The sequence below is a fragment of the Pleurodeles waltl genome, chromosome 1_2 (assembly GCF_031143425.1).
Source record: "Pleurodeles waltl isolate 20211129_DDA chromosome 1_2, aPleWal1.hap1.20221129, whole genome shotgun sequence".
Taxonomy (NCBI): Eukaryota; Metazoa; Chordata; class Amphibia; order Caudata; family Salamandridae; genus Pleurodeles; species Pleurodeles waltl.
The window spans coordinates 1,342,565,876-1,342,854,233 of NC_090437.1; the positions used below are offsets into that span (position 1 = coordinate 1,342,565,876).

Genomic DNA, 288,358 nt, shown 5'->3' on the forward strand with positions numbered 1-288,358 from the left:
TGCCTCACCAGCTCCCTGTGCACCTGCAGTCACTCTCACAGTGTATCACCAGCTCCCTGTGCACTTGAAGTCACTCTCACAGTGTTTCACCTGCTCCCTGTGCATCTACAGTCACTCTCGCAGTGTATCACCAGCTCCCTGTGCATCTGGAGTCACTCTCAGAGTGTATCACCAGCTCCATGTGTACTTGAAGTCACTCTCACAGTGCCTCACCAGCTCCCTGTGCACCTGCAGTCACTCTCACAGTGTAGCACCAGCTCCCTGTGCATCTACAGTCACTCTCACAGTGTATCACCCGCTCCCTGTGCATCTACAGTCACTCTCGCAGTGTATCACCAGCTCCCTGTGCATCTGGAGTCACTCTCAGAGTGTATCACCAGCTCCCTGTGCACTTGAAGTCACTCTCACAGTGCCTCACCAGCTCCCTGTGCACCTGCAGTCACTCTCACAGTGTATCACCAGCTCCCTGTGCATCTCCAGTCACTCTCACAGTGTATTACCAGCTCCCTGTGCACTTGAAGTCACTCTCGCAGTGTATCACCAGCTCCCTGTGCATCTGGAGTCACTCTCAGAGTGTATCACCAGCTCCTTGTGTACTTGAAGTCACTCTCACAGTGTATCACCAACTCCCTGTGCACTTGAAGTCACTCTCACAGTGCCTCACCAGCTCCCTGTGCACCTGCAGTCACTCTCACAGTGTATCGCCAGCTCCCTGTGCATCTACAGTCACTCTCACAGTGTATCACCAGCTCCCTGTGCAGCTGGAGTCACTCTCACAGTGTATCACCAGCTCCCTGCACTCCTCGGGAGACAGGCTCTCCCAACATTGACAGTGCAACAGTTCAGGGCGCAGACTGTAGAGAGAGTCTCTGGCATAGTGAAGGTGCAGGAGGTCAGAGAAACGCAAGAGAGACAGTCTCTTTGACCAGTGACAGTGAAGGAGGTCCGGGCACAGACTAGGGAGACAGTCCCTCTGACTAGTGGTGTATAGGAGGCCCTGTCACCGTCAGGAGAGACAGTCCCTCTGACTAGTGACGTATAGGAGGCCCTGTCACCGTCAGGAGAGACAGTCCCTCTGACTAGTGGTGTATAGGAGGTCCTGTCACCGTCAGGAGAGACAGCCCCTCTGGCTAGTGGTGTGTAGGAGGCCCTGTCACCGTCAGGAGAGACAGTCCCTCTGACTAGTGGTGTGTAGGAGGTCCTGTCACCGTCAGGAGAGACAGCCCCTCTGGCTAGTGGTGTGTAGGAGGCCCTGTCACCGTCAGGAGAGACAGTCCCTCTGACTAGTGGTGTATAGGAGGTCCTGTCACCGTCAGGAGAGACAGTCCCTCTGACTAGGTGGTGTGTAGGAGGCCCTGTCACCGTCAGGAGAGACAGTCCCTCTGACTAGTGGTGTGTAGGAGGTCCCGACACAGAGTAGACAGACAGTCTCTCTGGTCAGTGACGGTACAGGAGGTTAGACAAAGACTACAGAGACAGTCTCAATGACCAGTGACAGTGGAGGAGAGACAGTCCCTCTGACTAGTGAGGTATAGGAGGCCCTGTCACGATGAGGAGAGAGAGTCGCCCCGAACCAGTGACAGTACAAACGGTCAGGGCACAGTCTGGAGAGACAGTCTCTGTGACCAGTGACGTAGAGGAGGTCAGACACAGATTGGAGAGACAGTCAATGTGAACCAACGAGGTCCGGGCAGAGACAGAAGAGACAGTCACTATGAGGAGTGACGTGCGGAGCATCTGAGGGCAGACTGGAGCAAGAGACTGAAGTAGTGACGTACAGATGTCCCAGGTGACACCCTAGAGAGACAGACCCTCTCCTGGTGGAGAATAGGGAGTGCTGGTGGGGTCAGCGGTCTCGAGGAGGGCTCCTGGTGTGCTGTGACCTCGCCTCCCTCCTCCCTCACCAGCACTGAGCTCTCCACTGAGGACTGGAGAGTGCCGTCTCCTCATCCGGAGCTCTGCTCTCTCTCATTCGCTCTCCCTCCCTCTCTCTCTGTCTCTCTCTCTGTCTATCGCTCCCTCTGTTTCTTTCCCTCTCTCTCTGTCGACCTTTATCTCTGTCTCTCTCCCTCTCTCTCTCTGTCTCTCTTTCTCTCTCTCTCATTCGCTCTCCCTCCCTCTCTCTCTGTCTGTCTCTCTCTCAGTCTATCCCTCCCTCTGTCTCCTTCCCTTTCTCTCTTTCGACCTCTCTCTCTGTCTCTCTCCCTCTCTCTCTCTCTCTCTCTCTCTCTCGTTCGCTCTCTCTCGGTCTCTATCTCTCTGTCTCTCTCTCCCTCTTCAGAGCCCCCCGCGCCCTCCAAAGCTATGCCCCCTTCTCCTGAGACACCTCACCTCTCTTCTCCCTAGTTATTGTCTGTCCCCTTTCTTAGCAGACACATTCCTTGCTGTCCAGTCTTCTCCCTGCCCTCCGCTTCCCTCCTACCCTCCCCTTCCCCCCCCTGAGCGCCAGACCTCCACCTCTCCACTACCTCTTCCCTCCATTCATCACGGTCCCCTGAGCTCTCGTCCGTCCCTGCGCCCCCACCCTCTACTTTCCCACTGCCCTTTTCCTGCCCTCCATTCCCTGTCAGCTGACGTCTCACCTCTCCACTCTCACAGTCTCTGCCCCTGAGCCCTGCCCTCTTCTCTTGCAATCCATCCCTCCCGCCCCTGAGAGAGGGCCCCTCTCCCCCACCTATCTCTGCCCTCTCCTAGAGCGCAGGTCTCCCTGAACTCTAGCCCTCCGCCCCCTCCATCCTCTGTCCCTGGGCTCTGTTCTGTCTCCACCCTCGGTCTGTGCACATCCACCCTCTCACCCCCACCCCTCCCTTCCCGCAGCTCCCCGGCCCATCTACCTACCCTCTCGCCCCACCCCTGTCTGTCCTAGAACCGCAGCTCTCCTGCCCATCCATCCATCCCTGTCTGTTCCAGAGCCCCAGCTCTCCTGCCCACCCATCCATCCCTGTCTGTTCCAGAGGCCTAGCTCTCCTGCCCACCCACCCATCCCTGTCTGTTCCAGTGCCTCAGCTCTCCTGCCCACCCATCCGTACACCCATCCAGGCCTGTCCTAGAACCGCAGCTCTCCTGCCCACCCATCCCTCCATCCATCCCTGCCTGTCCTGTAGACGCAGGTCTCCTGCCCACCCATCCCTGTCTGTTCTAGAGTCTCAGCTGTCCTGCCCACCCACCCATCCACCCATCACTGTCTGTCCTGTAGACGCAGGTCTCCTGCCTACCCATCCATCCACCCATCCCTGTCTGTTCCAGAGCCTCAGCTCTCCTGCCCACCCACCCATCCCTGCTCCAGAGCCTCAGCTCTCCTGCCCACCCATCCATACACCCATCCCAGTCTGTCCTGTAGCCTCAGCTCTCCTGCCCACCCATCCATCCACCCATCCCTGTCTGTTCCAGAGCCTCAGCTCTCCTGCCCACCCATCCATACACCCATCCCTGTCTGTTCCAGAGCCTCAGCTCTCCTGCCCACCCCTCCATCCATCCACCTATCCCAGTCCGTTCCAGAGGCGCAGCTCTCCTGCCCACCCATCCATATCCCCATCCCTGTCTCTTCCAGAGCCTCAGCTCTCCTGCCCACCCCTCCATCCATCCACCGATCCCTGTCTCTTCCAGAGCCGCAGCTCTCCTGCCCACCCATCCATATACCCATCCCTATCTGTCCTAGAACCGCAGCTCTCCTGCCCACCCATTCATCCATCCATCCACCCATCCGTATCTGTTCCAGAACCTCAGCTCTCCTGCTCACCCATCCGTACACCCATCACTGTTTGTCCAGAGCATCAACTCTCCTGCTCATCCATCCCTCTCTGCCCTAGAGCCCCATCTCTCCTGCCCACCCATCCCTCCCTGCCCTAGAGCCCCAGCTCACCTGCCCACCCATCCCTCTCTGCCCTAGAGCCCCAGCTCTCCTGCCCACCCATCCCTCCCTGCCCTAGAGCCACATCTCTCCTGCCCACCCATCCACCCCTGTCTGCCCTAGAGCCCCAGCTCACCTGCCCACACATCCCTCCCTGCCCTAGAGCCCCAGCTCACCTGCCCACCCATTCCCTCTCTGCCCTAGAGCCCCAGCTCTCCTGCCCACCCATCCCTCCCTGCCCTAGAGCCCCATCTCTCCTGCCCACCCATCCACCCCTGTCTGCCCTAGAGCCCCAGCTCACCTGCCCACACATCCCTCCCTGCCCTAGAGCCCCATCTCTCCTGCCCACCCATCCCTCCCTGCCCTAGAGCCCCAGCTCACCTGCCCACCCATCCCTCTCTGCCCTAGAGCCCCATCTCTCTTGCCCACCCATCCCTCTCTGCCCTAGAGCCCCAGCTCTCCTGCCCACCCATCCCTCCCTGCCCTAGAGCCACATCTCTCCTGCCCACCCATCCACCCCTGTCTGCCCTAGAGCCCCAGCTCACCTGCCCACACATCCCTCCCTGCCCTAGAGCCCCATCTCTCCTGCCCACCCACCCTCTCTGCCCTAGAGCCCCAGCTCTCCTGACCACCCATCCACCCCTGTCTGCCCTAGAGCCGCAGCTCTCCTCCCCATCCACACCCTCTCCCTCCAGCCCCCTCCTGCTGCCGGATCTCCGGTACCCCGGGTCCCCCCCACTCGCCTTCCTTCCCCTAGAAGGAGCTGCGGCGGCGGGGGAGGGTCCCTTCCCGGGCCGGACACACCCCGCTTTATAGGGGCCGGAGGAGAGGGAGAGGGGGACAGAGCCTGCCGCGTCCTCCGAGCCTGCCCGAGCCCCTGCCTGCCCCCGAAACCTTCAGCTACCTCTCCAGACCCCCAGGGGCCCCAGACTTACCGAACCCCAAGACTTCACCGGACCCCCCGAGGCCCCACACTCACCGGACCCCCTGATCTATCCAGACCCCCAAGGGCCCCAGACTCACCAGACCCCTAGACCTCTCCAGACCCCCCGGGCCCCGGACCTCCAGACCCCGTCTCTTCTCCCCTCGCCCTCGGGCCCCCAGGAACCCCACCATGGACGCCATCAAGAAGAAGATGCAGATGCTGAAGCTGGACAAGGAGAACGCCATCGACCGGGCAGAGCAGGCGGAAGGGGACAAGAAGCAGGCAGAGGACCGCTGCAAGCAGGTGAGTCACCTCTGGGGCCCCTGGGGGCCAGTGCTGGGGGGAGGGGGTAAGACCGCTGCAAGCAGGTGAGTCACCTCTGGGGCCCCTGGGGGCCAGTGTTGGGGGGAGGGGGTAAGACCGCTGCAAGCAGGTGAGTCACCTCTGGGGCCCCTGGGGGCCAGTGCTGGGGGGTAAGACTGCTGCAAGCAGGGAACTAATCAATGGGGTCCCTGGGGGGCACTGCTGGAGGGAGCAGGGGGAGAAACTGCTGCAAGCACGGGAGTCATGTCTGGGGCCCCTGGGGGACAGTGCTGGGTGGGGGGGGGGGGGGTAAGACCGCTACAAGCAGGGAACTAATCAGTGGGGCCCCTGGGGACCACTTCTGGAGGGGGCAGGGGAAGAAACCGCTGCAAGCACGTGAGTCATGTCTGGGGCCCGTGGGGGCCACTGCCGGTGGGGGTTGGAGGAAGAGACAGCTGCAAGCAGGTAACTCAACTCTGGGGCCCCTGGGGACTAGTAGCGGAGGGTGGAGCCAGAGACCGCTGCAAGCAGGTAAGTCATTTCTGTGAGCCCTGGGGACCCGGTGCAGTAGGGTTGGGGTGGAGGGTAATGCCACTGCAAGCAGGTAACTCATCTGTGGGCCCCTGGGGGCCCGGTGTCATAGGATTGGGGGACCGATGGATGCAGGTAACTCATCACTGGGCCCCTGGGGGGCCGGTGTCATAGGATTGGGGGGGTAAAGACCGATGGATGCGGGTAACTCATCAGTGGGCCCCTGGGAGCCCGGTGCTGGAGGGTCGGGGTAAGACTGCTGCAGGCAGGTAACTCATTCCTGTGCCCGCGGGGGGAGGCGGGGGGGGGGGGCATGGCAGGAATGGTTGGCAATAATGCAGGCAGAGTACCTCTGCAGGCCAGTAACTCTCTCTTGGGCCCCTGGGGCCCCTGGAACTGTCAAGGGGCTCCAGAGCTCCACTCTAGCAACAAAACCCGCAGGCAGGGTCACTGATATTATGCGGTGGGTGGACAAAGCTATGCGGCAGAGTTGACTAAATTATGCGGCGAGGAAAGACAAATTGTGCGGCATACTTTGTGATAGTATTATGTCAATATTCTGATATTTGTATTCATGGTAACACTGTGGGCAAAGATGTCACCTCATTGGTACCAGTCCACCTGCCTAAGAGAGCAAAAACTAACTGAAAGTGACCACCCCGCCTTTACAATGGGCCTTCCTCTGCGCAGGAACACATATGCACGGCTTTTAGCAACTTTTCTTTGAGTTAGAAACATTGTTCAAATATGTAGCAGATGATGGATGGAGGGCTCAAGAGAACGCCCCACACACTCCAGAGGTGGAGTGAAGCCCCCAACACCACAGAGCACAGAGCTGGTCTCCTCTGCTCAGAGGCGGCCTAGGGTGGGGTCAGGAGCCCCTCAGATCCACCCTAGGACGGTACCCAGGTCACAGGTGTCTAGCGCCTCACACCGCACTGACACTCAAGGGTGAGACCACCTGGGAGAAGAGAGAGGGTCCCAGAGTCAGCCTAGGGCAGAGGTCTCCAAACTTTTTAATGCCGCGCTCCCCCAGCTGAAAAATAAAAATTATTGGGCCCCCTCCTCAGAATTTTTCAGAATTATTGTATAAAGATGGCATTGTTTAAATATGTATAGACCTATTTAAACATTGCAGTTAAGTACTGTTACCTTTTTAAAGATGTAATAACATGCTTCTGCTTAAAACAAAGGCCTGTTATCTGTTTAATGCTTCTTTTGGCGGGAGTCTGGCGCCCCCCCCCTGCGATCACTTGAGGCTCCCCTAGGGGGGCCCGCCCCCCAGTTTGAACACTTCTGGCCGAGGGTGAGGAGTGCATCACATACACCAGACAGCTCCTCAGTGACACTCGAGGGTGGGGACATACACCTGAGAGCCCCTCACTGACGCTCGAGAGTGGGACATACACCTCAGAGCCCCTCACTGACTCTCGAAGGTGGGGGATACACACCTGAGAGCCTTCACTGACACTCGACGGTGGAGACATACACCTGACAGCTTCTAAGTGACACTAGAGGGGTGCCACACCCTCCCTGGAGCCCACCACTTATGATAGGAGAGGACCCATCCACCTGGAGGGACACCAGACCCCACCCGGACACCACCCAAACCATCACATAAAGGACACCAGACCCCACCTGGACACCACCCATAACAACCTCACGAGGGACACCAGGCCCCACCCTTAACAACCTCAGGAGGGACACCAGACCCCACCTGGACACCACCCAAACCATCACATGAAGGACACCAGAGCCTGCCAGATGACAGCTTTCACCAGTCACACAAGGGACACCAGACCCTACCATAGGACCACGCATACCAATCACACGAGGGACACCATTCCCAAACGGAAGGCCACCCATATCAATTACACGAAGGATACAGCCTACTGGAAGATCACCCACAGCAATCCCACAAGGGTTACCACACCCTAGCCGGAGACCACCCATACCAATCAAATGATGGGTACCCAGGCCCTACAGGAACACCACCTATCGGAATCTCATGTGGGACATTAGACCCTCACTCCACCCTGCCCGGATGGATAATAGAGGTGGGAGGAATGTTCCTTTCTGTTTGCGGACTTGACTGAATTTTGGCCACTCTGCATTATTCTTTAATGGAAGTTCTGGCCAAATTCCACCATCACCTTGTGGTAGAATTATTCTCCAGCGAGGCTCCAGGATAGGTAAGCCAGTGAGTGAGATTTGGCGTCTGCTAGTGCTGTTTTCTACCGCGTGCGGTCACCGGCGTTCGCGAACGGGCACAGTCAGAGGGCCGCCGTTCGAGTGGATTTGCTGCCGCTCAAGTAGATTTTCTCCTTGAGCGGCAGCAGAATCCTCTCGAATGAGCGTGCACTCTTGCGCAACGCATGGTGCCGTTCACGCTGGTTTTCAGCACTGTTCGCGCTACCGGTGCTAAATTGCCGCAGAAGCAGAGCAAGCTGCATACTTTACGGCCATTGGTGGAATTCTGTGCAATCTCAGTTTTTCTGTAACTCCACGAGTTCTGCCCACCAGTAAGGATACTCCTTCCCTGTAGGAAGTCAAAAGTTATCTGGTTAAGTGGGTTCTTGTAGATTACCAGACACAGAACACAAGTCTTCTCTGCTACCGAGCCCACACACTGTGATGCTTCCCTTAAGTTTCATGAGGAAAAGTACAGGAGTTTGGCGCCTACGGGCATATTTACAACAGATTGGCATAGGGCTGCAAGTCTTTTTACTGCGCTGCCCACGCCAATGTGAAAGGGCAGGAATGCACCGTATTTACGAAATACGGTGAATTCCTGTCCTTTCACCCAGCGCTGGTGCAAAATTGGGTGACTAGTGCCAAGGCAGGCAACCTTGCACCGCGGTTCAAGGGTGTATGTGTTGCATGCAAGGGGCACCTTCCTGCACAAAAATAATCCATGGTGGTGTTTTCCTCTTTCTATACGTGCTGCAGAATGCATCACACATATAAATAGGAAAAAACGAGAAGAAATAAAGACACTTTTCTTTGTTACGCCTTCCCTGGGGAGGCGTGCGGTTTTGACGCATTCCCAAGTTTACATAGCTTAGTATATATAGGAATGCGTCAAAACCCATGGGTGTTGCGTGGGAAAACCCGCTGCAACGCCAATGAATGCCCCCCTAATGCAGAGCAAGGCAACGCAGTTACTTGTGCTACCTTGCCATACTCATATCGATGAGGTCATTCCATTCAAAGCAACGCAAAGTGACTTTGCGTAGCCTCATAGATATAGGTCTGCACCCTGCACCACCAGAGCCTCAAGAAAGTGATGGCCCAGTAGCTCACGGGGTGTGTAAATATGCCCCCTAGTGTCTGGGTGGAGCAGACAAGATTTCCAACGCCCCCCAAAGTTCCTTCAGTGCACTTGTGCACCTTGGATTAGAAAAGTGTGCCCCATCACAGCTTACAGATAAATGTGTTCCCTTAGTGTGTGCTCACTCTCCTGCCCAGACTGTCTGTAGCAGTTAGTGCCTTGTCGCTTCAGAGACCACCTGCTCCTGGACAGGCCACCCTCCACGTGTCCCAAGAGGGTCGTCACAACACCAACTTCATCTTATGACACGTCTCACTCAATCTTCATTTCTGGTCAATGGAGGTGTGTGAGAGGACCACCGCATTGGATACCTGGCCAGAGTATCCCCACACTCAACAGCAGGCTCACACCTGACCATAAGCTACACACACCCTAGTGGAATCTCAGGGAGGGCCATCACACCTGACCATAAGCTACACACACCCTGGTGGAATCTCAGGGAGGGCCATCACACCTGACCATAAGCTACACACACCCTAGTGGAATCTCAAGGAGGGCCATCAAGCCTGGCCACAGGCCCTGCACACATGTAGCGTTGCAGGACCACTACGCCTTTCCTAACCAAGAGGCCACCCACCCAACCTAAGCAAAGGCCCACCCACCTGACCTAACCAAGAGCCCCTCAGCTTACAGCAGAGAGGCCTATGGAAATCAGGGGGAGGTTCATGACAGCTAGCCATGGATCCCTCCCCACTTGCAGCAGACTCAAGGAGAGGGGCACCACACCTGACCTGGTGGCACTCACACCCTACAGCAGGATTAGTGAGGGCCACTGCATCTGACCGGGGCCCCCCATACCTCACAGCAGACTCAGAGGGAAGCAGGGTCAGTGGGAGGGCCACCACACCTGACTAGGGGCCCCACATACCCTTCAACAGATTTAGGGGATAGGGCACCAGTCACCTGGAGGAACATAACTTCCCTTCAAGTTCCACGTTGGTTTTATCCCTTAACAAGACCAGAGCTATAATAAACTAGCAAATCGGAGGCCCTTTGTTAATTTCAATATTACACCCACTTTCACTCCAGTCTACGCCCTTTTTTCACCTTCATCACAGGCTTGCAATGACAAACCAATCGTAGAGCCCCCTTGAGAGGTCCGTTGGGCATTGCAGCGCGGGCCCCACGAGGAGCTGCCCAATGGTGAAGCATGACACCGAGCTCGGTGGGGGAGGGCCCCTGTGCCTGAATTTAAATATTCCAAGGGCCTGGGCGAGGGCCCCTGCGCCTGAATTTAAATATTCCAAGGGCCTGGGTGAGGGCCCCTGCGCCTGAATTTAAATATTCCAAGGGCCGCATTTCTCTGAGGACACCCTAGTGGTGTGTTACCCTTAGGTGATGTTGAGGACTTGATCCTTTGTTTATTAGTCAGGACACCCTATAGACAGCCTGGAACCAGAACCCCATCCCCTATAGGAGCCTGCATACCCCAACCAGTGAATCCAGCCAGTGATCTCACCATGGACACAGCCAGAAACAGAGGGGCGGTGCACATTCAGAGGCCATTACCGCTTCTGCAGATACTCCAGCCACATCAAAGTATCCCTTGCAGGCATGTGTGAAGCATCTCTTACAACTGGTCCATCACGGTGAGGCAGAACCGATGCACAACAGGCCCCATACTGCAGATGACAATACACCAACCATGGAACACCAGGGACCCAACCTGAAGGGGAGTCTCTTCATCAACCCAACATCCCAGCGTTACGGTAGAACCTACAGTCTGAGAAGGTCTCTGCACCATGCAGAGACCACTGAGTCCAACAAGAGGTGGACCTGGGCTGGAGTCCCAGTCTGACGGGGGTCTATCCCGTGTATACAGACCTGACCCCCCTTCACCCGGGATGCCAACATCCAACATCAGTGTACCCAGCTTCCAGAAGTACCCCACGCAGACCAGGGGAGAGCGAAAGGGCTTCCAGACTAAAGCCAACACAACACTGGTCCCCTCCTTCTATGTAGGGCCTCCACCAGATGCAGAGACCACCAGAGCCAATCAGGGAGGGGGAGTGACCTGAGTCACAGAGATAAGCACATCTGGTACTGTCTGTCATCTTTGGACAGGACTCGAACCCCATGGGACAGTGAGCGAATGTCCAACAGTGAACCAAGACTGAAACACTCACTCAGACACACTGACTCTCAAACACTATATTAATCCATCAAAACTGGGGAACACATCGACTCTCAAACACAATATTAAACCATCAAAACTCAGGAACACACTGACTGTCAAACACACTATTAAACCATCAAACACTGAAACACACAGACTCTCAATCACATTATTAATCCATCAAAACTGGGGAACACATCGACTGTCAAGCATAATATGAAACCATCAAACAGGGAAACACACTGACTGTCAAACACAATATTAAAGCATGAAACACTGAAACACACTGACTGTCAAACACAATATTAAAACATCAAACACACTGACTGTCAAACAGAATATTAAAGCATCAAACACTGAAACACTGACTGTCAAACACAAAATTAAACCATCAAACAGTGAAGCACACTGACTCCAAGCAGGATATGTATGAATGACACGTAACCTGTAAACAGCCTCTGTCCGGCCTGTGGCCACCACGTCAAAGCCTAGGCCTCTGAAATGCGCCCAGTGAGATTAGACTTCCCCGTTCATTGAGCGTCATTACTCTTCCCAAGAGGGATGACCACATTCAACCAAACAACCAGAACGGACAAGAATGAAACATGTCCCAAAAAGATACTGATCTCTGAGTGCCCTGATCCCTTTGGGGACCTGCTGTGCCAAGCCAGAGAGACATTCCGATGATAACTCTCAAACACAGCTGAAGGTGACATTGGTCTGTCAAATCAATGCAAAACCTCACCCCATGCCAAGAGCCCTGGACAACCCTCGCTGAGTATGAGCCTCCAACATCTGGGGAGCCCTGGCCCAACCAGGAAGTCACAGCGCTAAGCATTTCCCAGCATGCAGTTCACCTCCCAGACCTCAGCTGGATCTGAAGATCACAAGGCCCGACTGAGGACCCAATCCAAACTGGGGTGAAACAGAACAACCCCCAATACCGTGAGGGTCTCAGCCCGTCTCGAGGCCATTACTCTGAGGGCCATCCTATGCAAAATGCTGGGTGTGTCTACAACTGCTGCATGAAAAGACCAAAGTTCACGAGCAAAGTCGCAATTGTTTTATAAAAAGATAAATAGAGTAAAAGAAACTGCTTAAAAAATGAGGGACTGAAGACAGAATTATATGGTTGGAGATATTTAAAAAAAATAACTTCTTGCATATTTTTTGTGTGGTGTCATAAGTTGATTTTGTGACTCACAGGACATTGAGGTTGTGTTTCTTCGAGCAGTTGTCAAATAAACAGCTGTCCCTGCTTCTCAGATAGACTTTGTATGTACTTATTGGATGCCCCAGAGGAGCAGAGTTCAAGGGGTTACCCTCCTTCTTCTGGTGCACCCAGCACCCCTGCCTCCTGCTGAGATGCCTGTCAGACAAGTGAGCCACAGACATCGGTCTTTGCATGTCAGACTGACCCTGAGTCTCCTTCAGCCCTGAAGAGCAGAGGCCCCTGACCCCGGCAGTGGTCAGACAGATTCATACTGGACCTCTGATTGTCCTGCAGCCTCAAAGAAGAGGCTCAATGTGAGCATCTTCCAGGGAGACGCTGGGCACTCAAGTCCATGCAGGACATTCCCAACCCTCGTCCCACCGGAGGGAGGGATTGAACAGGATTCTGAAATTGAATTCCAACTTGCATTGGAATATCCTGTCTATCCCAACAGCTCCCCCTTCCCAGGAAAGAGGCCGATGTCCAGTGAGAGAGTCAAACCGCAGATGATGGTCTGACGGGGTACATTATGATACTGGTCCAGACTCCTGACACTGGTCCAGACCCCTGGTACTGGCCCAGACTCCTGATACTGGTCCAGGCTCCTGATACTGGCCCAGACTCCTGGTACTGGTCCAGGCTCCTGATACTGGACCAGACTCCTGATACTGGTCCATACTCCTGATACTAGCACAGACTCCTCATACTGGTCCAGACTCCTGGTACTGGTCCAGACTCCTGATACTGGTCCAGACTCCTCATACTGGTCCAGACTCCTGATACTGGCCCAGGCTCCTGATACTGGCCCAGACTCCTGGTACTGGTCCAGGCTCCTGATACTGGACCAGACTCCTGATACTGGTCCATACTCCTGATACTGGTCCAGACCCCTGATACTGGTCCTGATACTGGTCCAGACTCCTGATACTGGCCCAGACTCCTGGCACTGGCCCAGACTCCTGGTGCTGATCCAGACTCCTGACACTGGTCCAGACTCCTGACACTGGTCCAGACCCCTGGTACTGGCCCAGACTCCTGATACTGGCCCAGACTCCTGGTACTGGTCCAGGCTCCTGATACTGGACCAGACTCCTGATACTGGTCCATACTCCTGATACTGGTCCAGACTCCTGATACTGGTCCTGATACTGGTCCAGACTCCTGATACTGGTCCAGACTCCTGGCACTGGCCCAGACTCCTGGTGCTGATCCAGACTCCTGACACTGGTCCAGACTCCTGACACTGGTCCAGACTCCTGATACTGGCGCAGACTCCTGATACTGGTCCAGACTCCTGATACTGGTCCAGACTCCTGATACTGGCGCAGACTCCTCATACTGGCCCAGACTCCTGGTACTGGTCCAGGCTCCTGATACTGGACCAGACTCCTGATACTGCTCCATACTCCTGATACTGGTCCAGACCCCTGATACTGGTCCTGATACTGGTCCAGACTCCTGATACTGGTCCAGACTCCTGGCACTGGCCCAGACTCCTGATACTAGCACAGACTCCTCATACTGGTCCAGACTCCTGGTACTGGTCCAGACTCCTGGCACTGGCCCAGACTCCTGATACTAGCACAGACTCCTGATACTGGTCCAGACTCCTGGTACTGGTCCAGACTCCTGATACTGGTCCAGACTCCTCATGCTAGCACAGACTTCTCATACTGGTCCAGACTCCTGGTACTGGTCCAGACTCCTGATACTGGTCCAGACTCCTGATACTAGCACAGACTTCTCATACTGGTCCAGACTCCTGGTACTGGTCCAGACTCCTGATACTGGTCCAGACTCCTGATACTGACCCAGACTCCTGGTCCAGACTCCTGATACTGGTCCAGACTCCTGGTACTGGTCCAGACTCCTGATACTGGTCCAGACTCCTCATGCTAGTACAGACTCCTCATACTGGTCCAGACTCCTGGTACTGGTCCAGACTCCTGATACTGGTCCAGACTCCTCATACTGGTCCAGACTCCTGGTACTGGTCCAGATCCCTGGTACTGGTCCAGACCCCTGATACTGGCCCAGACTCCTGATACTGACCCAGACTCCTGATACTGGCCCAGACTCCTGGTACTGGTCCAGATTCCTGGTACTGGTCCAGACTCCTGATACTGGTCCAGACTCCTGATACTAGCACAGACTCCTCATACTGGTCCAGACTCCTGGTACTGGTCCAGACTCCTGATACTGGTCCAGACTCCTCATACTGGTCCAGAATCCTGGTACTGGTCCAGACTCCTCATACTGGTCCAGACTCCTGATACTGGTCCAGACTCCTGATACTGGTCCAGATCCCTGGTACTGGTCCAGACCCCTGATACTGGCCCGGACTCCTGATACTGACCCAGACTCCTGATACTGGCCCAGACTCCTGGTACTGGTCCAGACTCCTGGTACTGGTCCAGACTCCTGATACTGGTCCAGACTCCTGATACTAGCACAGACTCCTCATGCTGGTCCAGACTCCTGGTACTGGTCCAGACTCCTGATACTGGTCCAGACTCCTCATACTGGTCCAGACTCCTGATACTGGCGCAGACTCCTGACACTGGTCCAGACCCCTGGTACTGGCCCAGACTCCTGATACTGGCCCAGACTCCTGGTACTGGTCCAGGCTCCTGATACTGGACCAGACTCCTGATACTGGTCCATACTCCTGATACTGGTCCAGACCCCTGATACTGGTCCTGATACTGGTCCAGACTCCTGATACTGGTCCAGACTCCTGGCACTGGCCCAGACTCCTGGTGCTGATCCAGACTCCTGACACTGGTCCAGACTCCTGACACTGGTCCAGACTCCTGATACTGGCGCAGACTCCTGATACTGGTCCAGACTCCTGATACTGGTCCAGACTCCTGATACTGGCGCAGACTCCTCATACTGGCCCAGACTCCTGGTACTGGTCCAGGCTCCTGATACTGGACCAGACTCCTGATACTGCTCCATACTCCTGATACTGGTCCAGACCCCTGATACTGGTCCTGATACTGGTCCAGACTCCTGATACTGGTCCAGACTCCTGGCACTGGCCCAGACTCCTGATACTAGCACAGACTCCTCATACTGGTCCAGACTCCTGGTACTGGTCCAGACTCCTGGCACTGGCCCAGACTCCTGATACCAGCACAGACTCCTGATACTGGTCCAGACTCCTGATACTGGTCCAGACTCCTGGTACTGGTCCAGACTCCTGATACTGGTCCAGACTCCTCATGCTAGCACAGACTTCTCATACTGGTCCAGACTCCTGGTACTGGTCCAGACTCCTGATACTGGTCCAGACTCCTGATACTAGCACAGACTTCTCATAGTGGTCCAGACTCCTGGTACTGGTCCAGACTCCTGATACTGGTCCAGACTCCTGATACTGACCCAGACTCCTGGTCCAGACTCCTGATACTGGTCCAGACTCCTGGTACTGGTCCAGACTCCTGATACTGGTCCAGACTCCTCATGCTAGTACAGACTCCTCATACTGGTCCAGACTCCTGGTACTGGTCCAGACTCCTGATACTGGTCCAGACTCCTCATACTGGTCCAGACTCCTGGTACTGGTCCAGATCCCTGGTACTGGTCCAGACCCCTGATACTGGCCCAGACTCCTGATACTGACCCAGACTCCTGATACTGGCCCAGACTCCTGGTACTGGTCCAGATTCCTGGTACTGGTCCAGACTCCTGATACTGGTCCAGACTCCTGATACTAGCACAGACTCCTCATACTGGTCCAGACTCCTGGTACTGGTCCAGACTCCTGATACTGGTCCAGACTCCTCATACTGGTCCAGACTCCTGGTACTGGTCCAGACTCCTCATACTGGTCCAGACTCCTGATACTGGTCCAGACTCCTGATACTGGTCCAGATCCCTGGTACTGGTCCAGACCCCTGATACTGGCCCGGACTCCTGATACTGACCCAGACTCCTGATACTGGCCCAGACTCCTGGTACTGGTCCAGACTCCTGGTACTGGTCCAGACTCCTGATACTGGTCCAGACTCCTGATACTAGCACAGACTCCTCATGCTGGTCCAGACTCCTGGTACTGGTCCAGACTCCTGATACTGGTCCAGACTCCTCATACTGGTCCAGACTCCTGATACTGGTCCAGGCTCCTGATACTGGTCCAGACCCCTGGTACTGGTCCAGACCCCTGATACTGGCCCAGACTCCTGATACTGGTCCAGACTCCTGATACTGGCCCAGACTCCTGATACTGGCCCAGACTCCTGATACTGGTCCAGACTCCTTATACTGGTCCAGACTCCTGATACTGGTCCAGACCCCTGGTACTGGCTCAAACTCCTGATACTGTTCCAGACTCCTGATACTGGTCCAGACTCCCGCCCAGACTCCTGATACTTGCCAGACTCCTGGTACTGGCCCAGACTCCAGATACTGGCCCAGACTCCTGATACTAGCACAGACTCCTCATACTGGTCCAGACTCCTGATACTGGCCCAGACTCCTGGTCCAGACTCCTGGTACTGGCCCAGACTCCTGCGCCAGACTTGGTTCCATCTCAACAGAATCCACTACTAGGGAGATAATTGGTCTTTCAGGTGAATGAGTGCCCTCTTCCCCATCAACAGACCTCATGCGTCTTAGATCCAAGCTCAGTATGAGCCTCAAACATTGTCCAACATGACAGGCTTGTGTCTGGTCTTGACAGGGCTCCTTCACTATCCAGGCAAGGATCATGGGTGGAGGCCTCCCGGGTACAGGCGGACATGACGCGGACCTTTTCAGCGAGTAGAGAACCTGTGCTATCAACGTAGGCCCCAGCCCACCCAACCATGGACCCAAAGTCAATGTGCCTGGCATGCTTACCCCATTGGCCACTGGTCTGGTAGACCTCTGCAGGACCTTGGTGCAGCCACGAGCCACTCACTGTTCAATGACGGACATAGTCAGGCACTGATATGTGTACTCCACCATCCCTCGACCTGTGGGGTGACTGTTCACGTTACGTAGCCAACCTTAACTGGTGGATTCAAGGCGTTTAAGCTCTTGCATTTCAACCTTCTTGCGCTGAACTCATGTGCACCTTTTCATAGAAGTTCCATTGTTTAGGGGTGCCCTTGTTGAGACGCTCCCTGGTCCCTGCGGATGTGTCAGTGCAGTTTGTGGGGTGTGCCACGGTATACTTTGGCTTTGGGTTGTGTGTGGAGCGCAGGCCTCTGTCACCCCGATGATCCATGGCGTGTCCCAGTGCGCATGATGTATGACGATCATCGGCCGTACTCGAGGCACGCGCTATGACTGAGCGCAGGTGTGCGTTGCACCCGTGTTACAGCAGGTGCTCAGTCTCCGACCTTCCCTGCGGCGCACAGAGTGCAGGGCACAGTGCACGGGCGCATATGTACACACTGCAGGGACATTGCAGCCCGTGTGTACTTGCACCGGCCGCGCCCCGACCTGTGAGACCTGTACAGCTTGGCTTTGCTGTGTGTGGCTTGTCCAGGACATGCCCTGCACTTGTAGCAGTCGTCACTCCATGCATGTCCTGCACTTGTAGCAGTCGTCACTCCATGCATGTCCTGCACTTGTAGCACTCGTCACTCCATGCATGTCCTGCACTTGTAGCACTCGTCACTCCATGCATGTCCTGCACTTGTAGCAGTCGTCACTCCATGCATGTCCTGCACTTGTAGCACTCGTCACTCCATGCATGCCCTGCACTTGTAGCAGTCGTCACTCCATGCATGTCCTGCACTTGTAGCAGTCGTCACTCCATGCATGTCCTGCACTTGTAGCAGTCGTCACTCCATGCATGCCCTGCACTTGTAGCAGTCGTCACTCCATGCATGCCCTGCACTTGTAGCAGTCGTCACTCCATGCATGCCCTGCACTTGTAGCAGTCGTCACTCCATGCATGCCCTGCACTTGTAGCAGTCGTCACTCCATGCATGCCCTGCACTTGTAGCAGTCGTCACTCCATGCATGTCCTGCACTTGTAGCAGTCGTCACTCCATGCATGCCCTGCACTTGTAGCAGTCGTCACTCCATGCATGCCCTGCACTTGTAGCAGTCGTCACTCCATGCATGCCCTGCACTTGTAGCAGTCGTCACTCCATGCATGTCCTGCACTTGTAGCAGTCGTCACTCCATGCATGCCCTGCACTTGTAGCAGTCGTCACTCCATGCATGTCCTGCACTTGTAGCAGTCGTCACTCCATGCATGCCCTGCACTTGTAGCAGTCGTCACTCCATGCATGCCCTGCACTTGTAGCACTCGTCACTCCATGCATGCCCTGCACTTGTAGCAGTCGTCACTCCATGCATGCCCTGCACTTGTAGCACTCGTCACTCCATGCATGCCCTGCACTTGTAGCAGTCGTCACTCCATGCATGCCCTGCACTTGTAGCACTCGTCACTCCATGCATGCCCTGCACTTGTAGCACTCGTCACTCCATGCATGTCCTGCACTTGTAGCAGTCGTCACTCCATGCATGCCCTGCACTTGTAGCACTCGTCACTCCATGCATGTCCTGCACTTGTAGCACTCGTCACTCCATGCATGCCCTGCACTTGTAGCAGTCGTCACTCCATGCATGCCCTGCACTTGTAGCACTCGTCACTCCATGCATGCCCTGCACTTGTAGCAGTCGTCACTCCATGCATGCCCTGCACTTGTAGCAGTCGTCACTCCATGCATGCCCTGCACTTGTAGCAGTCGTCACTCCATGCATGCCCTGCACTTGTAGCAGTCGTCACTCCATGCATGCCCTGCACTTGTAGCAGTCGTCACTCCATGCATGCCCTGCACTTGTAGCAGTCGTCACTCCATGCATGCCCTGCACTTGTAGCACTCGTCACTCCATGCATGCCCTGCACTTGTAGCACTCGTCACTCCATGCATGCCCTGCACTTGTAGCACTCGTCACTCCATGCATGCCCTGCACTTGTAGCAGTCGTCACTCCATGCATGCCCTGCACTTGTAGCAGTCGTCACTCCATGCATGCCCTGCACTTGTAGCAGTCGTCACTCCATGCATGTCCTGCACTTGTAGCAGTCGTCACTCCATGCATGCCCTGCACTTGTAGCACTCGTCACTCCATGCATGCCCTGCACTTGTAGCACTCGTCACTCCATGCATGCCCTGCACTTGTAGCAGTCGTCACTCCATGCATGCCCTGCACTTGTAGCAGTCGTCACTCCATGCATGCCCTGCACTTGTAGCAGTCGTCACTCCATGCATGCCCTGCACTTGTAGCAGTCGTCACTCCATGCATGCCCTGCACTTGTAGCAGTCGTCACTCCATGCATGCCCTGCACTTGTAGCAGTCGTCACTCCATGCATGCCCTGCACTTGTAGCAGTCGTCACTCCATGCATGCCCTGCACTTGTAGCACTCGTCACTCCATGCATGCCCTGCACTTGTAGCAGTCGTCACTCCATGCATGCCCTGCACTTGTAGCACTCGTCACTCCATGCATGCCCTGCACTTGTAGCACTCGTCACTCCATGCATGTCCTGCACTTGTAGCAGTCGTCACTCCATGCATGCCCTGCACTTGTAGCAGTCGTCACTCCATGCATGTCCTGCACTTGTAGCAGTCGTCACTCCATGCATGCCCTGCACTTGTAGCAGTCGTCACTCCATGCATGCCCTGCACTTGTAGCACTCGTCACTCCATGCATGCCTTGCACTTGTAGCAGTCGTCACTCCATGCATGTCCTGCACTTGTAGCACTCGTCACTCCATGCATGCCCTGCACTTGTAGCACTCGTCACTCCATGCATGCCCTGCACTTGTAGCACTCGTCACTCCATGCATGCCCTGCACTTGTAGCAGTCGTCACTCCATGCATGCCCTGCACTTGTAGCAGTCGTCACTCCATGCATGCCCTGCACTTGTAGCACTCGTCACTCCATGCATGCCCTGCACTTGTAGCACTCGTCACTCCATGCATGCCCTGCACTTGTAGCAGTCGTCACTCCATGCATGCCCTGCACTTGTAGCAGTCGTCACTCCATGCATGCCCTGCACTTGTAGCAGTCGTCACTCCATGCATGCCCTGCACTTGTAGCAGTCGTCACTCCATGCATGCCCTGCACTTGTAGCAGTCGTCACTCCATGCATGTCCTGCACTTGTAGCACTCGTCACTCCAGGACATGCCCTGCACTTGTAGCAGTCGTCACTCCATGCATGCCCTGCACTTGTAGCACTCGTCACTCCATGCATGCCCTGCACTTGTAGCACTCATCACTCCATGCATGCCCTGCACTTGTAGCAGTCGTCACTCCATGCATGCCCTGCACTTGTAGCACTCATCACTCCATGCATGCCCTGCACTTGTAGCACTCGTCACTCCATGCATGCCCTGCACTTGTAGCACTCGTCACTCCATGCATGCCCTGCACTTGTAGCACTCATCACTCCATGCATGCCCTGCACTTGTAGCACTCGTCACTCCATGCATGCCCTGCACTTGTAGCACTCATCACTCCATGCATGTCCTGCACTTGTAGCAGTCATCACTCCATGCATGCCCTGCACTTGTAGCAGTCATCACTCCATGCATGCCCTGCACTTGTAGCAGTCATCACTCCATGCATGCCCTGCACTTGTAGCAGTCATCACTCCATGCATGCCCTGCACTTGTAGCAGTCATCACTTCATGCATGTCCTCGTCTGAGGATGTTGTGTGCCCCCTGGGGGTGTTTTCTGCAGGACATGCCCTGCACTTGTAGCACTCGTCACTTCATGCATGTCCTCGTCTGAGGATGTTGTGTGCCCCCGGGGGGTGTTTTCTGCAGGACATGCCCTGCACTTGTAGCAGTCGTCACTTCATGCATGTCCTCGTCTGTGGATGCTGTGTGCCCCCGGGGGGTGTTTTCTGCAGGACATGGCCTGCACTTGTAGCAGTCGTCACTCCATGCATGTCCTCGTCTGTGGATGTTGTGTGCCCCCGGGGGGTGTTTTCTGCAGGACATGCCCTGCACTTGTAGCAGTCATCACTTCATGCATGTCCTCGTCTGTGGATGCTGTGTGCCCCCGGGGGGGGGGGGGGTGTTATGCTGGGCCTGGCCTGCGGCAGCGCCTCGTGCTCCATTAGATGCAGGTCACAGCTTCGTACCTTCCTGTTCCTCGGTGAGTAGCCTGTAGGGGGCAGCGCAGTTTGCAGTAGATTCACCCTGCAGAAGATCCCTGTGATCATACATGCAGGTGATAACATGTGCAGTTTCAATGTGCCCCGTGTAGCGTCTTACAGGGAGTGACCTGCCGCCACGTCTGGCGCTCATCGTGTACATATAACATGCTATAGATCTTGACAGTTCCCCCCTGCCCCCCCCTCCCGGCCCCCCGAGCTCCGTACAGGGCATGGCCTGAAACCTTGTACAGCACTCGCTGTATACATGTAACACCCTATGGACTTGTACCGTGCCCTGTGAGTTTCCTACAGGCCGTGGCCTGAGACCATGTCTAGTACTTGCTGTACACATGTAACACCCTATGGACTTGTACCGTGCCCTGTGAGTTTCCTACAGGCCGTGGCCTGAGACCATGTCTAGTACTTGCTGTACACATGTAACACCCTATGGACTTGTACCGTGCCCTGTGAGTTTCCTACAGGCCGTGGCCTGAGACCATGTCTAGTACTTGCTGTACACATGTAACACCCTATGGACTTGTACCGTGCCCTGTGAGTTTCCTACAGGCCGTGGCCTGAGACCATGTCTAGTACTTGCTGTACACATGTAACACCCTATGGACTTGTACCGTGCCCTGTGAGTTTCCTACAGGCCGTGGCCTGAGACCATGTCTAGTACTTGCTGTACACATGTAACACCCTATGGACTTGTACCGTGCCCTGTGAGTTTCCTACAGGCCGTGGCCTGAGACCATGTCTAGTACTTGCTGTACACATGTAACACCCTATGGACTTGTACCGTGCCCTGTGAGTTTCTTACAGGCCGTGGCCTGAGACCATGTCTAGTACTTGCTGTACACATGTAACACCCTATGGACTTGTACCGTGCCCTGTGAGTTTCCTACAGGCCGTGGCCTGAGACCATGTCTAGTACTCGCTGTACACATGTAACACCCTATGGACTTGTACCGTGCCCTGTGAGTTTCCTACAGGCCGTGGCCTGAGACCATGTCTAGTACTCGCTGTACACATGTAACACCCTATGGACTTGTACCGTGCCCTGTGAGTTTCCTACAGGCCATGGCCTGAGACCATGTCTAGTACTTGCTGTACACATGTAACACCCTATGGACTTGTACCGTGCCCTGTGAGTTTCCTACAGGCTCTGGCTTGGAACCATGAGTTTCACTCAATGGATACACCTAACAGCGTGTGTTTTTCTCTGTGTCCGTGAGCTTCGCACAGGGCATGTACAGTACAGATCGTGCAGGGCACACATGCAGCCATGCCCTGGTCTCATTATGTCCACAATGGGCACACACTGCACCCTGTGGCTGTGTGTATTTTGCCCTGTGCATGCACTGCCCCCATACAGTGTGCGTGACACACACACAGCTCACAGCAAGTGGCCGGACAAGCTCGCAGCCTGGGGGTCAGCACTGTCTTTGTATGTGGTGTTTAAAAAGTGAAAGTGGATCACCTGAAGCTACCAAGGTTGTAATGTATGATCTACACACATGACATGTGACACTTGGAATGTAGACATACTATGCCCCATGGCCTGTACCTGCTGTACACAGGGCATAGCCTGTACCTGCCGTACACTGGGCATGGCCTGTACCTGCTGCACACAGGGCATGGCCTGTACCTGCTGCACACAGGGCATGGCCTGTACCTGCTGCACCCAGGGCATGGCCTGTACCTGCTGCACAAAGGGCATGGCCCGTACCTGCTGCACACAGGGCATGGCCTCTACCTGCTGCACCCAGGGCATGGCCCGTACCTACTGCACACAGGGCATGGACTGTACCTTGTGTACACAGGGCATGGCCCGTACCTGCTGTACTCATGGCATTGTCCTATACCTGCTGTACACTGGGCATGGTCTGTACCTGCTGTACTCATGGCATTGCCTGTACCTGCTGTACACTGGGCATGGTCTGTACCTGCTGTACACTGGGCATGGCCTGTACCTGCTGTACACTGGGCATGGTCTGTACCTGCTGCACACAGGGCATGGCCTGTACCTGCTGCACACAGGGCATGGCCTGCACACAGGGCATGGCCCGTACCTGCTGCACACAGGGCATGGCCCGTACCTGCTGCACAAAGGGCATGGCCCGTACCTGCTGCACACAGGGCATGGCCTGTACCTGCTGTACACTGGGCATGGTCTGTACCTGCTGCACACAGGGCATGGCCTGTACCTGCTGCACACAGGGCATGGCCTGCACACAGGGCATGGCCCGTACCTGCTGCACACAGGGCATGGCCCGTACCTGCTGCACAAAGGGCATGGCCCGTACCTGCTGCACACAGGGCATGGCCTCTACCTGCTGCACCCAGGGCATGGCCCGTACCTGCTGCACACAAGGCATGGCCTGTACCTGCTGCACACAAGGCATGGCCTGTACCTGCTGTACACAGGGCATGGCCCGTACCTACTGCACACAGGGCATGGACTGTACCTTGTGTACACAGGGCATGGCCCGTACCTGCTGTACTCATGGCATTGTCCTATACCTGCTGTACACAGGGCATTGCCTGTACCTGCTGCACACAAGGCATGGCCTGTACCTGCTGCAAACAGGGCATGGCCTGTACCTACTGTACACTGGGCATGGCCTGTACCTGCTGTACACAGGGCATGGCCTGTACCTGCTGTACACTGGGCATGGCCTGTACCTGTAAACTGGGCATGGCCTGTACCTGCCGCACACAAGGCATGGCCTGTACCTGCTGCACCCAGGGCATGGCCTGTACCTGCTGCACACAGGGCATGGCCCGTACCTGCTGCACACAGGGCATGGCCTCTACCTGCTGCACCCATGGCATGGCCCGTACCTGCTGCACACAAGGCATGGCCTGTACCTGCTGCACACAGGGTATGGCCTGTACCTGCTGCACCCTGGGCATGGCCTGTACCTGCTGCACCCAGCGCATGGCCTGCACCTGCTGCACACAAGGCATGGCCTGTACCTAACGTACACAGGGCATGGACTGTACCTGCTGCACACAGGGCATGGCCCGTACCTGCTGCACACAGGGCATGGACTGTACCTGCTGCACACAGTGCATGGCCTGTACCTGCTGTACACTGGGCATAGCCTGTACGTGCTGCACACATGGCCTGTACCTGCTGCACACAGGGCATGGCCTGTACCTGCTGTACACTGGGCATGGCCTGTACCTGCTGCACACAGGGCATGGCCTGTACCTGCTGCACCCAGGGCATGGCCTGTACCTGCTGCACCCAGGGCATGACCTGTACCTGCTGCACCCAGGGCATGGCCTGTACCTGCTGTACACAGGGCATGGCCTGTACCTACTGTACACTGGGCATGGCCTGTACCTGCTGTACACTGGGCATGGCCTGTACCTGCTGCACCCAGCGCATGGCCTGTACCTGCTGTACTCATGGTATTGTCCTGTACCTGCTGCACAAAGGGCATGGCCTGTACCTGCTGCACACAAGGCATGGCCTGTACCTGCTGTACACAGGGCATGGCCTGTACCTGCTGTACACTGGGCATGGCCTGTACCTGCTGTGCTCATGGCATTGTCCTGTACCTGCTGCACACAGGGCATGGCCTGTACCTGCTGTACACTGGGCATGGCCTCTACCTGCTGTACACTGGGCATAGCCTGTACCTGCTGCACACATGGCCTGTACCTGCTGCATACAGGGCATGGCCTGTACCTGCTGCACCCAGGGCATGGCCTGTACCTGCTGTACACTGGGCATGCCCGTACCTGCTGCACACAGGGCATGGACTGTACCTGCTGCACAGAGGGCATGGCCTGTACCTGCTGTACACTGGTCATAGCCTGTACCTGCTGCACACATGGCCTGTACCTGCTGCATACAGGGCATGGCCTGTACCGGCTGCACCCAGGGCATGGCCTGTACCTGCTGCACCCAGGGCATGACCTGTACCTGCTGCAGCAGGGCATGGCCTGTTCCTGCTGTACACTGGGATTGGCCAGTACCTGCTGCACCCAGCGCATGGCCTGTACCTGCTGTACTCATGGCATTGCCTGTACCTGCTGCACACAGGGCATGGCCTGTACCTGCTGCACACAGGGCATGGCCCGTACCTGCTGCACACAAGGCATGGCCTGTACCTGCTGTACACAGGGCATGGCCCGTACCTACTGCACACAGGGCATGGACTGTACCTGCTGTACACAGGGCATGGCCCGTACCTGCTGTACTCATGGCATTGTCCTATACCTGCTGTACACAGGGCATTGCCTGTACCTGCTGCAGACAGGGCATGGCCTGTACCTGCTGCACAAAGGGCATGGCCCGTACCTGCTGCACACAGGGCATGGCCTCTACCTGCTGCACCCAGGGCATGGCCCGTACCTGCTGCACACAAGGCATGGCCTGTATCTGCTGCACACAAGGCATGGCCCGTACCTGCTGCACACAAGGCATGGGCTGTACCTGCTGTACACAGGGCATGGCCCGTACCTACAGCACACAGGGCCTAGACTGTACCTTGTGTACACAGGGCTGTACCTGCTGTACTCATGGCATTGTCCTATACCTGCTGTACACAGGGCATTGCCTGTACCTGCTGCACACAAGGCATGGCCTGTACCTGCTGCAAACAGGACATTGTCCTATACCTGCTGTACACAGGGCATGGCCTGTACCTGCTGCACACAAGGCATGGCCTGTACCTACTGCAAACAGGGCATGGCCTGTACCTACTGTACACTGGGCAGACCTGTACCTGCTGTACACAGGGCATGGCCTGTACCTGCTGTACACTGGGCATGGCCTGTACCTGTACACTGGGCATGGCCTGTACCTGCCGCACACAAGGCATGGCCCGTACCTGCTGCACCCAGGGCATGGCCCGTCCCTGCTGCACACAGGGCATGGCCCGTACCTGCTGCACACAGGGCATGGCCTCTACCTGCTGCACCCAGGGCATGGTCCGTACCTGCTGCACACAAGGCATGGCCTGTACCTGCTGCACACAGGGTATGGCCTGTACCTGCTGCACCCAGGGCATGGCCTGTACCTGCTGCACCCAGCGCATGGCCTGCACCTGCTGCACACAAGGCATGGCCTGTACCTGCTGTACACAGGGCATGGCCTGTACCTGCCGCACACAGGGCATGGCCTGTACCTGCCGTACACTGGGCATGGCCTGTACCTGCCGCACACAGGGCATGGCCTGTACCTGCCGCACTCAGGGCATGGCCTGTACCTGCTGTACACAGGGCATGGCCTGTATCTACTGCACACAGGGCATGGCCTGTACCTGCTGCACACAAGGCATGGCCTGTACCTGCTGCACACAGGGTATGGCCTGTACCTGCTGCACCCAGGGCATGGCCTGTACCTGCTGCACCCAGCGCATGGCCTGCACCTGCTGCACACAAGGCATGGCCTGTACCTGCTGTACACAGGGCATGGCCTGTACCTGCCGCACACAGGGCATGGCCTGTACCTGCCGCACACTGGGCATGGCCTGTACCTGCCGCACACAGGGCATGGCCTGTACCTGCCGCACACAGGGCATGGCCTGTACCTGCCGTACACAGGGCATGGCCTGTACCTACTGCACACAGGGCATGGCCTGTACCTGCTGTACACTGGGCATGGCCTGTACCTGCCGCACACAGGGCATGGCCTGTACCTGCCGCACACAGGGCATGGCCTGTACCTGCTGTACACAGGGCATGGCCTGTACCTACTGCACACAGGGCATGGCCTGTACCTGCTGCACACAAGGCATGGCCTGTACCTGCTGCACACAGGGCATGGCCTGTACCGGCTGCACCCAGGGCATGGCCTGTACCTGCTGCACCCAGGGCATGACCTGTACCTGCTGCAGCAGGGCATGGCCTGTTCCTGCTGTACACTGGGCATGGCCAGTACCTGCTGCACCCAGCGCATGGCCTGTACCTGCTGTACTCATGGCATTGCCTGTACCTGCTGCACACAGGGCATGGCCTGTACCTGCTGCACACAGGGCATGGCCCGTACCTGCTGCACACAAGGCATGGCCTGTACCTGCTGTACACAGGGCATGGCCCGTACCTACTGCACACAGGGCATGGACTGTACCTGCTGTACACAGGGCATGGCCCGTACCTGCTGTACTCATGGCATTGTCCTATACCTGCTGTACACAGGGCATTGCCTGTACCTGCTGCAGACAGGGCATGGCCTGTACCTGCTGCACAAAGGGCATGGCCCGTACCTGCTGCACACAGGGCATGGCCTCTACCTGCTGCACCCAGGGCATGGCCCGTACCTGCTGCACACAAGGCATGGCCTGTATCTGCTGCAAACCAGGCATGGCCCGTACCTGCTGCACACAAGGCATGGGCTGTACCTGCTGTACACAGGGCATGGCCCGTACCTACAGCACAAAGGGCATAGACTGTACCTTGTGTACACAGGGCTGTACCTGCTGTACTCATGGCATTGTCCTATACCTGCTGTACACAGGGCATTGCCTGTACCTGCTGCACACAAGGCATGGCCTGTACCTGCTGCAAACAGGACATTGTCCTATACCTGCTGTACACAGGGCATGGCCTGTACCTGCTGCACACAAGGCATGGCCTGTACCTGCTGCAAACAGGGCATGGCCTGTACCTACTGTACACTGGGCAGACCTGTACCTGCTGTACACAGGGCATGGCCTGTACCTGCTGTACACTGGGCATGGCCTGTACCTGTACACTGGGCATGGCCTGTACCTGCCGCACACAAGGCATGGCCCGTACCTGCTGCACCCAGGGCATGGCCCGTCCCTGCTGCACACAGGGCATGGCCCGTACCTGCTGCACACAGGGCATGGCCTCTACCTGCTGCACCCAGGGCATGGTCCGTACCTGCTGCACACAAGGCATGGCCTGTACCTGCTGCACACAGGGTATGGCCTGTACCTGCTGCACCCAGGGCATGGCCTGTACCTGCTGCACCCAGCGCATGGCCTGCACCTGCTGCACACAAAGCATGGCCTGTACCTGCTGTACACAGGGCATGGCCTGTACCTGCCGCACACAGGGCATGGCCTGTACCTGCCGTACACTGGGCATGGCCTGTACCTGCCGCACACAGGGCATGGCCTGTACCTGCCGCACTCAGGGCATGGCCTGTACCTGCTGTACACAGGGCATGGCCTGTATCTACTGCACACAGGGCATGGCCTGTACCTGCTGCACACAAGGCATGGCCTGTACCTGCTGCACACAGGGTATGGCCTGTACCTGCTGCACCCAGGGCATGGCCTGTACCTGCTGTACTCATGGTATTGTCCTGTACCTGCTGCACAAAGGGCATGGCCTGTACCTGCTGCACACAAGGCATGGCCTGTACCTGCTGTACACTGGGCATGGACTGTACCTGCTGTACACAGGGCATGGCCCGTACCTGCTGCACACAGGGCATGGACTGTACCTGCTGCACACAGGGCATGACCTGTACCTGCTGTACACTGGGCATAGCCTGTACCTGCTGCACACAGGTACACCTCCATTGGGGACATGCACACACACTCATGTACGCCTCCCCTGGGGACATGCACACACACAGGTCCCCCTCCCCCTGGTGACATGCACACACGCAGACACGCCCCCCCCTCCCCCCCCCCCCCCCCCCCCCCCGTGACATGCACACACGCAGGCACGCCTCCCCAGGGGACATCCACACACACACAGGTACCCTCTGTTTTGAGTCTGGCAGTAAGACCAGGAGGAGGTCGACGTTTTGCTTTATTTTTCTCTAGAATGCCCCCCGACATAAATTGGGGGCATCCGCGGCCTGAGTATCGATCGGGCAGTTTAGAAAACTTCCTGTCACCTCTGAAAAATACTGTTACAGCGTAGGTGAAAGTACTTCTGGGTCCTACTTCCAGGACACCAAGTGGTATTAGAGAGTACCTTTCGACCTCTGTCTCTCAGGACTCCTTGTTGTTCATGATTGTACCTCTCGAGCTCTATGTCTCTCAGGACTCCTTGTTGTTCATGAATGTACCTCTCGGGCTCTAAGTCTCGTAGGACTCCTTGTTGTTTCATGAATGTAACTCTCTACCTCTAACTGTCTCAGGACTCCTTGTTGTCTCTGAAAGTGCCTCTCGGCCGCTACGTCTCTCAGGACACACAGTTGCACTATCAGTGAATGTAACTCTCGGCCTCTACGTCTCTCAGGACACCCTGTTGCACTGTCAGTGAATGTGCCTCTCGGTGTCTATGTTGTTCAGGACAGATTGTTGCACTGACAGTGAATGTACCTCTCTGCCTCTATATCTGTTAGGACACATTGTTGCATTAACAGTGAATGTACCTCTCTGCTTCTGTGTCTCTTAGGACACATTGTTGCACTAACAGTGAATGCCCCTCTCAATCTCTATATCTCTTAGGACACTCTGTTGTAGTGTAGTCAAAAGTACATATTATTCACTACTCCTTCACGGAGGTTCTAATACGGTGCAGGTAAAGGTACCTCTCGGCCTCTGCATCTGTCAGGACACTTTGCTGCACTGAGAGTGAATGCACCTCTCGGCCCCTACATCTCTCAGGACACATTGTTGCACTGTCAGTGAATGTGCCTCTCGGCCCCTACATCTTTCAGGGCACAGTGTTATACTGTCAATGAATGTGCCTCTCTTCCCAGGCTGGGTCCTCAACCAGTCCCCCCTCCCTCAGTCAGTCCCCTCTCTACCTCTTCCTCCTCAATCTCCCCCGTCTCAGTCAGGCCCCTTTCCCTCCCTCTTCCTCAGCCAGACCCCTCTCCCTCAGTCACCCCTCTCTGCCTCTTCCTCCTCAGACAGTCCCCCTCCCTCAGTCAGTCCCCTCTCTACCTCTTCCTCCTCAATCTCCCCCGTTTCAGTCAGTCCCCTTTCCCTCCCTCCTCCTCAGCCAGTCCCCCCTGCCTCAGTCACCCCTCTCTGCCTCTTCCTCCTGCGCAGTCCCCCCTCCCTGAGTCACCCTCTCTGCCTCTTCCTCCTCAGCCAGTACCCCCTCCCTCAGTCAGTCCCTTCTCTACCTCTTCTTCCTCAATCTCCCCCGTCTTAGTAAGTCCCCTTTCCCTCCCTCCTCCTCAGCCAGGCCCCTCTCCCTCAGTCAGTCCTTCTCCCTCAGTCACCCCTTTCTACCTCTTCCTCCTCAGCCAGTCTCCTCTTCCTCAGTCACCTCTCTCTTCCTCTTCCTCCTCAGTCAGTCCCCTCTCTCCCAGTCAGCCCCTCTATACCTCTTCCTCCCCAATCCCCCCGTCTCAGTCACCCCTCTCTATCTCTTCCTCCTCAGCCAGTCCCCTCTTCCTCAGTCACCCCTCTCTACGTCTTCCTCCTCAGTCTGCCCTCCCCTGTCTCAGTCAGTCCTCTCTCTCTCCCTCCTCCTCAGGCAGCCCCTTTCCCAACTCCGGACTCAGCCCCCTGTCCCTCTTACTCAGTCAGTCCTCTCATCCTCTTCCTCAGTCGGTTCACTCTCCCTCTTGCTCAGTCAGTCCTCTCTCTCTTTTCTTCAGTCAGTCCCCTCTCCCTCTTCCTCCATCTCCATCAATCCCCTCTCCACATCTTCCTCAGTCAGTCCTTCTGGCTCAGACTGCCCGCCCAGCCCCCCCCGCCCCCCCCCCCCCCCCGCTGTCAGGTCACAGCTGATGAACCGTCTGCAGGTTCCACTGACTCTAAAACTCCATGTTTGGTTTTGTTCTTCAGTTTTTGGCAGAGATGAGTCTGACGTCATCTCTCCCTCCCACCCTCCCCCGTCCCCCTCCTCGCCTCTCTGCTCCTCCACCTCACTTTCCCTGCCCCCCTCTTTCTATAGTGTCTCCCCTCAGGCCCAATCTCACTCCATTTCTCCTTCTAAGGGCCCCCCTCTCTTCACTCCTCCTCTCCTTTCCCCTTCCCTTTCTCCACATCCTCCATCGGTGGCGCCCTCCCTCCTCTCCACAGCCCCCTCCGCTCGTTTCCTGTCTCCTTGTACGTCTCTCCCTCCTCGTGTCCTCACTCTTCCCCTCTCACCCTCTCCTCCTGCTCTTCTCCTCTCCTCTTCCCTCACTCTCTCCTCCTTCTCTTCTCCTCCTCCATCACTCTCTCCTCCCGCTCTTCTCTCCTGCGTCTCCTCCTCCCTCACTCTCTCCTTCCGCTCTTCTCCTCTCCTCCTCCCTCACTCTCTCCTCCTGCTCTCCTCCTCTCACCCTCCCTCACTCTCTCCTCTCCTCTCCTCCGCTCCTCCTCCCTCACTCTCTTCTCCCGCTCTTCTCCTCTCCTCCTCCCTCACTCTCTCCTCCTGCTCTCCTCCTCTCACCCTCCCTCACTCTCTCCTCTCCTCTCCTCCGCTCCTCCTCCCTCACTCTCTTCTCCCGCTCTCCTCCTCTCCTCCTCCCTCACTCTCTCCTCCCGCTCTTCTCCTCTCCTCGTCCCTCACTCTCTCCTCCCGCTCTTCTCCTCTCCTCTCCTCTACTCCTCCCTCACTCTCTCCTCCCGCTCTTCTCCTCTCCTGCGTCTCTTCCTCCCTCACTCTCTCCTCCTGCTCCTCTCCATCCATCCCTTGTCCCTTCTTTTACTCTTTCTTTCTCTCTCTCCTCTTCCGTGTGTAGTTCCCTCTCTCCATCTTCTCGTTCCCCATTTACTCTCCGTTTCTTTCCTTCCCTTTGACCCCTCTCAGGTGGCCCCTCCTCTCTCTCCTCACACCTCCGAGGCGCTGTCCCCACACCCTCCTGCCAGCTGCAAGTCGTGACATAAACTTAACTCGGCGATGAGTCGCGAATGAATTCTATACGTGTGTGTGAAACTTCTACCCAAGCGCCTAGAAGTGGCGAAGGCGGGAAGCTCGTCACCTCCTGGCAGAGCAGGGGACGAGACTCAATCACCTCACCTCATGACAGGTTCACGCAGCCCCGTGTCGCGACACTAAACATGACGTGGGTGTGATGCCCCCCGGCACTTACGGCATTTTATATCACCGCTGCCCCAATCTAGGGGTTCTTGTTAGAGGTTCGGGGTGCAGGGTGCACCCCAGGCCCTGCTACCTGCTGCTGCGTTTCCCCAGCCAAGCACAACCCAGCTGGACACCTCCTTTCCACTGTAACACCCCAAAGGGGATTACTTTTTGAGGGGAACCCCAGAGTAATCCCATTTGACGTCTTACAGTGGAAACCAGCTTTAATGTTAAGATTCATATCCTGCCTTCTCTGCCCCTCCGCCCTGCCTTCTCCGCCCTGCCTTCTCCGCCCTGCCTGCTCCGCCCCTCCGCCCTGCCCGCTCTGCCCCTCCGCCCTGCCTTCTCTGCCCCTCCGCCCTGCCTGCTGTGGCCTGCCTGCTCCGCCCTGCCCGCTCTGCCCCTCCGCCCTGCCTTCTCCGCCCTGCCTTCTCCGCCCTGCCTTCTCTGTCCATCCATCAGTCTTTCCGTCCTTCTGTTCATCCATTCATCCCCATGTGTCTGTCCATACATTAGTCCATCCATCCATTTGTCCATTGGTCCACCTGTCCGTCCGTCCACCCATCCATCCATCTGTTGCCCCATCCATCTGTCCATTTCCATCCATCCATATGCGTCTGTCCATCCATTCATCCATCCATCCCCATGCATCCATCCATCCATTCCCATGCATCTGTAGATTCCCCATTCATCCATCCATCCCTCCATCGATTCATCCCTCCATCCATCTCCATGCGTCTGTCCATTCATCCATCCATCCATCCGTCCACCCATTCATTCATCCATCAGTCTTTCTGTCCTTCTGCCCATTCGTTACCCCATCCACCTGTCCATTTCCATCTATCCATCCATCCGTCCATCCCTCCATCCATCCCTCCATCCATCCATCCCCTTGCGTCCATCCATCTATCCATTTCATCCATCCCCATGCGTCCGCCCGTCCATTCCCATGCATCTGTACATTCCCCATTCATCCATCCATACCTCCATCCATCCATCCACCCATTCATTTCCATGCATCTGTTCATTCATCCATCCATTCATCCACCTGTCCGTCCACCCATTCATCCATCCATCAGTCTTTCCATCCTTCTGTCCATCCGTTACCCCATCCATCTGTCCATTTCCATCCATCCATCCGTCCATCCATCCATTCCCATGAATCTGTACATTCCCCATCCATCCATCCCCATGCGCCCATCCATCCATCCATCCGTCCATCCCTCCATCCATCCATCCCCATGCGCCCATTCATCCATCCATCCATCCATCTGTTACCCCATCCATCTGTCCATTTCCATCCATCCATATGCATCTGTCCATCCATCCGTCCATCCATTCCCATGCATCTGTACATTCCCCATCCAAACATCCATCCATCCATCCATCCATCCATCCATCCATCCATCCATCTATTCATCCATGTCATGCTTCTCTCGCTCACAAGCCTCGCTCTCTGTTCTCTTCCAGCTGGAGGAGGAGGTGATGAGTTTGCAGAAGAAGATGAAGGGCACGGAAGACGAGGTGGACAAGTACTCGGAGGCGGTGAAGGATGCCCAGGAGAAGCTGGAGCAGGCCGAGAAGAAGGCAGCAGATGTGAGTATCCTGGGGCAGCCCAGGCCACCCTCCCTCCTGGGGTCCGAGTGATGGGGGGGCGCTGCGGAAGAAGGGAAGAAACCACAAATACAGTGTAAGCTCCCCCGAGCTAAAGTGTGTGCAGAGAGGGCACATGTACAAAGCATTTTCCTAGTCGCAAAAAACAATTCGCTTTTTGGGATGTACAGAGCGCAAATTGTAACTCAGTATTAGGAAGGGGAGTGTTCAGCACGTCACTTCCTAGCACCGAATCTGAAAGGGATGTACCAATGTCTTGCGACCAAAATGAGGTTCCAACAATCACAGATTACCACCAATTTCAAATTGGTGGCAAACTATTCGCAAATGGGAAGGTGTCCCCACAGTGCCCCTCCCCTTTGTGAATGCAAGCGCAAGTATGTTTCCAAAGCAGGCAGTGGTCCCAGGGACCGCTGGCTGCTCTGAAAAAATGAGAAAAGTTTTCATTTTTCTTTTTGAAATGCATCCCACTGCATTTAAAAAACAAGTGCTTTATTGAAAAGCAATCACAGACTTGGTGGTCTGCTGACCCCAACAGGTCACCATCTCTTAGTGCAGCCTTTCCCAAGGAGATCACAAATTGTGACCTACCTCATGAATATTGATGATGAAGGTCATTTGCGACCGCATTGGGAATCACAAACAGTGTGCTTAACACTCTTGTACATTTTCTTTTGTGACTCGCAATTTGAGAATCCCAAACTGATTGCAAATGGTGAGTCGCAAAACAAAAGGTCATACATCTGGCCCATTGTGACTGAGAAAGATTGGGTGCTTGCCCGGGTTCAGCATGAAACATCTGCCAGACCTATGGGGATGACATGTCTCTTTCAAAGGGGGTCATTTGCCTCTTATAATATCCTAACACACTGAGAAAGTCCATTCTTTCTGCTCTTGACTCCTGTTGGACCATTCATTCCTCCGTTACAGCCTTTACCACCCCTTTCCCCCTACTGTTCTGCCCTCCCTTCCCCCACCCCTCAATTTTCACCCTCAGTTTGGGTTTTATGTCATAAGGGTACAAAACAATGTCCTTAAAAAAGAAATTCAATACATGCCGCAAGAACCAAAAAAATACATTTGAAAAAAAACTATTTATTTTGAGATTATTTAATAAAGAAACATTTCAATTAAGGGTTTCTAGAAACTATCAATGTATGAATTCAGGATTATTACAAGGGTAAGGACAGGTTTACAGATTATCTCAGGGTGGTAGGAAGAGTAACAATAAGGGAAGGATAACAGCTAGTCTTAGGGGTTATGTTAGGGCTATGGTTAGGGAAATGTGTTGGGGTTAGTCTAGGGTTCACAGTTAAGGATAAATGTAGGGTTTTATTTAGAGTTAGGTTAGGATTTAAGGATTAGGCTAGCCTTGGGTTTATGGATACGCTTAGGGTTAGATTTAGAATTAGGGTAGGGCTTATCGTGAAGGTTATTGATAGGTTTAGGGTTAGAGTTATGGTTAGGGTTGGGGCTTATGGTTAGTGTTATGGATAGGTTTAGGGTTAGACTTAGAGTTAGGTTAGGGTTTATGGTTAGGGTTATAGATAGGCTGAGGTTATAGTTATGCTTAGAATTAGCATTAGGACTTTTGGTTAGGGTTATGAATAGGGTTAGGGATTAAGTTATGATTACAATTAGGGCAGTGTAGAGGTTAGGGTTATGAATAGGTTTACAATTAGACTTAGAGTAAGGTTAGGGCTTATGGTTAGGGTTATAGATTGGTTTAGGTTATAGTTATACTTAGAATAAGCATTAGGTCTTTTGGTTAGGGTTATGAATAGGGTTAGGGATATAGTTATGATTAGAAATAGGGCAGTGTTAGGGTTATGAATAGGCTTACAATTAGAGTTAGAGTTAGGTTAGGGCTTATGGTTAGCGTTATAGTCAGGTTTAGGATTACAGTTATGGTTAGGGTTAAGACTTATAGTTAGAATTAGGGGTGCGATTAATGTTACAGTTATGGTTAGAGTTACGGTTACTCTAGGAGTTAGGGTTATGGATAGGTTTAGGGTAGACTTAAAGTTAACTTCAGAGTTAGATTAAGGTTAGGGTTATGAATAGGCTTACAATTAGACTTAGAGTTAGGGTAGGGCTTATGGTTAGCGTTATAGACAGGTTTAGGATTACAGTTATGGTTAAAGTTAGAGTTAAGGCTTATATTTAGAATTAGGGGTACGATTAATGTTACAGTTATGGTTAGAGTTACGGTTACTCTAGGAGTTAGGGTTATGGATAGGCTTAGGGTAGGTTTAAAGTTAACTTCGGAGTTAGATTAAGATTAGGGTTATAAATAGGCTTACAATTTGACTTAGAGTTAGGCTAGGGCTTATGGTTAGGGTTATAGATAGGTTTAGGTTATAGTTATACTTAGAATAAGCATTAGACTTTTGGTTAGGGTTATGAATAGGGTTAGGGATATAGTTATGATTAGAATTAGGACAGTGTAGAGGTTAGGGTTATGGATAGGCTTAGGATAGACTTAAAGTTAACTTCGGAGTTAGATTAAGGTTAGGGTTATGAATAGGCTTACAATTAGAGCTAGAATTAGGTTAGGGCTTATGGTTAGGGTTCTAGATAGGTTTAGGTTATAGTTATACTTAGAATAAGCGTTAGACTTTTGGTTAGGGTTATGGATAGGCTTAGGGTCGACTTAAAGTTAACTTTGCAGTTAGATTAAGGTTAGGGTTATGGATACGTTTATAGTTATGGTTAGAGTTAGGGTTACATTAGAGTTTAGGGTTTGGGCTATCAATAGGGTTATTTATTGGGCCAGATTTTTGAAGCCACTGAATGGTTTAAAAAATCTAGAGTAAAGCAACGCAGTGCAAATCGCTGCATTGTCGTACTCTGCGCCAGGAGGCGTTCCATGGGTGATGCGTGGGTGTTCCCATGGTTTTTAATGCATCCCCAGATTTACAAGATCTTATAAACCTGGGAATGAGCCAAAAGGATACTCCTCTGGAGGAGAGGGTACATAGGAGGGGTATCTTTGTTTCATCTTCTTACTTCCTCTGCAGCACACATAGAAGGAGGAAGAGGCGTCTCGGGGTTAGTTTTGTGCAGGATTCCTGCACAAAAACCATCCTGCCTGCAGCACATGCACCCTTGCAGCGTGGTGCAAGGGTGCCAGCATTGGTGCGAGGTGCCATAATGGGACCAAGGCAGGGGAGCAGGAATGTACTGTGTGCCTTAAAGACGGCAATTTCCCAGGGTTACATCTCCTTGCAAATCTGGGAATGTGTAAAAATCCATGGGAATTGCTTGGGAACACCCGTGCAATGCTAGTGGAACGCCTTCCCAGGGCAGAGTAAGGCAACGCAGCACAAATTGTGTTGCGTTACCTTACTCCAGATTTTTAGAGCCACTGAAAGTGGCTTCAAAAATTTGACTTAGGGGTTTGTGTCACACATGTACTGCGTTGCGTGATGCAAACGTGACGCCACCTCTCGTATATATGCCGCTAAGTGTGGAAAGGTGTGCCTGAACAGCAAGAGCACAGACCAGGCAGGCTTCATGCAAGCCCCAGTCTGTGAGAGAGGATGGGAGACCTGGGTCCTGGGTCCACCCAAAGCACATCCCAGGGCAATGCAAGAGACCGCTGCCTGGGAGAATGAGGGCGCCTCGGTGGATGAACAGGTTAATGGAGCAGCTGGCTGTCTGCTGGGGTACCTCTGCGGTGCAGGGTCAGTGACAGCCGGGCGGAGGGCACCTGATGAGACCCCTTCAATCCAGTGTTTCTATGTTTGGAGAAAGCTTGGAAACAGAGCCATCTGATCCCCCGCAGCGCCCTGCTGACAGGCGGAAGGGCCGGGGGGATGTCTGCAGCCAAGAGGGGATTGCGCTCTAAGCCCGGGGCTTAGGCCTTGGCTCTGGGTCCGGTTTGGGACAGGCCGTGGTACTGATGTAGGGACCGCGTCAGAGATGCTTGGAAGTACTTGGGCCCAGGGGGCAGCTGTGGTCTCCGTGCCACGCAGAACAACTGCCCGGGAGCCCTGGGGGTATTCGATAAACTATAAATAAATAAATGCCCTTTACAGTGCCATGCTGGTGCAAACTGATCCCAGGAGCTATGTGAAGAAAGGAAGAGCTGACAGCCCCCTGGAGCCCACCCAGGACAAGAGGGATTTCATCCCAGCTGCGTGGGGGCAGGAATGGCGCGTGGGCTTCCCCAGGGGTGACTCCAAGGGCGAAGGAGCGGAGCACGGGGCAGAGGTAGGGGCATGTTAGGGGCTCACTGGGCAAGGGCAGGAGAAGGGGTCGAGGGAGGGCAAAGGGGAGAAGACAGGGACGTGGAAGGGTGCATGGGGGGCGATGGAGAGAAATGGGGGGGTCACTGTGCCATTCATCGAAGAAAGGGGTGAGGGGACAGTGGACCTAGGGAGGGCAATGAAGGCAAGTGGGGTGTTGGGGGATACCTGGGTCAAGGGTGACGGCAGAGGTGGGTGGATGCTTAATTTGTAAGTAAGTGTGTGCCAGGGCACTTCTGGGGGGCCACAGCAGCTTACCCACCCTTTGCCCCTGCCAACATCGCCAATTGCTCTATCAACACAACCACAAACCGTGGCAGCCCCAGTTCAGACCCCACCAGGCCACCCAAAGCCACAGTCATGGTGTGAGCGGCCGGGATTATTCTTGTTTAGTATATGTTGACTTTTAAACACTTGTTGTGCTCATACAAAAATGAGACAGACAGCGCCACCGTGTGGTGGACTGTCACCAGTGCTGACAAGTGCAGGTGCCGAGCACCAGAAGCCACCGGCTGAAATTAAGCCCTGCGGAAAGGGAGAGTGGACTGGGGTGGGCAGTGGGAGGGCAGGCAGCTGAATGTAGCGCCCCAGGGGAGGAGCGGGGAGCTCAGGGTTAAAGGAATGAGGAGATACCAGGTGGAGAGAAGGTGGCAAGGGAGGGGAGGGAAGGAGGGGCGGGGGGAGGAGAGAAGAGGATGGAGGGAGGGCACGTCTTCATCACACGCAGCAGATGGAGAGCCTGCGCACATGAATGTAACGCGAGGTTGTGATGGATCTACTATTAGGTGCTATTGCCTCTGCAGGTGCCTTAACACGCATTCATTGTCCACAGTTACGGGCCCGACGGCTGGGGGTGGACACTGAAGGGAGAGGGCGGTTAACAGTGGTTAACGCCCGGCAGTTTGAGTGCAGTAAGGCAGGCAGCGGAGGGTGCTCAGCCCCCACACGCACGCACGCATACACGCACATACACTCACATACAAACACACAAACCCTCACACACACACACCTTCACACACCCACAGGGACACACGCACACTTACAAACACACACACCTTCACACACACCCTCACATACACACACACTCACACAAACAAGCCCTCACACACACACACCTTCACACACACACGCTCATACGCACACAGAAACCCTCACACACACACACAAGCACACACACAAACCCTCGCACACACACACCTTCACACCCACACGGACACACGCACACATACAAACACACACAGCCTCACACACACCCTCACATACACCCTCACATACACACACACTCACACAAACAAGCCCTCACACACACACACGCGCATACCCACACAGAAACCCTCACACACACACACACACTCACACACACACACACACAAACCCTCGCACACACACGGACACACGCACCCACACTCACATACACACACACACATACACAAACCCTCGCACACACTCACGAAGTCCGCTTCGTTATCGCTCCAAACCTTTCCTGGCTTTTGGTTACGAGCAGAGGCTGTCAGACGGCGCCCGGGTCTAACCTGCCTGATTGGCTGAGAGAACTTGGGCCCAGTCACTGAGGCCCCGTGCAGGCATAAGGCATCGCAAAGCAGCCCTTCCCGGCACCAATGGTGTTTTCCAAACGAAAGGTGCCATTTTGTCAATTTAATCTGAATATTAGTAATTACAGAACTTGAATATCCACTTGTACAGCTCACCGTTCATACACCCAGTTTGTTTTATCAGGACACACATTTCTTTGTGAACCAGGGCTTTCAAGTCTCTGTGCCCCAGTTTTCATACTTGCTGAAGTTGTGAAGTGCTTTGAAAAGATTCCTTTCATGGTATGCGCTATAAATATACTTTTATTCCATCCAGGAGGATCAGGGCGCGGGGCACTGGCAGCGCCTGCCAACCACTTGCAGCCAGTGTTCATAAGCCATGTTATTAAAGGAAGCTGGCAAATGTCATAGGGTGTGTCCCCTGTCCATCACTAGGACGTCACAGATATCATAGGCTGCGTCCCCTGTCCATCACTAGGACGTCACATATATCATAGGCTGCGTCCCCCGTCCGTCACTAGGACGTCACATATATCATAGGCTGCATCCCCCGTCCATCACTAGGACGTCACAGATATCATAGGCTGCATCCTCTGTCCATCAGTAGGACGTCACAGATATCATAGGCTGCGTCCCCTGTCCATCACTAGGACGTCACAGATATCACAGGCTGCGTCCCCCGTCCATCACTAGGACGTCACAGATATCATAGGCTGCGTACCTTGTCCATCACTAGGACATCACAGATATCATAGGCTGCGTCCCCCGTCCATCACTAGGACGTCACATATATCATAGGCTGCATCCCTTGTGCATCACTAGGACGTCACAGATATCATAGGCTGCATCCCTTGTCCATCACTAGGACGTCACAGATATCATAGGCTGCATCCCCCGTCCATCACTAGGACATCTCAGATATCACACGGTGAGACCCCTGTCCAGCACTAGCACGTCACAGATATCATAGGCTGCATCCCCTGTCCATCACTAGGACATCACAGATATCATAGGCTGCGTCCCCTGTCCATCACTAGGACGTCACATATATCATAGGCTGCGTCCCCGTCCATCACTAGGACGTCACAGATATCATAGGCTGCAACCCCTGTCCATCACTAGGACATCACAGATATCATAGGCTGCGTCCCCTGTCCATCACTAGGACGTCACATATATCATAGGCTGCGTCCCCCGTCCGTCACTAGGACATCACATATATCATAGGCTGCATCCCTTGTCCATCAGTAGGACGTCACAGATATCATAGGCTGCATCCCTTGTCCATCACTAGGACATCACATATATCATAGGCTGCATCCCTTGTCCATCACTAGGACGTCACAGATATCACACGGTTAGACCCCTGTCCAGCACTAGCACGTCACAGATATCATAGGCTGCATCCCCTGTCCATCACTAGGACATCACAGATATCATAGGCTGCGTCCCCTGTCCATCACTAGGACGTCACATATATCATAGGCTGCGTCCCCGTCCATCACTAGGACGTCACAGATATCATAGGCTGCGTCCCCTGTCCATCACTAGGACGTCACATATATCATAGACTGCGTCCCCCGTCCGTCACTAGGACATCACATATATCATAGGCTGCATCCCTTGTCCATCAGTAGGACGTCACATATATCATAGGCTGCGTCCCCGTCCATCACTAGGACGTCACATATATCATAGGCTGCGTCCCCCGTCCATCACTAGGACATCACATATATCATAGGCTGCGTCCCTTGTCCATCACTAGGACATCACAGATATCATAGGCTGCGTCCCCTGTCCATCACTAGGACATCACAGATATCACAGGATGAGCTCCCCTGTGCATCACTAGGACGTCACAGATATCACAGGGTGAGCTCCCTGTCCATCACTAGGACATCACAGATATCATAGGCTGCGTCCCCCGTCCATCACTAGGACACCACAGATATCATAGGCTGCGTCCCCCGTCCATCACTAGGACATCACAGATATCATAGGCTGCGTCCCCTGTCCATCACTAGGACGTCACAGATATCATAGGCTGCATCCTCTGTCCATCACTAGGACATCACAGATATCATAGGCTGCGTCCCCCGTCCATCACTAGGACGTCACAGATATCATAGGCTGAATCCCTTGTCCATCACTAGGACGTCACATATATCATAGGCTGCATCCCTTGTGCATCACTAGGACGTCACATATATCATAGGCTGCGTCCCCCGTCCATCACTAGGACATCACAGATATCATAGGCTGCATCCTCTGTCCATCACTAGGACATCACAGATATCATAGGCTGCGTCCCCGTCCATCACTAGGACGTCACATATATCATAGGCTGCGTTCCCCGTCCATCAGTAGGACATCACAGGTAACATAGGCTGCATCCCCTGTCCATTACTAGGACATCTCAGATATCACACGGTGAGACCCCTGTCCATCACTAGGACGTCACAGATATCATAGGCTGCATCCTCTGTCCAGCACTAGCACGTCACAGATATCATAGGCTGCATCCCTTGTGCATCACTAGGACATCACAGATATCATAGGCTGCATCCTCTGTCCATCACTAGGACATCACAGATATCACAGGGTGCGTCCCCCGTCCATCACTAGGACGTCACATATATCATAGGCTGCATCCCTTGTGTATCACTAGGACGTCACAGATATCATAGGCTGCGTCCCCCGTCCATCACTAGGACATCACAGATATCAGAGGGTGTGTCCCCTGTCCATCACTAGGACATCACAGATATCATAGGCTGCGTCCCCCGTCCATCACTAGGACGTCACAGGTATCATAGGCTGCGTCCCCCGTCCATCACTAGGACGTCACATATATCATAGGCTGCATCCCTTGTGCATCACTAGGACGTCACAGATATCATAGGCTGCGTCCCCCGTCCATCACTAGGACATCACAGATATCATAGGGTGTGTCCCCTGTCCATCACTAGGACATCACAGATATCATAGGCTGCGTCCCCCGTCCATCACTAGGACGCCACAGATATCATAGTCTGCATCCCCTGTGCATCACTAGGACATCACAGATATCACAGGATGAGCTCCCTGTCCATCACTAGGACATCACAGATATCACAGGCTGCGTCCCCCGTCCATCACTAGCACATCACAGATATCACACGGTGAGACCCCTGTCCAGCACTAGCACGTCACAGATAGAAACAAACCAGCGTGGGTTAAAATGCATTCACATCTTGTCATGTTTGTTAATGAGCCTTGACACAGCAGGAACTATCACTGCTCTACATTCCCCCTAAAACACCTTCACAGTGTCAAATTCTGCACATTCAGGTGATACTCAGATGCAATCAGTCACCAACCATGAATTGCTAATGAGTTAGTGCTTTCTCTAAATTCTCCTGAAACATCAAACCATTCTCTCTATTTTGGGGCATTTATGTTGCGAAATAATTTCCTCCTTCTCTTGAAATGTATACATAGGTCTTTGGGCTTCAATCATCCTAAATAAACCTGACAGGAAGTAGTAACAATCTGTTTACAGTCTGAATAAAACACTGAAACATAGTTACTAATCAATTTGATTGGTCTGATTCAGTTTCAGGAAGTGCTGCTGTTGCTGCTCTATCTAAGTATGTAAATCTGGTTCCGATTGTAAAACGTATGCTTTTTACTTGAGCGAGCGGTCGTTACAACCTAACTTATTGCGTCTTTACTTACCTTACCAGAAAAAACTGGGCCGCGTGTATCCCGACCAACTGATAGTACAAAAATGTTTCCGTATGACAGATCCCACGCAGCAAAGAGTAGGTTCTGTTACAATACCAACAGATGTATTTCTTCCTCTTAGTTAAGGCCACTGGGCTATTCTGAATCCATTAAAGTAATGACGGATTTGTTCCTGCCTGAGCTTGAGTCGAGTCGACCTCGATTGCAATGATACGCACCAAAGCATTTCAGAAGCTTGTCAATACTCCTGTAGGGCAGTATTTCTCCTTCCCAGATGTCTTATTACATATTTACTTTAATTAAGGCTGCAGTCTGCAAGACCTACTGTGCGCAGAGTAGGCTTAGGGTCCACCCACATGAGTGTTCCTCTACTCACCGAATGCAGAGCTTTTTTGTGTATCCTACTGCATTGAATGGAGAAAGCAATTGTTTTTTGTTTTTCATTACATCATTACGCATTTTATTCAGGTCTCTAAATGCAAGGCAACCCTATTGCATTTGCCAGTGCTTTTTTAATACCTCCTATGCACATGCCTCAGTGACAAAGTACTCCTACTACATGTGAAAATGAGTAGGATCCTAGTTTATATGGCTGGCAGTGGAGAATGTGTGCCTATTCTTCTGAGTCAATAATTTTATTTAAACAATGATTACATATTTGGCATTAAATACATTGGTTAAAACATTGGGATTAGTATGTACACAGATAGGACCAGATGTACAAAAATTATTTTGCTGTTGCAAACAGCCCGATTTGCAGAATCGAGCCATTTGCAACTGCAAAAATGCTTTTTCAAATGAACAAAAGGCAAAATGTGATTCAGTAACTTGTGATCAAATCTCAATTTCCAGTTGAGATTCCGTATTTGGAAGGGGCATGTTTAGGGTGTCCCTTCCAATACTGAATCATTATGGTATGTATTACTGCTTTGCGACTGAATTCCGGTAGCAAAATATAATAGTTTACCAGAAGTTTTAAAGTTGTGGTAACCCACTGGCAAACGGGACAAGGCCCCATTGGGACCCCTTCCCCTTTGAGAATGAAAAAAAAATGTTTTTTTTAAGAGCACGCAGTGGTCTGATGGACCACTAACTGCTCTTAAAAAATGAAACTTAAAAGTTTCTGTTTTTAAATGTATCCTGTTTTCCTTTTATGGAAAACAGGCTGTATTTAAAAATGAAAGAGATTGCTTAATTTTAAAGCAGTCACAGACATGGTGGTGTGCAGACCCCAGCGGGCCCCCATCTGTGTGATGACTGTGATTCCTAATGGGTCACAAATTGAGACCTACCTCATTAATGTTCATGAGGTTGGTCGATTTGTGATGCACTGGAAATCACTATTTGAGAGTGGTAAGTTTTCTCACATTTGGTATGAATCACAATTAGAAAATCACAATCCTTAAATTTTATACATTTTTGTTTCTTCTAAAAAAGACTGCTGAAAGCTTACAGCAGGTTTCCCACACATTTAATGTGTCTGTAAAATCCAATGTGTGCCTGGGGCGAGGCTTACAACCGGGAGAGACTGTGGGAGCTAGATGCCGGGCACAATCCACAGGTGGAATTTCCACCACCACAGAGCTGCGACGGTGGAAGAAAGTCCACCGTTGGATTCTCCTGCACATACTCCTGCGCTTACTTCAGAATTCCGAGGGCTTTCCACTTTCACCCAGTTCTACAACGGGCCAGGTTTACGGATTGCCTGTGTTTGTGTACGGATGATGTATGTCAGTCTAAGGTGAAACCACCCTTTCAACATCTGCACTTTACAAAACCAATGGAAATGTCACATTGGATGACACGCAAACTACATATCACATATTACATCACTTGATTGGGGGTTAGATGTACAAATAATCCATTCGCAAAAATGGTAGCAAATTGTGCACCAACTTTTTGCAACTAATTTTGATTTTACAAACTGACCAATGTACTATTAGGCTGGTTGCATAATCACCATTTGGAATAAGTCCCAACCTAATTGACCTCGTTATTATTCATGAGGTAGGTCACAAATTGTGACTCACTGCGTTTGGATGCCATCACAGGGATGGTAGCCTTCTGGGGTCAGTTCACCGCCAGCCTGTTAGTGTAATTAAGTAAAGTTCATTCAAAAAATAAAAGAGTACCTCTTGACCACTACTCACTTCCAGAAAACCTTTTTCACATCCAGAAAGGGGAAAGGGCCCCAGGGGGTCCCTTTAGGAATGTGGTTCCACCTCTTTCAGGAGTTGGCACATAGCATTACGAACAGTGGGGGGAGGAACGGAAGAGAGTTGCTCCCCTGCACTCCTGTGCAGAAAGCATAAAAAATAAAATGTTAATAAAATTATTTTATTACTATTTTATTTTTTACGCTTTCTGCTAGCAACCAAAGTGCGGGGGCAGGGTGGGGAGAGTGTATCACTGCTGCCACTGATTGGCAGCAGTGACGAGTGGCCCCTTTGGTTGAAGTGCGCATGTTGGTTTTGCCGGTTACCTTGCAGCGGCCAAACCGATATGTGCATTTCAAACCTCTCCAACCCGGCTGTCTTGGACAGCTGGGTTGGAGAGAAGGAATGGGCGTACTTTTGGAGACTTGACCCGGCCCGCTCCAGCAAATCAATGCTGCTTACCAGCATGAAAACATTGCCTTGATTGGATGAGGGAGTTGACTGTGGACTTTGCGTTCCGAGTACGTGCTGCAACGGGGACGTGCTGCAGAACATTGAGTAAGGTAAGGGTTCTTTTCAAATTTATATTGGTGTGCATGGTATGTATGTATGTTATGCTATGTTATTTGTGTATATTGTAGCTTTCTGGGACCCTCCAATTGATCCGCTGCCAGCCACCACTGATTACGAATCATAATCTGGAAGAGACCGTAAACACGCCCCTGACACAGTGAACACGCCCATGACACACGGAACTCGCCCTGACACACTGAACTCACCCCTGACACACTGAACTCGCCCCGACACAACGAACTCACCCCTGACACACTGAACTCACCCCGACACACTGAACTCACCCCTGACACACTGAACATGCCTCGACACACTGAACTCACCCCTGACACACTGAACTCGCCCCTGACACACTGAACACGCCCCTGACACAGTGAACTCGCCCATGACACAGTGAACACGCCCCTGACACAGTGAACACGCCCATGACACACGGAACTCGCCCTGACACACTGAACTCACCCCTGACACACTGAACTCGCCCCGACACAACGAACTCACCCCTGACACACTGAACTCACCCCGACACACTGAACTCACCCCGACACACTGAACTCACCCCTGACACACTGAACATGCCTCGACACACTGAACTCACCCCTGACACACTGAACTCGCCCCTGACACACTGAACTCGCCCCTGACACACTGAACACGCCCCTGACACAGTGGACTCGCCCATGACACAGTGAACACGCCCCTGACACAGTGAACACGCCCATGACACACTGACTCGCCCCTGACACACTGAACTCACCCCTGACACACTGAACATGCCCCTGACACAGTGAACACGCCCCTGACACAATGAACTCGCCCCTGACACTGAACCCGCCCCTGACACACTGAACTCACCCCTGACACACTGAACTCGCCCCGACACACCGAACTCACCCCTGACACACTGAACTCACCCCGACACACTGAACTTGCCCCTGACACTAAACTCACCCCTGACACACTGAACACGCCTCAACACACTGAACTCACCCCTGACACACTGAACTCACCCTTGACACACTGAACTCGCCCCTGACACACTGAACACGCCCCTGACACAGTGAACACGCCCCTGACACAGTGTACACGCCCATGACACTGAACACGCCCATGACACTGAACACGCCCCTGACACATTGAACACGCCCCTGACACACTGAACTCGCCCCTGACACAGTGAACACGCCCCTGACACAGTGAACACGCCCATGACACTGAACACGCCCCTGACACTGAACTCACCCCTGACACACTGAACATGCCTCGACACACTGAACTCACCCCTGACACACTGAACTCACCCCTGACACACTGAACTCTCCCCTGACACACTGAACACGCCCCTGACACACTGAACTCGCCCATGACACAGTGAACACGCCCCTGACACAGTGAACTCACCCCTGACACACTGAACTCGCCCCGACACACCAAACTCACCCCTGACACACTGAACTCACCCAGACACACTGAACCCGCCCCTGACACTGAACTCACCCCTGACACACTGAACATGCCTCGACACACTGAACTCACCCCTGACACACTGAACTCACCCCTGACACACTGAACACGCCCCTGACACAGTGAACACGCCCCTGACACAATGAACTCGCCCCTGACACTGAACCCACCCCTGACACACTGAACTCACTCCTGACACACTGAACTCGCCCCGACACACCGAACTCACCCCTGATACACTGAACTCACCCCGACACACTGAACTTGCCCCTGACACTAAACTCACCCCTGACACACTGAACACGCCTCGACACACTGAACTCACCCCTGACACACTGAACTCACCCTTGACACACTGAACTCGCCCCTGACACACTGAACACACCCCTGACACAGTGTACACGCCCATGACACTGAACACGCCCATGACACTGAACACGCCCCTGACACAGTGAACAAGCCCCTGACACACTGAACTCGCCCCTGACACAGTGAACACGCCCCTGACACAGTGAACACACCCATGACACTGAACACGCCCCTGACACACTGAACTCGCCCCTGACACACTGAACACGCCCCTGACACAGTGAACACGCCCATGACACTGAACATGCCCCTGAAACAGTGAACTCGCCCCTGACACACTGAACACGCCCCTGACACAGTGAACACGCCCATGACACTGAACACGCCCCTGACACAGTGAACACGCCCCTGACACAATGAACTCACCCCTGACACAGTGAACGCGCCCCTGACACAGTGAACACGCCCCTGACACACTGAACACACCCCTGACACACTGAACTCGCCCCTGACACACTGAACTCACCCCTGACACAGTGAACATGCCCATGACACACTGAACTCGCCCCGACACACTGAACTCGCCCCTGACACACTGAACTCCCCCCTGACACACTGAACTCGCCCCTGACACACTTTACTCGCCCCTGACACACTGAACTCGCCCCGACACACTGCAATTCGCTTTGCATTTTTAAACTCATTATATCTAGAGCGGTCGATATCCTGTAGCGCCACCTACTGACCAAGAAACACAAAACTCATCCCGACTTGTACCAGCCCAACCCTCTCCCTGCCCTGGGCGCTGCTCCTTTCTAAAACACGCACTTGGCGCTAGGAATTGTCAGTTTTCAATCAATGTGCAAGATACCCTGTCACTTAGGCTGGCTCTCTGGCAATCGTAAAAGTATTATCGTATTCAAACTGTGCCAGGTGCTTCACTGGCCTCAGCTCCCAGATAGTAATATGCAGTGAAAATGTGATTAATATGGTTTAAAAATAGAGAATGTGTTTACTCTCAATGAAAACAATGGTGTCGGAAGTGGGCCTGGTGTGTAGTGGGTGCCTAAGGTACTTACACCTTATACCAGGACCAGGTATCCCCTATCAGTGTAGTGTAGGCAGCGTCTAGAAGCCAGGCTCTCTAGAGGTAGCTGTGGATGAGCAGCCAAGGCTTAAGTAAGAGACATGCAAAGCTTATGCAATACCACTGTAGTCACACAGCACTCACACACATGAAGGAAAACACTCAGTACTTTGGGGGTCATTATGAACACGGTGGAAACAACTGCCGTGTTCATGCTGGCGGTCAAAACACTGACCGCCAGTGACACCGGAATCCTGCCGGCCAGATAATGAACCTGTCTGAGAGCCGGCGGGTGGAAACATTGTTTCTGCCCGCCGGCTCTCAGAAAGGCTCGGCCGGGACATTGACAGCAGCTCCACATGGAGCCGCCGTCAATGCCTCTGTGCGGCAGGTGCAGTTGCACCCGTCACGCAGATCACTGCCCGAAAATCAGGCAGTGACCTGCGTGACGGGGCTCGGCACCGGGGCCCCTGCATGCCCATGCAAAGTGCATGGGCAGTGCAGGGGCCCCTGCATGGGCAGTGCCGGGGCACCCCCTTCGCCTGCCTTTCCCTGGTGGGATATCCCGCCAGGAAAAGGCTGGCGGGAAATGAAACATTATCCACAGGGGAGCGCCACTACCCTGGCAGGTGGTGTTTCATCCTGCCGCCAGGCTGCCTGACGGCGGGAGCCTGCCAGTGGGTGACGGCTGCAGCTGGCGGTATGGCGGGCCGAACCACCATGTTCAAAATAAGGGCCTTTATTTTATTGACACAATTACCAAAAAGTGCTAGAAAGGCAACCCTCCAATAGGAGGTAAGTAACACACTAGATATGTACACGAGTAATCAGCAATAAGCATATAAAGTATTAGAAAACAGTGCAAATATCAATAGACAATAGTGACCCTAGGGTGGGCCCAAACAATGTACTGAAAAAAATGGAATGTGAATGCAGGACCCCCACCTAGGTAAGTTGGATGTGTAGAGGTGAGCTGGGGGTACCAGGAAACCCCAAAGGTAAGTACCACAACGCCCTCTAGTGACTAGGAAGAAAGGAGTAAGTTACTGGATTTTCCTCAAACAACGAAAAGGAAGAAAAAGAAGCAAATGCAACACCGAGACAGGACTGCAAGAAACCACCTGGTGGATTCCTGAAGAGGAAGACCTGTGGAAGAAGGGGACCAAGTGCAGAAGTCACGGAAGAGTCCAGGGGAGCAGGAGTGACTACCCACCCAGCTGTGGATGCAGGAGTGGTCGACAGTAGGACGAAGATGGTCAGCAATGCAGCCCTAGAGCAGGTGAAGAGTTCCTGGAGGATGCAGTCGACATCCCATGACGGATGGATGGTTACAGTTGGTCAGTGGCATGGAAAAGCCACCAACAAGCCTTGGGAAAGGCGGAAGTCGATTTGAAGCAAAAGTGGACCTGGCGAGCACCAGCAAGGTCCGTCCAGGAGGACTCAACCCATGGGGGTAGTCCTGGGACGACCCTCAGCAAGGCAGATAGCCCACATAAGAAGAGGCAGCCCCTACAGGAGACTCACTGGACGAGAACCCAGAAGTCACAGAGGAGTTGCTGAGGAGCCCACGCAGCACAACTGGGGAAGGGTCCCACGCCTCAGGAGAAGCACGCAGAGGGCTGGTCTGGAAGGAGTGCTGGGGTTACACAGAGTCTAAAGAACCCTTGGAGGAGATGCCAACAAGCCTTGGTAGCTGCAAGAGACACAGTGCACAGGGGTACTGTACTGCGTTGAAAGGCAAAGGCTTAACTCCACCAAAGTTGGACAGATGGCAGAGATGATGCAGGATCCATGCAGCTGAGGATGAGAGAAGATCCGTACAGCCGATTATCGTTGCAGATGGTGCCTGCGGATGCAGGGGTGTGACTCCTTCCCCCCAAGGGAGATTCCTTCTTCCTTCTCACGCAGACTGACGTCTTGCTGCCCTCAGAGGATGCCCAGCTAGGGAAATGTTGCAAAAGCTGGAAGAAGCCAGAAAAACAATTGTCGGTTCCGGACAGATTGTCAGTTCCTGGAGGGTCCAGTCACAGTTCCAGTAGCTAGAAGTCGAAGTAGCGATTGTAGAGGGGTCCTGGGGTCACTTGCAAGCTGAATCTGAGGACCCACCCCAGAGAGAGACCCTAAATAGCCCTGAAAGTGGGTTTGGTCACCTAGCCAGGTGACCACCTATCAGGAGGGGGCTCTGACATCACCTGCCTGACCTGGCCCCTCAGATGCTCCCAGAATTCCCTGCCCACCTTGGATTCAAGATGGCAGACCCCAGAGACCCTCTGGAGGAGCTCTGGGCACCACCCCTGGGGTGGTGATGGACAGGGGAGTGGTCACTCCCCTTTCCATTGTCCAGTTTTGCACCAGAGCAGAGACTGGAGGTCCCTGAACCATTGTAGACTGGTTTATGCACGGAGGGCATCAAATGTGCCCTTCAAAGCATACCATTGGCTTGGAGAGGCTACCCCTCCCAAGCCAGTCTCACCTATTACCAAAGGGAGAGGGTGTTACCTCCTGCTCTCAAAGGAAATCCTCTGTTCTGCCTTCCTGGGCTTGATCAGATCAAGCAGCAGGAGGGCAGAAACCTGTCTGAGGGGTGGCAGCAGCTGGGCTGCCCGGACAACCCTGTAAGGCTGGTGGTAGCAATGCTGGGGGGCCTCCAAGGAGCCCCCAGAGTGCATGGAATCATACTTCCAATACTGGTAACAGTATTGGGGTATGCTTCTGACATGTTTGATACCAAACATGCCCAGGTTCGGAGTTACCATTATGTAGCTGGACATAGGTAGTGACCTATGTCCAGTACACGCATAAAATGGCGTCCCCGCACTCACAAAGTCCAGGAAAATGGAACTGGAGTTCATGGGGGCACCTCTGTTAGTGCAGGGGCGCCCTCACACACAGGTACTTGCACCCTGCCCTATGGGCTGAGAGGGCCTGCCTTAGGGGTGACTTACAGTGACCTGTAGTTGAAAGGGGGCCTGCAATGGCACGCCTGCAGAACCCTTTGCATGGGCTCCCCATGGGTGGCATAATACATGCTGCAGCCCCTGGGGATCCCCTGGTACCCCAATGCCCTGGGTACCTGGGTACCATATACCAGGGAATTACAAGGGGGCACCAGTATGCCAAATGTGGGGTGTCAGTGGTTTAAGTAACCAAGTTTAAAGAGAGAGCATAATCACTGGGGTCCTGGTTAACAGGATCCCAGTGAACACTGCCAAACACACTGACAACAGACAGAAAATGGGGTTACCATGTTGAAAAGAGGGTACTTGCCTGCAAATGGTCTTAGTTTGCAATGAAAGCATTGAAGTTAGATGTTGTGTATAAGACTATCCAATATCACAGCTGCTGTGGTCTTTATCTATCCACAGCCAATACTCAGTCTACTCAGATGTTTGCCCCCCGCAGCCTTCACAGTTTTCAGCCATTCGTATTGTTTGTCAACACTTTAAAGCCTGAAGTGGGCGTCACCAGCCCTAGCGTCTGTCTGTCCTGCTGTCCCTGAGCCGGATAGTTCAGATTCTGTGTGGTCAGTAGTGGTCATTAGTCCCCCACCAGACTCAAACCTTGTTCCCCAGCTCTAAAGTTGGCAGCTCTGGCAGTTCTGCCACATCCTCTCCTTCTAGGCGCTAGAGGTGGATACTTGCCAGCCTGGATTTGTCTGTGCGTGAAGGCATCTTCCGCCGGTGTCCTAGGTGTACATGTCAGCTGTGTAAGGAGCTTCACTGGTATCACTGCCCCTACTAAACCAGCTGTGTGTGCTCGTGCTGTGCATGTGCTGTGCATGTGCTGCATGTGTGTGTGGAGCATGCTGTGCGTGTGCTGTGTGTGTGTGTGTGCTGTGTGTGTGGTGCATGCTGTGCGTGTGCTGTGTGTGAGGGAAGCTGTGTGCTGTGCATGTACTGTGTGTGTAAGCTGTGTGCTGTGCATGTACTGTGCGTGTGAGGGAAGCTGCATACTGTGCGTGTACTGTGTGTGTGATGCATGCTGTGTGTGTACTGTGTGTGTGAGGGAAGCTGTGTGCTGTGCATGTACTGTGTGTGTGCGAGTAAGCTGCGTGCTGTGTGTGTGCTGTGCGTGTGCTGTGAGTGTGAGGGAAGCTGTGTGCTGTGCATGTACTGTGTGTGTGCGCGGAAGCTGCATGCTGTGTGTGCTGTGCGTGTGCTGTGAGTGTGAGGGAAGCTGCATGTTGTGCGTGTACTGTGTGTGTGAGCGATGCTGCGTGCTGTGCACATACTGAGTGTGTGAGAAAGCTACGTGCTGTGTGTGTGAGGAAGCTGCGTGCTGTGCATGTACTGTGTGTGTGAGGGAAGCTGCATGCTGTGCATGTGCTGTGTGTGTGTGTGTGTGTGTGAGGGAAGCTGCGTGCTGTGCATGTACTGTGTATGAGGAAGCTGCGCGCTGTGTGTGTGCTGGCATGTACGTTGTGTGTGTGAGGGAAGCTGTGTGTTGTGCATGTACTGTGTGTGTGTGAGGAAGCTGCGCGCTGTGTGTGTGCTGGCATGTACTGTGAGAGTGACGGAAGCTGCATGCTGTGAGTGTACTGTGTGTGTGTTGCGTGCTGTGCATGTACTGTGTGTGTGAGGGAAGCTGCGTGCTGTGCATGTACTGAGTGTATGACGCGTGCTGTGCATATACTGTGTGTGTGTTGCGTGCTGTGCATGTACTGTGTGTGTGAGGGAAGCTGCGTGCTGTGCATGTACTGCGTGTATGACGCGTGCTGTGCATATACTGTGTGTGTGATGCGTGCTGTGCGTGTACTGTGTGTGTGTTGCGTGCTGTGCATGTACTGTGTCTGAGGAAGCTGTGTGCTGTGTGTGTACTGCATGTATGACGCGTGCTGTGCATATACTGTGTGTGTGATGCGTGCTGTGCGTGTACTGTGTGTCTGATGCGTGCTGTGCAGGTACTGTGTGTCTGAGGAAGCTGTGTGCTGTGCGTGTGCTGTGTGTGAGGAAGCTGCGTGCTGTGCTTGTACTGTGTGTGTGTGAAGCTGTGTGCTGTGCATGTGCTGTGTGTGTGAGGAAGCTGTGTGCTGTGCATGTGCTGTGTGTGTGAGGGAAGCTGTGTGCTGTGTGTGTGAGGAAGCTGTGTGCTGTGCATGTACTGTGTGTGAGGAAGCTGTGTGCTGTGCACGTGCTGTGTGTGTGAGGAAGCCTCGTGCTGTGCATGTCCTGTACATTCCTGGTCAGTTAGGAGGGTTCCTAGTGCTTAAATGGGTGTCTTAGCGCTAATTTGAAGACACTCTTGCCCGCGGTAGCTTGGATGAGTGTCCTTACCTGCACTGGATTTATAGCGCTGAGATAGGTCTCGGGCGCTAGTGTTATTTTTAGGGTAGGCTTGACCGTCCTCGTGCCCGGGGTTATTGGTAGCACTGGTGGCCCTGGAGGATCTGGGGGGCAGTCTTCTTCAGGTGACGGGGGGCATGGACATCCACTCACCTCTGTACAGTCTGTCACCACCCTGCCGCCTGGCACCCTGGCATGGGGGCAGCTGTCGAGGAGATGTGCCAAGAAGCCTACATAGCAGTTTGTAGCCGTCCTCTCCTGGGTGCCATCCAAGAATGTGTGCTCTTGCCAGGCATGTGTAGACGGCTCTGGGCACCTCCCAGGCTAAGTAACATGTGGTAATGACTGTTTTCCCTGATGAGAGAGGCAGATTAACTCATCTAGGGGGTTGGCACCGCAGGAGGGATAGGAACACTATCCGGAGGGGTGGGGCGCCATGCTCTGCAATCAAAGCTTTATATTAGTCATCTAGGAGCTATCCTCTGTCAGCGTGATGCCCACAGTAAAGCGCTTCAGTGCCTAGTCAGTACTTACAAGTGCTATACAAATACAATTCAAATCAAATCTTTCATTAATCATAGGTGTGCCATCATGTGTGATGGAGCTTTACCTTTAGAAATGTGGTTGCTATTCTGTTTTGTCCTGCCCATGGAGTATCCCCTTATCTGCTGTCTATTTCTAGTTCACTGACACACAGGCTATAATGCTTAATTTGAGCAGGTGTTTTTTGGTGCTCTGCATCAGCACTTAATTGTCAAACTGGCACATATATGAGTATCTACCACATGGTGGAGCTGTTTGTCTAATTGTCAATACACATACAAAAGGACTAGTTCTTGCCTCCCAAGCCATTTTATAGCTTTGGAGGCCCGGAATAGTCTCAGTTGTCGCAAATAGTGGGCCCGATTCACGAAGCTCAACTTAGACTTTTGGTCTAAGTTTAGACCAAATGTCTAAGGGCCAAATTTAGGAATAGTAGCGCTGCATCCAATGCAGCAACACTTTTCTTGCGCCCTCCCCCAATGCCACCATGTGTGCGCCGTGCTTAAGATACAGCGCACTATGTTGGCAGTTAGAACAATATGGTAAAAAATGTTGACGCTATTGTGGCGCTTTGCTGCACGACTGGCAAACATGTTGATGCTATTGTAGCAAAGTGCCAGGAGGCGCATTTATTTAAATAGGTGCATCATTTTAACGCCTGCTCTGAGCAGGGGTAAGAAATGCCAGAAAAAATGTTGCAGTTAAATCTTTTAAATTTCACTGTGCCATTTTTTCGGGCCTCCTAGCGCAGGAACGCCCCACCCCCGCATACGTTATGCCTGGCGCAGGCATAATGTGGAGCAAGGGGTTACAAAGTGGCGCAATGCGTGCCATTGCGCCACTTTGTAAATATGGCGCAGAGAAAAGGCCACCTTAGCTTAAAAAAATAATGCTAAGGCAGCACTATTGTAGCGCAAGGGACTCTTAAATCTGCCCCTAAGTTTATGACTTTTCTGTGTTCACAAAGGTAAGTGACGAGTAATATCTTTACGTCCACAGTCAGAGCAGAATTTCTGCAGAGATTCCGCCCGAGTGCAGACGTAAAGATACTACTCCTAACTTATCTTTGTGAATACCGAAACATCATAAACTTAGACTTTTGGTCTATACTTAGACCAAAAGTTTAAGTTTACTTTTCTGGATCAGGCCCATAGTTGTGTGTTGGTTACAAATTAAGCACCGGTACATAGGCTACAAAGAGTACAGTACACCAGTGAGTCCTGCTGATTCATACCCGGGCAGGTTCACCCCACTCTCTCCTAGCACTGGTGTAACGGCTCTGAAATGCCACGAGCCTGCTATGCACGTGCTGTGACCCTTAAAGTGTTATATGCTTAGTTGGCTTATCCCCAATTGACATAAGTCAAAGTCCTAGTGCATGGTACCAGGGGTACCCAGGGCCTGTAAGTTAGAGTGCCCCCAGGGACTGCAGCACCATTTGTGCCACCTGGCGTGTGACACGGCAAACCACGGCTCCCAGCCTGCCCTCGGTGGCCGACAGAGCAGATGCCAACTGCTAACTCGACTTTGCCATTGAAAGCCACGGCAAAGTCCAAAGCTCCCTTTTCAATATATTTGTCAACCCTAAAGCATGAGCCCTTAGGCAGTGTGCAATGTATATGTAAGGAAACTACACGTAAAACTGCATTTGTAGTTTGTGAATAGCACAAAAAAAGTTAACTTGCACCAAAAGTATAAGTTTACCAATGGGACTAAGGACCTCTGTGTCAGTTTTGTTAAATTTGCCAATGATTGTTTGCAGTTGAGTGAAAAGTCCTGGTTTATTGTTTCTCTGAAAATCTATCTCTCTGGAACCGTCTGGTGGATCTTTTTCACTTGGGTGTCCATAATTTTATAAAAATACAGTTTATTTTCATAAATTGGTGTCAGATTTCTTGAGAGTTTTGTTGGTTTCTTCTTCAGTTGTTTGGCGCTGTTTAAATGCTTCAAGCTTGTTCCTTTGTGGAAGCCTGACTGCTCAAAGCTGCAGCTGCCCAGGGTTGAGCTAAGGTTTGAGGAACGAAGCCTGACTGCTCCGAAAGGGGTTGAATGTATTACATGGTGAGGTCCCACAACCACACATATGACACACCCCATTTCCTGACAATACCTCGGTACACCGCGATACTGTCCCATGAGAGACCGCTCTTCATAGCGCTGCATGTAGAACTAGCTCCTAGCTGCACAACGCAAGTGCTATGAAACGTGTGAGGCCTATCGCAGCCCCAGAAGGCACCAGTTACTTCTGGTCTTTGCTCTTTAAACATAGTATTTAATGAGGGACAATTGTTAACCGTGTGCTTCCTTGTAGTTAAGGCACTGACTAGACGTTGATCTTATGTAGTGGTAGTTGTTCTTTCATGTTGTATTTAACGTTCTAACCCCCTCTACCCCCTAGATTAAGCCTTAGCTGCTCATCTCCAGCCCCACCACCTCTTAGAGAAAATCACGACCGGTCACCTCCACCCCTCCGCCTCTTAGAGAAAGTCACAACTAGTCATCTCCGCCTCTTAGCGAAAGCAACAGCTAGTCACCTCCGCTTCTTAGAGAAAGCTACAACTAGTCACCTCCGCCTCTTAGAGAAAGTCCCAACTAGTCATCTCCGCCTCTTACAGAAAGTCACAACTAGTCACCTCTGCCTCTTAGAGAAGCTACAACTAGTCATCTCCGCCTCTTAGCGAAAGCAACAACTAGTCATCTCCGCTTCTTAGAGAAAGCTACAACTAGTCACCTCCGCCTCTTAGAGAAAGTCACAACTAGTCATCTCCGCCTCTTAGAGAAAGTCACAACTAGTCACCTCTGCCTCTTAGAGAAGCTACAACTAGTCACCTCCCCTCTTATAGAAAGTCACAACTAGGCATATCTACCTCTTAGAGAAGCTCCAACTAGTCACCTCTGCCTCTAAGAGAAAGTCACAAGTAGTCATCTTCACCTCTTAGAGAAGCTACAACTAGTCATCTCCGCCTCTTAGAGAAAGTCACAACTAGTCCTCTCCGCCTCTTAGAGAAAGTCACAACTAGTCACCTCCGCCTCTTAGAGAAGCTACAACTAGTCACCTCCCCTCTTATAGAAAGTCACAACTAGTCATCTCCAACTCTCAGAGAAGCTACAACTAGTCATCTCCGCCTCTTATAGAAAGTTACAACTGGTCATCGTCACCTCTTAGAGAAGCTACAACTAGTCATCTCTGCCTCTTAGAGAAATTCACACACAAATGGTCATCTCCACCTCTTAGAGAAAGTCACAACTAGTCATCTCCGCCTCTTAGGGAAAGTCACAACTAGTCACCTCCTCCTCTTAGAGAAGCTACAACTAGTCATCTCTGCCTCTTAGAGAAAGCGACAACTAGTCATCTCCGCTTCTTAGAGAAAGCTACAACTAGTCACCTCCTCCTCTTAGAGAAGCTACAACTAGTCATCTCTGCCTCTTAGAGAAAGCGACAACTAGTCATCTCCGCTTCTTAGAGAAAGCTACAACTAGTCACCTCCTCCTCTTAGAGAATGTCACGACTGCTCTCTCCACCCCCTCACCTCTTAGAGAAAGTCACAACTAATCATCTCCGCCTCTTAGAGGAAGTTACAACTAGTCACCTCCGCCTCTTAGAAAACTACAACTAGTCACATCCGCCTCTTAGAGAAAGTCACAACTAGTCATCTCCAACTCTTAGAGAAGCTACAACTAGTCATCTCTGCCTCTTAAAGAAAGCTACAACTTGTCATCTTCACCTCTTAGAGAAAGTCACAACTAGTCATCTCCGCCTCTTAGAGAAAGTCACAACTAGTCACCTCCGCCTCTTAGAGAAGCTATAACTAGTCACATCCCCTCTTATAGAAAGTCACAACTAGTCATCTCCAACTCTCAGAGAAGCTACAAATAGTCATCTCTGCCTCTTATAGAAAGTTACAACTAGTCATCGTCACCTCTTAGAGAAGCTACAACTAGTCATCTCTGCCTCTTAGAGAAAGTCACACACAACTGGTCATCTCCACCTCTTAGAGAAAGTCACAACTAGTCATCTCCGCCTCTTAGGGAAAGTCACAACTAGTCACCTCCTCCTCTTAGAGAAGCTACAACTAGTCATCTCCTCCTCTTAGAGAAGCTACAACTAGTCATCTCTGCCTCTTAGAGAAAGTCACACACAACTGGTCATCTCCACCTCTTAGAGAAAGTCACAACTAGTCATCTCTGCCTCTTAGCGAAAGCAACAACTAGTCATCTCCGCTTGTTAGAGAAAGCTACAACTAGTCACCGCCGTCTCTGAGAGAAAGTCACAACTAGTCATCTCCGCCTCTTCCAGAAAGTCACAACTAGTCACCTCCGCCTCTTAGAGAAGCTACAACTAGTCATCTCCGCCTCTTAGCGAAAGCAACAACTAGTCATCTCCACCTCTTAGAGAAGCTACAACTAGTCACCTCTGCCTCTTAGAGAAAGTCACAACTAGTCATCTCCACTCTTAGAGAAGCTACAACTACTCATCTCCGCCTCTTAGAGAAAGTCACAACTAGTCATCTCCGCCTCTTAGAGAAAGTCACAACTAGTCACCACCGCCTCTTAGAGAAGCTACAACTAGTCACCGCCCCTCTTATAGAAAGTCACAACTAGTCATCTCCAACTCTCAGAGAAGCTACACCTAGTCATCTCCGCCTCTTATAGAAAGTTACAACTAGTCATCGTCACCTCTTAGAGAAGCTACAACTAGTCATCTCAGCCTCTTAGAGAAAGTCACACACAACTGGTCACTCCACCTCTTAGAGAAAGTCACAACTATTCATCTCCACTTATTAGAGAAAGCTACAACTAGTCACCTCCTCCTCTTAGAGAAGCTACAACTAGTCATCTCCGCCTCTTAGAGAAAGCGACAACTAGTCATCTCTGCTTCTTAGAGAAAGCTACAACTAGTCACCTCTGCCTCTTAGAGAAAGTCACAACTAGTCATCTCCGCCTCTTAGAGAAAGTCACAACTAGTCACCTCCTCCTCTTAGAGAAGCTACAACTAGTCATCTCCCCTCTTATAGAAAGTCACAACTAGTCATCTCTACCTCTTAGAGAAGCTACAACTAGTCACCTCCGCCTCTAAGAGAAAGTCGCAACTAGTCATCTTCACCTCTTAGAGAAGCTACATCTAGTCATCTCCGCCTCTTAGAGAAAGTCACAACTAGTCACATCTGCCTCTTAGAGAAGCTACAACTAGTCACCTCCCCTCTTATAGAAAGTCACAACTAGTCATCTCCAACTCTCAGAGAAGCTACAACTAGTCATCTCTGCCTCTTCGAGAAAGCGACAACTAGTCATCTCCGCTTCTTAGAGAAAGCTACAACTAGTCACCTCCTCCTCTTAGAGAAGCTACAACTAGTCATCTCTGCCTCTTAGAGAAAGCGACAACTAGTCATCTCTGCTTCTTAGAGAAAGCTACAACTAGTCACCTCCGCCTCTTAGAGAATGTCACGACTGCTCTCTCCACCCCCTCATCTCTTAGAGAAAGTCACAACTAGTCATCTCCGCCTCTTAGAGGAAGTTACAACTAGTCACCTCCGCCTCTTAGAAAACTACAACTAGTCACATCCACCTCTTATAGAAAGTCACAACTAGTCATCTCCAACTCTCAGAGAAGCTACAACTAGTCATCTCCGCCTCTTATAGAAAGTTACAACTAGTCATCGTCACCTCTTAGAGAAGCTACAACTAGTCATCTCTGCCTCTTAGAGAAATTCACACACAACTGGTCATCTCCACCTCTTAGAGAAAGTCACAACTAGTCATCTCCGCCTCTTAGGGAAAGTCGCAACTAGTCACCTCCTCCTCTTAGAGAAGCTACAACTAGTCATCTCTGCCTCTTAGAGAAAGCGACAACTAGTCATCTCCGCTTCTTAGAGAAAGCTACAACTAGTCACCTCCTCCTCTTAGAGAAGCTACAACTAGTCATCTCTGCCTCTTAGAGAAAGCGACAACTAGTCATCTCTGCTTCTTAGAGAGAGCTACAACTAGTCACCTCCGCCTCTTAGAGAATGTCACGACTGCTCTCTCCACCCCCTCATCTCTTAGAGAAAGTCACAACTAGTCATCTCCGCCTCTTAGAGGAAGTTACAACTAGTCACCTCCGCCTCTTAGAAAACTACAACTAGTCACATCCGCCTCTTAGAGAAAGTCACAACTAGTCATCTCCAACTCTCAGAGAAGCTACACCTAGTCATCTCCGCCTCTTATAGAAAGTTACAACTAGTCATCGTCACCTCTTAGAGAAGCTACAACTAGTCATCTCAGCCTCTTAGAGAAAGTCACACACAACTGGTCACTCCACCTCTTAGAGAAAGTCACAACTAGTCATCTCCACTTATTAGAGAAAGCTACAACTAGTCACCTCCTCCTCTTAGAGAAGCTACAACTAGTCATCTCCGCCTCTTAGAGAAAGCGACAACTAGTCATCTCTGCTTCTTAGAGAAAGCTACAACTAGTCACCTCTGCCTCTTAGAGAAAGTCACAACTAGTCATCTCCGCCTCTTAGAGAAAGTCACAACTAGTCACCTCCTCCTCTTAGAGAAGCTACAACTAGTCATCTCCCCTCTTATAGAAAGTCACAACTAGTCATCTCTACCTCTTAAAGAAGCTAAAACTAGTCACCTCCGCCTCTAAGAGAAAGTCGCAACTAGTCATCTTCACCTCTTAGAGAAGCTACATCTAGTCATCTCCGCCTCTTAGAGAAAGTCACAACTAGTCACCTCTGCCTCTTAGAGAAGCTACAACTAGTCACCTCCCCTCTTATAGAAAGTCACAACTAGTCATCTCCAACTCTCAGAGAAGCTACAACTAGTCATCTCCGCCTCTTATAGAAAGTTACAACTAGTCATCGTCACCTCTTAGAGAAGCTACAACTAGTCATCTCTGCCTCTTCGAGAAAGCGACAACTAGTCATCTCCGCTTCTTAGAGAAAGCTACAACTAGTCACCTCCTCCTCTTACAGAAGCTACAACTAGTCATCTCTGCCTCTTAGAGAAAGCGACAACTAGTCATCTCTGTTTCTTAGAGAAAGCTAAAACTAGTCACCTCCGCCTCTTAGAGAATGTCACGACTGCTCTCTCCACCCCCTCATCTCTTAGAGAAAGTCACAACTAGTCATCTCCGCCTCTTAGAGGAAGTTACAACTAGTCACCTCCGCCTCTGAGAAAACTACAACTAGTCACATCCGCCTCTTATAGAAAGTCACAACTAGTTATCTCCAACTCTCAGAGAAGCTACAACTAGTCATCTCCGCCTCTTATAGAAAGTTACAACTAGTCATCGTCACCTCTTAGAGAAGCTACAACTAGTCATCTCTGCCTCTTAGAGAAATTCACACACAACTGGTCATCTCCACCTCTTAGAGAAAGTCAGAACTAGTCATCTCCGCCTCTTAGGGAAAGTCACAACTAGTCACCTCCTCCTCTTAGAGAAGCTACAACTAGTCATCTCTGCCTCTTAGAGAAAGCGACAACTAGTCATCTCCGCTTCTTAGAGAAAGCTACAACTAGTCACCTCCTCCTCTTAGAGAAGCTACAACTAGTCATCTCTGCCTCTTAGAGAAAGCGACAACTAGTCATCTCTGCTTCTTAGAGAAAGCTACAACTAGTCACCTCCGCCTCTTAGAGAATGTCACGACTGCTCTCTCCACCCCCTCATCTCTTAGAGAAAGTCACAACTAGTCATCTCCGCCTCTTAGAGGAAGTTACAACTAGTCACCTCCGCCTCTTAGAAAACTACAACTAGTCACATCCGCCTCTTAGAGAAAGTCACAACTAGTCATCTCCAACTCTTAGAGAAGCTACAACTAGTCATCTCCGCCTCTTAAAGAAAGCTACAACTTGTCATCTTCACCTCTTAGAGAAAGTCACAACTAGTCATCTCCGCCTCTTAGAGAAAGTCACAACTAGTCACCTCCGCCTCTTAGAGAAGCTACAACTAGTCACCTCCCCTCTTATAGAAAGTCACAACTAGTCATCTCCAACTCTCAGAGAAGCTACAAATAGTCATCTCTGCCTCTTATAGAAAGTTACAACTAGTCATCGTCACCTCTTAGAGAAGCTACAACTAGTCATCTCTGCCTCTTAGAGAAAGTCACACACAACTGGTCATCTCCACCTCTTAGAGAAAGTCACAACTAGTCATCTCCGCCTCTTAGGGAAAGTCACAACTAGTCACCTCCTCCTCTTAGAGAAGCTACAACTAGTCATCTCCTCCTCTTAGAGAAGCTACAACTAGTCATCTCTGCCTCTTAGAGGAAGTCACAACTAGTCACCTCCTCCTCTTAGAGAAGCTACAACTAGTCATCTCCTCCTCTTAGAGAAGCTACAACTAGTCATCTCCACCTCTTAGAGGAAGTTACAACTAGTAACCTCCGCCTCTTAGAAAACTACAACTAGTCACATCCGCCTCATAGAGAAAGTCACAACTAGTCATCTCCAACTCTTAGAGAAGCTACAACTAGTCATCTCCGCCTCTTAAAGAAAGCTACAACTTGTCATCTTCACCTCTTAGAGAAAGTCACAACTAGTCATCTCTGCCTCTTACAGAAAGTCACACACAACCGGTCATCTCCACCTCTTAGAGAAAGTCACAACTAGTCATCTCCTCCTCTTAGAGAAGCTACAACTAGTCATCTCTGCCTCTTAGAGAAAGCAACAACTAGTCATCTCCGCTTCTTAGAGAAAGCTACAACTAGTCACCTCCTCCTCTTAGAGAAGCTACAACTAGTCATCTCTGCCTCTTAGAGAAAGCGACAACTAGTCATCTCCGCTTCTTAGAGAAAGCTACAACTAGTCACCTCCTCCTCTTAGAGAAGCCACAACTAGTCATCTCTGCCTCTTAGAGAAAGCGACAACTAGTCATCTCCGCTTCTTAGAGAAAGCTACAACTAGTCACCTCCGCCTCTTAGAGAATGTCACGACTGCTCTCTCCACCCCCTCACCTCTTAGAGAAAGTCACAACTAGTCATCTCCGCCTCTTAGAGGAAGTTACAACTAGTCACCTCCGCCTCTTAGAAAACTACAACTAGTCACATCCGCCTCTTAGAGAAATTCACAACTAGTCATCTCCAACTCTTAGAGAAGCTACAACTAGTCATCTCTGCCTCTTAGAGGAAGTCACAACTAGTCACCTCCTCCTCTTAGAGAAGCTACAACTAGTCATCTCCTCCTCTTAGAGAAGCTACAACTAGTCATCTCCGCCTCTTAGAGGAAGTTACAACTAGTAACCTCCGCCTCTTAGAAAACTACAACTAGTCACATCCGCCTCTTAGAGAAAGTCACAACTAGTCATCTCCAACTCTTAGAGAAGCTACAACTAGTCATCTCCGCCTCTTAAAGAAAGCTACAACTTGTCATCTTCACCTCTTAGAGAAAGTCACAACTAGTCATCTCTGCCTCTTAGAGAAAGTCACACACAACTGGTCATCTCCACCTCTTAGAGAAAGTCACAACAAGTCATCTCCGCCTCTTAGGGAAAGTCACAACTAGTCACCTCCTCCTCTTAGAGAAGCTACAACTAGTCATCTCTGCCTCTTAGAGAAAGCAGCAACTAGTCATCTCCGCTTCTTAGAGAAAGCTACAACTAGTCACCTCCTCCTCTTAGAGAAGCTACAACTAGTCATCTCTGCCTCTTAGAGAAAGCGACAACTAGTCATCTCCGCTTCTTAGAGAAAGCTACAACTAGTTACCTCCTCCTCTTAGAGAAGCCACAACTAGTCATCTCTGCCTCTTAGAGAAAGCGACAACTAGTCATCTCCGCTTCTTAGAGAAAGCTACAACTAGTCACCTCCACCTCTTAGAGAATGTCACGACTGCTCTCTCTACCCCCTCACCTCTTAGAGAAAGTCACAACTAGTCATCTCCGCCTCTTAGAGGAAGTTACAACTAGTCACCTCCGCCTCTTAGAAAACTACAACTAGTCACATCCGCCTCTTAGAGAAATTCACAACTAGTCATCTCCAACTCTTAGAGAAGCTACAACTAGTCATCTCCGCCTCTTAAAGAAAGCTACAACTTGTCATCTTCACCTCTTAGAGAAAGTCACAACTAGTCATCTCCGCCTCTTAGAGAAAGTCTCAACTAGTCACCTCCGCTTCTTAAAGAAAGCTACAACTAGTCACCTCCTCCTCTTAGAGAAGCTACAACTAGTCATCTCTGCCTCTTAGAGAAAGTCACAACTAGTCACCACCGCCTCTTAGAGAAGCTACAACTAGTCACCTCCCCTCTTATAGAAAGTCACAACTAGTCATCTCCAACTCTCAGAGAAGCTACAAATAGTCATCTCTGCCTCTTATAGAAAGTTACAACTAGTCATCGTCACCTCTTAGAGAAGCTACAACTAGTCATCTCTGCCTCTTAGAGAAAGTCACACACAACTGGTCATCTCCACCTCTTAGAGAAAGTCACAACTAGTCATCTCCGCCTCTTAGGGAAAGTCACAACTAGTCACCTCCTCCTCTTAGAGAAGCTACAACTAGTCATCTCCTCCTCTTAGAGAAGCTACAACTAGTCATCTCTGCCTCTTAGAGGAAGTCACAACTAGTCACCTCCTCCTCTTAGAGAAGCTACAACTAGTCATCTCCTCCTCTTAGAGAAGCTACAACTAGTCATCTCCACCTCTTAGAGGAAGTTACAACTAGTAACCTCCGCCTCTTAGAAAACTACAACTAGTCACATCCGCCTCTTAGAGAAAGTCACAACTAGTCATCTCCAACTCTTAGAGAAGCTACAACTAGTCATCTCCGCCTCTTAAAGAAAGCTACAACTTGTCATCTTCACCTCTTAGAGAAAGTCACAACTAGTCATCTCTGCCTCTTAGAGAAAGTCACACACAACTGGTCATCTCCACCTCTTAGAGAAAGTCACAACTAGTCACCTCCTCCTCTTAGAGAAGCTACAACTAGTCATCTCTGCCTCTTAGAGAAAGCAACAACTAGTCATCTCCGCTTCTTAGAGAAAGCTGCAACTAGTCACCTCCTCCTCTTAGAGAAGCTACAACTAGTCATCTCTGCCTCTTAGAGAAAGTGACAACTAGTCATCTCTGCTTCTTAGAGAAAGCTACAACTAGTCACCTCCTCCTCTTAGAGAAGCCACAACTAGTCATCTCTGCCTCTTAGAGAAAGCGACAACTAGTCATCTCCGCTTCTTAGAGAAAGCTACAACTAGTCACCTCCGCCTCTTAGAGAATGTCACGACTGCTCTCTCCACCCCCTCACCTCTTAGAGAAAGTCACAACTAGTCATCTCCGCCTCTTAGAGGAAGTTACAACTAGTCACCTCCGCCTCTTAGAAAACTACAACTAGTCACATCCGCCTCTTAGAGAAATTCACAACTAGTCATCTCCAACTCTTAGAGAAGCTACAACTAGTCATCTCTGCCTCTTAGAGGAAGTCACAACTAGTCACCTCCTCCTCTTAGAGAAGCTACAACTAGTCATCTCCTCCTCTTAGAGAAGCTACAACTAGTCATCTCCGCCTCTTAGAGGAAGTTACAACTAGTAACCTCCGCCTCTTAGAAAACTACAACTAGTCACATCCGCCTCTTAGAGAAAGTCACAACTAGTCATCTCCAACTCTTAGAGAAGCTACAACTAGTCATCTCCGCCTCTTAAAGAAAGCTACAACTTGTCATCTTCACCTCTTAGAGAAAGTCACAACTAGTCATCTCTGCCTCTTAGAGAAAGTCACACACAACTGGTCATCTCCACCTCTTAGAGAAAGTCACAACTAGTCATCTCCGCCTCTTAGGGAAAGTCACAACTAGTCACCTCCTCCTCTTAGAGAAGCTACAACTAGTCATCTCTGCCTCTTAGAGAAAGCAACAACTAGTCATCTCCGCTTCTTAGAGAAAGCTACAACTAGTCACCTCCTCCTCTTAGAGAAGCTACAACTAGTCATCTCTGCCTCTTACAGAAAGCGACAACTAGTCATCTCCGCTTCTTAGAGAAAGCTACAACTAGTTACCTCCTCCTCTTAGAGAAGCCACAACTAGTCATCTCTGCCTCTTAGAGAAAGCGACAACTAGTCATCTCCGCTTCTTAGAGAAAGCTACAACTAGTCACCTCCGCCTCTTAGAGAATGTCACGACTGCTCTCTCCACCCCCTCACCTCTTAGAGAAAGTCACAACTAGTCATCTCCGCCTCTTAGAGGAAGTTACAACTAGTCACCTCCGCCTCTTAGAAAACTACAACTAGTCACATCCGCCTCTTAGAGAAATTCACAACTAGTCATCTCCAACTCTTAGAGAAGCTACAACTAGTCATCTCCGCCTCTTAAAGAAAGCTACAACTTGTCATCTTCACCTCTTAGAGAAAGTCACAACTAGTCATCTCCGCCTCTTAGAGAAAGTCACAACTAGTCACCTCCGCTTCTTAAAGAAAGCTACAACTAGTCACCTCCTCCTCTTAGAGAAGCTACAACTAGTCATCTCTGCCTCTTAGAGAAAGCAACAACTAGTCATCTCCGCTTCTTAGAGAAGCTACAACTAGTCACCTCCCCTCTTATAGAAAGTCACAACTAGTCATCTCCAACTCTCAGAGAAGCTACAAATAGTCATCTCTGCCTCTTATAGAAAGTTACAACTAGTCATCGTCACCTCTTAGAGAAGCTACAACTAATCATCTCTGCCTCTTAGAGAAAGTCACACACAACTGGTCATCTCCACCTCTTAGAGAAAGTCACAACTAGTCATCTCCGCCTCTTAGGGAAAGTCACAACTAGTCACCTCCTCCTCTTAGAGAAGCTACAACTAGTCAGCTCTGCCTCTTAGAGAAAGTGACAACTAGTCATCTCCGCTTCTTAGAGAAAGCTACAACTAGTCACCTCCTCCTCTTAGAGAAGCTACAACTAGTCATCTCTGCCTCTTAGAGAAAGCGACAACTAGTCATCTCCGCTTCTTAGAGAAAGCTACAACTAGTCACCTCCGCCTCTTAGAGAATGTCACGACTGCTCTCTCCATCCCCTCACCTCTTAGAGAAAGTCACAACTAGTCATCTCCGCCTCTTAGAGGAAGTTACAACTAGTCACCTCCGCCTCTTAGAAAACTACAACTAGTCACATCCGCCTCTTAGAGAAAGTCACAACTAGTCATCTCCAACTCTTAGAGAAGCTACAACTAGTCATCTTCGCCTCTTAAAGAAAGCTACAACTTGTCATCTTCACCTCTTAGAGAAAGTCACAACTAGTCATCTCCGCCTCTTAGAGAAAGTCACAACTAGTCACCTCCGCCTCTTAGAGAAGCTGCAACTAGTCACCTCCCCTCTTATAGAAAGTCACAACTAGTCATCTCCAACTCTCAGAGAAGCTACAAATAGTCATCTCTGCCTCTTATAGAAAGTTACAACTAGTCATCGTCACCTCTTAGAGAAGCTACAACTAGTCATCTCTGCCTCTTAGAGAAAGTCACACACAACAGGTCATCTCCACCTCTTAGAGAAAGTCACAACTAGTCATATCCGCCTCTTAGGGAAAGTCACAACTAGTCACCTCCTCCTCTTAGAGAAGCTACAACTAGTCATCTCTGCCTCTTAGAGAAAGCGACAACTAGTCATCTCCGCTTCTTAGAGAAAGCTACAACTAGTCACCTCCTCCTCTTAGAGAAGCTACAACTAGTCATCTCTGCCTCTTAGAGAAAGCGACAACTAGTCATCTCCGCTTCTTAGAGAAAGCTACAACTAGTCACCTCTTCCTCTTAGAGAAGCTACAACTAGTCATCTCTGCCTCTTAGAGAAAGCGACAACTAGTCATATCCGCTTCTTAGAGAAAGCTACAACTAGTCAACTCCTCCTCTTAGAGAAGCTACAACTAGTCATCTCTGCCTCTTAGAGAAAGCGACAACTAGTCATCTCCGCTTCTTAGAGAAAGCTACAACTAGTCACCTCCGCCTCTTAGAGAATGTCACGACTGCGCTCTCCACCCCCTCACCTCTTAGAGAAAGTCACAACTAGTCATCTCTGCCTCTTACAGAAAGCTAAAAGTCACCTCCGCCTCTGAGAGAAAGCGACAACTAGTCATCTCCGCCTCTTGAAGAAAGTCACAACTAGTCATCTCCACCTCCTAGAGAAGTTACAACTAGTCATCTTCACCTCTTAAAGAAGCTACAACTTGTCATCTCCACCTCTTAGAGAAGCTACAACTAGTCATCTCCGCCTCTTAGAGAAGCTACAACTTGTCATCTCCACCTCTTAGAGAAGCTACAACTTATCATCTCCACCTCTTAGAGAAGCTACAACTAGTCATCTCCGCCTCTGAGAGAAAGCTACAAGTTACCTCCGCCTCTTAGAGAAAGCGACAACTAGTCATCTCCACCTCTTAGAGAAAGCGGCAACTAGTCATCTCCGCCTCTGAGAGAAAGCGAGAACTAGTCATCTCCGCCACCAGTGAGGGTCTAGTGCTCAAATCGTTCCCCACGCAGACAGTAGTATTCTCAGCCTCACACACCAGTGTCAGACAGTATTTGTAACCTGAGGAACCCCTCAGGATACTGTCTCTTGACCTCAGACTGTTCCAGGACCACCTGAAGTCTCCACAGCCACCGGAATCTAGATCCCAAGGTTTCTGTACAACCCAGCTCCTTGAGGTGACCGCGAGCAGGCTTCAGTGCGCTGCGCGTGGCGCTTTGCCTCTTAGCTAGAGACCTGGGTTATCCTCTCCCTGCCAGCATCCTCTTCTTTCATAGTGGTCTTGAGTGATGCCAGGCTTCTCATAGGTGATGAGCAGTGAAGTGTCTCCTGTCCTGAGTGATGCCAGGCTCCTCATAGGTGATGATCAGTGACGTGGCTCTTGTCCTGAGTGATGCCAGGCTTCTCATAGGTGAAGTGCAGTGAAGTGTCTCCTGTCCTGAGTGATGCCAGGCTTCTCATAGGTGATGATCAGTGACGTGGCTCTTGTCCTGAGTGATGCCAGGCTTCTCATAGGTGATGTGCAGTGATGTGTCTTTTGTCCTGAGTGATGCCAGGCTTCTCATAGGTGATGATCAGTGACGTGGCTCTTGTCCTGAGTGATGCCAGGCTTCTCATAGGTGATGATCAGTGACGTGGCTCTTGTCCTGAGTGATGCCAGGCTTCTCAAAGGGGATGTGCAGTGATGTGTCTTTTGTCCTGAGTGATGCCAGGCTCCTCGTAGGTGATGTGCAGTGATGTGTCTCTTGTCCTTAGTGATGCCAGGCTTCTCATAGGTGATGAGCAGTGACGTGGCTCTTGCCCTGAGTGATGCCAGGCTTCTCATAGGTGATGAGCAGTGATGTGGCTCCTGTTCTGAGGGATATTGGTGCTGTCCTGAGTGATGTGCAGCCTGGCACATGGGCGTGAGATGCCCACTCTTGGAATTACCCGACCCTGTGCCCCTTGTGCCCATTGTTTGGTCCAAGGGACTTAAAACTGTCTTCTTGGAGGGGATCAGAGTGAATGTGGGTCTGCAGTAGTGTGGCCTGCACTCCCTCCATTGTCCATCGGGGGGCAGCGGTGCCACATGGATGTCTGCCTCCCCCACGCTCTGGGCCCAAGCTGTCTCGCCTGGAGCCGTGCCATGGAAGCTGAACGCATGGGTGTGCCAGTGCGCATGCGCGGTAGAGGCTGCCTGCCCCACACACAGGGAACCGGTTACCTGGGGGAATCCCTGGCTGCTTTCTGATTGGCTGTCGCTTGGAGCCTCCTATTCTGTGGATGGATCAGAGGGATAGCTCAGCGAACTGTCCATGCACCGCTGTGTGTGGAACGTGACGTCACTGGTTTACATCCCTGAAGGTCAGCTCAGCCTGGCGTCCCTCTGACTGATCATACAGTCTGCACTACTGAGGTATCATGGTGGGGGCTGGTGAAACCTGTCCTGAAGCATCCTCTCTGAGGTGAGCTTCATTAATGTCCATTATTAATCTTAATGCACTGAAAATTAAAAGCAATAGCAGGCCTTCTAGCCATTGAATACACTGTGGTTAAGAGACGTCTAGATCTAAGGACGCCTCCCTAAGGGACAGTGTGTGATGGGGGTCCCTGTAGTGCAGTGAGGGGGGTGGGGTGAGGCAACTCTTCAGCGGGGCTTAATTCAGTCCAAGGCTAATGCACACCTGTGAGGTGTGGGTGGGTGACTCAGGGGTTCTTCATCAAATTCTACTGGGGACCCGACCATTTGTGTTATGCTACGGCCAAGGTGGTCTGCATCGCAACAATAATGACCAGTGACATTTCATGACTGAGCTGGGGAGGAACGTGTGTCACTCACTCTTTCCAGGCATTGTTCGACTTCTAGAGCTTAACCCATATCCTAGACGTAGACACTATACCCCAGAGGAGGTACCAATACTCCAGAGGAGGTACCAATACTCCAGAGGAGGGTCCAGTACTCCAGAGGAGGGTCCAGTACTCCAGAGGAGGTACCAATACTCCAGAGGAGGGTCCAGTACTCCAGATCTGGCCTGCAGGAGATGTTCTAGTACTGCAGATGGGACCTGCACTGACAGGCACATTACTCCCTTTGGCAGAACATAAGCCCGGTGAAGCGGGGTAGGGGTGAACTCCAGGGGACCCCCTGAGCAAAAGTGGTAGGTGGTGGGCCAGGTGGCAGGGCCCCCTGCATGCACTCTTTAGGGGGGGCACCCCGTAACTTTGTTAGCCACTGATTATCCTAGTGTGCCTTGAGTAATGGTGACGTCAAGTAAGACTGGGGCCTCCAGACCTGGACAGAATAGTCTATACCTGGCCTGTTGAAGAAGACACAATAATCCAGAGTTATCTTCCCAACATGTACACAATACTCCAGATAACACCCCTAGACATGGACACAATACTCCAGATGACACCTCCAGACATGGACACAGTACTCCAGATGACACCCCCAGACATGGACACATACTCCAGATGACACCTTCAGATATGGACACAATACTCTAGATGACACCTCCAGACTTGGACACAATACTCCAGATGACACCCCCAGATACGGACATATTACTTCAGATGACTCCTCCAGACATGGACACAATACTCCAGATAACACCCCAAGACATGTACACAATACTCCGGATAACACCTCCAGACATGGACACAGTACTCCAGATGACTCCTCCAGACACGGACACAGTACTCCAGATGACACCTTCAGACATGGACACAATACTCCAGATGACACCTCCAGACACGGACACAGTACTCCAGGTGACACCCCCAGACATGGACACAGTACTCCAGATGACACCTCCAGACACGGACACAATACTCCAGATGACACCCCCAGACACGGACACAGTACTCCAGGTGACACCCCCAGACATGTACACAATACTCCAGGTGACACCCCCAGACATGGACACAACACTAAGGGTGTGGCCTACAGAACAGTCTGCTTGACTTCAGATATCCCCCCAGAAGTGGCCTCGGTCACAGTCATCGACCCCCCCTGTTTTCCGAGGCCCTTCCAGGGGACGGTCCAGTGAGCTGCCCCCCACCCTCCGTGCAGTGAGCCCCTCACACCGTGCACCGCTCAGCCCTGGGTGGCATCTGCCAGCACTCTCATACATCTAGGAAAAACACAGGCCCCTGATAGACCCAGAGCAGGGCACAGAGCACATCCGGGACACCAGGGTGTGGTGCTCGTAAACTCCTCTTCAGTTTCATCTGCTCCAGCGGGCACAAAGACGGGGTTCAGATATATGCGGTTTATCAAGACACCCACACTTTGGGGTGTTAACCATATTCTGGTTTCAGCCCGGCAGGAACATCAGACTCCCACCTCCAAGTGCAATGCCCCGAAGCCCCCACAGCCCCCGCCCTCAGATGAGAGCTTCAGAAGGAGCTGTAACCTCTCTTGTCAGGCCCGTGCTGCTTGCTCAGTCTAAGAGTCCTCTAGGGTGGGACCGGGACCCCACTGCAGTGTCCAGCAGCAGCACAGTGCCCTGGCCTGAGAACTCCTGAGGGGGGGCCTGTGGGGGATTCCTGAGAGGGGGGCCTGTGGGGGATCCCTGAGAGGGGGAGGGGGGCCTGTGGGGGATCCCTGAGAGGGGGAGGGGGGACCTGTGGGGGATCCCTGAGAGGGGGGCCTGTGGGGGATCCCTGAGAGGGGGAGGGGGGCCTGTGGGGGATCCCTGAGAGGGGGGCCTGAAAGGGGGGCCTGAGGGGGATTCCTGAGAGGGGGAGGGGGGCCTGTGGGGGATCCCTGAGAGGGGGGCCTGTGGGGGATCCCTGAGAGGGGGAGGGGGGACCTGTGGGGGGTCCCTGAGAGGGGGGCCTGTGGGGGATCCCTGAGAGGGGGAGGGGGGCCTGTGGGGGATCCCTGAGAGGGGGGCCTGAAAGGGGGACCTGAGGGGGGGCCTGAGGTGGAGGGTGTGGGGGGGGGGCTTCGTGTACTTCGTTTGACCGCTACCCGGACCCCACTGCAGAGATGGACAGCCTAGTGGCCCCTCCGTCTCTCTCACCCCCCCCCCCCCACACACACACACACGAGAGGCGGCCTGGAAGAGTCTTGGCCCGTAAAGTAACTTGTTCACTGCTGTTAAGAATATAAGCCTCTGGAAGCAGCTCTGCTAATTGATGCAGCATGGGTGTGTGATAAGGCGCCTCTCCCGCCCTCGAGGCGCACTGAGGGGCTCCACCAACCTCAGCATGCATGTGTAATAGCACCATGGGCTTCCTTCCAGTGCCAGGAGCCGGGCACAGCGCCCCCGCAGCGCCTCGAGGCCCCGCGGAGACCTGCACGGACAGCCCTAGTCTAACTTCTCATGTTGCTTTGTACGGGGGTACGGGGGTACGGGGGAGGGAGCGCCTTCAAGGGGGTAATCTGTTTACTCAATGTTTCTGCCAAGGCTTGTTTACTGTTTCACGAAAACCTATGAGGTGTTGTGCCATGCCAACACAGAGCAGAGCTGCGTGCTTAATGTGTGTATGTGGTTTATGTATGTGATTCTATATAGCGCGGACTTGGGCCCGGGGGCATCAGGGCGCTTTACAAGAGACCCCTTACCTAACAATCAGATGGAGAATGCATTAGAGCTGCAGCAGGAGGGATGAGGAAACGGAAGTCGGGTGTGAGTGGGAGATAAGCTGTGCATAAGTAAAGTTCCCTACAGCCACAGCATACACTGTGGGGTGAGAGGAGGCTGGGGGGCTGGGGGGTCAACCCAAGAGTCTTCATGGGGCAGAGCTCGGACATCCTTTAGAGGGGAGTCTGGCAAGGGGTCAGGGGAGGGGCTTCCAGATTCGTGTGCCACTTCGGGGGAATGACTGGTTCGGGGTTCAAGCTCAGCTAAAGGAGGGGGGCTCGAGGAGGAAGGATGGAGCATGACCCTGCTTGGCGTGCACAGTTGAGTATAGCGCTTCGTGAGTGGTGCAGGCACTCCTTGGCTTCTGGCCTCTATAGGATGCCCCTGGAGGGTTAGCAGGGTGTGTGAGCGTGCTTGTGTGTCTGTATGTGTACAGGTACATGCTTGTCAGTGTGTGTGTGTGCATTTGTATGTTTCAGTCTGTGTCTTCATTTGTCTTTGTATGTTTTTGTGTGTTAAGCTGTATGTGTGTATCTGTGTGAGTGCGTGTTGGCACAGGTGTGTCTTTGTGTTTTAGTGTCTTTGTGTCTGTGGTTTTGTGCATCTATGCCTCTAAGCGTATGTCGTTGTGTGAGTGTCTGTGAGTGTGCGGGTGCAGATGCATCTCAGTGTGTGTTTGTGTGTCTGTGTGTAAGGCAGTCTCTGTGTGGGAGTCTGTGGGTGTGTCTGTGAGTGTGCAGATGCATCTCAGTGTGTCTGTGTTCCTGTGTGCTTCTCTGTATGTAAGGCTGTCTCTCTGTGTTAGTCTCTGGGTGTGCATGTGTTTGTCTGCATGTATGGTCATGCCCCCCGCCTCCTTCTGCAAGCCCTGCACAGCACCCTATGTGTCTGTGTTCCTGTGTGTTTATGTTTGTAAGGCTGTCTCGGTGTGTGAGTTTTGGGGTGTTTCTGTGTGTAAGGCTGTCTCTGTGTGTAAGTCTGTGGGTGTGAATGTGTATGCATGTATGGTCATGCCCCCCGCCTCCTTCTGCAAGCCTTGCACAGCACCCTCTGTGTCTGTGTTCCTGTGTGTGTCTCTGTGTGTAAGGCTGTCTCTGTGTGTGAGTCTGTGGGTTTTTCTGTTCGTAAGGGTGTCTCTGTGTGTGAGTCTGTGGGTGTTTCTGTGTGTAAGGCTGTCTGTGTGTGAGTCTGTGGGTGTGCATGTGTATGTATGTATGATCATGTTACCCCCGCCTCTTCTGCAAGCCCTGCACAGCACCCAGTGTGTCTGTGTTCCTGTGTGTTTATGTTTGTAAGGCTGTCTCTATGTGTGAGTCTTTGGGTGTTTTTGTGTAAGGCTGTCTCTGTGTGTGAGTCTGTGGGTGTGTATGTGTGTAAGGCTGTCTGTGTGTGAGTCTGTGGGTGTGCATGTGCTTGTCTACATGTATGATCATGTTCCCCCCACCTCCTTCTGCAAGCCTTGCACAGCACCCTGTGTGTCTGTGTTTCTGTGTGTGTTTCTGTGTGTAAGGCTGTCTCTGTGTGTGAGTCTGTGGGTTTTTGTGTGTAAGGCTGTCTCTGCGTCTGAGTCTGTGGGTGTGCATGTGTTTGTCTGCATGTATGATCATGTTCCCCGACCTCCTTTTGCAAGCCTTGCACAGCACGCTGTGTGTCTGTGTTCCTGTGTGTGTCTCTGTGTGTGAGTCTGTGGGTGTGTATGTGTAAGGCTGTCTCTGTGTGTGAGTCTGTGGGTGTGTATGTGTTTGTCTGCATGTATGGTTATGCCCCCCGCCTCCTTCTGAAAGCCTTGCACAGCACCCTGTGTGTCTGTGTTGCTGTGTGTTTATGTTTGTAAGGGTGTCTCTGTGTGTGAGTCTGTGGGTGTTTCTGTGTGTAAGGCTGTCTGTGTGTGAGTCTGTGGGTGTGCATGTGTTTGCATGTATGGTCATGTTACCCCCGCCTCTTCTGCAAGCCGTGCACAGCACCCTGTGTGTCTGTGTTCCTGTGTGTTTATGTTTGTAAGGCTGTCTCTATGTGTGAGTCTTTGGGTGTTTTTGTGTAAGGCTGTCTCTGTGTGTGAGTCTGTGGGTGTGTATGTGTGTAAGGCTGTCTGTGTGTGAGTCTGTGGGTGTGCATGTGTTTGCATGTATGGTCATGCCCCCCGCCTCCTTCTGCAAGCCTTGCACAGCACCCTGTGTGTCTGTGTTTATGTGTGTGTTTATGTTTGTAAGGGTGTCTCTGTGTGTGAGTCTGTGGGTATTTCTGTGTGTAAGGCTGTCTCTGTGTGTGAGTCTGTGGGTGTGCATGTGTTTGCATGTATGGTCATGTTACCCCCGCCTCTTCTGCAAGCCTTGCACAGCACCCTGTGTGTCTGTGTTTATGTGTGTGTTTATGTTTGTAAGGGTGTCTCTGTGTGTGAGTCTGTGGGTATTTCTGTGTGTAAGGCTGTCTCTGTGTGTGAGTCTGTGGGTGTGTATGTGTGTAAGGCTGTCTGTGTGTGAGTCTGTGGGTGTGCATGTGTTTGCATGTATGGTCATGCCCCCGCCTCCTTCTGCAAGCCTTGCACAGCACCCTGTGTGTCTGTGTTTATGTGTGTGTTTATGTTTGTAAGGGTGTCTCTGTGTGTGAGTCTGTGGGTATTTCTGTGTGTAAGGCTGTCTCTGTGTGTGAGTCTGTGGGTGTGTATGTGTGTAAGGCTGTCTGTGTGTGATTCTGTGGGTGTGCATGTGTTTGCATGTATGGTCATGCCCCCCGCCTCCTTCTGCAAGCGCTGCACAGCACCCTGTGTGTTTCAGGAGTCAGTGGCCTCATCTCAGTGCTGCCGTCCTGCTTCCTTGAGGTCACCCTAGGGTGGGTGTGAGAGGCCTTGACGCACCCCACATCCTTGTGCAGTGTTTCATCTTGGAAGGGTTGCTTCAATACCAGCCAGCTTTGAATCCAAAATCCCATTGTGTCCTGTGGCGTTTATGTTTCTGCGGGCGCGATGTCCATCACCGTTGTGACAGAGTAACCCACCGCCAAGATCTACTTCAGGCCTAGAGTCATCAACACAGACCTTTCGCTCTCGTGTCCTAATGCGCGCCTGCTTGCTCAGATCTGTCAGAATATTGGGATACACAAATCAATGAGTATACATAGTATAGCCTAAATATCAAGTAGCAACATACTGGGGAGGTAAATATATATATTAAATTATATAGTTTTAACTCCATGGCCACGGTGGATTTATAATTAAGGCCTCGTTACCAGAGGAATGGAGTTTTCGGTTTGCTAATAATTTTGATGCTGTTTGAGGAATCTTCAAGAAACTTTATCAAAAAAAGTTAATCCACCTCCCCTGCTTCCTGGAAAGCTTTGGGGTGACCTGTCAAGCAGAGGCAAAAAAAGGGGGAAGGGGCCGAACGCAATGTCCTCAGGTTGTATCACTACACTAGAGCTGCAAAAGCCGAACCGGATTACACCAAATTTAGCAGCAAGCTAGATCTTACCCAAAAAAGGGTGTTTTGTGTGATTTGGTTTAAATCCATGTGAATGTTTTTTAGAAATGAATGTTGAAACTGTTTCAATGTCTGGACAGTTGTGATACGGGAATCCCGCGGGAGTCTTGTGGCCATGCAACTTTAAATAATAGACTGATCTCACTGGCTGAGGTGGCTGTTGCCCATTGGCCGTCTCAGTCCCGCGGGTTCGAGAGGCTCCTATGAGTCCTGTGGGAGTTCACGCTCTGATTGGCTGGCTGCTACATGAAGAGAAATGTTGAGCCACCATTACAAGAGAAAAGGACTCAAACCTAAAACTTTAAAAAAATAATTATAAAGGGGCAGAATAAGTGTATCTGACCCCCTGCACCCTGTGGTAGTGGAGGGGTGGCCAAGGGTCCCAGAGTGACTGCCACTGAGGCCAAATTTAAAAAAAATCAGTGGCAGAGATCCTGAGGAACTTGTGCAGGAGCCAGCGTGACCCTTTTACTCCTGCACGTCCTGTGGCCATCACCACGCTGTGCATGGCTGAAGGCGCTGTGCATGGCTGAAGGCGCGCTGTGCATGGCTGGGGGCGCTGTGCATGGCTGATGGCTGGAGGCGCTGTGCATGGCTGGAGGCGCTGTGCATGGCTGGAGGCGCGCTGTGCATGGCTGGGGGCGCTGTGCATGGCTGGGGGCGCTGTGCATGGCTGGAGGCGCTGTGCATGGCTGGAGGCGCGCTGTGCATGGCTGGGGGCGCTGTGCATGGCTGATGGCTGGAGGCGCTGTGCATGGCTGGAGGCGCTGTGCATGGCTGGAGGCGCGCTGTGCATGGCTGGGGGCGCTGTGCATGGCTGGGGGCGCTGTGCATGGCTGGAGGCGCTGTGCATGGCTGGGGGCACTGTGCATTGCTGATGGCTGGAGGCGCTGTGCATGGCTGGAGGCGCTGTGCATTGCTGGAGGCGCGCTGTGCATGGCTGGGGCGCTGTGCATGGCTGGAGGCGCTGTGCATGGCTGGAGGCCGTGTACGTGGGGTTGGCTGGACACCGGGTTTGGTGCGGGACCAGGCCACAGGCTAGGAACTCAGCCAACCTCACACGGCGGCTGGCTAAAGGCTGTACAGGGGTGGGTGGGGCGCGGGGCCTGCAACCAGGCCCTGCAGACAACCACAAGCTTTACAGAGGCGTAAGGTAATTGGGGATAGGCACTGGCGGGGAGGTTGGCGCAGGACCTGTGGCTAACCCCAAGCTGTGCAATATTTACGTGCATGTGTAATATACGTTGGAGAGTTTGTACCCAACTTGTGACAGCAAAGGGTGTATTTCAGGTCTGTGACAGTTTTTTTTTCATGAAATGAGACTACTCCACACTGTCTGTAGTGACCCCCCGCCTCCTCTCTAGTATTTTCGAGCCCCCCCTTATATTCCATGTAGAAGGAAGGACAGTTGAGTGACCAGCACTGACTGGTCCATGATACAATACATTAATAAGTGATTGGCGCGGGCCCTGTGCCACGCACTAGGACCCTGGCACACCGACGCGGGCATCTCCCGTCCAGGAAGTGGCTCACGACTGGGGGACCCTTTAGGTGGTCGTGCTGCAGCCCCCCGGGGGCTCTTGTCTCCTCGAGAGCTGGTTAGCGCCCCCCAGGCCCTCAACTGGGAGCAGAGGTCTGAGGCTTGGGATTGTACCATCTTCATGGGGCGCTGGGGGACTTCACATTGCGCCTGGAGCCCCCCAAGTGTTCCCAGGGGTCTGCGCTGAGGGGCTGCTGCCTTCCTTACATGGAGCTGGGCCTCTCTGTGGGATGGGAGCGGAAGGGCAGGGAGGCAGGAATGCAGAACAACCATGGAAACCAGGGGGTGGCGAGGGGAGAATGCGGGCACTGGCCCTTTAAAAGATGAAGGGGGCACCTCGCAGACTCCGAGGGGAGGGCGCGGGGCGACGGGTGAGGGGGTCGGTGTAAAGGCCTGGGCTGCACTATGGAGCCAGGTTCGAGTCCCGGCGTCGACTCAACATCCTGTGATTCTGGGCACATCACTTATCTCCCCAGGAAGAATGAATGTGTCCTTGTGCAATGTAACTGGTGCTCATGTAAAGCGCTCAGTACCTTTAGGTGGACTTAGCGCTTTATCAACCTGCAAAACAACTATGTATAAGTATGTAAGGGGAAGGTGTCTGGAGAGGGAGGAGGCGCCGGCCGGTGAGATGGGGAGAGGACGGGGAAGGGATGAGAGGAAGCAGGAGGAGGGTGAGGAGGGACGGGAGGGGATGGGTGTGGGAGGGTCGGGAGGAGGTGGCAGGAAGAGGGGGAGGAGCAGGACCGGTGATGAAGCAGGGAGGAGAGAGAGGGAGAGGGAAGAGCCTGCACCCTGCGCCCTGAAGCCTTCCAGAGAGGGGGAAAGCGCTCTAGGGAGAAGGGGTGAGAGTGCTGGAGACCCAGAGAGGTGCGGGGGAGCCGGGGGTCCTCTGGAGAAGAGCGGGAGCTGGGGGGACGGAGCTGGACCAAAGGTAGGACCAAAAGTAACGGAACCGGACCAAAAGTATCAGAACTGGACCGAAAGTAACGCAACCGGACCAAAGATACCAGAACTGGACGAACAAAAGTAACGGAACCGGCCCAATAGTAACGGAACCGGACCAAAAGTATAAAAACTGGACCAATAGTAACCGGACCGACAAAGGTAACGGAGCCGGACAGACAAAGGTAACGGAACCGGACCAACAAAGGTAACGAAGCCGGACCAACAAAGGTAACGGAACCGGACCAACAAAGGTAACGGAGCCGGACCACAGTATTAGAGCAGTTAGAGAACCGGACCGGGGGTTCTAGAACCGGTCCGAGAGCCAGGCCCGGCCCAGTGATCTCCGAGACAAGGGGCCCCGGGGCGGAACAAAGGTCACGAGTTCGACCTCAGGCTCCCTCCCCGGACCAGGGCCCCGCAGCTGGACCAGAGGTGACCGCCCCGCGGACCCCGGGCTGCTGACGGCCAGTGCCTCCCACGGACCCCCCCCAGGCCCCCGGGAAGATGTCGGGCACCTCCATCGATGCCGTGAAGAAGAAGATCCAAAGCCTTCAGCTGGTGGCGGACGAGGCGGAGGAGAGGGCCGAGCTGCTGCAGAGGGAGGTGGACGCGGAGCGGCAGGCCCGGGAGAGGGTAAGGGGACCTGAGAGCCGTGGCCAGGGAGCGGGAAGGGGGCCTGAGAGCCCGGGAGAGGGTAAGGGGACCTGAGAGCCGTGGCCAGGGAGCGGGAAGGGGGCCTGAGAGCCCGGGAGAGTGGAAGGGGACCTGAGAGCCGTGGTCAGGGAGCGGGAAGGGGGCCTGAGAGGCAGGGAGAGGGTAAGGGGGGCTGAGAGCCGTGGCAAGGGAGCGGGTAAGAGGGCCTGAGAGCGGGTAAGGGGACATGAAAGCCCGGGAGAGGGTAAGGGGACCTGAGCGCACTGGGAGCGGGGAAGGGGACTTGAGAGCCCAGGAGTGGGTAACGGGGGCTGAGAGCCAGGCAGAGGGGAGAGGGCCCTGAGAGCCAGGGAGAAGGACCGGAGAGCAGGTAAGGGAGGCTGAGAGCCAGGGAGAGGCTAACGGAGGCTGAAAGCCCTGGAGTGGGTAAAGGGGCCTTAGAGCCAGGGAGAGGAAAGGGGGCCTGAGAGCCAGGCAGAGGGGAGGGGGCCCTGAGAGCCAGAGAGAGGTAACGGGGGTTGAGAGCAGGTTAGGGTGCCTGAGAGCCATAAGAGTGGGTAAGAGGGCCTGAGAGCCTAGGAGGTGGTAAGGATGCCTGAGAGCCTAGGAGCATGTAGGGGAGCCTGAGTTCTGTGGCCAGGGAGCGGGTAAGGAGGCCTGAGAGCCAGAGAGAGGGGAAGGGAGCTGAGAGCCAGGGAGAGGGTAAGGGGGCCTGAGATCCCGGGAGAGGGGAAGGGGACCTGAGAGCCGTGGCCAGGGAGCGGGAAGGGGACCTGAGAGCCAGGGAGAGGGGAAGGGGGCCTGAGAGACTTGGATCATGTAGGGGAGCCTGAGTTCTGTGGCCAGGGAGCGGGTAATGAGGCCTGAGAGCCAGAGAGAGGGGAAGGGGGCTGAGAGCCAGGGAGAGGGTAAGGGGGCCTGAGATCCCGGGAGAGGGGAAGGGGACCTGAGAGCCGTGGCCAGGGAGCGGGAAGGGGACCTGAGAGCCAGGGAGAGGGGAAGGGGGCCTGAGAGACTAGGATCATGTAGGGGAGCCTGAGTTCTGTGGCCAGGGAGCGGGTAAGGAGGCCTGGCTCTAGCCCTGGTCCCGGGCCAGTGAGTGGGTAGGCACAACCCTTAACAACTCCAGGCCGCAGTCTACAAGGGGGCTCTGTGTTTCCACAGTATCCCGTGGGGGTGTTGGGGCCGCCGGTGTGCGATTGGCTGAAGGTGCTACCTCGGCAAGGCGTGGCTTAATAAATGTGGGCTGACACTACATGGTAATACCAATGTATCCATCACACATTCACTGCTACTGATGGCCACTGACAATGTGCAGACGCCACTCCTTCACTTAGATGTCACTCTCACCATCTCTTGTGCATCACTCTCTTTCATATATGTTCACTGTCCCTCACCTGTGACTCACTCCTTCCAGATGTTCACAGTCCCTATCTCCCACCCATGACTCACTCCTTCCAGATGTTCACTGTCCCTATCTCCCACCTGTGACTCACTCCTTCCAGATGTTCATTGTCCCTATCTCCCACCTGTGACTCATTCCTTCCAGATGTTCACTATCCTTATCTCCCACCCGTGACTCTCTCCCATATATGTTCACTGTCCCTATCTCCCACCGTGACTCACTTCTTCCAGATGTTCACTGTCTCTATCTCCTGCTCATGATTCTCCTCTTCCAGATGTTCACTGTCTCTATCTCCCACTCGTGATTCTCCTCTTCCAGATGTTCATTGTCCCTATCTCCCACCCGTGTTTCTCTCCTTCCAGCTGTTCACTGTCACTATCTCCTACTCATCACTGTCTCCTTCCAGATGTTCACTGTCCCTATTTCCTATCCTTTACTCTCCTTCCTGGTGTGCACTGTCCCTATCTCCCACCCAACGCTGTCTCCTTCCAGATTTTCCCTGGCCCTATCTCTCACCACGACCCTCCCTTCCAGATGTCCACTGTCCCTATCTCTCACCCATGATTTTTCTCTTCCAGATGCTCACTGTCCATATCTCCCACCCATTACTCTCTCCTTCCAGATGTTCACTGTCCCTACCTCTTACCATAATACTCTGCTTCCTGATGTTCGCTGTCCCTATCCCCCACCCAAGATTCTCCTCTTCCAGATGCTCACTGTCCCTATCTCCCATCCGTGACTCTCTCCTTCCAGATGTTCACTGTTCCTGTCTCCCACCTATAGCCCTCCTCTTCCAGATGTTCAGTCTCTATCTCCCACTCATGACTCTGTCCTTTCAGATGTTCACTGTCCCTTTCCCCCACCCATGACTCTCTCCATCCACATGTTTACTGTCCCTATCACTCTGGCCGCTGTCCTCCTCTCTTTCCACTCACAGGTGGGGTCTTTGGGTATGGGTCAATCACTCTGGCCGCTGTTCTCCTTCCACTCACAGGTGGGGTCTCTGGTGTGTGTCAATCACTCTGGCTACTGTCTTCTTTCCATCCAGCTGCTCCCAGAGTTCCCTGCCAACCTTGGATTCAAGATGGCAGAACCCAGGGACCCCCTGGAGGAGCTCTGGGCACCTCCCCTTGGGTGGTGATGGACAGGGGAGTGGCCAGTCCGCTTTCCTTTGTCCAGTTTCGCGCCAGAGCAGGGACTGGGGGCCCTGAACCGGTGTAGACTGGTTTATGCACGGAGGTCTCTGGTATTTCTCAATCACTCTGGCCGCTGTTCTCCTTCCACTCACAGGTGGGGTCTCTGGTGTGTGCCCCTGGTGAGCACACAGTGTTGACGTGCACAGTCACCAGCCCTCCTGCCGAAGGTGCTGCAGGCAGTGGCAGTGTCGTCTGTCCTTATCTGACTCTCTCGGTTATTGTCTGTCACTTCAAGGGCCCAGTGTTGTCACTCTGTGGCAGCCTTGCTCCTTATCACCTCTATCCTGCCATTCTGTTGGTCTTTCAGTATTTTGACCCTGTGTCATGTCACCTCATTTTGTTGTGTTTCAGTTGTGTCCTGTCCTTTAATTGATTCTGTTTCAGTTGTGTTCTGTGCTTTTTATTGGTTCTGTGGTCTCAGCTGCGTCCTGTGCTTCTATTGGTTCTCCTGCCTCTGTTATGTCGTGTGCTTCTATCAGTTCTGGTGTGTGTCAGTTGTGTTCTGTACTTCTATTGGTTCTGGTGTGTGTCAGTTGTGTCGTGTACTTCTATTGGTTCTGGTGTGTGTCAGTTGTCTCCAGTGGTTCTCTTGGTTCTGGTGTGTGTCAGTTGTGTTGTGTGCTTCTATTGGTTCTGGTGTGTGTCAGTTGTGTCATGTGCTTCTATTGGTTCTGGTGTGTGTCAGTTGTGTCGTGTGCTTATCTTGGTTCCCTTGTCTCAGTTGTGTTCTGTGCTTCTATTGGTTCTGGTGTGTGTCAGTTGTGTCTTGTGCTTCTATTGGTTCTGGTGTGTGTCAGTTGTGTCGTGTGCTTATCTTGGTTCCCTTGTCTCAGTTGTGTTCTGTGCTTCTATTGGTTCTGGTGTGTGTCAGTTGTGTACAGTGGTTCTCTTGGTTTCCGACTATCACACAAGGTGCCTGTCTGTAGGTTTTAGGGCATCTCACTTGTGTCTTTCACTCTGTTAGTCTTTGACTGTTATACTGCAGTCTTGCGCTTGTTGGTTGTTGACTGTGATGCTTGTGTTTTGTTTCTGTATCAGTCTTTGACTATTATGTTTGTGTCTCTAGTGGTTTTGACAATCTTGCTTGTGTCTTCTGTCTCCGTTACTCTTTGACTATCGTGCTTGTCTGCTGTTTCTTATTATGCTTGTGTCTCTGTTAGTCTTTGACTATCATGCTTGTGTGTTGTGTTTCTGGTGTGGTTTGACTTTTATGGCTGTGTCTTGCGTCTCTGTTGGTCTTTTAGTATTAAGCTTACGTCTTCTGTCTGTGTTGGTCTTTTAGTATTGCGCTTGCGTCTTCTGTCTCTGTTCATCATTTAGTATTACGCTTACGTCTTCTGTCTGTGTTCTTTTAGCATTACGCTTGTGTCTTGTGTCTCTGTTGGTCTCTTAGTAGTAGCATTACACTTGTGTCTCTGTTGGTATTTTAGTATTACGCTTGCCCCTTGTGTCTCTGTTGGTCTCTTAGTATTACACTTGCTTCTTGTGGTTATTGGTATTTTAGTATTACGCTTGTGTCTTGTGTTTCTGTTGGTCTTTCAGTATTATGCTTGCGTCTTGTTTCTCTGTTGGTCTTTTAGTAGTAGCATTACACTTGTGTCTTGTGTCTCTGTTGGTATTTTAGTATTATGCTTGCGCCTTCTGTTTCTGTTGCTCTTTTAGTATTACGCTTGCTTCTTGTGTTTCTGTTGGTCTCTTAGCATTACGCTTGCGTCTTGTGTCTCTGTTGCTCTTTTAGTATTACGCTTGTAGTTTCTGTCTCTGTTGGTCTTTTAGTATTACGCCTGCCCCTTGTGTCTCTGTTGGTCTCTTAGTATTACGCTTTCGTCTTGTGTCTCTCTTTGTCTTTTAGTATTATGCTTGCCCCTTGTGTCTCTGTTGGTCTTTTAGTATTACGCTTGTAGTTTCTGTCTCTGTTGGTCTTTCAGTATTACGCCTGCCCCTTGTGTCTCTGTTGGTCTCTTAGTATTACGCTTTCGTCTTGTGTCTCTCTTTGTCTTTTAGTATTATGCTTGCCCCTTGTGTCTCTGTTGGTCTCTTAGTATTATGCTTGCGTCTTCTGTCTCTGTTGGTCTTTAAGTAGTAGCATTACACTTGGGTCTTGTGTCTCTGTTGGTATTTTAGTATTACGCTTGCTTCTTGTGTCTCTGTTGGTATTTTAGTATTACACTTGCGTCTTGTGTCTCTGTTGCTCTTTTAGTATTACGCTTGTAGTTTCTGTCTCTGTTGCTCTTTTAGTATTACGCTTGCGTCTTGTGTCTCTGTTGCTCTTTTAGTATTACGCTTGCGTCTTGTGTCTCTGTTGCTCTTTTAGTATTACGCTTGCGTCTTCTGTCTCTGTTGCTCTTTTAGTATTACGCTTGCGTCTTTTGTCTCTGTTAGTCTTTGACTATCATGCTTGTGTGTTGTGTGTCTGTTGGTCTATCACACATTCAAGCAGTGTTTCTGTTGGTCTAGGGTGCCTTACTCGTTTCCTGGGTTCAAATTTATATACAGGGCGTCTCACCTCTTGGTGATTTCTTGTGGCTCTTGGGGTGCCACTTGTGTCATGCTGGTGATTTCTCGTGGCTCTTGGGGTGCCCTATTTGTCATGCTGGTGATTTCTCGTGGCTCTTGGGGTTCCCTATTTGTCATGCTGGTGATTTCTTGTGGCTCTTGGGGTGCCCTATTTGTCATGCTGGTGATTTCTCGTGGCTCTTGGGGTTCCCTATTTGTCATGCTGGTGATTTCTCGTGTCTCTTGGGGGTGTCACTTATGTCATGCTGGTGATTTCTCATGGTTCTAGGGGGTGCCACTTGTGTCATGATGGTGATTTCTCGTGGCTCTTGGGGGTGCCACTTGTGTCACGCTGGTGATTTCTTGTGGCTCTTGGGGTGCCCCACTTATGTCATGCTGGTGATTTCTCGTGGCTCTTGGGGGGGCACTTGTGACATGCTGGTGATTTCTCGTGGCTCTTGGGGTGCCCCACTTATGTCATGCTTTGCCATTGATTGTGGGGTGTGTGCGTCTCTTACCTATGTCCTGTACTCCTGTCACCCTCTGAGATGTCTTATCAGGGTCTTGATTTATGTTATGTTACAGTTGTATTTTGTTATGCCTCACCTGTACCCCATTAGTGCTGGCCTAGAGGCAGCTTTAGCTGACTAGTCAACCACATGTTTCTAAGAAATCATAATAAAAATAGCTAGGTGTGCATATGTAGCCAGGGCTTTCGGCGAACTCTCTACATTCATTGGTGTGTTCAAGTGTCTTTCAAGGTTTGTTTCCTCCCACCACAGCATAGAGCAGCAGGTCAGCACACTTCAGCCATTGGCTGCCTTGCATTGAAGGTGATGTCTTTTTTTGTCATCACATGTGCACATCCACATGAAAAGGAGTGCCTTTCAGTGCTTGGGCTGGTGTGCCGGGGCTGTGGCTTGCTTCTATATTTTCATGTATTTTATATGCTTGCAAAATTAGTTTTCCATATTTTTGCAAGTTTTTTTTAAATGCACACTTACTAGTGCCAGACCTATTGGATTTGGCAATGTTTGTTGGAGATACCTCGCCCCACTTATGTTGAGTGTTCCGTTTAATGTTAGAGGAGTCTTAGTCGAGTCATGGTTTCTCTTTGATGTTTGGGTTTTATTCTCGGAGTATGTGACTTGTGCCTCGTGCACCCATCATCTTTGGAATGTCTCACTCCATCCTAGATGTGTACTGGTGCAGGGCATTGCAGTGCTGGCCTCTGTCCCCCTCTCTGATTTATAGACTACATCTCTACCGACACATAGGTTCTTTATCTAGACTGATGGTGGGGTATCTCACTTGTGTCCTGTGTCTCTTGTTCTTTGGCTATCACACCTGTGTAATTTCTTTCTTTTTTTTTAGGCCTTCCGCTTGTGTCATGTGTCACTACTGATGTTGGAGTGTCTAACTTGTGTCCTGTGTCTCTATCATTCTTTGACTATCACTCCTGCGTCCTGTGTCTCTTTTGGTCTGAGACCATGTACTTGTGTTGTGTATCACTACTGGTCTTGGAGTATCTCACTTGTGCCCTATGTCTCTATTGGTCCTCGGAGTGTCTCACTTGTGCCCTATGTCTCTATTGGTCCTTGGAGTGACTCACTTGTGTCCTGTGTCTCTAGTGGTCCTTGGAGTATCTCACTTGTGCCCTGTGTCTCTATTGGTTCTCACTTGTGCCCTGTGTATCTATTGGTCCTCGGAGTATCGCACTTGTGTCCTGTGTCTCTATTGGTCCTCGGAGTGTCTCACTTGTGCGCTGTGTCTCTATCGGTCCTTGGAGTGACTCACTTGTGTCCTGTGTCTCTATTGGTCCTTGGACTGTCTCATTTGTGTCCTGTGTCTCTATTGGTCCTTGGAGTGACTCACTTGTGTCCTGTGTCTCTATTGGTTCTCACTTGTGTTCTGTGTCTCTATTGGTCCTCGCAGTGTCTCACTTGTGTTCTGTGTCTCTATTGGTCCTCGGACTGTCTCACTTGTGTCCTGTGTCTCCATTGGTCCTCGGACTGTCTCACTTGTGTCCTGTGTCTCTATTGGTTCTCACTTGTGTTCTGTGTCTCTATTGGTCCTTGGAATGTCTTCACTTGTGGCCTGTGTCTCTATTGGTCCTTGGAGTATCTTGCTTGTGTCCTTTGTCTCTATTGGTCCTTGGAGTGTCTTGCTTGTGCCCTGTGTCTCTATTGGTCCTCGAAGTGTCTCACTTGTGCCCTGTGTCTCCTTGGAGTGTCTCACTTGTGCCTTGTGTCTCTATTGGTTCTCACTTGTGCCCTGTGTCTCTATTGGTCCTCAGAGTGTCTCACTTGTGTCCTATGTCTCTATTGGTCCTCGGAGTGTCTCACTTGTACGCTTTGTCTCCATTGGTCCTCGGACTGTCTCACTTGTGTCCTGTGTCTCTATTGGTCCTCGGAGTGTCTCACTTGTGTCCTGTGTCTCTATTGGTCCTCGGTGTGTCTCACTTGTGCGCTGTGTCTCCATTGGTCCTCGGAGTGTCTCACTTGTGCCCTGTGTCTCCTTGGAGTGTCCCACTTGTGCGCTGTGTCTATATTGGTCCTTGGACTGTCTCTCTTGTGTCCTGTGTCTCTATTGGTCCTCGGAGTGTCTCACTTGTGCCCTGTGTCTCCATGGAGTGACTCGCTTGTGCCCTCTGTCTCACTTGTGCCCTGTGTCTCCATGGAGTGACTCGCTTGTGCCCTGTGCATGCCTTCCCTGTCCTTTGTCCCCTTAGTTCACCCTCTCCAGTCTCCTCAGCCCTGTCAGTGGAGCCTCAGAGCGTGGGGCCCAGTGGGGTGGGGGGAGTTGGGGAGCCAGGCTCGGCGGGAGGAAATGTCAGCCTCCATGTGTTCTTTATAAAACCCAGATGTGGAGTGCGCAGCTTGTAATGACATGTAAATGTCAAGGAAACATCTCAGCTGAAGAGCCCCTGTCCTGAGCCCCTGTGGCTTACAAGCAGATGATGGTGAAACCAGAGGCCAGTGAGAGGGCTCCTGTTGACCCCTGGCCAGCCCTTGGCCCACAGAGGCCAGGGCCTCTTTTCTGACCCGGGGGTGGCTAGTGCCCCAAAGTGCGAGCCATACGGATCCTTGATGTGCTAGATGCCCGTTCTAGAACCAGTGGCCAATCAGGTGCCTGTTCTACAACCAGTGGCCAATCAGGTGCCTGTTCTACAACCAGTGACCATTCAGATGCCGGTTCTACAACCAGTGGCCAATCAGATGCCTCGTGTAAAATCTGGCAGCACATATGCCTGTTGTTACCCTCAGCCTGTCACATACCTGCTCCCAGGGAGCCAGGGGCCTCCCAGGTGCCTACTCAGAGCCTCATGGGCCAGCCAGTACCATGTGTGCGACCCACAGACGGCCAGAGGAAGTATGGTGCAAAGGAGGCCAGATTATGGGGTAGGGCTCACAAACTATGCCCAAGAAAAGGCAGCAAAAGATAGACATAGTGGTGACAAGAAGACATATGCAGTTTAGAAACAAGCATTGGCTAAGCCAATAAGTCTCACGTCTTTTCCAATATGTTTTACCATGGTGTACACCAGTGTGGGGAAGAGCAGAGAGGGTGGAGTGGACTTTGTACAGCAGAGTGGTGTGGAGCTGAGTATCATAGAGTGGAGGTGAGCATCATAGAGTTGAGTGGTGTAGAGTGGAGCTGAGCATCATAGAGTGGAATGGTGTAGAGTGGAGCTGAGTATCATAGAGTGGAGGGGTGTAGAGTGGAGCTGAGTATCATAGAGTGGAGTGGAGTTGAGTATCATAGAGTGGAGTGGTGTAGAGTCGAGCTGGGTATCATAGAGTGGAGTGGAGCTGAGTATCATAGAGTGGAGTGGTGTAGAGTGGAGCTGAGTATCATAGAGTGGAGTGGTGTAGGGTGGAGCTGAGTATCATAGAGTGGAGGTGAGCATCATAGAGTGGAGTCGAGTGGTGTAGAGTGGAGCTGAGCATCATAGAGTGGAATGGTGTAGAGTGGAGCTGAGTATCATCGAGTGGAGTGGTGTAGAGTCGAGCTGAGTATCATAGAGTGGAGTGGAGTGGAGCTGAGTGTCATAGAGTGGAGTGGAGCTGAGTATCATAGAGTGGAGTGGTGTAGAGTGGAGGTGAGTATCATAGAGTAGAGTGGAGGTGGGGATCATAGAGTGGAGTGGTGTAGAGTGCTGTGGAGTGGATTGTCCTAGAGTGAAGCAGAATGTCGTAGAGTGCAGTGTCATAGAGTGGAGTGGTGTAGAGTGGAGGTGAGTATCATAGAGTGGAATGGTGTAGAGTGGAGCTGAGTATCATAGAGTGGAGTGGTGTAGAGTGGAGCTGAGCTGAGTATCATAGAGTGGAGTCGAGTGGTGTAGAGTGGGGCTGAGCATCATGGAGTGGAATGGTGTAGAGTGGAGCTGAGTATCATAGAGTGGAGGTGAGTATCATAGAGTGGAGTGGTGTAGAGTGGAGCTGAGTATCATAGAGTGGAGCTGAGTATCATAGAGTGGAGTGGAGTATCATAGAGTGGAGTGGAGTATCATAGAGTGGAGTGGTGTAGAGTAGAGGGAAGTGTCATAGAGTGGAGTGGAGTTGTGTAGAGTGGAGCTGAGTATCATAGAGTGGAGCGGAGCTGATTGTCATAGAGTGGAGTGCTGTAGTGGAGCTGAGTATCATAGAGTGGGGTGGAGTTGAGTATCATAGAGTGGAGTGGTGTAGAGTGGAGCTGCTGAGTATCATAGAGTGGGGTGGAGTGCCGTAGAGTCAAGTGGCGTAGAGTAGAGTGTGGTGGAGTGTGCTATGCATGGTGTGGTAGGCATTGCCACTATAGCAAACATATTTTCAATTGAAATGTCCATTATGTATGCAGAGATATACAGTTTAACTGATAAAACCATACTGCACGTAAACAATGTGTGAAAATCGACAACACCTAGAGTATTGATTAAAATATTTGTTTCCATCACACTGCAGAATTAGCAAAAAATGTGCTCCATTTGTGTTTCCCTAATTCTGATATATTCTGAAATATTTGTAAAGTTAATTTACAGGCATCTAGAAGTGTCTAGAAGCAAATAACACCCATCTTAAATTCCCATACCCAGCAAGATTGTCACATAAATCCTCTCTCTTTGAAGTCAGATGAAGAAAAGTAAACATCAGGCTTGGGGCGGGGGGGGGGGGGGGGGGCACAGCCTGCCATTTGACCTCTGTCTTTAAATGAAAACTAAATGTGAGATGATGATAAAGCCAGAATTGAAAGGCCTATTTGTGCTCATTCACTTCTGAACTCCAGGAGGGTTATTTGGTTATTTTTCAGTGTCCTCCACTCCCTTCCTTCCAGTGCCTGTGGCGTGGGTGTGGAATAAAGGCTGTGCCATTAGTAAAGAGCACTGACCCAAATAAACAGCTCCTAGACAGAGCATAGCTCCTCACAGGCACCTGCTGGTGCAGAGATAAGTAGAATCCGTCCAGCAGAAGGACAAGAGGCAGGAAGCCTTTTCAAAGAAGGACAGTAGTTTACAGCTTCCTGAACAAGCACACAAGGGACACAACTGAAAGCACATGTACTCTCCCGGAGGGGGTTAAGTTACACAAAAAAGAAACAAGCATTGTCAAAGCCAATAGGTTTCGCCTTTGTCTAACTATATTTGAAAAAATGTATAATGTTTTGTTTTATAATTTGTAAAACAAACATTATTATAAAATTTTTCTAATATTTGTAAGACAGTTAGATAGAAAAAAACACAAACGTGAAACCTCCTGGTATGCGACTTAAAAGAAAGAAGACATAAGATCGCATGCGGGACAGAAGCAGCCAGTGAAGACAGAAGACGGCATGCGGTAAAGAAGGAATAGGACAGCGAAGACAGAAGGCGGCATGTGGGAATGAAGCAAGACGACAGTGAAGAAGATAGAAGACGGGACCAAAGACAAGACAGCATGCAGGAAGAGGAAAGAATATGGGCGGCTTCGAAGGAAGAAAACATCAGCAAAGTAAGAAGACGGCATGTAGGAAGGAAAAAGAAGACAGCAAAAATGAAAGAAGACAGAGAAAACAGCAGCGAAGCAAGAAGACGTCAGTGAAGAAAGAAGAGGGCATGCAGGAATTACAAAGAAGTACCTTTAGCATCGTAGCCAGAGGAAGGAGACTGGCCAGTGTCCAATGGGAAGTGACTGGAAGGAGTACTTGGTCCACACGCCACCTGTCGGCAAGAACGGCAAAGAAAAGAGGACGACGTCATGAAGCGACATGAAGACGATGTGCTGGGCACGTAAATCAGAGCTACAATGGAGGAAGCCAATGGTAAGTTCAGATAAGTAAGGGTCTGGTTCTAAGCGCCTTTTAAGTGTTTTTAATAAGAAAAGATTTTGCAAGCATGCGTGCAAGTGAAACCTAAAAAAAGAGTCCCCAGAAAGCGATTACAAGGAGCCCGCCAAAGAGGTGGTAAACAGGCTATACTCCACAGGAGGGGCAAAGACATGCAGGACAGCCTAAAACAAATAAAGCCAGCAAAGAGAAAACAAGCAAATGTGAGTTACAAACCACAAAGCTAATGGTAAGCAAAGGCTGGATGCATTCCCAGGGATGCTCTCAGAATGTCCCTAAGACATTTTGGCAACTAGACAGATGTATTGTCTGCTAGACTGTGACCTAAAACCAGCTGAGGGAGAGATGGTGAGGAGGAAATGGGAGGGATGTTGAGGTGATATTCGGACAGAGACAGACAACAAGTGATGAGAGGTGGGAGACAGGTGAAAGAGAAGCGAAGAAGACAGAACAGGTGAGAATGTCCGGTGAGGAAGGGGAGGGATGGGGAGAGAATGCACACAGTTAGCTCAGGGGGTCTCAGCTCTGCACCAGGGCTTGGCACTGGCTCTTCTGCTGAGGGGGGCAGGGGATTGTAGGGAACACACTCTGGGCCCTAGTGCAGTGAAGCAACTGGGCCTCCGGCCTCTGTTTGAATTACAAAATACAGCAATAAATGGGGTTCAGGGGGCCCCCGGGCCCCGGTGCCACTGCACATGCTCCACCAACAGCAGCTTTGCCCCCCACCAACCAAGAGTCACAGTCTCGGTTGTGCTAGGCGCTTTTCTGTCACAGGGGTGTACTAGTGTGCAAATACCCTCTTTCGGCGCTTGAATGAGCGTGCAGACACGGCAGGCAGGTGTGCTCAGGCACGTGTGAGCGCACTCACGACAGATGCGTTTGCTCAAGCATGTTTGAGTCTGCACTCAAGGACGACGCGTGTGCTCAGGCATGTGTGAGTGTGCACTCACGGCAGACACGTGTGCTCAGGCACGTGTGAGCGCACTCACGACAAACGTGTACTCAGGCACATGTGGGTGTGCACTCGGGGGGGGGGGGTACGCTTGTGCACGAGTGAGTGTGCAGGCACGAGTGAGTGTGCACTCACAGCAGACACGTGTGCTCAGACACGCGAATGAGTTGCACTTCCAGCCAGGCCGTCAGAATAGCATTTCTTGTGTAATAAGGAGTGTAAAGTGAGCGCCTGGGGCCTCCGCAGGGCTTCTCTAGGCGCTGTGGTAGGCTGGAGTGTGAGCACCCACCCCCACAGGTTCTGTAACTAATCCAGGCCAGTAAATTATTAAATGGGTGTCGGAGTCAGATGATGCTCAGACTCCCACGCCCCCACCCACCCCCCCTCAAGCCCCTCCCTTGAACTCTGGCCCGAGTCCCAGAAGATGCCGAGCCCAAGCAGGGACTGAGTCTTTACTCCATGGAGGGAGAGGGGGACCTGAGGGGAGAGGAGGAGGGAGGGAAGAGAGATGACTGAGAGAGGTGGACCTGAGGGGAGAGGAGGGAACATAGAGGACTGAGAGGGGTGGACCTGAGGGGAGAGGAGGGAACAGAGAGGACCGAGAGAGGAGGACCTGAGGGGAGAGGAGGGAACAGAGAGGACCGAGAGAGGTGGACCTGAGGGGGGAGGAGGGAACAGAGAGGACCGAGAGAGGTGGACCTGAGGGGAGAGGAGAGGAGGGAACAGAGAGGACCGAGAGAGGTGGACCTGAGAGGAGGGAACATAGAGGACTGAGAGAGGTGGACCTGAGGGGAGAGGAGGGAACAGAGAGGACTGAGAGAGGTGGACCTGGAGGGAGAGGGGAGGAGGGAACAGAGAGGACTGAGAGAGGTGGACCTGAGGGGAGAGGGGAGGAGGGAACAGAGAGGACTGAGAGAGGTGGACCTGATGGGAGAGGAGGGAACAGAGAGGACTGAGAGAGGTGGACCTGAGGGGGGAGGAGGGAACAGAGAGGACCGAGAGAGGAGGACCTGAGGGGAGAGGGGAGGAGGGAAGAGAGAGGACCGAGAGAGGTGGACCTGAGGGGAGAGGAGAGAACAGAGAGGACTGAGAGAGGTGGACCTGGGGAGAGGGAAGGAGGGAACAGAGAGGACCGAGAGAGGTGGACATGAGGGGGGAGGAGGGAACAGAGAGGACCGAGAGAGGGGGACCTGGGGGGAGAGGGGAGGAGGGAAGGAGGGAAGAGAGAGGACTGAGAGAGGTGGACCTGGGGGGAGAGGGGAGGAGGGAACAGACAGGACTGAGAGAGGTGGACCTGAGGGGAGAGGAGGGAACAGAGAGGACCGAGAGAGGAGGACCTGAGGGGAGAGGAGGGAACAGAGAGGACCGAGCGAGGTGGACCTGAGGGGGGAGGAGGGAACAGAGAGGACTGAGAGAGGTGGACCTGAGGGGAGAGGAGGGAACAGAGAGGACTGAGAGAGGTGGACCTGAGGGGAGAAGAGAGGAGGGAACAGAGAGGACCGAGAGAGGTGGACCTGAGGGGGGAGGAGGGAACAGAGAGGACTGAGAGAGGTGGACCTGAGGGGAGAGGAGGGAACAGAGAGGACTGAGAGAGGTGGACCTGAGGGGAGAAGAGAGGAGGGAACAGAGAGGACCGAGAGAGGTGGACCTGAGGGGAGAGGAGAGGAGGGAACAGAGAGGACCGAGAGAGGTGGACCTGAGAGGAGGGAACAGAGAGGACTGAGAGAGGTGGACCTGAGGGGGGAGGAGGGAACAGAGATGACTGAGAGAGGTGGACCTGAGGGGAGAGGAGGGAACAGAGAGGACTGAGAGAGGTGGGCCTGAGGGGGGAGGAGGGAACAGAGAGGACTGAGAGAGGTGGACCTGAGGGGAGAGGAGGGAACAGAGAGGACTGAGAGAGGTGGGCCTGAGGGGAGAGGAGGGAACAGAGAGGACTGAGAGAGGTGGGCCTGAGGGGAGAAGAGAGGAGGGAACAGAGAGGACCGAGAGAGGTGGACCTGAGGGGGGAGGAGGGAACAGAGAGGACTGAGAGAGGTGGACCTGAGGGGAGAGGAGGGAACAGAGAGGACTGAGAGAGGTGGACCTGAGGGGAGAAGAGAGGAGGGAACAGAGAGGACCGAGAGAGGTGGACCTGAGGGGAGAGGAGAGGAGGGAACAGAGAGGACCGAGAGAGGTGGACCTGAGAGGAGGGAACAGAGAGGACTGAGAGAGGTGGACCTGAGGGGGGAGGAGGGAACAGAGATGACTGAGAGAGGTGGACCTGAGGGGAGAGGAGGGAACAGAGAGGACCGAGAGAGGTGTACCTGGAGGGAGAGGGGAGGAGGGAACAGAGAGGACCGAGAGAGGGGGACCTGGGGGGAGAGGGGAGGAGGGAAGGAGGGAAGAGAGAGGACTGAGAGAGGTGGACCTGGGGGGAGAGGGGAGGAGGGAACAGACAGGACTGAGAGAGGTGGACCTGAGGGGAGAGGAGGGAACAGAGAGGACTGAGAGAGGTGGGCCTGAGGGGGGAGGAGGGAACAGAGAGGACTGAGAGAGGTGGGCCTGAGGGGGGAGGAGGGAACAGAGAGGACTGAGAGAGGTGGGCCTGAGGGGAGAGGAGGGAACAGAGAGGACTGAGAGAGGTGGGCCTGAGGGGAGAGGAGGGAACAGAGAGGACTGAGAGAGGTGTACCTGAGGGGAGAAGAGAGGAGGGAACAGAGAGGACCGAGAGAGGTGGACCTGAGAGGAGGGAACAGAGAGGACCGAGAGAGGTGGACCTGAGTGGACGGAAGGGGGAAAGAAGACAGGGGGGGCAGAGTTGGGGCGGACGAGGAGTGTGAGGCCCCGGGGGGGGAGAGGGGTGCCTCCAGGCTTTTCTTTTTAAAACCAAAACAGCGCGTACCAGCACGTATCAGATACAAAGTGAAAGGATGCAGACCCACCTCCCTCACAGAGAGTGCCAGGACAAGCCCCGACACTGCAGATCATCTCAAAATGAAACGCGAGCCAAGTGCCTGGTGGAGAACAGGAGACGTAGCGCTGCATCCTGCATCGAGGCTTCAAGGGGTTCACGCCAGGCCACGGGGGTTGTTAATAAATATCTGGATCTGGCTGCTGCAGAGGAGCTGGATGCGGGCGGGGGCGCCTTGGACCCCTCCCTGCCCGCTCCTGGCAGGGCACACGTCCTAAAAAACAAGTGAGGAAACTAGTCAAGTTAAGCAGTATGCAAGTGACATCACAGCGCGTGACGTCACAGCACGTGACACTGCACGTGGAATCCCAGGAAGTGGCATCACAACCCTTGACCTCCTAGGAACCATCACAAGCAGTGAAGTCAATCTTAACACATCAGACATATGTTTAGTAGTTCTATCATGAGTGCATTGCTAGAGTTAACAAGCTGAAAAAGTGAGATTTTGCCCTGGGTTTGTGAAAAAAAAGTTAGGCAATCCTGAAGTATCTGGGCCCCAATGTATACATTCATTTTTCAATAGCTCTGCTACAAAGAAATCGCAGAAAGGAGAAACAGGCAGCAAATCTGTTCTGCTTAATTGTTTGAAAAGTCTGCATTTTAAAATATCTGATGGGGTTAAGGCAACTGCTGCAGAGACCTTTGTGTGCCAACTAGATCTCAGCCAGTACTGATAACAGTAGGATAGCTCTGGAGGTTACACATTTGCTGCAGGGATCTCAGCCTCCAGCCAGGAAACTCAAACAAAGGAGGCCTGATGCCCCTCAATGTTGTCCTTTGTCCTGGGCCAGAAAGCCCTCCCCGTCCTTGCTCAGAATGAAGGAAAGCATACAATGTGGATGTGCTGCTGAAAGTGTGAGTAGGTGCTGCTGAAAGTGTGAGCAGGTGCTGCTGAAATTGTGAGCAGGTGCTGCTGGAAGTGTCCCGCTGCTGGAAGTGTGAGCAGGTGCTGCTGGAAGTGTCCCGCTGCTGGAAGTGTGAGCAGGTGCTGCTGGAAGTGTCCTGCTGCTGGAAGTGTGAGCAGGTGCTGCTGGAAGTGTCCCGCTGCTGGAAGTGTGTGCAGGTGATGTCCCGCTGCTGGAAGTGTGAGCAGGTGCTTCTGGAAGTGTCCCGCTGCTGGAAGTGTGAGTAGGTGCTGCTGGAAGTGTGAGTAGGTGCTGCTGGAAGTGTGAGCAGGTGCTGCTGGAAGTGTCCCGCTGCTGGAAGTGTGAGCAGGTGCTGCTGGAAGTGTCCCGCTGCTGGAAGTGTCCCGCTGCTGGAAGTGTGAGCAGGTGCTGCTGGAAGTGTCCTGCTGCTGGAAGTGTGAGCAGGTGCTGCTGGAAGTGTCCCACTGCTGGAAGTGTGTGCAGGTGATGTCCCGCTGCTGGAAGTGTGAGCAGGTGCTGCTAGACGTGTTCCGCTGCTGGAAGTGTGAGCAGGTGCTGCTGGAAGTGTCCCGCTGCTGGAAGTGTCCCGCTGCTGGAAGTGTGAGCAGGTGCTGCTGGAAGTGTCCTGCTGCTGGAAGTGTGAGCAGGTGCTGCTGGAAGTGTCCCACTGCTGGAAGTGTGTGCAGGTGATGTCCCGCTGCTGGAAGTGTGAGCAGGTGCTGCTGGAAGTGTCCCGCTGCTGGAAGTGTGAGTAGGTGCTGCTGGAAGTGTGAGTAGGTGCTGCTGGAAGTGTGAGCAGGTGCTGCTGGAAGTGTCCCGCTGCTGGAAGTGTGAGCAGGTGCTGCTAGACGTGTTCCGCTGCTGGAAGTGTGAGCAGGCGCTGCTGGAAGTGTCCCGCTGCTGGAAGTGTGAGCAGGTGCTGCTGGAAGTGTCCTGCTGCTGGAAGTGTGAGCAGGTGCTGCTGGAAGTGTCCCGCTGCTGGAAGTGTGTGCAGGTGATGTCCCGCTGCTGGAAGTGTGAGCAGGTGCTGCTGGAAGTGTCCCGCTGCTGGAAGTGTGAGTAGGTGCTGCTGGAAGTGTGAGTAGGTGCTGCTGGAAGTGTGAGCAGGTGCTGCTGGAAGTGTCCTGCTGCTGGAAGTGTGTGCAGGTGATGTCCCGCTGCTGGAAGTGTGAGCAGGTGCTGCTGGAAGTGTGAGTAGGTGCTGCTGGAAGTGTGAGTAGGTGCTGCTGGAAGTGTGAGTAGGTGCTGCTGGAAGTGTCCTGCTGCTGGAAGTGTGAGCAGGTGCTGCTGGAAGTGTGAGCAGGTGCTGCTGGAAGTGTGAGCAGGTGCTGCTGGAAGTGTCCCGCTGCTGGAAGTGTGTGCAGGTGATGTCCCGCTGCTGGAAGTGTGAGCAGGTGCTGCTGGAAGTGTGAGTAGGTGCTGCTGGAAGTGTGAGTAGGTGCTGCTGGAAGTGTCCTGCTGCTGGAAGTGTGAGCAGGTGCTGCTGGAAGTGTGAGCAGGTGCTGCTGGAAGTGTGAGCAGGTGCTGCTGGAAGTGTCCCTCTGCTGGAAGTGTGTGCAGGCCCTGCTGACAGTATCCTGCTACACCAGGACAAATTCACCATAGGCCCAACTTAGTGGCAGGGCGGACGGCGTCCACCCTGCGAAAATAGAAAATAGTGGGTGGACATCGCCACCTGCGTGTACCCCCGACTTGTGCCCTGATACCGACTATAACGGTGTCGTTCCTCTCGGTGAGAGGGTGCAGTGACTGTGAACTAAGAAGGAGTGTGAGCCCAACTGCCCTTGGAAAGGGGAGGCCAGCAGGCCCTGTGGACGGGGTATTTGCATACCCACAACCCTTTACGCAATAGCTGTCTTTAGTTCTGAGTCCACATAAGATCGCACCTGAGACCCACAAGCAGGCCACACACCGTGTGCTGTGTACCACCACAAAATGTCCACCTCACCCTCACACTGACAGCGATGTGCATCACTCTTAGGACATAGTGGAGGAGGCCCTAGGACTTTCATCAATGCTGATATTTTCTTTTTGTGGTAAACAGGCTTTGCGCTGTGATTGGTTATCAAAATGTATTCAAAGTTTCTCAGTGCTCTGACCTGTGCACAGCAGTGGCTACATGTACCCTTCTCCCAAGGAGGGCAGTAGGAGAGAAGGGAGGGTCAGCTCAGGGGGTGGTAGGGGGAGGGTGGGCGTTCAACTATGACAGGAGCCCCTGGGCACCTTACTAGCCCTCAGGGGCATGTTTATGAGCCCCTTAGCCATGTAAACCTGGAGATGTGCCAAAACCTACACCATGGTGCAAGGGTGCCTGCGTTGTTGCTGGGCTGCCGAATCAGCGCCGGGGCGGGGGGCGGGGCTGTGCGGTCTGCCATAGATACAGTGCATTCCTGCCCTTTCCCTCTGACCCAGGGCTGCGCTGCACCTCTGCGCTGCACCAAATCCCCATACATGAGGGTCTCACCGGTGGTGTTTACAGGGATCAGGGTGGGGCCTGTGTAAGAGGCACAGCTCCTCCGTCTCTCTCAGACCCTCGTGAGGAGAGCTGTGTAAGAGACACCGCTCCTCCGTCTCTCTCAGATCCTGGTGACGAGAGCTGTGTAAGAGACACAGCTCTGCAGCCTCTGGTGGGGCCTTGGAGCTTTGTGTAGGATGCAGGTCTACTTCTGTGTGCAGCCAGTGTGAAGTCTGTGTGCACAGCTCTGCAGTCTGTGTGCAGACTCTGTGTGGTCCCTAGGATGCACAGCTCTGCAGTCTGTGTGCAGACTCTGTGTGGTCCCTAGGATGCACAGCTCTGCAGCCTGTGTCCAGACTCTGTGTGCTCCCTAGTATACTCAGCTCTGCAGTCTGTGGGCAGACGCTGTGTGGTCCCTAGGATGCACAGCTCTGCAGTCTGTGTGCAGACTCTGTGGGATTCACAGCTCTGCAGTCTGTGTGCAGACTCTGTTTGGTCCCTAGGATGCACAGCTCTGCAGTCTGTGTGCAGACTCTGTGGGATGCACAGCTCTGCAGTCTGTGTGCAGACTCTGTGTGGTCCCTAGTATACACAACTCTGCAGTCTATGTCCAGACGCTGTGTGGTCCCTAGGATGCACAGCTCTGCAGCCTGTGTGCAGACTATTTGTGGTCCCTAGGATGCACAGCTCTGCAGTCTGTATCCAGACACTGTGTGGTCCCTAGTATACACAGCTCTGCAGTCTGTGTCCAGACACTGTGTGGTCCCTAGGATGCACAGCTCTGCAGTCTGTATCCAGACGCTGTGTGGTCCATAGGATGCACAGCTCAGCAGTCTGTGTGCAGTCTCTGTGTGGACCCTAGTATACAGAGGTCTGCAGTCTGTGGGCAGACTCTGTGTGGTCCCTAGGATGCACAGCTCTGCAGTCTGTGTGCAGACTCTGTGTGGTACCTAGGATGCACAGCTCTGCAGTCTGTGTGCAGACTCTGTGTGGTCCCTAGGATGCACAGCTCTGCAGCCTGTGTGCAGACTGTTTGTGGTCCCTAGGATGCACAGCTCTGCAGTCTGTATCCAGACACTGTGTGGTCCCTAGTATACACAGCTCTGCAGTCTGTGTCCAGACACTGTGTGGTCCCTAGGATGCACAGCTCTGCAGTCTGTGTGCAGACTCTGTGTGGTCCCTAGGATGCACAGCTCTGCAGTCTGTGTGCAGACTCTGTGGGATGCACAGCTCTGCAGCCTGGGTGCAGACTCTGTGTGGTCCCTAGTATACACAGCTCTGCAGTCTGTGTGTAGACTCTGTGTGGTCCCTAGGATGCACAGCACTGCAGTCTGTGTGCAGATTCTGTGTGGTCCCTAGGATGCACAGCCCTGCAGTCTGTGTGCAGATTCTGTGTGGTCCCTAGTATACACAGCTGTGCCGTCTGTGTGCAGATTCTGTGTGGTCCCTAGGATGCACAGCTCTGCAGTCTGTGTGCAGACTCTGTGTGGTCCCTAGTATACACAGCTCTGCAGTCTATGTCCAGACGCTGTGTGGTCCCTAGGATGCACAGCTCTGCAGTCTGTGTTCAGACGCTGTGTGGTCCATAGGATGCACAGCTCTGCTGTCTGTGTGCAGACTCTGTGTGGTCCCTAGTATACACAGCTCTGCAGTCTGTGGGCAGACTCTGTGTGGTCCCTAGGATGCACAGCTATGCAGCCTGTGGGCAGACTCTGTGTGGTCCATGGGATGCACAGCTCTGCAGTCTGTATGCAGACTCTGTGTGGTCCATAGGATGCACAGCTCTGCAGCCCGTGTGCAGACTCTGTGTGGTCCCTAGGATGCACAGCTCTGCAGTCTGTGTGCAGACTCTGTGTGGTCCCTAGTATACACAGCTCTGCAGCCTGTGTGCAGACTCTGTGTGGTCCCTAGGATGCACAGCTCTGCAGCTGGGTGCAGACTCTGTGTGGTCCATAGGATGCACAGCTCTGCAGCCTGGGTGCAGACTCTGTGTGGTCCCTAGGATGCACAGCTCTGCAGTCTGTGTCCAGACTCTGTGTGGTCCCTAGGATGCACAGCTCTGCAGTCTGTGGGCAGACGCTGTGTGGTCCCTAGTATACAGAGCTCTGCAGTCTGTGTGCAGACGCTGTGTGGTCCCTAGGATGCACAGCTCTGCAGCCTGGGTGCAGACTCTGTGTGGTCCCTAGGATGCACAGCTCTGCAGTCTGTGTCCAGACTCTGTGTGGTCCCTAGGATGCACAGCTCTGCAGCCTGGGTGCAGACTCTGTGTGGTCCCTAGGATGCACAGCTCTGCAGCCTGGGTGCAGACTCTGTGTGGTCCCTAGGATGCACAGCTCTGCAGCCTGTGGGCAGACTCTGTGTGGTCCCTAGGATGCACAGCTCTGCAGTCTGTGGGCAGACTCTGTGTGGTCCCTAGGATGCACAGCTCTGCAGTCTGTGGGCAGACTCTGTGTGGTCCGTAGGATGCACAGCTCTGCAGGGTGGAGCCTGTGAGATGTGTAAGCAGAGGGATAGCACTGCTCTGTGGCCTGGCTCTCAGGTGTCTGTGTAACTCAGCAGCCGCTGAGCAGGGGCGCTGAGGGCTCAGCTGAGAGGTTGGGGTGACAGCTGGTTCAGTTGTTGACAGAGTGATGACAGCATTGGGGGGGGGGGGGCGCTGCTGGTTCCATGCAGTTTCCTGTAGATAGGGGTTTTTGTTATACTTCCAGAGTCTATTCCATCAGGAAACAGGAAGTAACTTCCTGCCAGATCATGCTAGTGGAAGCGCACTGACGTCCCCGGTGACCCAGCCTAAACCATGCACCCCCCAGAGGGTCTCACAGCCAGAGTCCCATCACCCGTCCTACACACAGTCCCATCACCCGTCCTACACACAGTCCCATCACCCCTCCTACACACAGAGGCTCCCATCACCCCTCCTACACACAGGCTCCCATCACCCCTCCTACACACAGGCTCCCATCACCCCTCCTACACACAGGCTCCCATCACCCCTCCTACACACAGGCTCCCATCACCCCTCCTACACACAGGCTCCCATCACCCCTCCTACACACAGGCTCCCATCACCCCTCCTACACACAGGCTCCCATCACCCCTCCTACACACAGGCTCCCATGCCTCCTTCTACACACAGGCTCCCATGCCTCCTTCTACACACAGGCTCCCATCACCCCTCCTACACACAGGCTCCCATCACCCCTCCTACACACAGGCTCCCGTGCCTCCTCCTACACACAGGCTCCCATCACCCCTTCTACACACAGGCTCCCATCACCCCTCCTACACACAGGCTCCCATCACCCCTCTACACACAGGCTCCCATCACCCCTCCTATACACAGGCTCCCATCACCCCTCCTATACACAGGCTCCCATCACCCCTCCTACACACAGGCTCCCATCACCCCTCCTACACACAGGCTCCCATCACCCCTCCTACACACAGGCTCCCATCACCCCTCCTACACACAGGCTCCCTACACACAGGCTCCCATCACCCCTCCTACACACAGGCTCCCATCACCCCTCCTACACACAGGCTCCCATCACCCCTCCTACACACAGGCTCCCATCACCCCTCTACACACAGGCTCACACCACCCCTCTACACAGGCTCCCATGCCTCCTTCTACACACAGGCTCCCATCACCCCTCCTACACACAGGCTCCCATCACCCCTCCTACACACAGGCTCCCATCACCCCTTCTAAACACAGGCTCCCTTCACCCCTCTACACACAGGCTCCCATCACCCCTCCTATACACAGGCTCCCATCACCCCTCCCACATACAGGCTCCCATCACCCCTCCCACATACAGGCTCCCATCACCCCTCCCACATACAGGCTCCCATCACCCCTCCTACACACAGGCTCCCATCACCCCTCATACACACACAGGCTCCCATGCCTCCTTCTACACGTAGGTTCACATCACCTCATCTACACACTGGTTTGCAGGAGAGACACCCTGGTGTGAACCTGGCATCCTTGCACCTCTGTGGTGGTTTGCATGAAGGGACATGATAACTACGCCCTCAGTGCCCTACACCTGTATCGGTGGTATCAATGAGGGGGTGGGCTATTTGCCCCCGGTGTACCCTGCATCTCTGCGTTGGTATGCCTGCAAGGGAGAGGCTGGTTCCCTGCTTCTTTACAGTGAGTGGTATGTGTGAAGTGGACAGGCTGGTTTGGCCCAGTGTGCTCTGCCTCTGCACAGTGTTATGCATGAGGAGGACAGGCTGGTTTGGTCCAGTGTTCTCTACCTCTGCACAGTGTTATGCATGAAGAGGACAGGCTGGTTTGGCCCATTGTGCTCTACATCTGCACAGTGTTATGCATGAAGAGGACAGGCTGGTTTGGCCCAGTGTTCACTACATCTGCACAGTGTTATGCATGAAGAGGACAGGCTGGTTTGGCCCAGTGTTCACTACATCTGCACAGTGTTATGCATGAGGAGGACAGGCTGGTTTGGCCCAGTGTGCTCTGCCTCTGCACAATGTTATGCATGAGGAGGACAGGCTGGTTTCGCCCAGTGTTCACTACATCTGCACAGTGTTATGCATGAGGAGGACAGGCTGGTTTGGCCCAGTGTGCTCTGCCTCTGCACAGTGTTATGCATGAGGAGAGGCTGGTTTGGCCCAGTGTTCTCTACATCTGCCCATTGTTATGCATGACGGGACAGGCTGGTTTGGCCCAGTGTGCGCTACATCTGCACAGTGTTATGCATGAGGAGAGGCTGGTTTGGCCCAGTGTGCGCTACATCTGCACAGTGTTATGCATGAGGAGAGGCTGGTTTGGCCCAGTGTGCGCTACATCTGCACAGTGTTATGCATGAGGAGGGCAGGCTGGTTTGGCCCAGTGTGCTCTGCCTCTGCAGCCTGGGTGCAGACTCTGTGTGGTCCCTAGGATGCACAGCTCTGCAGTGTTATGCATGAGGGGGACAGGCTGGTTTGACCCAGTGTGCTTTACATCTGCACAGTGTTATGCATGACGAGGGGAGACTGGTTTGGCCCAGTGTGCTCTACATCTGCACAGTGTTATGCATGAGGAAAGGCTGGTTTGACCCAGTGTGCTCTAACTCTGCACAGTGTTATGCACTAGGAGAGGCTGGTTTGGCCCAGTGTGCTCTACATCTGCACAGTGTTATGCACTAGGAGAGGCTGGTTTGGCCCAGTGTGCTCTACCTCTGCACAGTGTTATGCATGAGGAGGATAGGCTGGTTTGGCCCAGTGTGCTCTACCTCTGCACAGTGTTATGCATGAGGAGAGGCTGGTTTGACCCAGTGTGCTCTACCTCTGCACAGTGTTATGCACTAGGAGAGGCTGGTTTGGCCCAGTGTGCTCTACCTCTGCACAGTGTTATGCACTAGGAGAGGCTGGTTTGGCCCAGTGTGCTCTACATCTGCACAGTGTTATGCATGAGGAGAGGCTGGTTTGGCCCAGTGTGCTCTACCTCTGCACAGTGTTATGCATGAGGAGAGGCTGGTTTGACCCAGTGTGCTCTACCTCTGCACAGTGTTATGCACTAGGAGAGGCTGGTTTGGCCCAGTGTGCTCTACCTCTGCACAGTGTTATGCACTAGGAGAGGCTGGTTTGGCCCAGTGTGCTCTACATCTGCACAGTGTTATGCATGAGGAGGACAGGCTGGTTTGGCCCAGTGTGCTCTACATCTGCACAGTGTTATGCATGAGGAGGAGAGACTGGTTTGACCCAGTGTGCTCTACATCTGCACAGTGTTATGCATGAGGAGAGGCTGGTTTGGCCCAGTGTGCTCTACCTCTGCACAGTGTTATGCATGAGGAGGAGAGACTGGTTTGACCCAGTGTGCTCTACATCTGCACAGTGTTATGCATGAGGAGAGGCTGGTTTGGCCCAGTGTGCTCTACCTCTGCACAGTGTTATGCACTAGGAGAGGCTGGTTTGGCCCAGTGTGCTCTACCTCTGCACAGTGTTATGCACTAGGAGAGGCTGGTTTGGCCCAGTGTGCTCTACATCTGCACAGTGTTATGCATGAGGAGAGGCTGGTTTGGCCCAGTGTGCTCTACCTCTGCACAGTGTTATGCACTAGGAGAGGCTGGTTTGGCCCAGTGTGCTCTACCTCTGCACAGTGTTATGCACTAGGAGAGGCTGGTTTGGCCCAGTGTGCTCTACCTCTGCACAGTGTTATGCATGAGGAGAGGCTGGTTTGGCCCAGTGTGCTCTACATCTGCACAGTGTTATGCATGAGGAGGATAGGCTGGTTTGACCCAGTGTGCTCTACATCTGCACAGTGTTATGCACTAGGAGAGGCTGGTTTGGCCCAGTGTGCTCTACCTCTGCACAGTGTTATGCATGAGGAGGATAGGCTGGTTTGACCCAGTGTGCTCTACATCTGCACAGTGTTATGCACTAGGAGAGGCTGGTTTGGCCCAGTGTGCTCTACCTCTGCACAGTGTTATGCATGAGGAGGATAGGCTGGTTTGACCCAGTGTGCTCTACATCTGCACAGTGTTATGCACTAGGAGAGGCTGGTTTGGCCCAGTGTGCTCTACATCTGCACAGTGTTATGCACTAGGAGAGGCTGGTTTGGCCCAGTGTGCTCTACCTCTGCACAGTGTTATGCATGAGGAGAGGCTGGTTTGACCCAGTGTGCTCTACCTCTGCACAGTGTTATGCATGAGGAGGATAGGCTGGCTTGACCCAGTGTGCTCTACATCTGCACAGTGTTATGCACTAGGAGAGGCTGGTTTGGCCCAGTGTGCGCTACATCTGCACAGTGTTATGCACTAGGAGAGGCTGGTTTGGCCCAGTGTGCTCTACCTCTGCACAGTGTTATGCACTAGGACAGGCTGGTTTGGCCCAGTGTGCTCTACCTCTGCACAGTGTTATGCACGAGGAGAGGCTGGTTTGACCCAGTGTGCTCTACCTCTGCACAGTGTTATGCATGAGGAGAGGCTGGTTTGGCCCAGTGTGCTCTACATCTGCACAGTGTTATGCACTAGGAGAGGCTGGTTTGGCCCAGTGTGCGCTACATCTGCACAGTGTTATGCACTAGGATAGGCTGGTTTGACCCAGTGTGCTCTACCTCTGCACAGTGTTATGCATGAGGACAGGCTGGTTTGGCCCAGTGTGCTCTACACCTGCACAGTGTTATGCATGAGGACAGGCTGGTTTGGCCCAGTGTGCTCTACACCTGCACAGTGTTATGCATGAGGAGAGGCTGGTTTGGCCCAGTGTGCTCTACACCTGCACAGTGTTATGCATGAGGAGAGGCTGGTTTGGCCCAGTGTGCTCTACCTCTGCACAGTGTTATGCACTAGGAGAGGCTGGTTTGGCCCAGTGTGCTCTACCTCTGCACAGTGTTATTGTAGGAAGTTGGCTCTGTATGTGCTATTTCAAAGTAAGGAATAGCATGCACAGAGTCCAAGGGTTCCCCTTAGAGGTAAGATAGTGGCAAAAAGAGATAATACTAATGCTCTATTTTGTGGTAGTGTGGTTGAGCAGTAGGCTTATCCAAGGAGTAGTGTTAAGCATTTGTTGTACATACACATAGACAATAAATGAGGTACACACACTCAGAGACAAATCCAGCCAATAGGTTTTTATATAGAAAAATATATTTTCTTAGTTTATTTTAAGAACCACAGGTTCAAATTCTACATGTAATATCTCATTCGAAAGGTATTGCAGGTAAGTACTTTGGGAACTTCAAATCATCAAAATTGCATGTATACTTTTCAAGTTATTCACAAATAGCTGTTTTAAAAGTGGACACAGTGCAATTTTCACAGTTCCTAGGGGAGGTAAGTATTTGTTAGGTTAACCAGGTAAGTAAGACACTTACAGGGCTTAGTTCTTGGTCCAAGGTAGCCCACCGTTGGGGGTTCAGAGCAACCCCAAAGTCACCACACCAGCAGCTCAGGGCCGGTCAGGTGCAGAGTTCAAAGTGGTGCCCAAAACACATAGGCTAGAATGGAGAGAAGGGGGTGCCCCGGTTCCGGTCTGTTTGCAGGTAAGTACCCGCGTCTTCGGAGGGCAGACCAGGGGGGTTTTGTAGGGCACCGGGGGGGACACAAGTCCACACAGAAATTTCACCCTCAGCAGCGCGGGGGCGGCCGGGTGCAGTGTAGAAACAAGCGTCGGGTTTTCAATGTTAGTCTATGAGAGATCTCGGGATCTCTTCAGCGCTGCAGGCCGGCAAGGGGGGGATTCCTCGGGGAAACCTCCACTTGGGCAAGGGAGAGGGACTCCTGGGGGTCACTTCTCCAGTGAAAGTCCGGTCCTTCAGGTCCTGGGGGCTGCGGGTGCAGGGTCTCTCCCAGGCGTCGGGACTTTAGGTTCAAAGAGTCGCGGTCAGGGGAAGCCTCGGGATTCCCTCTGCAGGCGGCGCTGTGGGGGCTCAGGGGGGACAGGTTTTGGTACTCACAGTATCAGAGTAGTCCTGGGGTCCCTCCTGAGGTGTTGGATCGCCACCAGCCGAGTCGGGGTCGCCGGGTGCAGTGTTGCAAGTCTCACGCTTCTTGCGGGGAGCTTGCAGGGTTCTTTAAAGCTGCTGGAAACAAAGTTGCAGCTTTTCTTGGAGCAGGTCCGCTGTCCTCGGGAGTTTCTTGTCTTTTCGAAGCAGGGGCAGTCCTCAGAGGATGTCGAGGTCGCTGGTCCCTTTGGAAGGCGTCGCTGGAGCAGGATCTTTGGAAGGCAGGAGACAGGCCGGTGAGTTTCTGGAGCCAAGGCAGTTGTCGTCTTCTGGTCTTCCGCTGCAGGGGTTTTCAGCTAGGCAGTCCTTCTTCTTGTAGTTGCAGGAATCTAATTTTCTAGGGTTCAGGGTAGCCCTTAAATACTAAATTTAAGGGCGTGTTTAGGTCTGGGGGGTTAGTAGCCAATGGCTACTAGCCCTGAGGGTGGGTACACCCTCTTTGTGCCTCCTCCCAAGGGGAGGGGGTCACAATCCTAACCCTATTGGGGGAATCCTCCATCTGCAAGATCGAGGATTTCTAAAAGTTAGAGTCACTTCAGCTCAGGACACCTTAGGGGCTGTCCTGACTGGCCAGTGACTCCTCCTTGTTGCTTTCTTTGTTCCCTCCAGCCTTGCCGCCAAAAGTGGGGGCCGTGGCCGGAGGGGGCGGGCAACTCCACTAAGCTGGAGTGCCCTGCTGGGCTGTGACAAAGGGGTGAGCCTTTGAGGCTCACCGCCAGGTGTCACAGCTCCTGCCTGGGGGAGGTGTTAGCATCTCCACCCAGTGCAGGCTTTGTTACTGGCCTCAGAGTGACAAAGGCACTCTCCCCATGGGGCCAGCAACATGTCTCTGGTGTGGCAGGCTGCTGGAACTAGTCAGCCTACACAGACAGTCGGTTAAGTTTCAGGGGGCACCTCTAAGGTGCCCTCTGTGGTGTATTTTACAATAAAATGTACACTGGCATCAGTGTGCATTTATTGTGCTGAGAAGTTTGATACCAAACTTCCCAGTTTTCAGTGTAGCCATTATGGTGCTGTGGAGTTCGTGTTTGACAGACTCCCAGACCATATACTCTTATGGCTACCCTGCACTTACAATGTCTAAGGTTTTGTTTAGACACTGTAGGGGTACCATGCTCATGCACTGGTACCCTCACCTATGGTATAGTGCACCCTGCCTTAGGGCTGTAAGGCCTGCTAGAGGGGTGTCTTACCTATACTGCATAGGCAGTGAGAGGCTGGCATGGCACCCTGAGGGGAGTGCCATGTCGACTTACTCGTTTTGTCCTCACTAGCACACACAAGCTGGTAAGCAGTGTGTCTGTGCTGAGTGAGAGGTCTCCAGGGTGGCATAAGACATGCTGCAGCCCTTAGAGACCTTCCTGAGCATCAGGGCCCTTGGTACTAGAAGTACCAGTTACAAGGGACTTATCTGGATGCCAGGGTCTGCCAATTGTGGATACAAAAGTACAGGTTAGGGAAAGAACACTGGTGCTGGGGCCTGGTTAGCAGGCCTCAGCACACTTTCAATTGTAAACATAGCATCAGCAAAGGCAAAAAGTCAGGGGGCAACCATGCCAAGGAGGCATTTCCTTACACAACCCCCCCCCAAACGAAAGAGGATGAGACTAACCTTTCCCAAGAGAGTCTTCATTTTCTAAGTGGAAGAACCTGGAAAGGCCATCTGCATTGGCATGGGCAGTCCCAGGTCTGTGTTCCACTATAAAGTCCATTCCCTGTAGGGAGATGGACCACCTCAACAGTTTAGGATTTTCACCTTTCATTTGCATCAGCCATTTGAGAGGTCTGTGGTCAGTTTGAACTAGGAAGTGAGTCCCAAAGAGGTATGGTCTCAGCTTCTTCAGGGACCAAACCACAGCAAAGGCCTCCCTCTCAATGGCACTCCAACGCTGCTCCCTGGGGAGTAACCTCCTGCTAATGAAAGCAACAGGCTGGTCAAGGCCATCATTATTTGTTTGGGACAAAACTGCCCCTATCCCATGTTCAGAGGCATCAGTCTGCACAATGAACTGCTTAGAATAATCTGGAGCTTTTAGAACTGGTGCTGAGCACATTGCCTGTTTCAGGGTGTCAAAGGCCTGTTGGCATTCTACAGTCCAGTTCACTTTCTTGGGCATTTTCTTGGAGGTGAGTTCAGTGAGGGCTGTCACAATGGATCCATATCCCTTCACAAACCTCCTGTAATACCCAGTCAAGCCAAGGAATGCCCTGACTTGAGTCTGGGTTTTTGGAGCTACCCAGTCCAGAATAGTCTGGATCTTGGGTTGGAGTGGCTGAACTTGGCCTCCACCTACAAGGTGGCCCAAGTAAACCACAGTTCCCTGCCCTATCTGGCATTTGGATGCCTTGATAGAGAGGCCTGCAGATTGCAGAGCCTTCAAAACCTTCTTCAGGTGGACCAGGTGATCCTGCCAGGTGGAGCTAAAGACAGCAATATCATCAAGATAAGCTGTGCTAAAGGACTCCAAGCCAGCAAGGACTTGATTCACCAACCTTTGGAAGGTGGCAGGGGCATTCTTTAAACCAAAGGGCATAACAGTAAACTGATAATGCCCATCAGGTGTGGAGAATGCTGTTTTCTCTTTTGCTCCAGGTGCCATTTTTATTTGCCAGTACCCTGCTGTCAAGTCAAAGGTACTTAAGAATTTGGCAGCACCTAATTTATCTATGAGCTCATCAGCTCTTGGAATTGGATGAGCATCTGTCTTGGTGACAGAATTGAGCCCTCTGTAGTCCACACAAAACCTCATCTCTTTCTTTCCATCTTTGGTGTGAGGTTTGGGGACTAGGACCACTGGGCTAGCCCAGGGGCTGTCAGAGCGCTCAATTACTCCCAATTCCAGCATCTTGTGGACTTCCACCTTGATGCTTTCCTTAACATGGTCAGACTGTCTAAAGATTTTGTTTTTGACAGGCATGCTGTCTCCTGTGTCCACATCATGGGTACACAGGTGTGTCTGACCAGGGGTTAAGGAGAAGAGTTCAGGAAACTGTTGTAGGACTCTCCTACAATCAGCTTGCTGTTGGCCAGAGAGGGTGTCTGAGTAGATCACTCCATCTACTGTGCCATCTTTTGGGTCTGATGACAGAAGATCAGGGAGAGGTTCACTCTCTGCCTCTTGATCCTCATCTGTTACCATCAACAGATTCACATCAGCCCTGTCATGGAAGAGTTTAAGGCGGTTCACATGGATCACCCTCTTGGGGCTCCTGCTTGTGCCCAGGTCCACCAGGTAGGTGACCTGACTCTTCCTTTCTAGCACTGGGTAAGGGCCACACCATTTGTCCTGGAGTGCCCTGGGAGCCACAGGCTCCAGAACCCAGACTTTCTGCCCTGGTTGGAACTCAACCAGTGCAGCCTTTTGGTCATACCAAAACTTCTGGAGTTGTTGGCTGGCCTCAAGGTTTTTGGTTGCCTTTTCCATGTACCCTGCCATTCTAGAGCGAAGGCCAAGTACATAGTCCACTATGTCCTGTTTAGGCTCATGGAGAGGTCTCTCCCAGCCTTCTTTAACAAGGGCAAGTGGTCCCCTTACAGGATGTCCAAACAGAAGTTCAAAGGGTGAGAATCCTACTCCCTTCTGTGGCACCTCTCTGTAAGCGAACAGCAGACATGGCAAGAGGACATCCCATCTCCTTTTGAGTTTTTCTGGGAGCCCCATGATCATGCCTTTTAATGTCTTGTTGAATCTCTCAACCAAGCCATTAGTTTGTGGATGGTATGGTGTAGTGAATTTATAAGTCACTCCACACTCATTCCACATGTGCTTTAGGTATGCTGACATGAAGTTGGTACCTCTGTCAGACACCACCTCCTTAGGGAAACCCACTCTGGTAAAGATACCAATGAGGGCCTTGGCTACTGCAGGGGCAGTAGTCGACCTAAGGGGAATAGCTTCAGGATATCTGGTAGCATGATCCACTACTACCAGGATATACATATTTCCTGAGGCTGTGGGAGGTTCTAGTGGACCAACTATGTCCACACCCACTCTTTCAAAGGGCACCCCCACCACTGGAAGTGGAATGAGGGGGGCCTTTGGATGCCCACCTGTCTTACCACTGGCTTGACAGGTGGGGCAGGAGAGGCAAAACTCCTTAACCATGTTGGACATATTGGGCCAGTAGAAGTGGTTGACTAACCTCTCCCACGTCTTGGTTTGTCCCAAATGTCCAGCAAGGGGAATGTCATGGGCCAATGTTAGGATGAACTTCCTGAACAGCTGAGGCACTACCACTCTCCTAGTGGCACCAGGTTTGGGGTCTCTGGCCTCAGTGTACAGGAGTCCATCTTCCCAATAGACCCTATGCGTTCCATTTTTCTTGCCTTTGGACTCTTCAGCAGCTTGCTGCCTAAGGCCTTCAAGAGAGGGACAGGTTTCTTGTCCCTTACACAGCTCCTCCCTTGAGGGTCCCCCTGGGCCCAAGAGCTCAACCTGATAAGGTTCAAGCTCCAAAGGCTCAGTTCCCTCAGAGGGCAGAACTTCTTCCTGAGAAGAGAGGTTCCCTTTCTTTTGCTGTGTTGCAGTTGGTTTCCCAACTGACTTTCCTTTCCTCTTGGTAAGCTGGGCCATTCTTCCAGACTCCAGCTCTACTTGTTCACCCTGTGCCTTGCACTGTGCTCTTGTTTTCACACACACCAGTTCAGGGATACCCAGCATTGCTGCATGGGTTTTTAGTTCTACCTCAGCCCATGCTGAGGACTCCAGGTCATTTCCAAGCAGACAGTCCACTGGGATATTTGAGGAGACCACCACCTGTTTCAGGCCATTGACCCCTCCCCATTCTAAAGTAACCATTGCCATGGGATGTACTTTTCTCTGATTGTCAGCGTTGGTGACTGTGTAAGTTTTTCCAGTCAGGTATTGGCCAGGGGAAACCAGTTTCTCTGTCACCATGGTGACACTGGCACCTGTATCCCTCAGGCCCTCTATTCTAGTCCCATTAATTAAGAGTTGCTGTCTGTATTTTTGCATGTTAGGCGGCCAGACAGCTAGTGTGGCTAAATCCACCCCACCCTCAGAAACTAGAGTAGCTTCAGTGTGGACCCTGATTTGCTCTGGGCACACTGTTGATCCCACTTGGAGACTAGCCATACCAGTGTTACCTGGATGGGAGTTTGGAGTGGAACCTTTCTTGGGACAGGCCTTGTCTCCAGTTTGGTGTCCATGCTGTTTACAGCTATGACACCAGGCCTTTTTGGGATCAAAGTTTTTACCCTTGTACCTATTGTTTTGTGAAGAGGCTCTGGGCCCACCCTCCTGTGCAGGTTTTTGGGGGCCTGTAGAAGACTCTTTACTATTTGTAGTTTTGGTTGTCTCATCACCCTTCCCCTGGGGAGTCTTTGTGACCCCTTTCTTTTGGTCACCCCCTGTTGAAGTCTTGGACACCCTTGTCTTGACCCAATGGTCCGCCTTCTTTCCCAACTCTTGGGGAGAAATTGGTCCTAGGTCTACCAGATGCTGATGCAGTTTATCATTGAAACAATTACTCAATAGGTGTTCTTTCACAAATAAATTGTACAGCCCATCATAATTACTTACACCACTGCCTTGAATCCAACCATCTAGTGTTTTCACTGAGTAGTCTACAAAGTCAACCCAGGTCTGGCTCGAGGATTTTTGAGCCCCCCTGAATCTAATCCTATACTCCTCAGTGGAGAATCCAAAGCCCTCAATCAGGGTACCCTTCATGAGGTCATAAGATTCTGCATCTTGTCCAGAGAGTGTGAGGAGTCTATCCCTACACTTTCCTGTGAACATTTCCCAAAGGAGAGCACCCCAGTGAGATCTGTTCACTTTTCTGGTTACACAAGCCCTCTCAAAAGCTGTGAACCATTTGGTGATGTCATCACCATCTTCATATTTAGTTACAATCCCTTTAGGGATTTTCAACATGTCAGGAGAATCTCTGACCCTATTTATGTTGCTGCCACCATTGATGGGTCCTAGGCCCATCTCTTGTCTTTCCCTTTCTATGGCTAGGATCTGTCTTTCCAAAGCCAATCTTTTGGCCATCCTGGCTAACTGGATGTCCTCTTCACTGGGGCTATCCTCAGTGATTTCAGAGGTGTTGGTCTCTCCTGTGAGGGAACCAGCATCTCTGACTATTATTTTTGGAGTCGGGGTTTGAGGGACCCTGTTCTCCCTAGATAGGACTGGTAGGGGGGAATTGTCCTCCAAGTCACTATCCTCTTCCTCTGAGTTGCCACCCTCAGAGGGGTTGGCCTTTTCAAACTCTGCCAAAAGCTCCTGGAGCTGTATTTTGGTAGGTTTGGGGCCCATTGTTATTTTCTTTATTTTACAGAGTGACCTTAGCTCCCTCATCTTAAGATGGAGGTAAGGTGTGGTGTCGAGTTCCACCACAGTCACATCTGTGCTAGACATTTTGCTTCTAAAAGTTGGAATACTTTTTAAGAATCTAAAACTGTTTCTAGAATCTAATTCAAACTTTTAACAAACTTTTAAACTCTAAAAAGACAATGCTAAACAGGGACTTAACACACAAGGCCCTAGCAGGACTTTTAAGAATTTGGAAAACTTTTCAAATTGCAAAATCAATTTCTAATGACAATTTTGGAATTTGTCGTGTGATCAGGTATTGGCTGAGTAGTCCAGCAAATGCAAAGTCTTGTACCCCACCGCTGATCCACCAATGTAGGAAGTTGGCTCTGTATGTGCTATTTCAAAGTAAGGAATAGCATGCACAGAGTCCAAGGGTTCCCCTTAGAGGTAAGATAGTGGCAAAAAGAGATAATACTAATGCTCTATTTTGTGGTAGTGTGGTCGAGCAGTAGGCTTATCCAAGGAGTAGTGTTAAGCATTTGTTGTACATACACATAGACAATAAATGAGGTACACACACTCAGAGACAAATCCAGCCAATAGGTTTTTATATAGAAAAATATCTTTTCTTAGTTTATTTTAAGAACCACAGGTTCAAATTCTACATGTAATATCTCATTCGAAAGGTATTGCAGGTAAGTACTTTGGGAACTTCAAATCATCAAAATTGCATGTATACTTTTCAAGTTATTCACAAATAGCTGTTTTAAAAGTGGACACAGTGCAATTTTCACAGTTCCTAGGGGAGGTAAGTATTTGTTAGGTTAACCAGGTAAGTAAGACACTTACAGGGCTTAGTTCTTGGTCCAAGGTAGCCCACCGTTGGGGGTTCAGAGCAACCCCAAAGTCACCACACCAGCAGCTCAGGGCCGGTCAGGTGCAGAGTTCAAAGTGGTGCCCAAAACACATAGGCTAGAATGGAGAGAAGGGGGTGCCCCGGTTCCGGTCTGTTTGCAGGTAAGTACCCGCGTCTTCGGAGGGCAGACCAGGGGGGTTTTGTAGGGCACCGGGGGGGACACAAGTCCACACAGAAATTTCACCCTCAGCAGCGCGGGGGCGGCCGGGTGCAGTGTAGAAACAAGCGTCGGGTTTTCAATGTTAGTCTATGAGAGATCTCGGGATCTCTTCAGCGCTGCAGGCCGGCAAGGGGGGGATTCCTCGGGGAAACCTCCACTTGGGCAAGGGAGAGGGACTCCTGGGGGTCACTTCTCCAGTGAAAGTCCGGTCCTTCAGGTCCTGGGGGCTGCGGGTGCAGGGTCTCTCCCAGGCGTCGGGACTTTAGGTTCAAAGAGTCGCGGTCAGGGGAAGCCTCGGGATTCCCTCTGCAGGCGGCGCTGTGGGGGCTCAGGGGGGACAGGTTTTGGTACTCACAGTATCAGAGTAGTCCTGGGGTCCCTCCTGAGGTGTTGGATCGCCACCAGCCGAGTCGGGGTCGCCGGGTGCAGTGTTGCAAGTCTCACGCTTCTTGCGGGGAGCTTGCAGGATTCTTTAAAGCTGCTGGAAACAAAGTTGCAGCTTTTCTTGGAGTTGGAAGGCAGGAGACAGGCCGGTGAGTTTCTGGAGCCAAGGCAGTTGTCGTCTTCTGGTCTTCCGCTGCAGGGGTTTTCAGCTAGGCAGTCCTTCTTCTTGTAGTTGCAGGAATCTAATTTTCTAGGGTTCAGGGTAGCCCTTAAATACTAAATTTAAGGGCGTGTTTAGGTCTGGGGGGTTAGTAGCCAATGGCTACTAGCCCTGAGGGTGGGTACACCCTCTTTGTGCCTCCTCCCAAGGGGAGGGGGTCACAATCCTAACCCTATTGGGGGAATCCTCCATCTGCAAGATGGAGGATTTCTAAAAGTTAGAGTCACTTCAGCTCAGGACACCTTAGGGGCTGTCCTGACTGGCCAGTGACTCCTCCTTGTTGCTTTCTTTGTTCCCTCCAGCCTTGCCGCCAAAAGTGGGGGCCGTGGCCGGAGGGGGCGGGCAACTCCACTAAGCTGGAGTGCCCTGCTGGGCTGTGACAAAGGGGTGAGCCTTTGAGGCTCACCGCCAGGTGTCACAGCTCCTGCCTGGGGGAGGTGTTAGCATCTCCACCCAGTGCAGGCTTTGTTACTGGCCTCAGAGTGACAAAGGCACTCTCCCCATGGGGCCAGCAACATGTCTCTGGTGTGGCAGGCTGCTGGAACTAGTCAGCCTACACAGACAGTCGGTTAAGTTTCAGGGGGCACCTCTAAGGTGCCCTCTGTGGTGTATTTTACAATAAAATGTACACTGGCATCAGTGTGCATTTATTGTGCTGAGAAGTTTGATACCAAACTTCCCAGTTTTCAGTGTAGCCATTATGGTGCTGTGGAGTTCGTGTTTGACAGACTCCCAGACCATATACTCTTATGGCTACCCTGCACTTACAATGTCTAAGGTTTTGTTTAGACACTGTAGGGGTACCATGCTCATGCACTGGTACCCTCACCTATGGTATAGTGCACCCTGCCTTAGGGCTGTAAGGCCTGCTAGAGGGGTGTCTTACCTATACTGCATAGGCAGTGAGAGGCTGGCATGGCACCCTGAGGGGAGTGCCATGTCGACTTACTCGTTTTGTCCTCACTAGCACACACAAGCTGGTAAGCAGTGTGTCTGTGCTGAGTGAGAGGTCTCCAGGGTGGCATAAGACATGCTGCAGCCCTTAGAGACCTTCCTGAGCATCAGGGCCCTTGGTACTAGAAGTACCAGTTACAAGGGACTTATCTGGATGCCAGGGTCTGCCAATTGTGGATACAAAAGTACAGGTTAGGGAAAGAACACTGGTGCTGGGGCCTGGTTAGCAGGCCTCAGCACACTTTCAATTGTAAACATAGCATCAGCAAAGGCAAAAAGTCAGGGGGCAACCATGCCAAGGAGGCATTTCCTTACAGTTATGCACTAGGATAGGCTGGTTTGACCCAGTGTGCTCTACCTCTGCACAGTGCTATGCATGAGGAGAGGCTGGTTTGACCCAGTGTGCTCTACACCTGCACACTGTTAAGTATGAGGAGGAGAGACTGGCTTGGCCCAGTGTTCCCCACATCTGCACACAATAGTGTCAGTAAAGGAGTCGGCCATCTTGAAGTGGTGCCCATTCCAAACTCTGGAAACTATTTGCCTTCAGTACGAGGCGCACTCAGCGGTGAACCACACGCGCCTCTGGTGTCTGTAAAGCCTCGGTGTGGGGCCTCCATGCGCCTCCGCAGGAGGCGCTAGCTGCCGGCTCTGGCCTCACTGCCTGGGCCCAGTGTGTCATCTGTCTGCCGTGAGCAGATTCCTGGGCCTCGACCACATTGTCCAAAGAGGCCTTTCCTGTCTCGGCCTGCACATTCCCTGGGCCTGCAGCGAGGCCAGTAAACAGCCCTGCTTTGAAGGCGATGCGTTCCAGCTGAGAGAATTCCTTTAAAAATGCAATACTTCTGGGAAGCCAGGCAGCCCCCATGAAAAAGGATGAGGATGGGGTGGGAGGTTGTTAACTCTTAAAGCATTAGCAGCTGCTGGGGCAGGTTTGAGAAGGAAATACATGCTTGCAATGAGTGGAAACTATTAGATTCAGACGTGGAGAGATGCGCTGTTGCACCGTGTGACCTTGGGCGCACTGTGATGCTCTCCTGAGTGTAGCCCCCGTCCTCTGCTCAAGGGATACAGAGATCTGGAGGTGCAGGGGATGCTGCAGACCAAAGCACACATTTCAGAATCTGTGATGCATTTCAGGTGTGAGATGGAATGACCAGTCTAGGCCTTTAGTGTGTGAGACCCACGCCGAATGAGTGAGGTTTCTGCGTGGTATTGAGTTACATCCTTTTGGCTCGTGCTTTCTGCAACCTGAAAGTTATTTGCCAACATTTCCACCCACACTTAGCTGCATGTTTCTTGAGGAATGTGACGCTGCATCGTCTGTGTTGTGCACTTTACCTTCAGTCAGATGTGACCTCTTTATTCCCATCTCGCCCCCCTACTTGATAATAGGGCCACTGGTCCGGGCGCTGCCCCTCTGCATAGTTAGGGCGCAGGCCGGTCACTTCTGACCACTGTCCCTGGAGGGGGCACCAGGTGGGGAGGCTGTCTGGCACCGGTGCCCGTTTGTAGCTGAGGGTGTCCACACCTGACACTCACTGCCCCTGAAGGTGATGTTAGGTCACTGAGTGCTCTCTCTCTCCCCCTGCAGGCCGAGTCAGATGTAGCGTCGCTCAACCGCCGCATCCAGCTGGTGGAAGAGGAGCTGGACCGAGCCCAGGAGCGCCTGGCCACTGCCCTCCTGAAGTTAGAAGAAGCGGAGAAGGCTGCGGACGAGAGCGAGAGGTGAGGCGCGAGACCCCCGGGACCCCCATCCTGAGGGACCCTCAGTGAGAGGGGTGTGGGGTAACACTCATGGACACTCAGTGAGAGGGGTGTGGGGTAACACTCATGGGTACTAGAGCCACAGTGAGAGGGGTGTGGGGTAACACTCATGGGTGCAGGACCCTCAGTGAGAGGGGTGTGGGATAACACTCATGGGTGCAGGACCCTCAGTGAGAGGGGTTTGGGGTAACACTCATGGATACAGGAGCCTGAGTGAGAGGGGTGTGGGGTAACACTCATGGATACTCAGTTAGAGGAGTGTGGGGTAACACTCATGGATTCTCAGTGAGAGGGGTGTGGGGTAACATTCATGGATTCTCAGTGAGAGGGGTGTGGGGTAACCTTCATGGATGCTGGAGCCACAGTGAGAGGGGTGTGGGGTAACACTCATGGACCCTCAGTGAGAGGGGTGTGGGGTAACACTCATGGGTACTAGAGCCACAGTGAGAGGGGTGTGGGGTAACACTCATGGGTGCAGGACCCTCAGTGAGAGGGGTGTGGGATAACACTCATGGGTGCAGGACCCTCAGTGAGAGGGGTTTGGGGTAACACTCATGGATACAGGAGCCTGAGTGAGAGGGGTGTGGGGTAACACTCATGGATACTCAGTTAGAGGGGTGTGGGGTAACACTCATGGATTCTCAGTGAGAGGGGTGTGGGGTAACATTCATGGATTCTCAGTGAGAGGGGTGTGGGGTAACATTCATGGATGCTGGAGCCACAGTGAGAGGGGTGTGGGGTAACACTCATGGGTACAGGACCCTCAGTGAGAGATGTATGGGGTAACACTGATGGATACTCAGTGAGAGGGGTAACACTCATGGATACTGGAACCACAGTGAGAGCAGTGTGGGGTAACACTCATGGATACTCAGTGAGAGGAGTGTGGGGTAACACTCATGGGTACTAGAGCCACAGTGAGAGGGGTGTCGGGTAACACTCATGGGTGCAGGACCCTCAGTGAGAGGAGTGTGGGGTAACACTAATGGATGCTGGAACCACAGTGAGAGGCGTGTGGGGGTAACACTCATGGATACTAGAGCCACAGTGAGGGGGGTGTGGGGTAACACTCATGGATACTAGAGCCACAGTGAGAGGGGTCTGGGGTAATACTCATGGTTGCAGGAGCCACAGTGAAAGGGGTGTGGGGGTAACACTCATGGGTGCAGGACCCTCAGTGAGAGATGTGTAGACAACCTTCATGGATGCATGACCCTCAATGAGAGGAGTGTGGGATAACACTCATGGATACTCAGTGAGAGGGGTGTGGGATAACACTCATGGGTGCAGGACCCTCAGTGAGAGATGTGTAGACAACCTTCATAGATGCAGGACCCTCAGTGAGAGGGGTGTGAGATAACACTTATGGATGCAGCAGCCACAGTGAGAGGGGTGTGGGGTAACACTCATGGATACTCAGTGAGAGGGGTTTGGGATAACACTCATGGATGCAGGAGCCTCAGTGAGGGGGGTGTGGGGTAACACTCATGGATACTGTGAGAGGGGTGTAGGCTAACACTCATGGACCCTCAGTGAGTGAGAGGGGTGTGGGGTAACACTCATGGATGCTGGGGCCACAGTGAGAGGGGTGAGGGGTAACACTCATGGATACTGTGAGAGGGGTGTAGGGTAACCCTCATGGATCCTCAGTGAGAGAGAGGGGTGTGGGGTAACACTCATGGACACTGGAGCCAAAGTGAAAGGCGTGTGGGGTAACACTCATGGATACTGTGAGAGGGGTGAGGGGTAACACTCATGGGTGCTGGAGCCACAGTGAGAGGGTTGTGTGGTAACACTCATGGGTACAGGACCCCAGTGAGAGGGGCGTGGGTTAACACTCATGGTTTCAGGACCCTCAGTGAGAGATGTGTGGGGTAACACTGATGGATACTCAGTGAGAGGGGTAACACTCATAGATACTGGAACCACAGTGAGAGCAGTGTGGGGTAACACTCATGGATACTCAGTGAGAGGAGTGTCGGGTAACACTCATGGGTGCAGGACCCTCAGTGAGAGGAGTGTGGGGTAACACTAATGGATGCTGGAACCACAGTGAGAGGCGTGTGGGGGTAAAACTCATGGATACTAGAGCCACAGTGAGGGGGGTGTAGGGTAACACTCATGGATACTAGAGCCACAGTGAGAGGGGTCTGGGGTAACACTCATGGTTGCAGGAGCCACAGTGAAAGGGGTGTGGGGTAACACTCAAGGATACTGTGAGAGGGGTGTAGACTAACACTCATGGACCCTCAGTGAGTGAGAGGGGTGAGGGGTAACACTCATGGATGCTGGAGCCACAGTGAGAGGGGTGAGGGGTAACACTCATGGATACTGTGAGAGGGGTGTAGGGTAACCCTCATGGATCCTCAGTGAGAGAGAGGGGTGTGGGGTAACACTCATGGACACTGGAGCCACAGTGAAAGGGGTGTGGGGTAACACTCATGGATGCTGGAGCCACAGTGAGGGGGGTGTGGGGTAACACTCATGGATACTCAGTGAAAGGGGTGTGGGGTAACACTCATGGATACTGTGAGAGGGGTAACACTCATGGGTGCTGGAGCCACAGTGAGATGGTTGTGTGGTAACACTCATGGGTACAGGACCCCAGTGAGAGGGGCGTGGGGTAACACTCATGGTTTCAGGACCCTCAGTGAGAGATGTGTGGGGTAACACTGATGGACACTCAGTGAGAGGGGTAACACTCATGGATACTGGAACCACAGTGAGAGCAGTGTGGGGTAACACTCATGGATACTCAGTGAGAGGAGTGTCGGGTAACACTCATGGGTGCAGGACCCTCAGTGAGAGGAGTGTGGGGTAACACTCATGGATGCTGGAACCACAGTGAGAGGCGTGTGGGTGTAACACTCATGGATACTAGAGCCACAGTGAGAGGGGTCTGGGGTAACACTCATGGGTGCAGGACCTTCAGTGAGAGATGTGTAGACAACCTTCATGGATGCAGGACCCTCAGTGAGAGGAGTGTGGGATAACACTCATGGATACTCAGTGAGAGGGGTGTGGGATAACACTCATGGGTGCAGGACCCTCAGTGAGAGATGTGTAGACAACCTTCATAGATGCAGGCCCCTCTGTAAGAGAGGTGTGGGATAACACTCATGGGAGCAGGATCCTCAGTGAGAGGAGTGTGGGATAACACTCATGGGTACAGGACCCCAGTGAGAGGGGTGTGGATAACACTCCTAGATGCACGAGCCACAGTGGTCTCACTAGTGATGCAATGGCCTTGTCATTTTGTAGGCGGGCACACTCGGTGCCTACAGAATGACACAGACACCTTTTTCATTGTGGTGTCTGTGTCATTCTGTAGGCTTTGCCAGTGCTTGTTCTCTTTTCTCCTTTTGACTATGTCCCAGGACTTGATGTTGGCCAGTCTCCCATCCTTCAGACCACAATAGACACCTGAGGGCACCACATGACTTTATCATAGCCTGGTTCTTCTTTGACATTACAAGGCCTATGTGAAAGGGACCAGACACCACTGAGCGGTGGATCCTGGAGCCCTACAGCAGTCCTAGAGCTGCAGAGAGGGATCTAGTGAAGTGGGAAGCAGTGATGGGCTGGTTTATAGGGAAATGTTGAGAGTTCATGCCAAGTGATATGACTCAGTCAGTGTCTGGCAAGGGTCAGGTTTATTCACGACTGAGGGACACGCACAGGCTCTCCTTGTTGACTGTCCCGGCTTCTACGGATGGCCTCTGACTGGTGCTGCACCATTGTTCCAAACTCTGGGCCTGATTTAGAGTTTGACGGACAAGTTACTCCGTCAGTATGGTGTCCGCCGAAATATAAATTGCATTATGTCCTATGGGATTTATATTTCTGTGGGTGGGATATCCATCAGCGTTGTGACAGAGTGACTCCTCTGCAAACCCTAACTTAGACCCTTAGCCTGAAAGTGTTATGTCGGTGCTGACTGCTTTTAAAGATTCAACATTTTCACCCTTTCAGAAGGATTTCCATCTTATTAATTTGTTCATAAAAATTGACAAGCTCCGCACGCTGGCAGGCACAGGTAAGATCATTCAGAATTGGTAGGGTCATGATAGATATGTCAGACTGGTGCTTTGTCCCACAGTTGCCCTCCTTTGTCGATATATTTCACGAGATCTTCCATGGCCCTCCCTGACGGTTGAGGAAGGTGGTCCAAGCCCTCAATGGTCTACTGTGACCTCTCCTGCTCAGGGAAGCTTCTTTCCACCTTCCCCTGTGTGGTTAGTTGTGTCCTCACAGCTGATGTTGTGAGGACACAACTAACCACACAGGGGAAGGTGGAAAGAAGCTTCCCTGAGCAGGAGAGGTCACAGTAGACCATTGAGGGCTTGGGCCACCTTCCTCAACCGTCAGGGAGGGCCATGGAAGATCTCGTGAAATATATCGACAAAGGAGGGCAACTGTGGGACACACACACCACCCCATCCTTCACACACACCACACCACCCAGCTCCCTCTGGACAGGTGAGAGGAACTGCATGGGCCAGCATGCACCCTCCACACCAAGATAGGTCGGGCACCACCACGCTGAACAGGCTCCTCCAGGGCTGTGAATATAGACATGATGCTTCCTCTGTGCTTTAGTGAGCTGTCAATGCTCCCACTGCTGATAATGACCCCAAGCTCTCTTCATCAAGGAAAGTACTTGGTGACAAGAGGATTCCTGCATCTTTGCCCGCTTGCATCAATCCACCCTAGTGTGTCATGACTGGTCCCACCGGTGGTGGGATTCATTCAGGGATTATGTGATGTCCTGAGACATGCGGGGTACTCGTCTCTCCGCACTCTGATGTTGGCTCCTGACCAGTCGTGTTCCTTCTTCTTCAGGGGTATGAAGGTCATTGAAAACAGAGCCACCAAGGACGAGGAGAAGATGGAGATCCAGGAGATGCAGTTGAAAGAAGCCAAACACATAGCAGAAGAGGCCGATCGGAAATATGAGGAGGTGGGTGCCTGACTGTTCTGATTCTGTGATGAGCAAGAAGTGGGTTATTCATCTTTCTGAGGTCGTGAAGAGACGAGAGCGGGTTACTCAGTGTCCTGAGTTTGTGATGAGACGAGAGCGGGTTACTCATTGTCCTGAGTCTGTGATGGGCCAAGGGTGGGTTACTTGTCTTTCTGAGTCTCTGATGACACGACAGTGGGTTACTTGTTGTTCTAGGTCTGTGATAGAACACGAGTGGTTACTTGTCGTTCTGAGTCTGTGATGAGACAAGAGCTGGTTACTCGTTGCCCTGAGTCTGTGATGGGACAAGGGTGGGTTACTTGTTGTTCTTGGTCTGATAGGACAAAGGTGGGTGACTCACTGTTCTGAGACTGTGATGAGACAAGAGAGGGCTACTTGTAGTTTTGAGTCTGAAATTGGACCAGGATTGGTCACTTGATAACCCTAAGTCCCTGGTGGAAATACTAGCGGGTCTCTCATCTCCCTGAGTCTCTAATGGAATGGGGATAGGTCCGTGATGTGAGGAGTGTTGGGTTACTTACGAAGACTAGGGGCTCAGAGATGGGTCATTGCCTCAGTCTCAGTGCATGTGAAGGGGAGGGGCTCAGAGATGGGTCATTGCCTCAGTCTCAGTGCCTGTGAAGGGTGGGGTCTCAGAGAAGGGTCAGTACCTCAGTCTCAGTGGCTGTGAAGGGGAGGGGCTCAGAGATGGGTCAGTACCTCAGTCTCAGTGCCTGTGAAGGGGAGAGGCTCAGAGATGAGTCATTGCCTCAGTCTCAGTGCCTGTGAAGAGTGGGGTCTCAGAGAAGGGTCACTGCTTCAGTCCCCATTGCCTGTGAAGGGGAGGGGCTCAGAGATGGGTCAGTACCTCAGTCCTAGTGCCTGTGAAGGGTAGGGGCTCAGAGATGGGTCAGTACCTTAGTCTCAGTGCCTGTGAAGGTTAGGGGCTCAGAGATGGGTCAGTAACTCAGTCTCAGTGCCTGTGAAGGGGAGGGGCTCAGAGATGGGTCAGTACCTCAGTCTCAGTGCCTGTGAAGGGGAGGGGCTCAGAGATGGGTCAGTACCTTAGTCTCAGTGCCTGTGAAGGGGAGGGGCTCAGAGACAAACCTTTAGTCTAATACTTCACTTTCCTCTGAACTTCGCAGGTGGCTCGAAAGCTGGTGATCCTGGAGGGGGAGCTGGAGCGCTCGGAGGAGAGGGCAGAGGTGGCTGAGAGGTAAGCGTGGGCCCCACCCACACCGGGCAGCGATTGGTGGGTGGAGGGGGTATTTTACTTACACACTCTTAACTGTCCCTCCAGGACTTGTTTGATAAAAGCCAAGTTCTTTGTAGGCCTGGCTTACAAAGAGCTTTAGCTGTCTGCTGTTGAGGACCTGTTGTCTGCAATACAATAAATAAAGAGGGCATTGGGTCCGCCCCTTCATAATGATTGGATGGCTTTCTTGTCTATATCAGTTCTTGGTGCCTTACTCCTATAGTTTTGTAATGCCTCAGGGCATTTCTTCTTTACATCTTTTTTGATTGGACGGGTTATATCGCTCCACTGCTCTTTTTTTGTTTTTCCATCAGCACTGGATGGGAGTGCACCGCCTTCCTCTGGCTCCCTCTCCCCAAGTATATTATTATCAACACTTTCTTGTGAGGGCATTCTGCTACCGTGCCGCTCGCCTGCCCTATATTTGCCCTGCATATGATTTACCATGCCAAAATGGCCACCCACCATCTTTAAATAGGAAATTAGAATAGGTATTAAAAAAAGTATTAAAAAAATTGTTCAAAGTTGGCAGCTGCACTTTTGCGCATGCGCAGCAGCCATCTTGACATGAGTTTTGTTAAAGCAAAAGACAAAAAATGCCCAAGCACTGCCGCTTTGTTAGAATGTTTTTTTTGTTTTAAGGAAGATGAGTCCAACGATGCATGCGCATGCAGGCAGAGTGGCCTCCTGAGGGGTTCTCAACAAGCATAAGACAGATTCCCAGATGGACGCCGCACAAGTCTGCCCACGGACTGGGGGTATCGCGGAGTGGTTTGCCTTATGCTTTAAGAAAACCATCCCATGATGTTTGCTACGCCTGCTTGTGTGTGCACGATGGCCTAAAACAAGCATTGGTCCCACCAACAAGGCTGTGCAAAGATCTCATGCTTCAGCAATGGGACCGTCCGGCGGCGTAAATCACACTTTTCAAACCTCACCACAGGAGGCCTTGTCCTCCTCAGTGAAATGGACCTGTCCATTGTGAGAAGCCCTGAGGAGTCAGCAGTAACTGCCAGGTGCTGATCCAGGCTGTTTGACCCAAGTCTGCATCATGGAACCTACCAGGTGGGACCAGGGGTCCCTCCTCAGGTTCCCGCTTGAAACGTAGGCAGCCTCCCGAGAGATCCACACTCCTGTATCGTGATGAAATGCGCATTGGCGACAAGCCTTTCTGCATATTAGGAAGCCCCTCCAGGAATGCACCGGTAGGGAATCTCCCCTGCGTAAACTTCACTTGTTAGAGTTGGACAGAGTACAAGCGTAGCTTGGTATAAGATAGCTGCAGAGGTGTGCGTTGGACGGCCATGTGGACCCTACTGCAGAGTTGTACCTCCAGTGTGTGGATGCAAGAATGGCGCTGACCTGAATGAGCACAATGTTGTGGGTACCACAGGTCCCTCTGCAGTTGTAACACATGAATGTGGCTGGTCTGATGTGAGAAGTTGGTGTGACCATGAGAAGATGTCCATGGGGAGTCTGATGATGGGCGGGGTATGGCGCCTTCTACGATGATGCTATGTGTAGTTTGAATGTTTGCCTTGTCCCATGTCGCTGATGCTCTTCTGACCAACCCATCTCCTTACACCTCCCAGCCGGGTCAGACAACTAGAGGAAGAGCTTCGAACCATGGACCAGAGCCTGAAGTCACTGATTGCATCAGAGGAAGAGGTACTTGGGAGTGGCACTGGCACCATCTTCTTCCTCCCTCTCTCTTCAGTCACAGCCACTTCCTGTTTTCTGTTTGCCTCACTTCCTGTGTGAAGAGCAAGCCTCCCTTCTGCTGTCACTCACTGTCTCTCAAAGCCCTCCTCTCTCTCTGCCCTAAAGCTACTTTCACTCTGTGAAATAAGCACTGTGCTCCTGGAGACAGAGGGTTTGTTTACAGGAAGAGATGTGGGGTGCATTCTCCTCTGTCCCTCAGCACCCCATCGTTCGCTGCACCGTCCCCGTGGCCTGTGCTGGTAGACGATGCACAATGTTCCCATCCACGTCAGTCTCATGAGAGGGCCCCTGGCGAGCGGTGGCTGCAGGCTGGGTGGGGTATGTGATCCTGTAGCCAACAGAAGAGAACTATTCTGCCAATAATCAGAGGTCTTAGAAGCACATCCAGGAATGTAAAGGCAAAATCTATGGGTAGAAAAGGTCGTAAACACGCTCATAGTGTTACCATTATTTGTATCAGTGCAAAGCTTTACATTCCTGCAGGTTTGTAATGTGACAACTCCTTGCTGCCACATTACACATTGTCTCCTTGCATTTACCAATAGTAGTAAACACATGGCAGGGCGCGGACATTGGCACCCTTACCAAGCTGCAACAAACTCTGCACATCCATGGCACTGCCATGCAGTGATCACCAGCTCTCTCTGCAGCCTGAGACATATAAACACCATCACAGGTCTGCCGGGCACTGCCAGCCCTTGAGAGGGGAGAGTCTGTTGTGTTAATTAATCAAGAAATAGAAGCACATGACCTTGACAATCAGCCAGGATTCCCAACGCCATAAACAGCAGAGTCTTGTAGACAGTGCTCAGCCTTATAAATACAGGTCCACCAGGGAGGCTGCTGTCTCTGCAGGCGAGTAGCCTGGCAGACTGTTCACTAGCTGTTTAAGGGCCCTTGCACTAATCTACCCCAGGCACTGTTACACCAGCCAATGAGAAGGTGCTGTAGAAACAGAAATGGGAGAATGTGTGCCTTGTTTGTGTCCATCATGGGCCCTGTCGGTGGGAGTGTGGTTCATGTGGAGCCTAGGGCTGGAACATAGAACCTGCTGGGTTCTTGCACACGGAACCTGGGGTTCGGTAAGGGTGGTTCCAGGTCTCTACCAGTGAAAGCGAAGGACCAAGTACAGCATCCTGTGAGATGTAATCAAAGGGCTGTGCATGACAGGTGCTGTTTAATACAGTGGGTATAGCCAATGCTTAATTTGAGCCAGTGCTTGCAGGTGGGGCCCACTAGCATTCATGTTTGGTGATCGGCACTTCATCTTTTACAAAATAAGCACTGGTTATATCACAAGATGGCTGAACCGGCGACTTCCCAGCAGATGAGCTTCTAGACTTATGGACCTAAATGTATTAGGAAAAGGCTACTGTTTTTTCTGTGTCTCTCTTGTTTTCTGACAACTTTGCTCTTCTCTTTCATTTTATTTCCTTATCAACCCATCCACTCTATCCATCATCAACCTGTGTTTTTTCCTTATCATTCCCCTATCCTTGTCTTCCTCCATTTCACTCACTTCTGTTGTTCCTTCCTTCCTTCCTCTAACCCCTCATTATTTCATTGTTACCTTTCGAGTTACCTCCCTTCACCCCACCTCTTTTCGACCTCCTCCTTTTTCCTACCTCCTCGTTCTCGCATCCACCTGGCGGACCTGTCCCGCTGACGAACAGTAAATGTGTTGATCTAGAAGAAGAGCTGAAAAATGTCACCAACAACCTGAAGTCCCTGGAGGCCCAGTCTGATAAGGTAGGATTTAGATCACAATCCCACCCATGTGTGATAAGGTGGGGGGTATGCAGAGTCTCCACACTCTCCACAGCATGGTCAAGGTAGGGGGTGCACTTAGATCACAATTCCACCTGTGTGTGTTGAGGTTGGAAGTGTGTATAGGCCATTCACTCCACAGTGCTAAATCACAATCACATCACATTGATATAAGATAGCAGGTGGACGTAGACCATAATCACACCACATTGATATAAGATAAGTGGTGGACTTAAACCACAATCACACCACAGTGGTATAAGATAGGAGGTGGACTTAAACCACAATCACTTCACATTGAGATAAGATAGGAGGTGGACTTAGACCACAATCACACCAGAGTGGTGTGAGATAGGAGGTGGACTTAAATCACAATCACATCACATTGATATAAGATAAAAGGTGGACTTAGACCACAGTTATATCACATTGATATAAGATAGGAGGTGGACTTAGACCACAATCACATCACATTGATATAAGATAGTAGGTGGGCATAGACCCCAATCACATCACATTGATATAGGAGGTGGACTTAGACCACAATCACACCACAGTGGTATGAGACAGGAGGTGGACTTAAACCACAATCACATCACATTGATATAAGATAGCAGGTGGAGTTAGACAACAATCAAACCACAGTGGTATAAGAGAGGAGGTGGACTTAAACCACAATCACATCACATTAATATAGGATAGGAGGTGGGCTTAGACCACAATCAAACCACAGTGGTATAAGAGAGGAGGTGGACTTAAACCACAATCACATCACATTAATATAGGATAGGAGGTGGGCTTAGACCACAATCATACCACAGTGGTATGAGATAGGAGGTGGACTTAAACCACAATCACTTCACATTGAGATAAGATAGGAGGTGGACTTAGACCACAATCACACCACAGCGGTATGAGATAGGAGGTGGACTTAAATCACAATCACATCACATTGATATAAGATAAAAGGTGGACTTAAACCACAATTATATCACATTGATATAAGATAGGAGGTGGGCATAGACCCCAATCACATCACATGGATATAGGATAGGAGGTGGACTTAGACCACAATCACACCACAGTGGTATAAGAGAGGAGGTGGACTTAAACCACAATCACATCACATGGAGATAGGATAGGAGGTGGGCTTAGACCACAATCACACCACAGTGGTATGAGACAGGAGGTGGACTTAAACCACAATCACATCACATTGATATAGAATAGGAGGTGGACTTAGACCACAATCACACCACAGTGGTATGAGATAGGAGGTAGACTTAAATCACAAACACATCACATTGATATAAGATAAAAGGTGGACTTAGACCACAGTTACATCACACTGATATAAGATAGGAGGTGGACTTAGACCACAATCACATCACCTTGATATAAGATAGTAGGTGGGCATAGGCCACAATCACATCACATTGATATAGGATAGGAGGTGGACTTAGACCACAATCACACCACAGTGGTATGAGATAGGAGGTGGACTTAAATCACAATCACATCACATTGATATAAGATAAAAGGTGGACTTAGACCACAATCACACCACAGTGGTATGAGATAGGAGGTGTGCTTAAACTACAATCACATCACATTGATATAGGATAGGAGGTGGACTTAGACCACAATCACACCACAGTGGTATGAGATAGGAGGCGGACTTAAACCACAATCACATCACATTGATATAAGATAAGAGGTGGACTTAAACCACAATTGCATCACATTGATATAAGATAGGAGGTGGACTTAGACCACAATCACACCACGGTGGTATGAGATAGGAGGTGGACTTAAATCACAATCACATCACATTGATATAAAAGGTGGACTTAGACCACAATCACATCACATTGATACAAGATAGTAGGTGGGCATAGACCACACTCACATCACATTGATATAGGATAGGAGGTGGACTTAGACCACAATCACACCACAGTGGTATAAGATAGGAGGTGGACTTGAACCACAATCACATCACATTGATATAGGATAGGAGGTGGACTTAGACCACAATCACACCACAGTGGTATGAGATAGGAGGTGGACTTAAACCACAATCACTTCACATTGATATAGGATAGGAGGTGGACTTAGACCACAATCACACCACAGTGGTATGAGATAGGAGGTGGACTTAAACCACAATCACTTCACATTGATATACGATAGGAGGTGAACTTAGACCACAATCACACCACAGTGGTATGAGATAGGAGATGGACTTAAATCACACTCACAGCACATTGATATAAGATAAAAGGTGGACTTAGACCACAGTTACATCACATTGATATAAGATAGGAGGTGGACTTAGACCACAATCACACCACAGTGGTATGAGATAGTAGATGGCATAGACCCCAATCACATCACATTGATATAGGATAGGAGGTGGATTTAGACCACAATCACACCACAGTGGTATGAGATAGGAGGTGGACTTAAACCACAGTCACATCACATTGATATAGGATAGGAGGTGGACTTGAACCACAATCACACCACAGTGGTATGAGATAAGAGGTAGACTTAAATCACAAACACATCACATTGGTATAAGGTAAAAGGTGGACTTAGACCACAGTTACATCACTTTGATATAAGATAGGAGGTGGACTTAGACCACAATCACATCACATTGATATAAGATAGTAGGTGGGCATAGACCACAACCACATCACATTCATATAAGATAGAAGGTGAACTTAGTCCATAAGATAGGAGGTGGACTCAGACCACAATCACATCACATTGATATAAGATAGTAGGTGGGCAAAGACCACAATCACATCACATTCATATAAGATAGAAGGTGAACTTAGAACATACGATAAGAGGTGGACTCAGACCACAATCACACCACAGTGATATAAGATAGGTAGGAGGTGGACTTAGACCACAATCACATCACATTGATATAAGATAGGAAGTGGAATTACAATACATTTGCATCACATTGATATAAGATAGGAGGTAGACTGAGACCACAATCACACCACATTCATATAAGATAGGAGATGGACTTAGACCACAATCACATTGATATAAAGTAGGAGGTGGACTTAGACCACAATCACATCTCATTGATATAAGGTAAGTGGTAGATTTAGACCACAATCACACCACATTGATATAAGATAGGAGATGGAGTTGGACCACAATCACACCACATTGATATAACATAGGAGATGGACTTGGACCACAATCACACCACATTGATATAAGATAGGAGACTGACATAGACCACAATCACATCACACTGATATGAAGTAGAAGGTGGACTTAAACCACAATCACACCACAGGGATATGAGATAGGTGGTGGACTTAGACCAGAGTCACATCAGATTGATATAAGATTGAAGGTACCCTTAGACTACAATCCTATCACCAATTTACAAGCTAGGACACCATTTTAGACCACAATTGCTTCACACTGATGTAAGGTAGGAAATGCACTTAAACCACAAGACATCATAGTGAGATAATGTAGGTGTTTCAATTAGGGCATAATCCAAGTCCAGAATTACATGATAGGAGGTACACTTGGACCACAATGCCACCATACTGCTATTAGATAGGAGGCGCACCTGCGCACAGTCCCACACAGTGTTGTAAAGTAGGTTGTCACTCAGAGCACTATCCCACCATGGTAAGATGGTGTGTAACTCAGAGCACAAACCATTCACAGAGATACAGGATAAGAGACGCACTTGGATCACAATCCGACGGTGTTATAAGTCAGGAAGTTTACTTACACCACAAGCCTGCCACAGTGTTTGGAGGCATGCTTACATCACAATCCGACCTTGTTATGATCTGGAAGAGCACTTACACCACAAGCCTGCCACAGTGTTAAAAGGTAGGAGATGCACTCAGATCACAATCCAACTGTGTTATAAGGCAGGAAGTGCACTCACACCACAAGCCTGCTACAGTGTTAGAAGGTAGGAGGTGCACTCAGATCACAATCCAACCGTGGTATAAGGAAGGAAGAGTACTCACACCACAAGCCCGCCACAGTGTTAGAAGGTAGGGGGTGCACTTAGATCACAATCCAACTGTGTTATAAGGCAGGAAGTGTACTCGCACCACAAGCTCGCCACAGTGTTAGAAGGTAGGAGGCCTACTAAGATCACAATCTGACCGTGTTATAAAACAGGAAATGCACTTACACCACTAGCTCGCCACAGTGTTAGGAGGTGCATTTACACGAAAAAACTTCCCACAATTAGGATGTTGGTGGATCCAGACTCCTATAGCTTGTCTGGCAAGGTGGGAAAGTCCACCAGTCATGTCAAAGACCTTGATTCCAAAATCCATGAACCAGGTCTTTTTAGATGCACAAATGGTAACCAACTCAATTTCCCTCAATCACAGAAACAGGCAGCACTTCTGATATTCACAGATGGTATAAGTATAATTATAGACAACTCTCTCACTCAGCCAAATTGCTGTGTTTTCTGCTTCTGAAGCCTAGTAAGGTGAGGAGGCACTAACAAGGGTTTAGACAGGGGGTTGGAAGGGTTTTCTGATCTCCTGGATCTGAGGACTGCCCACAGGTGTAACAGGTTTGATTAGTCATCACTCAGATCACAGGAGGGAGTCAATGACTTGCATCACTCTAGTGGAGGTTTGGATCTCTGTTGGAGTGGCACCAATGAGTGGTTCCCAAGGGTGGCATTGCAGCTGGAATGCGTCAAACACCATGAGTGTTGCATGGGAAAACCCACCCGACACCAGTGGAATGCCTCTCTTGCGCAAAGTAAGGCAACGCAGCAATCTACACGGCATTGCCTTACTCCATATCTGTGAGGCCAGTCAAAGCCACGCAAAGTGGCTTGCTTGGCCTTATAGATATAATTTAAAGGTTTGCGCCACCATTCCGTCACAAAAAGTGACACAACTGTGGTGCATGGGGCTCGTAAATATGACCCTAAGTATCTACATCAGTGAGCACCAATGGGTTTAACAATATGTCACTGTCTTCGCCCCACAGTCTATGGAGTAAAGGTGCCTCTGGGCAGGTTGGTCCTTGGTTCAGACGCACACCATCTGAAGTGCCCTGTCAGTGGACATAAGGATGCCCCCCTATCTGACCATCATAAAGAAAGAATTGAAGACTGTTGTGTTTGGAGCCATTGGATCTAAGGATGACCAATCAGAGTATCGTAAGCCCATGGCCATTCTACCACATGCATCCGCGCAGACCTTTAATGACGCCCAGGTCCCCTTGTATGCAGCGTGACAGAGAGCCATAGGACTGTGAACCTAAGGATGACCAATCACAGCTCGTTAAACGTATGGCCATTCTTGCCACATTCAGCAAACCTTTAATGCCCTCCCGTGCCCCTGGACTGTGGACCTAAGGACGACCAATCAGAGCATTTGAGACCTGTGGTCATTCTTGTGACATGCACCAGCGCAGACCTTTAATGATGCCCATTCCCCTGTACGTGTCACGACAGAGAGCCATAGGACTGTGGATCTAAGGATGACCAGTCAGAGCAGGGTAAGGCTAAACAGACCTCCTATGTAGTACTGCCGCCACTTCCAAACAAAAGCACAGGTTTGTAGCACAGGGCTGCTCTCACTGTGTGCAGTCCTCACCTCCATTGGAGTGGGTGTTGAGTCTGTCTTACCTCACTGCTGTGGCATCTCTTGCACCCTCCGAGGTCATCTACTTGTCTCTCACTTCTGTCTGTACCTCTGAGTGCGTCTCTATGACGAGCCATTTGTCTTTCGCACCCTCTGCGGGCGTCTAATGATCTCTCACCTCTGTCTGTACCTCCGAGTGTGTGTATACGGCGAGCCATTTGTCTCTCGCACCCTCTCAGGTCGTCTAATCATCTCTCACTTCTGTCTGTACCTCTGAGTGTGTCTCTAAGGCGAGCCATTCGTCTCTCCCACCCTCTGAGGTCATCTAATCATCTCTCACCTCTGTCTGTACCTCTGAGTGTGTCTTTACGGTGAGCCAATCGTCTCTCGCACCCTCTGTGGGCGTCTAATCATCTCTCACCTCTGTCTGTACCTCTGAGTGTGTCTCCGTCTCTCGCACCCTCTGTGGGCATCTAATCATCTCTCACTTCTGTCTGTACCTCTGAGTGTGTCTCTACGGTGAGCCAATCGTCTCTCGCACCCTCTGTGGGCGTCTAATGATCTCTCACCTCTGTCTGTACCTCTGAGTGTGTCTCTACGGTGAGCCATTCGTCTCACGCACCCTCTATAGGCGTCTAATGATCTCTCACCTCTGTCTGTACCTCTGAGTGCATCTCTACGGCGAGCCAATCGTCTCTCGCACCCTCTGTGGACTTATAATCATCTCCCTCTTTGTCCTGTTTGCCTCTCCTCCTGCCCCCCTCTCACCTCATGCTTGTTTCTTCCCCTGCTTGTCACTCCTTTCCTGCCTCTATTTCCTCTCCAGGTTTGCTTTATTTTCTTCTTCTTGTGGCTTTCATCCTTCTCTCTAGTCCTGAATCTGATCTATTATTCGTGAGAAGAGCTCTTGTCCCCTGAGTCTCTCTTCTCCTGGCCCTCTTTTCTCCTTCTTGATTCTCCTTTCTGCTTCTCTCTTGCCCTCCTTCTGTCCCCTGTCCTGATTCCCTCTCTTCACCTGCTTTTCTTTTCTCTCCTGCTCATCCCTCTTGCCCTACTTCTCTCTCTTCTCTACCCTTCTGCTTCTCTTCTTGTCCTGGTCTGAGCTGAGTCTCACTGTCTGTAGTTTCAATGGTTGTCTCAGTTATTATTCTCATACTATTATCTCCTTCTCTCTACTCATTTCTCGCTCTTTGCCCCTCCACTCTTTAATCAAATTACTCTTTCCCTCCCTCCTTAGTTTTCTTTCCATTATTTGAAGCCTCTGTCTCTATACATTGGGCACTGTCTTGCCTCTGTGATGTGTCCTGATCACATTTGTAGGCAGTGTCGCGAGTCTCTAGGTCTCACTTGTTGAAATAACATTTTGTCTTTTTTCCCCAGTATTCATCTAAGGAAGACAAGTATGAGGAGGAAATCAAACTTCTGGGAGACAAACTAAAGGAGGTAAGGAGAACAGAGCAAACATAAGGGGCTCCAAGGACTCCAACGCACACAGTGAGTGTGCCACTGTACCTGTGAGAGCTGACGATGAGAGTGCCACTGTACCTGTGAGAGCTGACGATGAGAGTGCCAGTGTATCTATGAGAGCTAACGATGAGAGTGCCAGTGTATCTATGAGAGCTGACGATGAGAGTGCCACTCTACCAGTGAGAGCTGACAATGAGAGTGCCATTGTACCTTCGAGAGCTGAGGATGAGAGTGCCACTGTATCTGTGAGAGCTGATGATGAGAGTGCCACTGTACCTGTGAGAGCTGACAATGAGAGTGCCACTGTACCTATGAGAGCTGACGATGAGAGAGCCACTGTACCTGTGAGAGCTGACGATGAGAGTGCCACTGTACCTGTGAGAGCTGAGGATGAGAGTACCACTGTACCTGTGAGAGCTGACGATGAGAGTGCCACTGTACCTGTGAAAGCTGACGATGAGAGTGCCAGTGTATCTATGAGAGCTGACGATGAGAGTGCCACTCTACCAGTGAAAGCTGACAATGAGAGTGCCATTGTACCTTCGAGAGCTGAGGATGAGAGTACCACTGTATCTGTGAGAGCTGATGATGAGAGTGCCATTGTACCTGTGAGAGCTGACGATGAGAGTGCCACTGTACTTGTGAGAGCTGACGATGAGAGTGCCACTGTACCTATCAGAGCTGACGATTAGAATGCCATTCTACCAGTGATAGCTGACGATGAGAGTGCCACTGTACCTGTGAGAGCCGAGGATGAGAGTGCCATTGTGCCTTCGAGAGCTGGGGATGAGAATTCTGTACCTATGAGACCTGACAATGAGAGTGCCACTGTATCTATGTGAGCTGACAATGAGAGTGCCATTGTACCTATGTGAGCTGACGATGAGAGTGCCACTGTACCTGTGAGAGCTGACAATGAGAGTGCCACTGTACCTATGAGAGCTGACGATGAGAGTGCCACTGTACCTGTGAGTGCTGACGATGAGAGTGCCACTGTACCTGTGAGAGCTGACGATGAGAGTGCCACTGCACCTATGAGAGCTGACAATGAGAGTGCCACTCTACCAGTGAGAGCTGACAATGAGAGTGCCACTGTACCTATGAGAGCTGCTAGTGAGAGTGCCTTGAGATCGTGTGAGCTTACAGTGAGAGTGTTACTGTACCTGTAAGAGCTGACAGTGAGAGTGCCACTGTACCTATGAGAGCTGACAGTGAGAGTGCCTTCAGATCGTGTGAGCTTACAATGAGAGTGCCACTGTACCAATGAGAGCGGAACTGAGAGTGCCACTGTACTAATGAGAGCTGACAATGAGAGTGCCACTGTACCTATGAGAGCTGACAGTGAGACTGCCTTGAGATCGTGTGAGCTTACAGTGAGAGTGTTACTGTACCTATGAGAGCTAACACTGAGAGTACCTTCAGATCGTGTGTGCTTACAATGAGTGTGCCACTTTACCAATGAGAGCGGACAATGAGAGTGCCTTGGGATCATGTGAGCTAACACTGAGAGTGCCACTGTACCAATGAGAGCGGACACTGAGAGTGCCTTTGGATCATGAGAGCTGACACTGAGAGTACCTTCAGATCGTGTGTGCTTACAATGAGTGTGCCACTTTACCAATGAGAGCGGACAATGAGAGTGCCTTGGGATCATGTGAGCTGACACTGAGAGTGCCACTGTACCAATGAGAGCGGACACTGAGAGTGCCTTTGGATCATGAGAGCTGACACTGAGAGTGCCACTGTACCAATAAAAGCTGACAGTGAGAGTGCCTTCAGATCGTGTGAGCTTACAGTGAGAGGGCCACTGTTCCTATGAGAGCTGACAGTGAGAGTGCCACTGTACTAATGACAGCTGACAGTGAGAGTGCCACTGTACTAATGAGAGCTGACAGTGAGATCGCCTTCAAATCATGTGATATTTGTCACTGCCCTTCTGCTTTTCTGATATGAGTCTGAGGGTCCTGCTCTAAGGCTGCCCTAATACTACAGTGGGCACCATGGTGAAAGGTATTACAATTGGTGAATACCTCATATGGCTTGGGTCTACAGTGGGACATGCAGGGTCTCACCTGAGCTCATTTTTCTTCCTCCGCAGGCTGAGACTCGAGCAGAATTTGCAGAAAGATCTGTAGCAAAATTGGAAAAAACCATTGATGATTTAGAAGGTAAGAGTGATCGAACACCCCTTTTTATCCATCTTGGCTCAAGCCCTGGCATGCTCTGCTACTGACAGCCACTGTCCGGTCTTCGATCATGTCACGATAGATCCCATGTCATTTGTGTTTACACTCTCTCACCTCTGTCCCACTCTCCCATGAGTCTCTCTCCCCCTTGATCACACTGTCCCCTCCCTCCTTCACACACTCTCACCTCTGTCCCACTCTCCCAGGAGTCTCTCTCCCCCTTGATCACACTGTCCCCCCGTCACACACACTCACCTCTGTCCCACTCTCCCAGGAGTCTCTCTGCCCCTTGATCACACTGTCCCCTCCCTCCTTCACACACTCTCACCTCTGTCCCACTCTCCCAGGAGTGCCTCTCCCCCTTGATCAAACTGTCCTCTCTCTCCTTCACACACTCTCACCTCTGTCCCACTCTCCCAGGAGTGCCTCTCCCCCTTGATCACACTGTCCCCTCCCTCCTTCACACACTCTCACCTCTGTCCCACTCTCCCATGAGTCTCTCTCCCCCTTGATCACACTGCCCCCCCCTTCACACACTCTCACCTCTGTCCCACTCTCCTAGGAGTCTCTCTCCCCCTTGATCACACTGTCCCCCCCCCCCTTCACACACTCTCACCTCTGTCCCACTTTCCCAGGAGGCTCTCTGCCCCTTGATCACACTGTCCCCTCCCTCCTTCACACACTCTCACCTCTGTCCCACTCTCCCAGGAGTGCCTCTCCCCCTTGATCACACTGTCCCCTCCCTCCTTCACACACTCTCACCTCTGTCCCACTCTCCCAGGAGTCTCTCTGCCCCTTGATCACACTGTCCCCTCCCTCCTTCACACACTCTCACCTCTGTCCCACTCTCCCAGGAGGCTCTCTGCCCCTTGATCACACTGTCCTCTCTCTCCTTCACACACTCTCACCTCTGTCCCACTCTCCCAGGAGTGCCTCTCCCCCTTGATCACACTGTCCTCTCCCTCCTTCACACACTCTCACCTCTGTCCCACTCTCCCATGAGTCTCTCTCCCCCTTGATCACACTGTCCCCCCCCCCCTTCACACACTCTCACCTCTGTCCCACTTTCCCAGGAGTCTCTCTGCCCCTTGATCACACTGTCCCCTCCCTCCTTCACACACTCTCACCTCTGTCCCACTATCCCAGGAGTCTCTCTGCCCCTTGATCACACTGCCCCCTCCCTCCTTCACACACTCTCACCTCTGTCCCACTATCCCAGGAGTCTCTCTGCCCCTTGATCACACTGTCCCCTCCCTCCTTCACACACTCTCACCTCTGTCCCACTATCCCAGGAGTCTCTCTCCCCCTTGATCACACTGTCCCCCCCATCACACACTCTCACCTCTGTCCCACTATCCCAGGAGTCTCTCTGCCCCTTGATCACACTGTCCCCTCCCTCCTTCACACACTCTCACCTCTGTCCCACTCTCCCAGGAGGCTCTCTGCCCCTTGATCACACTGTCCTCTCTCTCCTTCATCCACTCTCACCTCTGTCCTCATCATTACCAATGGTGCCTCTCTTCCTCCTCAGTTCTGGCCTCCCTCCCTCTGATGGCCTTCCCACTTGGTGCCCATCAACTCTTAACTTCTCTGTGTCCTCTGCCCTTGCCCCTCTAGCTTCTCTCACCACCTGTGGTTGTTTTTACCATGTCTCCTCTAGGCGCTTGATTTCGCTTGCTCGCTCTTCCCTCTTATGAACAGTGTCTTCTATTGATCTCTTCCTCTTCTTGCACCCTCTTCACTTCTGGCCCATCTCTTCCTGCCTCTCCTCCATCTCCCTGTCCCTTCAGGAGTCGCCCCCTGCACTCCGCGCCTGTCTCTCCTCGCTCCCTCTCTCTCTCTCGTTTCTTCTCACTCTCACCCTCCTCTTCCCCACATTCTCAGTTTTGTTGTGCATGGGCTTGGTTTGCTTTTGCTCTTGTTCCTTTTTCCACAATATTATGTTTTTTCTTTGCTCACTTCACTCCATTATGTTTTCTCTCTTTGCTGCTCGTTCTCCGGTTCTCCTCTTCACCTCCTCTTCACCGCTGCCCTTCTTCGCCTCACTTTGCACACCTTGCACTCCTCTCCCTTCAGATGAGGTCTACGCTCAGAAGATGAAATTCAAAGCTATCAGCGAAGAGCTGGATAACGCTCTCAATGATATCACCTCGCTGTGAAGGCCCACCCTGGGCCCCCACACTTTCTCCCTGTCTCTCCTGCTCGCTCTACTTCTCAATCTCACTTCCCTGTTTGTCTCTTTCTGCATCTCTTATTCTTGTCCTTTTCATGGGCACCATTCTGTTCTGTCCATGGGCGCCATCTTGTCTTCTCTGTGGACGCCATCTTGTATTCTCTGTGGGCGCCATCTTGTCTTCTCTGTGGGTGCCATCTTGTCTTCTCTGTGGGCACCAACTTGTCTTCTCTATGGGCACCATCTTGCCTTCTCTGTGGGTGCCATCTTGTCATCTCTGTGGGCACCATCTTGCTTCTCTGTGGATGCCATCTTGCCTTCTCTGCTTTCTTTGTGGCTGCCATTCGTGGATGCTGTTTTGTTCTCTCCATGCCTCTCTCTTTCCTCTTTTTTCCCCCACCTCTGGCTCCTGATCTCATCTTATGCTCTGAGGTCTGCCCTCTGCTTTGAGGAGGGCAGAGGGAATGAAAGTGTTGTGGTTTAGACTGTGAATGGCCCACATGTTGTACCAGTGTGTGTGACTCTTTGCGTGGTGCACGGTCCATCCTGTGATAGTGGGTTCTCACACTGGAGGGGAGCGTGGGAGGGGATGTGAGGATATCACTCCGTGAGAGTCTTACTGTCCAGTAGCAAGATCTCAGGTCCAAAAATAACAAAACTAAACAGTTTCAGAGCAAATGGAAACAGATGTTCCAGCTCCCTTCCTGCCCCCTCTGAGGTCTCCCTCCCTCGCTCTCATCTCCTGTATCCCTGCCTCTCCCTCTCTGTTCTCTTTCTTTCATCTGCTCCTCTCCCCTCTTTCTAGCTCACAGCCTCTCTTCTCCCATCTTCCACCACCACCTCTCCCTTGGCTCTGTGTCCCATGCCTCCCCCTCCCCACCTCTCTATCAGTCTCCCACTTCGTCCTGCCTTTCTCCTCTCATACACCTCCCTTTGGAAGTCTGCTGGAGGGTGAAGGCGGTCCTGTTTTTAGTTTGCTGGTTTCCTCTTCCCTGTTCATGTTGCCGTCTCCCTGTTGGAGCTGCAGTGTGTCCTTGTTCCCAGGGTAGGTGCTAGGTTGGCCCAGAGCTCTCACAGAGCCTTCCTGGTCTGCTAGTTGGGATGGACTCTATTTCAGCCTGCAGAGAGGTCGCCCACCCTAGACCTGATGCTTGGGGGGGGGACCACAAGCCAGGGTGGGTGCTAGACGCCACCAGATAAACTTTCTTACCATCACCAATCGTACTCAAGAAGTGTATAGCTTCATATGAGGAGGAAACCTGTAGTGTAACCGAAGGATCCTTCCGTCCTCTACAGCGTGGGGCACTGAAGGACCTGCGGGTCTGTCACCTGTAGAACCCGCGATAACCATGGGGGCGACTCTTGGTTGTGTTGAGCGAAACGTCTTGGCCTTCTAACAGTTTTGGGGTAATCTTTGCTTCTGTGCCATATCAATGCCCAGGCGGCATCAGCCTGACACTTTGTGGGGTCCCTAAAGGCAAAAGGTGGAAGAGGTCTCATCTCAGTGGGAAAATAGTCTTAGGCCTTTCTTAGCATCAAGTGGAGGTGTCCTGAAACAGGCCCCCAAATTCTGAGCAGAACCCAATGCCCTCACGACCCCCATCACTTAAATGTGCGCATGAACCTCTCTTGTTCTTTGTACATTTGTGAGTTCACAGTTTGCCTTTTACTGTTTTATTTCTTTCACTGTACTGTTCATCCATGAGCTGTTCTGAATAAAGACCTTTTTCGCTCTAAATCTTCTCACTGGTGTCTGTTACTCATTGACTTTCTCTTTGTTCAGCTTCATGCTCTATCACCCTGGAAGAACCTGTGGTTCTCGCTTCCATCTTGTGTGCTCTTGCGAAAGCCGTGAGTGAGTGTGGTGTGTGTGAGCTGTCTCTGCAAGGTCACGTCAAATTGGAGCGACACTCTCCAGAGAGTTGAGATGAAACATGACTGATCAGTGCTGGCAGTCACTCAGGAGTGGTTGACATTCTCACGCAGGTGCCCATGTCTTACGATAAACTGGTCATGATAGACACATTGGTCCAGATTCACAAAGATAAACTTACACTTGGTACTCCGAAATCCCAGGCAATATTTATAAATAATTCACGCAACGCAGCAAGCCACCTCGCTTCGCTGCGTAAAAGGGAAAGGGTAGGAATGTGTCGCATTTGTCATTATACAACACATTCCTCCTTTCCTAGCGCTGGCTCACTTTTGGCTGCTTAGTGCCAATGCAGGCACCCATATGCCATGGTGCAAGGGCCACCTTCCTGCCCAAAAACAACCCTCAGAGACATTTCCACTTTCTAAGGGTGCTTTGAAAGAGCAAACAATGTGGAGAAATAAGGGTATTTCTCCCCGGTGGTGGGGAGCCGTGCAATTCCGAAGCATTTGCTGGTCTATCAGTGTTGGTAGATCTGGGAATGTGTCACAATTGATGGGTGGATGTGTGGGAACACCCACTCTCCACCCATGGAACGCCTTCCAAGGGCACAGTAACACAAGGTAGAGGCTTGTGCTGCCTTGCTTTACCCTAGATTTATCAAGCCACTCAGGGTCACACAAGGAGGCCTTGCGTGGCTTGGTAAATCTCCTTTAGGTTTTGTGTCACCCTTGCGTCCCCATCCATGGAGCAAGGACGTCACAAATCCATTATAAATGTGCCCCTCCATGCAGTTTTCTGACTCCGCACTCCCTATGCTTATGTGTGAGGTGTTCCCCAAACTCGGAGCCTCCACAGCCGGAGCAGCTCGTAGTCTGGCATGTGTGAGTTGGTTCCTGGGCCCCTCTGAGGTCCAGCATGAGCATTGCATGTGTGGGTTGGTTCTTGGTCCCTCTCAGGCCCAGCTCACGGCCTGGGATGTGGGGCTTTGGTTCCTGGCCCCCTCTGAGGTCCAGCTCACAGCCTGGCACGTGAGGCGTTGGTTCTTGGTCCCCTCTGAGGTCCAGCTCGCAGCCTGGCACGTGGGGCGTTGGTTCTTTATCCCCTCTGAGGTCCAGCTCACAGCCTGGCATTTGAGGCGTTGGTTCTTGGTCCCCTCTGAGGCCCAGCTCACAGCCTGGCACGTGGGGCGTTGGTTCCTGGGTCCCTCTGAGGTCCAGCTTGAGCATGGCATGAGGTATTGGTTCCAGCTTCCTTGGATGCCAAGCCTGGTACATGGCTGGGTTGGTTCCCGGGCCCCTTGGATCTCACAGCCTGACATGTGGCATGTAATATATCTTGTGTTTGACTCTACAGTGACTGGAACAGCTACAAACACACTCTGCTTTCTTCTTTTCTGTACTGTGACTGTATCTTTGAAATAACTCTGTCCTGTTTTTACTCTCTCTTTCTTTCTTGGAGGCTGCCATTGACGTCTCTGCTTCCTACAGACCCCTCCGGCTGTTGTCGAACAGGAAATGGGTTCTCATTTGGGAGTTTTGGGAGATCCTAGCTGAGCTTGGCCATTGAGAATCAAAACACCCACAACCTAGGGGGGGAGTACAGGGTGGCCCCTTTTTGTGTGCAGAGGTGCAATACCTAACCTTCCATGAGGCCCATGGCGAGAGCTGCCCTCTGTATCTCTGATCCCTGTATCGCTGACCCCCTGCTCCTTCTGCAGGCGTATGGTGGCTGGTCTGGTCAGAGGGCCATGGTAGGTGGGGTCGGTGGTCTGATCAAAGAGCCAAGGTAGGTGGGGTGGGTGGTCTGATCAGAGAGCCAAGGTAGGTGTGGTGGGTGGTCTGGCCCAAAGGCCGGAGTAGGCGGGGTAGGTGGGAGTTCTGGTCAGAGGGCTGTGGTAGGTGAGGTGGGTGCTCTGGTAAGAGGGCCTTAGTAGATCAAATTGTTCATCAGAGGGTCCTCCTATCAAGCTGTTTGTGGTTATGAAGTCCTGAGGATCATTACAGAACATGTTGGATTCCTGAGCCAAGACTCTGTTTCTTTAGAGGCACTCATGCCAAGGAGACATCCTATTTAAACCCATGACTCTTTACGATCACAAACCATTTACACTTTATCTCTGTAAGTTGCCCATATACACAAGGTGCCAGCCATGTAGGATACAAACACGTACACTGATGAGAGTACTTCTATATTTAGGGACATATTTACTATTGTTTCACACAACGCGATGCAGCAAGAGAACTTGCTGGGTTGCGTTGCATGAAAGGGAGAAAGCAGAAATGCTCCATATTTACAAAGGTATGGGGCATGTCTGCTCTCTCCAGATGCTGGCACTGTGTGCTGCCTAGTGCCAACATAGGCACCCTTGCACCCTACGGCAAGGCTGCAAGCATTACAGGCAGGATTGTTTTTGTGCAGGAAGAGATATGCCTCTTTGGATTGTTTTTGTGTGGGAAGGGATATACCTTTTCCTCCTCATTGGATTCATGATGCAGAATCCAGCAAACATTGAAAGAGGAAATAAAGACAAAAAAGTGTGTTCGATGGCATCTGTCGCTGTGATTCACATGGTCTGCATAGATCGCCATTCACTGGACCGAGTGACTCCTCCTTCTGTGCTCATTGCGCATGGGCGTCGACTCCATCTTCGATTGTTTTCTTTCCGCCATCGGGTTCGGACGTGTTCCTGTCGCTCCGAGTTTCGGAACGGAAAGATAGCTGAAAACGGAAGATTTTCGACGGTATCGTTGCGATCCGGTTCGAGATAACCACATACGACGACGCATTGAACATCGAAGCGCTTCGGTGCCCTTCGGGGTAGATTTCGGCACACCGTCGGGGCCTAGTCGGCCCGACCGCGTGGAGAAGAACGCCGATGGAACGGACCCCGTTTCGATTCTGCCCTGAATGCCACAACAAATATCCCTATACGGACCAACACTCGGTCTGTAACCTGTGCCTGTCACCCGAGCACAGCGAAGAATCCTGTGAGGCCTGTCGGGCGTTCCGGTCCCGAAAAACTCTGCGCGACCGTCGAGCGAGAAGACTGCAGATGGCGTCCACGCCAAAGGAGCATCGGCAGTTCGAGACAGAAGAGGAACAGGAGGAATCCTTTTCCATCCAGGATTCAGACTCCGACGAACTCGACAATACACAAACTGTGAGTAAGACGTCGAGATCAGAAATTAAAAAAGGCAAAAAGGCCCAGGGGACGCCACTGCCAACCGGCCATGGCTCAACCCAAATTCACGGTGACCAACAATCGGCACCGAAAAAGGCCCATTCAGTGTCGAGATCGTCCGACTCCGGTCGAGACACCGGCACGCAGCCTCCTCGGGACCGAGAGAGTGCTAAAGAGAAGCATCGACACCGAGAGTTCGGTGTCGACACGGATCGACGCCGAGACAGTGGCGCCGAAGACCATAGTGGCCAAGATTTTTCGGCACACAAGAAGAGGAAGGTTACCTCGGAGCCGAAAAAACAAACAACAGGGTTTTCGGAGCCGAAAAAAGCACCAACAGACCCAGTTTCAGGCTCCTATACTGAAGAACATTCTATGTCTTCACAAATGAAAAGACACAGATTCGAACAAGAACTGCAATCCACTGAAGTGGATCACACGCAAAAGCGTATCTTTATTCAGCAGGGGACAGGGAAGATCAGTACCCTTCCACCTGTCAAAAGAAAGAGAACACTTCAGTTTGGAGCACGAGAGGCTCCTCAGCAACAAACAGCAAAGACGGTAACACCTCCTCCCTCGCCTCCACCTGTAACTCCGGCTTCGCCAACTTACACCCCGTCACATTCGCCAGCTCACACCGCCATGAGCCACGACGACCAAGATCAAGACGCGTGGGACTTGTACGATGCACCAGTGTCTGATAACAGCCCAGACACATACCCAACTAGGCCATCACCACCTGAGGACAGCACAGCCTATTCACAAGTGGTGGCTAGAGCAGCTCAGTTCCATAATGTGGAACTACACTCTGAACAAGTAGAGGATGACTTTTTATTTAACACCCTTTCCTCCACCCACAGCTCCTACCAAAGCCTGCCTATGCTCCCAGGCATGCTACGCCATGCAAAGGAGATCTTCAAGGAGCCAGTTAAAAGTAGGGCAGTAACGCCTAGAGTGGACAAAAAGTATAAGGCGCCTCCTACGGACCCTGTATTCATCACCTCTCAGCTGCCACCAGATTCTGTGGTGGTAGGGGCTGCCAGAAAACGGGCAAATTCACACACTTCTGGGGATGCACCTCCCCCAGATAAAGAAAGCAGAAAGTTCGATGCAGCCGGGAAGAGGGTCGCTGTCCAGGCAGCAAACCAGTGGCGCATCGCAAACTCACAAGCGCTGCTAGCGCGATACGACAGAGCCCACTGGGATGAGATGCAGCATCTCATTGAACATCTCCCAAAAGATCTACAAAAAAGAGCAAAACAGGTTGTTGAGGAGGGTCAAAACATCTCCAACAATCAAATACGCTCCTCTATGGATGCAGCAGACACAGCCGCAAGGACCATTAATACGTCGGTTACCATCCGTAGGCACGCATGGCTCAGAACGTCTGGATTCAAGCCAGAAATTCAGCAGGCAGTACTTAACATGCCAGTAAACGAAAAACTTCTGTTCGGTCCGGAGGTCGACACAGCCATAGAAAAGCTCAAAAAGGACACTGACACTGCCAAGGCCATGGGCGCACTCTACTCCCCGCAGAGCAGAGGATCTTATACCACCTTCCGCAAAACACCTTTTAGAGGAGGGTTTCGGGGTCAGGCCACACAAGCCAGTACCTCACAGTCCGCACCGTCCACCTACCAGGGACAGTACAGGGGAGGCTTTCGGGGCCAGTATAGAGGAGGGCAATTCCCTAGGAATAGAGGAAGATTTCAAAGCCCCAAAACCACTACCAACAAGCAGTGACTCACACGTCACTCACCCCCCCCACACAACACCAGTGGGGGGAAGGATAGGTCAATATTACGAAGCATGGGAAGAAATAACTACAGACACATGGGTCCTAGCAATTATCCAACATGGTTATTGCATAGAATTCCTGCAATTCCCTCCAGACATACCACCAAAATCACAAAATTTATCAAAACACCATTCACAGCTTCTAGAGATAGAAGTTCAAGCACTACTGCAAAAAGATGCAATAGAATTAGTACCAAGCACACAAATAAACACAGGAGTTTATTCACTGTACTTCTTGATACCAAAAAAGGACAAAACACTGAGACCAATTCTAGACCTCAGAGTAGTAAACACATTCATCAAATCAGACCACTTTCACATGGTCACACTACAAGAAGTGTTACCATTGCTCAAAAAACACAACTACATGACAACCCTAGACCTCAAAGACGCATATTTCCATATACCAATACATCAATCACACAGAAAATATCTAAGGTTTGTATTCAAAGGAATACATTACCAATTCAAAGTATTGCCTTTCGGTTTAACAACCGCTCCAAGGGTATTCACAAAATGCCTAGCAGTAGTCGCTGCACACATCAGAAGGCAGCAAATACATGTATTCCCGTATCTAGACGACTGGCTAATCAAAACCAGTTCGCTCATACAATGCTCAAACCACACAAATCAAGTCATACAAACCCTCTACAAACTAGGGTTCACCGTCAACTTTGCAAAATCCAACATTCAGCCAAGCAAAGTACAGCAATATCTAGGAGCCATAATAGACACGACAAAAGGAGTAGCAACGCCAACTCCACAAAGAATTCACAATTTCAACAGAGTCATTCAACACATGTCTCCAAATCAAACAATACAAGCAAGAGCAATACTACAGCTCCTAGGCATGATGTCATCCTGCATAGCCATTGTCCCAAACGCAAGACTGCACATGAGGCCCTTACAACAGTGCCTAGCCTCACAGTGGTCTCAAGCACAGGGTCACCTTCTAGATCTGGTGTTAATAGACCGCCAAACTTACCTCTCGCTTCTATGGTGGAACAGTATAAATTTAAACAAAGGGCGGCCTTTCCAAGACCCAGTGCCACAGTACGTAATAACAACAGATGCTTCCATGACAGGGTGGGGAGCACATCTCAATCAACACAACATAAGAGGACAATGGAACATACATCAAACAAAACTGCATATAAATCATCTAGAATTATTAGCAGTTTTTCAAGCACTAAAAGCTTTCCAACCAATCATAACCCACAAGTACATCCTTGTCAAAACAGACAACATGACAACGATGTATTATCTAAACAAACAAGGAGGAACACATTCAACGCAGTTAAGCTTATTAGCTCAAAACATATGGAAGTGGGCAATCCACCATCAAATTCGCCTCATAGCACAGTTTATTCCAGGGATCCAGAATCAACTGGCAGACAATCTCTCTCAAGATCACCAGCAAGTCCACGAATGGGAAATCCACCCACAAATTCTGAACACCTACTTCACACTCTGGGGAACACCTCAAATAGACTTATTTGCAACAAAAGAGAACGCAAAATGCCAAAACTTCGCGTCCAGATACCCACACAAGCAATCCCAAGGCAATGCCCTATGGATGAACTGGTCAGGAATATTTGCTTACGCTTTTCCTCCTCTCCCTCTCCTCCCTTATCTAGTAAACAAATTGAGTCAAAACAAACTCAAACTCATTTTAATAGCACCAACGTGGGCAAGACAACCCTGGTACACAACACTGCTAGATCTTTCTGTAGTACCCCACATCAAACTGCCGAACAAACCAGATCTGTTAACGCAACACAACCAACAGATCAGACACCCAGATCCAGCATCGCTGAATCTAGCAATCTGGCTCCTGAAATCCTAGAATTCTGACACTTACAACTTAGCCAAGAGTGTATGGAGGTCATAAAGCAGGCCAGAAGGCCATCCACTAGACACTGCTACGCAAGTAAGTGGAAAAGATTTGTTTGTTACTGCCATCATAATCAGATACAACCACTAGACGCAACTCCAAAACATATAGTAAATTACTTGCTCCATTTACAAAAAGCAAAGCTAGCCTTCTCTTCTATTAAAATACACCTTGCAGCAATATCTGCATACCTGCAAACTACCTATTCAACTTCCTTGTATAGGATACCAGTCATTAAAGCATTCATAGAAGGGCTTAAAAGAATTATACCACCAAGAACACCACCTGTTCCTTCATGGAACCTAAACGTGGTCCTAACAAGACTCATGGGCCCACCTTTCGAACCCATGCACTCTTGCGAAATACAATTCCTAACCTGGAAAGTTGCCTTTCTCATCGCCATTACATCTCTGAGAAGAGTAAGTGAAATTCAAGCGTTCACAACACAGGAACCTTTTATACAAATACATAAAAATAAGGTCGTCCTACGACCTAATCCAAAATTTTTACCAAAAGTTATTTCACCATTCCATCTAAATCAAACGGTAGAACTACCAGTTTTTTTCCCACAGCCAGATTCTGTGGCTGAAAGAGCACTACATACATTAGATGTCAAAAGAGCATTAATGTACTACATTGACAGAACAAAGAACATCAGAAAGACTAAACAGCTATTTATTGCATTCCAAAAACCTCATGCAGGTAACCCAATATCAAAACAAGGTATAGCCAGATGGATTGTTAAATGCATCCAAATCTGCTACCTTAAAGCAAAAAGACAACTGCCCATTACTCCCAGGGCACATTCAACAAGGAAAAAAGGTGCTTCAATGGCCTTTTTAGGAAACATCCCAATGCATGAAATATGTAAGGCAGCCACATGGTCTACGCCTCACACATTCACCAAACACTACTGTATAGATGTGCTATCCGCACAACAAGCTGCAGTAGGTCAAGCTGTATTAAGAACTCTATTTCAGACAACTTCTACTCCTACAGGCTAAACCACCGCTTATGGGAAAATAACTGCTTACTAGTCTATGCAGACCATGTGTATCTACAGCGACAGATGCCATCGAACTGAAAATGTCACTTACCCAGTGTACATCTGTTCGTGGCATCAGTCGCTGAGATTCACATGGGCCCACCCACCTCCCCGGAAGCCTGTAGCAGTTCAGAAGTTACCTTCAATTTTGTACATTTGTATATATATTATTTAAACCTTTAATAGGTACATACTTACACATTTCATTGCGCGGGCACTATTACTATAGTACAACTCCTACCTCACCCTCTGCGGGGAAAACAATCGAAGATGGAGTCGACGCCCATGCGCAATGAGCACAGAAGGAGGAGTCACTCGGTCCCGTGAATGGCGATCTATGCAGACCATGTGAATCTCAGCGACTGATGCCACGAACAGATGTACACTGGGTAAGTGACATTTTCATTTCTCCTGGTTACGCCATCCTCTGTGAGGTGTACTGGAATGAGGCAATTAACGTTTGCAAACCTTTGTAAATCTGGAATTGTGTCAGATGGATGCACGGGAACGCCCATGCTCCACCCATGGAACGTCTCCCAGCTTGAAGAGTAATGTAACATAGCACAAGCCAATGCAGTGCGCTACCCTTCTCTACAAAAACCTCCTGTGCAGCACAAATCGCCCCTTGTGTGGCTTTGTTATATGTATTGAAGCCTTTGTGTTGTTCTTGCATCACCATGCTCAACACAAGGAGGTTGTAAAGGCTTTGTACATCTGGGCCAAAGATAGGAGCACAGGTATCACCAGAATCAATAACTTCACCAGTTTATAGGAATGTAGCCAGTTCCCCTACTGTACACCATCAGTGATAGTGTGAAGGCAGCTCACTGGACGGACAATGAGACCATGGGGGTCATTACAACATTGGCAGGCGGCAACCGCCGCCCGCCAAGTTGTAACCGCTGTGCGGCCGCACTCCCGCGGTACCCATAATGACATCCCCACTGGGCCGCAACATGGGAGCCGGCTCCTAATGGCGCCGGTGGTGTTGCGGCCGTGCAACAGGTGCAGTTTCATCCGTCGCGCTTAAGCTGCACGGGGCCCTGTCAGGGGGCCCGCGACTCCCCATACCACCAGCCTTTTCCTGGCGGTTCAAACCGCCAGGAAAAGACTGACGGTCAGGGACTTGTAATCCCCTGGGCAGCGCTGCCCTGGCGGATTATCACTGCCGGGGCAGTGCGACCGCGGCCCTACCGCTGCGGTCGTTATGTCCATGGAAGCACCGCTAGCCTGTTGGCGGTGCTTCCGTCATAAGAGCCCTGGCGGTCTTGGACCGCCAGGGCTGTAATGAGGGCCCATGTCTATTGAAGGTGTAAACATCTGCAATGACACCCCTTCTATGCTGATGCCACGAATCTCTGACGTGTTGGCCTTTCCATCAGGTCTTTACATTCCACTGACTGTTTATCTTCCCTAAACCTGTGTGTATAAAGCCCAGTGGGGTAGGGCAGTGCCTGGAGGGGTTATTAACAGCACCCCTGAATGTTACAAGAGTGAGGGAAGGAACCAACATCTGATGAGCAGGGCGGCTGTGCTGTAGTGAACATGTCAAGGTCAAAAGGGATGCAGGTAGCTTGGAGGGCACTCAAAGAATAAAATGAAGCACTGAAGAGGATGGAACAAGAAGAGTAGAGATCCTTCTAGGGAGACACCATCTGAATAAACATCCAGCCTTGTACATGCTTTCAGGCGGCCCATGTGGGCTCACCGTCCAGCACACGCTCTGAGACGCAGTGATGACCCCCTGTGTGCTAGACATTTCCTTCTGGTTGGACATACACTGTGGTATCTCACTTCTTAGTGGTAGCCACCAAGTGTTCATTACTTCTTGAAAGTACCCCATGGAATCCTGCAGAACACCACACCACGATTCATACGACCAAAAGCACACACTCACAGAAGCACGTACACAATGTCCCACCATCTCTCCACGGTGTGACCAGGATCCTTCTTAACCACAGACCTGCTTCTGGGACCTGAGCCAGGTTAAGGCCTGGTATGCATGTAGAAAGGTGTTATAGTGAGCTCGCTGTCATGCTGTTCCTGGTAGTCGGTTCCTACACCTGTCGCAGCTTGGCTACTGTGTTATTGTGGTTCATGTGGGCTTCTTGGCATCACAGATTTTCTTCGCCTGGTGGTGTTCCTTGCCATAGTTGAGGTAGGTGAAATTAAATGGTAGGGTTCTTCCACATTGGTGCGACCCACCCCTGCACAGATATAGGAATGTTGTGTCTGTCCTCCACAACATACTGACCTGGGCGCTCTCTTTGTGCTCGCTTGCTTGTTTTCACAGAGAGCCTGGCCTGTGCCAAAGAGGAGAATGTTGGCATCCATCAGACTCTGGACCAGACGCTGCTAGAGCTGAACAACTTGTAAAGGACCCACCAGCCAGCTCCTCTCGACTCTGCCCACCCGCCTGCTTACCTTTTCCACGCTCGCGATGCATTCCTGTCTCCTGCCTGCTCACTCGACAAAGACACTGCACCATGGACGAACATAAAGGGAACCCCCTGCGCCCAAACACCGTCCGCCCCTATCTCCACCTGAAGGAGGTATCCATCTCTGCCCACACGCCTGCCCATTCCTGTGAGCAGCTCTCTTGGAAACTGCCACAAATAAACGAAAGCAGCCAGAAACAAGCTCTTCGCCTCTTGATCTGTTATCTTGGTGTCTTGGGTGGGTGGGCGGGAGACCCTTTATGCTCTTGAGGGTGGAGAGAGATTTCACAGATGTGTTGATGGGAGACCTCATTCTGTTTGCTTGTTGTTGTGCACATTGCCAACACTGCAGAAGTACACAAGTTGTAATTAGCACGGGATGGAATTTTATAATTCAAAGGGTGCAATTCCACTCAAAAGTGTCAAAGGAATCAATGCTATGAGCTCCGATTCAGCCACAAAGAGCAGTGTCCAGACTTCTGCTGCTTCCAAGGACGGCTGCCGTGTTGTATCCAATGGAATGGAGGTACAGTGTGTAGACATCCGGTGGTCTCAACGAGTATGGTAACCATGTTATCAATAGTGTAATGGGAAAGTTACAAATTGGTATAAGTTGTTCCATAGTTAGTGGGGAGTCACTTTGACCTCTCCACGGCTCCACTGTATTACTTTACAATAATGCATTTTATGCTTTGCCTCTTATGTCTACCAGCAACATTAAATGGTGCAAAAAAGTGCAATATATTTCTTAATTGAGGTATTCAAACTACAATGAGTCTGTTATCTTTTCTGTGTAGCTTAAAGTCTGTTGCTTGGACCGTGAAGTTGAACCCACAAAAATTAGACATAATGTGAGAAACATTTGGGGGTGAAAGTGCAGCCACTAGGAAATCTGTTACTTACATCTGTTTGTTTAAACAATCTGACCTTTCCGTGCACTCAGTAAAGTGCACCAAAGCTAATGTCATGTTGGTTCCGGGTTAAAAAAAAACTGTTTGTACATTTACAAACTTGTCAGTCATAAAGGAGAGATGATTTGGGTGTCTCCTTTCGATATATGTGCAAAGTAGGAGTTAGTCAAGACTCTGCTTCATCAGTCTTAAGTGTTTAGACCCTTTTTGCAGTACTCATTCATTGAATCTTTACCACCACAACATTGTGGCATTGTCCTATTGTAACAGCATTTATCAATAAACACCCTGAGATACTTACAAGCAGGTCGGGATCCAGATGGACACAAGGAAGAAGACGCAAGGCAGCAGGGCGCACTCTGCCGACAACAATCCCACAGTGCCCCTCTCTGACAAAAAACAAGATGGCAAAGCCTCTGTTCCCCTGTGCAGAGCCTGTGTGCTCACCCCAGAGGTGTGGCAAGGGAAAAGAGCCCCCCCTCCTCTGTGGTCACTCTAAACTAGTCCTTGGGTCAGCTCATCTCTCCCACGGGGTGGTGCCTGCCTGACTGAGGGAACAAAGGAGGACCCTGCCCAGGTGTCACTTAACACTTTCCTGTGACAGAGTAGACCTCTTAGAAGTTAATGAAATTCCAGGGCACAGCCCAACTGGTCATCCTGCAAGGGGAATACATACACTCCCCACACCACTCTTAAGCCCTTTATCCTGATTTGAGAGTGGTTTTCATACCTTATTGAGGAAGCTATTCAGCTGCCAGTGACAGTTGGGGTTCATACAAATGGGCTTTCAGAGGCTTTAAGAACAAAAAAGTTAACTTTCAAAAAGTACCTTTTTCTTGATAGTTGTTAAAAAATCGATTTTACTATTACATTTGATTGTGAATAACTATTGAAAAGAGCCTTTGAATGCTGAATAACTATTAAAAATAGACTTTGTATGATATTTATAGGTGTTTCCTAACCAAAAATAGGCATTGTGAAATGTAATAATGTAACCAAGAGCTTTCCTATGGAAAAGCCAGGCTTGCTACAGTGATAACACGTTTTGACGCTTTATCACATGTTAAACATTAAACGTTTGCAGGCCCTACTTTTAAACACCAAGCACCTGAGCTTATGGGCAGTAAGGCCTACTACCTTAACATTTTAAATTTGCAACAGCCAGGCGGTGATGGTAGGCCTGCAGTCACGTTTGCGCTGTCACATCAGTGGGTGGCACAATTAGTGTTGCAGTCCACTTGTGACATTTAACCTACAGGCCATTGCCACCATATAGTAGGGACTTATAGGTAAATTAAATATGCTAATTAGTGTTACATCAATTTCATCATGCTGATAGGGTGAGGCAATTTAGCACTGGCTAGCAAGGGTAAAGTGCACAGAGTTCTACAACCAGTAAAACATTTAACATTTTGCACTGCACAAAATATGGTCATTTTCTACTTGCTGGGAAAGGAAGTGAGGTTATAGTTAGGGATGGAAAAATACCATAACTTTCATTAAAAAAACTCTGACGTTCACTGAAAAAACAAAGATTAAAGTGACATTATAGTTAGGTGACATAGGGCCTTGGCGGATGGGATACTCCATCACAAACGTGACGGATATCCCGTCTGCCGTATTACAAGTTCCATTATAGCCTATGGGACTTGTAACACCCCGGACGGGATATCTGTCACGTTTGTGATGGAGTAATCCTCTCCGCCAAGGCTGTAATCAGGGCCTCAGTCACACAACGTAACGTGTAAAATCTGAAAATTCACTGAAATTCAGTTTTACAGCATGAATTCTAATTCAGTGAGTTTACTATAACTATATGCACTGCTTGTGACCGCACATATTACATCACTCATGACATGTCAAATGATATCATTGATTACATCACTGATGATCTCATTTAAGCTACAGGTCCTCAAATTACTCTGTAATCTACTAGATAATTTCATAAAAGAAAGTGCACATAGTAAAGGGTCCACAAACGTGAACCGCGTAGATTGACTGCACACGTGTCAAGTATGGAATAGAAATAGTGTAGTACTGGAGACACGTCTAATCCACCGAGGTGAAAGTACTGATCCCATGTACATTACACATGGGGTCAGTACTCCATTGAAAGAAGGCAGAAGCTGAGCACAACTGGTGAGATCTGCAGTGTATGTCACAACTAGGCTTAATCAAAGTCCTTTGACCAAAATAAGTGACAAAAACTAAAGCTTGTCCTTACAATACATCATTCGCCTGTGGATTCCCGTGCACATGCTGATGTTAAGGAGCTATAATGTAGTGCTATCGTCAACTTCTAAGTAACTGGATATTTACAAGGTGCAGATACTTATTTACTTCTTTTTAGTGAAAATTCTAGGACATTATACATTGTTGAAGAATGTATGAGGTATGGGTGACTCACGAATGGTTCAAGTGACAGAATGACTGTCAGCTTTGTCCTAACGGCACACGCCATTCTGCTCATTTCAGGAACATGTGCAAGGTATTTTAACACACTATGGAGGCCTGCGCAAAGGGCCTGGCTGTGCATGTCCTATTCTTGGCTAATGCCTAGATGTAAAACCGATAATTAACATTTTATGTCAGATGAAGAATACAACAGGTACATCCCCTTAAGGAAAATAGTAACCAAACACTCCTTTGAAATGTATTTAAGGTTTAATAAATTGCTGATCGCATTAGTGTCTACAGAGAAACTACTGAGGCTATTCAAAAAGATAATTTACACGTGTGAGTAATTTACACGTCGGTTTATCCGTACATAAATTACTGATCGCATTAATATCTGCAGAGACTTGAAGTTTTGTACGCATCTGAACACCAAAAAAAGGCATCATAATTTCCACCTAATGTGGGTGGTTCCACAGATGTGCTTCAAAGTTCTTACAGTAGTTACTGTGGTGATCCACTTGGGATTTCGGCAGTATAGGGTCGCTCCCCTGTCCTCACAGCGCCACCAGATCCAGATCCCCTGTTCTGCCTTCTCTTTTGCCTGCATCGCTGACTGTGCCCCGAGTGTCTGTGTTGCCGTTTGTCTGCGTTCGCGCTCCCCTTTTTTTCCTTCTGTATCCCCGAGTGCCTGTGCTGTGTGATCGCGCTCCCCTTTTTTCCTTCTGTATCCCCGAGTGCCTGCATCTTCTGAGTGCCGCCCCCCTTGCCCTCCCGCCGTCTCCCCCTCGTTTTTCCTGCTTTCTGCGCCTTTTCGGCACTTTGTCATTTTTCTAGGCCTCCTCGCCTTCGGAGCCTTTTTCCCGCCGCTTTTTGCTGCTTTTTTCCCCCTACCCTCCCTCCTCCCGCCTCCCAGCTGACCCCGCCTCCCCGGCTACCCCTTAAATGGCGGCCGCTGCGAGGCAGTGGTAGCGACCCTCGACCCCAGGGTAGGTCGCTCCCCTGTCCTCACAGCGCCACCAGATCCAGATCCCCTGTTCTGCCTTCTCTTTTGCCTGCATCGCTGACTGTGCCCCGAGTGTCTGTGTTGCCGTTTGTCTGCGTTCGCGCTCCCCTTTTTTTCCTTCTGTATCCCCGAGTGCCTGCGCTGTGTGATCGCGCTCCCCTTTTTTCCTTCTGTATCCCCGAGTGCCTGCATCTTCTGAGTGCCGCCCCCCTTGCCCTCCCGCCGTCTCCCCCTCGTTTTTCCTGCTTTCTGCGCCTTTTCGGCACTTTGTCATTTTTCTAGGCCTCCTCGCCTTCGGAGCCTTTTTCCCGCCGCTTTTTGCCGCTTTTTTCCCCCTACCCGCCCTCCTCCCGCCTCCCAGCTGACCCGCCTCCCCGGCTACCCCTTAAATGGCGGCCGCTGCGAGGCAGTGGTAGCGACCCTCGGCCCCAGGGTAGGTCGCTCCCCTGTCCTCACAGCGCCACCAGATCCAGATCCCCTGTTCTGCCTTCTCTTTTGCCTGCATCACTGACTGTGCCCCGAGTGTCTGTGTTGCCGTTTGTCTGCGTTTGCGCTCCCCTTTTTTTCCTTCTGTATCCCCGAGTGCCTGTGCTGTGTAATCGCGCTCCCCTTTTTTCCTTCTGTATCCCCGAGTGCCTGCATCTTCTGGGTGCCGCCCCCCTTGCCCTCCCGCCGTCTCCCCCTCGTTTTTCCTGCTTTCTGCGCCTTTTCGGCACTTTGTCATTTTTCTAGGCCTCCTCGCCTTCGGAGCCTTTTTCCCGCCGCTTTTAGCCGCTTTTTTCCCCCTACCCGCCCTCCTCCCGCCTCCCAGCTGACCCCGCCTCCCCGGCTACCCCTTAAATGGCGGCCGCGCCGCTGGCGCGCCGCTGGCGCGCCTAAGGCAACCCCGTCTGCGCCCGTCCGCGCCTGGACCGCGCACAGCGCCCGAACCCCTGGCCCCCGCGCCCCCGCCTGACCTACGACTCCGCCACCCTCATCAACCTCAACCCCGGCCGCACTCTGGGCTGCTACCGCGCCCACCCCAAACGGACCCACGGACCCTTCACCTGCAGCAACTGTCACTTCACCTGCCTACGGACCAGCACCGCTCCCGCCAAGAACGACCCCCCCGGAAGCTATCTCCACTGCATCCTGGTCAACACCTGATCCGTCCACAGGCACGCCATCGAACTGTGGAACCTCCTCAACTCTACGAACCCGGACATCGCCTTCCTCAACGAGACCTGGATGAATCCCTCCTCGGCACCCGACATCGCCATAGCCATCCCCGACGGCTACAAAATCATCCGGAAAGACCGCACCAACCGCATCGGAGGAGGCATCGCCATCGCACACAAAAACTCCATCCGCATCTCAACGACACCGACAACTCACTCCCCGACGCCGAACATCTCCACTTCACGATCCACAGCGACCCCAAGACCACCCTCAGAGGCACCCTCATGTACAGACCACCAGGACCCCGCACCAAGTTCAGCGAAGACATCGCAGATTTCGTCAACCCTCACGCACTCTCGTCCACCGACTACATCCTCCTAGGAGACCTCAACTTTCACCTGGAGAACCTCACCGACAACAACACCACCGCCTTACTGGACAACCTCGCCAACCTGGGACTGAATCAGCTAGTCAACACCCCCACCCACTACGTCGGACACACGCTCAACCCCATCTTCTCCTCCAGCAAACACATCACCTTCAGCCACACCACCGAACTCACCTGGTCGGACCACAGCTGCGTCCACTTCATCTTCAAGAAGACCACTGTGCACCACCACACCCAGCAACCACCAAGAAGACACTGGAATCGTATCACCACGGATCAGCTCGCATCAACCCTCTCCCAGAACCGACCCACCAGCACCACCGACCCAAACGAAGCCGCCAACAACCTCACCAACTGGATCTCCAACAACCACAAGAAAAACTCCTGGTTCACCCCCGACCTCAAGGACTCCAAGAAAGAATGCCGCGCCCGCGAGAAGACGTGGCGCCTCAACCAGACCGAAGAGAACATGTCAGCTCTCAAGGACGCCACCCACCAACACCACCAACACCTCCGCGCTGCACGAAAAACAGCCTACCGGAACAGACTTGACAACAACGCCCACAACAGCAAGGAACTATTTGGCATCGTCAAAGAGCTCTCCAACCCGGACGCAGAGAACAACTCCATCCCTCCATCACAGGACCTCTGCGACTCCCTCGCAACCTTCTTCCACCACAAGATCACCGACATATACAACAGCTTCCCGACCACCGACGCGAACCCCCCCCCCGCAACCCGCTACCGACATCACCACCATCCTCACCTGGAGCCCAACCACCACCGAGGAGACCACCCACGTCATGAACTCGATCCACTCCGGATCCCCATCGGACCCCTGCCCGCACCGCATCTACAACAAAGCCGACGACATCATCGCACCGCACCTCCGAGATGTCATCAACGCCTCCCTCACCACCGCCACCTTCCCGGAGAGCTGGAAACACGCAGAGCTCAACGCCCTCTTAAAGAAACCCACAGCAGACCCCACCGAACTCAAAAACTTCCGGCCCATCTCTCTCCTGCCGTTCCCCGCCAAAGTGATTGAGAAAATTGTCAACACTCAATTCACCAACGCCCTGGAAACCAACGACTCCCTCGACCCCACACAGTTCGGTTTCAGGACCAACCACAGCACCGAAACCGCCCTCATCGCAGCCACGGACGACATCAGAGCCCTGACCGACAAGGGTGAGACCGTGGCCCTCATACTCCTTGACCTCTCCGCAGCCTTCGACACGGTCTGCCACCGCACCCTGATACGACGCCTCAGCAACGCCGGCATCAGAGGCAAGGCCCTCGAATGGATCATCTCCTTCCTCTCCGGAAGGACTCAGAGAGTCCGCCTGCCCCCCTTCAGATCCACAGCCACGGAGATCATCTGCGGCGTACCTCAAGGATCCTCCCTCAGCCCCACTCTCTTCAACATCTACATGACCCCCCTGGCGAACATCGCACGCAAACACGGACTCGACCTAATATCATACGCCGACGACACCCAGCTCATCTTATCCCTCACAAACAACCCCACCTCAGCCAGGACCAGATTACATGAAGGAATGAAGGAAGTGGCGAACTGGATGACAGACAGCCGCCTGAAACTGAACGCCGACAAGACGGAGGTCCTCATCCTCGGCCCCACTCCCACCGCATGGGACGACTCCTGGTGCCCCCCCGTCCTAGGCAGCACTCCCCAACCCACCGACCACGCGCGCAACCTCGGCTTCATCCTGGACTCATCCCTCACCATGACCAGACAGGTGAACTCTGTGACCTCGGCATGCTTCAACACCCTACGCATGCTCCGCAAGATCTTCCGCTGGATCCCCACCGACACCAGGAAGACCGTCACCCACGCCCTCGTCACCAGTCGCTTGGACTACGGGAACACCCTGTACGCGGGCATCACCACCAAGCTACTGAGGAAACTCCAACGGATCCAGAACGCTGCCGCAAGACTCATCCTGGACATCCCTCGCCACCACCACATCTCAGGACACCTGAAAAAACTCCATTGGCTCCCCGTCAACAAGAGGATCACCTTCCGACTCCTCACCCACGCACACAAAGCCCTTCACAACCTCGGACCCAAACTCATCAATAACCGCGTCTCCTTCTACACTCCTCCGCGCACTCTACGATCCGCCGGACAGGCCCTGGCAGCCGTACCCCGCATCCGCAAAGCCACCGCCGGAGGAAGATCCTGCTCTTTCCTGGCAGCGAAGACCTGGAACTCTCTGCCCAGCCACCTTCGCGCCATACCTGAACACCTCTCCTTCAGAAGGCAGCTCAAGACCTGGCTCTTCGAGCACTGACCCCCCCCCCAGCGCCTTGAGACCCTTTATGGGTGAGTAGCGCGCTTTATAAATGCGAATGATTGATTGATTGATTGATATAGGAATGTTCCAGAACATTCTGTGACCTGTTTTAGAACGTATAACGCCTGTAACAGGCAGTTGATGCCCGGTGCTGCTAAGATTGAACTTGGAATAAACAACTCATGAAAACTACACAACGATGCCTCCTTGTTTTTAGATACACTGTATCACCACAACTTGGCAACAAGTTACAAAAGAAGAAACCACGTCTCGGTGCCATCAGAACCTAAACAAACTCAAAACGTATTGCAAGTAACCCTAAGGTCTGAAACTACGGCGAAGCGACATTTCACCAATGGACTAGGTTTTGCTAAACACGCTAAGGGAGACCTGCATCGTTGGCGGGTGTGGTAATGGTAACTGTTTACATTAAGAGATTTTAAAAAATCATTACCTGAGCACAGCGCGGTCGTACTCGAGACTCTATTCGCGCATGGTTGTCTACAGCGGTTTACTCATCCGAGGCTTAAACATTTGTATATGCACATACTCATAAATGTGGAGCGTTGACTCAACCTGTAATGGCCATATTTGTGGTAGGTGCAGCAGGCTCCTTGCGCATGGTTGTTTTCTGTGTTTTCGCAAAAGTTTCAACATTTGTAGAAAAGTACCCTCTTTCTTGGCATGGTTACCCCCATTTTCTGCCTGTTGTCAGTATGTTTGACTGTGTCTACTGCGTTCCTGCTAACCAGGACCCCAGAGGTTTTCAGTCCTCTAAATTGTACCTTTTTCTTCTCACAATTGGCATACTGGTCTCCCCATGTACGTCCCTAGTATATGGTACCTATGGTACCTAGGTACCCAGGGCATTGAGGTTCCAGGAGATCCCTATGGGCTGCAGCAGTTATTCTGCCACCCATAGGGAGCCCATGCAAAGGGTTCTGCAGGACTGCCATTGCAGCCTGCGTGAAACGGGTGCATGTACCCGTTTTCACTACAGATCACTACACCAGGTCACTATAAGTCACCTCTGTAGGAGACCTTCTCAGCCCAGAAGGCAGGGTGCAGGTGCACCCCGGATCCATTTTCCTGGACTTTGTGAGTGTGAAAAATGCCATTTTACGCGTGTACTGGACATAGGTCTTTACCTATGTCCACCTACATAACGGTAACTCCGAACCTGGGCATGTTTGGTATCAAACATGTCGGAATCAACACCCCATAACGTTGCAAGTATTGGAAATATGATTCTATGCACTTTGGGGGATCCTTAGAGGACCACCAGCATTGCTACCACCAGTCTTACAGGGTTGTCCGGGCAGCCCAGCTGCTGCCACCCCTCAGACAGGTTTCTTTCCTCCTGCTGCTTGATCTGATCAAGCCCAGGAAGGCAGAACAAAGGACTTCCTTTGGGAGAGGGAGGTAACATCCTCTCCCTTTGGAAAAAGATGTGACTGGCTTGGGAGGGGTAGCCTCCCCAAGCCACTGGTTTGCTTTGAAGGGCACATTTATTGCCCTCCATGCATAAACCAGTCCACACTGGTTCAGGAATCCCCAGTCCCTGCTCTGGTGCAAAACTGGACAATGAAAAGGGGAGTGACTACTCCCTTGTCCATCACCACCCCATGGGTGGTGCCCTGAGCTCCTCCAGAGGGTCCCTGGGGTCTGCCATCTTGATTCCAAGGTTGGCAGGGAACTCTTGAAGAGCACCTTAGTAGCCACGCCAGACAGGTGATGTCAGAGACGCCTCCTGATAGGTGCTTACCTGGTTAGGTGACCAATCCTCCCTTCAGGGCTATTTAGGGTCTCTATCTTGGGTGGGTCCTCAGATTCGGCTTGCAAGATTTCAGCAGGACTCCTCTGCAACCCCTGCTTCGACTTCTGGCCTCTGGAACTGTGACTTGAACCTCCAAGACCCAACAAGCTGCTTCCAAGAAGACAGGACTCTTCAGCAACATTGTTTCCAGGGCTCCTGCCAGCTTTACAACAGTTCTGTCACCGTGCTTCCTCAAAAGATTGCAACTCTTCAGCCTGCACAAGGAGAAATCTCTCTTGGAGTAAAGGAGTCACTTCCCTGCAACCAGAGGCACCTACAACAAGTGACCACCGGCTGCGTGGATCCCCTCTCCTGCTGAGCTGCGTGGATCCTGCATCACGGGTGGTGGGGCAGAGTAGTCCGCTTGGTCCTTTCTGCCAGCTGTCCAACTTTGGTGGAGGTAAACCCTTGCCTTCCCACGCAGGACAGTACCCTCATGCACTGCGTCTCTTGCAGCTGCCAAGGCTTGTTTACATCTCCTCCAAGGAATCTTCAGGTGACGTGCAGTGCCAGCACTCTATCCTGCACAGCACGGCCTTCTGCATGGATCTCCTGCGGCATGGGATCCTCTTTTGTAGTGCTGCATGGGCTTCTTCCTCACCTCCTGTGTCCACATCCTGTGGGACTCCTGTGGGTGCTGCCTCTGCTCCTGTGGACTGTTTGCGATGCTGAGGTTCCCCTGTGACTCCCCCTCTTGGGTTTAATCATCCTGGGCCTTGCTGGTCCCTGGCAGCACCTCTTTTCCACTAACCGCACGTTTGCCTTTGCCAAGGCTTGTTGGTGGAATTCCTTCACTGACACCCGTGTGCAATCTTCCTTCCAGCGTGGGGCTTCATCTGCATCCATCAGGCACTCTCCTCCGGCTCCAAGGCTGCAGTGCTGACCTGTTCTTCATCACCGTCGACCAACTTCTGCATCCACAGCTGGGTGGGTAGTAGCTCCTACTCCTCCTGGACTCCACTGTGACTTTTGGACTTGGTCAACTCTCTCCACAGGTCTTCTTAGAGGACTCTCTGGGTGTCTTCTTTTCCTCCTTTTGGGTGGTTTGGGGAAAATCCAGTGTTTTACTCCTCCATTCCTGGTCGCTGGAGGGTTCTGTGTTACTTACCTTTGTGGTTTTCTGATACCCTCAGCTCCTCTCTACACATTTTACTTACCTAGGTGGGGGTACCTTGTTCGCATTCCATTTTTTTAGTACATGGTTTGTGCTCCCCCTAGGATCACTATTGGTAATTGCTATTTGCACTATTTTCTAACCTTTTCTATGCCTGTTTCTGATTACTAGTGTATATATTTAGTATATTACTTACCTCCTAAGGGTGTGTTCCCTGTCTAGTATTTTGTGGTGATTTGTCCCAAAAATAAAGAACCTTTATTTTTGTAACACCAAGGGCCTGATTCTAACTTTGGAGGACGGTGTTAAACCGTCCCAAAAGTGGCGGATATACCATCTACCGTATTACGAGTCCATTATATCCTATGGAACTCGTAATACGGTAGGTGGTATATCCGCCACTTTTGGGACGGTTTAACACTGTCCTCCAAAGTTAGAATCAGGCCCCAAGTGTTTTCTTTCATGTGTGTAAGTGCTGTGTAACTACAGCGGTATTACATAAGCTTTGCATGTCTCCTAGAAAAACCTTGGCTGCTCATCCACAGCTACCTCTAGCGAGCCTGGCTTCTAGACACTGGCTACGCTCACGAAGATGGGATACCTGTACCTGGTATAAGGTGTAGGTACTATAGGTACCCACCAGGCCAGCTTCCTACAACGTTAGACGGCTAACCTGTGATGCCCATAGCTTTGGTAGGTACTGCAATTATCTGGGTGATGCACACACATTATACTACTTGGTATTCACCGGATCTGAAGCATTTCAGTGATGCGCACACTGGTGATTTAAGATCAATTCATTTTCGCATGTGCGCCTTGAGGATGCACACACCCGCGCACTAGTGCTTCTACGAGAATATAGTGTGGTTTGTAACACATAAGTATATATATGTTTCACATGCATAGCTGTTATTAAAATACTGCGTTGTTATGAACTCAGTTGACTTGAGCAGCAGTCCATAAAACTGCCCATATACACATTCCACAGTAATTAAATATATTGCAAACATCATGGCAGATATACAAAGGGTGTACAACCAATGTTTTTAGAGGCACCAAGTGAACCACCCATCATATGGATAACATGGTTCAGGCCTTTCACAATTTCCTTAGGCGGTATAGGTGGAAATAAGTATTGACCAGACAGGAAAAGATTCCTATTAGAACATAATCTGGAATTTGTGGAACAAGAAATATATGAACATTTGCCTGCTGAAGTGCATGATGGATCAGAAGAGGAAAACGAGTTGGATGAGTACCAAGAAGCGGTGCAGAAGTTGGAAAAACATTTTGACATACAACCAAGTCTATAGTAAACAGGCACAAGTTTTTCACAACAGAGCAGCACCGGGAGGAGTCAATAGATACATATGTGGAAGCATTATGAATATTGGCTGTAGACTGTGTGTTTGGGGAGTTCATGTCTCAATTACTTGGAAATCAGATTGCTCTAAGGTTTAGGGACAAAACAGTTCAAGAGAATTTACTTACCTTAAAAGAACTGTCACTAGCAGAAACTATTGATATTGTGAAAAGACAAGGCATCCAAAGAACTAGTTAAAAAGAAAACTCTAGAGTAAATGTTATAGCAGATAACAGCACTTTAGGAAACAGGGGTCAACAAAAAAAAAAACAAGAAGGGTACAAGACTGAGAGAAAACCAAACCCATTTTTTAAACAAAAGAATGTATGTTTTCATTGTGGGTATCCCAATCATCTACAGGTCTGCAGTGTCCAGAGAAAAAAGCAATATGTTGTATCTGTGGCAAAATGGGACATTTTGCTAAAGTATGCCACAGTAACAAATACAAAGTAGACACAGTAATGCAGAATGAGAATGAGGAAGTGTGGAGTGATTTATGTGAAAATACCAAAGAAATTGTATTAATGGTAGATGAAGGCAATTAATTAGAATGTGTTGACCCATATGATGAAGTGGTTGTGGATGGAAAGAAATTACGTTTGTTTGTGGATTTGGGTGCAAAAATGACTATAATCACTGAAGAGCTGTTTACAAACAACTGGGGGTCTATGAAGTTATTGATGCCCAACTGGACTCCGGTATCATGTTAATGAAACAAAATTTATTTGGCAGGGTATTTTGAGTGTGCTTTACAGTTTAAAATGAGAAGTATTATTGGAATAATCTTTGTTGTGAAGAAAGGGTTAAATATTTTGGGGTAGTACCACCAGGGATTATTTGGAACCACGCTTACACCTGGTAGGACAATCCAATTGTCAGTGTTGGATGAAGAAGAAAACACATCAGCCAGTTTTGTGAGACAAGAAGGATGTGAGTGGGTCAAGAATGTTAAAGGTGTGTTTAAGACCGAGTTAGGCAAGATCAAAGGATTAAACACAGGATCCAAGTTAAGGATGGGAGCAGTGCCCACGGAACATAAAATGAGGAGTGTCCCTTTCAGTGTTTCATAGGAGTTGACCAAATTGTTGAGGAAAATGACTATGGATGTCGTGATAGAACTTGTAGAATCCTCGTTATGGTTATCACCCTTAGTGATCACCAAAAAAAAGGGGGATCTAAGCATTTGTGTGGTCTTGAGATGCTCAAAAAAAGACATATGGATGGATTCACATCCACTGCCGCTCATAAATGATATTGTAACAAACTTTTCTGGATCAATAGTGTTCAGCAACATTGACCTGGCTTCCATTTATCACCAGGTGGAATTAGGGCAATCAAGCAGACAATTAAAAATTTTTGTGTCACCCATTGGTACATTCCAGTTTAGGAGAATGCTGCTTGGGTTGGCTTCAGCCGCATCTGTATTTCAATGTGCCAAGGAGTCTATATTACAGGGCATGGATGGTGTTGTCACATTCCAAGATGATATTCTAATTGCAGCGAAAGCTATCACTAAGCATGACAGAGTGTTACAGACTGTGTTACAAGGACAAGGCAGGCGTAGTGGCTTATGTAGGAGGCTGGCCTGGCTTATAGTGGGTACCTTGTGGTACTTACACCTTGTGCCAGGTCCAGTTATCCCTTATTAGTAGATTAGAGGTGTTCTAGCAGCTTAGGCTGATAGAAGGTAGCTATAGCAGAGCAGCTTAGGCTGAACTAGGAGACATGCAACGCTCCTACTATACCACTTATATCATATAGCACTATATCATAAGAAACACAATACACAGAGTTACTAAAAATAAAGGTACTTTATTTTAGTGACAATATGCCAAAATTATCTCAGAGGATATACTCCCTTAGGAGGTAAGTAATATACACCAAATATATACACACAAACCAAATCAGGTAAGAAAACTGTTAGAAAAGTAGTGCAAACACTGTAGAACACAATAGAATGCAATAGGAGACAATAGGCAACACAAACCATATACTCCAAAAGTGGAATGCGAACCACGAATGGACCCCAGGCCTAGTGTAGTGTGTAGAGGGTCGCTGGGAGTGCAAGAAAACACTCAGGGTGTCCAAGATACCCCACCCCAAGACTCTGAAAAGTAGGAGTAAAGTTACCCTACTACCCCAGAAAGACAGTAAAGTCGAGATAGGGGATTCTGCAAGGACAACAACTGACTGCAAAGCACTGAAGACGGATTCCTGGACCTGAGGACCTGTAAAGGAAGGGGACCAAGTCCAAGAGTCACGCAAGTGTCCAGGAGGGGCAGGAGCCCACTAAACCCCGGATGAAGGTGCAAAAGGGCTGCCTCTGGGTGGAAGAAACCGAAGATTCTGCAACAACGGAAGGAGCCAGGAACTTCTCCTTTGGTCAGAAGATGTCTCACGGCGTGCTGGAGGAGGCAAAGTGTTTCCACGCAGAAAGACCGCAAACAAGTCTTGCTAGCTGCAAAAGTCGCGGTTGAGGATTTTGGGTGCTTCCGGGGCCCAGGAAGGACCATGAGGTCGCCCCTTGGAGGAGGAGACAGAGAGGACACTCAGCACTATGGGGAGCCCATGCAGAAGCAGGCAGCACCCGCAGAGGCATCTGAACAGGCACTTAGAAGATCTGAGGACGACGGTCGACTCAGAGCAACAAAGGGGGGTCCCATGACATCGGAGCCCAACTCAGCGAGTTGGGCAATACAGGATGGAGTGCTGGGGACCTGGGCTAGGCTGTGCACGAAGGAAGTCTTGCAGAAGTGTACAGAAGCCCGAGCAGCTACAGTTCACACAGTACACAGGATTACTGCCTGGCGTGGGGAGGCAAGGACTTACCTCCACCAAATTTGGACAGAAGGGCCACTGGACTGTCGAAGACACTTGGACCTAGCTCGTGTGTTCCAGGGACCACGCTCGTCAGGATGAGAGGGGACCCAGAGGACCGGTGATGCAGAAGTTTGGTGCCTGCGTTGGCAGGGGGAAGATTTCGTCGACCCACTGGAGATTTCTTCTTGGCTTCCAGTGCAGGGTGAAGGCAGACAGCCCTCAGAGCATGCACCACCAGGAAACAGTCGAGAAAGCCGGCAGGATGAGGCGCTACAATGTTGCTGGTAGTCTTCTCGCTACTTTTTTGCGGTTCTGCAGGCGTCCTGGAGCAGTCAGCGGTCGATCCTTGGCAGAAGTCAAAGAGGGAAGTGCAGAGGAAGTCTGGTGAGCTCTTGCATTCGTTATCTGGTGAGGTGCCCACATGAGAGACCCTAAATAGCCCACAGAGAAGGATTGGCTACAGAGAAAGGTAAGCACCTATCAGGAGGGGTCTCTGACGTCACCTGTTGGCACTGGCCACTCAGAGCTGTCCATTGTGCCCTCACACCTCTGCATCCAAGATGGCAGAGATCTGGGACACACTGGAGGAGCTCTGGGCACCTCCCCTGGGCGGTGCTGGTGAGAGGAGTGGTCACTTTCCTTACCTTTGTCCAGTTTCGCGCCAGAGCAGGGCTGGGGGGATCCCTGACCCGGTGTAGACTAGCTTATGCAAGGAGGGCACCATCTGTGCCCTTCAAAGCATTTCCAGAGGCTGGGAGAGGCTGCTCCTCCCAGGCCCTTCACACCTATTTCCAAAGGGAGAGGGTGTAACACCCTCTCTCAGAGGAAATCCTTTGTTCTGCCTTCCTGGGACTGGGCTGCCCAGGCCCCAGGGGGGCAGAAACCTGTCTGAGGGGTTGGCAGCAGCGGTCGCTGCAGAGGAGACCCCGGAAAGTTAGTTTGGCTGGTTAGTTTAGAATGGTATTGGGGTGACAATTCCATGATCCTAGACATGTTACATGGCCATGTTCGGAGTTACCATTGTGACGCTACATATAGGTAGTGACCTATATGTAGTGCATGTGTGTAATGGTGTCCCCGCACTCACAAGGTCCGGGGAATTTGACCTGAACAATGTGGGGGTACCTTGGCTAGTGCCAGGGTGCCCACACACTAAGTAACTTTGCACCTAACCATCACCAAGTGAGGGTTGGACATATAGGTGAATTATAGGTTACTTAAGTGCAGTGTAAAATGGCTGTGAAATAACGTGGACGTTATTTCACTCAGGCTGCAGTGGCAGTCCTGTGTAAGAATTGTCTGAGCTCCCTATGGGTGGTAAAAGAAATGCTGCAGCCCATAGGGATCTCCTGGAACCCCAATACCCTGGGTACCTAGGTACCGTATACAAGGGAATTATATGGGTGTACCAGTATGCCAATGTGAATTGGTAAAATTAGTCACTAGCCTGCAGTGACAATTTTAAAAGCAGAGAGAGCATAAACACTGAGGTTCTGGTTAGCAGAGCCTCAGTGATACAGTTAAGCATCACACAGGAAACACATACAGGGCACAACTTATAAGCACTGGGGTCCTGCCTGGCAGGTGTAGGAGGCTGGCCTGGCTTATAGTTGGTACCAGAGGTACTTACACCTTGTGCCAGGTCCAGTTATCCCTTATTAGTGTAGAAGAGGTGTTTCTAGCAGCTTAGGCTGATAGAAGGTAGCTATAGCAGAGCAGCTTAGGCTGAACTAGGAGACATGCAAAGCTCCTACTATACCACTGGTGTCATATGCACAATATAATAAGAAAACACAATACACAGATATACTAAAAATAAAGGTACTTTATTTTTATGACAATATGCCAAAAGTATCTCAGTGAGTACCCTCAGTATGAGGATGCCAAATTTACACAAGATATATGTACACAATACCAAAATTATGGAGTAATAGCAAAAGGAAGTAATGCAAGCAGTGTAAAGTTACAATAGATTGTAATAGGAGCACATAGGTATAGGGGCAACACAAACCATAATACTCCAAAAGTGGAATGCGAACCACGAATGGACCCCAAACCTATGTGAGCTTGTAGAGGGTTGCTGGGACTGTAAGAAAACAGTGAGGGTTAGAAAAATAGCCCGCCACACGACCCTGTAAGGTAGGTGTAAAGTGCACCTGCAACGCCCAGAGAGCACAGAAGTCGTGATAGGGGGATTCTGCAAGGAAAACCAACACCAGCAAAGCAACAACAGTGGATTTCCGGACCTGAGTACCTGTAAGACAAGGGGACCAAGTCCAAGAGTCGCAACAGTGTCGAGAGTGGGCAGATGCCCAGGAAATGCCAGCTGAGGGTTCAAAGGAGCTGCCACTGGATGGAAGAAGCTTGGTGTTTTGCAAGAACGAAGAGGACTAGGAACTTACCCTTTGGAGGATGGATGTCCCACGTCATGAAGAAGCTTGCAGAGGTGTTCCCATGCAGAAAGACCGCAAACAAGCCTTGCTAGCTGCAAGGGTCGCGGTTAGGGTTTTTGGATGCTGCTGTGGCCCAGGAGGGACCAGGATGTTGCCACTTGGATGAGGAGACCGAGGAGGTGCCCAGCAAGTCAGGGAGCCCTCACAGAAGCAGGCAGCACCCGCAGAAGTACCAGATCAGGCACTTGGAAGAGGAGTGAACTGGAGTCCACCCGAAGTCAGAAAAGGGAGTCCCACGACGCCGGAGGACAACTCAGAAGGTTGTGCACTGCAGGTTAGAGTGTCGGGAACCCAGGCTTGGCTGTGCACGAAGGAAATCCTGGAAGAGTGCACAGGAGCCGGAGCAGCTGCAAATCACGCGGTACCCAGCAATGCAGTCTAGCGTGGGGAGGCAAGGACTTACCTCCACCAAACTTGGACTGAAGAGTCACTGGAATGTGGGAGTCACTTGGACAGAGTTGCTGAGTTTCAGGGACCACGCTCGTCGGGCTGAGAGGGGACCCAGAGGACTGGTGATGCAGTCTTTTGTTGCCTGCGGTTGCAGGGGGAAGATTCCGTCGACCCACGGGAGATTTCTTCAGAGCTCCTGATGCAAGAAGGAGGCAGGTTACCCTCAGATCATGCACCACCAGGAAACAGTCGAGAAAGACGGCAGGATGAAGCAATACAAGGTTGCAGTAGTCGTCTTTGCTACTTTGTTGCGGTTTTGCTGGCGTCCTGAGCAGTCAGCGGTCGATCCTTTGGCAGAAGGTGAAGAGGGAGATGCAGAGGAACTCTGGTGAGCTCTTGCATTCGGTATCTGAAGAATTCCCCAAAGCAGAGACCCTAAATAGCCAGAAAAGGAGGTTTGGCTACCTAGGAAGGAGAATAGGCTAGTAAGAAAGGTAAGAGCCTATCAGAAGGAGTCTCTGACGTCACCTGTTGGCCCTGGCCACTCAGAGCAATCCAGTGTGCCAGCACACCTCTGAATCCAAGATGGCAGAGGTCTGGGGCACGCTGGAGGAGCTCTGGGCACCTCCCCTGGGAGGTGCAGGTCAGGGGAGTGATCACTCCCCTTTCCTTTGTCCAGTTTCGCGCCAGAGCAGGGCTGGGGGATCCCTGAACCGGTGTAGACTGGCTTATGCAGAGATGGGCACCATCTGTGCCCATCAAAGCATTTCCAGAGGCTGGGGGAGGCTACTCCTCCCCAGCCCTGACACCTTTTTCCAAAGGGAGAGGGTGTAACACCCTCTCTCTGAGGAAGTCCTTTGTTCTGCCTTCCTGGGCCAAGCCTTCTGGACCCCAGGAGGGCAGAAACCTGTCTGAGGGGTTGGCAGCAGCAGCAGCTGCAGTGAAACCCCGGGAAAGGCAGTTTGGCAGTACCCGGGTTCTGTGCTAGAGACCCAGGGGATCATGGAATTGTCTCCCCAATGCCAGAATGGACGTTATTTCTCTCAGGCTGCAGTGGCAGTGTAGGAAAGTACCATCTTGCCTGCCATGTTACCCCCATATTTCACTGTATATATGTTGTTTTAGTGTATGTGTCACTGGGACCCTGCCAGCCAGGGCCCCAGTGCTCATAAGTGTGCCCTGTATGTGTTACCTGTGTGATGACTAACTGTCTCACTGAGGCTCTGCTAACCAGAACCTCAGTGGTTATGCTCTCTCTGCTTTCCAAATTGTCACTAACAGGCTAGTGACCAATTTCACCAATTCACATTGGCATACTGGAACACCCTTATAATTCCCTAGTATATGGTACTGAGGTACTCAGGGTATTGGGGTTCCAGGAGATCCCTATGGGCTGCAGCATTTCTTTTGTCACCCATAGGGAGCTCTCACAATTCTTACACAGGCCTGCCACTGCAGCCTGAGTGAAATAACGTCCACGGTATTTCACAGCCATTTACCACTGCACTTAAGTAACTTATAAGTCACCTATATGTCTAACCTTCAAATGGGGAAGGTTGGGTGCAAAGTTACTTAGTGTGTGGGCACCCTGGCACTAGCCAAGGTGCCCCCACATCGTTCAGGGCAAATTCCCCGGACTTTGTGAGTGCGGGGACACCATTTCACGCGTGCACTATACATAGGTCACTACCTATGTATAGCGTCACAATGGTAACTCCGAACATGGCCATGTAACATGTCTAAGATCCTGGAATTGTCACCCCGATGCCATTCTGGCATTGGGGAGACAATTCCATGATCCCCCGAGTCTCTAGCACAGACCCGGGTACTGCCAAACTGCCTTTCCCGAGGTTTCACTGCAGATGCTGCTGCTGCTGCCAACCCCTCAGACAGGTTTCTGCCCTCCTGGGGTCCAGCCAGGCCTGGCCCAGGAAGGCAGAACAAAGGACTTCCTCAGAGAGAGGGTGTTACACCCTCTCCCTTTGGAAAAAGGTGTCAGGGCTGGGGAGGAGTAGCCTCCCCCAGCCTCTGGAAATGCTTTGATGAGCACAGATGGTGCCCATCTCTGCATAAGCCAGTCTACACCAGTTCAGGGATCCCCCAGCCCTGCTCTGGCACGAAACTGGACAAAGGAAAGGGGATTGACCACTCCCCTGACCTGCACCTCCCAGGGGAGGTGCCCAGAGCGCCTCCAGCGTGCCCCAGACCTCGGCCATCTTGGATTCAGAGGTGTGCTGGCACACTGGACTGCTCTGAGTGGCCAGGGCCAGCAGGTGACGTCAGAGACTCCTTCTGTTAGGCTCTTACCTGTGTTACTAGCCTATCCTCCTTTCTAGGTAGCCAAACCTCCTTTTTCTGGCTATTTAGGGTCTCTGCTTTGTGGAATTCTTCAGATACCGAATGCAAGAGCTCACCAGAGTTCCTCTGCATCTCTCTCTTCACCTTCTGCCAAAGGATCGACCGCTGACTGCTCAGGACGCCTGCAAAACCGCAACAAAGTAGCAAAGACGACTACTGCAACCTTGTATCGCTTCATCCTGCTGGCTTTCTCGCCTGTTTCCTGGTGGTGCATGCTCTGGGGGTAGCCTGCCTCCTTCTTGCACCAGGAGCTCTGAAGAAATCTCCCGTGGGTCGACGGAATCTTCCCCCTGCAACCACAGGCAACAAAAGACTGCATCACCGGTCCTCTGGGTCCCCTCTCAGCATGACGAGCGTGGTCCCTGGAACTCAGCAACTCTGTCCAAGTGACTCCCACAGTCCAGTGACTCTTCAGTCCAAGTTTGGTGGAGGTAAGTCCTTGCCTCCCCACGCTAGACTGCATTGCTGTGTACTATGTGATTTGCAGCTGCTCCGGCTCCTGTGCACTCTTCCAGGATTTCCTTCGTGCACAGCCAAGCCTCGGTCCCCAAAACTCTAACCTGCAGTGCACAACCTTCTGAGTTGTCCTCCGGCATCGTGGGACTCCCTTTTGTGTCTTCGGGTGGACTCCGGTTCACTCCTCTTCCAAGTGCCTGTTCCGGTACTTCTGTGGGTGCTGCCTACTTCTGTGAGGGATCCCTCACTTGCTGGGTGCCCCCTCTGTCTCCTCATCCAAGTGGCGACATCCTGGTCCCTCCTGGGCCACAGCAGCATCCAAATACCCTAACCGCGACCCTTGCAGCTAGCAAGGCTTGTTTGCGGTCTTTCTGCGTGGCAACACCTCTGCAAGCTTCTTCACGACGTGCAACATCCATCCTCCAAAGGGGAAGTTCCTAGTCCTCTTCGTTCTTGCAGAAACCAAAGCTTCTTCCATCCGGGTGGCAGCTTCTTTGCACCCTCAGCTGGCATTTTCTGGGCATCTGCCCACACTCGACATTGTCGCGACTCTTGGACTTGGTCCCCTTGTTTTACAGGTACTCAGGTCCGGAAATCCACTGTTGTTGCTTTGCTGGTGTTGGTCTTCCTTGCAGAAACCCCCTATCACGACTTCTGTGCTCTCTGGGGGTTATAGGTGCACTTTACACCTACTTTTCAGGGTCTTGGGGTGGGCTATTTTTCTAACCCTCACTGTTTTCTTACAGTCCCAGCGACCTTCTACAAGCTCACATAGGTTTGGGGTCCATTCGTGGTTCGCATTCCACTTTTGGAGTATATGGTTTGTGTTGCCCCTATACCTATGTGCTCCTATTGCAATCTACTGTAACTTTACAGTGCTTGCATTACTTCCTTTTGCTATTACTGCATATTTTTGGTATTGTGTACATATATCTTGTGTATATTTGGCATCCTCATACTGAGGGTACTCACTGAGATACTTTTGGCATATTGTCATAAAAATAAAGTACCTTTATTTTTAGTATATCTGTGTATTGTGTTTTCTTATGATATTGTGCATATGACACCAGTGGTATAGTAGGAGCTTTGCATGTCTCCTAGTTCAGCCTAAGCTGCTCTGCTATAGCTACCTTCTATCAGCCTAAGCTGCTAGAAACACCTCTTCTACACTAATAAGGGATAACTGGACCTGGTACAGAGTGTAAGTACCCCTTGGTACCCACTACAAGCCAGGCCAGCCTCCTACATTGGTTGTGCAGCGGTGGGATAAGTACCTGCAACTAAATACCACTTTGTCATATTGTACTTTTCATAAGAGAATAATATACAAAACAAGTTCAGTGTATGTACACCTAACCAAAAAGTTTTGCTTTTCTTCTCTTACACTATCTGTTAAGTGCTGAAAAGTACTCCAAAACTTTCTAAAAAGTTTCAAAAAGTTAAAAAAGTTTTTTTTCTGTTCTTTAAAAAGTCGTGAAACTTTTTCTCTCTTTTATCTGTCTCTAAACCTTCTTCTATCATGTCTGGTGTAGGAACTTCTCTTAATTTGGTCAATACAACTGATGACCACCTTAACTTTAAGAGCCTAAGGAGTCTCTGCATTGATAGAGGTTTAGTGGTAGGAAAGAACCCTTCTAGAGAATTACTGTCTAACATGCTCATTGAGAATGATAAGGCCTTAGCTGGCAGTTCAATTGAGAAGTTAGGAGATAGCTCACACTCTGACTCAGGGGAGCCCCTTGAGAGAGTGGTACAGGGTTCACTTCCTAATATGCTCCTTAGCAGACCACCTAGCATTGCTGGTAGTAATAGAAGCTCCCATCATAGTAGGGAAGGTTTTGTTCCTGAAGGCCAGGTTGTTAGAGTGCCAACTGTTAGGGACAGGTCTCCCTCTGCTCAATCCAATATTTCTTCAGTGTCAAAACATTCCCAACCCACCCACCCTGATGACAAAATGTTAGAAAGGGAACTCAATAAGTTGAGCGTGGAAGAGACCAGGCTGAAGCTTAAACAGCAACAGCTGGCTCTGGACAGGGAATCCCTAGACTTAGAAAAGGAGAGACAGAGGTTGGGGTTAGGACCCCATGGTGGCATCAGCAGTATTCCTGATAGTAATCCTGTTAGAGAGCATGATTCCAGGAATCTGCACAAGATAGTTCCCCCTTACAAGGAGGGGGATGACATTAACAAGTGGTTTGCTGCACTTGAGAGGGCCTGTATGGTACAGGGGGTCCCTCAAAGGCAGTGGGCTGCTATCCTATGGCTATCTTTCAGTGGAAAGGGTAGGGATAGGCTCCTTACTGTTAGAGAAAGTGATGCCAATAATTTTACAGTTTTGAAGAATGCACTCTTGGATGGATTTGGAATACAGGATTAAGTTCAGAGAAACCAGAAAAGAGTCCTCACAAGACTGGGTAGACTTTGTTGACTATTCAGTGAAGGCCTTGGAGGGGTGGTTACATGGCAGTAAAGTTTCTGACTATGAAAGCCTGTACAATCTAATCCTGAGAGAGCATATTCTGAATAACTGTGTGTCTGACTTGTTACGCCACTATTTAGTGGACTCAGATCTGACCTCTCCCCAAGAATTGGGAAAGAAGGCAGACAAATGGATCAGAACAAGAGTGAACAGAAAAGTTCATACAGGGGGTGACAAGGATGTCAAGAAGAAGGATGGTAAGTCTTCAGACAAGGGAGGGGACAAATCTAAAAATGAGTCTTCATCAGGCCCACAAAAACACTCTGGTGGGGGTGGTGGGTCCAAATCCTCTTCTAATCAAGTAAAGAAACCATGGTGCTATTTATGTAAAGTAAAAGGCCATTGGACAACTGATGCCAGTTGTCCAAAGAAAAGCACCAAGCCTCCCACTACCACAACCCCTACTGCAACCCCTAGTGCCCCTAGTAATAGCAGTGGAGGTGGGAGCAAACCTACTAATAGCCAATCCAAAGGAGTAGCTGGGCTCACTTTTGGTAATTTAGTTGGGGTTGGTCTTGTTAGGGAGACCACAGAGGCTGTGTTAGTCTCTGAAGGTGCCATTGATTTGGCCACCTTGGTTGCTTGTACCCTTAATATGGATAAGTACAAGCAACTTCCCCTAATCAATGGTGTTGAGGTTCAGGCCTACAGGGACACAGGTGCCAGTGTTACCATGGTAATAGAGAAACTGGTACACCCTGAACAACACCTGCTTGGTCACCAGTACCAAGTGACAGACGCTCATAACAACACTCTTAGCCACCCCATGGCTGTTGTGAATCTCACCTGGGGGGGGGGGATTGGGGGGTTTACTGGTCCAAAGAAAGTTGTGGTTGCCTCAGATTTACCTGTAGACTGTCTACTAGGGAACGATTTAGAGACATCAGCTTGGGCAGAAGTGGAGTTGGAGGCTCATGCAGCAATAATGGGCATTCCTGGGCATATTTTTGCTTTGACAAGGGCTCAGGCCAAAAAGCAAAAAGTACAAGGAGACTTGTATCCTGGAATAATGGACCAAGTGCTCCCTAAAGCTAGGGTTAGTAAGGGTAAATCCCTACCCACTATCCCTCCCTCTACAGATGATTCAACTTCTGAGGAAGAAGAATTTCCCCCCTGTGCAGAACCTTCACCATAGGAGCTGGAAGCAGACACTGCTGAGCTTTTGGGTGGAGGGGGGCCTGCCAGGGAGGAGCTGAGTGTGGCACAGCAAACCTGTCCCACATTAGGGGGTCTCAGACAGCAAGCTGTCAAACAGCAAAATGGGGATGTCAGTGACTCACATAGAGTTTACTGGGAGGACAACCTCTTGTACACAGAGGCAAGGGACCCAAAACCTGGAGCAGCCAGGAGATTGGTCATTCCCCTGCAGTACAGAGAGTTCCTCCTAACTCTGGCACATGACATTCCTTTGGCTGGACATTTGGGTCAGATTAAAACATGGGAAAGGCTTGTCCCCCTGTTTCACTGGCCTAGGATGTCAGAGGACACAAAAGATTTTCGTAAGTCTTGCATGACCTGCCAAGCCAGTGGCAAGACTGGTGGCACTCCAAAGGCTCCCCTTATTTCACTACCTGTGGTTGGGGTTCCCTTTGAAAGGGTAGGGGTTGACATAGTTGGCCCCCTTGACCCTCCTACTGCTTCAGGCAATAGGTTTATCTTGGTGGTAGTGGACAATGCCACAAGATATCCTGAAGCAATTCCTCTAAGGACCACTACAGCACCTGCAGTGGCAAAAGCCCTCCTGGGAATCTTTTCCAGGGTGGGTTTCCCAAAAGAGGTTGTATCAGACAGGAGTAGCAACTTTATGTCTGCATACTTAAAGGCCACGTGGAAGGAATGTGGTGTAACATACAAATTCACCACACCTTATCATCCACAAAGAAATGGACTGGTAGAGAGGTTTAATAAAACTCTCAAAGGAATGATAATGGGACTCCCTGAAAAACTCAGGAGGAGATGGGATGTCCTGTTACCTTGCCTCCTTTTTGCTTACAGGGAGGTACCCCAGAAAGGAGTGGGCTTCAGCCCCTTTGAACTCCTATTTGGACACCCTGTAAGAGGTCCTCTAACACTTGTAAAGGAGGGTTGAGAACAACCTTTAAAAGCTCCTAAGCAAGACATAGTGGACTATGTACTTGGCCTAAGATCCAGAATGGCTGAGTACATGAAAAAGGCCAGTAAAAACCTTCAGGCCAGCCAAGAGCTCCAAAAGCAATGGCATGAGCAGAAGGCTGTTCTGATTCAGTACCAACCAGGACAGAAGGTGTGGGTATTGGAGCCTGTGGCCCCTAGAGCACTCCAAGATAAATGGAGTGGACCCCATCTCATTGTTGAAAAGAAGGGCGAGGTCACCTACTTGGTTGACCTGGGCACTGCCAGGAGTCCCCTTAGGGTGCTCCATGTCAATCGCCTATAACCCTACTATGACAGGGCTGATCTCACCCTGCTCATGGCAACAGATGAAGGACAGGAAGAAGAGAGTGACCCTCTCCCTGATCTCTTCTCTTCCACAGAACAAGATGCTCTAGTGGAAGGTGTAGTTTTGGCAGACTGTCTTACTGCTGAGCAAAAAGACAACTGCATAAATCTCCTAGGTCAGTTTTCTGAACTCTTTTCTACTGTGCCAGGCACCCCTTCTTGCTGTGAGCACACTATAGATACTGGAGACAGCATGCCTGTCAAAAGTAAGATCTATAGGCAGCCTGACCATGTCAGAGACTGCATAAAACAAGAAGTTCAGAAAATGCTTGAACTAGGAGTGGTTGAACATTCTGAAAGCCCATGGGCCTCTCCTGTGGTGCTTGTACCAAAGCCTCACTCAAAAGATGAGAAGAGATGAGGTTTTGTGTAGATTACAGAGGTCTCAACCAGGTAACTAAAACTGATGCTCACCCTATACCCAGGGCAGATGAGCTCATAGATACACTGGCATCTGCCAAGTATCTAAGCACCTTTGATTTGACTGCAGGGTATTGGCAGATCAAGTTATCAGAGGATGCTAAAGCAAAAACTGCATTTTCGACTATTGGAGGGCACCACCAATTCACAGTAATGCCCTTTGGTTTGTAAAATGTACCTTCCACTTTTCAGAGGTTGGTGAATACAGTCCTGCAGGGGTTGGAGGCTTTTAGTGCAGCATATCTGCACGATATAGCTGTCTTTAGCTCCACCTGGGATGATCACCTGGTCCATCTGTGGAAAGTTTTGGAGGCCCTGCAAAGGGCAGGCCTCACTATCAAGGCTTCAAAGTGCCAGATATGGCAGGGGAACGTGGTTTATCTGGGACACCTGGTAGGTGGAGAACAGATTGCACCACTTCAGGGGAAAATCCAGACAATCATGGATTGGGTTCCCCCTACAACTCAGACCCAGGGGAGAGCCTTCCTAGGCCTCACTGGGTATTACAGGAGATTCATTAAAAACTATGGCTCCATTGCAGCCCCACTTAATGATCTCACTTCCAAGTAGATGCCTAAAAAGGTATTGTGGACAGCTAGCTGTCAGAAAGCTTTTGAGGAGCTCAAACAAGCCATGTGCACTGCACGTGTCCTAAAAAGCCCATGTTACTCCAAGAAATTCATTATTCAAACTGATGCATCTGAATTAGGGGTAGGGACAGTCTTATCACAACTCAATTCTGAGGGCCAGGATCAACCTGTTGCTTTTATCAGCAGGAGGTTGACCCCTAGAGAAAAGCGTTGGTCTGCCATAGAGAGGAAGGCCTTTGCTGTGGTCTGGGCACTGAAGAAGTTGAGGCCATACCTGTTTGGCACTAACTTCATTGTTCAGACAGACCACAAACCTCTACTTTGGCTAAAACAAATGAAAGGTGAAAACCCTAAATTGTTGAGGTGGTCCATATCTGTACAGGGAATTGTAGGAAAGTACCATCTTGCCTGGCATTTTACCCCCATATTTCACTGTATATATGTTGTTTTAGTGTATGTGTCACTGGGACCCTGCCAGCCAGGGCCCCAGTGCTCATAAGTGTGCCCTGTATGTGTTCCCTGTGTGATGACTAACTGTCTCACTGAGGCTCTGCTAACCAGAAACTCAGTGGTTATGCTCTCTCTTTGCTTTCCAAATTGTCACTAACAGGCTAGTGACCAATTTCACCAATTCACATTGGCATACTGGAACACCCTTATAATTCCCTAGTATATGGTACTGAGGTACCCAGGGTATTGGGGTTCCAGGAGATCCCTATGGGCTGCAGCATTTCTTTTGCCACCCATAGGGAGCTCTGACAATTCTTACACAGGCCTGACACTGCAGCCTGAGTGAAATAACGTCCACGTTATTTCACAGCCATTTACCACTGCACTTAAGTAACTTATAAGTCACCTATATGTCTAACCTTTACCTGGTAAAGGTTGGGTGCTAAGTTACTTAGTGTGTGGGCACCCTGACACTAGCCAGGGTGCCCCCACATTGTTCAGGACAAATTCCTCGGATTTTGTGAGTGTGGGGACATCATTACACGCGTGCACTGGACATAGGTCGCTACCTATGTACAGCGTCACAATGGTAACTCCGAACATAGCCATGTAACATGTCTAAGATCATGGAATTGTCACCCCAATGCCATCCTGGCATTGGGGAGACAATTCCATGATCCCCCGGGTCTCTAGCACAGACCGGGTACTGCCAAACTACCTTTCCCGGGGTTTCACTGCAGCTGCTGCTGCTGCCAACCCCTCAGACAGGTTTCTGCCCTCCTGGGGTCCAGACAGGCTTGGACCAGGAAGGCAGAACAAAGGACTTCCTCAGAGAGAGGGTGTTACACCCTCTCCCTTTGGAAAAAGGTGTCAGGGCTGGGGAAGAGTAGCCTCCCCCAGCCTCTGGAAATGCTTTTCTGGGCACAGATGGTGCCCATCTCTGCATAAGCCAGTCTACACCGGTTCAGGGATCCCCCAGCCCTGCTCTGGCATGAAACTCGACAAAGGAAAGGGGAGTGACCACTCCCCTGACCTGCACCTCCCAGGGGGGGTGCCCAGAGCTCCTCCAGTGTGCTCCAGACCTCTGCCATCTTGGAAACAGAGGTGCTGCTGGCCCACTGGACTGCTCTGAGTGGCCAGTGCCAGCAGGTGACGTCAGAGGCTCCTTCTGATAGGCTCTTACCTCTCTTGGTAGCCAATCCTCCTTCCTAGGTAGCCAAACCTCCTTTTCTGGCTATTTAGGGTCTCTGCTTTGGGGATCTCACCAGATAACGAATGCAAGAGCTCATCAGAGTTCCTCTGCATCTCCCTCTTCACCTTCTACCAAAGGATCGACCACTGACTGCTCAGGACGCCTGCAAAACTGCAACAAAGTAGCAAGACGACTACTAGCAACCTTGTATCGCTTCATCCTGCCGGCTTTCTCGACTGTTTCCTGGTGGTGCATGCTCTGGGGGTAGCCTGCCTCCTCTCTGCACCAGGAGCTCTGAAGAAATCTCCAGTGGGTCGATGGAATCTTCCCCCTGCCACCGCAGGCACCAAAATACTGCATCACTGGTCCTCTGGGTCCCCTCTCAGCACAACGAGCGTGGTCCCTGGAACTCAGCAACTCTGTCCAAGTGACTCCCACAGTCCAGTGACTCTTCAGTCCAAGTTTGGTGGAGGTAAGTCCTTGCCTCCCCACGCTAGACTGCATTACTGGGTATTGTGTGATTTGCAGCTGCTCCGGCTCCTGTGCACTCTTCCAGGATTTCCTTAATGCGTAGACACTCTAACCTGTAGTGCATAACCTTCTGAGTTGTCCTCCGGCCTCGTGGGACTCAATGTTGTGACTTCGCGTGGACTCCAGTTCACTCTTCTTCCAAGTGCCTGTTCAGGTACTTCTGCGGGTACTGCCTGCTTCTGTGAGGGCTTCCTGAGTTGCTGGGCGCCCCCTCTGTCTCCTGCTCCAAGTGGCCACATCCTGGTCCCTCCTGGGCCACAGCAGCACCCAAAAACCTGTACTGCAACCCTTAAACCTAGCAAGGCTTGTTTGCGGTCTTTCTGCGTGGGAACACCTCTGCTAGCTTCATCGCGATGTGCGACATCCATCCTCCAAAGGGGAAGTTCCTAGTCCTCTTCTTTCTTGCAGAACTCCAAGCTTCTTCCATCCAGTGGCAGCTTCCTTGCACCCTCAGCTGGCATTTCCTGGGCTCCTGCCAACTCTCGACGCTGTCGCAACAATTGGACTTGGTCCCCTTTGTCTTACAGGTACTCAGGTCCAGAAATCCACTGTTGTTGCATTGCTGGTGTTTGTTCTTCCTGCAGAATCCCCCTATCACGGCTTCTGTGTTCTCTGGGGGTAGTAGGTGCACTTTACACCTACCTTTTAGGGTCTTGGGGTGGGCTATTTTTCTAACCCTCATTGTTTTCTTACAGTCCCAGCGACCCTCTACAAGCTCACATAGGTTTGGGGTCCATTTGTGGTTCGCATTCCACTTTTGGAGTATATGGTTTGTGTTGCCCCTATACCTATGTGCTCCAATTGCAATCTACTGTAACTTTACACTGTTTGCATTACTTTTCTTGCTATTACTTACCTAATTTTGGTTTGTGTACATATATCTTGTGTCTATAACTTATCCTCATACTGAGGGTACTCACTGAGATACTTTTGACATATTGTCATAAAAATAAAGTACCTTTATTTTTAGTACTTCTGTGTTTTGTGTTTTCTTATGATATTGTGCATATGACACCAGTGGTATAGTAGGAGCTTTACATGTCTCCTAGTTCAGCCTAAGATGCTTTGCCTTAGCTACCTTCTATCAGCCTAAGCTGCTAGAAACACCTCTTCTACACTAATAAGGGATAACTGGACCTGGCACAAGGTGTAAGTACCTCTGGTACCCACTACAAGCCAGCCAGCCTCCTACAAGTACACCCAGTGCTCCCCAGTCCTGCAGGGTGGGCAGGCTGAGAAGCTGTGTCTGGGGGAGGTGGGAAGACAGGGAGAGGGAATGAGCAATGGAGTAGTCAGTGAGGAGACCAGAGGCATTTATTTGTGTTTTTGATTACGCGGACTTGAAAGCAGTGGTCACTTTGACCAAATGACTTCTGTCCAGCTGGGAGCTGAAGAACTGTTGGGGCAGAGGTCCTAGCCTTTGCGGTCACCTCAGAGTGGTATCAGAGGAACCTACAGCTAAATCTCTTATATCTGGGTGGGGCAGGGGGTGTAGTCCAGGATCCTATGGAAGGAGGATAGTTTGAAGAATCTTTTGAAGGCTTCCAACTTTGGTTGCTTTCTCAGATCCGTCCTTTGTGACTCTCAGAGTTGGGAACCCACGACACATTTCATTCTGTCTCCTTGAGTTTTCCATCTGCACTAATATAACTTCCTGTGATGTTTCTTCCTGGAGTACAACTGAGGGGCAAAGACTATGGTGGTCATTACAACCCTGGCGGTCGGTGTTAAAGCGGCGGTAAGACCGCCAACAGGCCGGCGGTAAAAAAAAGGGAATTACGACCGTGGCAGAAACCGCCAACAAAGACAGCCACTTTAACACTCCGACCGCCATGGCGGTACAGACAAACAGCTTGGCGGTCACCGCCAACAGACAGGTGGAAGACAAAGTAACGGCCACAGTATCACAACCTACCAATCCGCCACCTTTTCCAGGGTGGATTCACCGTGGATAAAAACACGTCGGAAACAGGATTTCGAAGGGAAAACGCTCACCTCTACACACCCCACGAGGAACCAGGACACCATGGAGCCGGAACTCCAAATTCTCCCTGCGATAGTCTTCCTGCTCCTCTACCAGGAGCACGAACGCCGGCGGTGAAGACCACAGTGAGTACTGCACCTACGACACAGGGTAGGGGGGAGGGAAAAAAAGGGACACACACATGCAACACCCCCACCCCCACCCTCACCCACTACAACACACACACTAATACATATTTCTACATGATAGTTACACCCCCCAAACCCCCCGGAAGAATGCAAAGACAAAAGAAAATCAGTGTAACCATTGTAATATATTAAAATCAAGTAGGCAAAAATATATATATATACACCATAAACAAAATATACACCAAGCTTAGTAGTCCAGGTAGTGCTCCAATGAAGTCCGTGGAACACTGGGCCCACGCGGTATGGGCGAGGCCCACACAAGATCCCCGACCATGACGGAGAGAACACTGCAGGGGCATCAGATACCAATAAAACAGGCACCTCAGGGGGAGGGAAAGGGGGGGCACCTCAGCCGGTTGAGTGCACGACGCCAAATCCACGAGAGGGCCACATGCCCACTGTTACATGCTGGGGAGTGCAAAGCCACAGTCTCTCAAGTCTCTACAGTGGGTGGGTTGCCCACTGTTCAATCCTGGGGAGTGCGAAGCCACAGTCTCTCAGGTCTCTACAGTGGGTGGGTTGCCCACTGTTCAATCCTGGGGAGTGCAAAGCCACATTCTCTCAAGTCTATACAGTGGGTGGGTTGCCCACTGTTCCATCCTGGGGAGTGCAAAGCCACAGTCTCTCAAGTCTCACAAGTGGGTGGGTTGCCCACTGTTCAATCCTGGGGAGTGCAAAGCCACAGTCTCTCAAGTCTCACAAGTGGGTGGGTTGCCCACTGTTCAATCCTGGGGAGTGCAAAGCCACAGTCTCTCAAGTCTATACAGTGGGTGGGTTGCCCACTGTTCAATCCTGGGGAGTGCAAAGCCACAGTCTCTCAAGTCTATACAGTGGGGGGGTTGCCCACTGTTCAATCCTGGAGAGTGCAAAGCCACAGTCTCTCAAGTCTATACAGTGGGTGGGTTGCCCACTGTTCCATCCTGGGGAGTGCAAAGCCACAGTCTCTCAAGTCTCTACAGTGGGTGGCTTGCCCACTGTACCATCCTGGGGAGTGCAAAGCCACAGACTCTCAAGTCTCTACAGTGGGTGGGTTGCCCACTGATCCATCCTGGGGAGTGCAAAGCTACAGTCTCTCAAGTGGATGACAGTTCCACTGGTTCTGGAGGGGGCCTGGTGCCCAGAGTGCTTCATCCTGCTAAGGACAGAGGTAGTGGATGCATGTCTCCACTGGTTCTGGAGGGGGCATGGTGCCCAGAGTGCTTCATCCTGCTAAGGACAGAGGTAGTGGATGTGTATCTCCACTGGTTCTGGAGGGGGCTCTGTGCCCAGAGTGCTTCATCCTGCTAAGGACAGAGGTAGTGGATGTATCTCTCCACTGGTTCTGGAGGGGGCATGGTGCCCAGAGTGCTTCATCCTGCTCGTGATGGACTCAGTAGCGTCAGTGCCTTTGGCGCTCATGGGCCAGCGGTGCTTGAGGCGGCGGTGCCCTGTTCAGCGGTGCTTGGAGTGGTGGTGCCCTGTTCAGCGGTGCTTGAGGCGGCGGTGCCCTGTTCAGCTGTGCTTGGAGCGTCGGTGCCCTGTTCAGCGGTGCTTGAGGTGGCGGTGCCCTGTTCAGCGGTGCTTGAGGCGGCGGTGCCCTGTTCAGCAGTGCTTGAGGCAGCGGTGCCCTGTTCTGCAGTGCTTGAGGCGGCGGGCTCCTTAGCAGTGACTCAGCTGCTGGCGGTCCTCTCTATCCCTGCGGGGCTTGTGCTGGCGGTCCTCTCTGTCCCAGCGGGGCTTGTGTTGGCGGTCCTCTCTAGCCTAGCGGGGCTTGTGCTGGCGGTCCTCTCTGTCCCAGCGGGACTTGTGCTGGTGGTCGTCTCTAGCCCAGCGGGGCTTGTGCTAGCGGTCCTCTCTGTCCCAGCGGGGCTTGTGCTGACGGGCTTGTGCTGACGGTCCTCTCTGTCCCAGCGAGGCTTGTGCTGGCGGTCCTCTCTGTCCCAGTGGGACTTGTGCTGGCGGTCCTCTCTAGGCCAGCGGGGCTTGTGCTGGCGGTCCTCTCTGTCCCAGCGGGGCTTGTGCTGACGGGCTTGTGCTGACGGTCCTCTCTGTCCCAGCGGGGCTTGTGCTGGCGGTCCTCTCTGTCCCAGCGGGGATGATGGCGGTGGCCTCCTGGGCAGCGGGGATGATGGTGGTGGCCTCCTGGGCAGCGGGATTGATGGCGGTGGCCTCCTGGCCAGTGGGGATGATGGCAGTGGCCTCCTGGCCAGCGGGGATGATGGCTATGGCCTCCTGGACAGCGGTATGATTGCGGTGGCCTCCTGGGCAGCGAGGATGATGGCGGTGGCCTCCTGTCCACTAGCGCCGGCGGAGGTGGTGGGCAGTTCATCGTCCAGGCTAATGTCAGGGGCCCCTTGCAGTGTCCCTCCTGGTGTTGAGTACTTCCTTCAGCACCCCTACGATGGTGCCCAGGGTGGAATTGATGGCTCTGAGTTCCTCCCTGAAGCCCAAATACTGTTCCTCCTGCAGGCGCTGGGTCTCCTGAAACTTGGCCAGTACCGTTGCCATCGTCTCCTGGGAGTGGTGGTAGGCTCCCATGATGTTGGAGAGGGCCTCGTGGTGAATGGGTTACCTTGGCCTCTCCTCCCCCTGTCGCACAGCAGCCCTTCCAGTTCCCCTGTGTTCCTGGGCCTCCGTCCCCTGGACCGTGTGCCCACTGCCACTGCCCCTAGGTCCCTGTTGTTGTTGGGGTTGGTGGGTTATCCTGGGTTCCTTGTAGTGGTGGACACTCTGCTGATTGACGTGTCCTGGGGACGGAGGTATGGGCCCGCTGGGTGGGTGCTGTGCTGGTGTTTCCAGAGGGTGGAAGCTCTGTAGTGGCCTGTGACTGTGTGATGGGAACCGACTGTCCCGAGGTCCCCGATGGGCCAGGCTGGTCATCTAGATCCAGTTGGACAGAGGTGCTGTCATCACTGTGGGCCTCTTCTGTTGGTGGTGTGGACATGTGTGGACCCTCCTGTCCGGTGACATTGGGTAGGGGTCCTGCAGGGGTATAAAAGGATGTTTATTACATCTGTGTGTGCCATGGTGTGCAATGGGTGGGTGACCGTGTCCCCAGTGCTTGCATTCCTGTGTGGGACCTTGTGTGATGATGGTTTTAGTCGGTGTATGGGTATGTGCAGTGGACATGCTTTAGTGATGGGTGTCCATGCTTTGTTGTTGCATGCAGGGCTTGGTATTAGGATGTGTGGTTTGTGATGTTGGGACATTTGTGAGGAGTTAGAGTGATGGGGTTGAGGGTGGGGGTATGTGATGGCATGCAGGTAGGGTTGGGGATATAATAGTTAAGATTTGACTTACCAGATTCCATTCCTCCAGCTACTCCTGCAAGGCCCTCAAGATGCAGAATCGCCAAGACCTGCTCCTCCCATGTTGTTAGATGTGGGGAAGGAGGTGGGGGTCCGCAACCAGTCCTCTGAACCGCAAGGTGGTGTCTTGAGACCACGGAACGCACCTTCCCCCGTAGGTCGTTCCACCTCTTCCTGATGTCATCCCGATTTCTTGGGAGCTGTCCCACTGCGTTGACCCTGTCCACTATTCTTCGCCATAGCTCCATCTTCCTTGCAACGGAGGTGTGCTGCACCTGTGATCCGAACAGCTGTGGATCTACCCGGACGATTTCCTCCACCATGACCCTGAGCTCCTCCTCCGAGAACCTGGGGTGTCTTTGCCGTGCCATGGGGTGGTGTGGGTGATGTGTGGGGTGGTGTGTGTGGTGATAAGTGTGCTGATATGTAGTGGGGTGTTGTGTGAGGTGCGTGGAAGTTATGTGGGTGATGGTGTTGTGTGCCTGTGGATGCTAGTATTGTTGATGGTGGTGTCTCTCTCTGTGCTTCTTTCTCAATTGTGGTCGTAGGGGTTTGTGGTTGATGTAGGTGTGTGTTTTATATTCTATTGGGTGTGTGGGAGTGGTGTGTGCATTTGTATCAGGTGTTTGTATTTGCAATTGTCCAATGTGGCTGTGTTTTGTAAGTGTGTGTGTATTTTGAGCGCGGCGGTGTGTAGCTCCAATGGAATACCACGTAGGATTCGTAGGTCGTGATAGTGTGGGCGTATTTCTGTTGGCGTGACGGTGGAGGTTTTGTTTTCGCCAGTTTATCACTGACCTTTGGTGTGGCGGACTTGTGTGGGTGTCTGAATATTGGCGGATTCTGTGCTGTGGGTCATAATAGCTGTGGCGGAATTCCGCGCGGTGTGTTGGCGGTCTTCTGCACGGCAGTAAGCGGCTTTTACCGCCATGTTGTAATGACCGCCTATATGATGATGAGCAGAGACAACAAACATGTGTTGTCACCTATGGAGACAGAGGGGGTCATTCTGACCCTGGCGGCCGGTGGCCGCCAGGGCCACCGACCACGGGAGCACCGCCAACAGGCTGGCGGTGCTCCAACGAGCATTCTGACCGCGGCGGTTCAGCCGCGGTCAGAAGCGGAAAGTCAGCGGTCTCCCGCCGACTTTCCGCTGCTCGTTTGAATCCTCCATGGCTGCGGAGCGCGCTCCGCAGCCATGCGGATTCTGACCCCCCTACCGCCATCCTGTTCATGGCGGGAAAGCCGCCATGAACAGGATGGCGGTAGGGGGGGGTCGCGGGGCCCCTGGGGGCCCCTGCCGTGCCCAGGGGCCCCCGTAAGAGGGCCCCGCAAGGTATTTCAGTGTCTGCCTTGCAGACACTGAAATACGCGACGGGTGCTACTGCACCCGTCGCACCTTCCCACTCCGCCGGCTCGATTACGAGCCGGCATCCTCGTGGGAAGGGAGTTTTTCCCTGGGCTGGCGGGCGGTCTTTTGGAGACCGCCCGCCAGCCCAGGGAAAAACTCATAATACCCTCCGCGGTCTTCTGACCGCGGAGCGGTATTATGGGGGCGGAATTCTGGCGGGCGGCCTCCGCCGCCCGCCAGAATTAGAATCACCCCCAGAGTTCTTTAGTCGAGTCCTGGCTTCAGCTGATACCAGGGTTGGGTCTTGGGGTTGTCTGGCCTGGCAGGTTCGGAGCTGTAAGGAACGGCGCTGCTCATGGGAATGGCAAGGCTTGGACTGACCAGTTCTGGTGTAAAGCCCTCGGCGGGTACGTCAGCGGTACCACTAATGTCCAGTAGTTAATAGTTATACCCAGCAACACCTACCTCTGAGGTCCTTCAGTACCCTCCAGCCATCACCCGCTGGACTGTGGACTTGTTCTCACAATTCAAGGATGGTCCCAGCCTTCTTTGAAGAGTCCATCCCAGCTCTACCCCTCTTGTCTGTTCTCAGACCTACGAACAGGTTCCAGGGCTGGCCCAACCTGCACAATGTTTCCTGGGAAGCATTTCCAGGAATCACCCAAGGCATTGCCAGGTTCGGTCAGTCATTCCAGTGCTAGGTTTCCCAGTCTACCCTTTCTCTGTGCAGCACGGGATGTGGGGAGAACATCCGTGCACCTGATTCCAACCCTTACTCTGTTCAGGTCGCTTTGAACCCAACAATGCCTAACAAACAGTTCACACCACGGCTTCAGCAGCAACAAGCCACACCGGGGGGGGGGGGGCAGAGCAAAGAGAGGGGCATCCTATAGCCCCAGGCTGCTGACGGCGTCACATAACCCCACCATACAAGGCCAAGGGCCTGGTTTAGAGTTTGCCAGAGGGGTTACTCCTTCACAACACTGACAGAAGTCCCGTCTGCTGATATCTAAAATCCCATTATTTCCTATGGGATTTCGATTTCGACGGAAGGAATGTCCGTCATTGTTGCAACAGAGTAACCCCTCCGCCAATCTCTAAATCGGGCGCCATGATAGATGCATTCTTCTGGGCACATGGTGACGGTAAAAAGGACCATGGTCCAGTACACTCCCCTCTGCAGCCCCAGACTGTGGCCCTGCACAAATATATTCACCCACCTATGTGTGGAGGGGGCAAGGGGAGAAACAGTAGTGGCCAAACTATTCCTTTCCATCCTCCCCACTTTCAAACATCAAGAACGATCCACCCCAAATAGTTACAATGCAGCAACTGTAATGCGTGTCAGGAGAGGAACCACCAAGGTCTTACAGCTGAAAGGTAACAAACTTTTGTAAATTCACCAGTTAAAAAAATGCTGTTACTGCACATATCGCAATTATGACTTTTACTGATAAATGTTGGCAGGTCATTCCTGCCAAACTGCCCGATACTGCCCAGAACATGCAGATTTAAGGGGTAGATGTACTAGGATTCATAAAAAGTGATCACAATGTGTTCACTTGCTTTTTGCAATTCCTATGGTGTTCTGCTAACTGACCTATGTAGAAATAGGTTGGTTCACAAGATAATGAATTACAGTGGGTCGCAAATCGACCTCCCTCATGAATATTAATGAGTTAGTTTGTAATCCACTACAAATTGGTGGCATCACAGGGATGCATTTAAAAAAAAGGAAAAACATTGTTTTCGACCATTCACAAAGTAGAAAGGGATCCTTGTAGACACCTTCAAGACTGTGAATGGGTTGCCACTAGTTTTTCAGTAGATAGTAAAATATTCATGTTTTGTGACTGGATTTACCATAAAGAATTGCTTTTTGGAAGGGGCGCCCTAAACACACCCCTTGCTATCGGTTTTCGAAAGCTAATCAGTGACTCATTTTTGTGTCGAAAACTGTGAGATTTGCCGAATTGCAGGATTTTCTGGCAGAAAATGCATTTGTGTATCTGGCTCTGGTAAACACCGACTCAGTGGAATTACTTTTTCCAGTGCAATAAATATCAGGCAAATCACTGGGACACTGGTAATGAGGGCCAGAATGTGAGGCCAAGTCACACTGGGGGGCTCCTTGGACCCAGCAGTGTCTCTACCATGACACCCACTTTAAAGGTAATGAACAGTAGAACCTCTGACCTCTCAACTGATTGGTTCCAGGGTTGACAGTGCTGACACCAACACCCCTCTATAGCTCTAATCTTAAAACCTAATGGTTTAAAATCTGTTTCCTCTCCCAAAGAGTACCGGCAGATGTGACCAGGTGTAACCACCCTCTAGATAAGAGCTGTGTAATCAGCCAAGAGAGGCGGTTACATTGTATCCCTGTTCTGCAACAGTGGTTTCAAAGTAACTCCCATGACCTATTTCCACATACGAACCCCGGGGTTTATTTACAAGCCGCTTGCGCCGTCAGTGCGTCACTTGTTCCCATAGAAAAAGTGATGCACCAGTGTAGAAAAGTACCATCTTGCCTGGCATGTTACCCCCATATTTCACTGTATATATGTTGTTTTAGTTGTATGTGTCACTGGGACCCTGCCAGCCAGGGCCCCAGTGCTCATAAGTGTGCCTGAATGTGTTACCTGTGTTATGACTAACTGTCTCACTGAGGCTCTGCTAATCAGAACCTCAGTGGTTATGCTCTCTCATTTCTTTCAAATTGTCACTAACATGCTAGTGACCAATTTTACCAATTTACATTGGCATACTGGAACACCCTTATAATTCCCTAGTATATGGTACTGAGGTACCCAGGGTATTGGGGTTCCAGGAGATCCCTATGGGCTGCAGCATTTCTTTTGCCACCCATAGGGAGCTCTGACAATTCTTACACAGGCCTGCCACTGCAGCCTGAGTGAAATAACGTCCACGTTATTTCACAGCCATTTACCACTGCACTTAAGTAACTTATAAGTCACCTATATGTCTAACCTTTACCTGGTAAAGGTTAGGTGCAAAGTTACTTAGTGTGAGGGCACCCTGGCACTAGCCAAGGTGCCCCCACATTGTTCAGGGCCAATTCCCCGGACTTTGTGAGTGCGGGGACACCATTACACGCGTGCACTACACATAGGTCAATACCTATGTGTAGCTTCACAATGGTAACTCCGAATATGGCCATGTAACATGTCTATGATCATGGAATTGCCCCCTCTATGCCATCCTGGCATTGTTGGCACAATCCCATGATCCCACGGGTCTGTAGCACAGACCCGGGTACTGCCAAACTGCCTTTCCCGGGGTTTCACTGCAGCTGCTGCTGCTGCCAACCCCTCAGACAGGTTTCTGCCCTCCTGGGGTCCAGCCAGGCTTGGCCCAGGATGGCAGAACAAAGGACTTCCTCAGAGAGAGGGTGTTACACCCTCTCCCTTTGGAAAAAGGTGTTAAGGCAGGGGAGGAGTAGCCTCCCCCAGCCTCTGGAAATACTTTCATGGGCACAGATGGTGCCCATTTCTGCATAAGCCAGTCTACACCGGTTCAGGGACCCCTCAGCCCTGCTCTGGCACGAAACTGGACAAAGGAAAGGGGAGTGACCACTCCCCTGACCTGCACCTCCCCTGGGAGGTGCCCAGAGCTCCTCCAGTGTGCTCCAGACCTCTGCCATCTTGGAAACAGAGGTGCTGCTGGCACACTGGACTGCTCTGAGTGGCCAGGGCCAGCAGGTGACATCAGAGACTCCTTCTGATAGGCTCCTTCAGGTGTTAGCTATCTTCTCTCCTAAGTAGCCAAACCCTCTTTTCTGGCTATTTAGGGTCTCTGCTTTGGGGATTTCCTCAGATAACGAATGCAAGAGCTCATCCGAGTTCCTCTGCATCTCTCTCTTCACCTTCTGCCAAGGAATCGACTGCTGACCGTGCTGGAAGCCTACAAAACTGCAACAAAGTAGCGAAGACGACTACTGCAACTCTGTAACGCTGATCCTGCCGCCTTCTCGACTGTTTTCCTGGTGGTGCATGCTGTGGGGGTAGTCTGCCTCCTCTCTGCACTAGAAGCTCCAAAGAAATCTCCAGTGGGTCGACGGAATCGTCCCCCTGCAACCGCAGGCACCAAAGAACTGCATCACCGGTCCTCTGGGTCTCCTCTCAGCACGACGAGCGAGGTCCCTTGAATCCAGCAACTCTGTCCAAGTGACTCCCACAGTCCAGTGACTCTTCAGTCCAAGTTTGGTGGAGGTAAGTCCTTGCCTCCCCACGCCAGACTGCATTGCTGGGAACCGCGTATTTTGCAGCTACTCCGGCTCCTGTGCACTTTCCGAGGAAATCCTTTGTGCACAGCCAAGCCTGGGTCCAAGGCACTCTAACCTGAATTGCATGACCTCCTGAGTTGTCCTCCGGCAGCGTGGGACTCCTTTGTGCAACTTCGGGTGAGCACCGTTTCACTCCACTTTGTAGTGCCTGTTCCGGCACTTCTGCGGGTGCTGCCTGCTTCTGAGTGGGCTCTTTGTCTTGCTGGACACCCCCTCTGTCCCCTGACGCAATTGGTGACATTCTGGTCCCTCCTGGGCCACAACAGCCCCAAAAAACCCTAACCGTGAGCTTTGCAGCTAGCAAGGCTTGTTTTCGGTCTTTCCGCAGGAAAACACTTCTGCACGACTCTACACAGCGTGGGACATCTATCCTCCAAAGGGGAAGTTTCTAGCCCTTGTCGTTCTTGCAAAATCCTCAGCTTCTACTGTCCAGTAGCAGCTTGTTTGCACCCACAGCTGACATTTCACTCTCGACTTGATCGTGACTTTTGGACTTTGTCCCCTTGTTCCACAGGTACCCTCGTCTGGAAATCCATTGTTGTTGCATTGCTGGTTTTGGTCTTTCCTGCAGAATTCCCCTATCACGACTTCTGTGCTCTTTGGGGAACTTTAGTGCACTTTGCACTCACTTTTCAGGGTCTTGGGGTGGGCTATTTTTCCAACCCTCACTGTTTCCTTACAGTCCCAGCGACCCTCTACAAGGTCACATAGGTTTGGGGTCCATTCGTGGTTCGCATTCCACTTTTGGAGTATATGGTTTGTGTTGCCCCTATCCCTATGTGTCCCCATTGCATCCTATTGTAACTATACATTGTTTGCACTGTTTTCTAATACTATACTGCATATTTTTGGTATTGTGTACATATATCTTGTGTATATTTGCTATCCTCATACTGAGGGTACTCCCTGAGATACTTTGGCATATTGTCATAAAAATAAAGTACCTTTATTTTTAGTATATCTGTGTATTGTGTTTTCTTATGATATTGTGCATATGACACTAGTGGTACTGTAGGAGCTTCACTCGTCTCCTAGTTCAGCCTAAGCTGCTCTGCTAAGCTACCATTATCTATCAGCCTAAGCTGCTAGACACCCTATACACTAATAAGGGATACCTGGGCCTGGTGCCAGGGTAAGTACCCCTTGGTACTCACTACAAGCCAGTCCAGCCTCCTACAACCAGCTCACGCACCAGCAGCGCAAGGGGCTTGTAAATAGGCCCCCAAGTGTCTCCTGGGAGCTTGTGATACCAATGCAAACCGGTGCTTCCCTCCCCATACCCCCTCTACTCCTCTCAGCTTGCCCCGGCTTAGTAGCATGGAGCTAGTGCTTAATTTGCAAAATAACAAGTACCGGAACCCAACGTTTTACTCAGAAGCCAGAGTCCAACACTGTCTAACATCTGGGTGCTGAATACCGAGGCTGCCTAGTTTTCTACCTCATGCCTCTTTCATCCTCCACCAGCCACTTCTACCTCTTTAATCCACCACCAGACACTCCCGGCCTCTTTCATGCTCCACCAGCCACTCCTGACCCTTTAATCTACCACCAGACACTCCTTGCCCCTTTAATCTACCACCAGACACTCCTGCCCCTTTAATCCACCACCAGACAGTGCCTGCCTCTTTAATCCACCACCAGACACCCCTTGCCCCTTTAATCCATCTCCAGACACTCCCTGCCCCTTTAATCTACCACCAGACACTCCTGGCCTATTGAATCCACCACCAGACACTTCTGGCCTCTTTAATCCACTACCAGACACTTCCTACCTCTTTATTCCACCACCACACACTCATGACCCTTTAATCCACCACTAGACACTCCTGTGCCTTTATTCCACCACCAGACACTCCCTGCCCCTTTTTTCCACCACCAGCCACTTCTGACCCTTTAATCTACCACCAGACACTCCTTGCCGCTTGTAATCCATCACCAGACACTTCCTGCACCTTTAATCCACCACCAGACACTCCCTTCCCCTTTAATCCACCACCAGACACTCCCGGCCTCTTTCATCCTCCACCAGCCACTCCTGGCTCTTTAATCTACCACCAGACACTCCCTGCCCCTTTAATCTACCACCAGACACTCCTTGCCCCTTAATCTACCACCAGACACTCCCTGCCGCTTGTAATCCACCCCCAGACACTCCCTGCCTCTTTCTTCCACCACTAGACAGTCCTGACCCTTTAGTCCACCACCAGACACTCCTGTGCCTTTATTCCACCACAAGCCACTTCTGACCCTTTGATCTACCACCGGACACTCCTGGACGCTTGTAATCCACCACCAGACACTCCCTGCCCCTTTAATCTACCACCAGACACTCCTGGCCTCTTTAATCCACCAGAGACACCCCCTGCTGCTTGTAATCCACCACCAGACATTCCCTGCCTCTTTATTCCACCACCAGACACTCTCTGCTCCTTTATCCAATCACAAAATACTCCCAACCTCTGTATCCCACCATTAGACACTCTCTGTCCCTTTAATCCACCATCAGACACTCCGGCCCCTTAAATCCATCACCAGACACTCCCGGCCCCTTTATTCCATCAGGAGAAACTCCCTGCCCCTTTAATCTACCACCAGACACTTCCTGCCGCTTGTAATCCACCACCAGACACTGCCTGCCCCTTTCATCCTCCACCAGCCACTCCTGACCCTTTAATCCACCACCAGACACTCCCCGCCCCTTTAATCTACCACCAGACACTCCTGGCCTCTTTAATCCACCACCAGGCACTCCCTGCCCCTTTATTCCACAACCAGACACTTCCTGCCCGTTTACATCACCATCAGACAGTGCCTGCCCATTTAATCCACCACCAGACAGTGCCTGCCTCTTTAATCCACCACCAGACACTCCCTGCCCCTTTAATCCATCTCCAGACACTCCCTGCCCCTTTAATCTACCACCAGACACTCCCGGCCTCTTTAATCCAATACCAGACACTCCCTGCCTCTTTCATCCTCCACCAGCCACTCCTGACCCTTTAATCCACCACCAGACACTCCCTGCTCCTTTACTCCACCACCAAACATTCCCTGCCCCTTTAATCTACCACCAGACACTCCTGGCCTCTTTAATCCACCTCCAGACACTCGCTGATGCTTGTAATCCACTACCAGACACTCCCTGCCTCTTTCATCCACCACCAGACACTTCCTGCCCCTTTAATCCTCCACCGACATTCCCTGCCCCTTTAACCCACCATCAGACACTCCCTTCCCCTTTAATCCACCACCAGACACTCCCGGCCTCTTTCATCCTCCACCAGCCACTCCTGGCTCTTTAATCTACCACCTGACACTCCCTGCCCCTTTAATCTACCAGCAGACACTCCTTGCCCCTTTAATCTACCACCAGACACTTCCTGCCACTTGTAATCCACCACCAGACACTCCCTGCCTCTTTATTCCACCACCAGACACTCCTGACCCTTTAATCCACCAATAGACACTCCTGTGCCTTTATTCCACCACAAGCCACTTCTGACCCTTTAATCTACCACCAGACACTCCCGGACGCTTGTAATCCACCACCAGACACTCCCTGCCCCTTTAATCCACCACCAAACACTCCGGCCTCTTTAATCCACTACCAGAGACTCCCTGCCTCTTTCATCCTCCACCAGCCACTCCTGACCCTTTAATCCACCACCAGACACTCCCTGCTCCTTTACTCCACCACAAGACATTCCCTGCCCCTTTAATCTACCACCAGAAACTCCTGGCCTCTTTAATCCACCACCAGACACTCCCTGCCACTTCTAATCCACTACCAGACACTCCCTGCCTCTTTCATCCACCACCAGACACTTCCTGACCCTTTAATCCACCATCAGACACTCCCTGCCCCTTTAATATACCACCAGACACTCCCGGCCTCTTTAATCTACTACCACACACTCCTGGCCTCTTTAATCCACCACCAGACACTCCCTGCCACTTTTAATCCACCACCAGACACTCCCTGCCTCTTTATCCAACCACAAAATACTCCCTACCTCTTTACCCCACCATCAGACACTCTCTGTCCCTTTAATCCAGCACCAGACACTCCAGCCCCTTAAATCCACCACCAGACACTCCTGGCCCCTTTGATCCACTGGCAGACACTGCCTGCTCCTTTAATTCACCACCAGACACTCCCTGCCCTTTTAATCTACCACTCAACACTCCTGGCCTCTTTGAACAACCACCAGACACTGCCTACCTCTTTAATCCACCACCAGACACCGCCTGCCTCCTTAATCCACCACCAGACACTCTCAGCCCCTTTATTCCACCACCACAAACTCCCCATCCTATTAATCTACCACGAGACACTGCCTGCCTCGTTAATCCACCACCAGACACTATCTGCCCCTTTAATCCACCACCAGACACTGCCTGCCTCTTTCATCCTCCACCAGCCACTCCTGACCCTTTAATCCACCACCAGACACTCCCTGCCCCTTCAATCTACCACGAGACACTCCTGCCCCTGTAATCCTCCACCAGACACTCCCTGCCCCTTTAACCCACCACCAGACACTCCCTTCCCCTTTAATCCACCACCAGACACTCCCGGCCTCTTTCCTCCTCCACCAGCCACTCCTGGCTCTTTAATCTACCACCCGACACTCCCTGCCCCTTTAATCTACCACCAGACACTCCTTGCCCCTTTAATCTACCACCAGACACTTCCCGCCGCTTGTAATCCACCACCAGACACTCCCTGCCTCTTTATTCCACCACCTGACACTCCCTTCCCCTTTAATCCACCACCAGACACTCCCGTCCTCTTTCCTCCTCCACCAGCCACTCCTGGCTCTTTAATCTACCACCCGACACTCCCTGCCCCTTTAATCCACCACTAGACACTCCTGTGCCTTTATTCGACCACAAGCCACTTCTAGCTCTTTAATCCACCACCAGACACTCCTGGACGCTTGTAATCCACCACCAGACACTCCCTGCCCCTTTAATCCTCCACCAGACACTCCCTGCCCCTTTAACCCACCACCAGACACTCCCTTCCCCTTTAATCCACCACCAGACACTCCCGGCCTCTTTCCTCCTCCACCAGCCACTCCTGGCTCTTTAATCTACCACCCGACACTCCCTGCCCCTTTAATCTACCACCAGACACTCCTTGCCCCCTTAATCTACCACCAGACACTTCCCGCCGCTTGTAATCCACCACCAGACACTCCCTGCCTCTTTATTCCACCACCAGAAACTCCCTTCCCCTTTAATCCACCACCAGACACTCCCGTCCTCTTTCCTCCTCCACCAGCCACTCATGGCTCTTTAATCTACCACCCGACACTCCCTGCCCCTTTAATCCACCACTAGACACTCCTGTGCCTTTATTCGACCACAAGCCACTTCTAGCCCTTTAATCCACCACCAGACACTCCTGGACGCTTGTAATCCACCACCAGACACTCCCTGCCCCTTTAATCCACCACCAGACACTCCGGCCTCTTTAATCCACCACCAGACACTCCCTGCTCCTTTACTCCACCACAAGACATTCCCTGCCCCTTTAATCTACCATCAGACACTCTCTGTCCCTTTAATCCATCACCAGACACTCCAGCCCCTTAAATCCACCACCAGACACTCCTGGCCCCTTTGATCCACTGGCAGACACTGCCTGCTCCTTTAATTCACCACCAGACACTCCCTGCCCGTTTAATCTACCACTCAACACTCCTGGCCTCTTTGAACAACCACCAGACACTGCCTACCTCTTTAATCCACCACCAGACACCACCTACCTCCTTAATCCACCACCAGACACTCTCAGCCCCTTTATTCCACCACCACAAACTCCCTGTCCTTTTAATCTACCACGAGATACTGCCTGCCTCGTTAATCCACCACCAGACACTACCTGCCCCTTTAATCCACCACCAGACACTACCGGCCCCTTTAATCCACCTCCAGCCACTCCCTGCCTCTTTATTTCACCACCAGACACTGCCTGTCCCTTTATCCCACTACCACACACTCCCAGCCTCTTTAACCCACCTCCAAACACCCCTCCCCCTTTAATCCACCACCAGACACTCCCCACCCCTTTAATCCACCACCAGATACTACCTGCCACATATATCCACCACCAGACACTCCTAGCCCCTTTAATCCACCAGCAGGCACTGCCTGTGTCTTTATTTTACCACCAGACACTCCTGAACCCTGTAATCCACCACCAGACACTCCTGGCCCCTTTAATCCACCATCAGACACTGCCTGTCCCTTTATTCCACCACCAGACACTTCCTTCCCCTTTAATCTACCACCAGACACTTCCTGCCCCTTTAATCCACCACCAGACACCTCCTGCCCCGTTAATTCACCATCAGACTCTGCGTGTCCCTTTATTCCACAACCAGACACTTCCTGCCCCTTTAATCCATAACCAGACACTGCCTGCCTCATTAATCCACCACCAGACACTTCCTGCCCCTTTAATCCACCACCAGACACTTCCTGACCCTTTAATCCACCACCAGACACTTGCTGCCCCTTTATCTCACTCTTGCAGGTTCTTTATCATTTCTTCTTTTTCGTTTCTCACTGCTTTTCTGTCTTTTTCTTCCACCTTATTTCCTTCTTGTATGTTTTTCTCTCTCTTTCTCTGGGTTAAAGTCTGTTGATGAACAAATAAGTGTCAGTTCCCAAAAATGAGTACCAGTGGGACTGACACTCCGCTTGCGGAATTGCTGGAATTTTGGTCAAGCCCTGTTACTCTTTAACATGGAGTTGGGGCCAAATTCCACCAAAGCCGACGTGGTGGAATTCTTCTCCTGCGAGGCTCCAGGACATGCCACTGGTGCAATGTGGTGTCCCCTAGCATTATTTTCTGAGACTGGCAGTTGCTGGCGTTCGCGAGTGGTCGTGGTCAGAGGGCTGCTGTTCGAGTAGATTTGCTATCACTTACGCAGAATTTCTACTTCAGCGGCAGCAAAATACACGTGAATGGCCGCACGCTTTGCACAGCGCGTGGCACTGTTGGTGCTGATTTTCAGTGCTGCTGCATATTTTTTGCCCACGGGCAGAATTCAAAGGAATATCACAGAGGTTTTCTGTAACTCCGCAAATCTCTGCCGCGTGAAACTCCGTGGGTTCCGTACACCTCTAGTTTTATATACAAGGGAGATCGTGAGACAGGGCTCTGAGGTGCAGAACAGGCATATAACACTAGGATATGTTGGCAACCAAATGCATGGTGGTCAACACTCAACGATACCCCTTGATCAGCACCCCTGAGGCAGTGCAAATTCCCAAAACTCCATTCAGGGTTGGTCCTTATTCCCAGAGCGCACTTATTGCAGGGGCTGGCTGGTGATGAGGTGTCAACAGTGACCATAAGTTAGTATAAGTCATGCACCTCCATACACAGTGTGGTCAACTTGATTGCCACGCTACATTAACTATAACTGCTCCTTCTCCATGCATTGCTTATGTCCTTGCATAATATATCACTTATAGCATGTTACCTGAGAGCATTCCTAACAAGACTCATCACATGTCTAACAACATCATCTATGAGAAGACTCTGCATAGCAGAGCTGCCAGTTATAGTTAGTATAGTTTGGCAAGCGAATTGACAACGGTGTGTATGGAGGTGTATAGTGATTTAAAGGTGCTGAGTAAATTATAAATTGACGTTGGAACTCTAATTTTATAATATCTAATGTTTATGAAGTTTAATTTGGGTTTGTATAGAAAGAGTAAATTATAAATTTCTGTTATAGCTGTAACTGTAGAATTTCTAATATTTCTACAGCCCAAGTTGGGTTTGTATAGTAAAAACATCGTTTTTTTAATTGAATATCAATGTTTTTATTTTTTTAATAAAAATATCTTTTAAATTGTAGCATGTACTGTCATTGAGTGAAGTGTTGTTAAGTGGACTGTGGTACAGTACAGTGAAGGAGGGAGTCATAGAGTGGAGTGTTGTAGAGTGGAGTGTCATAGAGTGGGCGAGAGTGGAGAGGGGTGTTGTACAGCAGAGTGGCGGAGTGTACAATTGAGTAACGTGTCATAGAGCTGCATGGCACGTTGTAGAATAGAGTGTTGTGGATTCCAATAGGGTGGAGAGGTGTGGCGTAAAGTTGATAGAGCATCATAACTTGTAGTGGCATCTTATACAGTACTGTGTAGTGGTGTATGGTAGAGAGGTGGAGGTGAGTGGCGTGTTGTAGAGTGTCAAAGTATCAGTGAGTGGGATAGACTGTAGTGCGACAGACTGGATTAAAGTGTTGTACAGTGGCGTGGCGTGGAGTAGATTGTGTTACAGTTCGTTAGAGTGGAGTGGCATAGACTGTTGCAGAGTTGAGTAGCATACAGTAGTGTACAGTGGAGTGGCGTAGAGTGGAGTAGTGAAGTACAGTGGAGTAGTGTCTCACAGTACAGCATAGGGTGCAGCGGCATACAGGGAGTTGTATAGAGTGCTGCAGACTGGATTAGAGGGTGGTACAGTGGAGTGGAGTAGAGTGCAGAAGTGGAGGACAGTGGAGTAGTGTCTCAGAGTACAGCATAGGGCGCAGCGGCATACAGGGAGTTGCATAGAGTGCTGCAGACTGGATTAGAGTGTTGTACAGTGGAGTGGCGTGGAGTAGATTGTGTTACAGTAGTGGAGTACAGTGGAGTAGTGTCTCAGAGTACAGCATAGGGTGCAGCAGCATACAGAGAGTTGTATAAAGTGCTGTAGACTGGATTAGAGTGTGGCACAGTGGCACAGAGTAAGGTAAAGTTCTGTAGACTCACATTGACAGGAGTACCTTGTTGTACAGTCAAGTGCTCTACAGTAGAGGAATGTGTAGTAAAGTGGAGGGAGTAGACCGTCGTTGAGTGGAGTACAGTAAGGCTGAGCAGACTGGTGTGGAGTTGGGTGGAGTGGAATAGCGTGCACTACAATATCATAGAGTGGAGTACCGTGGAGCAGGGTATTGTTGAGTGCTGTACAGTGGAATAGGGTTCAATATAGTGGCATACAGTAGAGTGGCGTAGAGTGCAGTGGCATACACTGGAATAGCATAGAGTGGAGTATTGTAGAGTGGAGTTACGTACAATGGCATAGCGTAGAATAGAGTTGTGTAGTGTGTAGTAGTATTGGAGAGTGGAGTGCAGTGGAGTAGAGTGGAGTGGCGTACAGGGAAGTGGCATACAGTGGAGTAGCATAGAGTGAAATAGCATCCAGGATATTGACATAGAGTGGAGTAGCGTAGAGTGGAGTGCCAAGAGTGGAGTTGCGTACAGTGGAGTAGTGTATAGTGAAGTGGCATAGAGTGGAGAGGTGTGGAGTGGGGTAGACTGGAGTGGCATACAGTGGAGTGGCGTACAGTGGAGTAGTTTACATTGGAGTGGTGCAGAGTACAGTGGCATAGAGTAGATTGGTGTACAGTGATATAATGTGCAACAAAGTGGCATAGAGTATAGTGGCATACAGTGGATTAGCGTAGAGTGGAGTGGCATAGAGTGGGAAGGCTTAGAGTAGAACAGTGTCTATTGGAGTGGCGTACAGTGGAGTGGCCTAGACTGGAGTAGCATGCAGTGGCATTGAGTGGAATAGCGTAGAATGGAGTTGTGTGGCATGAGGTAGAGGGAGTGGAGTAGTGTGGAGTCTGGAAAAGTGGAGTGGCGTAAAGTGTGGTAGAGTTGAGTGATGTACAGTAGACTAGCGTACAGTGGAGTGGTGTACACTGGAGTGGCATAGGGTGGACGCTTGTGCAGTGAACTAGCATAGAGTCAAGTAGAGTGGTGTAGAGAAGAGTGGCATAGAATAGAGTTAAGTACAGTGGAATCCAGTAAAGCAGAGCTGCATAGATTAGCGTGGTGTACTGTGGAGTGGCGTTGACTGGAGTGGTGTAGAGTAGAGCGGCATAGAGTGGAATAGAGTACAGTGGAGTGGTGTAGAGTGGAGGGGCACAGAGTGGAGTGGGGGTACAGTGAGGTTTCATACAGTGGAATAGCATACAGTGGAGTTGTGTACAGAGGAGTGGCGTAGAATGCAGTTGCATACAGTGAAATAGCACATAGCAGAGTGGCATACTGTCAAATACCATAGAGTGGAGCAGTGTACAGTAAAGTGGCGCACACTGGAATGGCATACAATACAACAATGTAGAGTGGAGTGGCATATAGAGGAGTAACGTACAGTGGAGTGCCATATAGTGAAATAGTGTATAGTGGATTGCCGTGGAGTGGAGTAGCATACAGTGGTATGGAGTAGACTGGAGTGGCATACGGTGAAGTGGTGTACTGTGGAATAGTGTACAGTGGAGTGACAAACAGTGGAGTGGAGTACAGTGGAGTGGCATAGAGTTTAATAACATAGATTGGAGTGGCATAGAGTGGAGTTGCGTACACTGGGACAGTTACAATGGAGTGGTGTAGACTCTAGTGGTGTGTAGTGGAGTAACATACAGTGGAGTGGAGTAGAGCGGTATAGCATATAGTGGAGTGGTGTTGAGTGAAGTAGGTTGGAGTGTCATAGAGTGAAATGGTGTACAGTGGAATAGTCTATAAAAGAGTGGCATACCATGTTGTATCATTGTAGGAAGTTGGCTCTTTATGTGATAAATTAAAATGAGATATATCGTGCAAAGAGTCCCGGGTTTCTCTTACTAGAGGGCAGGGGCTGCTCTAGCAATGTCAAGGTGCTCTTTTAGGGGGTTGTGTGGTCAAGCAGTTCTTAGGCTTATCAGAGAGGGGTGTTAGACATCTGCAAACACACATGCAGTCAATAAATGAGAGACACGACTCAAGAAGGAGATCCACACCAGTTTACAAAAATGACAAGCATCTTTATATATGTTTAAGCACCAGAATCAATACAATCAGGTACTACGTTTTGTAAGAAATACCTTCAGGTTTGAAAAGTCAACCCAGTGCACTTTTGCAGATATGCCCTCACATGTAATATAATGCACCCTCCCTTAGGGCTTTATGGCCTGCTGTAGAGGTTACTTACATATATTGCACAAATTGCTAGAGGACAATACACACAGGCTGCCATGTCGTGTTTTCACTTTTAGCTGCACCAAGATGTGCAGCCTGCCATGGCAATCTGCATGTGCTAAGTGAGAGAACCCTGGGGGTGGCACAATACATGCTGCAGCCTTTGGGACCCTCTTTGGTACCCATGCCCTGGGCACCGGGGGTACCACTTACTGGGGACTTACAAGGGGGACAAAGGTATTGCCAATTGGGGAACAATTGCACAGTTTTAGGGAAAGAGATCTGGCACTGGGGACCTGGTTACCAGGATCCAGTGCACTTTCAGTCAAAATTGCATCAATTACCAGACAAAAAGTGGGGGTGACTATGTCAAGAAGTGGCACTTTACTACAGTCACCTAGTGGAGTGGCATAGAGTGGAATAGCATTCAGTAGAGTGGAGTAGACTGGAGTATCGTGAATAAAGTGCTATACAGTGGAGCAGAGGCAATCCCCCACTCTGTCTCAGTTCAGGAAGGAGCTCAAGACCTGGCTCTTCGACTGATCCTTCCTCCCTCCTCTTTCCTTCCCCCAGCGCCTTGAGACCCTCACGGGTGATTAGCCGTGCTATACAAATCCCCTGAGTTATTGACTGATTGATTGATTGTCACTTAAGGAGGCGCTGTCTAATTCCAAACCTATTTTTGTCAAAGACCTAAATTTAGCGATATCAACATATTCTACTCAGGTAGAATCAGCAAGAGATTAACTTATGTCCATCATAGAACATGCATTAAGTGGAGAAACACACCGATAGAACCCTGGTTCACGGACAAACTTAGGGCCAGATGTATCAAAGGGTTTTACCCATTCTGGGTCTATGGGAAAATGTGTTTGTACATATGGCCCTTACAGCCCAGAAACAGCTTGGCAGGAGACAGGGACATAAATTGAGAAAAAATGATGATCTGTCGGACAGATTCTTATTGTAAAGGAAAGTCTTATTACTTTATTAATAAGATAAAGACTTCAAAAAATGTGTCCAGGAGCTCATCAATCAGCATCTCTGATGCTGGTTAAGCTTCACTGGCTGCCCATGAAAAGGCAGATAGAAGTCAAGGCCCCCTGCATCATTACCAAGACTTGGTTCTTCTCTGGCGAGATACATCATTGCTCCTAGGTTCAGAAAAGCCTCTTGGGGCGGTAGAAGTTTCACAGTAGGCACGGCAAAACTATGGAACTCCCTCCCCTTGAGCTGAAGCTAAGCCCTAATCTTCCTTCTTTCAGGAAATCATTAAACACTTGGCTGTTTGCTAAATAATGAAAGTCTACCTGCTTCCAGTCACGCAGCGCCAAGATGCCTTTGGGCATTCCAGCGCTTTAAAAGTTTACTTTTCATTTCATTACTTTCCTGGCACAGAGTAGAGTGTCATAGAGTGGAATGGACTGGCATAGAGTGATGTGGAGGAGTGTGTGGTAATTTCTTGCTATTTCAGCGGTACTCTGCACACTTTTTTATAAATATAAAAATATAAAGTAGAAATGCCCCTATAGGTGGGATCCCCGAAGCCTAATAAGGCTTGGGGAGGAGGGGCCGTGTGGCACCCCTTCACTTTTTAGTTATATTTGGCCTCGGAGGATGGGATACCGTAGGCTCAAGAAAGCTCGGGAAGGGGGGCTCCATGCTCCCTTCCCTTTTTAATGCCTTTGGCTCCAGGGGATGTGGTCGCTCTGGCCTGATAAGACTCGGGAAGTGGGGCTGCACACTCCCCACCCCATAAAATGTAGCCCTGGAAGATGGGGTCCCCAGGGCCTATTAAGGCCTGGGGAGGGCGGCTGCATGCCACCCCCCCTTAGGATATATGTATATATGTTTTGGCCCAGGGGATGAGGTCCCCGGGGCCCAAAGGGTAACCCTACACTGCGTTGCCAATGACTGTGCATGGCGTGGGGTTGGCTGCTGTGGGGGGTTGGCAGTAAGGAGAGGGTGTGAGTTTTAGTTACCTTAGGGCACGAGTTATAGATACCAGAGATAACTATAACTGGTGGATTTTAGTGGTTTTGTACGGTTAAAAATGGTATTGTCACTGAAATTCTCACCTAACTCTAACATTACTTTAACTTTTGTTTTTTGCAGTGAGTATGTACAAACACTTACCTTAAACATAATTACCTTGCATTGTCCTTGCATTGTAAAAGCATACACGATAAAGGCGTATTGGTGGTAAAGGAATGGGTGGTAAAAGTATTGGGTGGTAAAAAAAAAGTATTGTGGTAAAGACTTCGATTGGTAAAACCATTGTTGTAAAGGCTGTGACCAGGTACTGATTGATATCATGATTAGTGTTCTTACGCGCTGCTTGCACGCAGATTGTGGTATTTGTTTTTGCTCGTTCTTGCAAGATAACTTGAAATCATCAGAGCTGAACCTCGCGCTTCTCAGCATTTCCACGAACTGAGAGCAAACAACTAGCAGTAAAAAAACCTTTGTTGCATGTGGTCAATGCTATACAGCTCAGGCCAAATGTATGAAAGAATTTGTGTCACCCTGCGCCACACAAGGGGATGCAAAATCTCAACTGAGGTTTATCAAGCCACGCAAGGCCACCGTGCGTGCCCTGTGTGGGTTGATAAATCTAGAGTAACGCAAGGCAGCGCACATCGCTGCGTTGTGTTACTTTATGGCAGGAAGGCGCTCCATGGATGGAGACTCGGAGTTGTTATGCATCCACCCATACGTTTTGACACATTTCCAGATTTACTAACACTGCTAGAGCGGGGAATGCGTCAGAATTGTACTCCTCCCCACCAGAGGCCCAATGAGGGGAAACAGTTTTATTTCTCTGCATTTTTTCCTCTTTCTACGTACGCTTTATCATAGAAAGAGGATTGTTTTTGTGCAGGAAAGTGCCACTTCCTGCAGAAAAACAATACTGCCTATACTGCAGGATCCCTTGCACCATGGTGCAAGGGTGTCTGCTTTGGTGGTAAGCAGTGGTTTATGTGCGTGCACAGGCAGAGAACAGGAATCCACAGTATAATGTTAAACACTGCACATTCCTGCCCTCTCTTTCACGCAGCGCAGCACAGCACAGCAGGTGGCTTGCTGCGTTGCATGAATAGTTAAATATGTCCCTATGCGTTTTTCTAAATTTCTCTTCTCGATTCTCGCTATAATTTAGTGGATGTTTTATTCCTCATCACTCGGTGTTTCGAAAAGACTTATGTTTCACCCTTACCTCCCTTTAACTCTACCCACACCTGAACCCTAAAATCACCCTTACCTTCCTTCACCTCTATCCACCTCTGAACCCTAAAATCACTCTCCGATCTTTAGCTTTCTTTACCCACCCTTGAAACCTTAACACGCCCTTACCTCCTATTACCCACACAAGTCTTGAAATCAACCTTAACTCTCATTACCTATACCGATGCCTGAACCCTAAAATCACCCTCACCTACTGTTACCTCAAACCACCCCGGAATCCTAAAATCACTTTTACCTCTACTGACCCCTAAACCCTAAAATCACCCTTATCTCCCGTAACCTCTACCCATTTCTAAGGCCTAAAAATCGCTTTTTAAAAATATCATAAAAAGTGTGTTATTTAATGATAAATACTTACCTGCGTGGTAAAGAATGTGTGGTAATGGTCCTGTGTGGTAAGGTCTATGTGGTAAAGGCTGTTTCCCTAAAGCAGGACACACTCCCACCTCCTCTTTAAACACTCTCCAGTCTTCACTCTAGCACCCCTAAATGTTTTGGGAGCGCTGTTGGTTGTTTTATGCCCTTGAGCATGTTTGGTGGGCACCTTCATCTCTATAACAGTTTGCCCCCTACCTTCCCCACACACCCTATACCTTAGGTCTCGCCTGAGACAGCATATGCGCTGTCACTTGAAAAACAGTTTATCACCTTACAGGGTGGCTTAGAGCCCACCTATTGCTTACCATTGGTTGGATTCATCGTCACTCTAATTTGTTTGCTTCTCTTTGGTCAGCAAGTGCCAGCTTCACTTTTTCTTCGTGTCTTTGGCCCAATTACTGCCTCCCTTGTCCAGTGCCCTTCCACTGCTCACTGCTTCCATTGTATTTATTTACTTGCACCTCTTCCTCCCTTTCACCTGTCCCGTATTATTGCTTGCCCCACTCCCACCCACGCCCGTATTGTTGCTTGCCCCGCTCCCCATCCACTCCCGCGTTGTTGCTTGCCCCATTCCCTGCCTGCTCCCGCATTGTTGCTCTCCCCACTCCAGTGGCGGCCCATCCTTTAGGGTGGAGGGGCCATGCCCCCCCACCTTTTGCCCCTCATGAAGAGTGTCTGTCAGGCTGAACAAAGGTCAGCCTGACAGACACTCTTCATGTTCAGGTCAGGCAGCCAGGAGCAGACATGCGTGATTTGCGCACACTCCTGGCTGCCTGAGCTGAACTTTGCTGGGCTGAGGAGGTCACAGCTCCTATGGGCGTGACCTCCTCGGCTCAGCAAAGGTGTCTTAAGGCCCTCCCAGGGTGACGAGGAAAGCGTCACCAATTGACATTCTCCCTGGGTGCTTCAGGTTTAAACCCTAAGGTGCCCAGGGCAAGTGTCAATCAGTGACACTTCGTCACAGAGTGGGGTGGGGTCAGCAGTCTCACTGACTCCATCCCACTCTGTGACGAGGCTGGGACTGCTGCCTTCCCTCATTGGCTGACCTAAGGTCAGCCAATGAGGGAAGGCAGCAGTCCCAACCCTCTTGGGACCTGAAGGTAAGTGTGTGTGTGTGTGCGTGTGCATGTGTGCGTGTATGTGTATGATGTTTTAAATGTAATGTTTAGTGCGCGCACGCATGTTTGAGTGTTATGAGTGTTGTTAATGGATGTACGTGCGTGTGTGTGTGAAAGAATGAGTGTGTACGATCTTTTAAAATGAATGTTTGGTGCGTGCGTGCATGTTTGAATGATATGAGTGTTGTTAATGGATGTGCGTGTGTGTCTGTGTGTGAAAGAATGAATGTGTGTGTGAGTGTGTGTGTGTCTGTGTGTCCCGCCTGCCCCACCCTAAAGCTGCTAGCTGCCACTGCCCCACTCCCCATCCGCTCCTGCATTGTTGCTTGGCCCACTCCCCACCTGCTCCTGTATTGTTCCTTGCCCTGCTCTCCATCCACTCCTGCATTGTTGCTTGGCCCACTCCCGCTCCCGCATTGTCGCTTGCCATACTCCTGACCCGTATTGTTGCTTGCCCCACTCCGCATCCGCTCCTGCATCCGCTCCCGCATTGTTGCTTGGCCTACTCCCCACCCGCTCCCGTATTGTTGCTTGCCCTACTCCTCATCCACTCCCGCATTGTTGCTTGCCCCACCCCACCTGCTCCCTCATTGTTGCTTGGCCCACTCCTGTATTGTTGCTTGGCCCACTCCCCACCCGCTCCTGTATTTGTTGCTTGGCCCACTCCCCACCCGCTCCCGCAGTGTTGCTTGTTCCACTCCCCTCCCGTGTATTGTTGCTTGCCCCACTCCCCATCCGCTCCCGCGTATTGTTGCTTGCCCCACTCCCCATCCGCTCCCGTATTGTTGCTTGGTCCACTCCCCGCCTGCGTATTGTTGCTTGACCCACTCCCCGTCCGCGTATTGTTGCTTGCCCCACTACCCATCCCCTCCTGCGTATTGTTGCTTGCCCCACTCCCCATCCCCTCCCCTGTATTGTTGCTTGCACCACTCCCCATCCCCTCCCCCATATTGTTGCTTGCCCCACTCCCCATCCCCTCCCCCGTATTGTTGCTTGCACCACTCCCCATCCCCTCCCCCGTATTGTTGCTTGCCCCACTCCCCATCTGCTCCCGCGTATTGTTGCTTGGTCCACTCCCCGCCTGCTCCCGAATTGTTGCTTGGCCGACTCCCCACCCGCTCCCGTATTGTTGCTTGGCCCACTCCCCACCCGCTCCCGTATTGTTGCTTGGCCCACTCCCCACCCGCTCCCGTATTATTGCTTGGCCCACTCCCCACCCGCTCCTGAAATTGTTGCTTGCCCCACTCCCCACCCGCTCGCGTATTGTTGCTTGGCCCACTCCCCATCCCCTCCTGCGTATTGTTGCTTGCACCACTCCCCATCCCTCCCCCGTATTGTTGCTTGCCCCACTCCCCATCCCCTCCCCCGTATTGATGCTTGCACCACTCCCCATCCCCTCCCCCGTATTGTTGCTTGCCCCACCCCCCATCCGCTCCCCCGTATTGTTGCTTGTCCCACTCCCCATCGGCTCCTGTATTGTTGCTTGCCCCACTCCCCATCTGCTCCCGAATTGTTGCTTGGCCGACTCCCCACCCGCTCCCGTATTGTTGCTTGCCCCACTTCCCATCTGCTCCCGAATTGTTGCTTGGCCCACTCCCCACCCGCTCCCGTATTGTTGCTTGCCCCACTCCCCACCCGCTCGCGTATTGTTGCTTGGCCCACTCCCCACCCGCTCCCGTATTGTTGCTTGCCCCACTCCCCATCCGCTCCCCTTCTGTTGGTTGTCCGGTCTGTCCCTCCCCCTCTCCCCTGTTGTTGCTGCCGCCACCTGATCCCTTTACCCCTTAGTTGCGTGTCCTGTCCTGCCATAAAAAATCCCCCAAAGTCACCCCACATGTTTGAAAATGCTGCAGACACGCAGAGCTCTGCAGTCCTGGTCCTCACGGCCCCTCTGGCGCGGAGTTCTGGGGGCAGCACGGTGTCTTCAGCTCGGAGGCTGTACACGAGTGAGCTTCTTCCCCCCAATGCCTTTTATACATATTTGAGTTCCAGACACCACAGCCGTGATGCTTCGGCAGCTCCCTTCAGGCCGACGGGGTTTTCGCAACATTTACGGATGGCGGCTCTCAGTTACATTTGTTATAATCGCTTAATTTGTGGTTTGCGCAGCAGCTTTTAACCTTTGGCAAACTTTTCCTTGCCCATTAAAAAAACATAATGCATTAATGTATTTTGTAGTTTCTTGTTGGTTTATGTTTGATAAAAGGTGTTATTGCCATTTGTTCCTGACAGAGAAAACAGATCGTTGCCCTCATGGTCAGCGCTGGCTGCGTCGAGGCGCTTGTTTGCCTATCCCCTAGTCATGCTGCACAGCAGCAAGGCAACTTTACAACATGGCTAAAAGACACTGAGAAAGCCGATAGCTCTTGCCTCAGCGCGACCTGTAGGCTTTGCCAATGCTTGTTTGGCAGGAAGTAATGACAAGCAGTTCTAACCTTGGTGCTCCGAGTCCTGGACTGATGCATCGCACTCCTGCTTGGGAACATTCCTCTGCTGTAATGAGCTACTTTCACTTCCGGTGACTCACTCCTAATCGCCGCCGGTGTCTGGCACGGGGTGACCTCGGTGACCCCTGTAAACTGCGATCCAGGGGTTACGTCATCATAGTACTATTGAGGCGAGGTCATTCCTGTCTCTTGTTCTTGTATTTTAATTGTTGTGAGGCGTCCGAGCCGGTGCCACCCAGAGCTGGCATGGTATGTCACAACACGTGACGTCAGAGCCACTGGTCCTCGCCCTGGGATGAAGGATGCTGGAGGCAGGCACAGCCTTCTCATTGGTGCAGCCACGACCCATCCTTCTCTTGCGGTGTCATCATCCGCACCCAGGCACCGTCACCAAACGACAATCAGTCTTATCCCCCCCCACCGTTGAGGTTTGTCCGTCACTGGGACCTGAGCACCCCCCCCCCCCCAGCTCCCTCCGCCCCACCAGCCTGACCAGGTCCATGCTGTGCCCTCACACTAGGATGGAAGTGTCTCTCCAGCGCCAGCGGCCTGTCCCTGGAAGGATGCTGTACCTTTGCCCGGGATGCTGAACAGTGCTGGTGCCAACATGAGAGTGTGGCAGCTGAGTGGGTTGGGTGCCTGCTCCTCTCACACTCTTTAGGGGGGGGGGGGTGGGGGAGGAGGGGTTGTTCACAGAGTCGGTGCTAGGAGAAGGGGTCAGTTCACATATTACTAAATCAGGCTACGGGGCCAAGGCGATTGTGGTCCAAGGAGGGCCAAACTGCTGGGCCATGCAGGGTGATGCGGGCATCAAACATGCTCCATAGAGCCCCCCCCCTAGTGAGCTATATCCCAGAACAATGAGGACTTCACATCAGATAAAGAAGCAGGCAGGGGGAGCTCAGACACAAGCCAAAAATATCCTTCCGTCTCTTGGATGTGAAATCGCACGAGATTCCTTCAGGTTACTTCTGGCAGCTGGTTATAGCATAGCGCACAGAAATATCGGCCCAGTGCCCAGTTCACAGGCGCTATCAGGGGCCCGGTAGCTGATGTGAAGCAAGGCACATTGGCTCGAGTTAAGGCACCGCTGGTCTCACTCCCAAGGTGATTTTCAGATTGTGCAGAAGGTCACGCAGGTCAACAGCCGTAAAACTGCCCGGGGGGGGGGGGGCACTTTCAGTGGTCGGGGGCAATCATGTGGCAGGAAACTTTTATCCACGGTGACCCGAGGAGCCCTTGAATCCTGTTGGGTGGCCGTTTCCTTCCACCGTCCCCCATACCTGCGCTTTGTAGTACCTCGCACAAGGAGTACAATTGGGGTTCCTGTCTGGCTACAATATGCACCTCAGCCAGGCGGGTGGGCACCACCCTAAGAGGGCGACGAACTACACACCTACGTTTACCCCCGCTCACCTGCTTGGCACGAGCAGCCAGGCTTATCCTAGAGGCAATGTGTAAAGCATTTGTACAACACACACAACACACGCAACACAATAATTACACCACAAGGGAAACACAGCACCAAGTTATATAAAAATAAACTGTATTGCACAAAACATCATTAGACCACAAGCGACATGAATCAGTATTACCCTGCTAGACAAGCAGCTGTCAGAACACCACACAGGTCACTAGGACAGTGAGATAAACACGTAGGTTACTGGGAATCTGCAACACAAGCAGTGGTCAGCTCATCATTATCACCCAAAATGCACGTCATAATAAACACATCATCATGAATGCCCAAAAAGAAACATTTTCCTAGAAGAGACGTTATGCACACCACAGTGTTCTCTGAACAGCGTTCCATGTCCCTGTCTGCAGCAAGCCAGACCTACACCGGCATGGGAACATTGACACCAGCAAGAAGAACGCTGTGGTCTCTGCAACCTTCCCTAGACGTGACCGTGGTCACAACACTTCTCTGCTCCTCCGGGTGGGGATGTCCTCATGGGCAACTGTCCAGGATGGTGGACGGCTGCAGGGAGACCCCGCTCGGTCTTCCCTGCTGTCAAGGACTCCCCCAGGGAGCCCCGGGATGGTTGACAGGGTGTCAAGGACTCCCCCAGGGAGTCCCGGGATGGTGGACAGGGTGTCAAGGACTCCCCCAGGGAGCCCCAGGATGGTGGACGGCTGCAGGGAGACCCCGCTCGGTCTTCCCTGCTGTCAAGGACTCCCCCAGGGAGCCCCGGGATGGTGGACAGGGTGTCAAGGACTCCCCAAGGGAGTCCCGGGATGGTGGACGGCTGCAGAGAGACCCCGCTCAGTCTTCCCTGCTGTCAAGGACTCCCCCAGGGAGCCCCGGGATGGTGGACAGGGTGTCAAGGACTCCCGCTCGGTCTTCCCTGCTGTCAAGGACTCCCCTAGGGAGCCCCGGGATGGTGGACAGGGTGTCAAGGACTCCCCAGGGGAGTCCCGGGATGGTGGACGGCTGCAGGGAGACCCCGCTCGGTCTTCTCTGCTGTCAAGGACTCCCCCAGGGAGCCCCGGGATGGTGGACAGGGTGTCAAGGACTCCCCCAGGGAGTCCCGGGATGGTGGACGGCTGCAGGGAGACCCCGCTCGTTCTTCCCTGCTGTCAAGGACTCCCCCAGGGAGCCCCGGGATGGTGGACGGCTGCAGGGAGACTCCCGCTCGGTCTTCCCTGCTGTCAAGGACTCCCCCAGGGAGCCCCGGGATGGTGGACAGGGTGTCAAGGACTCCCCCAGGGAGCCCCGGGAGGGTGGACGGCTGCAGGGAGACCCCGCTCGGTCTTCCCTGCTGTCAAGGACTCCCCCAGGGAGCCCCGGGATGGTGGACAGGGTGTCAAGGACTCCCTCTGGGAGTCCCGGGATGGTGGATGGCTGCAGGGAGACCCCACTCGGTCTTCCCTGCTGTCAAGGACTCCCCCAGGGAGCCCCGGGATGGTGGACGGCTGCAGGGAGACCCCGCTCGGTCTTCCCTGCTGTCAAGGACTCCCCCAGGGAGCCCCGGGATGGTGGACAGGGTGTCAAGGACTCCCCCAGGGAGCCCCGGGATGGTGGACGGCTGCAGGGAGACCCCGCTCGGTCTTCCCTGCTGTCAAGGACTCCCCCAGGGAGCCCCGGGATGGTGGACAGGGTGTCAAGGACTCCCCAAGGGAGTCCCAGGATGGTGGACGGCTGCAAAGAGACCCCGCTCTGTCTTCCCTGCTGTCACGGACTCCCCCAGGGAGCCCCGGGATGGTGGACAGGGTGTCAAGGACTCCCGCTCGGTCTTCCCTGCTGTCAAGGACTCCCCTAGGGAGCCCCGGGATGGTGGACAGGGTGTCAAGGACTCCCCAGGGGAGTCCCGGGATGGTGGACGGCTGCAGGGAGACCCCGCTCAGTCTTCCCTGCTGTCAAGGACTCCCCCAGGGAGCCCCGGGATGGTGGACAGGGTGTCAAGGACTCCCCCAGGGAGTCCCGGGATGGTGGACGGCGCAGGGAGACCCCGCTCGGTCTTCCCTGCTGTCAAGGACTCCCCCAGGGAGCCCCGGGATGGTGGACGACTGCAGGGAAACCCCGCTTGGTCTTCCCTGCTGTCAAGGACTCCCCCAGGGAGTCCCGGGTGCACCTCACACTCCGGGTCAGCAGCGCAGCTGCTTCCGGGTGCTCTATTTCCCCCCTGTAAGTCGGGCTGCCCACGTAGGCCACGTGGTCCAAGCTCCCTGCCAATGAAGAAGGCCACGTGTCTCCGTCCTTCTGGGCCGCCTTGGGTCCCTCAGGGCGGATTCTGCCGGCGGCGGCAACTTCAACAAAGGAAGAGAGGGCCTAGACTGCAACAAGCGCTCACCATGTGCCAAATGTAGCACTCCCAGATGCCAGCGTTGCGGAACCAGGGGCAGCACTGGCAACAGGGGCAATACTCCGCTGGCCCCTGAGAGAGCACAGGTTAAGGAGCAGGCAGCAGGCCAGCACAGTAGGGTCGTGATAGGAAAGTTGTAATCCTGTCGGGCACCCACCTCTCCCTCTCTCAGCCCAGGAAGACCATTCAATATGCAGATGCACCTCTGTGACACCTCCACCCTCCCTGTGTACAGTCTGTCTGAAAAGTATGCACAAAGCCCAGCTGTCACTCTTCCCAGACGTGGATTGGAGTCAAGCTGCAAAACACCAGAGTCATAAGCACACAGAAGTACTCACTTTCTAGAAGTGGCATTTCTGTAATAGTAATACAAAATCCACTTGCACCAGTATGCAGCATTTCTCACTACCATTCCAACCATACCAACCATGCCTACGCCACCCCTCATAGATCAGTTAATACCACTTAGACATATGTTAGGGCATTTCCAATGCAATCCTATGAGAGATACAGCACTCACAGCAGTGAGAAACCAAATAGGATGTCTGTCACTATTAGGACATGTACTATATAAACACATATGTCCTACCTCTTACCCACACAGCACCCTGCCCATAGGGCTAGTTAGGGCCTACCTTAGGGGTGACTTACATGTAGTAAAAGGGAGTTCTGGGCCTGGCAAGTAAACTTAGATGCCAGGTCCCTGTGGCAGAAAACTGCGAACGCAGACACTGTGCTAGCAGGCCTGAGACAGGTTTGAAAGGCTACTGCTGTGGGTGGTGTAGGAGGCTGGACTGGCTTGTAGTGAGTACCAAGGGGTACTTGCACCTTGCACCAGGCCCAGTTATCCCTTATTAGTGTATAGGGTGTCTAGCAGCTTAGGCTGATAGATAATGGTAGCTTAGCAGAGCAGCTTAGGCTGAACTAGGAGAAGTGTGAAGCTACTACAGTACCACTTAGTGTCATATGCACAATATCATAAGAAAACACAATACACAGTTATACTAAAAATAAAGGTACTTTATTTTTATGACAATATGCCAAAGTATCTTAGAGTGTACCCTCAGTGAGAGGATAGGAAATATACACAAGCTATATATACACAATAGCAAAAATATGCAGTATAGTCTTAGAAAACAGTGCAAACAATGTATAGTTACAATAGGATGCAATGGGGAAACATAGGGATAGGGGCAACACAAACCATATACTCCAAAAGTGGAATGCGAACCACGAATGGACCCCAAACCTATGTGACCTTGTAGAGGGTCGCTGGGACTATTAGAAAATAGTGAGAGTTAGGAAAATAACCCTCCCCAAGACCCTGAAAAGTGAGTGCAAAGTGCACTAAAGTTCCCCTAAGGACAAAGAAGTCGTGTTAGAGGAATAATGCAGGAAAGACACAAACCACTATGCAACAACTGTGGATTTCCAATCTAGGGTACCTGTGGAACAAGGGGACCAAGTCCAAAAGTCACAAGCAAGTCGGAGATGGGCAAATGCCCAGGAAATGCCAGCTGCGGGTGCAAAGAAGCTTCTACTGGACAGAAGAAGCTGAGGTTTCTGCAGGAACGAAAAGGGCTAGAGACTTCCCCTTTGGTGGACGGATCCCTCTCGCCGTGGAGAGTCGTGCAGAAGTGATTTCCCGCCGAAAGAACGCCAACAAGCCTTGCTAGCTGCAAATCGTGCGGTTAGCGTTTTTGGACGCTGCTGAGGCCCAGGAGGGACCAGGAGGTCGCAAATTGGACCAGCAGAGAGAGGGGACGTCGAGCAAGACAAGGAGTCCTCTCAGAAGCAGGTAGCACCCAGAGAAGTGCCAGAAACAGGCACTACGAGGATGCGTGAAACAGTGCTCGCCGAAGTTGCACAAAGGAGTCCCACGTCGCCGGAGACCAACTTAGAAAGTCGTGCAATGCAGGTTAGAGTGCCGTGGACCCAGGCTTGGCTGTGCACAAAGGATTTCCGCCGGAAGTGCACAGGGGCCGGAGTAGCTGCAAAGTCGCGATTCCCAGCAATGCAGCCCAGCGAGGTGAGGCAAGGACTTACCTCCACCAAACTTGGACTGAAGAGTCACTGGACTGTGGGGGTCACTTGGACAGAGTTGCTGGATTCGAGGGACCTCGCTCGTTGTGCTGTGAGGAGACCCAAGGGACCGGTAATGCAGCGTTTTGGTGCCTGCGGTTGCAGGGGGAAGATTCCGTCGACCCACGGGAGATTTCTTCTGAGCTTCTGGTGCAGAGAGGAGGCAGACTACCCCCACAGCATGCACAAGCAGGAAAACAGTCGAGAAGGCGGCAGGATCAGCGTTACAGAGTTGCAGTAGTCGTCTTTGCTACTATGTTGCAGGTTTGCAGGCTTCCAGCGCGGTCAGCAGTCGATTCCTTATCAGAAGGTGAAGAGAGAGATGCAGAGGAACTCGGCTGAGCTCATGCATTCGTTATCTAAAGTTTCCCCAGAGACAGAGACCCTAAATAGCCAGAAAAGAGGGTTTGGCTACTTAGGAGAGAGGATAGGCTACTAACACCTGAAGGAGCCTATCAGAAGGAGTCTCTGACGTCACCTGGTGCAACTGGCCACTCAGAGCAGTCCAGTGTGCCAGCAGCACCTCTGTTTCCAAGATGGCAGAGGTCTGGAGCACACTGGAGGAGCTCTGGACACCTCCCAGGGGAGGTGCAGGTCAGGGGAGTGGTCACTCCCCTTTCCTTTGTCCAGTTTCGCGCCAGAGCAGGGCTAAGGGGTCCCCTGAACCGGTGTAGACTGGCTTATGCAGAATTGGGCACCTCTGTGCCCAACAAAGCATTTCCAGAGGCTGGGGGAGGCTACTCCTCCCCTGCCTTCACACCATTTTCCAAAGGGAGAGAGTGTCACACCCTCTCTCAGAGGAAGTTCTTTGTTCTGCCATCCTGGGCCAGGCCTGGCTGGACCCCAGGAGGGCAGATGCCTGTCTGAGGGGTTGGCCGCAGCAGCAGCTGCAGTGAAACCCCAGGAAGAGCAGTTTGGCAGTACCAGGGTCTGTGCTACAGACCACTGGGATCATGGGATTGTGCCAACTATGCCAGGATGGCATAGAGGGGGCAATTCCATGATCATAGACATGTTACATGGCCATATTCGGAGTTACCATTGTGAAGCTACATATAGGTAGTGACCTATATGTAGTGCACATGTTTAATGGTGTCCCCGCACTCACAAAGTTCAGGGAATTGGCTCTGAACAATGTGGGGGCACCTTGGCTAGTGCCAGGGTGCCCTCACACTAAGTAACTTTGCACCTAACCTTTACCAGGTAAAGGTTAGACATATAGGTGACTTATAAGTTACTTAAGTGCAGTGTAAAATGGCTGTGAAATAACGTGGACGTTATTTCACTCAGGCTGCAGTGGCAGGCCTGTGTAAGAATTGTCAGAGCTCCCTATGGGTGGCAAAAGAAATGCTGCAGCCCATAGGGATCTCCTGGAACCCCAATACCCTGGGTACCTCAGTACCATATACTAGGGAATTATAAGGGTGTTCCAGTAAGCCAATGTAAATTGGTAAAAATGGTCACTAGCCTGTTAGTGACAATTTGGAAAGAAATGAGAGAGCATAACCACTGAGGTTCTGATTAGCAGAGCCTCAGTGAGACAGTTAGTCACTACACAGGTAACACATTCAGGCACACTTATGAGCACTGGGGCCCTGGGTTACCAGGGTCCCAGTGACACATACAACTAAAACAACATATATACAGTGAAAAATGGGGGTAACATGCCAGGCAAGATGGTACTTTCCTACAGGTGGCACAAGCAGCGCTGCAGGCCCACTAGTAGCATTTAATTTACAGGCCCTGGGTATAGGGATACCACTTTACAAGGGACTTATAGGTAAATTAAATGTGCCAATTATGTATAAGCCAATCATACCAACTTTAGAAAGGAGAGCACCTGCACTTTAGCCCTGATCCGCTGTAATAAAGTGCTCAGAGTGCTAGAGCCAACAGCGAGAGGTCAGAAAAACTAGGAGGAAGGGGGCAAAATTCAGGGGATGAACCTGTCAAAACGGCCAGGTCCAACAAGACTCTTCACACAGTGGGCTCTGGATAGAGATCTAATGAATCACTGACAGAATATCGGACACACAGATATCATGAGGACAGAATATGGTGTCAAAAAATATCGAGGACCAGAATTTAGAGAAGGTACGTCCAAATAGATTTACTATTCCTAACTGCACATCTATGTACCTTGAAGATATACATATCGTCAACATACATATATGTGGAGTTATATACAGTAAAACTTTACTTACCTATAGAAACTTACCTGCACAAAACTTTTGACCCAACATTCTGTCCCACGATACTTGAGTTTACGATATTCTGTCTCAATTCTGATTTTACTTATTGGGAAAATGCAGCAGTTGTTCCGATACTGCAAAAGCGCTGCCCCGGGTAAGTTCAATTGACGCTGTTGAAAGCTTCAGCCGCACGTAATATATTCATCGCTCGTGGTGTACTGAGAGCTTCTGCAAAGTCAGCGGAGCCCCCCTGTGAGTGAGAGGGTGATGCGGCTGCCTTCTGGGGGTGAAACCTTTCCGGTCTCCATGAATCACTTCTCCATTACTGACACTAATATTTTTGCCAGTATATCGGTAAACACTTAGGCCCTGAGTTAACAAAAGTGGCGCTGTACAAAGTGCAGTGCCCATTCCTTTGCGCCCCTCAGCGCTCCCCTACCGCTGCACCATGGCAGTAGTTAGGGGAAGTAATAGCAACATTTGTGATGCTAGTCCAGCGCTTTGCAGGATTAGCATAAAAAATGTTGACGCTAATCCAGCAAAGCCCATTGAGGCCCATTGTAAACAATGGTGTGCCTCCTTTTAACGCCTGCTCTGAGCATGCGTTAAAAGTGCCAAAATAAATGACGCAAAGAAATCTTTTAGATTTCTTTGCACCATTTTTCTGCCCCTCAAACGGGGTTACACCCCCTTTGCATACATTATGCCTGACGCGGGCATAATGTAGCGCAAAGGGTTAGAAAGTGGCGCAATGCTTTCATTGCTCCACTTTGTAAATTTGGTGCTGTGACATTGGCCTCGTTGGGCCGCATTAGCGTAAAAAATAATGCCAATGTGGCACAAGGAGGCGCTAGCGGCTCTTAAATCAGCCTCTTAGGGTCTGATTTAGAGTTTGGCGGATGGGGTTACTGTAAGGAAATGCCTCCTTGGCATGGTTGCCCCCTGACTTTTTGCCTTTGCTGATGCTATGTTTACAATTGAAAGTGTGCTGAGGCCTGCTAACCAGGCCCCAGCACCAGTGTTCTTTCCCTAACCTGTACTTTTGTATCCACAATTGGCAGACCCTGGCATCCAGATAAGTCCCTTGTAACTGGTACTTCTAGTACCAAGGGCCCTGATGCCAAGGAAGGTCTCTAAGGGATGCAGCATGTCTTATGCCACCCTGGAGACCTCTCACTCAGCACAGACACACTGCTTGCCAGCTTGTGTGTGCTAGTGAGGACAAAACGAGTAAGTCGACATGGCACTCCCCTCAGGGTGCCATGCCAGCCTCTCACTGCCTATGCAGTATAGGTAAGACACCCCTCTAGCAGGCCTTACAGCCCTAAGGCAGGGTGCACTATACCATAGGTGAGGGTACCAGTGCATGAGCATGGTACCCCTACAGTGTCTAAACAAAACCTTAGACATTGTAAGTGCAGGGTAGCCATAAGAGTATATGGTCTGGGAGTCTGTCCAACACGAACTCCACAGCACCATAATGGCTACACTGAAAACTGGGAAGTTTGGTATCAAACTTCTCAGAGCAATAAATGCACACTGATGCCAGTGTACATTTTATTGTAAAATACACCACAGAGGGCACCTTAGAGGTGCCCCCTGAAACTTAACCGACTGTCTGTGTAGGCTGACTAGTTCCAGCAGCCTGCCACACCAGAGACATGTTGCTGGCCCCATGGGGAGAGTGCCTTTGTCACTCTGAGGCCAGTAACAAAGCCTGCACTGGGTGGAGATGCTAACACCTCCCCCAGGCAGGAGCTGTGACACCTGGCGGTGAGCCTCAAAGGCTCACCCCTTTGTCACAGCCCAGCAGGGCACTCCAGCTTAGTGGAGTTGCCCGCCCCCTCCGGCCACGGCCCCCACTTTTGGCGGCAAGGCTGGAGGGAACAAAGAAAGCAACAAGGAGGAGTCACTGGCCAGTCAGGACAGCCCCTAAGGTGTCCTGAGCTGAGGTGACTCTGACTTTTAGAAATCCTCCATCTTGCAGATGGAGGATTCCCCCAATAGGGTTAGGATTGTGACCCCCTCCCCTTGGGAGGAAGCACAAAGAGGGTGTACCCACCCTCAGGGCTAGTAGCCATTGGCTACTAACCCCCCAGACCTAAACACGCCCTTAAATTTAGTATTTAAGGGCTACCCTGAACCCTAGAAAATTAGATTCCTGCAACTACAAGAAGAAGGACTGCCTAGCTGAAAAACCCCTGCAGAGGAAGACCAGAAGACGACAACTGCCTTGGCTCCAGAAACTCACCGGCCTGTCTCCTGCCTTCCAAAGATCCTGCTCCAGCGACGCCTTCCAAAGGGACCAGCGACCTCGACATCCTCTGAGGACTGCCCCTGCTTCGAAAAGACAAGAAACTCCCGAGGACAGCGGACCTGCTCCAAGAAAGGCTGCAACTTTGTTTCCAGCAGCTTTAAAGAACCCTGCAAGCTCCCCGCAAAAGGCGTGAGACTTGCAACACTGCACCCGGCGACCCCGACTCGGCTGGTGGCGATCCAACACCTCAGGAGGGACCCCAGGACTACTCTAAGACTGTGAGTACAAAAACCTGTCCCCCCTGAGCCCCCACAGCGCCGCCTGCAGAGGGAATCCCGAGGCTTCCCCTGACCGCGACTCTTTGAATCCTAAGTCCCGACACCTGGGAGAGACCCTGCACCCGCAGCCCCCAGGACCTGAAGGACCGGACTTTCACTGGAGGAGTGACCCCCAGGAGTCCCTCTCCCTTGCCCAAGTGGAGGTTTCCCCGAGGAACCCCCCCCTTGCCTGCCTGCAGCGCTGAAGAGATCCCTAGATCTCCCATTGACTTCCATTACAAACCCGACGCTTGTTTCTACACTGCACCCGGCCGCCCCCGCGCTGCTGAGGGTGAAATTTCTGTGTGGACTTGTGTCCCCCCCGGTGCCCTACAAAACCCCCCTGGTCTGCCCTCCGAAGACGCGGGTACTTACCTGCAAGCAGACCGGAATCGGGGCACCCCCTTCTCTCCATTCTAGCCTATGTGTTTTGGGCACCACTTTGAATTCTGCACCTGACCGGCCCTGAGCTGCTGGTGTGGTGACTTTGGGGTTGCTCTGAACCCCCAACGGTGGGCTACCTTGGACCAAGAACTGAACCCTGTAAGTGTCTTACTTACCTGGTAAAACTAACAAATACTTACCTCCCCTAGGAACTGTGAAAATTGCACTAAGTGTCCACTTTTAAAACAGCTATTTGTGAATAACTTGAAAAGTATACATGCAATTTTGATGATTTGAAGTTCCTAAAGTACTTACCTGCAATACCTTTCGAATGAGCTATTACATGTAGAATTTGAACCTGTGGTTCTTAAAATAAACTAAGAAAAGATATTTTTCTATACAAAAACCTATTGGCTGGATTTGTCTCTGAGTGTGTGTACCTCATTTATTGTCTATGTGTATGTACAACAAATGCTTAACACTACTCCTTGGATAAGCCTACTGCTCGACCACACTACCACAAAATAGAGCATTAGTATTATCTATTTTTACCACTATTTTACCTCTAAGGGGAACCCTTGGACTCTGTGCATGCTATTCCTTACTTTGAAATAGCACATACAGAGCCAACTTCCTACATTGGTGGATCAGCGGTGGGGTACAAGACTTTGCATTTGCTGGACTACTCAGCCAATACCTGATCACACGACAAATTCCAAAATTGTCATTAGAAATTGATTTTTGCAATTTGAAAAGTTTTCTAAATTCTTAAAAGACCTGCTAGGGCCTTGTGTTAGATCCTGTTTAGCATTTCTTTTAGAGTTTAAAAGTTTGTAAAAGTTTGAATTAGATTCTAGAACCAGTTTTAGTTTCTTAAAAAGTATTCCAACTTTTAGAAGCATAATGTCTAGCACAGATGTGAATGTGGTGGAACTCGACACCACACCTTACCTCCATCTACAGATGAGAGAGCTAAGGTCACTCTGTAAACTAAAGAAAATAGCAATGGGCCCCAAACCTACCAAAGTACAGCTCCAGGAGCTTTTGGCAGAGTTTGAAAAGGCCAACCCCTCTGAGGATGGCAACTCAGAGGATGAAGATAGTGACTTGGAGGGAAATTCCCCCCCTCCAGTCCTACTTAGGGAGAGCAGGGCTTCTCAAGCCCTGACTCCACAAATAATAGTCAGAGATGCTGGTTCCCTCACAGGAGGGACCAACAACTCTGAAATCACTGAGGATAACTCCAGTGAAGAGGACATCCAGTTAGCCAGGATGGCCAAAAGATTGGCTTTGGAAAGACAGATCCTAGCCATAGAGAGGGAAAGACAAGAGATGGGCCTAGGACCCATCAATGGTGGCAGCAACATAAATAGGGTCAGAGATTCTCCTGACATGTTGAAAATCCCCAAAGGGATTGTAACTAAATATGAAGATGGTGATGACATCACCAAATGGTTCACAGCTTTTGAGAGGGCTTGTGTAACCAGAAAAGTGAACAGATCTCACTGGGGTGCTCTCCTTTGGGAAATGTTCACAGGAAAGTGTAGGGATAGACTCCTCACACTCTCTGGACAAGATGCAGAATCTTATGACCTCATGAAGGGTACCCTGATTGAGGGCTTTGGATTCTCCACTGAGGAGTACAGGATTAGGTTCAGGGGGGCTCAAAAATCCTCGAGCCAGACCTGGGTTGACTTTGTTGACTACTCAGTGAAAACACTAGATGGTTGGATTCAAGGCAGTGGTGTAAGTAATTATGATGGGCTGTACAATTTATTTGTGAAAGAACACCTGTTAAGTAATTGTTTCAATGATAAACTGCATCAGCATCTGGTAGACCTAGGACCAATTTCTCCCCAAGAATTGGGAAAGAAGGCGGACCATTGGGTCAAGACAAGGGTGTCCAAGACTTCAACAGGGGGTGACCAAAAGAAAGGGGTCACAAAGACTCCCCAGCAGAAGGGTGATGAGACAACCAAAACTAAAAATAGTAAAGAGTCTTCTACAGGCCCCCAAAAACCTGCACAGGGGGGTGGGCCCAGAGCCTCTTCACAAAACAATGGGTACAAGGGTAAAAACTTTGATCCCAAAAAGGCCTGGTGTCATAGCTGTAAACAGCATGGACACCAAACTGGAGACAAGGCCTGTCCCAAGAAAGGTTCCACTCCAAACTCCCATCCAGGTAACACTGGTATGGCTAGTCTCCAAGTGGGATCAACAGTGTGCCCAGAGCAAATCAGGGTCCACACTGAAGCTACTCTAGTTTCTGAGGGTGGAGTGGATTTAGCCACACTAGCTGTCTGGCCGCCTAACATGCAAAAATACAGACAGCAACTCTTAATTAATGGGACTAGAATAGAGGGCCTGAGGGATACAGGTGCCAGTGTCACCATGGTGACAGAGAAACTGGTTTCCCCTGGCCAATACCTGACTGGAAAAACTTACACAGTCACCAACGCTGACAATCAGAGAAAAGTACATCCCATGGCAATGGTTACTTTAGAATGGGGAGGGGTCAATGGCCTGAAGCAGGTGGTGGTCTCCTCAAATATCCCAGTGGACTGTCTGCTTGGAAATGACCTGGAGTCCTCAGCATGGGCTGAGGTAGAGCTAAAAACCCATGCAGCAATGCTGGGTATCCCTGAACTGGTGTGTGTGAAAACAAGAGCACAATGCAAGGCACAGGGTGAAAAAGTAGAGCTGGAGTCTGGAAAAATGGCCCAGCCTACCAAGAGAACAGGAAAGTCAGTTGGGAAACCAACTGCAACACAGCAAAAGAAAGGGAACCTCTCTTCTCAGGAAGAAGTTCTGCCCTCTGAGGGAACTGAGCCTTTGGAGCTTGAACCTTATCAGGTTGAGCTCTTAGGCCCAGGGGGACCCTCAAGGGAGGAGCTGTGTAAGGGACAAGAAACCTGTCCCTCTCTTGAAGGCCTTAGGCAGCAAGCTGCTGAAGAGTCCAAAGGCAAGAAAAATGGAACACATAGGGTCTATTGGGAAGATGGGCTCCTGTACACTGAGGCCAGAGACCCCAAACCTGGTGCCACTAGGAGAGTGGTAGTGCCTCAGCTGTTCAGAGAGTTCATCCTAACATTGGCCCATGACATTCCCCTTGCTGGACATTTGGGACAAACCAAGACGTGGGAGAGGTTAGTCAACCACTTCTACTGGCCCAATATGTCCAACATGGTTAAGGAGTTTTGCCTCTCCTGCCCCACCTGTCAAGCCAGTGGTAAGACAGGTGGGCATCCAAAGGCCCCCCTCATTCCACTTCCAGTGGTGGGGGTGCCCTTTGAAAGAGTGGGTGTGGACATAGTTGGTCCACTAGAACCTCCCACAGCCTCAGGAAATATGTATATCCTGGTAGTAGTGGATCATGCTACCAGGTATCCTGAAGCTATTCCCCTTAGGTCGACTACTGCCCCTGCAGTAGCCAAGGCCCTCATTGGTATCTTTACCAGAGTGGGTTTCCCTAAGGAGGTGGTGTCTGACAGAGGTACCAACTTCATGTCAGCATACCTAAAGCACATGTGGAATGAGTGTGGAGTGACTTATAAATTCACTACACCATACCATCCACAAACTAATGGCTTAGTTGAGAGATTCAACAAGACATTAAAGGGCATGATCATGGGGCTCCCAGAAAAACTCAAAAGGAGATGGGATGTCCTCCTGCCATGTCTGCTTTTCGCTTACAGGGAGGTACCACAGAAGGGAGTAGGGTTCTCACCCTTTGAACTTCTGTTTGGTCATCCTGTAAGGGGACCACTTGCCCTTGTTAAAGAAGGCTGGGAGAGACCTCTCCATGAGCCTAAACAGGACATAGTGGACTATGTACTTGGCCTTCGCTCTAGAATGGCAGAGTACATGGAAAAGGCAACCAAAAACCTTGAGGCCAGCCAACAACTCCAGAAGTTTTGGTATGACCAAAAGGCTGCACTGGTTGAGTTCCAACCAGGGCAGAAAGTCTGGGTTCTGGAGCCGGTGGCTCCCAGGGCACTCCAGGACAAATGGAGTGGCCCTTACCCAGTGCTAGAGAGGAAGAGTCAGGTCACCTACCTGGTGGACCTGGGCACAAGCAGGAGCCCCAAGAGGGTAATCCATGTGAACCGCCTTAAGCTCTTCCATGACAGGGCTGATGTGAATCTGTTGATGGTAACAGATGAGGATCAGGAGGCAGAGAGTGAACCTCTCCCTGATCTTCTGTCGTCAGACCCAAAAGATGGCACAGTAGATGGAGTGATCTACTCAGACACCCTCTCTGGCCAACAGCAGGCTGATTGTAGGAGAGTCCTACAACAGTTTCCTGAGCTTTTCTCCCTAACCCCTGGTCAGACACACCTGTGTACCCATGATGTGGACACAGGAGACAGCATGCCTGTCAAGAACAAAATCTTCAGACAGTCTGACCATGTTAAGGAAAGCATCAAGGTGGAAGTCCACAAGATGCTGGAATTGGGAGTGATTGAGCGCTCTGACAGCCCCTGGGCTAGCCCAGTGGTCTTAGTCCCCAAACCTCACACCACAGATGGAAAGAAAGAGATGAGGTTTTGTGTGGACTACAGAGGGCTCAATTCTGTCACCAAGACAGATGCTCATCCAATTCCAAGAGCTGATGAGCTCATTGATAAATTAGGTGCTGCCAAATTTCTGAGTACCTTTGACTTAACAGCAGGGTACTGGCAAATAAAAATGGCACCTGGAGCAAAAGAAAAGACAGCATTCTCCACACCTGATGGGCATTATCAGTTTACTGTTATGCCCTTTGGTTTAAAGAATGCCCCTGCCACCTTCCAAAGGTTGGTGAATCAAGTCCTTGCTGGCTTGGAGTCCTTTAGCACAGCTTATCTTGATGATATTGCTGTCTTTAGCTCCACCTGGCAGGATCACCTGGTCCACCTGAGGAAGGTTTTGAAGGCTCTGCAATCTGCAGGCCTCTCTATCAAGGCATCCAAATGCCAGATAGGGCAGGGAACTGTGGTTTACTTGGGACACCTTGTAGGTGGAGGCCAAGTTCAGCCACTCCAACCCAAGATCCAGACCATTCTGGACTGGGTAGCTCCAAAAACCCAGACTCAAGTCAGGGCATTCCTTGGCTTGACTGGGTACTACAGGAGGTTTGTGAAGGGATATGGATCCATTGTGACAGCCCTCACTGAGCTCACCTCCAAGAAAATGCCCAAGAAAGTGAACTGGACTGTGGACTGCCAACAGGCCTTTGACACCCTGAAACAGGCAATGTGCTCAGCACCAGTTCTCAAAGCTCCAGATTATTCTAAGCAGTTCATTGTGCAGACTGATGCCTCTGAACATGGGATAGGGGCAGTTTTGTCCCAAACAAATGATGATGGCCTTGACCAGCCTGTTGCTTTCATTAGCAGGAGGTTACTCCCCAGGGAGCAGCGTTGGAGTGCCATTGAGAGGGAGGCCTTTGCTGTGGTCTGGTCCCTGAAGAAGCTGAGACCATACCTCTTTGGGACTCACTTCCTAGTTCAAACTGACCACAGACCTCTCAAATGGCTGATGCAAATGAAAGGTGAAAATCCTAAACTGTTGAGGTGGTCCATCTCCCTACAGGGAATGGACTTTATAGTGGAACACAGACCTGGGACTGCCCATGCCAATGCAGATGGCCTTTCCAGGTTCTTCCACTTAGAAAATGAAGACTCTCTTGGGAAAGGTTAGTCTCATCCTCTTTCGTTTGGGGGGGGGTTGTGTAAGGAAATGCCTCCTTGGCATGGTTGCCCCCTGACTTTTTGCCTTTGCTGATGCTATGTTTACAATTGAAAGTGTGCTGAGGCCTGCTAACCAGGCCCCAGCACCAGTGTTCTTTCCCTAACCTGTACTTTTGTATCCACAATTGGCAGACCCTGGCATCCAGATAAGTCCCTTGTAACTGGTACTTCTAGTACCAAGGGCCCTGATGCCAAGGAAGGTCTCTAAGGGATGCAGCATGTCTTATGCCACCCTGGAGACCTCTCACTCAGCACAGACACACTGCTTGCCAGCTTGTGTGTGCTAGTGAGGACAAAACGAGTAAGTCGACATGGCACTCCCCTCAGGGTGCCATGCCAGCCTCTCACTGCCTATGCAGTATAGGTAAGACACCCCTCTAGCAGGCCTTACAGCCCTAAGGCAGGGTGCACTATACCATAGGTGAGGGTACCAGTGCATGAGCATGGTACCCCTACAGTGTCTAAACAAAACCTTAGACATTGTAAGTGCAGGGTAGCCATAAGAGTATATGGTCTGGGAGTCTGTCCAACACGAACTCCACAGCACCATAATGGCTACACTGAAAACTGGGAAGTTTGGTATCAAACTTCTCAGAGCAATAAATGCACACTGATGCCAGTGTACATTTTATTGTAAAATACACCACAGAGGGCACCTTAGAGGTGCCCCCTGAAACTTAACCGACTGTCTGTGTAGGCTGACTAGTTCCAGCAGCCTGCCACACCAGAGACATGTTGCTGGCCCCATGGGGAGAGTGCCTTTGTCACTCTGAGGCCAGTAACAAAGCCTGCACTGGGTGGAGATGCTAACACCTCCCCCAGGCAGGAGCTGTGACACCTGGCGGTGAGCCTCAAAGGCTCACCCCTTTGTCACAGCCCAGCAGGGCACTCCAGCTTAGTGGAGTTGCCCGCCCCCTCCGGCCACGGCCCCCACTTTTGGCGGCAAGGCTGGAGGGAACAAAGAAAGCAACAAGGAGGAGTCACTGGCCAGTCAGGACAGCCCCTAAGGTGTCCTGAGCTGAGGTGACTCTGACTTTTAGAAATCCTCCATCTTGCAGATGGAGGATTCCCCCAATAGGGTTAGGATTGTGACCCCCTCCCCTTGGGAGGAAGCACAAAGAGGGTGTACCCACCCTCAGGGCTAGTAGCCATTGGCTACTAACCCCCCAGACCTAAACACGCCCTTAAATTTAGTATTTAAGGGCTACCCTGAACCCTAGAAAATTAGATTCCTGCAACTACAAGAAGAAGGACTGCCTAGCTGAAAAACCCCTGCAGAGGAAGACCAGAAGACGACAACTGCCTTGGCTCCAGAAACTCACCGGCCTGTCTCCTGCCTTCCAAAGATCCTGCTCCAGCGACGCCTTCCAAAGGGACCAGCGACCTCGACATCCTCTGAGGACTGCCCCTGCTTCGAAAAGACAAGAAACTCCCGAGGACAGCGGACCTGCTCCAAGAAAGGCTGCAACTTTGTTTCCAGCAGCTTTAAAGAACCCTGCAAGCTCCCCGCAAAAGGCGTGAGACTTGCAACACTGCACCCGGCGACCCCGACTCGGCTGGTGGCGATCCAACACCTCAGGAGGGACCCCAGGACTACTCTAAGACTGTGAGTACAAAAACCTGTCCCCCCTGAGCCCCCACAGCGCCGCCTGCAGAGGGAATCCCGAGGCTTCCCCTGACCGCGACTCTTTGAATCCTAAGTCCCGACACCTGGGAGAGACCCTGCACCCGCAGCCCCCAGGACCTGAAGGACCGGACTTTCACTGGAGGAGTGACCCCCAGGAGTCCCTCTCCCTTGCCCAAGTGGAGGTTTCCCCGAGGAACCCCCCCCTTGCCTGCCTGCAGCGCTGAAGAGATCCCTAGATCTCCCATTGACTTCCATTACAAACCCGACGCTTGTTTCTACACTGCACCCGGCCGCCCCCGCGCTGCTGAGGGTGAAATTTCTGTGTGGACTTGTGTCCCCCCCGGTGCCCTACAAAACCCCCCTGGTCTGCCCTCCGAAGACGCGGGTACTTACCTGCAAGCAGACCGGAATCGGGGCACCCCCTTCTCTCCATTCTAGCCTATGTGTTTTGGGCACCACTTTGAATTCTGCACCTGACCGGCCCTGAGCTGCTGGTGTGGTGACTTTGGGGTTGCTCTGAACCCCCAACGGTGGGCTACCTTGGACCAAGAACTGAACCCTGTAAGTGTCTTACTTACCTGGTAAAACTAACAAATACTTACCTCCCCTAGGAACTGTGAAAATTGCACTAAGTGTCCACTTTTAAAACAGCTATTTGTGAATAACTTGAAAAGTATACATGCAATTTTGATGATTTGAAGTTCCTAAAGTACTTACCTGCAATACCTTTCGAATGAGCTATTACATGTAGAATTTGAACCTGTGGTTCTTAAAATAAACTAAGAAAAGATATTTTTCTATACAAAAACCTATTGGCTGGATTTGTCTCTGAGTGTGTGTACCTCATTTATTGTCTATGTGTATGTACAACAAATGCTTAACACTACTCCTTGGATAAGCCTACTGCTCGACCACACTACCACAAAATAGAGCATTAGTATTATCTATTTTTACCACTATTTTACCTCTAAGGGGAACCCTTGGACTCTGTGCATGCTATTCCTTACTTTGAAATAGCACATACAGAGCCAACTTCCTACAGTTACTCTGTCACAAACGTGACACATATCCCATCTGCCGTACTATGATCCCATTGTATCCTACGGGAATCATAATGCAGCAGACGTGAAACACGCCAAGTTTGTGACAGAATAACCTGTCTGCCAAACTCTAACTCAGGCGCTTAGTAATTCAACTTCAGTCAGGAAGCCGGTCTGCAAGACTCACACACCTCAGGACTCCTGCTTGGTTTGTGGATTAATGCGATTACGGCCACTTGGCAGCTAGCTGGTGCCTGCCCTCCCCTAACAGCATCGCGTCAAATCATTTCTGCCAAACGAGTGAAGGCACCTCACTCGATTTGTAGACATCTCCTCGGGGATACCGCACTCCCTGATGCTCTCCTGTTTTTGAGTCTACCTATTTCTTCCTCTGAAATCTCTCATGTCAGAGATGTTTGTCCTTCTCTCGGGTGGATAGCTCTACGTTCCCTCTCCATTCTGTAAGTTTCACGAGCTCTTCTTGTCCGTCCTCCACCTTTTGAGAAGACCAATGAAATGCACACTCGATATGGACAGTACTCCTGACATCTCTCCCATATTCGACTCCCAGGTGCATGTGGTATGTTTTTGATCTCTCTAGATTGACTTTCCATGCTAGAAGTTTTCCATTCCACACATCCCCCATATTCAGAGGGATGCAGCTCACTCGCGTCCCATCACATTCTGCACTTCAGGTCGGGTCTCTCCAGCACTTCCAGATCCAGTTTTGGTACCAGGTTGTCCTGATCAACCCCTTGTAGGCGTGACACCCCCTACAGATCATAGTTTTCAATTTCCTTCATCAGTGGTTGATCTTCCCTACTTTATAGTGAAATAATTCTCGACTATTCAGTAAGAATTCTCCACAAAGAATCCCTTGCCCAAAGTTTGCCTAAATTCTCACTGGAGCAATCTTTTAAGATCAGTGCTAAATTCTTGATTGCTAGTAGTCTGGGATCCATTGTCCACCTAGAACAGGAGTTCTGCGTAAGGACTGACATCTCCAACCACACAGCAGAGGGGTCAGAGAGATGCCCGGCGTGGACTTTACCTCTCTTATCTGCTCTTTCAGCGCAAGGTCTCAGAGCCAATCATCAATCCTAGAGAAATCTCAATACTTTGTTATATCAAATGCACATCCCTCTGCACTCCAGTATGTATTCTTCAAGCACCACACAAACCCAAGTCTTGTATGATGTTTTTTGTGCATTGTGAACCCTTGGAGGAATTCATATGGGGGTGCCGGTTATTGTCAAATAAGATATCAAAATCGCCACTAATGGGCGCAGCGTAGTTCACAGAATTAGAGCAGAGAAACTTTAAAGGCACTGAGCCAAATAGATTCGGACCATAGTATCTTCCATGTACCTAGGGGCTTATTTACAAGCCCCTTGCAGCCCGGTGCATCACTTCTAGTGCATTGTGTAAGCCCATATCTACGAGGCCACACAAGGCCACTTTATGTGGCTTTTCATAGCCTTGTAGACATGGAGTAAGGCAACGCAGTGCAGGAGGCGTTCCATGTGTGTTATGGTGGGTTTTCCAAAAAAGGGTGATTCATCATGTTAGAGAATCTATCCAAATGAAGTAATCTAAGCAAAGAGAATATATTAAAAAAGAATATTGTAATCAAATATGTTTACCTGAAATGGGCAACCTACTGGACAATCTGCAAAGGGAATAAATAGGCATCATATCCTCTGTCTCTTTCTTCCCCCTTTCTTTCAAGAAAGAACCCAAGAAGGGTAAAGGCCTTGCCATGCTTACACCCACCTCTCCTGCCTAAGCTAAGGTAAACCGACGTCACAATGCGCGAAACATGGTCCTCTGCTACTATTCTGCCGCGCCAGCGTGAAAATCAAGGGCGATGCGCACTCATTGCCCTGCTTTCATCCCAAGAGCCAGCAAAGATGGAGCTATGGGCTCCATGCAGCGCCCGATTCCACAGTAACGCCGCTAAGCCTGTGGCTAACCAAAGAAAATGGAGATGAGATCACAGCATCACCCAGTTTCAAAAATAAAACTGCTGCAAGCCTGTGGTCATTGTAAACCATGGAGATGTGGACCTCTCCGCACCGACCAACTCCTAACTTGCAGACATCACAAACAACGGAGGCGAGAGCCCTTCTGCATCGCACCAAGGCCCTTATTATACATGGGCACTTATGCATGTATAAACTTTCAAAAGCTGCGCCTGGCGCAGACTGGGACAGTGCACCCCATTACGATGAATGTGCTGCTGCAACGGCAGCCATGAACCGCCTTGGGGGTAGGGCCTTCAGTGAAATACCGAGCAGCCGCTCCGCGGAAACCCACCTGAGGAATAAAGAGGGCACAGAGGTCTCTTTGCAGGCGGGAGCAGTGAGTGACTGCATATGTGTGCAGGTGGATGCCTGGGAGGTGCACGGGACCTCCTTTCCCCCCTCAGATGGGCTGCCCCCATGGGGTACACTACAGTGTGCTCCCTTTTTGTGGCTCAAGGGCATGTTTGCCTCACAACTCGTGGCTATAATAGGGTGTGAGCGCACAGGAAAAGTGATTCCCTCATTTGCATGAGGCCTCGCTCCATGCACGTAAGTTAGCACCCACTCACAATAGCGCGGCCACTACATGTGTGCCAGCACTATCAGTATTACAGAAGGGGTTGCACAAGCGCTTGCGTCCTGTTCTTTAATAACAGAGTGCCCCAGGAGTGCCCAAAGCAGGGGGCAGAAGCCCATTGTTCCCCTACTGCACCGTGTGTAATACCCCCTAGATTTACTGTGGCAATTCTCCTGGGGTATGGTGGGCTCAATACAACACTCACCCCAGGGCTGATCATGGGTGCGATGCATGGCCCTGCAGCCCAAGAGTGCAGGGGGCTGCCTAACCCTTCAGGGGGGCCCTGATCTCAGGGGGAACTCCCATTCAGCCCAAGACCAGTGAATATCTGTGAGATATGGGCGACCCGGGGCCCTGAGTCTCACATTTTGCGGGGGCATCATTTTGCCTTACAGCACTGAGGATGACCCTGCAAACGGACATTGTTAGCAGCACGAGCCGGCAACTAGGGGCCACTGCACTGCTCACTGCAAAGGAAACAGGCACAAAATGAATAAGAGAGTAAGAGAAGAAACAAAACTGAAGAATAAACTAACAAACTTTGGAAAACAACACAAAAGAGTCTAGTGGCCCTGAACAGGTACATCATTGAATTTATGATCCCATGCTATCTCTTTCATGCCCTCTTTGGCCAGGTCACTGACCGTCCACAGACACTGGTTCAAATTCTAAATGTGTTTACACCTAATATTCAGAGACAGTGATGTGTGTTTTAATATTGTTACACAGCAGCAGCAGCACACTAATATTACTGTAAATAGTCTCTGTAACACCCCTATTTCTCATATGTGAGATCTTCTTTTGATGTAAAAGAAACTTTTCATGGATGTAATAGATTACATGTCACCCACATTAAATATAAATTAAAGGAAGACTGTATTTAAACAGATCTGTTTAAGAATTATTCAAGGTCATCAAGACAAGACTCTCTACAGAACAGAGCTGGCTCTATCAGTGGCCCCTGAAAGGCTGGGGCTACTTTGCCCAGGCCTTTAAACTTCTCTGGTCCTGAGCACAGGGCACAAAAAGCAGGAAGTGGTTGCGGAGGGAGTAAAGTTTGCAGGAGGATGAGGGATGGTGAACACAGCTTTGGCCTGTGGTGAAAGGTTTTGGGTGGTTTGTGGCTCAGCCAAGGAAATCTCTGTGGATCCTACCAAGGGCGCACTATTAACATTCTGAAAACTGGGCAGTACATGCACTTTGTGGTACATGCACACACACACAAACGCACACCCTTCACTCGTGTGTATGTGTGTTGCACTCTCGCTCCCAGATGTTGGGGTTTGAAGAAGTCCCTCTGTTCTGTAATTCCCGCCTCTCTCTTTACATTTCTTAAGCCTTAGGCCTGCGCTGATCCATCCAGTTTTTGCCTGTTTTATACTGAGGCCAGTACACACACACACACACACACACACACACCTTCACTATATCTGCCATCTCACTCTTGTGTGTGTGTTGCTCTCTCTCTCCCAGGTGTTGGAGTGGAGGGGAGGTCCTTCCCTTCTGTAACCCCTGCCTCTCTGCTAAACACACACACACACACACACACACTTTCACTATATCTGCAGCCTCACTCTTTTGTGTGTATGTTGCTCTCTCTCTCCCAGGTGCTGGAGTGGAGGGGAGGTCCCTCCCTTCTGCAACCCCTGCCTCTCTGCTGATCCACCCAGTTTTGGCCTGTTTTATGCAGAGGCCAGTACACACACACACACACACACACACACACACCTTCACTATAACTGCCGCCTCACTCTGTGTGTGAGTGTGTGTTGCTCTCTCTCCCTCAGGTGTTGGAGTGGAGGTGAGGTCCCTCCCTTCTGTGACCCCTGCCTCTCTGCTGATCCATCCAGTTTTTGTCTGTTTTATGCCGAGGCCACTACACACACAAACACACACACACCTTCACTATATCTGCCATCTCACTCTTGTGTGTGTTGCTCTCTCTCTCTCAGATGTTGGCGTGGAGGGGAGGCCCCTCCCTTCTGTAACCCCTGCCTCTCTGCTAAACACACACACACACACACTTTCACTATATCTGCAGCCTCACTCTTTTGTGTGTATGTTGCTCTCTCTCTCCCAGGTGCTGGAGTGGAGGGGAGGTCCCTCCCTTCTGCAACCCCCGCCTCTCTGCTGATTCATTCAGTTTTGCACACACACACATATTGTGTGTGTGTGTGTGTTGCTCTCTCTCTCCCAGGTGCTGGAGTGGAGGGGAGGTCCCTCCCTTCTGCAACCCCTGCCTCTCTGCTGATCCACCCAGTTTTTGCCTGTTTTACACACACACACACACACACCTTCACTATATCTGCCGCCTCACTCTGTGTGTGTGTGTGTGTCGCTCTCTCTCTCCCAGGTGTTGGAGGGGAGGTCCCTCCCCTTCTGTGACCCCTGCCTCTCTGCTGATCCATCCAGTTTTTGCCTGTTTTATGCCGAGGCCAACACACGCACCACAGACCGCTCTCTTCCCTCCGTGGAACAGAGCCCTGGTCGGTCTGACATCATGGTTTCCTGTTCCCTCCTTTCCTCCTCCCCTCTCCCTCCCTTCCGCCTCTTCCCTTCCCAGCTCGAGCTGCCAACTTTTGTTCCCTGGCCTCGTGTCCTTTTATGGTCTTGTTCTGGATGAAAGGGAGCGAGGTGCTGGCAGCTGGAGGGGAGGGAGTGCCTGCCGCCTGCCCCCTGTCCCTCTGCCAGGCCCCGAGGGATGCCAGGCCTCTGTGTCTCCATGGAGAGGAGGCCTACCTGACGCCGAGGAGGCACCACACCACCGCAGCGTGCGCCCTGGTGGGGACCACCATCACACCTCCGAGAGTTACACTCTGGCGACGAGGCGTACACACTGATGAATAGTACACACTAACAAGGGGCCTGAAAGAAGGATCATATCCCACTCACGCAGCGTATGAGGCCTACATGACACGAGGAGACACCACATGGACACAGCGTGGACACTGGTGGACACCTCCAAGAGTTACACACTGACTACGAGGCATACACACTGTAGAAGAATATATACCAGTAAGGCCAAGAAGAAGGGCTCCAAGAAGGCCAATAGCATCACATTAACACAACCTATGAGGCCTACATGGTGCGGAGGAGGCAGCACACGGACACAGCGTGGACACTGGTGGACACCTCCAAGAGCTTCACACTGGCGACGAGGAATACACACTGATGACGAATATACACTAGCAAGACCTGTACGCTTCCAAAAAGGCCAACAACATCACATTCACGCAACCTACAACACAATGCCGAGGGGGCACCCCACCTACAAAAGCACGTGCCCTGGTGGTGGACCACCATTACACCTACAAGAGTTACTCATTGGTGACAAGGCATTCATACTAATGAACAATACACACCAGCAAGAAATACACACCTCAGAGAAGGCCGTTATCATAACATTCACCAAGGTCTACATGACGCAGAAGAGGCACCACACCGATGGACGCGCACACAATGGTGGACGACCACCATGACACCTGCAAGCAGAACTCAGTTTGTGAAAAATAAGTGCCAGGGTCTCATCAGGAGGCCACTGCACCTTGCACCACACATTGCCCCTGTCGTGCTACCAGTGACAGAACCAACACATTGACTAACCATCATACTTCTACAAGTGCATTCGGACTACACTAGGCCTCCAAATCTAAAAGAATAGCTTGGGCAGCATGTAACAGTCATTTTTAATGTAGATTGAATTAATAATTAACTATTGTTGTCTCCAAATTAGCCAGAGTCACTTGTGGCAGAGTGACACAGGCGCAGGTGTTGACAATTACCTTCTGAGCACCTGAAATCACTGGCTCAAATTAAGCACTGCCTACAAGAATTATACACTGGCGACGAGGCATACACTCTAATGAGGAATACACACTAGCAAGACCTACACACCTGCGAAAGTGCCTATAACATCACATTAACACAGCCTACGAGTTCTACATGGTGCCGAGGAGGCAGCACACTGATGGAGCACGCGCACTGGTGGACGACCACCATTACTAAGCATACAAGAGTTACACACTGGCGACGAGGCTACACAGCGTTGAAGAATACACACTGGTAAGGAATAGACGCCTCCAAAAAGGTTGATAACATCACATTCACACAGCAGAGGAGGCCTACACAACATCAAAGACCACACAGCATCAAAGTTTACACATGGCTGACAATACTCTCACACCGATCAGGTGTACAAACGCTTCCCACCCTTGACGATGTGGCCTACACACTACCAATGAGGCCGACACACCAACAAGGACTGCACACTGACCAGGCCTACACACCTCTGAGAAGGCCTAGTCACAACAGAGACATATACACTGCCAATGGGGCTTACCCAGTTATCAAGTCTACGTACTAATGAGGTCTGCCCAGTGAGACCGGCACCCCTGTGGCCTACGAGCTGACGATGAGTCACACACAACAATGATGATTAGGTATTAACGAGGCCTCCAGGCCTCCAAGAATGCCAATAGCATCACATTTACACAACCTATGAGGCCTGCACAACATCTCGCTTCACACAACAGACTCACAGACGCTCACTACACACCACTGACAAGAATAATGTGACACCCACACAACCTACAAGACCGACCATCATTAAGGACCACACACTGATGAAGGCTACACATAACTGCAGGGCTGACACACCCCACTAAAGATGAGTGACATGACATACACACTACATACTACACCCCAACAAGGACTGTACAGATGCCCAAGTCTACTCACCTCCAACGATGCTGTCACACTGCCAAGACCTGTATGTCACTGGTAGGGCCTACACAACTCTGTCAAACCCTATGCAACAGCAAGACATAGCCTCCATGACAAAAGCACACCACACAGTGAAACAATCACACTGGTGTGATCCATGGCCCTCATGCAAGGCCCACATAGTCTCAGTGAATCCTGTCCGCTGGTCTCATCTGAATGACCCACCTGACCTCTCCTGTTCTCCTCAAAGTTTAACCCCAGCAGCCATTCATCACCGACTCCTACAAGTAAGATCAATCAATCAATCAATCAATCAATCCGTGACTTTATAGAGCGTTCAGCTGCCAACCACCGTCCTGTGCCAGAGCAGAAGAACTTACCCGAGGACCAAAGGATTAATACTGGTCAAGAAGTCCGGTTTTGAGATGTGCCCTACACATGCTTTCCTTCTCAAGGCGACGAAGCGCTTAAGTGAGCTTGTTACAGGCCTCTGCGACTAACACCGTAGAGGAGCGGACTCCCATGCTTTACAAGCGAAACCAGGGACATTTTGAAAACAAGCATTGGCATAGCTAATAGGTCTCACTTTGGGACCTTATAAGTGTTTAGCCAGGCAGCACATTAAACCTTCATCAGAAATAAACTGTGTTTGTGCATTCCTCCATACACTTGGGATAGAACATCCGAGAGGACACCACATTAAAAATATAATTTGGAAAAAATGTGGTCATGTAACCATATAGTCAGCTCCTAGAGGGCACAACCACATGAAAAGAGAAGGGCAGAGAGCATCACAGTGTAACCTTATTTGCAGCTCCTAGAGGCCATAGTGCATTACGCATTTTTAGGCCTGCTAGAATATTATTACAAGCAAGGCCCTTAGAACCCAAAATACTCCCAGCTATAAAACAAAGTCTCCAGCTATAAACTTGGGAAGAAGTTAGTAATGGTGCTGCAAATTTAACCGGTGCTCATGTAAAGCCTCCAATCTTTCAGTTGAGTTTGTGTTATATAAGTAAATAAAAAAGAATCCCCCTCCTGTTTCCAGCCTTTGTCGGATGCAGACACTGCAAAGAAACAGAGGAAGAAACAACATGACACGAGTGAGAAGCAGAGAGGCAAAAGAAAAAGGTAGTGCGTGGACATTAAGGTATATGGCCGATCGTGCAATAATCCACGTAACAGGGTCAGTCTCCAGAGCGGTAACAAAACAGCCTCAAGGCGGGAAAAACTTAAAACATTTACCTAAGAAACCAAAGGAATTTTGAAATGCAAAGCAAGGAATAAATTAAAGTGATGAGCATATGATGGGCGTGGTGAAAGCGCACAGAAGTAGATTTCAGCATGTCGAGAGATAGCGCATGCGCGCGGCCTAGGCTCGACCTAAAAAGAGCATGCTCTGAGTATAAAGTGCGGCTCGGCAAATAATCTTTGAGTCTGATGCACAAATATCTGAGGGCCTACTGATGAAAGGCCTGAAATGCAATATCTAATAGTTTAAAAAATATGTGTTTTTTTTACGGGGATCCATTGAAGTCCTTTCAGATGTGACCGGACAGAATGAGATTTTGGCAACCCCAAAATCAACCTTGCTGCTGCATTTTGCACAGTCTGTGACTGATTGAGAAGATACGCAGGCAGAGCCAGATAGATGGCATTTGCGTAGTCTTGTCTTGTGGTTATGGCTGCATGTACGATGGTTTCACGGGCGTCTACTGGGACATATTCCAGTGTCTTTTTTTAATGCCCTTAGTGTGGCTAAGGAAGACCTTGCAACAGCAGAGATTTGATGGCTGAAGGAAAGAGCCACCACCTTGGATGGCAGGGCTGAGAGGGGTCCTAGCTCCTCCGGCCCACAGTCATTGGGCCGAGAAGAAAAAGAGCCCTGAAATCTCTGTTCTGCACGTGTTGCACTTTAAGCAATTCTTGTTCATCCAGATGACCACCTCTAAGAAGCATTGTTGGAACCGAGCTGGCTCGGCTAGAGTTTCCTGCCCCAAAGATAGGACAAGCTGAGTATCATCAGCATAAGAAATTACTTTGATACCATATTGTTCCGCAAGATATACTAGAGGCGTCTTTTACACATTAAATAAGACAGGGCTCAATAAGAACCCTAAGGGATACCATATATTGCTTTAGGCGCAGAGAGAAATGACCCCAAATACACTTCTTGTTCTCTTTTGGTTAAATACGATTGGATCCAGTTCAGGGCTGACCCACCTGTCCCCAGCTCTGCTGAACTGGATAATAGAAGTCGACGGGACATTATCAAAAGCTGCTGACAATCCAGATCAAGACAGAGGGCCTGATGTAAGTATTGGCAGACAGGTTACTCCATCCCAATGGTGACACGCATCACGTCGGCAGAAACCTAAATCTCATCCTACCCTGTGAGATTTAGATTTTGGTAAACGGGATATCCGTTACCGTTGTGATGGAGCAACCCGTCCGCCAGTATCGAAATGAGGCCCGGAAGATGGTTTCCTCCGCTATCGCCAAAGGAGACTTTTCTCAGCTACGTTTGGAGCGGAAGCCTGATTCTGAAGGACAGAGTCGATTGCGTCTCTCCAGATAAGCACTTAGTTGGCGATTGATCAGTTTTTCCTGGACTTTTGCAGGAAATGGGTCGACACTTTCCAGTGTAGTCGGAACTGCAGCTGTTTTTTCAACAAAGGAAGAACCCCAGCCTGTTCCCATTAGCTAGGAACCAGTCCATGAGTGAGAGTAGAATTAAAAACATGAATGAGGGATGATTGATTAGATCAATTGTATGAGCTAAGAGTCTTGGAGGACAGAGGTCTAATGGAGGGCCAGATCTTCACTGAAGCATCACCATCCGAGACTCATCTAATGAGATCTGATCAAAACTGGAAAGAGTACACTTGATATTAGGCATAAGGGTAACACTTCCATTGAGGTGAGGAATGAGCCCTGGATGTTTTCAATCTTATCTACAAAAAAGCAGCAAACTTATCACAAAGGTCCTTGGAGGCAGGAATCCTAGCACTGCAGGCATTTGAATGAAGAAGCTGTTTTACCATTTTTAGAAATGCATGAGAAGAATTCTCTGCTTTCCTAATATTCTCTGCAAAGAATTCAGCTTGGCCAACTTGATTTTTCTATGGTACTCTTGTAAGGCCAATTTGTATATTGCTTAATCATCTGAGCTACGGTTTACCCGCCAGCGACATTCTAACTTTTTACAACGTTTTTTTCCTTAAACCGTGTCAGGGGAGAACCATGGAGCAGATATTGGTCTGGACGACGAATTGATAGAATGCGGAAGAGAAATTGGATTAAGCGGCGTCAGTGATCCAATTACAGACTGACCACCAACCCTCTTCCGGGTGATCCGTGAGGGCAGTATGAAAACTCTTCAAGGCCAAATAAAGAGCATGTCTATTACTCAGTTCCCAATTTTGGCCCATCGTAATCCTGCCATGTAGGTTATTATTATTTTTTTTTTAAAGAAAGGGAGTGCACTCCGGAAAGGAGAAGACACTGAAACAAACAACACTGGACAGGACCAGTTACAAGACCAACAACAGCATTTTGAGTTGGACTGCAGAGATTTAGGGCGACATGTACAAAGCCTTTTTTTAGTCGCAAACGGGCCGATTCGCAGAATTGGCCCTTTGCAACTAAAAAAAGGCTTTTTGAGATACACAATGCCCAAATTGTGATTCAGTAACTTTTTAGCAAATTGCAATTCTGGCTTTGGGAAGGGTCTGTGAACGCGGTCGCAAAACAATCGCAGTTAGCAGCAGTTTCAAATGGGCGCTAACTCATTCGCAAAAGGGAGGGGTGCCCAAGGGACCCCTTCCCCTCTGTGATTCTTGCGATTCCTAGTGGGCCGCAGATTGTGACTTACCTCATTAATATTAATGAGGTAGGTCTATTTGCCACCCACCGGGAATCACAAAGGAAACTCAATTGACTTTCCTTCATTTGGAATTGTGATTTCCTAATTGCAATTCGCATGGAATCGCAATTAGGAAATCGCATTTCCAAATGTTCGTACAGGTGGCCCTTTATCCCTAAACATCAGCCGGACCTCTACAAGGATACTGCTGTTTTGCTGCAACGCTACGGAGACCAGTACATCCGAACTGCCCAGATAACCGTACTGGAGGGGTTATTGCTACTTACATACAAGACCTGCCTGGGCCCTGGCACCGTCGACATAGAGCAGTCAGACCTTAAACACTATTGTTGGGATAAGCACAGGAGGCCGACCTGCACTGCTTGCTTCAGCTCAAGTAATACTGTTTCTGGGGACCCCAAGGCAAGGAAAACCGACCTGCCTTTTCCTCAGCCTTGAAAAAGCCCCGGCCTGTGCGCCACGCACTTTTCCGATTACACTCAGGGCCTGATTTACAGTTTGGCGGAGGGGGTTAGTCTCTCACAAGGGGATATCCTGGCCGTTGTATTACGATCCCATAATAGCCTATGGAGATGGTAATATGGCAGACGGGATATCTGCCACGTTTGTGACGGAGTGACTCGTCCGCCAAGCCCAGACCCTCAGGTTCTAAAATAAAGTATTATCAATGTAACATAGGCTCTGATCCTAACTACGTCATTGGCTGACAGAGATGTATCTCACTGGAGATTGTGTGTAGTACTGTGCACTCTCTGCCCTGTCCACTTTAAACTGTTCTTCACCTGTGGGTTTAGGGGTACCACCCACTTCTGGGGTTAGGCAGTCCTATTCTGACATCAAGCCATTCCAGGGTAGTGCAGTCCCTGGGTCTCCCGCTGAGCTCATGAGATCTTCTAATTGTATTTATATAGCGCTTACTACCCCTTACAAGGTGTCGAAGCATTTTTTGGCGAGCCCTACGCTGCTCCGGAACCCATAATAGTTAGTGCAGGATTAATATAGGGTAAGAGTTCATTTGAGTGGTGGACGTGAGAGTGTTAGTTGGATGGAATAGGATGATGGAGGGATAGAGAAGGGAAGAGTCTAGAACCTCTATTACTTGGGAGATTATAGTAGTAAGATGAGGTTTGGGATGAGTCAAAGGAAGGACCGAGGAGAGAAGAGTCTAGAAAGGGTTATTACGGAGATCGTAGTAGTAAGATGAGGTGAGGGATTAACAAGAGGAGAGTCTAGAAAGGGAATATGTATATGGAAGATAATATATTGAGATATAAAGTTGGATTGTATAAACTCAGACTTTGGAGTGTTGCTGTACTTGAAGCTAATTTATTTGTGTAATTTTTTTTTAATTTATATTTTCCTCAATATTTTAATAATGAAGCGCTTGTAGATAACATATTTATGATAACATTTACATATTGTGATAGATAAATAAAACAGAGAGCCAAAAGGCATCTAATCAGACAACTTCTATAACAAGTACGCAATGGCCTGGCAACACTTTATACAACAATTAAATGTCTCATTTCAGGAGGACCCTGGCACCCGATCTCTCAAACTCTCCACCTGCTCTGAGGGGCAGACCCTACATGGTTTTTACTACCAACTTTCCACCCTTGTGACCCGACAAAGGAGTAAATTAAGTAAATGTTTGTAAGGGCGGAGATATTTCTTTCTACTGGACTGTTGTAAGTTTTGGAACAGGTGGTAATAGACAACCTAGATGTGACGTCATGACCCCTAAGTGATGTAGTCATGCACCATACCTATAGGGTTGATTCCATTTATGACGTGGTGCAGCTGAACTACAACCATTTCATACATGTGTGGAGCACGGGGTGACCCTTTGTCCATGAGACTGTGAGTGGGGGGCACACCCCGACAGTTCCCTTTCACGCTGCCTGTGGCAGCCTCAAGCCACTACGCTCCCGTGCTCTGATACTTGCAATAGTATTCCCTGCTCATAAACCCTGGGCATAGTTACAAGACCCGAGCATCAGTGTGCACAGATTACAAATTCATATGCAGGAAGCCACGCCAAGCCACTTTGTGTGGCTTTTCGTGGCCTGGTATATATGGAGTGAGGTAACGCAGCGCAGGTCACTAGACTGCATTACACTGCATCAGGGGGTGTCCCATGGATGCTGGGGTGGGTTGACACATTCCCGGAATGACAAGGCCATGTAATCCTGGAGGTGATGGAGAGGGGGAGAAAAGGGGTGCCCCCGATCTGGAGTTGATGGGGGGTGCCTCTGGCCTGGAGGTGAGGGGGAGAAGAGGGGTGCCCCAGCCTGGAGGTGATGGAGAGAGGGGTGCCCTTGGCCTGGAGGTGATGGAGAGGGGGAGAAAAGGGGTGCCCCCTACCTGGAGGTGATGGGGGAGAGGGGTGCCCTTGGCCTGGAGGTGATGGAGAGGGGGAGAAGAGGGGTGCCCCCGGCCTGGAGGTGATGGCGAGGGGGAGAAGAGGGGTGCCCCCTACCTGGAGGTGGTGATGGTGGGGGACAAGAGGGGTGCCTCCAGCCTGGAGGTGATGGGGTGGGGGACAAGAGAGGTGGCTCTGGCCTGGAGGTGATGGAGAGGGGGAGAAAAGGGGTGCCCCCAGCCTGGAGGTGATTGGGGGGTGCCTTTGGCCTGGAGGTGCTGGAGAGTGGGAGAAGAGGGGTGCCCCGACCTGCAGATGATGGGGAGAAGAGGGGGCAGCCGGCCTCGAGGTGATAGGTGAGGGGGTGCCCTTGGCCTGGGGGTGATGGGTGGGGGGTGCTCTTGGCCTGGAGGTGATGGAGAGGGGGAGAAGAGGGGTGCCCCCGGCCTGGGGGTGATGGAGAGGGGGAGAAGAGGGGTGCCCCCGGCTGGAGGTGGTGCTGGTGGGGGGTTCCCCCGGCCTGGAGGTGATGGCGAGGGGGAGAAGAGGGGTGCCCCCGGCTGGAGGTGGTGCTGGTGGGGGGTTCCCCCGGCCTGGAGGTGATGGCGAGGGGGAGAAGAGTGGTGCCCCCGGCCTGGAGGTGATGGAGAGGTCTGAGAGAGCGAGTGACAGCCGGGGGGGGGGGGTATGTAAATAAGGAGAGGGCAAAGGAAAGGTTGTCTTCAGCAGGGGCAGCGCTGTAGGTGAGAGTGGGCGGAGGGGGGCTACTCTCTCTATCGGTGGGGGAATGATATCAGCATCAGAGGGCCCGAGGCAGGGAGGGCGGCGATGGGGAGTGCCCTCGGGGGGACATCAGTAGGAGGCCCCAGCGGGGGTCCCGATCTGGGGGGGGGGGTGTATAACACCAGCAGCATGCCCCAGTCCCGCGGTAGGGGCGGGGATGGGACGTGCCCTAAGGTGGGGTGACATCAGCAGGGCCCCCAGTCCCGAGGTAGACCGGGACGGGGAGTGCCCTCATAGGGGAAGGGGGGTTCACATCAGCAGGGGGTGCTCGGTCTTGAGGAGGGGGGTACATGACATCAGCAGAGGGCCCTAGTGTAGAAGATGTGGGGGTTTATGACATCAGCAGGGGGCCCTGGTCTAGAGTATGGGGGGTGTAGAACATAAGCAGGGGGCCCGGTTAGAGGAGGGGGTGTATGACATCAGCGGGGGGATCCGGTTAGAGGAGGGGCTGTAGGACATTAGCAGGGGGCTCCGGTTAGAGGAGGGGGTGTATGAAATCAGCAGGGGGCCCTGTTAAAGGAGGGAGTGTATGAAATCAGCAGGGGGGGTCTGGTCTAGAGGATGGGGGGGTGACATTAGCAGGGGGCCCCGTTAGAGGAGGGGGTGTATGACATCAGCAGAGGGCCGTAGTGTAGAAGATGGGGGGGGGGTGTATGACATCAGCAGGGGGCCCCAGTTAGAGGAGGGGGTCTAGAACATCAGCAGGGGGCCCCCGTTAGAGGATGGGGGGTGACATTAGCAGGGGGGGGCCGTTAGAGGGGGTGTATGACATCAGCAGAGGGCCGTAGTGTAGAAGATGGGGGGTGTATGACATCAGCAGGGGGCCCCAGTTAGAGGAGGGGGTCTAGAACATCAGCAGGGGGCCCCGTTAGAGGAGGGGGGGGTGACATTAGCAGGGGGCCCCCGTTAGAGGGGGTGTATGACATCAGCAGAGGGCCGTAGTGTATAAGATGGGGGGTGTATGACATCAGCAGGGGGCCCCAGTTAGAGGAGGGGGTCTAGAACATCAGCAGGGCCCCCCGTTAGAGGAGGGGGGGTGACATTAGCAGGGGGCCCGTTAGAGGGGGTGTATGACATCAGCATAGGGCCGTAGTGTAGAAGATGGGGGGGGTGTATGACATCAGCAGGGGGCCCCAGTTAGAGGAGGGGGTGTATGACATCAGCAGGGGGCCCGGTTAGAGGAGGGGGTGTATGACATCAGCAGGGGGCCCGGTTAGAGGAGGGGGTGTATGACATCAGCAGGGGGCCCCGTTAGAGGAGGGGGTGTATGACATCAGCAGGGGGCCCCGTTAGAGGAGGGGGTGTATGACATCAGCAGGGGGCCCGGTTAGAGGAGGGGGTGTATGACATCAGCAGGGGGCCCGGTTAGAGGAGGGGGTGTATGACATCAGCAGGGGGCCCGGTTAGAGGAGGGAGTGTATGACATCAGCAGGGGGCCCGGTTAGAGGAGGGGGTGTATGACATCAGGAGGGGGGGTCTGGTCTAGAGGAGGGAGTGTATGACATCAGCAGGGGGCCCCAGTTACAGGAGGGGGTGTATGACATCAGCAGGGGGCCCCGTTAGAGGAGGGGGTGTATGACATTAGCAGGGGGCCCCCGTTAGAGGGGGTGTATGACATCAGCAGAGGGCTGTAGTGTATAAGATGGGGGGTGTATGACATCAGCAGGGGGCCCCAGTTAGAGGAGGGGGTCTAGAACATCAGCAGGGCCCCCCGTTAGAGGAGGGGGGTGACATTAGCAGGGGGCCCCCGTTAGAGGGGGTGTATGACATCAGCAGGGGGCCCGGTTAGAGGAGGGGGTGTATGACATCAGGAGGGGGAGTCTGGTCTAGAGGATGGGGGTGTATGACATCAGCAGGGGGCTCCAGTTACAGGAGGGGGTGTATGACATCAGCAGGGGGCCCCGTTAGAGGAGGGGGGTGACATTAGCAGGGGGCCCCCGTTAGAGGGGGTGTATGACATCAGCAGGGCCCCCCGTTAGAGGAGGGGGGTGACATTAGCAGGGGGCCCCCGTTAGAGGGGGTGTATGACATCAGCAGGGGCCCCAGTAGGGCGGGGATGGGGCGGGGATGGGGGCGGGCCCGGGCTGGGACAGCTTCCAGGCCGGGAGGGGCTCCAGCAGGACCGGGGTGACCTCAGCAGCAGGGAGGGAGAAGGGAAGGCTGGCCAGCCATATAAGGACTGATCCAGGGACCTCCCGCAGCCCCCACATACCTGAGGGATGACAGCCCCCCCGCAGCCGGGGATGCAGCCCTCACCAGGCACATCCTGCCCTCCGGGGGGGGAGGGATGTGTGAGCAAACTTTACTGCACCGGAAGTGAGGAGTGTGCGAGGTTACAGCGCCTTGAGGGCGGCTCCGGCCTGGGAGCAGAGGACGAGAGGCGCTGGGAATCAGGAACTACCCCCCCAGCCCGAAGGAATAACCACGGGTGCAGAAACCACTGGAATTAAAGGGGGGGGGGGGGTAGATGGAGTGCACACCCCGCATTACAAGTGCTGCTGCTGGCTGCGGGTGTCCTGGCGCCGGTGATGTGCGTGTGACAGAGACAGAGAGGGGGCGAAATATCAAAATATTGCACAATTTCGAAATGTGTTCGCAGGGTTTGCGCCCCGGGCGGAGAAAACAAAATGCTAACGCTGCAGCTTCTAGGAGCCCCCCAGGGCAGGGGCGTAGGAGACAATACATTTCTGGGGGGGGACAGGGACAGCCTTGGGGACTTTCAATCAACCCTATACACATCGCTCGTTGTTTGCGAACTGCGGGCTCCGATAAATATACACAATCATATATATTGGAAGTGAAATAGGGAGAAAGGAAGGCATGCTGTCACAGTCTGAAAGTATCTTTTATTGTTATTTTCATTCACAAATTAATTAGCTCAAATGTGAAAATAACATGTTGATTAACCTTGCATCTTCATGCACCAAGCAAATCAAGGTAGGAGGGTAAAAAGGAAGCACATACCCTTTGCGCCCCACACCCATCATGCCCTTCACCTCATGCCCATTGGAACCGCACTGGAGAGATCAAAAGCGATCAGGTACAAGAGTTGTAAACTGTGCTCAGAAACCATAGTCCTAATAACACTTCTACTCCTGTGTGTGATCTTGGGCAGCTCAGCTCCACATCAGTCATAACTAGGAGCATTTCAACTGAAGAAGCTCTTGGAGTTACAGGCTATATAAACATGGATTCTCTAATCTCTGTATAAACTGCAGTCACTAATTTCTTTAGAATCGGCTGTTTGTGATGCACCAAGTCACTGCGTATAAAGAAAGGCATTCACTGATTATAAAGAAAAGACATCAGAAAATGACTGATAGGGTTATTACAGTCGAGTTCTGACATTACAATGCCTTCTGCCAGAGCTAGCAGCCAAGGTGAAAGGCAGATCAGGTCACAGAGCATAATTAATGCAGCTGTTTAAAGCAAAAAATTGAATGTTGCTTTTCTTTCTTCTGCTCTACTTTAATAGCTTGGAATGACAGAAGCTATGCACTAAGGTTTTAAGTGGTTTGTGGGAAAGTTGGTGGTGTGACCATGTATTATATGGGGTAAAATGCCCCCTTCGTACATAAGGATATTGCAAGTCACCTTAAAGTTCATACCTTATAAACAAGAAGTGGCAAAGCCAATAGGTCTCGCCTATACAAGTTCTCTTGCCTTTGCCAATGTGTTTTAGCCATGCTGTACACTAGGGAGACTACTATTCAGCATGGCTCAAAGTTAACGACATAAAGGAGAATGATGTGTCATCAACTGGTGTGGCGTAGTGTCATGGAGTAAGTAGAGTGTCCTAGAATGGAGCAGTAAACTAACTTTAAAGGAACAGAGGTCCCTTGAACAAAATGCCACACCACTCCCATAAACAATGATATTAAAGTAGTATGCAAATGGAATGTTTTATGCATTTATTAAATCAAAATATAAAAGATCAAATGTAGTGGGAAAACATCAACAGGGGAAATCGAGAAAGACTGCTAGGCGGGCATTACACAAGTTATCTGGATGACCCAATGTCGCCAATTACAAGAAACATTTAAAAAGTAACCTATATAGTACAGTGGTTTGGAGGAGGCTGGCCTGGTTTGTACTGGGTACCTATGGTACTTACACCTTATACCACATCCAGTTATCCCTTATTAGTGAAATGTAGGCAGTGCCTAGACGCCAGGCTCTCTAGGGGTGGCTGTAGCCAAGGCTTATCTAGGAGACATGCAAAGCTCATGCAATACCACTGTAGTCACACAGTACTCACACACATGAAAGAAAATACTCAGTGTTACAAAAATAAAGGTACTTTATTCTAATGTACAAATGCCAAAAATACCATAGAGACCATACTCCCTTAGGAGGTAAATAACACACCAATTATATACACTAGTATGCAGCAATAGCAATAAAAACAGAACACAGTACAAATAGTGAAAATCACAATGGTTAGAAATGGGCCTGGGGGAACATAAACCATATACTAAGGAAGTGGAATGTGAATGTCAGTTTCCCACCTAGGCAAGTGTAGTGTGTAGAGGGGCGCCGGGAGTATTAGAAAATACCAAAGGTAAGTAATAGAACCCATCCCAGAGCCCAGGAAAGCAGGAGTAAATCACAGTAAGTTTCCCAGAACACACAAGAACACGAGAAAGAAGATATTGCAAGAACCAGAAGAGACTGCAAGACACCAACAATGGATTCCTGGACCTGAAGACCTGTGGAAGAAGGAGACCAAGTCCAAGAAGCACAGAAGAGTCCAGGGAGAACAGGAGCCCCTGCTAACCCGAATCAAGGTGCAAAAGAAGAACCACTGGTGAAGAACAACAGTCAGTACTGCACCCAAGAAGATGGATGCGGGTTGGTGCAGATGATATCCCACACCGGATGGATGATTGCAGTCTGGTTTGCATCGCTGGATTCCACCAACAAGCCTTGGCACAGGCAAAGCTCATGGTTAGCAGAAAATGGCACTGCCCGGGACCAGGAGGGACCTGGTGGACTCTACCCAGGAGGAGGAGTCAGAGGGGGCTCTCAGCAACTCAGAGAGCCCACAGAATACCAGCCAGCGCGCACAGGAGTCTCCAGTACGGGGACAAAGGAGTTGCAAAAGGAGGCCCACGCAGCACAAAAACAAAGGATCCCACGCCGCCAGAGAACCACTCAGGAAGCTGTCCATCTCAGGAAGGAGTGCTGGGGGCCGGAGCTACATTGTGCACAAAGAATTTCATAGAAGGATGCCACACGCCTTGGCAACTGAAAAACACGTGGTGCAAAGGGGTACTGTCTTGCGTGAGAAGGCAAGCTCTTACCTCCACCAAAGTTGGACAGTAGGACGTCAGGACCATCAGGACCACTTCAGTCCACCACCCATGATGCAGGATCCATGCAACTCGTCAGGAGAGGGGACCCATGCAGATGGTCATCTTTGCAGCGAGGTGCCTGCTGAAGCAGGGGAGTGACTCCTTCACTCCAAGGGAGATTCGTTCATTCTTCTGGTGCAGACTGAAGACAGGCTGTCCTCTGAGGATGCACGACCGTGAAACAGCTGCAGTTGCTGGCAGGAGCTGAAGTTACAATTTTGCAGAAGTCGTCTTTGCTTCGTTGTTGCAGTTTAGTTCCTGGAGGGTCCAGATGCAGTTTCTTCGGTGAGAAGGTGAAGTAAAGGATGCAGAGGATTCCTGCTGGAGTCTTGCAATCTGAATTTGAAGATCCTACCAAAGAAGAGACCCTAAATAGCCCTGAAAGGGGGATTGGTCAGCTAAACAGGTAAGCACCTATCAGGGGACGGCTCTGACACCACCTGCTGGCACTGGCCACTCAGATGCTCCCAGAGTTCGCTGCCAACTTGGAATCCAAGATGGCAAAACCCAGGGACCCTCTGGAGGAGCTCTGAGCATCACACCTGGGGTGGTGATGGACAGGGGAGTGGTCACTCCCCTTTCCTTTGTCCAGTTTCGTGTCAGAGCAGGGACTGGGGGTACCTGAACTGGTGTAGACTGGATTATGTAAGGAGGGCACCAAATGTGCCCTTCAAAGCATTTCCAGTGGCCTGGGGAAGGAAGCTACCCCTTCCAAACCTATTTCCAAAGGGAGAGGGTGTAACACCCCTCCCCCGAAGGAAATCCTTTGTTCTACCTTCCTGGGCTTGAGCTTCTCAAGCAACAGGAGGGCAGAAACCTGTCTGAGAGGTGGCAGCAGCTGGGGCTGCCTGGAAAACCTCAGAAGGCTGGAATGGCAATACTGAGGGTCCTCTAAGGAGCCCCCAGAGTGCATGAAATCATACAACCAGTGCATGCAAAAGCCTGGGGGTATGATTCCAACATGTTTGATAGCAAACATACCTATGTTCGGAGTTACCATTATGTAGCTGGGAATAGGGAGTGACCTATTTCTAGTACACGTGTAAAATGGCATCCCCGCACTCCTGAAGTCTGGGAAAATGGTCCTGGAGGTCGTGGGGGCACCTCTGCTAGTGCAGGGGTCCCTCACACACAGGTACTCTGCACCCTGCACTCAGGGCCGGATGGCCTGCTATAGGGGTGAATTATAAGTGACCTGGTGCAGTGTAACTGGCAGTGAAAGGGTGCATGCACCTTTTCACGCAGGCTGCAATGGCAGTCCTGCAGAAGCCTTTGCATGGGCACTCTATGGCAAAAGAAATGCTGCAGCTCATAGGGATCTCCTGGAACCCCAATGCTCTGGGTACCTAAGTACCATATAATAGGGACTTATAAGGGGGCACCAGTATGCCAATCTTGGGTGAAATACTGAGTTACCAGTATGCAACAACCATAATTTAAGGGAGAGAGCAACACTGTTGGGGTCCTGATTAGCAGGATCCCAGTAGACACACTCAAACACACTGGCAAAAAGGCCAAATGTGGGGGTAACCAAGCTAGAAAGAGGCTACTTTCCTACAAGGTTAGCATCCACAGTAATGATTTACAAGCTTTTATACACCCACTTTTACATGAATGACTCAAATAGTGAATCAAGAAGTCATTAGCTCATAGTACCTATGCTTATGCCAACTTATGTACAATATCACAAATTCAAGTCAAGGTACTTTGGCCGACGATATTTCGATCCCCTAGACAAGTATCAGGATCATCCTAAGCCTTCGTTAAGCTTGAGTTAAAAGGGTTACGGAATGCTTGTAACCAAAACGGCAAAGATAAATCTGACTCATGTCTCATATGAGTGAGAAGGCGATCTGAATCTCTAATCAAGCGCCAATGCCATAAAGTAGTAGTAGAGTGGAGTAGTGTCACAGTGTAATAGAGTGTCATAGAGTGGCGTGGCAGAGTGGCGTAGAGTGGAAAGGCATAAGGAAGAGTGAACTGGAGTAGAGTGAAGTAAAGTAACGTGAACTTGCATAGAGAAAGTTGGGTAGAGTGCTGTTTAGCATAGTACATTGTTGTATAGTGGAGTGGCATAGAGGGTTGTGCAGTGGCGTTGAGTAGAGTATCGTAGATTGAAGTGGCATAGAGTGGAGTAAAGTGGAATGGAGTGGCGTATAGGGAGTTACAGAGTGGAGAAAGTGTTAGAGTTTAATGGAATAGAGTGTCAGAGTCTAGTATCATGGAGTGTAATGTCAGAGTGAAGTGTCATAGAGTGGAGTTGGGTGGTCTAGAGTGAAGTGGCATAGAGTACAGTGCTGCAAAGTAGATTGGTGTAGAGTGTGGTGGTATAGAGTGCGTTGGTTTTGAGTAAAGTGGTGTAGAGTGCATTGACAAAGACTGCACTGGTTTAGCGTACAGTGCAGTAGCGTAGAGTGGTGAAGAGTCGAGGGGCGCAGAGTGGAGTGGCACAGCAGATTGCAGTGGTTCAGAGTGAAGTGTCATAGAGTGGAGTTGGGTGGTCTAGAGTGAAGTGGCATAGAGTACAGTGGTGCAAAGTAGATTGGTGTAGAGTGTGGTGGTATAGAGTGCGTTGGTTTTGAGTAAAGTGGTGTAGAGTACATTGACGAAGACTGCACTGGTTTAGCGTACAGTGCAGTAGCGTAGAGTGGTGAAGAGTAGAGGGGAGCAGAGTGGAGTGGCACAGCGTAGATTGCAGTGGTTCAGAGCGATGTGTCATAGAGTGATGCAGTGGCATGGTAGAGTGGAGTGGTGCAAGGTAGAGTAGACTGGTGTAGAGTGCAGTGATGCAGAGTAGAGTGGCATAGAGTGTAGTGGCATATAGTACATTGGTGTAGAGTGCAGTAGAGTGGCATATAGTTGAGCGGTGCAGAGTAGAGTGCCGTGGTGCAGAGTAGAGAGGAGTATAGTTCAGTGGCAGAGTGCAGTGTTGCAGAGTAGAGTGTCATGAAGGGCAGTGGTGTAGAGTAGAGTGGCATAGAATGCATTGGTGTAGAGTAGAGTGGCATAGAATGCATTGGTGTAGAGTGCAGTGATGTAGAGTGATGCAGAGTAGAGAAGAGTGGCTTAGAGTACAGTGGTGCAGAGTAGAATAGAGTTGCATTGAGTGCCGTGGCATAGAGTAGATTGCGGCAGAGTACGGTATAGTGGTGAAGAGTAGATTGTTGCAGAGTACAGTATAGTGGTGAAGAGTAGATTGTTGCAGAGTGGAGCATAGTGATGTAGAGTGCAGTAGCATAGAGCGGTGCAGAGCAGATTGGAGTGGCGCAGGGTACATTGGAGTGGTGCAGGGTAGATTAGACTGGCATAGCATAGAGTAGAGTTGCGTAGATTGCAGTCGCATAGAGGAGATGATTTCAAAGTAGAGTGAAGGGCCTACAGTGGAGTGGTGTAGAGTAGAGTAGATTAGAGTGCCGTGATGCAGAAAAGAGTGCAGTGGGACAGAGTACAGTGGCATTGAATGCAGTGGTGCAGAGTAGAGTAGCGTGGAGTTCAGTGGCAGAGTGCAATGTTGCAGATTAGAGGGTCGCAGAGTACAGTGTTGTATTGTAGAGTGGCATAGAGTGCAGTCGCCTAGAGTGCTGTGGCGAAGAGTACAGTGGCATTGAAAGCAGTGGAAGAGAGTGCTGTGGTGCAGAGTAGATTGGCATAGAGTGCAGTGGCATAGAGTGCATTGGTTTTGAGTAAAGTGGTGAAGAGTGCACTGGCAGAGTGCAGGGGTGTAGTGTACAATGGTTAGAGTAGAATAGCATAGATTGCAGTGGCGTAGTGTAGAGTGCTGCAGAGTAGAGTGGTGTAGAGTGGAGTGGAGTAGAGTGGTACAGCATAGATTGCAGTGGCGTAGAGTAGCACAGGGTGGTGAAAAGTGCTGTAGGGTGCAGTGGCATAGGGTAGATTGTTTCAGAGTACAGTGAAGAAAAGATAGAGAAAAGATAATATACTTCAATATGCTTAAGTATGTAACGATAACAACAACATAAATAATAACGCTAGGCATAACGGCCCAAAATGAAATATGGCTTCTCCCTGTTAGCCAGGCTGTAATCAACCCCTTCATTACCTAGATAACAAAGCATTAAGCATAAATCTTGGAAAAATATACCCTTCTAAAACCTAAATTGTTGTGGGAAAGGGTAAAATCTGGGCCCAATTTCGACTTCACTGTTTCACCAACTGGTGTGATCTTAGGCAAATACAAATGCTGTGTTTCACAGTCTCCTTTCTAGCCTGCGGGCACCAGGCTGAGTGGGACTCTGTTTCCTCTGTAGATCTTCCCCATTGTTCTGCAGCTCCTCTTAAAGACCTCCTGCGGTGCTCCTCTTCAAGGCGGCAGCAGGTGATGCAGACAGTAATCATCCAAAACTCTTCTCCTCCTTGTGCCCTTTGTTCTTATGAGCACCCTTAATGCCCACAGCTGTGAACAGGACAAACAAAACGGCAGAGGGCGCAGGGGGCCTCCTGGCTCACCTTCATTCTGTTACCATCAGATTGAAGGATGGTCCCTACAGGGCTATTATAAGTAGCGCTTTTGTGCGCTAATGGCCCTCTGAATAATAGATGTAAAATAGGAAATTATTTTGTCCCCTTGTCCCCCCCACCTTCGTCCCCCGTGTCCCCCATCCTCCAAAATCTGGGGGGATACGTCCCCCGCGTCCCCCACACTTTCTACGCCCATGGCCCTGAGGGAGTAATGCCTCCTAACGTGCCGGTCCTCAGGCGGATAGTGTTTGTCTGGAGCTGACATGGATCACACATATATATATATATATATATCCCTCTCTGTCTCTCTCTCTCTCTGGTGCCCCCTGCTGGGGATCTCAGGGGGAGAGCTTCAGTGCCTTCAGGGGCGTCCCCTACAGGGCTTCAGTGCCTTCAGGGGCGCCCCCTGCAGGGCTTCAGTGCCTTCAGGGGCGCCCCCTGCAGAGCTTCAGTGGCGCCCCCTGCTGGGGATCTCAGGGGCAGAGCTTCAGTGCCTTCAGGGGCGCCCCCTTCAGAGCTTCAGTGCCTTCAGAGGCGCCCCCTGCAGGGCTTCAGTGCCTTCAGGGGTGCCCATCAGTGCCTTCAGGGGTGCCCACTGCAGGGCTTCAGTGCCTTCAGTGGCGCCCCCTGCTGGGGATCTCAGGGGCAGAGCTTCAGTGCCTTCAGGGGCGCCCCCTGCAGAGCTTCAGTGCCTTCAGGGGCGCCCCCTGCAGGGCTTCAGTGCCTTCAGGGGTGCCCACTGCAGGGCTTCAGTGCCTTCAGGGGTGCCCACTGCTGGGGAGCTCCAAGTTTGGCTGCAGTTCCTGCTTGCACGGGGGTGTGATGGCCTATGACAGCTTGCTGGGCCAAGTTACAAAAATCTTTACATCCAAGCTTGGGGTGGAGATTCCACTCTGGGTGCGAAGATTTCACTCCCAATCCCATAGATTCCACTCCGGATATGAACACAAAGATACTATTTGTAACCTAGCTTTGGGAATAACGAAAGTTGTAAACTTAGACTTTTGGTCTAACTTTACCTCTGTGAATCGGGCGCATGGGGTGTTTGATACGGAGCTCACTGCAGCCAGGGCCCCCACAGCTTCCAGTATGGTCCATTCCCAACTGGACTCTCTTCCTCCCCATGGTGTGGTGTATTCACAGCCATAAGAGCATGGGCTAGTGACTTTTGTTAAAGGCCAGTCATTGATTATGCAGGACTGCACAAGCTCTTCAAAGTGGAAAGAGAGGCTCTTTAAACTGTTACCATGGGTGCTGGTGTCAGCACCAACCAGACGCAAAGGTAGCCCAACAGTGATCCAATCAGCACTCAGCGTCCCTCACCAGTCAGCACTGCAGCACCACCTGGAGGATGGAACATGGCATTACATTACTACATGTGGTATTGATAGAGCGGTCCGTACTAATAATTTTACCTGTGTTCGGACGCTCTTTAGGCCGATGAATCTTTTGACTAAGTGGGACTCTCTGTACTCTATATCGATCAATTTCCTTAAATCAATAATTAATAACGAACATAAGCAATACCTTGATCAACATAACACTTGACAATTAATCCAGAATACATTTCGGCGAACCCTGACCTTTCAGTCAGGAATAACCACACCAGTTTATTCAAAGTTAGTGAATTTTATTTCCCTATATTAACAAAGCTAGCACAATATAGATGTGTCTCAACACCAAATGATAAACATATATGAACATTAATAGCTGTCCATAACGGCGAAACAGGTGCAATCTATGTAGCATTTGAATCACAAGGCATTCGATAATAGCAATGCAAATCACTAATACGATAATCTGTAGTGAACTAATTGCATACATTTAGTCAGCATAACAAGATCTCAAATTGCATCGTGCGACATATGGAATCCTCGTCTAACCTCAAATTAGCATCGGCATGTGGGACTTCATGCAAAAACAATTTAGCAACATTAATTTAGAAAACTCCTAACTAGGGCTCTTATCAAAATCAGCAGTTGGTTACCTAAAGGAAACACAATGCAATTTTACAATTTCCTTTCATATTTACCAATTACGATCAGCAATCAAGGAAGTCTTCGTCTCACAGGTACCGTTTCTCGATCAGCATGGGACGGGGCAAAAGGGGCAGGGGTGGACGGGGCAATTGCCTCACGGCGGCAAGGTAAAACTACTACTTCATGCAAGGGATCAAAGTTAAAGTCTCTAGGGCAAGAATCATTAAAGTCTCTTTCTCTCGATTAGAGAAAGCATCAAAGTCTCTCAAAATGGCGTCGCAGCAAAGTGGGCCATAATAGCTGCAATGTCCTGCAAAATGGCGGGTATCGAGCTGGTAATGGCGGATAATAGCGCAATCGCTACCTTCTTCTCGTGCACCTGGTTTTTATAGACAACAGTTCAAATCCAGTAGGGTCTTCCATTGGAGGGTTCATAGGTTAGCTTCAAATTGTCCAATCAAAAACGACAGTTCTCAAGCTTTTACTTAAGCATACATTATCCTTGGAGATGGGTACCCAAGTTGCAACATTTTATACCAATTAACTCACTTTCAGAGCTTCCATTGTCCGCACCTGCAGATCGACCTTGGAGTAAAGAGAAAATATGCCAGGCTGGCACGAAACCTTAAGATAAGCATGTGAACGATCTCAGTGGAAAAGTACAGCTTCAAGCAAAAATACACGTTTAATAGCACATTGGAAAAATACGAGCATCTAAACCGTGAGACCAGGCAACTAGGCCGAAGCCTCCGCTAAAGTTATGCTAAGCTAGAACATTTCAAACAAGCAAATCATAGCACACGTTTATAATTATGTCGGATTAGTGCAATTCTAATACACCACGTTATATAAAGCACGCTTATAAATGTTTGCAAACTACTCTGAGGGCACATTTTGTCCCCGTACAATCTTTATTAGTTCGGTTAAAGTCACACATGATTATTTCACACTACGTTTACGCGTTAATAAATGTAAAACCTTCATTTTCTGCTTCATCAATCCCTCCTCTGATGACTACTTGTCATCACACTAAACCATGCCCACAAATTTTATTCCATTAAAATTCTGTCAGTTCCCTTTTCCTTTTAATTCCCCTAGTTTGCGCTTTGTATTCTTCTGCCATTCTTTTCATAATTTTCTCTTCTTTTCTTCTCTTAATTCTTTCCATAATCATTATTATTCCCCTTTTTATTCCCCAAATTCCAAATATGCAAATTATCACTATTAAAATTCCCTCTATTATTTTTAACAATATTCCATTCCAAATTCCCCCAATCCAATGTCCCACTGAAGCAAGACCTTTTCCAACCTTCTCCCACACTCCTGGTTCTTTCAATTCCTTCAAATCTGCACTCTCTTTTGTTAGATTAGCAAGCATAGTTTTAATTTTCACACTATTGTCTGGAATATAAGTACAACAGTGTTGTGCACCAAGCATTTTGCAAACGCCACCATCCTTTGCTAAAAGAATGTCTAAAGCAAGCCTATTTTGAAGAGTCATAGCTCTTTCCGCTGCAAGTTCAGCATCTATCAGGATTATAGCACCTGAAAACTTTGTCAACATGTTATCCACTATAGTAGACAACTTTCTTATTTTGATGGAATTCAGCACGACTCCCAATGAAGGAATCATGGCTCCAAATATATCTCCTACCACAGCAGCTGCGGTCTCTCTTTTCTGGATACGATGGGATCCAGATGCCTTTTGAATCATCGATAGGTCATCCAGTTGATAAACCTTTGGGAACACTATACCCAAATAACATCTCCCCCACCATCCCTTTGGAAGACGATAATAGGCATTATACGAACAAATGTAATATACACCTGGAATGACAGGGTCAAGTCCGTCCATCATGAATGTCCATTTGGCCTTAAAGATAAACGTATGTTTACACTCACTCGCTCCTACAAAAATGTTATCATAATAAGATTCACCTCGATATATACAAAATTTCCCTACATGCCAAGCATCTAAAGCAATTCTCCCTTGTGTCTTTATTGCGGCAAAATCATAATTATCTACTGAAGTCCTCTTATGTAGCTCTTTTTCTAATTTCGCATTCATTTGTGCTCTTCTATCATCTGTGCGATCTAAAAAGCTTATTTCTATTGCAGAGAGTGAGCAGGTAAGGTTTTCCCTATGAGCGTGAGCCGTTTCAAAAGGTTGCATTGGCTCGAAAAATTCCCTCATAATTTTAGCATCCCAATCTTTAGCAATCTGGCTTAGCTGCGCTATTATAGGAACATATGCAAAGGTAACATCATAATTTGAGTAAAAATACTGTATGTTAGTTTGACCATAAAATCTAGACATTACTATACTACATGTAATCCCGTATGTAAGAGGCATGTGGTGATATGTCACCCCTTCCTTCACTGATGTCGGTATCTGTGTACACACATAACAATCTTTTGCATCCATAGTCTCAACATATTCTGTTAGCAAGCGATAGAAAACGTTATACGAAAGCTCTTTCTTATCGTGCAAGAGTCTCTCATCCAATGCTAGTCTTTTCAATGCGGTTAGTTCGGTGACAGTAACAGGAGCAAGAGTAGAAGCATCAATTCTCTCATTCTCAGTCTTACCATGTATTCCAAGTACAATTGCCATTATTATTAGTACACATGCAATTATCAAGCCTATCCACACATATTTACAATATTTCTTTCTATTGTTTTGCGTCATGATCTGTATAGAATCAGAGAGCTAGAAGCACTTGTAAAGGAAACTATTTAGCAATTCAATTACAAAGCTGAACGAGCACAATGTTCACACCGTCTTCTTCAGGAGGCCAGTCACTTATCGGTTAGCAGCATTTGTCTCAATTCGGCAATAACTCAGTCTTTATCAGTTCAGCAAGTCTCATCCGGTTTAGCAATATGTCTCAGTTGGTTGTTTGTATCACGTTAGATTGTAGCAAGCAATATCATTTATTACCCTTTCAATCGACAGAGTCCATAAAACTTTTATTTTCTATTGGTATCTCTTCTTCTTCTTCGTTCTCGATGCTTAGAGATACAAACTCGTCAGTCCAATCGTCATTGACTACATATGCCCATTCAGGACCGGAATATCTCCTGTTTGGTATCCTTTTCCTTTTCAATTTTGCTTCTCTTTTTGATTCTGCTTCGCTGGTACTTTCCTCTTTTGTCAAGTCTTTTTCTTCACTTGATGATTGTTCCACAACAGTCACTTCCTTTCTTTTCTCTTTCACTTTTGGCCTTCCTCCGTCGTTCAAATTTTCTTCAGTCCTTTGTTTTATTGGTGATATGCTTAGTCTTCTCTTTGCACCATGTCCATTTGATGGACCTGCGATCTTTTCTGTGGAAGCTTGAACTGTTTCGTTCTGTTCTGCCTTGTCCCCTCCTTCTGGGGAATCAATCACGTTCTCTTTTTCTTTTTCTGTACCGTCTGCTTCTGGGAAAGCCCTCCTCTGATCAGGCTCTCCTGCTTTTTCACCTTTTTCGAGCCCTTCGTCACCGTTACTTTCGTCAGGCTCTTTATCACTTTCAGCTGCTTCAGGTTCTTTGTCACCTTCAGCTGCTTCAGGCTCTTTGCTACCCTCAGCTGCTTCGTCGCTGTCTGAACTTTCTCCTTGGTCTCCCCCAAGCGAATTGGTCTCTTCGTCCTCAGAGAATGTCTCTCTCTCTCCCGTTTCTGCCTGTCCGCTTTCAGTTCGGTTTTGCTCTGCCTCAGCACTCAGCACTGCTTTGTCAGGCACTGGTAGTTTCAGCGCTTCAACTTCCTCATCTGTGGGACACAACACCTTCTTTGTGTGACTGGCGTGAATCCAGTTGGGAACCCCGCACACTTCACAGCGGTAGTTGTCGTCAGGATCACTTGGAAAGGGCCTTTCCAACGGGGTTCCAGACACGAATTTCTCACGTGCTTCTTTACCACGACCCAGTCACCTGCTTTCAGTGCGTGTCCTGGACCTTGGATCGGTGGCAAGGTGGTCGCTTCCACCTGGTGAGAGAAAGAGCGAACCACGTCAGCCAGACCCTTGCAGTAGTCTAACACCATATCATCTGTAATATTCAAAAGCGCATTTGCGGGAACTGCAGGAAGTCTCATAGCCCTGCCCATGAGAATTTTGTGCGGAGACAATCCAGTCTTTCTATCAGGGGTGTTTCTCATTGACATTAGCACTAAGGGCAATGCGTCAGGCCATTTCAAATTTGTCGATGCACATATTTTCGCCATTCTTGATTTCAGTGTACCATTCATTTGCTCCAGCAGTCCTGATGCTTCAGGGCGATAGCTACAATGCAGCTTTTGCTCAATGTTCAGCGCTTCGCAAAGTAACTTTATCACCTTGTTATTGAAGTGACTTCCCCTATCTGATTCTAAAGAGATCGGGAATCCGAAACGTGGTATTAACTCTCTCAACAATAGCTTTGCAACTGTAAGGCTGTCATTTCTACGTGTGGGGTATGCCTCAATCCAGTGACTAAAAATGCACACAATCACCAACACATATTTCAGACCTCCATGCACAGGCATCTCAATGAAGTCCATCTGCTCCAAGGCCTTACATTTTACGGGGGATGACAAAACATCATCACCAAACACTTGTAGTACTGACTCGAGTGTGGTAGACGCTGGATGCACACCGTGGTGACAAACCAAGATAAATGTACATTAGAACTTATGTCATGGAATGTTGCCGGCCTGGCAAAAAAACTAGATGATGGTGAATGGGCCTCTTTTATTAAAAAAACAGACATATGTTTGTTTCAGGAAACTTGGGCGGAGGATGCCACCAATATAGATGGATTTCTCTCATTTAGTGCACCTGCTATACCTCCAGAGAAGGGGAGGGGCCGGGCAAAAGGTGGGCTCTTATTACTTGTTAACAAGAATTTGCAGTGTGACTACAAGCTTTTGGGAATTGATTCTGTAGATCTAAAAGCCATGTGTATTACGTTTAACAGAAGATTATCAATTGTTATTGTTAATGCTTATATACGATCGGTCCCAAATGGCTCCGAGTCCCATACCCTGGCTATTCTGTCTGAATTTGTAGGCAGCCTCCACCCCTCAACTATTCTAATCATAGCTGGAGATTTTAACTGTACCTTCGAGCCTTCTATTCTCACAAGTGGTTTAACTGATGAAGAAGATGAGCAGTGGGGGATCCCACAACTATCTATTACCCAGCCTTGCAAAAAATCTCGGGTGGCCATGCAATTAGCCACATTATGTTTAAATCATGGCCTTAGGGCCTGTAACGGTAGAACTCCATCTGATATGAACAGCGCACCTACTTTTAAAAGGGGCATGTCGACAAGCACTATTGATTACTTCTTGGTAGATGTTAGGTTGTGGCCCCAATTGGTAGATATGAAAATAGAAGTAAGATGTGACAGTGACCATTTCCCCTTGCTCCTTACTCTTTCTGGAGAAACGTTCAGGAGAACACTTAATAACCATGTCACAATCATTCCGACATCTTGTTGGAACAACAAATTCACCAAGATTACATGGCCAAAAGTGGTGTCCAACCCTCATCATATCAGAGCAATATATCAGATTTTTTAAAATAATTTGGCAGAGTATGAAGACCAGGCAGTGGGGAATATTCCGATTCTCAAAATACATGACAACATGTATACCCAACTACGGTCTTTTTTTTATAAAACAAGGCGGTCAAAGACACATGAAGGGAAAGGGGCAAGCAAGGGATGGTTTGATGAGAGGTGCTCAAAGGCTAAGTCTGGGTTAAGAGTTGCAGTAATGTCTGGTTCCCAGGGGGAAATTAAACAAGCCAGGTCCCTATACAAAGCAACTTTGTCTAATGCTAAAAAGCAGTGGGAGGATTCCCTGTGGCAGGAATTATTAGATGCTTCCAGAGAGAAGAACAATAAGCGTTTCTGGGAGCTTCTGTCTAAAAGAGAAAATGGAGGTAGGAGTTGTCCCAGCAACCATATCCAACCAGAAAGCTGGGTAGAGCATTTTACTACTCTCTATGCCCTACCAGAGGGCCCAATGGACACCAATGTGGCCCACTCTCCAACAGAATTGTTGGAACCAAATTCCCGTATGGCCCCCCAAGTGGAGTCTCAGTGTGTCCCTGAGCGTTGCCTCATTTTTAAAATAGAAGAGACCCTTGAGGCTATAAATAGCCTAAAACCTGGCAAAGCACCTGGACCAGATAAGCTCCCTGGAGATCTTTATAGATCAGAACCACATATCTGGTCCTGGTATATAAATGCCATTTCAAATAGTATAGCGGCAGGGGGGCAAATTCCAGGTACATGGAAGGGGGCAGAGATCATACCCATTTATAAAAAAGGGAATGCTAATCTCCCAGCCAACTACAGGCCAATTAGCCTTATAGACAACCTACAAAAGATCTTTGCAAAACAAATTTTACAGAGGTTAATCAATTGGGTTGAGGAGTACCAAATCCTTTCCCATCTACAGGCAGGGTTTCGTGCAAAAACAAGCACGATAGACCAGGTTTTTCGATTGGCCATATTGCATTGGAAATATGTACTTGTGGCCAAACAATGCCTGTATGTGGTATTTATAGACCTGCGATCGGCTTTTGATTTGGTCCCAAGAGCCAAACTGTGGGAAGTGCTGGATAGATTGGGAATCCCAGAGGATCTATTACTCCTGTTAAAACGACTGCATGAGAACACTTATGCCCAAGTGAGGTGGGGTGAACAAGGCGAACTGACAGAACGGATTCCAATCAGAAGAGGAGTTCGCCAAGGCTGCGTGTTAGCCCCCCTACTGTTTACTATATTTATCAACGAAGTAGTAAAGGCTGTGTCCACAGGCCAGAATGATGCCCCTTCCCTGAATACACAAAAAATCCCTATCTTGCTCTTTGCCGATGATTCACTCCTCATTTCTAAGACACCAATGGGGTTGCAGACCCTTGTTGACCGGTTTAACCAATTCTGTAGCGATTATGGGCTGGAGGTTAACATTAACAAAACAAAATTGATGGTCTTATCCAAGGGACCTAGGAAAAGATGTTCCATCCACATTGAGGGAGTACCGCTGAAGGAAGTAAGCTCTATAGATTACTTGGGAGTTAGGTTAACCAGTAAACTACTATGGGAAGAGCAGATTACGAAAAGTGCAGGGCTCCTTCAACATAGAGCCTCATCCATATTGCTTTTTTATCAAAGCTCCTTTACAAAGGTTGTTTCCCCAGCAATAAAAATTTACACGGCTAAGGCTCAAAGTGCAGCCCTGTACGGAGCGGAGGTATGGGGTTATGCTAACTGCAATAAGATCAGTGTGGGGGAAAACAACTTTGCAAGGGCTTTAATTGCATGTCCACGCACTACACCCTTGCTTCCAATATTTCTAGATCTGGGGCTAAGCCGAGTAGCAGATCTAGCTACTCTAAGACCTCTCCTTTATTGGATTAGATTATGGACAACCCCCGAACTAGATATATATAAGACCGCATTACTCGATTTACTGAAATGCCAAAATGCTAATACTCTTCCCTGGATTCGCCATGTGGCCCATTGGCTTAGGCTTTTGGGCTTGGGCGACTATTGGGAAAATCCCCACAAATTAGAGAGACGGCATAAAAATGTTTTAAAGTTAACCTATTGGTCTTATGTTAAGGACAACTACATAATCCATAAATCCCATGGTCGCTTAACTAATTCCTTTACTGATATTAAATGGTCCCCAAAGTTTGAATCCTATTTGGATGTGATACCGGACTTGCAAGGCAAGAGCTTATACGCAAGGTTTCGTTTTGGCTCACTGCCCCTGATGTCATTGATTCATAGGTGGGGGTTGTAAAGAAATGGCTCCCTGTTGCAGTTACCCCCCACTTTTTGCCTGATACTGATGCTGACTTGACTGAGAAGTGTGCTGGGACCCTGCTAACCAGGCCCCAGCACCAGTGTTCTTTCACCTAAAATGTACCATTGTTTCCACAATTGGCACACCCTGGCATCCAGATAAGTCCCTTGTAACTGGTACCTCTGGTACCAAGGGCCCTGATGCCAGGGAAGGTCTCTAAGGGCTGTAGCATGTATTATGCCACCCTAGAGACCCCTCACTCAGCACAGACACACTGCTTACAAGCCTGTGTGTGCTGGTGAGAACAAAATGAGTAAGTCGACATGGCACTCCCCTCAGGGTGCCATGCCAGCCTCTCACTGCCTATGCAGTATAGGTAAGACACCCCTCTAGCAGGCCTTACAGCCCTAAGGCAGGGTGCACTATACCATAGGTGAGGGTACCAGTGCATGAGCACTGTGCCCCTACAGTGTCTAAGCAAAACCTTAGACATTGTAAGTGCAGGGTAGCCATAAGAGTATATGGTCTGGGAGTCTGTTTTACACGAACTCCACAGCACCATAATGGCTACACTGAAAACTGGGAAGTTTGGTATCAAACTTCTCAGCACAATAAATGCACACTGATGCCAGTGTACATTTTATTGTAAAATACACCACAGAGGGCACCTTAGAGGTGCCCCCTGAAACTTAACCGACTATCTGTGTAGGCTGACTAGTTTTAGCAGCCTGCCACAAACCGAGACATGTTGCTGGCCCCATGGGGAGAGTGCCTTTGTCACTCTGAGGCCAGTAACAAAGCCTGCACTGGGTGGAGATGCTAACACCTCCCCCAGGCAGGAATTGTCACACCTGGCGGTGAGCCTCAAAGGCTCACCTCCTTTGTGCCAACCCAGCAGGACACTCCAGCTAGTGGAGTTGCCCGCCCCCTCCGGCCAGGCCCCACTTTTGGCGGCAAGGCCGGAGAAAATAATGAGAAAAACAAGGAGGAGTCACTGGCCAGTCAGGACAGCCCCTAAGGTGTCCTGAGCTGAGGTGACTCTAACTTTTAGAAATCCTCCATCTTGCAGATGGAGGATTCCCCCAATAGGGTTAGGATTGTGTCCCCCTCCCCTTGGGAGGAGGCACAAAGAGGGTGTACCCACCCTCAGGGCTAGTAGCCATTGGCTACTAACCCCCCAGACCTAAACACGCCCTTAAATTTAGTATTTAAGGGCTACCCTGAACCCTAGAAAATTAGATTCCTGCAACTACAAGAAGAAGGACTGCCTAGCTGAAAACCCCTGCAGCGGAAGACCAGAAGACGACAACTGCCTTGGCTCCAGAAACTCACCGGCCTGTCTCCTGCCTTCCAAAGATCCTGCTCCAGCGACGCTTTCCAAAGGGACCAGCGACCTCGACATCCTCTGAGGACTGCCCCTGCTTCGAAAAGACAAGAAACTCCCGAGGACAGCGGACCTGCTCCAAGAAAAGCTGCAACTTTGTTTCCAGCAGCTCCAAAGAACCCTGCAAGCTCCCCGCAAGAAGCGTGAGACTTGCAACACTGCACCCGGCGACCCCGACTCGGCTGGTGGCGATCCAACACCTCAGGAGGGACCCCAGGACTACTCTGATACTGTGAGTACCAAGACCTGTCCCCCCTGAGCCCCCACAGCGCCGCCTGCAGAGGGAATCCCGAGGCTTCCCCTGACCGCGACTCTTTGAACCTAAAGTCCCGACGCCTGGGAGAGACCCTGCACCCGCAGCCCCCAGGACCTGAAGGACCGGACTTTCACTGGAGGAGTGACCCCCAGGAGTCCCTCTCCCTCGCCCAAGTGGAGGTTTCCCCGAGGAATCCCCCCCTTGCCTGCCTGCAGCGCTGAAGAGATCCCGAGATCTCTCATAGACTAACATTGAAAACCCGACGCTTGTTTCTACACTGCACCCGGCCGCCCCCGCGCCGCTGAGGGTGAAGTTTCTGTGTGGGCTTGTGTCCCCCCCGGTGCCCTACAAAACCCCCCTGGTCTGCCCTCCGAAGACGCGGGTACTTACCTGCAAGCAGACCGGAACCGGGGCACCCCCTTCTCTCCATTCTAGCCTATGTGTTTTGGGCACCACTTTGAACTCTGCACCTGACCGGCCCTGAGCTGCTGGTGTGGTGACTCTGGGGTTGCTCGGAACCCCCAACGGTGGGCTACCTTGGACCAAGAACTGAACCCTGTAAGCGTCTTACTTACCGGGTAAAACTAATCAAAACTTACCTCCCCTAGGAACTGTGAAAATTGCACTAAGTGTCCACTTTTAAAACAGCTATTTGTCAATAACTTGAAAAGTATACATGCAATTTTGATGATTTGAAGTTCCTAAAGTACTTACCTGCAATACCTTTCGAATGAGATATTACATGTAGAATTTGAACCTGTGGTTCTTAAAATAAACTAAGAAAATATATTTTTCTATACAAAAACCTATTGGCTGGATTTGTCTCTGAGTGTGTGTACCTCATTTATTGTCTATGTGTATGTACAACAAATGCTTAACACTACTCCTTGGATAAGCCTACTGCTCGACCACACTACCACAAAATAGAGCATTAGTATTATCTATTTTTACCACTATTTTACCTCTAAGGGGAACCCTTGGACTCTGTGCATGCTATTCCTTACTTTGAAATAGCACATACAGAGCCAACTTCCTACATTGGTGGATCAGCGGTGGGGTACAAGACTTTGCATTTGCTGGACTACTCAGCCAATACCTGATCACACGACAAATTCCAAAATTGTCATTAGAAATTGATTTTTGCAATTTGAAAAGTTTTCTAAATTCTTAAAAGACCTGCTAGGGCCTTGTGTTAGATCCTGTTTAGCATTTCTTTTAGAGTTTAAAAGTTTGTAAAAGTTTGAATTAGATTCTAGAACCAGTTGTAGATTCTTAAAAAGTATTCCAACTTTTAGAAGCAAAATGTCTAGCACAGATGTGACTGTGGTGGAACTCGACACCACACCTTACCTCCATCTTAAGATGAGGGAGCTAAGGTCACTCTGTAAAATAAAGAAAATAACAATGGGCCCCAAACCTACCAAAATACAGCTCCAGGAGCTTTTGGCAGAGTTTGAAAAGGCCAACCCCTCTGAGGGTGGCAACTCAGAGGAAGAGGATAGTGACTTGGAGGACAATTCCCCCCTACCAGTCCTATCTAGGGAGAACAGGGTCCCTCAAACCCTGACTCCTAAAATAATAGTCAGAGATGCTGGTTCCCTCACAGGAGAGACCAACACCTCTGAAATCACTGAGGATAGCCCCAGTGAAGAGGACATCCAGTTAGCCAGGATGGCCAAAAGATTGGCTTTGGAAAGACAGATCCTAGCCATAGAAAGGGAAAGAAAAGAGATGGGCCTAGGTCCCATCGATGGTGGCAGCAACCTAAATAGGGTCAGAGATTCTCCTGACATCCTAAAAATCCCCAAAGGGATTGTAACAAAATATGAAGATGGTGATGACATCACCAAATGGTTCACAGCTTTTGAGAGGGCTTGTGTAACCAGAAAAGTAAACAGATCTCACTGGGGTGCTCTCCTTTGGGAAATGTTCACTGGAAAGTGTAGGGATAGACTCCTCACACTCTCTGGAAAAGATGCAGAATCTTATGACCTCATGAAGGGTACCCTGATTGAGGGCTTTGGATTCTCCACTGAGGAGTATAGAATTAGATTCAGGGGGGCTCAAAAATCCTCGAGCCAGACCTGGGTTGATTTTGTAGACTACTCAGTAAAAACACTAGATGGTTGGTTAACTGGAAATGAAGTGTGTGACTATGTTGGGCTTTATAATTTGTTTATGAAAGAACACATTTTAAGTAACTGCTTCAATGAAAAGTTGCATCAGTATCTGGTAGACCTAGGTCCAATTTCTCCCCAAGAATTGGGAAAGAAGGCAGACCACTGGGTCAAGACTAGGGTAACCAAAACTTCCACTGGGGGTGACCAAAAGAAAGGGGTTACAAAAACTCCCCAGGAGAAAGTGGGTAACACTAGAAACAAAGAAAAAGAGTCCTCTGTAGGCCCCCAAAAACCAGAACAGGTGGGTGGGCCCCAAGACACAACCCAAAACAAAGGTGGGTACCAGGGTAAGAACTGGGATGCCACTAAGGCATGGTGCCACAACTGTAAGCAGTCTGGGCACCACACCAAGGACACTTCTTGTCCCAAAAACAAACCCCAGAACAAAATTCCTGGGGTAACCAGTGTAGCCATGGGAGATGACTCCTCAGATGAGGAGGTCTTCCTAGCCTTCAACTGGAAACAGGGCCCAACAGGTGAGTTGGAGATTCCAGAGGGAAGTAGACACTTCCACCACCTACTGGTGAATGGAATCCCAACCACTGCCCTGAGAGACACTTGTGCCAGTCACACTATTGTGCATGACAGGCTGGTGCTCTCAAACCAGTACATCCCAGGTGAGACTGCCAGGGTAAGAGTTAGCCTAGACAGGGTCACTAAGAGGCCTGTGGCTTTAGTACCCATAGAAGTGGGTGGCACTCTTAGCTGGAGAAGGGTAGTAGTCAGTACAGACCTCCCCCTTGATTGTCTCCTTGGAAATGACTACCCAGAGGTTAGTCAGAGCCCAAGAGAGGGACTGGTCCAGTGCCAGTCCTCTCCCAAGGATTCTGGAAGTCCTGCCTCTGCAGTAAATGCAAGTAGGCCCCAGAAGAAAAAGAAAAGGAAACAGAGTAGGAAAGGTGGACAACCTTTAGCCAAGGTTCCAGCAAGCCAAAGAGATTCTGCTCCAGTAGGGGAGAACTCCAAAAGTGGCTCTGATAAAGTCCAACCTGACCCACAAGAAGTCCTGGCTAGTCAGGCAACTGTTAAGCCTGAGTGGGTGGCTCCTCAGCTAACAGAAGAAAGAGTGGAAGAAGGGTGTTTACTGCAAGATGTGGTGACCCCCCACTCTAATACAGCAGACAGGCACCCTGAACCCAAAGAAGCCTGTAACTTAGCCCCTTCCCTTGTAGGTGAAGAGCTAAAGGTGTGGTTCTGGGCACTGACAGCTGTCAGTGGCCTCTGCTGGGTGTTAGCCTTTATGGCTGCACTATCCTTGGCCTGGTGGTCTGACCCCATGCCAAGTAACAAGTTAGGCCCCCTGACCCTGTTGGTCATGGTGGGGTTACTCCAGCTCTGGGTAACCTCTTTGGGTAAGCTAGGGGTGACCCTGGCTAAGATAAGATTAGCAGAGGTGGATACCTCTGACCTCAAAATAGAGAGAATGGGTGAAGACATAAAAAGCACAGACAAGAGGCAGTTCAGACTAGGTCCTATCACTGTGGAAGTGGGTCAGTTCCCCAGAGGGAATGACCTGAACAGGAGGATGTAAGGCAGAGTAGGCCCTGCAACAAACCAGCCATTTCCTCTACTCTTCCTCGCCTGACAGACTAGGAAGACTCTTCCAGCGTTGGCTGAGTCTCCTGGCCTGTGGGCTGGGGGGGGCTTGTGTAAAGAAATGGCTCCCTGTTGCAGTTACCCCCCACTTTTTGCCTGATACTGATGCTGACTTGACTGAGAAGTGTGCTGGGACCCTGCTAACCAGGCCCCAGCACCAGTGTTCTTTCACCTAAAATGTACCATTGTTTCCACAATTGGCACACCCTGGCATCCAGATAAGTCCCTTGTAACTGGTACCTCTGGTACCAAGGGCCCTGATGCCAGGGAAGGTCTCTAAGGGCTGTAGCATGTATTATGCCACCCTAGAGACCCCTCACTCAGCACAGACACACTGCTTACAAGCCTGTGTGTGCTGGTGAGAACAAAATGAGTAAGTCGACATGGCACTCCCCTCAGGGTGCCATGCCAGCCTCTCACTGCCTATGCAGTATAGGTAAGACACCCCTCTAGCAGGCCTTACAGCCCTAAGGCAGGGTGCACTATACCATAGGTGAGGGTACCAGTGCATGAGCACTGTGCCCCTACAGTGTCTAAGCAAAACCTTAGACATTGTAAGTGCAGGGTAGCCATAAGAGTATATGGTCTGGGAGTCTGTTTTACACGAACTCCACAGCACCATAATGGCTACACTGAAAACTGGGAAGTTTGGTATCAAACTTCTCAGCACAATAAATGCACACTGATGCCAGTGTACATTTTATTGTAAAATACACCACAGAGGGCACCTTAGAGGTGCCCCCTGAAACTTAACCGACTATCTGTGTAGGCTGACTAGTTTTAGCAGCCTGCCACAAACCGAGACATGTTGCTGGCCCCATGGGGAGAGTGCCTTTGTCACTCTGAGGCCAGTAACAAAGCCTGCACTGGGTGGAGATGCTAACACCTCCCCCAGGCAGGAATTGTCACACCTGGCGGTGAGCCTCAAAGGCTCACCTCCTTTGTGCCAACCCAGCAGGACACTCCAGCTAGTGGAGTTGCCCGCCCCCTCCGGCCAGGCCCCACTTTTGGCGGCAAGGCCGGAGAAAATAATGAGAAAAACAAGGAGGAGTCACTGGCCAGTCAGGACAGCCCCTAAGGTGTCCTGAGCTGAGGTGACTCTAACTTTTAGAAATCCTCCATCTTGCAGATGGAGGATTCCCCCAATAGGGTTAGGATTGTGTCCCCCTCCCCTTGGGAGGAGGCACAAAGAGGGTGTACCCACCCTCAGGGCTAGTAGCCATTGGCTACTAACCCCCCAGACCTAAACACGCCCTTAAATTTAGTATTTAAGGGCTACCCTGAACCCTAGAAAATTAGATTCCTGCAACTACAAGAAGAAGGACTGCCTAGCTGAAAACCCCTGCAGCGGAAGACCAGAAGACGACAACTGCCTTGGCTCCAGAAACTCACCGGCCTGTCTCCTGCCTTCCAAAGATCCTGCTCCAGCGACGCTTTCCAAAGGGACCAGCGACCTCGACATCCTCTGAGGACTGCCCCTGCTTCGAAAAGACAAGAAACTCCCGAGGACAGCGGACCTGCTCCAAGAAAAGCTGCAACTTTGTTTCCAGCAGCTCCAAAGAACCCTGCAAGCTCCCCGCAAGAAGCGTGAGACTTGCAACACTGCACCCGGCGACCCCGACTCGGCTGGTGGCGATCCAACACCTCAGGAGGGACCCCAGGACTACTCTGATACTGTGAGTACCAAGACCTGTCCCCCCTGAGCCCCCACAGCGCCGCCTGCAGAGGGAATCCCGAGGCTTCCCCTGACCGCGACTCTTTGAACCTAAAGTCCCGACGCCTGGGAGAGACCCTGCACCCGCAGCCCCCAGGACCTGAAGGACCGGACTTTCACTGGAGGAGTGACCCCCAGGAGTCCCTCTCCCTCGCCCAAGTGGAGGTTTCCCCGAGGAATCCCCCCCTTGCCTGCCTGCAGCGCTGAAGAGATCCCGAGATCTCTCATAGACTAACATTGAAAACCCGACGCTTGTTTCTACACTGCACCCGGCCGCCCCCGCGCCGCTGAGGGTGAAGTTTCTGTGTGGGCTTGTGTCCCCCCCGGTGCCCTACAAAACCCCCCTGGTCTGCCCTCCGAAGACGCGGGTACTTACCTGCAAGCAGACCGGAACCGGGGCACCCCCTTCTCTCCATTCTAGCCTATGTGTTTTGGGCACCACTTTGAACTCTGCACCTGACCGGCCCTGAGCTGCTGGTGTGGTGACTCTGGGGTTGCTCGGAACCCCCAACGGTGGGCTACCTTGGACCAAGAACTGAACCCTGTAAGCGTCTTACTTACCGGGTAAAACTAATCAAAACTTACCTCCCCTAGGAACTGTGAAAATTGCACTAAGTGTCCACTTTTAAAACAGCTATTTGTCAATAACTTGAAAAGTATACATGCAATTTTGATGATTTGAAGTTCCTAAAGTACTTACCTGCAATACCTTTCGAATGAGATATTACATGTAGAATTTGAACCTGTGGTTCTTAAAATAAACTAAGAAAATATATTTTTCTATACAAAAACCTATTGGCTGGATTTGTCTCTGAGTGTGTGTACCTCATTTATTGTCTATGTGTATGTACAACAAATGCTTAACACTACTCCTTGGATAAGCCTACTGCTCGACCACACTACCACAAAATAGAGCATTAGTATTATCTATTTTTACCACTATTTTACCTCTAAGGGGAACCCTTGGACTCTGTGCATGCTATTCCTTACTTTGAAATAGCACATACAGAGCCAACTTCCTACAGGGGTCGATTAATCTTCCCGATACATGCCCTGCCTGTGGCAGTATTTTTGAAACCATTGAGCATTTTATGTTCTTCTGCCCAGCCTATGCGATTCCGCGAACAAAATGGATCCGCAAGATTTGCAGGGACATGGGATTCAAGAATTGCCCCTTGGCTCTACGGGTTCTAAAAAGCCATAATTCAGCTGACGTAATTCTTTCAGTAAGTAAGTATTTAGCAACAGCTTGGCGCATACGTTGCCATCTTCAAAAAGTTATTTAAGGTCTTATCTCTATATAGGTAAGATTTAGAGCCATATGTGCAAATCAAGTTATTTTTTAAATATTTTACACCTATTTACAGACATGTATTTATTTATTTACTTAAGAATTATTATATTCTGTTTTATGTGCTTTTATGGTCATTGATGAACTAAGTTGATGATGAAGATGATCTGGATGAAGTGGGTTGGATAGGGCTCGGAATAGATTTTTCAGACATTATGTAGGTAATCATTATGTGTTTCTGCCATTTTAACACTAGTTTTAGCCATAAAGAGCTATTTTTTATGCATCTGTCTGGCACTCGTGCCATTTTAACATGAATCCGATAACCTTTTTAAGTTAATATATAAGCTTTTTATCACTGTGTCTTAACGACTTGACAGTGCTTAAATTTGCCAAATGATTGTGCCGGTAGTAGGCTCTCTTTGTTAAAGTATGCCATCTAAATTATTAAGGAATTATATTATTATGTAACATCAAATCAGCACTTTAAATTTTTACATCCTGGGTCGGATAGTTTGTATTTATCTTGATGATGATACCATCTGGGAAATATGTATTTTGAAATCACCCCATATTGTTTTAAGAGTTTTAAATATTTGTACTATTTTAACGTTATGAAGTAATTGTCTCAGAAACCCTGGTATCCAAATGTTAAGTTATGTATCGGGATCAATGGTGGATTATAGTAGGCCATTGCCTATAGAAGCTTTTCCTATTCTAAACCTTACTATTTTCAGCCAGTGTAAAAGTATAATGAAGAAAACGTACCTTTTTTGTACAATTTAATATGTAACTTTTATGACCTACGGTCGAATAAAGTATATGATGATGATGATGAAGTCCATCTGCATATGACTAAAAGGCCCGCTTGCCCTACCAATGTGGCTCGCGTTCACAACTGTTCCCTTTCCTGGGTTCATCTGCTGGCAAGTGACACATCGATGGCAAACTGCTTCTGCAGCTTGACAAAATCTGGGGTTAAACCAATCAGTTTTGAACAATCCTATCATGGCATCTCTCCCTAGGTGAGCCTGCCCATGATAGAACCGCGCAAGCTGTGATAAGAGACTGTTTGGCAAAACAAATTTTCCCTCATGTGAAACCCACAACTCGTCTGGTCTCTTTATACATTGTGATTTAATCCAGGAATCTCTTTCATCCTCCCTGACATTATTTTGTAATGCTTTTAATTCATCTATTGTATCTACGACTTTCAAGGCAAATGCTTCAGCTGGTTCGAGTTCTGGCTCACTTATTGAATTCCATTCGTCCCTGAGTAATATACAGTTCAAGGCACAAAATCTCGCGACTTGATCCGCATATGCATTTCCCAGAGAAACATAGTCCTGTCCTTTCGTGTGAGCACTGCACTTTACCACTGCAACTTCGGCTGGCACTTGAATGGCGTGTAACAATTCCCTTATCCTCTCCCCGTTCTTCACTGGGGATCCTGAAGAAGTCAGGAAACCTCTCTGTGACCATAGTTGTCCAAAGTCATGCACAATCCCAAACCCGTACTGACTATCGGTGTAAATGGTGACTTTCATCAATGCAGACAGTTGACATGCTCTTGTAAGGTCTACAAGCTCTGCTACTTGTGCAGAATAGACTCCTTGAAGCCATCCCGCTTCCAAGACCCCTGTTACAGTACATACAGCATATCCTGCTTTCAAAATCCCCATCCCGTCTCTTAGACATGAACCATCAACAAAAAGAATTTGGTCATTTTCATCAAGCTTAGTATCCTTAATGTCCGGTCGAGGTTTTGTGCAAAATTCAGTCACCTGAAGGCAGTCATGCTCGACGTCTTCAGCGTTCTCAATTTCGGCATTTTCTCCAGGGAGCAAGGTTGCTGGATTCAACGTAGTGCACCTTTTCAGCTGCACATTCGGTGAGCCCAGAATTATCGTTTCATACCTTGTGAGTCTAGCTCCAGTCATGTGCTGCGTTCGGGAGCGGGTCAAAAGTATCTCAACTGAGTGAGGGACCATGACTATTACTGGGTGTCCCATCACTATTCCTTCACTCTGAGTGAGGCTGATACCAACTGCTGCTACGGCGCGCAAACACCCTGGGAGTGCTGCTGCGACCGGATCCAAAGTAGCTGAAAAATACGCTACAGGTCTGTTTATGCCACCATGGGCTTGAGTCAAGACAGACAGGGAACATGCATCACGTTCATGACAAAACAATGTGAAAGGCTTTGTGTAGTCAGGCATACCTAAAGCTGGAGCCCTGCACATGCATTCTTTCAGTTCAACAAAAGCATCCATCTCATCTCCTTTCAGCTCAATTTGATCCAAGGCATCCTTCTGGGTCAATTTCAGTAAAGGCTTTGCTAGAGTCGAGAAGTTGGGAATCCACTGGCGACAATAACCCACCATTCCCAAAAACTTCCTCACCTCCCTCCTTGTCTTTGGTGGACTCATTTGAAGTACGCTTGTTATTCTTTCCTTCATTATTCTCCGTGACCCTTTCTCTATCTGGTGACCCAAGTATTTCACTTTCTTCTGACAGAACTGCAATTTGGAAGGAGACACCTTATGTCCATTCCTTCCCAAATGATTCAACAGAGCAATGGTATTGGCTGTGCAGCCACTTTCTGTCTTTGATGCAACCAGTAAGTCATCAATGTACTGTACTAGGGTTGACTCGAATGGCAATTCTAATGCTTCCAAATCTTTCTTTAGAATCTGATTGAAGATTGACGGTGACTCAGAAAACCCTTGAGGAGTTCGACACCAACTGTACACTCTGTCTAGGAATTTGAAACAAAAGAGAAATTGGCTGTCCTCATGAAGAGGCACCGAGAAGAATGCTTGTGACAAATCGATGACTGAGAACCACTCAGCATCGCAAGGGACCTGGAACATTATCACAGCTGGATTCGGTACTACTGGGCAGCATTTGACTATGATGTCATGTATTTTCCTCAAGTCCTGCACGAGTCGGACCTTTCCACTCGGCTTTATTAGTCCCATTATTGGTGAATTACATGGACTGCTTAACACTTCTTTCAGTACTCCCTGTTTTACAAATTCGTCAATAAGTTGGGCAACTTTCATGAGGGTGTCTTGTGCCATGTGGTATTGTGGGGTCTGGGGAAAGATTGCATTGGGCTTTACAGTCACTTTCACTGGTTCCACTCCTTTCATCAATCCCACCTCTTTCCCTGTCATGTCCCACACTTCCTTTCCGACTGTCTCCCGTAATTCGGCTGGAATATCTTCTTCAGTTATCATCGGGAAAAGACAAATCAGAGGATACTCTTCATCTACAGTTTCCATCTCATCGCCCTCTACACTGTCCTCTTCTTCCCCATCACTGCTCGTCTGTATTGTTATTCCTTCGTTAGAACACATGATCGAACAACCCAATTTGCACAATAGGTCTCTCCCTAACAGTGCTATCGGGCTTGAGTCACATACCACAAACTGATGTACCCCTTGATAGTTACCGATGCTGACTGGTACCGGATGTGTTATTGGGTTCGTCAGATGTCTGTTTGCTACTCCCACCACTTGAACTGTCCTCCCTGAGAGTGGCAAATTTGGTACTTCACTGCTCTTAACAGTTGAACGTGTGGCTCCCGTGTCAACCAAGAACGAGACACGATGACCCATTACTCTTCCCTCTACGTACGGACCCTTTTGATCAACTTCCAAAGATGCTGCAAGCACACAATCTCCTTCTTCTTCTGAGCTTTCACTCTCCCATACATTGTTTATTCCACTCTCACTGTGTAGTGGGAACTGTTGCACGGTGCCATTTGTACTCATTACCTGACCCGAGACCTGTGGAGGAACCATCACTTGCTGCTGACTCATTGGTGCCAAGGGTATTTGCATTTGCTGATTAGGTACCATGGGTAACTGCTGTTGCATTGGCTGCATTTGCGTCATCTGCATACGAGGCATCTGCATCTGCTGCGGCTGCATAGGTTGCAATCCCTGCAATTGATTTATGGTCTGAAAATTTGGGTTTGGACCTCTCATTTTCGGTCCCCTCATTGTCTGAAATGCATTGACATCATTGTTTTGCTGACCAACACCTACACCTGCACCTTCCTGCACCACCATCGGGCACTCGCGTTTCCAATGACCTACGATTCCGCACGCGTGACACGGCATCACCTTCTTCATTGCCTGCACACCCGTCACAACAGTGTTCAAATCCGGACCATTATTCGCAAAACCTCCTCTGCCTCTGGCCTGTGGCTGAAACGCCGTGTTTCCCTGTAACTGCGGCTGCGGTTGCGGTATCTGCTGTTGGAACCCTTGCAACCCTTGCAGACCTTGCAAACCTGTCTGAGCTGCCTTAAGCTGCATCATCATCACCTTCTCTTTCAACTTTTTCTGTTTCACTTCAATTTCGTCGCTACAGTATTTCGCATAATTCAAGACTTCGTCAATCGGTTTAGACTGCCAGCAAATCAAATGCGACTTTATCATCTGACTTATCTCTGGCCTCAGCCCTTCCACAAATCTAAACACAAAATGAAGCATGTCCTTCGCCTCTATTGTTTCCGTGCCACTGTAGTTCTTAAACGCCTTCAACAACCTCTCATAGTAACTATGAATCGATTCTTTAGCCTCTTGGCCAGTTCGATCAATCTTCTGCCAATCCACATTTTTCGCGGCAACCTTCATCTTCAAATGCTCAATCACCTTATAGTACAAGCTCATCACCATAGGTGATGGTGCACCCGTCTCCCTGTCTCTCTCTGGTTCACTTGTCGGCCAACCTACAGCTCTTTTGCAATCCTCCCACAAATCTGCCGGAACCACAATCTCAAAGAGAGTGTTCAGGTCTTCCCAGAGACATTTTGCAAGCTTCACAAACCTATCAGTCTGTTGATACCATTCGATCGGTTTCTCTCTCAGTTTGGGAAAATCGTCCGTAAAAGACTGAATATCGCTTCTGTGCCATGGTACATGTATTAATTTTCCCCCTGCTGTCTCCCTCATTGGTAACATGGTTACTGTCTCGCTGCTTTGTGGTCTTTTCTCATTATGCTCTGTAGCACTGTCCCTCCTCTTTTCCTTTCTCTTTACCCACCTGCTTTCCCACTTGTCTAAGCACCTCCACACTTGTGCACTCTGCAGCAATTCTCTAAGGTGCGCCTTCATGCCTGCTGACCTCATGTGTTCAAAATCTGTGGCCCCAAAATCCAGCCTGTAGCTCCTGCTCAAATGTTTTGTCTTGTCTATGTCAACCCCATTTTTGTCGGCTATTTCCTGCAAGCTTTTATGTACCTTGTTCACTTCCTTCGTAATCTTTGGACATAGATACCTCAACTCTTCTTCCGAGTAGGACTCTAACCTATTCACACCCATAGTCCCTTCCACCAATTCTTGTGCTTCCATGTTTAACCTCATCCTATTCAGATAATCTTCTCCTTTCCCACTGGCTGAGCCCTGTGTGGAATTCAAACTGTTGAACCACTGTGTCTGCTGTTGCGCATTCACCCCCATCAGTGTAGCGTTCACATCGACTGCCATTGATGGTTGCGGCAACTTTTCAGTGTTCGATGTTAGAGGTATTATCAGGGGGGGGCTCGACCTCACCAGTGTTGACTGAGCACACATGGGACTAAACTCCATCAAGGACCCAGATCCATTTGGCTGAGCCGCTATCGGAGTTATCCCTGGAGTGTTTTCTATGCACCTCCTTTCGGTCCCATTCTGCAGCATTGATCCCTGACCGCTCATACCTAAGTTAGGCTGACTATACAAAGGTACCGGTGGACCTACAGTAATGGGTAGTGATATCGCATCTGGGTTTTGTCCATTTCCCATGTTCTGAGGCATGTTCATTCCCACACCATGGGTCATCATTGCCGGCATGCCCATCTGACTCCCCGTCATCTGAGCATGTGCGTTTCCCCCCTGCATCTGCTTTTGAGGCATCAAAAACTGGGTTGATTCGGCTTGTGCCAATGTCGGGTTGTGACCATTCTGTACTCCCCTTATTGTTGGATCTACAACCATTCCTGCACTGTTGTCACTGCTGTAGTACCCTGACATCTGCGGCTGATAATTTTCTGCTGGTTTCAACATGGGCACATCTGGATATATTCTCCTAACCTGCGGTATCTGCGGGGTGAACAATAAACTCGGGTCCTTAGATCCCGATGACGCTCCTGAACTCTGGGTTTCACTGTTCCGTACCGGTGCCGGAGGGGCAGAACTGGTACTTGGACCTTGTCCATTCTCCGCATAAGGTGGTGGACGGTCATTCAGCAATTGCATTATTAACTCCTCATCCTCTAACTCCTCTTCTCTTCTCAACTTTTCCTCGTCCTCTCTATCCTTGGAACACTTCCTGTCTGTCTTACAGGTAGCTTTCTTACCTGCCTCCCCTTCTTCCTTAGTAATTGCGGGAAACAATTTTATCCCCTGCAATACATCTGACCTCCACACCTTCTGTGCATTATCCCACCTAGCATCCGCTAGTGTCTTTTCTACCTTTCTCATCCTGGTCTCAAACTTCTTCTGCTGTTGCTGTCTGGCCATTAGTTCCCAAATCGCTAGAGCCTCAAACTGGGCTGGCCTTGGAGGCACCTTCATGTCGTACATCGTGAATCTCAAATTCTCTAGGATCCTTATATTGAATGTCCCATGTATCGGGAACGCTACGCTCCCATGTTTATCTGTCAGTTTGTGCCATTGCTTTAGCCAAAGACACGGAGCTACCCCCTTCTCTTCCATTACAATGTAAGCTGGTGTGCCCTCGGGCGGCGTCTCCTCTCCTACGCTCGCTTTAATGTAAGACTCCCCCTTCATCGCACTCCTAAATGCTTTAAAGAATTTCATTTTCTCGTCTTTTATTTCACAAAGTTTGTAATCAATAGGTGACTTTAATTCCCGGAATACTCTTCGCTTGCCTTTCCCCTTCCAATCGAGTCCCACGGACTGCGTCCAATCCGTGCGCGACCCTTCTCTGCAACCAACCTATCCCAGCGCGGCTCCTAGTGACGTCACACTCACACACACTGCGGCTGACAAAGCCTCGCGGCTAGTCTTCCTTCACTCAGCTCCTCTCGTAACAACTTCTTGCATGTATCGCGAGCTACCAAAAACTAAAACAGATCTGTCGGTTTACTACAGGAAGGGTAACACAATCGCTTCAGGACCTTAGGGACTTTTCACTAGCCTCGGCAGTTATTCCGTCTTTCTCGGTCCCCACGTTCGCAAGCAAATCTGACCCGCAGACCTACTCTCAACTTGTCAATGATCTGTTCTAGTGCACTTAGAATCTTGTCAAAGCCCGAAGTCGAAGTTTCTTTCACTCCCTTACACACGTACCGACTCGTTGACCACGCCCGATCAACCTACTAAACCGCCCAGACCACAACATAAAACAACATACTCCGGAGTCTCTTGACCTCGCAGGCCCGTCTCAACAACAACAACCACGTGGACCTTTTTATGCACAAAGCGCCACACGCACATGAAGTTCGACGACTTCCCTACTCTCACACTCGGAGTCGCACCTCTGCTATTTCTATGAAGTTCGACGACTTCTCTACTTCTACACTCGGAGTCGCACCTCCGCTATCTTCTAAAAAGAAAAAATCCTCGCAACCTTTTCACACACCCTGCGGCAATAAGCTGTGCAAGCGCAAAACCCTAACTTCACTCATACCATCACTAGTACCGCCAACGCCGATTCCACACCTCCATTCTCTCCATTCGCAAGCTCCGAGATCCCGGGAAAGTCGCGGTGGACCTAGCCCATCATCATTCTGTCAATCTATTTTATCCAAGAAAAATCTAATTCAACTTCTCGAGTGGGGTCTCAAAATGCGTAACCGTTAATTCAACACCATGTACTTTAAGAGTACAGGGTCCCAAAAGGCGAAACCGTCCTCTGCTACCATCTACTGATAGAGTGGTCCGTACTAATAATTTTACCTGTGTTCGGACGCTCTTTAGGCCGATTAATCTTTTGACTAAGTGGGACTCTCTGTACTCTATATCGATCAATTTCCTTAAATCAATAATTAATAACGAACATAAGCAATACCTTGATCAACATAACACTTGACAATTAATCCAGAATACATTTCGGCGAACCCTGACCTTTCAGTCAGGAATAACCACACCAGTTTATTCAAAGTTAGTGAATTTTATTTCCCTATATTAACAAAGCTAGCACAATATAGATGTGTCTCAACACCAAATGATAAACATATATGAACATTAATAGCTGTCCATAACGGCGAAACAGGTGCAATCTATGTAGCATTTGAATCACAAGGCATTCGATAATAGCAATGCAAATCACTAATACGATAATCTGTAGTGAACTAATTGCATACATTTAGTCAGCATAACAAAATCTCAAATTGCATTGTGCGACATATGGAATCCTCGTCTAACCTCAAATTAGCATCGGCATGTGGGACTTCATGCAAAAACAATTTAGCAACATTAATTTAGAAAACTCCTAACTAGGGCTCTTATCAAAATCAGCAGTTGGTTACCTAAAGGAAACACAATGCAATTTTACAATTTCCTTTCATATTTACCAATTACGATCAGCAATCAAGGAAGTCTTCGTCTCACAGGTACCGTTTCTCGATCAGCATGGGACGGGGCAAAAGGGGCAGGGGTGGACGGGGCAATTGCCTCACGGCGGCAAGGTAAAACTACTACTTCATGCAAGGGATCAAAGTTAAAGTCTCTAGGGCAAGAATCATTAAAGTCTCTTTCTCTCGATTAGAGAAAGCATCAAAGTCTCTCAAAATGGCGTCGCAGCAAAGTGGGCCATAATAGCTGCAATGTCCTGCAAAATGGCGGGTATCGAGCTGGTAATGGCGGATAATAGCGCAATCGCTACCTTCTTCTCGTGCACCTGGTTTTTATAGACAACAGTTCAAATCCAGTAGGGTCTTCCATTGGAGGGTTCATAGGTTAGCTTCAAATTGTCCAATCAAAAACGACAGTTCTCAAGCTTTTACTTAAGCATACATTATCCTTGGAGATGGGTACGCAAGTTGCAACATTTTATACCAATTAACTCACTTTCAGAGCTTCCATTGTCCGCACCTGCAGATTGACCTTGGAGTAAAGAGAAAAAATGCCATGCTGGCACGAAACCTTAAGATAAGCATGTGAACGATCTCAGTGGAAAAGTACAGCTTCAAGCAGAAATACACGTTTAATAGCACATTGGAAAAATACGAGCATCTAAACCGTGAGACCAGGCAACTAGGCCGAAGCCTCCGCTAAAGTTATGCTAAACTAGAACATTTCAAACAAGCAAATCATAGCACACGTTTATAATTATGTCGGATTAGTGCAATTCTAATACACCACGTTATATAAAGCACGCTTATAAATGTTTGCAAACTACTCTGAGGGCACATTTTGTCCCCGTACAATCTTTATTAGTTCGGTTAAAGTCACACATGATTATTTCACACTACGTTTACGCGTTAATAAATGTAAAACCTTCATTTTCTGCTTCATCAGTATCACACCCTGCTTGTAGAACATCAAATAACAGCATGTGCTGCTACACATGCACACATGAAACCGCCTAACGTGATATAACACCGGCTATAACTTAATGGCAGTTTCCAAAGCAAAACCTTGTGCCTCTGTTCTTCCTGCAAATGTGGCTCCCGGAAGTGGAACTTCAGGGGATGAGGCAGGCTGGGGGCAGGGTCGACTGGCCTATAGGGCATCAGGCAGTGCCCTCGGGGGTTGTCTGAGCAGGTCAATGTGTGGACTAGTTGTTGGGAGGTTTGTGGGCCTGTTTTACTGTTGATTTCAGTAATATTACCACAGACATTGCCAGAAGGAACCACAAATGCATCTCACCCAAAGCTTGTGAAACACCTGTACAGCCTCCTTTCCGGGCTGTAACACGCCCTGCTTACAAATCTGGGCCACTTTTCCAGCCACCGATCGGCTGAGGGGGGTTCTAGTTATTTTGGTGCCCGCCCGGGTCTATTTCCTGTTCCAGTCCGACCATAGATGGGGTGCCTGGGTAGGGGCGGGGGAGGCTGATCTGAGGACCTATGGGTGGCCCCCTAAAAGCTTCAGAGGTGACCCGACACCGGACACTACAGTGGTCACTCTCAGATGTCTCCCAGCAGGTAGTGTGTAGCTCTCATAGTTCAGCAGGTGCAGTCACACCGGGGCCCAGACCCCCAAAGGGCCCCATGAACCCTGATTATTTCTGTATTTCACAGCTCAAACAGCGGGTAGAGGGCCCATGTACCGCAGGAAGTGTGGCCTGCAAAGCAGCGTGTCACAAGTTAATGCAGTCAATTAAAGGTGCTCCCGCAGCCACGGTATTTCCCTTATAAATAGTCCTTTTATTCACACTTAAAGTGACAGAGCACTTACATGGTGGACTAGGGTGAAACCTAGTTATCTGCAGCCCACATGTTATGATATCACGTGGGGACTGTCCTTCGTGCTGGACAGAGTTCAGCATCCACAGGCCACAGCAGCAGAACGAGTTTCTTTCTCACTTTGTCGCCTGTTCCTGGGAGGCTTGGCAGCCCTAGGGTCACAGGGTGACATCCTGTGTGAGTGCTGTGCTTCAAGTGGATAACCAGGGGGCCCCTTTGTACACGTTTTCAGGGGCCACTTTCAAAGCTTGCTGTTTTCTGTGGCTAGAGGCCCATTGATTCCTATGAATGCGTCCTTTTAACGCCTGCTCTGAGCAGGCGTTAAAAATGATGCCAAAAATGGCGCAATGAAATCTTGTAGAGTTCATTGGGAAACTTTTGCAGGTCTCCCTGCGCCAGAACACCCCTTTAGCATACATTATGCCTGGCGCATGCATAATGTGTCGCAAAGGGTCGCACAGTGATGCAATGCATGCATTGTGCCACTTTGTAGAAATGACGCTAATATGGCGTTACATGGCACAAGGCCATCCTTCAATTTGGGCCTAAGTCTTAAGGCATCTGGGTCAGTGAGAGCATTTCCTGGTTGTGGACCCAGACACCAGGGTCAAGCTACTTGGACTTCTTCGTTTTGCTTATGCTTGATTGAACGACTGATTATTATCGGATGATTATCATATTTGGAATGCAATTAAGAACAAGTCTCAGATGTACAACGCACTTTACCAGTGACAAACAGTCCATCGGGCTGTTTGTGACAAGTAAAATGCATTTTCTAATGCACCAACCCTATTTTGCGAGGTGGTAACCTGTTACTGACTCGCAAAATAGGGTTTACGAGGTGGTATTAGGAAGGGGCGTTTCAAGGGCGTCCCTTACTAATAGTGAGTCGCAGGGACATGTTTGAATGTTTCGCGACCGGACTGCAGTTGCTAAACATTTGCAGATTGCCTCCAATTTCAAACTGGTGATAAGCCGTTCGCATACGGAAAGGGGTCCCCAAGGGAGAAAGCAGAAAGCTGCAGGAGTGAGCTGAAGGGGCAGGGAGTGGCTGTAAATGGATTGAAGAGGCCTGAGATGGCTTCAGGATTACGCTGCCTCAGTATCCTGTGCTCTCACATTTAAATTTAGCAGCCACATGTTTAACAGGCGGGCTTTGGGCACCGGCACGTTTTTATTTACAAATTAAGCACTGCCTGTCCCCTTTTTGAATGGGGGGCCAACATTTTTAAGAAAAAAATTAAATTCTATTTTCCCTTTAAGGAAAACGGGATGCATTTAAAAAAACAAAAACTGCTTTATTTAAAAAACTATCACAGACATGGTGGACTGCTGACCCCTGCAGGCCACCATCCCTGTGAGTGTCAGCCATTCCCAGTGGTTCGCAAATTGCAACCTGCCTCATGAAAATTAATGAGGCAGGTCCCTTGAGACCCATTTGGGAATCGCAAACAGTGTCTCAGACACTGTTGTACATCAGGTTTTGCGACTGTCCTACGTGTGGCCCATAGGTTCTTTCATAAGTTGGAAACCGTGAAGAAGTCTTGGATAAGATGAAACACATGTTGGCTGTTCCTGGATTGAATAACATATTTAGACATCCACTCTCTAGATGTGTAGTACATTGGACATTTTTATGATTGCATTTCTTAATATTTGTATTGGTATCATATATATTTTAAACAAGCCTTATGTGTTGAATACATTTAATGTGTTTACCATAACGCTTAATTGAAGTTTGCAGTAATTAGTATGACATCCAGTATATGTTGTGCTCCGACGTATACTGTATTTCCGTTTGGCATTGTCTGCTGGCAATGCCCAAGATTGTGCTCTTTTGCAGCAGGAGTGCTGTTTGTTGTAGCACACTATAGTCTCATTTACTGACTGCACCCTATGGGAGGTTTCCCTGCAGGTTTATTGTCCCACTGCTGCAACCTGTAGTAGTTCCTGCTCAAGATTTTCCAGGAGCAATTGCATCCCCGGTACTGGGGGCACCAATTATACCCCAAGGATTTACCAGTATCCACTGGGAAATAGACTTCACAGTTACGATCGACCACAGATTTAAAGGCCGATATCTCAGGATCGCAAGGGCTGGAAAGGCAGTTCAGATGGTTCTGGATTCAGGACAGGAGGCCTCAGCCCAGGTCACACAGTCCTAGTGGCAGGGTTAGAGAGGAGAAGCATGTGTTCCCTTTAGGGACTAGGAAGGAGCAGATATTGTAAATTTAATTGCATTAGTATAGAGCTTACTACCCCTGATGAGCCATTGAAGCACTTTACGGTACGCAGCACGCTACTCTGGAATCCAAGTAAAAAAAAAAAAAAAAGTCTTTATTGTTTTAAGAAACAAGAAGGGTTTACAATACAATCAATAAAACTTGCTACAGTTGTCGAGGAAGCATCCATGTCAGGTGATTTACAGTCACGTGGTTGTTGATCGGCCTATTAGGGATGTACATCACACTTGTAATACATATGACGTAACTTCCCATCATATTAGTGCTGGCTGCAGCGGTGGTTCCTACCATCTTACCTATATATGTGCAGTACCCTTAACGACCTGTACAACACACATTTACAACCTTAATCTCTGGAGTGTGTGTCCAGAGTTGCGAATGAACAATACTTTATGCATAATGCTGTGGCGTGGGGGTGGCGAGAGGGAGGTTGCTTCATGTTGTGTTGGACCTCCTGTGTGATGTGCCCATCCGGGTCCCCTGCATGATCGAATGTCTTTCGACCTCCTCTAAAAGCCTCTGCCAGTCTGGTAACCTGGTCTCGGGGTTGCCGCGTGTGCTAGCTGTGTGTGCCACTTACTGTTCCGCGTCAGATAGCCACAGTGTGATAGGTGGGGCTGAGCTTGATTTCCAGCACATTGCTAGTCAGCGTTTTGCCAGGATCATAGCCAGATCTGTGAATTTATTAATAGGTTTGTGTTGTGCTGTGCGGGTCATGATCCCTTTTATTTAATGTGCCCCTTCTCTATGTAGCTGCTTTCCTATTATTGCGTTTAAAATCCCGGTTATGGACTCCCAGTAGATGATCATGTGAGTGCATGTCCATACCATGTGCACAAAATCTGCTTCATTTGATTGACACCTCGGGCATATATCCTCCGCTCCCGGGTATATACTCACCAGTCTTTTGGGAGTCAGATAAGTGTGATACAGGTAATTTAATTGTTTATATTTGAGCCTGCGTTTGTGGATATGATCTTCAGTACTGAAAGGCCCTGCGACCATTGTTTATTGGTAAGCGGTATATGGAAGGCGGAATCCCAGTGAGCTCTGAGCACCTGTAGGGATTGTTCCTTGTCCATACGTACAGCACTATATATGTTAGTGACAGCTTGTTGTGTACCCCCCCCCGAATCAACGATACCTGGAGTAGTGCAGAGGGAGTCAGTTCCCCTTGTGTTTTTTCCCAGTAGTGCTTAATGTATCGTGTAATTGTGGCACATGTCAGGAAAGTGCCCGGGGATACGCCGTAGTTGTCCACCAAACTATCAAACGTGGCCAAAATCTGATCCACAAAGAGATCTCCCCGTTCCGTTATGCCCGCTCTCTCCCAGGCAGCTGCGTCTGGCCCAGAGTGCATGTCTGTGCATCCTGGCAGTACCCACAGGGCAGCCCCGGTGCATAGGGGAATCTGTGGTGTTTGGTGCGTGTATATGTATTCCAGCATTTCTTGGTAATTCTCATTAAAACATTAGTGTCTTCCCGTGGGGCGTCTCACTTTTCATGATCCACCTCAATATCTTAGTGGGGGGGGGGGCGGTACCTATCTCCTAATTCATTTGGTTGTGCGATGCCAGTCAGTGCATGGGCTATTGAAGTTGGGCAGCCGCATAATAGTGCTTGGAATTTGGTGCACCGAGCCCCCCCCCCGGTCAATGGCGTACATAATTTGCCTATTGCCACTCATCTCCTGTCCTTACCCCAGACCAGCGTTATCAGCATAGAGCGCATTTCAGTGAACATTTTACGTGGGAGCAAGGCCGGAATGGCTGAGAAACGATATAATAACCTAGGAAGCACCAGCATTCTGGAAGTGGTGATTCTGCCCATTAGCAAGAGGGGGACTCTGGAATCCAAGGTTAATTGTTAATAGGAGCAATCAGCGAAATATGAAAATATCTGGACAGAGCATCTTTGCTTGCTGCACCAGAGGGAAGGGCAGAAATGCACTGTATTTACAAGATACGGCGCATTTCTGTCCTCCCCCCCTGCGACGGTGCACAAGGCTTGCCTAGCACTGATGCACGCACCCTTGCACCACTATGCATGGGTGTTCAGGCTGTATGCAGGATTGTTTCTGTGCAGGATGAGACACCTTCCTGCATAGAAACAATTCATGAAGGGTTTTTCCTCTTTCTATGTATTCTGCAGAACGCAGCACACATAGAAAGAGGAAAAAGAAGGAGAAATAAAGATATTTCTTCTGTTGCACATCCCTTTCTTCTGTTGCACCTTACCTGGTGGTAAGCCATTGGCAAATGGGAAGGTGTCCACAAGTGGCCTCTTCCCCTTTGTGAACGGGGTGCCAACATTTCTTAAGAGCATTTTTGGGATGCATTCCCAGGTTTACAAATTCTTGTGCATGTGGGAATGCATCAAATCAATGGGATTTGCATGGGAAAACCCAACTCAATGCCCATGGAACGCCCCCCTGCTGCAGAGTAATGCACACAGCGACTTGTTCTGCTTTGTCTCACTCCATATCTACGAGGCCATAAAAAGCAAAGCAAAGTGACTTTGTGTGGGCTCTGCTCTATGTGCCGCAGGTGACTTAGAAAAAGTGACGCTCCAGCGTGTATATCAGCCCCATAGTGTTTAATGTGTGGATTCCACAAATTAATTTCACAATGGTTAATTAGTCTTTAAAAAATATATATTTTCATAAAAAATGTTATCTTTAACCACAAATACATTTACTAAGGAATTCGAACACTCTAGCCTCAGCTAAGCCATTACACCTGACATCAGTTTACTCCTTTCAGGCAAGTACAAGAGCAGCCTACACCTTCTCTCGTTCATCCTTCTACACAGCACCATGGCTGAAACCGCAGCTCTGTGTCACTTCCGTCTCCAGGAGTCACTTCCATCTCCCGGAGTAAACACAGCACCACGGCCGAAGTCGCGGCTGTGTCACTTCCGTCCCCAACGGTATACACAGCACCATGGCTGAAGACGCAGCTGTGCGTCACTTCCGTCCTAGGAGTATACACAGCACCGTGGCTGAAGACGCAGCTGTGCGTCACTTCCGTCCCAGGAGTATATACAGCACCATGGCCGAAGCTGCAGCTGTGCGTCACTTCCGTCTCCAGGAGTATATACAGCACCATGGCCGAAGCTGCAGCTGTGCGTCACTTCCGTCCCCAGAAGTATACACAGCACCATAGCTGAAGCCGCGACTATGCGTCACTTCGGTCCCAGGAGTATATACAGCACCGTGGCTGAAGCCGCAGCTGTGTCACTTTCGTGTCTCGGAGTATACACAGCACCATGGCCGAAGCTGCAGCTGTGCGTCACTTCCGTCCCCAGGAGTATACACAGCACCGTGGCCGAAGCCGCGACTGTGCGTCACTTCCGTCCCAGAAGTATACACAGCACCGTGGCCGAAGCCGCGACTGTGCGTCACTACCGTCCCAGGAGAATACACAGCACCGTGGCCGAAGCCGCGACTGTGCGTCACTTCTGTCCTAGGAGTATATACAGCACTGTGGCTGAAGCCACAGCTGTGTCACTTCCATCCCAGGAGTATATACAGCACCGTGGCTGAAGCTGCAGCTGTGCATCACTTCCGTCCCAGGAGTATATACAGCACCGTGGCTGAAGCTGCAGCTATGCGTCACTTCCGTCCCAGGAGTATATACAGCACTGTGGCTGAAGCCGCAGCTGTGTCACTTCCGTCCCAGGAGTATATACAGCACCGTGGCTGAAGCCGCAGCTATGCGTCACTTCCGTCCCAGGAGTATATACAGCACCGTGGCTGAAGCTGCAGCTATGCGTCACTTCCGTCCCAGGAGTATATACAGCACCGTGGCTGAAGCTACAGCTGTGCGTCACTTCCGCCCCAGGAGTATATACAGTACCGTGGCTGAAGCTGCAGCTGTGCGTCACTTCCGTCCCAGGAGTATATACAGCACCGTGGCTGAAGCTGCAGCTGTGCGTCACTTCCGTCGCCTGGAGTATAGACAGCTCTGTGGCTGAAGCTGCAGCTATGCGTCACTTCCGT

At 50.5% G+C, this 288,358-nt stretch overlaps 1 protein-coding gene across 8 annotated transcripts; it reads left to right on the forward strand.

Annotated features, from left to right (window-relative positions):
• The first annotated feature begins 4,688 nt into the window (after positions 1-4,688).
• On the forward strand, positions 4,689-151,782 carry TPM2 (tropomyosin 2). Of its 8 annotated transcripts, none has more exons than XM_069205716.1 (9): positions 4,689-5,078; positions 33,769-33,894; positions 118,027-118,160; positions 123,042-123,159; positions 124,305-124,375; positions 126,007-126,082; positions 134,905-134,967; positions 137,090-137,159; positions 151,437-151,782. In XM_069205716.1, the coding sequence occupies exons 1-9, from the start codon at positions 4,965-4,967 to the stop codon at positions 151,517-151,519; spliced, it is 855 nt and encodes a 284-aa protein (XP_069061817.1). In that variant the 5' UTR covers positions 4,689-4,964; the 3' UTR covers positions 151,520-151,782. The 8 variants fall into 8 exon arrangements, with proteins under 8 accessions (XP_069061817.1, XP_069061820.1, XP_069061819.1 ...); XM_069205719.1 differs by lacking the exons at positions 126,007-126,082; positions 151,437-151,782 and adding exons at positions 127,810-127,885; positions 139,254-141,088; XM_069205718.1 differs by lacking the exon at positions 126,007-126,082 and adding an exon at positions 127,810-127,885 and having other exon boundaries at positions 4,826-5,078; positions 151,437-151,666.
• The last annotated feature ends 136,576 nt before the right edge of the window (positions 151,783-288,358 follow it).

Excerpts from the sequence above, each read along its gene's own strand:
- TPM2 (XM_069205716.1), top strand. The coding sequence starts at position 4,965 with ATGGACGCCATCAAGAAGAAGATGCAGATGCTGAAGCTGGACAAGGAG. Across the intron at positions 5,079-33,768 it reads CAGAGGACCGCTGCAAGCAG|CTGGAGGAGGAGGTGATGAG; the intron begins GTGAGTCACCTC and ends GTTCTCTTCCAG. Across the intron at positions 33,895-118,026 it reads CCGAGAAGAAGGCAGCAGAT|GCCGAGTCAGATGTAGCGTC; the intron begins GTGAGTATCCTG and ends CTCCCCCTGCAG.